At 47.7% G+C, this 254,234-nt stretch overlaps 18 protein-coding genes and 2 long non-coding RNA genes across 56 annotated transcripts in view; 9 read left to right on the forward strand and 11 right to left on the reverse strand.

Moving 5' to 3' along the window:
• Positions 1-1,217, forward strand: part of AARSD1 (alanyl-tRNA synthetase domain containing 1) — an 11,009-nt gene extending 9,792 nt beyond the window's left edge. For all 3 annotated transcript variants that reach the window (XM_025440869.3, XM_049114674.1, XM_025440871.3), the window contains one exon: positions 1-1,217. This exon is cut by the window's left edge and continues 19 nt beyond it. In XM_025440869.3, the coding sequence (XP_025296654.1) occupies positions 1-117 (117 nt within the window). In that variant the 3' untranslated portion in view covers positions 118-1,217.
• A 28,895-nt stretch (positions 1,218-30,112) lies between these two features.
• On the forward strand, positions 30,113-44,225 carry LOC125755820 (uncharacterized). The gene is made up of 2 exons (XR_007413183.1): positions 30,113-30,539; positions 42,224-44,225. It is a non-coding gene; the product is annotated as an uncharacterized LOC125755820 (long non-coding RNA).
• G6PC1 (glucose-6-phosphatase catalytic subunit 1) lies at positions 32,200-42,782 on the reverse strand. Its single transcript, XM_025440197.3, has 5 exons — positions 42,366-42,782; positions 39,980-40,089; positions 37,712-37,817; positions 36,976-37,091; positions 32,200-33,931 (listed from the first exon to the last, which is right to left on the reverse strand). The coding sequence occupies exons 1-5, from the start codon at positions 42,593-42,595 to the stop codon at positions 33,420-33,422; spliced, it is 1,074 nt and encodes a 357-aa protein (XP_025295982.1). The 5' UTR covers positions 42,596-42,782; the 3' UTR covers positions 32,200-33,419.
• Positions 44,226-48,113: 3,888 nt separating the features above from the next.
• On the forward strand, positions 48,114-56,998 carry LOC112655379 (uncharacterized). 3 transcript variants are annotated; one of them, XR_003133647.3, is made up of 4 exons: positions 48,117-48,465; positions 51,392-51,549; positions 54,666-54,785; positions 55,388-56,998. It is a non-coding gene; the product is annotated as an uncharacterized LOC112655379 (long non-coding RNA). The 3 variants fall into 3 exon arrangements; XR_003133645.3 differs by lacking the exon at positions 55,388-56,998 and having other exon boundaries at positions 48,114-48,465; positions 51,392-51,604; positions 54,666-55,287; XR_007413184.1 differs by lacking the exon at positions 55,388-56,998 and having other exon boundaries at positions 48,118-48,465; positions 54,666-55,287.
• LOC112655648 (amine oxidase copper containing 3) lies at positions 56,980-75,597 on the reverse strand. Of its 3 annotated transcripts, none has more exons than XM_035721320.2 (5): positions 66,051-66,184; positions 63,666-65,428; positions 59,392-59,677; positions 58,530-58,659; positions 56,980-58,284 (listed from the first exon to the last, which is right to left on the reverse strand). In XM_035721320.2, the coding sequence occupies exons 2-5, from the start codon at positions 65,416-65,418 to the stop codon at positions 58,009-58,011; spliced, it is 2,445 nt and encodes an 814-aa protein (XP_035577213.1). In that variant the 5' UTR covers positions 65,419-65,428; positions 66,051-66,184; the 3' UTR covers positions 56,980-58,008. The 3 variants fall into 3 exon arrangements, with proteins under 3 accessions (XP_035577213.1, XP_048970634.1, XP_048970633.1); XM_049114676.1 differs by having other exon boundaries at positions 58,151-58,284; positions 58,508-58,659; positions 66,051-66,193; XM_049114677.1 differs by lacking the exons at positions 63,666-65,428; positions 66,051-66,184 and adding an exon at positions 75,460-75,597.
• On the reverse strand, positions 71,703-78,847 carry LOC125752077 (membrane primary amine oxidase). 3 transcript variants are annotated; one of them, XM_025440837.3, is made up of 4 exons: positions 76,695-78,802; positions 74,934-75,219; positions 74,379-74,508; positions 71,703-73,539 (listed from the first exon to the last, which is right to left on the reverse strand). In XM_025440837.3, the coding sequence occupies exons 1-4, from the start codon at positions 78,292-78,294 to the stop codon at positions 73,264-73,266; spliced, it is 2,292 nt and encodes a 763-aa protein (XP_025296622.1). In that variant the 5' UTR covers positions 78,295-78,802; the 3' UTR covers positions 71,703-73,263. The 3 variants fall into 3 exon arrangements, 2 of the variants coding, with proteins under 2 accessions (XP_025296622.1, XP_035577214.1); XM_035721321.2 differs by lacking the exon at positions 76,695-78,802 and adding an exon at positions 75,460-75,597; XR_003133814.3 differs by having other exon boundaries at positions 73,401-73,539; positions 74,379-74,558; positions 76,695-78,847.
• Positions 78,848-78,996: 149 nt separating this feature from the next.
• Positions 78,997-84,987, reverse strand: AOC2 (amine oxidase copper containing 2). Of its 3 annotated transcripts, none has more exons than XM_035721324.2 (4): positions 82,508-84,987; positions 80,533-80,629; positions 79,993-80,122; positions 78,997-79,666 (listed from the first exon to the last, which is right to left on the reverse strand). In XM_035721324.2, the coding sequence occupies exons 1-4, from the start codon at positions 84,093-84,095 to the stop codon at positions 79,400-79,402; spliced, it is 2,082 nt and encodes a 693-aa protein (XP_035577217.1). In that variant the 5' UTR covers positions 84,096-84,987; the 3' UTR covers positions 78,997-79,399. The 3 variants fall into 3 exon arrangements, with proteins under 3 accessions (XP_035577217.1, XP_025296626.1, XP_025296627.1); XM_025440841.3 differs by having other exon boundaries at positions 80,344-80,629; XM_025440842.3 differs by having other exon boundaries at positions 79,459-79,666; positions 79,907-80,122; positions 80,344-80,629.
• A 505-nt stretch (positions 84,988-85,492) lies between these two features.
• On the reverse strand, positions 85,493-92,324 carry PSME3 (proteasome activator subunit 3). Of its 2 annotated transcripts, none has more exons than XM_025440844.3 (11): positions 92,048-92,324; positions 91,321-91,353; positions 91,121-91,183; positions 90,825-90,929; positions 89,876-89,924; positions 89,089-89,201; positions 88,710-88,778; positions 88,516-88,583; positions 88,366-88,420; positions 88,150-88,236; positions 85,493-87,280 (listed from the first exon to the last, which is right to left on the reverse strand). In XM_025440844.3, the coding sequence occupies exons 1-11, from the start codon at positions 92,087-92,089 to the stop codon at positions 87,200-87,202; spliced, it is 765 nt and encodes a 254-aa protein (XP_025296629.1). In that variant the 5' UTR covers positions 92,090-92,324; the 3' UTR covers positions 85,493-87,199. The 2 variants fall into 2 exon arrangements, with proteins under 2 accessions (XP_025296629.1, XP_025296628.1); XM_025440843.3 differs by lacking the exon at positions 92,048-92,324 and adding an exon at positions 91,457-91,579.
• A 10,868-nt stretch (positions 92,325-103,192) lies between these two features.
• On the forward strand, positions 103,193-113,822 carry BECN1 (beclin 1). 4 transcript variants are annotated; one of them, XM_025440507.2, is made up of 13 exons: positions 103,193-103,323; positions 103,636-103,764; positions 105,696-105,763; positions 107,051-107,109; positions 107,565-107,633; positions 107,785-107,875; positions 107,989-108,125; positions 108,292-108,486; positions 109,383-109,529; positions 110,943-111,092; positions 111,609-111,669; positions 112,123-112,265; positions 113,004-113,822. In XM_025440507.2, exons 2-13 carry the CDS (start codon positions 103,638-103,640, stop codon positions 113,170-113,172), a joined length of 1,416 nt encoding a protein of 471 aa, XP_025296292.1. In that variant the 5' UTR covers positions 103,193-103,323; positions 103,636-103,637; the 3' UTR covers positions 113,173-113,822. The 4 variants fall into 4 exon arrangements, with proteins under 4 accessions (XP_025296292.1, XP_035577221.1, XP_025296291.1 ...); XM_025440506.3 differs by having other exon boundaries at positions 103,202-103,360; XM_035721328.1 differs by lacking the exon at positions 107,565-107,633 and having other exon boundaries at positions 103,195-103,323.
• Positions 113,823-114,376: 554 nt separating this feature from the next.
• On the reverse strand, positions 114,377-121,933 carry CNTD1 (cyclin N-terminal domain containing 1). Of its 8 annotated transcripts, none has more exons than XR_003133651.3 (7): positions 121,558-121,932; positions 118,259-118,334; positions 117,839-118,007; positions 116,705-116,867; positions 115,863-116,007; positions 114,978-115,230; positions 114,377-114,586 (listed from the first exon to the last, which is right to left on the reverse strand). XR_003133651.3 is itself a non-coding variant. In XM_025440509.3 (7 exons), the coding sequence occupies exons 1-7, from the start codon at positions 121,736-121,738 to the stop codon at positions 114,416-114,418; spliced, it is 1,002 nt and encodes a 333-aa protein (XP_025296294.1). In that variant the 5' UTR covers positions 121,739-121,931; the 3' UTR covers positions 114,377-114,415. The 8 variants fall into 8 exon arrangements, 7 of the variants coding, with proteins under 7 accessions (XP_025296294.1, XP_025296298.1, XP_025296299.1 ...); XM_025440509.3 differs by having other exon boundaries at positions 115,134-115,230; positions 121,558-121,931; XM_025440513.3 differs by lacking the exon at positions 121,558-121,932 and adding an exon at positions 121,428-121,506 and having other exon boundaries at positions 115,134-115,230.
• Positions 121,934-122,039: 106 nt separating this feature from the next.
• LOC112655404 (cytochrome c oxidase assembly factor 3 homolog, mitochondrial) lies at positions 122,040-123,168 on the forward strand. Its single transcript, XM_025440521.3, has 2 exons — positions 122,040-122,317; positions 122,664-123,168. Exons 1-2 carry the CDS (start codon positions 122,104-122,106, stop codon positions 122,768-122,770), a joined length of 321 nt encoding a protein of 106 aa, XP_025296306.1. The 5' UTR covers positions 122,040-122,103; the 3' UTR covers positions 122,771-123,168.
• Positions 123,169-123,720: 552 nt separating this feature from the next.
• On the reverse strand, positions 123,721-141,052 carry WNK4 (WNK lysine deficient protein kinase 4). Of its 7 annotated transcripts, none has more exons than XM_049114680.1 (21): positions 140,724-141,052; positions 140,311-140,440; positions 139,467-140,150; positions 137,854-138,026; positions 136,461-136,681; positions 135,941-136,098; positions 135,630-135,680; positions 135,359-135,447; positions 135,053-135,269; positions 133,038-133,302; positions 132,679-132,800; positions 132,392-132,450; positions 132,177-132,294; positions 131,769-131,885; positions 126,871-127,008; positions 126,093-126,147; positions 125,410-125,990; positions 125,270-125,330; positions 124,751-125,159; positions 124,466-124,665; positions 123,721-124,096 (listed from the first exon to the last, which is right to left on the reverse strand). In XM_049114680.1, exons 3-21 carry the CDS (start codon positions 140,094-140,096, stop codon positions 123,987-123,989), a joined length of 3,774 nt encoding a protein of 1,257 aa, XP_048970637.1. In that variant the 5' UTR covers positions 140,097-140,150; positions 140,311-140,440; positions 140,724-141,052; the 3' UTR covers positions 123,721-123,986. The 7 variants fall into 7 exon arrangements, with proteins under 7 accessions (XP_048970637.1, XP_035577208.2, XP_035577207.2 ...); XM_035721315.2 differs by adding an exon at positions 124,242-124,297 and having other exon boundaries at positions 140,311-141,052; XM_035721314.2 differs by adding an exon at positions 124,200-124,297 and having other exon boundaries at positions 140,311-141,052.
• A 151-nt stretch (positions 141,053-141,203) lies between these two features.
• Positions 141,204-149,547, reverse strand: VPS25 (vacuolar protein sorting 25 homolog). Its single transcript, XM_025440520.3, has 6 exons — positions 146,209-149,547; positions 145,849-145,994; positions 145,071-145,124; positions 144,279-144,367; positions 143,443-143,518; positions 141,204-141,823 (listed from the first exon to the last, which is right to left on the reverse strand). Exons 1-6 carry the CDS (start codon positions 146,259-146,261, stop codon positions 141,711-141,713), a joined length of 531 nt encoding a protein of 176 aa, XP_025296305.1. The 5' UTR covers positions 146,262-149,547; the 3' UTR covers positions 141,204-141,710.
• Positions 149,548-149,693: 146 nt separating this feature from the next.
• On the reverse strand, positions 149,694-151,473 carry RAMP2 (receptor activity modifying protein 2). Of its 2 annotated transcripts, none has more exons than XM_025440518.3 (4): positions 151,318-151,473; positions 150,810-150,875; positions 150,270-150,462; positions 149,694-150,139 (listed from the first exon to the last, which is right to left on the reverse strand). In XM_025440518.3, exons 1-4 carry the CDS (start codon positions 151,415-151,417, stop codon positions 149,884-149,886), a joined length of 615 nt encoding a protein of 204 aa, XP_025296303.1. In that variant the 5' UTR covers positions 151,418-151,473; the 3' UTR covers positions 149,694-149,883. The 2 variants fall into 2 exon arrangements, with proteins under 2 accessions (XP_025296303.1, XP_025296304.1); XM_025440519.3 differs by having other exon boundaries at positions 150,270-150,378; positions 151,318-151,472.
• A 10,945-nt stretch (positions 151,474-162,418) lies between these two features.
• On the forward strand, positions 162,419-192,540 carry EZH1 (enhancer of zeste 1 polycomb repressive complex 2 subunit). 4 transcript variants are annotated; one of them, XM_035721325.2, is made up of 22 exons: positions 162,508-162,588; positions 163,465-163,578; positions 168,988-169,079; positions 170,232-170,359; positions 170,474-170,602; positions 171,712-171,831; positions 173,394-173,514; positions 175,279-175,455; positions 176,323-176,425; positions 176,909-177,072; positions 177,479-177,570; positions 182,293-182,473; positions 182,738-182,934; positions 184,596-184,687; positions 185,534-185,574; positions 186,054-186,179; positions 187,391-187,569; positions 188,086-188,181; positions 188,604-188,685; positions 189,343-189,423; positions 189,824-189,908; positions 190,198-192,540. In XM_035721325.2, the coding sequence occupies exons 4-22, from the start codon at positions 170,243-170,245 to the stop codon at positions 190,256-190,258; spliced, it is 2,244 nt and encodes a 747-aa protein (XP_035577218.1). In that variant the 5' UTR covers positions 162,508-162,588; positions 163,465-163,578; positions 168,988-169,079; positions 170,232-170,242; the 3' UTR covers positions 190,259-192,540. The 4 variants fall into 4 exon arrangements, with proteins under 4 accessions (XP_025296418.1, XP_035577218.1, XP_025296419.1 ...); XM_025440633.3 differs by lacking the exons at positions 162,508-162,588; positions 163,465-163,578 and adding an exon at positions 162,419-162,500; XM_025440634.3 differs by lacking the exon at positions 162,508-162,588 and having other exon boundaries at positions 162,861-163,578.
• Positions 192,541-192,805: 265 nt separating this feature from the next.
• On the reverse strand, positions 192,806-207,398 carry CNTNAP1 (contactin associated protein 1). Of its 2 annotated transcripts, none has more exons than XM_025440631.3 (24): positions 207,121-207,398; positions 206,131-206,232; positions 205,842-206,035; positions 205,234-205,381; positions 204,951-205,154; positions 204,159-204,343; positions 203,474-203,617; positions 202,539-202,800; positions 201,738-201,887; positions 201,308-201,479; positions 200,753-200,859; positions 200,489-200,608; positions 199,916-200,119; positions 199,561-199,717; positions 199,351-199,478; positions 198,907-199,092; positions 198,202-198,423; positions 197,704-197,943; positions 196,250-196,603; positions 195,985-196,112; positions 195,462-195,555; positions 195,027-195,272; positions 194,874-194,921; positions 192,806-194,170 (listed from the first exon to the last, which is right to left on the reverse strand). In XM_025440631.3, exons 1-24 carry the CDS (start codon positions 207,182-207,184, stop codon positions 193,896-193,898), a joined length of 4,134 nt encoding a protein of 1,377 aa, XP_025296416.3. In that variant the 5' UTR covers positions 207,185-207,398; the 3' UTR covers positions 192,806-193,895. The 2 variants fall into 2 exon arrangements, with proteins under 2 accessions (XP_025296416.3, XP_048970640.1); XM_049114683.1 differs by lacking the exon at positions 207,121-207,398 and adding an exon at positions 206,677-206,827.
• A 435-nt stretch (positions 207,399-207,833) lies between these two features.
• On the forward strand, positions 207,834-210,234 carry CCR10 (C-C motif chemokine receptor 10). Its single transcript, XM_025440636.3, has 2 exons — positions 207,834-208,089; positions 209,014-210,234. The coding sequence occupies exons 1-2, from the start codon at positions 208,066-208,068 to the stop codon at positions 210,079-210,081; spliced, it is 1,092 nt and encodes a 363-aa protein (XP_025296421.3). The 5' UTR covers positions 207,834-208,065; the 3' UTR covers positions 210,082-210,234.
• A 2,045-nt stretch (positions 210,235-212,279) lies between these two features.
• On the forward strand, positions 212,280-220,753 carry PLEKHH3 (pleckstrin homology, MyTH4 and FERM domain containing H3). 4 transcript variants are annotated; one of them, XM_035721322.2, is made up of 14 exons: positions 212,776-212,910; positions 213,242-213,492; positions 214,868-214,923; positions 215,282-215,361; positions 215,467-215,658; positions 215,744-215,901; positions 216,005-216,125; positions 216,846-217,152; positions 217,711-217,918; positions 218,123-218,259; positions 218,552-218,684; positions 218,873-219,334; positions 219,624-219,815; positions 220,368-220,753. In XM_035721322.2, exons 2-14 carry the CDS (start codon positions 213,331-213,333, stop codon positions 220,539-220,541), a joined length of 2,382 nt encoding a protein of 793 aa, XP_035577215.1. In that variant the 5' UTR covers positions 212,776-212,910; positions 213,242-213,330; the 3' UTR covers positions 220,542-220,753. The 4 variants fall into 4 exon arrangements, with proteins under 4 accessions (XP_048970649.1, XP_025296423.1, XP_025296425.1 ...); XM_025440638.3 differs by lacking the exon at positions 213,242-213,492 and having other exon boundaries at positions 212,283-212,910; XM_025440640.3 differs by lacking the exon at positions 213,242-213,492 and having other exon boundaries at positions 212,283-212,910; positions 218,123-218,250.
• Positions 220,754-221,666: 913 nt separating this feature from the next.
• LOC112655499 (tubulin gamma-2 chain) lies at positions 221,667-226,342 on the reverse strand. Of its 2 annotated transcripts, none has more exons than XM_025440642.3 (11): positions 226,034-226,342; positions 225,641-225,753; positions 225,289-225,456; positions 224,909-224,977; positions 224,489-224,568; positions 223,950-224,076; positions 223,259-223,345; positions 222,988-223,137; positions 222,441-222,593; positions 222,188-222,349; positions 221,667-222,063 (listed from the first exon to the last, which is right to left on the reverse strand). In XM_025440642.3, the coding sequence occupies exons 1-11, from the start codon at positions 226,080-226,082 to the stop codon at positions 221,866-221,868; spliced, it is 1,356 nt and encodes a 451-aa protein (XP_025296427.1). In that variant the 5' UTR covers positions 226,083-226,342; the 3' UTR covers positions 221,667-221,865. The 2 variants fall into 2 exon arrangements, with proteins under 2 accessions (XP_025296427.1, XP_025296426.1); XM_025440641.3 differs by having other exon boundaries at positions 221,667-222,080; positions 226,034-226,319.
• A 2,894-nt stretch (positions 226,343-229,236) lies between these two features.
• LOC112655617 (small nuclear ribonucleoprotein F-like) lies at positions 229,237-232,922 on the forward strand. The gene is given in 3 exon segments (XM_035720914.2): positions 229,237-229,252; positions 232,560-232,826; positions 232,829-232,922. Coding segments are annotated over 3 exon segments (321 nt in total). The 3' UTR covers positions 232,867-232,922.
• The last annotated feature ends 21,312 nt before the right edge of the window (positions 232,923-254,234 follow it).

The following is a 254,234-nucleotide window of genomic DNA, read 5'->3' on the forward strand; positions in this document are numbered from 1 at the left end:
GGCAAAGGAGCTGGGAAGAAAGGCCGCTTCCAGGGCAAGGCCACCAAGATGAGCGGGCGGGCAGAGGCGCAGGCACTCCTGCAGGACTACATCAGCACTCAGAGCGCTGAGGAGTGAGGACTCTGAGGACTCTGCCACCCCCCGGGGGCTCCTGCCATTGAGAATGGGCCTCTCAGGACCACAGAGAGAGTCTCTTGGACAGTAAAATAGTTTGACTTGAAATGGTCGCGGTACCACACGGATATGACTGATTTGTACAGTATTCTCTGGTGTGTTTATGCGAGGAGTATTTGTGAATAAACAGCTTTCTAATCTGGCCCCTGTTAGGCATCACCCTCGCCAGGGAGCATTATGTTGATAAAGTGTACTAATTTCTCTAAAGCAGCTGCAACTGTACTTCCTGTGGAAATTCAACTGCCTGAGGGAAGGGCAAGTCAGCCTGGAGGCTCTGCGTAGGGCTTTAATTCATTCATATTGCTTTGTTTTCTTTTTGTCCTGATTTTCCTCCTCCTCCTGTGTTTTATAACTAAAAAGTATCGGTGACTTTGCACATAGGTCAAGAGGCCACACAAATGCAGAAGGAGGAGGATACTCCCTGTCTGTTGCGGAGGCAGAGGAGGGATGGAGGAAGGGACCGTGGGAGACTAACCCAGGGAGAGCTAGTGTCGCATTATTCATGTCAGACCATGAGCCTTTCAGAATCCTTGGTAGAGATGAAGTGTAGTGATGAAAGGAAGACAGACCAGTTCTAAATTTGCATGCATCTAATAACGGCCTCAAAATACATAAAGCAGAAACTGACAGCTAAAAGAAGAAACAGACAAATTCATGCTCGATGGAAGATTTAAATGGATCTTTCAGTAACTGATGGCACAACAGGAAGCATTACCTCATTAAGAACGTGAACATCAGAGATTCATAGACCTGAGTGGATCCAGCATTGTACACCCATGGGTGGTAAAACTAGGAATAAAAAAAAGGAAGTGATTCATTTTTAAAAGATAGTGTTTACCTCTGGGGGAAAGAAGTGAAAAGGATGGAGAAGGGACCCGAGATGGGGATGCGAGGGTGGTTTCTGGGGTGCCGGCAGTGTTCTTGGACTGGGTGGAAGTTACATAGTTGTTTATTTAATAGTTATTCATTATAGTCTGTTTTATTCCATGATGTTGTATTTCACCGTATAAGAATACAACTAAAAAAAATTCTGGGTTCTGTCACTTGCCTTGGGAAAGTGTTTTTGCTTTTTCAACCTTCAGTTTGGTCACCAGTGAAGTGGCAGTAATGGCAGTACTTAACATTCAACTGTTAAGTAGGAGAACCACTTGTGTGTTCCCTGAGATGACCCAAGAACACTTAATTTTTGATTGCCTAAATGTTCTGTTCCTCTTTACTTGCAAATTGAGTATTAATTGTAAGTACACTGGGCCCCTGGGTCGATAACAGCTCTGGTGAGGAATCATTTTCCCTCATGTCAAGACCCCCTGAGGAGGGCATGACAGGGTCTAATTGGTCTCTCAAAGAGAATGAAGCTGAGATGGCTCTCTGGTAATATCAAAAGTCACAAGGCAGCCTACTTTGTCAGGAAAAGAGTCCAGTCTGAGGACTTCAGCCTCAGGAGGCAGATTAGAGCTGGGCTGCCTGGTGGGGGTGGGGCAGAAAGATAGGGGAATCTGAATTTTGGAGGCAAAATTTAGGCATTCATGCCGCATCAGTAGGCCACCTAGGGGTATGGAAGGCGTCAGAGACTTTTTTACAAAAAAGATTTTTTTTTTTTTTTTTTTAAAGATTCTATTTTTAAGTAATCTCTACACCCAGTGTGGGGCTCGAATTCAAAACCTGGAGATCAAGAGTCGCATGCTCTACTGACTGAGCCAGCCTGGTGCCCCAAGAAATTTTTTTGAATATATTTTTAGAGTGTTTCTCCAACCATGCCCCTAACTTACCCAATTTCCCTGGCTAGAGACAACCACTGTTATCAATCTCTTATGTATCCTCCAGTAGTATTTTTCACAGATGTGCATGAATCTTCCCTCTTTTGAAACAAATGGCAACATACTCCTCTGCATCTTGCTTTTCTCAGTTAAGTGAGTGCCATGTTTTAAGATAAAACTATAGTATAAAAGTCATGCAATACAAAAGAGTCATTAGTGGGAGATGGGGAAATGATACCTCACAGAAGGTTCTGTGTTTACGGAAGGCCTCAGGCAGGATTCCTTTCAACAAAGACCCATTTGAGCAAAGACCCATAGTATTCTTGTGAATGTGTGTGACATCTCGTCTAGTCCTCTGTTTCTGCTTCATCAGGGTGTATGAAGAGCAGTGGCCTAGAGACCACCCTTGCTTGCCATCACTCAGGTGGGCTCTGCTCACAAAACCCAGAGTAAGCGTATCATTTATTACCCAAAGTCAGACACCTCTAAGCATGAAAGGGGTGCTCCAGAACCACAGTCACAAACCAGGATGGTCTCCCTGCTGAGATTCTCTCTGGACTTCCGTTTCTTGACTTGAAAATAGGGATGTGAACACAGCATCCTAAGAAAGAAGGAACTTTCAGGATAACTCCATTAGGAAAATGCAGGGTTGGTTGTCTTTGGTGACAGAAAACAAGGCAGAATGAATTGAATCATTTGTTAGAGTAACATGAAATGATTACAAGCAGAATAAAAGGTATTTGCACAAAATGTGAGAGTTTTACATACACCTAGATTACGTATTCAGGAACATTGCTGTAACCCACTTTTATGGCATAGAAATAAAAGAGGCTCCTTTTCCTTGTTAAGTTTTATGACCTAAGTGCCAGTGAATTGCTGGAGATGTGGATGGTGCTGCTCGTCCCCAGGTGAGGGGCTCCTGTGTGATGTTAGTATGGAAAACAAAAGATGTCAGATGAGAGAGGGAGAGAGAGCAGGAGACAGACTGAATCCAGGGAGGCGATATGCCTGCATGTCCCGTCGCCCCACCCCGTCCTCCAGTCCTTAGCGGAAACCAGGGAGTCAGCCAAGCTCTGCTGGAATGCCAGGTCTTCTCCTTAATAGGAACTTAAACTCATGGGCCTCACTGGGAAAACAGATGGCCCAACATACCCCTAGTGAAAAACTCTTGCAGAAAGCTCCTGTGTCTCCCATTCCTTTCCTGAACTAGATCCAGACGGTGACTAAAGTGTCCTCGATGGAGGGCAACCAAGGCTATTCGGGAAAGGGTGATGGAGAAATTTCCTTCTCTTTTTCCAGAGAAGTCTGTACCTTCTGTGCAGACGACAGCCGGCAGAGGGCCAGCCTCTCAACCTGAAGGAAGGAGAGCGGGTCTTCTGTCCAGAGCAAAGGGGCTCCCATGGGGACAGCTTTCTCTCCCTCTCTTTTGTCCTTTCATAAACTCTGGAGAAGTACCCTGCTGTCAAGGCGTGCTGGGAAATACCCCATCCGTCCTCAGACACCAACCTCAAAGCCAAGTTTTTCAGACCTAAGGGAGGAATCCACATTGTCTTCCTTTCATCTCATCAAACTCGTTTTTTGTGGTTGTTGACTTGTGCATATAATAAGCCACCACAGAATTCATTTGTCCGTCTATTCCACGGCTACTTGGTGAGAAGGTAATGTGTGCTGGACACAGTCGTAAGGACTAGGCCGCACCGGGAAATAACACAGCTGCGGTCACCATGCTTACGGCATGTGCAGCCGCGGAGGAGAAAGACAGGAAAGAGACAAGCAAATAAACGTAAAATTATACACTCTGTTAAGTCACAGAGGAAAAGAACAGGGTGAAGTAAAAGAGGATAATGCCGGAGGGGAGCAGGGGGGAGTCGTGGCAGTAAGGGGGGGGTGCAGACAGAGTGTAGGCACCTCACCATCCCCAGCATCCAGGCCATCTCAGATAAAGCAGTGTGCTGAACAGGCAAACAAAACCAGTGTGTTTTGACAACTCTGTTTTCCTTCCAGCCAGATGGCCCTCACTGAGCCTTTTATTTTTATTTTTAAGATTTTATTTATTTTTTCATGAGAGACACACAGAGAGAGGCAGAGACACAGGCAGAGGGAGAAGCAGGCTCCATGCAGGGAGCCCAACAAGGGACTCGATCCTGGGACCCAAGGATCACGCTCTGGGCTGAAGGCAGGCACTAAACCTCTGAGCCACCCGGGATGCCCTCACTGAGCCCTTTATAGAAATTCTAAAGCTGCGAATTGTCCCCTCGCCCCAGACGGTGACCAGGGTCTTAAAGGGGCTGCTGGATTCATCCATGACCATATATATTTTGGGTGCATTTTATCTGGGTGTTACGAGGAGGAAAAAAAAAAAAAAAAGAAAAATCAGACGGACATGAAGCTCATTTTGCTCTTCACCCAAATGAACCTCTCACACTGCTGCTGGGCCATTTTTTCCAACCCTAAGAGGCCACTTTTCTCCTATTAGCAGAAGGGAAACCTTGTATTGCACCTAAGGAGAAAGAGGGTGACAAAGAGGAGGTGCCCTGGTGGCTCAGTCAGTTAGGTGTCTGACTCTTGATTTTAGCTGGGGTCATGATCTCAGGGTGGCAAGATCGAACCCCATGTTGAGATCCATGCTGAGTATGGCACCTGCTTAATATTCTCTCTGGATTCTCTTTCCCTCTGGTTTTCCCCTCTTGCACGAATTTTCTCTCTCTCCCCTAAAGAAAAAAAAAAAAAAAAGACAAAGACATCACAGTTGAAAACATCATGAACACAGGGCAGGAATGCTTGATAAAAACCTCTGCTGGTTATAATCCCAGGTATTGTGCCACCACACACTTCTTATTATTGTCAAGCACTGTTTCCTTTTAAAAAGATTTTATTTATTTATTCGACAGAGAGAGAGAGAGAGAGCAAAAGCAGGGGGAAGAGCAGGCAGAGGGAGAGGGAGAAGCAAACTCCCTGCTGAGCAAGGAGCTGATGTGGGGCTCGATCCCAGGACCCTGGGATCATGACCTGAGCCGAAGGCAGACGCCCAACAGACTGAGCCACTCAGGTGCCCTGTCAGGTAAACCAGGGAGGGTCTAATTGGTCTCTCTTTTTATAAAAGTCTTCACAGTAGGCTTTCATGGCAACATCAAACCAACACTTATCTGGCTGACATTGTTCATAGCACTTTACAGATGTCAGCTCACTCAATTCCCGTAACAACCATGAGATAGAGCCTATTGTCATCCCCATTTCATAGATGAGGAGAGTGAGGCACCAAGAGTTAAGGGGCTTGCCTGAGGTCACTCAGCTGGTAAATGGCAGGGCACGTTTTTGAACTAGCAGCCTGGCTCCCCAGTCCATCTGCCATAACCACCATCTGCTGTGTAGCTGCTCTCTGCTAATATAATTTAAAAGGTCACACAAATTTATGTATGTGATGAATATCTTTGTCTACAAGCTAGTATCTCATGGTTAAATAAGTGATTTTTTAAAAAAAGATTTTATTTATTTATTCATGAGAGACATAGAAAGGCAGAGACATAGGCAGAGGGAGAAGCAGGCTCCCTGCGGGAAGGCTGATGCGGGACTTGATTCCAGGACCCCGGGATCACGACCTGAGCTGAAGGCAGATGCTCAACCGCTGAGCCACCCAGGCGCCCCTAAATAAGTGATTTTAAGATGGGAACATTTAAGGATTTTAAGGCTGTCTGGTGCCTTTGGCAAGGAAAAAGGATCAATTAAGCAATCTACAAATAGAAGTGAAAACCTTCCATTATAACATTGCCACGTAGCCTCTAATTTTACCTCTGTTAGGACATGCACGTACATTATAATGCTGGAACCAAAAACCTAGGGGTTTATTCTTTGGGTGGGTCCAGAAGATAAGTTCCTAAATTCCTCTATTTAATTCTAAGCCCACTTCTCTCCCCCTCCCTGCTACTCTGAGTTCAATCTCTATGGTGACAGTTTTACATGTGCTTCACAAACGACACTAGAAAAAGCATCTTTTCCCTGTTCGGGAGCTTTGGTGTGGGTGAATTGGGGTTTTCCACTCAGCTTGGGAAAGGCTGAAAAGCTGCCTTGCTGGAAAAGTTCAGTTGTCCAGTTTTATTTTGCTTTGTCTTTGCTGTCTGTTCCCAACAAGATGAACTCATCCTGAGGTTTCGCATGGAAACTAATTTCAAATTTCAAATTTCTGCTCTTGTAATTTGCTGCTTGCTCAGAGACCGGAATCCGTTAGCTGTCTTGCCAGGCACCATCCTTTGCAATTCAACAGCAGAGGGTGCTGTGGGCCTGTGGTTGCCTAGGCCTCTGCCAGGAAGAAAAAAAAAGGGATAAAAGAGCCCCTGCTAGTTCAGCCAGTCTGAAAGAAGGCTTCCAATCAAGTTGTTCCCTCATTGCTCTGAAGACCTTGTCTGAGGGATGTGGGGTCATCTGCTGTTTCCCAAAATGCAAACAGGGAATCAAGAGATGCAGTGTGGCCTTCTGGAAATGATTTGTCCTTTGTGTTTTTGAGAGTTTTAACTCTTCTCTGATTAAATAAATGCTTGATATTTTATGCATTTAAGTCCACCAAGACCAGAGACTTTGAGTAGTACTGGATTCTACCTTAATTCAGAAAACGATATTCATTATTCCTGTTTTCCAAGGCTCCCACTGAATTTCTTTGTACTGATTCTATCAATGGCTACAAGACAACAGGCTACTTTTTTTTTCCTCTTTTTTTTTTCATTACTTTTTAAGCTGAGGCTTGAATGTTACGTCCAGGTTGTCTCTCAATTTTTCTCCATTTCCCTGACATTCTGTCTCATTTTCCCCCCTCTGCTTGACTTTCTACAGCTCTTTTACATCTTGATTGTTGATGGAAAGGATCAATGGTCCTCATTTCTGGCTATTTCTCTTATCCTTTGCTCTAGCCAAGTTTGCTTTATAAGAATCTAGACATTCTCCAGCGATGAATCAGTGGGTGATTTTTAAAAAAAGATTTTATGTATTTATTTGAGAGAGAGAGAGAGAGAGAACACAAGTGGGGGAAAGTGCAGAGGGAGAGGGAGAAGCACACTCCCTGCCCAGTGGGAAGTTTGACATGGGGCTCAATCTCAGGACCCCAAGATCATGACCTGAGCCAAAGTCAGGTGCTTTGCCAACTTTGCGCGCCTGTGGGTGATTTGTTTTTATAAAAGTCTTCACAGTAGGCTTTCATGGCAAGACATGCTGATGAGTTCATAATATAACTGGACGGACACATACTGAATGTCACTACTTCTTGCAAGCAGAGAGAACGTCATCTATCTCAGAAAGCTGGCTTCCACCCTTCTTGTGCAGTTTCACAGCCACTGGGAGGTTGAGGGAGATGGGGATCACAGGAGCTTGAGCAACCCACGAAGGAAGTTGTGGTGGCAAAGAGTGGCCTCTGTGGTATTGCAGTTACCTGGAATGTAAACTCGACAACATTCTAGACATGCACAAAAGAGACACACGGGCTGAGGGACTCAGCAAGCTTACTGCTTGCGCTCCCTTTCTGGAACAAATAACACTTGATTTGATACGACGTGTTGGAGAAACCCCAGCAAAACAAGAGAAGAATTCAATAAAGAGGAAAACATAGCCTGTAAGAAACTGCAACTGAGAATTTTAGGTAAAGACATTTCGAGTGAGAGCCGCATCCTAAGACAACGAGCATTGGAAATCCAAGAGCTGATTAGAAATTTCCAAAGGTTCGAGAAAGTCACAATCTGAAATAAAGCAAGCTTTAACTCTGAAATGAACGTGAAGGAGCAGCATTTTCTATACCAGCAAGGCCATGCCTCCTTTAGTCTGGTAATTCAGGGCATGGGTGGCAGGGCAGCGGGTGGTGGGTATTCTCATTCTGTGTATAACCACTTCAGACTGATCTTTTCTTTCTTTCTTTCTTTCTTTCTTTCTTTCTTTCTTTCTTTCTTTCTTTCTTTCTTTCTTTTCTTTCTTTCTTTCTCTCTCTCTCTTTTCTTTCTTTCTTTCTTTCTTTCTTTCTTTCTTTCTTTCTTTCTTTCCTTTCTTCTCTTTCTTTCTCTCTCTTTCTTTCTTTCTTTCTTTCTCTTTCTTTCTTTCTTTCTTTCTTTCTTTCTTTCTTTCTTTCTTTCTTTCTTTCTTTCTTTCTTTCTTTCTTTCTTTCTTTCTTTCTTTCTTTCTCTTTCTTTCCCCCTCCTCTCTTTCTCTCTCCTTCTTTCTTTCTTTTGTGTATGAGAGAGAGAGTAGGGAGGGGCAGAGGGAGAAAGAGAAAATCTCAAGCCAGCTTCCTGCTCAATAGGGAGCCCGAGGAGGGGCTCCATCTCACAACCCTGAGATCGTGTCCTGTGCTGAAACCAAGAGTCCGACTGGGCCACCCAGACACCACAGTCATTTTAGATTTATAATGGTTGCTAACCACAATAGTTTTTCCCATAATGTTCTTTGTTTCTTTTATCCTTAGGCTGCTTTTTATTTTTTTAATTTTTAAAAAAGATTAAAAAAATTTTTTTTAAAGATTGTATTTATTCATTCATTCATTCGAGATAGAGAGAGAGGGAGTCAGAGACACAGGCTCCCCGCAGGGAGCCCGATGTAGAACTAGATCTCAGGACTCCAAGATCATGCCCTGGGCCAAAGGCAGGCGTTCAACGGCTGAGCCACCCAGGTGTCCCTTAGGCTGCTTTTTAAAGGATAGTGTTTATAGGGTATTTTTAGCTGATGTGTTTAAATTATTTACCAATTGCTATGGCATGAGCACCGGCTGATTTCATCAAATCTTTACCGGGTGCCTACCATGTGCCAGGCACAATTCTAGGTACTTGGAATATATCAGTTAATGGGACAATTCCAGCCCTAGTTGAGCTTATATTTTAGTGATGCAGACACACAGCAAACCATGAATCTGATCAAAACGCGAAAGCAAAAGAAAAGGTAGAAGGAAAGGGAGAGAGATTGGGGACATAGGGTGGCAGGGGAGAGGAAGGTAGTAAGAAGGGTAGTAAGCATTTTTTTTCTTAAAGATTTTATTTATTTATTAGAGACACAGAGAGAGAGGGGCAAAGACACAGGCAGAGGGAGAAGCAGGCTCCATCCAGGGATCCTGATGCAGGACTTGATCCCAGGTCTCCAGCATCATACCCTGGGCAGAAGGCAGATGCTTAACTGCTGAGCCACCCAGGCATCCCAAGTAAGCATTTTAAATAGGGTGGTCATGCGGGCTCCTGGGTGGCTCAGTTGGTTAAGGCTTCAGCTATTGATTTGGATTCAGGTCATGATCTCCTGGTCCTGGCCTCGAGCCCCAGGATCAGCTCTGTGCTGAGTCTGCTTGGGTTTCTCTCCCTCTGGCCCTTCCCCCACTCTAAATAAAAATAAATATTTTAACAAAGATTTTATTTATTTATTTATGAGATATACACAGAGAGAGGCAGAGACACAGGCAGAGGAAGAAGCAGGCTCCCTGTGGGGAGTCTGCTGTGGAACTCGATCCCAGCACCCTGGGATCATGATCTGAGCTGAGGGCAGATGCTCGACTGCTGAGCCACCCAGGTATCCCAGGTTTTCTGATTTTTATGGGACAGTTAGCTAAGTTTACCTGGAAACAACTGTTTCTTGTTAAGTAACATGTGTTAATGGGATGCCTGGGTGGCTCAGCAGTTGAGCGTCTGTCTTCAGTTCAGGGTGTGATCCTGGGTCCTGGAATCATTTATATTAATAAAACCCCAAAGTATAGTATACAAACAAACAAACAAAAAGTAGGGAAGGCCTGAGAACCTCAGATCCTACAGTTTTTATCCTGCCATTTTGATTGTAAAGATTATGTTTTCTCATAAATACATATTATAGGGCAGCCCTGGTGGTGCAGCGGTTTAGCGCTGCCTTTGGCTCAGGGCATGATCCTGGAGACCTGGGATCGAGTCCCACGTCGGGCTCCCTGCATGGAGCCTGCTTCTCCCTCTGCCTGTGTCTCTGCCTCTCTTTCTCCCTCTGAATAAATAAATAAATCTTTTAAAAAGAATACATACTATATATTTTTAAAGATTTTATTTATTCATGAGAGACACAGAGAGAGAGAGAGAGAGAGAGAGAGAGAGAGAGAGGCAGAGACACAGGCAGAGGGAGAAGCAGGAGCCTGATGTGGCACTTGATCCCAGGTCTCCAGGATCAGGCCCTGGGCTGAAGGCGGCGCTAAACCGCTGATCCACCCGGGCTGCCCAATACATACTTTTTAAAAAAGATTTTATTTTTAAGTAATCTTTACATCTTATGTGGGCCTTGGACTCACCACCCAGAGATCAAGAGTTTCATGCTTCACTGAATGAGCCAACCAGGCGCCCCCAAATACATAGTTTTAAATCAGGATTATACATCACTGATAGCTTTTCATTAGAACTCTTAAGGCTGGGGATTAAAAAATCATAGTGGCCCATCTGGCTCTTATTATTTCTCACATTTTTTTTTAACCTTTTGGAGAAACTCTAAGAAATCTCAGATGAAATATTTGCCTAAGGCTGAGCAGCTCTTTCAGGTTCATGTTGATTCCTTTCTGTTACAGTCAACATGTCTTATTTCAGAATGTTAGCAGGGGTTATTTCTGGGTGATGAGACTGGAGTGATTTTCATTTTCATCTATGCTTTTCAGTGGTTTCCAGCACTTCTGAAAGGAAACTGTCTTCTTTATCATTCCTTTGTGTGAAGCTTTTCAAATCAGAAAAAGCAAGAACTATAGTTTTAAAAAATTAAATTAAAATAGACTGCAAGAATAAATGTCAGCTTCCCAAATGACAATTTAGCAAAACAGTAACAACAAAAACCGAATGTTCCCTGAAACTCCCTCAGTTATGATTTTACTCCAGAAGGAGTCATTGTCTTAAAGGATGTCTGGCTGTCAGAAGGCCTTTGGGAGCAGTGTGCATAAGGATGCTGGCTCTGGTCCATGTGTGTGGTGTGTGTGTGTGTGTGTTTGTGTGTGTTTGTGCGTATATGTGTGTGTTGGGGGTTTGTATTTCCTGCTGTTAATGGAGAGAGGACAGGTGGGTCCTCCCAACAGACATCATTGTCAACAAAGGGATGGCATGATGGTGGCTGGCAAGGTGTAGGAGGAATACAAAACAGAAGGAGATGTGATGGCATTATTGTTGAAGGAATAAAAAACTGGAAGCAGAAGTATTGTAAAGAAGGTAAGCTAAAAGATTTTATATTGGAAAAAAAAAAGTAAATTTGATTGGAAACATCCCTGTGAACTCATGACTCTTAACAAAAATGTGTTCTTCTGTTCGAATCCTGACTGTAGCCCAGCCACAGCAGCGCTTGTGCTGACCTCTGGCTCTCACTAAAAAGAATTGAGACTTATTGGAGAATGATTCTCCATCCTGGAGCAGGGCAACTTTAGAAGCGGCCTAGAAAACAAGGGTTTCAGACAGTAGTGGTGGAAGCGTAAGGAAGTCACTGACCAAACTGCAACAATTTTGACGTTAGAAAGAGAAAAGTAATTATGATGAACTAAAATAACTTAAGTGTGTGAAAGACCTCAAAACAAAAAAGGTAATATATATGATTTATGAAAATATATGTTAATTTTTTAAAAAGATTTTATTTATTTATTTGAGAGAGAGAGAGTATCCACAGCAGTGGGAGGGGCAGAGGGAGAAGAGAAGCAGATTCCCCACTGAGTGGGGAGCCAGACTTGGGGCTCCATGCCATGACCTGGAGATCACTACCTAAGGGAAAGGCAGATGCTTAACATACTGAGCCACCCGGGTGCCCCCTCAAGATATGCTGATTTTAGGCAATAAAAGATGGTCAATAAATACAAATTGAAAAAAATAAGTAGGTTTCGGGGTGCCTGAGTGGCTCAATTGTTTAAATGTTTGCCTTTGGCTCAGGTCATGATCCTGGGGTCCTGGGATTGAGCCCCGTGTTTGGTTCCCTGCTCAGTGGGAGTCTGTTTCTCCCTCTGCCGTTTCCCCTGCTTGTGCTTTGTGCTCTCTCACTCTCTCTCAAATAAATAAAATCTTTAAATAAAAAAATAATATGTAAGTAGGTTTGTGCTTTTTACTGTGCAAATATGAAAGGGTAATACAAGAAATTATTGTGAGATGAATAGTTCTAGAAAAAGGTAGAAATTATACAAGAACAGAATGACTGTGGGCAGCCTGGGTGGGTCAGCAGTTTTTTCAGTGGTTTAAGAAGGGCTTAGGTCTGAAGAGTCTGACCATTTGCTGCCAAAATCCTTCCCTATTTATTTACTTATTTATTTACTGACTTATTAAAGATTTTATTTATTTATTAATGAGCGACATAGAGAGAGAGAGAGAGAGATAGGCAGAGGGAGAAGCAGGCTCCATGCAGGGAGCCTGATGCAGAACCCAATCCCAGGACTTGGGATCATGACCTGAGCCAAAGGCTCAACCACTAAGTCACCCAGGTGCTCCTCAAATCTTTCCCTTTTTAAAGGGACTTAATCAGGTTTGGGTCTCTGCAGACCTCCTCTGGTTCTGTTCGCCATCAGTCCTGGGGTGTCAGCTGACGTTGGTCTGGGCATCACCTCCTAGCTGCAGTACCTTAACTGCTTGTGTTGTTTGACACAGGCTCCTGCTTGGCATGAGAGACTCCATTTTGCTCTCTACAGAGCTTTACTGAGATATAATTCAGGGGCGCCTGGGGGGCTTAGTCAGTTAAGCATCTGCCTTCAGCTTAGGTTCATGATCTCAGGGTCCTGGGATCCAGCTCCACATTGGGCTCCCTGCTCCACAGGGAACCTGCTTCTTCTGCCTCCCTCTCTCTAATGAATGAATAAATAAAATATTTTTAAAAAGATACAATTCACATGTTGTGAATTATAAAAAAAAAAAAAGAGTCCCATGCTCCGCTGACTGAGCCAGCCAGGTGCCCTAGAATTACCCAAATATTCTACAGAGAGATGATGTAGCTTCTGGAGCTCACTGTTCATCATAATGAGATATGATAAGGTCTATTTTTTTTAAGGATTTTATTTATTTATTCATGAGAGGCAGAGAGAGAAAGAGACACAGAGAGAGAGGCAGAGACACACAGGCAGAGGGAGAAGCAGGCTCCATGCAGGGAGCCTGATGTGGGACTCGATCCCCGGTCCCCAGGATCAGGCCCTGGGCTGAAGGTGGCGCTAAACCACTGAGCCACCAGGCTGCCCTGATAAGGATTATTTTTAATCATTGTAACAGACCTGGTCAATACTGCATATTCGAATGATGAGACGGTGGGATTTGTGGAAACACTCAAGATTAGAAGAAAGCACTATTTTAGTGAGAGACACCAACTTCCGAGGGATAGGTTTTTAAGATCTTATTGATGTATCTAGTCATATATTTTTTTTAAGATTTTATTTATTTATTCATGAGAGACACAGAGAGAGGCAGAAACACAGACAGAGGGAGAAGCAGGCTCCCTGAGGGGAACCTGATCCGGGACTTGATCCCGAGGCCCCCTGTGGGATCACAGCCTGAGCCAAAGGCAGATGCTCAACCGCTCAACCACTTAGGGGCTCCTCTAGTCAGGTTTAAACAGAAAATGGAAGCTCGGGTTGGAAAGAGTGACCAGGTCCATTCTCTGGTCCAGCATCAGGTAGTTTACAATGCAGAAACTGAAACTTGGCTTCTCAGAGACATTGCTATTTTTCCTTTTGGTTCTGAAGATCGCTGTAACCCTACAAAGATATAGGAATAAAAAAACTGCTCTGAACCTAGGACAGTGTCAAACAACCCTGGAAAGGGGATGCAGGAAGGTAAAAGCGTATTTAACGATGGCACAGATGAAGCTTGACATCATGGTATTAATACTTACTTGTATGATAATAACATGTTCTGTTGTCACTGTGGTATTTTGTGTGTGTCTTCCCTGCATTTGTCCAAAGTATCTTCAAGGTGACAGAGAACTGCAGTGTCCCAAGGCTGAGGCAATGAGACCAGTAGGTCTGTGACCACTGGCTGAAAGCAAACATCCTATGTTGAAAGCCCATAGGGTTGAGGCAAGATTCCGTTAACGCTATCTCTCTTACCCTAGGACCTTGGAGGATCAGTCTCTATCTTGCAAAACAGCACCAAGCCTTAGTCATGACTTCCTAGAATGGGTGGCTGAGAGAGTTGGTTCCTCGCCTACTGGGGAGTCAACTTCTTCTGGGAAGCGGCCAGTGTTTCTATTCCGCATAAGCTTGCCTTGTCCTTTGGGTTTTCTACCTCTTTCTAATTTTGAGTTGGGAGTGCCTAAGAATGTCTTTTTATTGAGTCATTTGTGGGGCTCTAAGCGACTCACATCTATAATTTGTTAGCTGGTTTTCCAGTTCTTCAGCAAATAGCTGTATATTTTCCATTATTATTCAACAAAGACTCACTGAGGCCTCCTGCCTAAGACCCTGAGCTCACACACAACGGTGATCAAAGCAGGCATGGTGCTGCCTTCCTGGGGCTTTAGGGTCTAGTGGGGAAGACAGACATGGCTCAGATAATCACAAAGTGACGTGCTGGAGAGCTGGGTAAAGGGGAGCTGCTCAATAGGCCCAGCAAGGGCTCTTGACCTGGGCTGGCATGGGGGTGGGGTGGGGTAGGTGGGCAGGGAGGTTTCCTTGAGAAAGTGATTTGGACCATAGAGGGATTTACTATGTGAAGTGGACACAGAGTTCTCAGAAGAGGTTTTTTTTTTTTTTTTTTTTTTTTAAGATTTTATTCATTTATTCATGAGATACACAGAGAGAGAGAGGCAGAGACACAGGCAGAGGGAGAAGCAGGCTCCATGCAGGGAGGCTGAAGTGGGACTTGATCCCGGGTCTCCAGGATCACACCCCAGGCTGAAGGTGGCAGTAAACCGCTGAGCCACCAGGGCTGCCCAGGAGAGGTCTAAGCAAAAGCCCAGAGGAGGCCAGGGTGCCCAGACATCTGCAGGAGCTAGGCGGTCGAACGTGGAGGGAGATGAGGGGGCAACGCCCAGATTAAGCCAGCTCCTGGAGGTCACATAAATAATTTTTTTCGGTCAGAGCTTGTCCCGAGCACGCTATGAAGGCTCAAACACAAGTTGTGGGGATCCCTGGGTGGCCCAGCGGTTCGGCACCTGCCTTTGGCCCCGGGGCGCGATCCTGGAGTCCTGGGATCAAGTCCCGCATTGGTCTCCCTGCATGGAGCCTGCTTCTCCCTCTGCCTGTGTCTCTGCCTCTTCTCTCTCTCTGTGTATCTCTATGAATAAATAAGTAAAAAAAATCTTTAAAAAATAAAAAGATTAAAAAAAATGAGTTGTGTCTTTCCACAATGTTAGCTTTATTCAATCACAAAGCAAAGTGAAATCACAATTATACAGCAGGTTCAAGATTCCAAACTCAATGACAAGTCCCCATGTAATTAAACTTGGCTTCTTACACAGCACACGGAGCAGGACAGAAGACAAGCCACACAACAAACAGGATAAGGGAGGGGGCTGGAAGTGAACGAACCAAACTTGAAGTCAGTCTGTGGGCGCGCAGTTGAGATAAGGCCTTGGTTGGGTATGGGGCAGCTCTCAGCACCTACTGCTTCTTCTGTTCAAGCCTTGAAGGATCTCGGTTCTGTTCTGAGATTAATTGGGTAGAGCCTTGGGTGGCAGTTGCCCTTTTTTCAGTGGTTTAAGAAGGGGTTAGTTCTGAAGAGTCTGACCATTTGCTGCCAAAATCCTTCCCTATTTATTTACTTATTTATTTACTGACTTATTAAAGATTTTATTTATTTATTAATGAGCGACATAGAGAGAGAGAGAGAGAGAGATAGGCAGAGGGAGAAGCAGGCTCCATGCAGGGAGCCTGATGCAGAACCCAATCCCAGGACTCTGGATCATGACCTGAGCCAAAGGCTCAACCACTAAGTCACCCAGGTGCTCCTCAAATCTTTCCCTTTTTATTTTTTTTTAAATTATTTTATTTTATTTATTTATGATAGGCACACAGTGAGAGAGAGAGGCAGAGACATAGGCAAAGGGAGAAGCAGGCTCCATGCACCGGGAGCCTGACGTGGGATTCGATCCCGGGTCTCCAGGATCACACCCTGGGCCAAAGGCAGGCGCTAAACCGCTGAGCCACCCAGGGATCCCAATCTTTCCCTTTTTTAAAGGGACTTAATCAGGTTTGGGTCTCTGCAGACCTCCTCTGGTTCTGTTCGCCATCAGTCCTGGGGTGTCAGCTGACGTTGGTCTGGGCATCACCTCCTAGCTGCAGTACCTTAACTGCTTGTGTTGTTTGACACAGGCTCCTGCTTGGCATGAGACACTCCATTTTGCTCTCTACAGAGCTTTACTGAGATATAATTCAGGGGCGCCTGGGGGGCTTAGTCAGTTAAGCATCTGCCTTCAGCTTAGGTTCATGATCTCAGGGTCCTGGGATCCAGCTCCACATTGGGCTCCCTGCTCCACAGGGAACCTGCTTCTTCTGCCTCCCTCTCTCTAATGAATGAATAAATAAAATATTTTTAAAAAGAGATATAATTCACATGTTGTAAAATTCATCCATTTGAAGTGTACAAATTTTTTTTTAAGATTTTATTTATTCATGAGAGATGCACAGAGAGGCAGAGACACAGGCAGAAAGAGAAGCAGGCTCCCTGCAAGGAGCCAGAATTGGGACTCAATCCCAATCCCAAGATCACACCCTGAGCTGAAGGTGGACACTCAACCACTGAGCCACAGGCGTCCCGAATTTGTTGTTTTTTAAGTATATCCACAGAGTGGAATAACCACTACGATCAATTTTATTTTATTTTTTATTTTTATTTTTTTAAAAATTTTTTTATTTATTTATGATAGTCACACACAGAGAGAGAGAGAGGCAGAGACACAGGCAGAGGGAGAAGCAGGCTCCATGCACCGGGAGCCCGACGTGGGATTCGATCCCAGGTCTCCAGGATCGCGCCCTGGGCCAAAGGCAGGCGCCAAACGGCTGTGCCACCCAGGGATCCCCGATCAATTTTATTTTATTTTGCTTTTTAAAAAATGTTTTTTAAATTATTGATTTATTATTTTAGAGAGAGAGAGAGAGAGAGAGAATCCTCAGCAGGATCCACACTCAGCCCAGAGCCAAATTTGGGATTTAATCTCATGACTGTGAGATCATGACTTGAGTCATGACTTGAGTCAGGTGCTTAACTGACTGAGCCATCCAGGTGCCCCACTAACATTAATTTTAGAACATTTTTATCACCTCCCCATAGAATGCCCATACCCGGGCAGCCCTGGTGGCGCCAGCGGTTTAGTGCCACCTGCAGCCAGGGGTGTGATCCTGGAGACCCCGGATCCAGTCCCGCATCGGGCTCCCTGCATGGAGCCTGCTTCTCCCTCTGCCTGTGTCTCTGCCTCTCTCTCTCTCTCTCTGAATGAATAAATAAATAAATCTTTAAAAATAGAATGCCCAGGGGATCCCTGGGTGGCGCAGCGGTTTGGCGCCTGCCTTTGGCCCGGGGCACGATCCTGGAGACCCGGGATCGAATCCCACGTCGGGCTCCCGGTGCATGGAGCCTGCTTCTCCCTCTGCCTGTGTCTCTGCCTCTCTCTCTCTCTCTGTGACTATCATAAATAAATAAAAATTAAAAAAAAAAAAAAAAATAGAATGCCCATACCCTTTGATAGTTATCCCCTTTCCCCTCGTTTGGGTTCTGGACTTGATTCCAGTGTGTGGAGAGGGTTTTTGCCCTCATGTCCCACAAGCAATTTTCGGAACACAAGCTGGGTGTCTGATAAGGCAATTCTGATACCATCTACCCGGAGATAGTGTCAGATCCTGCAGAGTGAGGGTTTAGTCGTATAAGACACCCTAACCCCACCTCCCCTTCCTTTTAGATGCCACTTGTAAGCACACCTGTGCTCTGACAGGCTGACAATAGATCCATGGATCAGGAGTTCCAACTACTCCCTCCTTGGGTTGGATTAATTTGCTAAAGCGGCTCACAGAACTCAGAGAACTATTTTACCTACAAAATTACTGGTTTATTATAAAAAGATAGAACTCAGGAGCCGCAAGATAGAAGAGACAGTATGGGGGGAAAGGTAAGAAGCTTCCATGCCCTCTTTGGGTGCACCACTCTCCCCACATCTCCACGTGTTCACCAGCCCAGGAGCTCCCTGAATACCAATCCTTTTGGGGTTTTATGGAGAATTCATTACAAAGGCACGATTTATGATATCATTGGCCATTGGTGACCAACCTCCAGTTGCTCTTCCCTTCCTGCAGGTCACAGTGGAGAGAAGGACAAGTTCCAACTCGCTAATCACAAGGTTGGTCCCCCTTGGCAACCTACCCTTAGGTGCTTTCCAGAAGTCACCTCATTAACATAAACTCAGATGTGGTTCAAAGGGGTTTGTTATGAATATCAAGACACCTTTATCACTCTTATCACTTAGAAATTCCAAGGGTTTTAGGAGCTCTGTGCCAGAAACGGGGGACAAAGACCATATAGATTTCTTATTATACCACACTGGGTTTGTATGTTTTGAGTTTGAGGCACCCGTGAGAAATCCTGGTAGAGAGGTTGGAGTAGCTGAACACACAGCTCTAGAAGATAGTGGACATTGGTCTGGATGGGGGATATTGATATGACAGTCCCTGGGGGTTGGGCAGAGGACCCTGCAGGAAGCAGAGGGCATGCTCCAGGCGGATAATGTAAGGAGGATGTTGTTAATTAAGGTGTAGGTAGAGTTGGCCGAAATCAGTTATAAAGGGTACAGCATCCTGGGACCAGCAAACAGGGAGCCATTCTCCTTACTCCTCCCCAGGCCAGAGGAGTTACAGGACTCCAGAGTGAGAGCTATGTGGTGGCCTACCAGTAGCCGTGGACTTCTGTAAGTGACACTGTCAAAGCTCAGTGACCCCTCATGAATAAATACCCTGGCCTCTCTCTCCACCTTGTCCCTTGTTTGTAGTTCTCTGCAAAACTCAAATGGAAGCCCAGGGAAAGGAGCCTGATACAGTCCATCCAAGACAACCTTCAGAGCCCAGAGCAGGAGGCAAAAGGCTATGCCAAACAGAAGATACATAGCACAGATGATAGGTTTTTTAAATTTTATTTTAAAGGTTTTATTTATTTATTTGAGAGAGAGCGAGTGAGCGACAGCACAAGTGGGTGGGGAGGCAGCAGAGGGAGAGGGAGAAACGGGCTCTGCTCTGCGTTGAGCAGAGAGCCCAATGGGGGCTCCAACCAGGACCTGAGTCACGACCTGAGCCCAAGGCAGACGCCTAACCGCTTAACCAACTGAGCCACCCAGGCGCCCTCCAGATGGTAGTTTTAACCTTGGATAGGACGAGAGGGAATCAAGGCTTGAGCCAGAGCCCAAGTCCTTGAGACATTGAAGCCAGGGTAAAAGAGGATGACCAAGCTGGCAGAGGAGATGGGAGGAGTGGCTAGAGGGAGTAGAAACACCAAGAATATTCTGGAAGCCAAGCTAAATAAGGCCAAGACTCTATTGTCAGTTTTTATAGAAAAAACTACCCACACAGAGGCATCCTTTTCTTGCTGTTATCTATTTTATCTACTAGAGCCCAGAAGCAGGGGAAATGGAACCGCCTTTGGGTTTCTCCCTCTACCACAGCCAATCCCATCTAAGGCAAGCATCCCTCCTGCTGTATCTCACAAGTGCTGGTGCTCTTGCTGGCCCCACAAATGAGCCTCCCCCAGCTGTATCACCTGTTGCCTGTGAGCATGGGTTCTGGATAGAAGCAGATTGCCTGCGTCAGAATCCTGGCTAGCTGTGCAATCTTGGGCAAGTTACTTAACTTCTCTGTTTACCCATCTGGAAAATGGGAATAGTGATGGTTGTGAGGATTAACTCAGGTGTCCCAGGTGAAGTACCTGGCAAATGTTAATTGTTCAAAAGTGCTAGTTACGGGCAGCCCTGGTGGCTCGGCGGTTTAGTGCTGCCTTCGGCCCAGGATGTGATCCTGGGGACCCAGAATTGGGTCCTGCATCAGGCTCCCTGTATGGGGCCTGCTTCTCCCTCTGCCTGTGTCTCTGCCTCTCTGTGTGTCTCTCACGAATAAATAAATAAAATCTTTAAAAAAAAAAAAAATAAAATAAAATAAATAAAATCTTTAAAAAACAAAACGAAAAACAAAAGTGCTAGTGCCTAAGATATAGTAGATAGATATAGTAGATGCCCAATAAATACTAGTTCAATGAATAAATTATTTTAGTTGAAAAATTGTTAAATTGAAAGAGGGGCCCTGTTTACTTAAGTTGTAATTATGAGAGATTTTATGAAAAAATAATTTAAAATCTTTAGGATTTAAAATTCTCCATTACAGTAATAAAATAAAAATACTAACTTCAATCTGAGTGTTATGGTAATTAAATAAGCAACTTGTTGGCTTTCAGACTGGTACTTTAGACACTCAAAATGCTAACAGGAAACTGAGGCTCAGCGATGTCAAGGAGTCAAGAGTGTTGTGAAAAGTTCCCTAGCAGAGATGAGGTAAACTGGGCAGGTAGACAAGGATTAAACAGGACAAGTGATCTTCAGTGAGCAAGGAAAGGCTGTTTAACCTGCAGTGCATGGTAATAGAACAGAAAATATTTAGTTTGCCTTAGTTTATTGCTAATTATTTGTTTTTCTTTTTCTTTTTTTTTTTTTTAGCTTTTATTTACTTATTTTTTTAGAGAGAGTAAGTGCACAAGCAGGAGGGACAGAGGCAGAGAGAGAGAGAATCCTGAGGCCCGCTCAGTGTGATGCCTGACTTGGGGCTCAATCCCAAGACCCTGAGATTACAACCTGAGCCAAAACCAAGAGTGGGACGCTTAACCAATTGCACCACCCAGGCACCCCTAGTTATTTGTTTTTCTTAAACTGAAGTTCTTTGGGATTAAAAAAAATACATATTTCTGTAATGTAAGAGAATATCTGTGTTCTTAGGAAATGCATGAAACATATAGTAGTGAAGGAGTCATGATGTTTGCAAATTAACCTTAAATGATCAAAAATAAGAATATGTACATATCTATAGTGAGAGACATACAACAAATATGGCAAAATGTGAATAGTAGGTGATTGAGATGAAGAGTGTATAGAAGTTCGTTGAACTTCCTTTTTTATTTGAATTTTTTTCAAAATACAGAGTAAGGAAAAAAGTAGCACATGCTTAGAACAATTAAGAAGGGGACCTGGGTGGCTCAGATGGTTAAGTGTCTCCCTTTGGCTCTGGTAATGATCTCCAGATCCAGGGATTGAGTCCCATGTCGGGCTTCCTGCTCAGTGAGGAGTCTGCTTATCCCTCTGCCTCTGCCTCTCCCCTCTGCTTGTGCTCTCTCTCCCTCTCAAATGAATAAATGAAATCTTGGGAGAGAAAAAAAAAGAACAATTTAGAAGAAACTTAAATATGGAAAGAAGAAAAAATATGCAGGATTCCACTTCCTAAAGATAGTCAATGTTGATATTTTTGGTATATTTCCATTCAGTCCTTCTTAGGCATTTAAAAGTCATATTTGATCTTTATTTATTTATTATTTATGAGAGACACAAGAGAGAGGCAGAGACATAGGCAGAGGGAGAAGCAGGCTCCCTGTGGGGAGCCTGATGCAGGACTGGATCTCAGACCCGGGACCATGGCCTGAGCCAAAGGCAGACTCTCAACTGCTAAGCCACCTAGGCATCCCTATATTTGATCTTTAAATCATGTATATATATGTATATGTTATGTGTATGTGTGTGTGTGTATATATATAGAGATATATATAATTTAAATTTGAAGAAAACATGTTTGAATAATATTTTTTCAATTTAGATGAGTAGGCAGGAAACAGTGTTAATTTGAAATATTTAGAAGTATTTAAGAGAGCCCACAACTGGATATTCTAGTACATCATCTAACCATCCCTAAGCCCTTTGTCTCTTGCCGTACCTGACATGGTACGGTGCAGTGGTCAGAGCACAAGGCACAGTGCTCAGTTGTCTGGGTTCGAATCTGGATTAGACATTTACTAGCTCTGTGACTTCGGGGAAGCTTCTTAGCTTTCTGATTCTGTTTTCTCATCTGCAAAGTGGGCATAATAATGGAAGTTGGGGGGATGACATGGATGATGCCGGTAAAGCCCTTAGAAAAGTGACAGGCACGTAGTTAGTACTTGGTGAATGTTCATGGTCACCACCACCATCACTATTATTAGCTTGAGAAACCAGATGGCAAGGATGACTCAGTGGGTTATTTTTGTTTTGTTTTGGTTTGGTTTTGATTCTTAAACTGAGGATACCAAGGTCCTCAAGCATCACAATTCTTAGAAGTCACTTTCAGGGGGTAAAGAATCTGAATCTCCAAAGCCCAGAACCAGCTTATTTTCTCTGTGCTGGTGCCATCACCACAGAGGCAGCAATTATAAGAGAGCATATCCCTTTCTTTTCTTTTCTTTTCTTTTCTTTTCTTTTCTTTTCTTTTCTTCTTTTCTTTTCTTTTCTTTTCTTTTTTCTTTTCTTTTCTTTTCTTTTTTCTTTCTTTTCTTTTCTTTCTTTTCTTTTCTTTCTTTTTTTCTTTTCTTTTCTTTCTTTTCTTCTCTTTTCTTTTCTTTTTCTTTCTTTTTTTCTTTTCTTTCTTTTTTTTTTTTTTAGAAAAAGAGAGCATGAGTGGGGGAACTGGGGGAGGAGCAGGGGCAGGAGGAGGAAGCAGAGAACTGCTGAGCACAGAGCCCAATGTGGGGCATATCTCAGGAGCCTGAGATGGTGACCTGAGCCAAAATCCAGAGTTAAATGCTCAACTGACTGAGCTGAGCCACCCAGGCACCCCTTCTTTTTATTTTTTATCTCTCTCCCCACCCTCCTCATCAAATGCTGCTTTAAATTCTCCCTGAAACCACTGAGCCTCAGATATGAGCTGACGGTACTTCACAGAAGTCGTTTGGGTCATTTTCTGTTCTGGCTGGAACACAGATATATTCCTGAGCACTTGTAGTGAAGTATTTTCTCTTTTCCTAAGAGAGCTCAGCTCTGGCTGCAGAAAAGAGTGCTACTACTGTCTTTGCTTTTGTTTTGTTTTGAAATTTTGTAACTCCCTCCCTCACTGAAGATTATGAGAAGTTAAAATGCATGTTACTCTTATTGTACACCGTGGGAAACCCGGTTAAAACTTTCAAGTGCTCAAATATACCACAGTCTGTCTCCAGAATATTCTGGCAGTGGGTAACAAGAGCTATGAAACTTCTCAAACCTTTGACCCAGCAATACCAGTTTTGGGAATATACCCCAAGGAAATAACCCAAAAGGGAAAAAATGTAATTTGTGCAAAGATATTCATCTGTTGCTATTTATAATCCAAATAATCCGAATGCCTAATAAGGAAATAGCTCAGCAAACTATGGTATAGCAACATAAGGAAACACCAGAGAACGATTTTAAATGACAGGAATGCAGCCTCTGTTGGCTCCAGGGAATGTGTAGATTTAATTAAGTGACAAGGAACACCAAATGGAAAGTTTACAACTCTGTAAAATGCTCGTTGCACAAAAAAGTCTGGAAGTGAGTAAAGTTGCATGTGAATTACTGTATCTATTGCAGGACATTCTGGGGTCTGACCATTTTGAGTCTGAGCCAGTTGTTTGAGCATATGACGTGGGCAGTTTTAATATAAATCAAGCAATAGGTTTTGTTTTGTAGCAAAGAGTCTTCATAGTTAAGTGCCAAGGCATGGGAAAATGTGAACTCTGGCACCAGAGCTCTTTGCTCTACAATCTTGAGATCTCTGGGAAGGATTAGAGAGCTGTGGGTATGAAAGAGACGTGCTGGGTATGAAAACCTGCTTGGAATCCCTTGGCAGATCAATCCTCAGGCCTTGCTGAGGGTTCACCAATAAGCAGCCGAGTGGCAGGGACCTATTTTTTTTTTTTTTTTTTAATGAGGAGAGAAGAGGAAATTAGATTTCAGAAGCCAGAGTAAATCAGAGATGCCAAAGGAATATTTACAAAAAAGTAACACCAATTTTTCAGTTACTATTATACAGAGTCAGGTCTACAGCAGACTGGCACTTAAAAAAAAATGGGAAGAGTTCAGAATAGTTCAAACAGGACAGCTCAGAGGAGAGGCACTGGGTGGCTAAGTCTATTAAGCCTCACACTTTGGCTCAGGTCATGGTCTCAGGGTCCTGGGATGGGACCCTCAGGCTCCAGGCTCAGTGCAGTCTGCTTGCCCCTCTGCCTTTGCCCTTCCCCCTGCTCGTGCACACATGCTCACTGTGTCTCTCTCAAATAAATAAATAAAATCTTAAGAAAAAAAGAAGCTAAGAGGATATTAAATCAAGGAACTGTACAAAACAGGAAGGAGATGGATAAGTATTTGTGGCAAGTTCAGGATTTTTTTTTAAATAATTTATCGTGGGTATGAATTAATATTTTACCACTAGAAAGCAAGGAAATGCTTTCATTGGGATAGACTATTATTAGTTAAAGTTTACATATCACTTAAAATCAATTTTTCTAGTGGAGTCTTTTTTTCTTTTCTTTTTTTTTTTTTTAAAGATTTTATTTATTTTAGAGAGGGAGACACACACACACACAAACACACACACACACACAGATGCCAGGGGAGGGACAGAAGGAGAGGGAGAAGGACAAGCAGACTCTGTACCAACTGTGGAGCCCAACACAAGCCCCATCCCAGGACCCTGAGATCATGACTTGAACCAGAACCAAGAGTCAGATGCTTAAACCAACTAAGCCACCCAGGCGCTCCTTCTGGTGGATTCTTAACATCATCAGCAGAAGGCTCTTTGGCCTGGGATTGATTTTTTTCCTTTCTCAACCTTAATTTGAGCAGTGAGACACAATCCAATGAGAATTTTTTTCATTAGCAATGAACAAAAATTAAAACAGGAGTTTGTACCAATAATAATGGACACTGAGTTTTGCAGCAATGAGACATCAAAGAATCTCTTCTGCTTTCTTTAAATAAATCAAGCCCAAGCTGGGAGGAATTAAGCCCAGTGTTATGCAGCGTGTCTTAACTACATTCTTTGTTTGTCCATCTAAGAATGTGTTTTGTTTTACTCATTCCTCTCCCTGGTGATTTAACAACAATGTGAAATACATCCAGAACATTTGTGGGGGAGAGCACTTTGTCTACCAAACTCTTAGACTAGGTGGCTCCTTGTCAGACCCCACTTGCTTCACCCTAACTCTTTAACTGAAACTCTCAATCCACAACACGTCCCTGAGTCAGGGTCTCTACAAAAAGCCTGGAAGCAAGAGTGACTTACTTACAGGCACCCAGGTGCAACGACTTCAGTTACCTTAACAAGTTGGAGGGAAAAATGTTAGAAGTTAGCATGATAAATGTCCCACTTGAGACAGGACTAGGGAGGGGCTGCTGGGCACACCAGAGGGGCCCATTTGCAAAGCAGTGCTCTGGGGCTGAGTTGAAAAACATTCACTGGAGAAAATTCTTTCATGCAAACTGTGATTGATTCTCCTTTCTTTTGAGTTTACTATGAAGATTCTCAGGGTTGGCACTCAGTACATTTGGGGGAGGATAATTCTTTGTTGGGGGGTGGGGGGATCTGTGCCTTGTAGGATGATTAGCTGCGTGCCTGGGCTCTACCTGCTGGATACCACTAGCAACATCTCCAGTTATGACAACCAAAAAATGTCTCCAGACATTGCCAAGCATCACCTGGGAGGCAAAATCACTCCCGGTTGAGAACTGTTGGTTTGTTAGATATTCTGTGTGGAAATAACAGTATTGGAGTAATAGCATCAGATTATCCCCTATTAATGAAGACAATGAAATATTCCAATTTTATCTTCTCTGTCCCTTGCTTCCCAGGAGGCTCAGCCCCAAATAAAATTTGAGGGCGGCCCTTCCCCTCATTGCACTCTTTTTCCAGCATTTTCTTAGCCTTCATTAAATTATTTCCCCAATTCATTTTCCTCAAGAACGGAGTCTTAAGGGCACCTCAAAAGAAAACCTGAAACTAACTGGAAATCAGATGGAAGAGTCCAAAGTGGACTCTTTGGATCCCCTCCAGGTCTTTTCTTTTTCTTAAAATGGATTGAGCTCAGCCATCCTGGCAACTTGAGGAATTAACTCACTAGTCTGACAGTCATTATATTTGGAGTCATCTGTCCTTTGGAAGTTCTTAGAAGCATACCGTGTACCCGTGAGAGCACTATTGGTAGAAAACAAGAGAGGGCATAATTTTGCAGATAATAGTTTGGTGGCTACCGTACCCAGCAAGCTGGTGGCAAAGCTTGGAGACTCAGATCAAAGATGGGCTGCTTTTCTGAATCAACTCAGCTTTTTCTGAATCAACTCTGATTCCTGTCAGGAGCGAGGGAGCCTCACTCAAACCTCCCAAAACAAAGGAACCCTTTGGAGGTTTGGTGCAGGGTGTCCAATGTGGTTTCACTGCAGTCTGTAGGGAGAGATGATGCCACTGTCTTTGTGTGGGGTGTGGGCTGGGGTGACTCATAAGGAGGGCCCTGGCAGTCTAAAGACTTAACCAGAATAAAGAAAATGGATTTACGCCACTGGGGCTATCAAATCAATTCAGCTAAATTACCTCTCTCAAAAGGCTCATTTGCGTTGGTCAGGAGGGAGGATCAAGCAGGAGTCAGTGGCAACATCTCCCACAGGCTGAGGTTGAAGGAGGAATTTAGTGGGGAAGACGGAGGGGAAACGATGGGATTCTGTTGGCATGGCCTGGTCAGGGAGTCCAAACAGTTCACCGTGGAGGAGAAAGAATTTGGTGTTCTTCCTTTTGTAACACAGCTGACACAGCACTGGAATTCCCAGTTCCGTGTTGGAGAGGAATGAGAGGAGTTCTAGCAGCTTTCGGACTTGGAGTTGAATTAGCTGATCTGAAGGAAATGGCTGTGAAATGTGAAAAGCAGAAGATGTGAGAAGAAAGAAAAGTATTGAAAATGTACTGCCTGGAAAAACCACCCTCCTGCTAAAACAAACAAACAAGCAAACAAAACACGCACACACACACACCCCCCCCAAAAAAACTAAAACTCCATAAAAACACCAAGTTGCTTCTTGTTTAAGTTACATTTCTGCCTTGGAAAGATTTTTGAGAGCAAAGGCAGAGAGGAGTGTGTGACATAATTAAGAACAGGCCACCTTGAGTGGCGCCTCGGTGGCTCAGTCATTAAGCGTCTGCCTTCAGCTCAGGTCATGATCTTGGGGTCCTGGGACCCAGTCCTTCATTGGGCTCCCTGCTCAGCAGAAGAGAGTCTGCTTCTCACTCTCCCTCTGCCTCTCCCCCCTGCTCATGCTCTCTCTCAAATAAATACATAAAACATCTTTTTTTTTTTTTTTTTTTTTTTTTCATAAAACATCTTTAAAAAAAAACCCTCTTGAGTATGGTTACTGGTTCTGGCTCAAATAAGCTGGCTCTCCCATTCATTTCTGTTTCAACAGCTGTGTGTTGACATAGTGGCCCAAGTAAATGCAGGAAACAGGCGGAGGGGAGACTGCTCTCTGCTAAAAATCAGGTGACCTGAGGACAGGTTACTTATATAACTTAGATGAGCTATTTTACATCTCTAGGTCTTAATCTCTGTATCTATGAAATAAAATTTTGAATAGGATTAATAGTTGAGCAATTTTTAAAAAATAAGGACCAATTCAGAAAAAATAAAAATATGTATAGACTTTTTTCTTTTTTATGAAGAAGCAGGAACCCAAAAGCAGCTTTTTATTTTTTACTTATTTTATTTTATTATTATTTTTAATTGAAATATAGCTGACACACAATGCTACATTAGTTTCAGGTATACAACATAGTGGTTCTACATCTCTATACATTGTGCTCTGCTCACGGCAAGTGTAGCTACCATCTGTCACCATACGATACTATTATAATAACATTGACTGTATTCTCCATGTTGTATCTTTTATCCCAGTGACTTATTGATTCCATAACTGGAAACCTGTATTTCTCCCTCTCCTTCACCCATTTTACCCATCCCTCCATCACCCTCCCTTCTGCCAACCACCAGTTTGTTCTCTGTATTTATGGGTTTCTGCTTTTTCTGTTTGTCCCAGAGACAGCTTTTTAATCTTTCACTCTGAAGTTAGATTTTGGGTTTTGGGTTCCCCATCACTGGACTAGACAATTGCTAGTTTCTCTTCCAGATTAATTAGGCTCTTGGTTCTCTAATGGAAGTGACTTTTGTCGGCTTCCATTTCATACCTTTTCTAGTCAATTCTTTCCTTAACAACATCATCTGAAGGTTATTTGGCCAGCATGTTTTCCATGAAAACATGAGGCTCTTGAAAAACTCTGGGATACAAATGACATCGTCCTATTTTATTTACACATGCCAGCCTTAAAGTCATCTGTCCTAGTTCGGCAATTACTATGGAATGAAATCAATAAATATTAATAATTCAGCAGCTAAAGTAATGGTGTTCAGAAAACAAGTAAGCATATTTTGGCAGGTTACAAACAACCGGTCAATTGATTAGGGCTGGAACTTCAAATATCCAGACATGTCTTCAAATGAAATGCTCTTGGAATGCACACTGGAACAATAAAGCCATTGCTTTATTAAAGTAGCAGGAGCCCACTGACACTTCATCATATGAAATCTGAGCCCCTCATCAATCCTGCTGCAAAGCTCTTCTAAAGGAAAAAATTGGACAAAGCTATCAGACAGGGTGTGCTTCTAGGAAATCAAAAGAGATGGCAAAACCAAAAACATTTAAAAATTTTTCCTTGCTAAACCTTTGGGAAAACAGTCTGGCACTTCCCTGAAAGGTTAAACACAGAGTTACCATATGATCCAGCAATTCCAGTCTAATGTACCTACCCAAGAGAAATGAAATCATGCATCCTCACAAAAATTTATACACAAATGTTCACAGCAGTATTATTTTTTAAAAATATTTTGTTTATTTATTTATGAGAGACACACAGAGAGAGGCAGAGACATAGGCAGAGGGAGAAGCAGGTTTCCCTTGGGGATCCTGATGCAGGACTTGGTCCCAGGACCCCAGGATCATGACCAGGAACTCAGGAGTTCAGTTTAGACAGAACAAGTCAAAGGCAGATGCTCAACCACTGAGCCACCCAGGTGCCCCCATAGCAGTATTATTCATAAGAGCCAAAATGTGGAAGTGACCCAAATATCATTAACAAAATTTAGTATATCCATATAGTGGAGTGTTATTTGGCCATCAAAAGAAATGTAGTACTACTATGTGTTACAACAGCGATCGACCTTGAAAAAATGCTAAGGGAAAGAAACCAGATGCAAGAGGTCACATGTTGTATGATTCCATTGGTATGAAATATCCACAGGCAAATCTATGAAACAAGAAGTAGGTCAGTGGTGGCCTAGGGCTGGGAGGTGGGGGTAAAGTGGAAGTGACTTCTAATGGGTACAGGGTTTCCCCCTATAGAGTGACCAAAGAGTCTTTTTTTTTTTTAAGATTTTATTTATTTATTTATTTGACGGAGAGTGTAAGAAGGGAGAGTGGCAGAGGGAGAGGGAAAGGAAGGCTTCTCGCTGAGCAGGGTTAGGGAGCCTGGGATTGTGACCTGAGCCAAAGGCAGACACTTAATTGACTGAGCCACCCAGGAACCCAACCAAAAATGTTCTAAAATTGGTTTGTGGTCATGGTAGTACAATTCTCTGAATATGCTAAAATCCATTGAATTGTGTACTTTATTTATTTTTAAGAGATTTTATTTATTCATGAGAGAGAGAGAGAACAGGAGAGAGAGCACAAGCAGGGGGAGAGGCTGGGAGAGTAAGAAGCAGGCTTCCCAGCAAACAGGGAGCCCTATTCAGGGCTCAATCCCAGTATCCTAGGATCATGACCTGAGCCCAAAGGCAGATGCTTAATCAACTGAACCACCCAGGTGCCCCAAATTGCACACTTTAAATGGGTGATTTGTATGATGTGTGAATTATATCTCAATAAAGTTGTTATAAATTTTTTAAAAAGCTATTATAAATATTGTTAAAAACAAAACCTCTCAGTGTATCTGTGGTGTAGCAGCTGACTCTGGCAGCAGAAGCTATATTTTCTTTTTTTTTTTTTTTTAAGATTTTATTTATTTATTTATTCATAAGAGACAGAGACAGAGAAAGAGAGAGAGAGAGAAGCTGAGACTCAGGCAGAGGAGGAAACAGGCTCCACGCAGGGAGCCCTATGTGGGACTCCATCCCAGGAATCCAGGATCACACCCTGGGCCGAAGGTGGCGCCAAACGGCTGAGCCACCCAGGGATCCCGAAGCTGTATTTTCTTAATGGGTTTATTTTCCTAGGGCAATAGCACAATTGTATAGTGTGTGTGTGTGATCCCCAAGTGTACCACCTCAAAACTGATAGACTGCTAGAACAATCAAATTGTGCTATAACATGACATGGCTTTGGGTTTAAAACTGTCATAGGTCACTTACATTTACTTCCATCCTGAGGACTCATAAGTCATTTCTAAAGCAAACAGACCTCTGTAATTTGGGCAACAGGTCAGCAATCAGAATGTGCTGACACACTGGCTACTGGCTACTACGAATTGATCATGAGCTGACACTCTTTCTGCTCAGCTTTTCCCATTACAGATTCTAAGCCTTTATTTAGCATCGTCTGTTTCTCGAGGAAACAGATAGCAATCCCAAGGAAAGGTAGCAGTCCTGTCTTTGTGGATTCTCTGACTTAAGCAATCTTCATGTAAGTCTCTTCATTTTCTATGCCTCTGTACATGGATCTATACTGAAAGTTCTTTGTGGTATTTCTGCCTTTTTGTTTTATCTCAATTGTAGAAACAGTAAGTTGCTTCCTGTATGACCAGATAGTCTGAGCATGACTTTTAGACTCTTTTTTTGAAAGAAAGAAAAAAGCTAAAGTTAAACTAATATGGTTATGCCTCTTCTAAGTTATTTTATAAAGTTGCCTTTGAAATATGGCATCTTCATACTTAGAAACTAACACTAGCTCACTGGGAGGATCATTCTAAGTTTTATAATTCCTTTGACCACAAGAAAACAAATTCTTTCTGGGCTGAATTCAAAGTTGTATCTGGCATCTGAAGAATGGTTTCAAACAGCTGCCAGTCTTTTTTCTTCTTTTCTTAATAATTTATTAATTTTAAGTAAGCTCTGCATCCAATGTGGGGCTTGAACTCAGGACGCTGAGATCAAGAGTCACAGGCTCCACTGATTGAGCCAACCAGAAATACCCACCAGTCTTATTGGTGCCCATTGGTGTGAGGGGGCTACAGGGTGGAGTGTGGACTCTGGAGTCAGACTGCTTGGTGTCAAACTGACTTCACCATCTTGGGCAGGATACCTACCCTCTCTGTTTTTATTTATATGTGATGTGTGGATAAGCTATAGCCCCCACCTCACAGAGATGTTGGGAGAATTAAGTGAATTAATTGTAGAAACAAATAAAATGCATAGAACAGAGCCTGGCACATAAGTACTCGGTAATTTTATCTATTATGTGTCCTTATCAACCTCACCAACTGCTGGGGGCAGGGGCAATATTCACTTTCTGCCAGAATCCTATTGCAAGGAACCTGGACTTGCTCCCTGATAAATCATCAAGGATGGGGGCCAGGCCTGAGCAACGAGTTCAGTTTAGACAGAACAAGATCATGTCCCTTCTCCACTGGTAAGACCATTAAGGTCTCCGAGGGGCCTTGTGCCCCCTGAAGAAAACAAATCCAGTAGGAAGACTCAATTTTCCTGGATATACACATTCCAAAGTTCCGAAGTGAGTGAGCAGATTTCATCCTCAGTAGATGCAGGGTTAGGCTGATGTGTCCAGGCCTTTGGGGGTGGTGCCCAGCACCCAGAATAAAAATAGATCATTTGGGGAGAAAACTTCAATAATTCCTATGAGCATTCCTTGCTGCTATGACTTGCTCTGTTGAGACTTTCTTTAACCATAACCTCAAACCTTGCTGATGCCGGGTTCCTGGATTCCAGAGTTTACCCAGTCTTTTTCTGCTGCTATGACTTACATTCCCTGATTGTTTACTTTGGTAATGACCCTGATTGTTTGCCTTTAAGTTGTAGCTTGATCCCTTAGAGCAACTCATGCCAACCTGTGGTCTGGTAACTAATGTTCAACCTTGGCCAATGATATTGTGCCTGTGTTGATGCACTCAACTCTACTTGTGCCCCTGTGGACACTTTGTGGGTCCCCCAGCTCCACTGGTACTCCTGGCCAGCCCAAGACTTCTTTCTCCAAAGGGAAAACATAAGTACACAGAGACTAAATTATTTGTTTAGGGAAATAGAAAAAGAGCTAGAAATTTAGCTGGGCCAGAATTAGAACCTTCAGATCGCATTGCATCTAAAATACAGTAATCAGCAAGACTTCATTCTTAAATAAAATGTTGTTTTAATAAAATACTGCACATATATATTTTTCTTTTCAAAGATGTTATGACCACGATGGTTGGTGTGAATGGTAATATATGATGAACTATATAATTAGTAGCAAAAACAAGGACTCTCAAATAAATAGGCTTAAACATTTTTAAAAGACATATTCTGCAAATCAGCTGAGACTTGACAACAGGCAAGGAAGAGCTGGCTTTTCCTCCAAGAGCACTCTTGGTTGGCTTGGGATAGAAAAAGGAGTCATATTTACCCTCTAGGAATCAAAAGTAACATTGGAGTGACCTTCTGGAGAGAGGAATCCTTTCCTCTCCTTGCCCTCTCCTCACCTTTTTGCCCAAGATTTCAGAGCTTGACTAAACCATACAAAAGCACTACCCTAGAGCTGCCTTTAGGCATCTCTGTGTCCAGCAGGATGTAGAGCCAGTGGAAAGTTCTAGGGAAAGCAGAGCTAGGCTGACAAGGAGGAAGATGTAGTGTGATAGAGAAGCTGACTATATCTGAATGCTCTGACCCAGCACAAATCTAGGTCACTGCAGCCATTCAGAAATCTTGGTAAATGCAAAGACCATGGATATATAGTAGAAACATAGAAGAAGCAGAATTACCCCATTAACTACCTATTAGTTATGCTTTAAGTTGGTCCCCCACTATTGAGAGTCCCTTACCTAAAAATTCAAATATAATCAAAGCGATTTAGATTTTGTGTAACATAATTTGCATGATATGCAGGATACGAAGAAGTCTTTCTTAATCCATTCTTCTTTCTCTATCAAATCCACTGCTCCTTTCCCTTTTCTTGTAAGGATGGGGACAGGTAGAAAATCCTGAGCTGAGATCCCCAGCCTGGGATTGTGAGCTGGCCCTACCTGGAAGCCTTGCTTTTGTGTATCTAAAAGAAGAGCAAGTAAGTTTTCAGGGGAAAAAAAAAATCCAGAACACCCCAACTAACAGATAAGACTTTCTCAACTAGCCTTATTAGCTTTAAAAAAAAAACCAAAAAAACCAAACCAAAACAAAACAAAAACAAAAAAACACAAAAAAACAAACACCCCACCCAATACAATTAGAATTGCAAAGGAGGAAGGGGTTACCTGAGCTGACTCTAGCACCTCTGGCCTCAAAATGGGCTGGCACAAGACCCCAGCCACCTCGATGATTGGCACAGTCATTGGCTTGAATACTGAAGACTCCACATGCCTTACAAAGACTTCTTGTCTGGCTGGTCGAAGACCCGGGCAAGGCAGTAGGGGATGAGGCTGACAGATGCCAGGGGCACTGCTGCACTCTTGCAGAAGGACAAGGTGTAGAAGATCAGCTCAGTTTGGGATGGGGGTTTCAAAGAGTCAAAGAGGTGCAGGAGGATGAGAGACACCACAATGCAGCTGAGGCGGAATGGGAACCACTTGCTAAGCTTGCCCTTGCAGCTTTCCCTGTACATGCTGGAGTTGAGAGCCACCCCCAGGCCAAAGAGGGTCCCCACGTTCTTGAGAAGGCTGGCAAAGGGTGTGGTGTCAATGTGAACCCATTCCGGCCGCTCACACCATCTCCTGGCTTTTTCCAGTGTCCACAGGAGGTCCACACCCAGCCCCTTGAGCAGCAGGTAAAATCCAATGGCAAAACTGAACAGGAAGAAAGTAATGAGAAAATATTTCTTGAGGCTGGCATTGTAGATGCTCTGGATGTGGCGGAAAGTTTCAGCAACAGCAATGCCTGCGTGGAAGAAAGAATGGCTGTGAGAAATAGGGAAGACTCTGGACCTTCAGCCGCAGAGGTGGGGAGTGTTTGGAGCAATAGGTAACATATGGTCCATCCTGCCATTGTGGCATTAAATCACAGATGCTAGATTAGAGAGTCACCTGGTTTATTCTCCTATGTGACTCCAATCTGTCCTTAGTCATACACTCTTTCAGATGGAAGAGTCATGTCCCATACATTCTCCCATTGCATGCATGTTTCCTGTTGGGGGTCCTTATGTTTCTACTTGAATACTTGCAGAGGTAGAGAGCTCACTCCCACTCGGGCAGCCCATTTCATGTTTGAATGGATTTGATTATAAAAAATTCTTCCTTGTGCTAAGCTGAAATGTGTCCCCCTCTAATGCCATCTGTTGGTCTTCGTTATTTCTGTAAGAGTTAAGTTGTAAAGCTACAGCCTTTTTATAAAACACATCTGAAGACAGTCTCATCTCTAACCTAAACATTCTCAGGTCTTTCATGTAACATGGCTTCTGGGTTCTTCCTCAAACATGGTACCCAGTGGTAAATGCTGTATTATTTTGTGGTTGTCATGAAACCATTACCTCCCTTGTATTCAACACACTTCTTGTAATGCTGCCATGCTCTGCTCTTACCCATCTCTAGGGGGAGAATTCTACAAGTTCCCTAAGATCTTATATTCCAGTACCTCCCACAAAGTAAAGTTTCTTATACTTAACCTAAGTCTTTTCCGCCCCTTCTAAATGGGATCTAAGAAAATACAAGTATAGTTGACCTTTGAACAACATGGATTTGAAGTAGGAGGGTCCACTTACATGCAGATTTTTTTGATAAATATACAGAGCATTGTAAATGTATTTCTCATCCTGCTGATCTTTTTTTAAAAAAGATTTTATTTGGGGGATCCCTGGGTGGCTCAGTGGTTTGGCGCCTGCCTTTGGCACAGGGCGCGATCCTGGGGTCCCAGAATCGTGTCCCCCGTCAGGCTCCCGGCATGGAGCCTGCTTCTCCCTTCTGCCTGTGTCTCTGCCTCTCTCTCTCTATCTATCATGAATAAATAAATAAAATCTTTTTTTAAAAATAAATTTATCTGGGCAGCCCGGGTGCCTCAGCGGTTTAGCGCCTGCCTTCATCCCAGGGGATGACCCTGGAGACCCCGGATCGAGTCCCATGTTGGGCTCCCTGCGTGGAGCCTGCTTCTCCCTCTGCCTGTGCCTCTGCCTCTCTCTCTGTCTCCTCTCTGTATATTCTCATGAATAAATAATAAAATCTTTAAAAATTTATTTATTTATTTATTTATTTGAGAGACAGAGAGTGCGAGCCAGCATGAGAAGGGGGGAGAGCGCAGGGAGAAGCAGACTCCCCACTGAGCAGGGAGCCCCACATGCAGCTTGACCCTGGGACCCCAAGATCATGATCTGAGCTGAAGGCAGCTGCCCAACAGACTGAACGACCGAGGTGCTCCTGTTCCTGCAGATTTTTTTTAAAGGATTTATTTATTTATTTGTTTGTTTGTTTGTTTATTTATTTATTTATTTATTTATTTGAGAGAGAAAGGGAGACAGAAGAGTGAGAGAGAGCACAAGCAGTGGGGCAGAGGGAAAGGGAAGGGCAGACGCTTTGCAGACCAGGGAGCCTGATGCAGGGCTTGATCCCAGGACCCTGAGATCATGCCCTGAACTGAAGCAGATGCTTAACCAACTGAGCCACCCAGGCGGTACACCCCTGCTGATTTTCTTAATAACATTTTCTTTTTTTTTTTTTAAAGATTTTATTTATTTATTCATGAGAGAGAGAGAGAGAGAGAGAGAGAGAAACAGAGGCATAGGCATAGGCAGAGGGAGAAGCAGGCTCCATGCAGGGAGCCCGATGTGGGACTCGATCCCCAGGACTCCAGCATCATGCCCTGAGCCGGAAGGCAGCCGGTTAACCGCTGAGCCACCCAGGCGTCCCTTAATAACATTTTCTTTTTTCTCACTTGCTTTATTGTAAGAACACAGGATATAATACATATACAAGACGTGTGTTAATTGACTATTATTATCATCAGTAAGGCTTCCAGTCAACAGTGGGCTATAAGTAGTTAAGTTTTGGGGAAATCAAAGTTATATGTGGATTTTCGAGTGCATGGAGTAGGGGTCAATGCTCCTAACCCCTGCATTGTTTAGGTATCAACTTATTCAAAATTCTGAACCTAGAGGCGCCTGGGTGGCTCAGTCTGTTGAGCGTCTGCCTTTGACTCAGGTCAGGATCTCAGGATCCTGGGATTGAATCCCATGTCAGCTCCCTGCCCAGAAGGGAGTCTGCTTCTCCTTTGCCCTCTACCTCTCTCCCCTGCTCGTACTGTCTCTCAAATAAACAAATAAAATATTAAACAAAACAAAACAAAATTCTGAACCTATAAGAAAGACGAACTGTAAGTCTGCAAATTAATTTTACCCTCTTTACCCAAGTAAAGAGTTTTTCTAGGACACTATTAATTTGTCAAATTTGGTAGATTCCCTTAAAGCTAAACTAAGGGCTGTGATGCCTAGGTGGCTCGGTCAGTTAAGCATTCAACTCCTGATTTCAGCTCAGGTCATGATGTCAGGGTCCTGAGATTGAGCCTGATATCTGGCTTCACACTCAGCGTGGAGTCAGATTCATTTTCCCTCTCCCTCTGCTCCTCCACCCACAATAAATAAATAAATAAGTAAATAAATAAATAAATAAATCTACCTAAAAAAAAAGAAAAAGAACCTAAGCTAGGGGTGATTTCCAACTGAAGAAATAAGGAATATGAAAGTAAGGAAATTTCAAGATAATTCAATTGGGTAAGTTAACTTGATGTATTGCAACTTTTCCGAAACATATTTAATTGTGTCCATGTGGGGGCTCCTGTAGAAATGAATAGTTTCACCCACCTTTAACTTTCAACCCTCTGAAGAGCTAACAGCATCAATTACACCCAGAACATGACTGGAATGCTGGGATTTTCGTCCCAGTTAGGGAGACATGGGATAGGAGAGGAAGAAGGGAGAGAGCCAAAGCAGCTGATACCTGACAGGACTCCAGCAACAACCTGATGGGGGAAATGAGCAGCAAGGTAGATTCGGGACAGACAGACGTTCAGCTGCACAGCCCAGAATCCCAACCACAGAAGGATATTCAAGCACCTGCAACAGAAGAGGCAGTCATAACAGAACCCAGACACACATCCTTTAGCAAGAACAGCCCTGGCGGGAATGCTTGAGTCTGACAAACTTAGGTGCAGTCAGTGGCATTTTTGTAAACTGAAGCCCATACACAAAAGCTCAGAGATGACCGTGTCACTTGGTGAATCCTTGCACATGTGAAGGTTAACCTCCTGATTTTATATGTGTATAATTTTAAGGATTGGCATAGTGGCTGCATGCACAGAAATTCTCTGTAGTAGGAACATCTTATGTTTCTTTTTTTGTGACCTGGACAAGGCGATTCTTTGGTTGGTCTAGAAATGGGATTTTATTGAAACCCTGCCAGTACTACATTGTCTGATCATGGAAAGTTCCTTTCCCGTGTTAGGCCTTGTTTCCTTATCTGTAAAGTGAGGGGTTGCTCTCATAGGTCCCTTCCAGCCCTGACATTCTGTGACTCTAACATTTGCCCTCAGCAGAAATGCCACAACTCTGCTCAGTACCAACCCAAGAGGGGGTGGGCTAGCTGTGGGGAATGTGAGGAAGAGCAAGTGGTGTGTCAGGTGCAGAGAAAGTTACCTCCTGCCCTCCACCGCCCACACCCCAGTGCTGATTCTTACCGAAATCTGTAGGTTGGCCTTTTTCTCCCCCGAAAGATAGAAAGGGTAGATGTGACCATCACGTAGTATACACCTGCTGTACCCATGGCATGACCAGAGGGACTCCCTAAAGGGTGAGGAAGAGATTAATGGATGAACTAAAGGTGAAAAGTCTCCATCTGGGACACTTCTAGTGGTTGTCCTGTATCCATCCATCCATCCGTCTGTCCATCCACCACCCATCTTTCCATCCTTTCATCCACCCATCCACCCATCCTGCCATCCATCTATTTATCCATTTAGTCATTTATTAAACAAATATCTATTGGGCTCCTACCACCTGACCAGAACTGTAATAGGCTCTGGAGTGTGTGTATGTGTACAGTGGCAAGTAAAACCAGAGAAGGCCCCAGCTCTTATAGTTAAATACAGTCTAGAAACTACACCAAGAATCAGGATACTGAGTGTGTAACTGCAAATCAATCTGGCCTCCATCACTTCCTCCACTCTTGCTACTCACTCTGTTCCAGTCTTACTGGCCTCATTCCTCTCCTTTAAACATACTTCCACCTCAGAGTCTTTGTGCTATTGATCTTTCTGGCCAGAAATATTTTCTACCAGAAATTTACTTGCTAACTTCCTTGGCTCCTTCAAGTTTTTGCTCAAACCTCTCTTCTCAGGGAGTCTTACCCTGACCATCTTACTTAATACTTCAACCAATACTTCCTGATCATTCTATCCTGAAAGATAGAAGGTCTTGAGATATGCCACCCAGATTCCCTTCTAGACTGAAGAACTTATTTTTCCAGCTGTTGAGAATGTGGTCATGGATGGCCCTCAGCTCTCATCCCTCTCTGAGGATTGCCCTGGACTAAACAAAGCCATTTTGATCAGGGTTACCATCTCCCCAGGGGCAGCCTACACCCAATCACCGCTCTATATTGGGGCATAAGGGCCTGATTCTCCTGACTCGATTCAGGGCAAACTCTGAAAGGCCGTCCCCAGTTTCAGAACTCCCCTGTAGGTTTGGCTGAGACCAAATCTGAGTTAGACTTCTCCTGCCCAGTTGGCTACTGTTCCTTCCTTCCACATGCGTTGCTCCTGCATGCTCCTGTTGCAGACAGGAGCAATGCATGTGGAGTATGAGTTCCTGTGTGCTAATCTAATCTGAATCTGCTTTCCAGGGAATTTCATAGATAAAGCCTTGCCTTTCCTTTTCTCCTCTTCTTCTTCTTCCTCCTCCCCCTCCCCCTCCTCCTCCTCCTCCTTCTCTGTTCCTTCCCCCTCCTCTCCTCTTTCTATTCTTCTTTCTCTTCTTCATCTACATTAATGTCTTCTAATATCCTATATATTTTACTTGTGTATTATGATTTTGTATATTGTGTGTGCATGTGCATACACACACCATTCAAATTTCAGCTGCACTAGGGCAGGAATCTTTGTCTGTTTTATTCACTAAGGTACTCCAAGTACCTAGAACAGTGTCTGGCACAGAGTAGGTGCTCAATAAATAACATCTGAATGAACAAATATCCTCTAAAGTGAACAAATTGTTTGTGAGAACAAATAGCTAAGGGCCATGCCCTAGTTTGGGAGTCAAGGTTAGGGTCCCTGAGGAAGGGATGCCAGCATGAGACTTAAGGGTGAGTGAAGGGGTTGGATATTCCAGTGTCTACTAAGAAGGGAAATCTATCATTTGCACAGCTACTTGTCTAAGCCTCAGGGAAGGATAGCCAAGGGCTTAGGCTTCTACTGCTTTCTCTCCCTGGACAAAGGGCCATCATACAGTTACTCTCTTAGGTCCTTTGCCCAGAACAGTACCCTTATCTCTCTGGATTAGCAATTTAGGTTCTGGAAATATTGGCAGATTTCTAAAGTAGCAGTAACGTGTTATTCAGGGAGACCTTCTTGAATTAAATTAAATGGAGTTGTACCCGGGACACCTGGGTGGCTTAGCAGTTGAGCATCTGCCTTTGGCTCAGGTTGTGATTCTGGGTCTGAGGGTGTGATCCTGGAGACCCAGGATCGAGTCCCACGTCGGGCTTCCTGCATGGAGCCTGCTTCTCCCTCTGCCTATGTCTCTGCCTCTCTCTGTGTGTCTCTCATGAGTAAATAAATAAAATCTTAAAAAAAAAAAGAGTTGTACCCAATTGAAGACCATGATTAAAGCTTGAAGGAGTGGCTCTCCTCATGTCCCCTCAAAGACAGCTTTGTCTACAATGAATGCTGATAGGTGGCTACAGTGAACCAGGTCCACCCAGCTTCTGTCTCAGGGGCTGGGACTCTCACCTGGTCCAGTTTCACAGGTAACTGGAAATTGCTTTATCAGTGGCACAGAGGTGTTGCTATAGTAGTCGGTGTCCATGACCCACCAGTATGGACGCTGTCCAAACAGAATCCTGTAAAAAAGCAGAACCAGTATCTGGAGTTACTGAAAGAACCCCTTTAAAAATTATTTAAATTCCATTTGCCAATATATAGTATAACACTCAGTGTTCATCACATCACATGCCCTCCTTAATGCCCATCACCCAGTTACCCTGTTCCCCCACCCACCTTCCCTGAAAGAACCGTTTTGTCTGAAGCCCACACTTCTGAGACGAGAGAGTCATTTGAGGAGAAGATTCATGTGATCCTAAACAGAAAACTGTTAGCTTTGGCTGCCTCCAAGAAGAGGAACTGGATGGCTGGAGAGCAGTAAGGGAGGGAGACTTTTTCTGGTACATCCTTTATATAACTTTTGAATTCTGAACCATTTTGATGTATTATTTATTGAAACAGAAATAAACCCAAGATCCTAAAAATCCATATTAATGGGGACACCTGAGTGGCTCAGCGGTTGAGCATCTGCCTTCAGCTCGGGACATGATCCCGGGGTCCTGGAATGGAGTCCCACATCGGGCTCCCTACGAGAAGCCTGCTTCTCCCTCTGCCTCTGTCTCTGCTTCTCTCTGTGTGTCTCTAATGAATAAATAAATAAAATCTTAAAAAAAATGCATATCAATGGAAGCTATGTGACTTTTTTAAAAACCTCAGTAAGAATTTGTCCTGGAAGGACACATACAGAACTACAGTTTGCAACTTGGACTTGTAAATCCTGCCAGGTCCCTATACTCTTTCTTCAGGTCTCAGAGAGTCTTGGGTTTCTTCTGACATCAGAGAATATGCACTAGCCCCAGGGACAAGCACCATCAGGAGATATGGCCTCTTTGCTGCAGGAATTGCTCTGTGTAGGGACATAGATAACTTCTGGCACTCACTTTGTATCCTCTCTGCCTTGGAGCAGGGTAACTCAGACTTCCCTTTAAAAGTACTAGATACGTTTTTGTTGTGGAAACAGGTGTCAAGGGTCAGCCCTTCCAGGGGTGGAATAGTGATTTTTCACCGAAATCAGACAGCCACTAACTCTGACCTGCGCCAACTCAGAGAAAGTCCATGGTTCTTCAACTGAGATCAGATGTTTAAAATAACACTTTATCTGTTTAATTTTTAGGGTCATGCTGTTGAATAGGGGACATTACAGACGAAACTTAGTAGATTTTTCAATAGAGGTTTCAGAACCACATCGATATGCCCTGAGCCTCTCAACCCAAGACAATTTTTTTTTTCTTTTGGACACTAAAGGATGTTATTGTTTATGGCCAAAGAATATTAGAGCTAGAAGGGTCTTCAGAATCACTTGACAGTAGACATAGATAGTTTAGGGATGGTAAAGGTTTTAGCTGGCCCAAGCTCTTTATTTTCTAGATGAGGAAATAGAGGCCAAGCCACTAATGAGCTAGAATCATATGGTATTGGCTGACAATTGTAAAATATTCAGGATTTTTGCAAGCTTGACCCATCAAAAGTGGCCCCAATAGGAATATATACACCAGAGAAATTGACAAACATTAAAATTTGGCTTCCTCCTGCTCCCTGAAAAAGTCAATTTGTCAGCAATGAATACAGCATAATCCTTAAGAGCTTTGCCTCTGAAACTAGCCTGTCTGGCCTTAAAATGCTGCCTCTGCCTTTGACCACCATGTGGATCTAGTTCTGGTCCCTTATCGTAATGGCTCTGTCTCTTCATCTATAATACAGTAGTAACTACCTCACAGAAAAGCACTTGGCACATGGCCTAGTACCTACTAAATGTTCAATAAATGTTAACTAGAATTATTATTAAGCTCCCAAGGATAATTTAAGTTTACAGATTGTAAGACAGAAACTCAGAGAGTTGCTCTGACTTTCCCAGGACATACAGCTGGTAGGTGGCCGAACAAGGGTTAGAGCCCAGTTCTCTGGGTTACTTCTCCTTTCTCCATGCAGTGGGTTTTTAAATTATATACTTGTTTCCTGTTTTCATACATCATCTTTCATACACCTATCTTTATGTTACCTATTCTGCTTCAAAGTAATACAACTGTGCTTCTTTGCTTATAGCCTATATACTTTAGACTTTTCACTAAGTCCGGCTGGCCTTCCATCCATATGAAATAGCCTTGCCTGTATCTTCAATTCATCAACAAGATTTTCGCTGTCTTCCCTCTTTAGGTAGATGATCCAGAGTCAGGAGGGGAGTAACCTGTGGCTTCCCGACTAGCACGGAGAAGGCAATTTCTGATGGTCAGACATTTCCAGAGAGAATACCAGCCTCTTCCCTTGCCGATCTCCTCTCTGTCTGGCTCTTACTCACCATTTAAAGACGAGGTTGAGCCAGTCTCCAATCACAGCTACCCAGAGAAGTTTGATGCCCACAGCTTCACGCAGATGGAACCAGATGGGAAAGAGGACATAGAAGGCATTCCTGAGGTCTGCAATCACGGACACCAAGATGAACCAATCCTGAGAGTCCTGGTAATTCACCTGGAGGTAGTGCGTTGACTGGATTCCAAAGTCATGGAGCACATCCATTCCTTTCTCCATCCTTACTCCCTGGCTCCTCAGGCAGCCTACAGCTGAGCCTTTGCAGCTATTACAGACTTGGCGATTGCTCTGCTATCAGCCTGCGCCTTGCCCCTGTTTTTATACACTCTGTATCCAGTCTGCAGGTCAACCCAGCCCTGATCTTTGGACTCAAAAACCACTTTTGTCTAAAATCTATTGATCAAAGGTACATCACCAGGAGGTTGATGCAAACATGTTCAGGGTGATTTACGTAAAATAGAAAAACAGGCACACAAAAACAGCCTGATCTGCCATGTACTTGGCAGGGCCAATGATTAACTTTGGCATGCTACTTGATAGTGCAAGGGCTGCCCTCCTGGCTCCGAAACTGGGCCGGAGACACAGGACAGAGTCTAAATCCGCCATGGTTCTTGCAAAGATCCTGATTTTCTGTCTGCAAGTGCACTTATTTGAGGACAAAGAAAAGTCTTGGTACCCTAGTGAGCATGTTTTAAACATATTACTTTTAAAATATGCTAAGTTCGGGGTACCTGCATGGCTCAGTGGATGAGCATCTACCTTTGGCTCAGGTTGTGATCTCAGGGTCCTGGGATTGAGTCCGGCATCGGGCTCCCTTCAGGGAGCCTGCTTCTCCTTCTACCTGTGTCTCTGCCTCTCTCTGTGTGTCTCTCATAAATAAAATCTCAAAAAAACATATTCGCTAAGTTCTATTGTACTGGGAACCATCACCTACCTTGCTGTGTATTCTTAACTGCATAGTGTCTGTGAAGTGCCTCTGGTTTGGGAGATCAAACCTTCTTCCTAGTGTTGATTCTATATATCTTAGGGCCAGGAAGTAATCATCTTTGAATGCACTGATTAATTCATGCAATGTCCTCCAAGTTAGGACCTTTGGGGTTTTAACACATAAGTTTAAGCAGTAGAATGAATGTGTGTTCATGCAAAAACAATGTAATGAATATGGGGTTCTAAATAAAAACACGAGCAAATTGGTGACTGGGGACTCTGGAAAGGACTACTGTATTATTTTAAAGTGTATTAGAATGTAGCTGAAACTGATGTTACATAATGAAACTAATCTAACATTAGTTTCAGGTGTACAACATAGTTATTCAACATCTCTGTGCATTATGCTTCGTTCACCACAGTATAGCTACCACCTGTCACTGTACAACACTGTTACAATACCATTGACTGTATTCCCTGTGCTGTGCCTTTCATTCCAGTGACTTACTCATTCCATGAGGTCTGGAAGCCTGTATCTCTCATTCCCCTTCACCCATTTTCCCCATCCTCTCACTGCTCCTCCTCTTGGGCAAGTATCAATTTGTTCTCCACATAGTAGGTTTGAGTCTGCTTTTTGTGTTTGTTTACTCATTTGTTTTGCTTTTTAGACCCTACATATAAGTGAAACCATATGATATTTGTCTTTTTCTGTCTTATTTCACTTAGCATAGTACCCTCTAGGTCCATCTGTGTTGTGACAAATGACAAGATCTCATCCTTCTTTGTGGCTGAGTAATATTCCTCTATGTGTCTGTGTGTGTGTGTATATCTTCTTATTCATTTATCTATTGTTAGATAGTTGGTTTGCTTCCATATCTTAGCTATTGTAAATAATGCTGCAATAAACATAAGAATGAATATATCTTTTTGAACTACTGTTTTTGTTTCATTTGGGCAAATGTCCAGTAGTGGAATTACTGGGTGGTATGGTGTTTCTATTTTTAAATTTTTGAGGAAGCTTCATAATGTTTTCCACGGTGGCTGCACTAATTTACATTCTCACCAACAGTGCTTGAGAGTTCCTTCTTCACCACATGCTTGCCAACATTTGTTATTTCTTGTCGTTTTGACTTTAGCCATTCTGACAGCTGTAAGGTGATATATATATATATATATATATATATATATATATATATTTAAAAAGATTTTATTTATTTATTCATGAGAGACACAGAGAGAGAGAGGCAGAGACATAAGCAGAGGGAGAAGCAGGCTCCATACAGGAAGCCTGATGTGGGACTCGATCCCAGAACTCCAGTATCACGCCCTGAGTCAAAGGCAGACGCTCAACTGCTGAGCCACCCAGGCATCCTGGGATGTATATTTTTAAAAATATTTATTTATTAAGTAATCTCTACACCCAGTGTTGGGCTCGAACTCACGACTCTGAGATCAAGGTTCACACACTCCTTTAACTGGGCCAGACAGATGCCACTGTAAGGTAGTATTTTATTATGGCTTTAATTTGCATCTCCCTGAGGAGCTTCTATATTTTGAGCTTTCTTTCATTTGTACTTGGAGATATATATATATATATGTATATATATATATATATATATATTCATCAGGAAGTCAATACAATTTAATTATAGGCACAGATATAGACAAGGAATAAATAAAAGTAACATACCAAGTTATGAGAAACAATGCTGCACAAGCAAAAATCGTCCTGTGTCAGTGCAGAGACAAACCTCACACAGTTGGGTCACCTAGAGCTCTGAAGGGAGCAGGGGGCTGACTCAGGTAATGGATTGACATTTTCAAAGATTAGAGCTAGTGGGAATAAAGTTTTTTTAAAACCTGCTTGGAGGGTTCCCTGGGTGGCGCAGCGGTTTAGCGCCTGCCTTTGGCCCAGGGCGCGATCCTGGAGACCCGGGATCGAATTCCACGTCGGGCTCCCGGTGCATGGAGCCTGTTTCTCCCTCTGCCTATGTCTCTGCCTCTCTCTCTCTGTGTGTGTGACTATCATAAATAAATAAAAATTAAAAAAAATAAAACCTGCTTGGATTTCCCATGGGTTAAGTCCATATTGCCCTGTAAGGGGTGGATCGGGGACAAAGAAAAGAAACTCAGAACTAACGAGCAGGTAGCAAAGGTTGACAACATTCCATGCTGGAAATGATTACAACGTCATCCAGGAGGTATGATCTGGAGTCTCACCCCACCTCCCCTGGGCTCCCACCCAGCTCAAACAGACTCCAACTGCCCTTGACCACATTGGCTCTGCTGGTCCAAGCAACCCTATACGGGTACCTCTAGCCTAGAGAGCAGGTAATGGAGGTGGCGGAGGCTGTGAGGGTGCTGCAGGTGAGGCACATACTTAGCAGGGTTGTGGATGGGGGTGTTCTGCATTGTCAGGACTGCGAGGCCTCAGGCAGTAAACCCCATCAGAAAAGATGATCCCTTCCTTCTACTCAGATAAGCTTTCCTCGAAAGTATTAACTATTGGGGTGATCTCTGGGGACTGGAGTTTTTATGGTCTGAGGTGAGTCAAGGGTGAATTGGGCATATCCCCTGACAAAGTATTCAAAGGCCACTGTCTGGGTCTCCATGGGGCTGCTAGGAGCCAGAGCCTCTGAGTCGGGTAGGGTTCTATCATGTGCTCAACAGATGGGGAGCCAGTCGAGAGCCCTATCTTCTGGAAGAACCACAGAGAGAATGCTTGTGCTGATAACGAGTCATGATGGAGTTGATAACCCATTCTGGGCATACTGGCAGCCTTCTGGCAGGTTGCCCTCCAGGAAGGGGGACCCTCTTGGTCAGAGCAATTGTGTACATCATGAGACCATTTGCTAGTTCTTACCTTCCACTTTCCAGCTCCTTCCTGCCACCTCCAGTAAATTTTTATCATGTGCAGAAAGAATGAGGCCCTAAAGATACCTGAGCCTGGTAGAAAGCTGACTGAAGAGAAATTGTAGAGTTATCAGATTTCTCAAAAGATTTGAGGATATTTGAGGTGAATACTGTGGACAGAGTATGTGAGTTGCTAGAGATTTGGGTGAGGATCCACTCACTTAGAGACCTGTCTTCTAGAGGCAGGGCTCCATCATTTCCCCTAACTCCTGTCATCTTTCTTTTCAAGAAGTTCTCTAGTTTAACTCAACAAACATTGCCTGAGCCAAGCGCCTCACCTGGCTCTCTGAGGATTCAAAGTTAAATCCGTGTTCTCAGGGACCTCGACAATATAAGTGGGGCAGAGAGGCCAGGCGTTTAACAGCTACGTCAACTGGAGGATCCTTAAATTAAAGCTGAATCCATGTGTACAAATATAAATGAGTTCTTATTTTGTCCTCAGTAGAGATGACTCAAGACTTACTAACGCCCTCTGGAAAATGACCAGCTGAATCTGGGAAGCAATGACGATGGAAAATTATAGAGGCCCCCCCTTTTTTGACAGGTACACTAGCTGGGCACTCCTCAGGCACTTTCTCCACAAACAGAAACTCAAAAGCTTAGGGATCTTGGTTTGGGAAGAACACGAAGGAAAGAGGCCAGAAAGTACAGTCTGGTCTGTTTTTAAATAAGCACGGCTGGTTCCAGTGTCCTGGCACCTTCTTCTCCAAGAACAAGATTGACTCACTCACTCGAACAAGTTTATTTGCCGACAGGAAAGTAAAGAGGAAAGGGAGCCAAAAATTTCTTACCAAAAAGAAATACGGACTTCATCTGCATCCAAGTCCTCTATTCTGGTGGGGGCTCTGGGTTCTGTTGAGGAAGGAACTGCCTTTGCCTAACTCAGCTGTCATCACTAGAGAGGGTCCTGTCCGCACACGGTAGCAGAGCTGTGAAACCCAGCTTCCATCCAGGGCTTTGAGCAGGGTAGACTTCTCTGAAGGATGACAGCTCAAACTGCATAAGATACAGTTGTATTTTAAAAAAATGTCTTTGTTTTGGGGGCACCTGGGTGGCTCAGTCAGTTAAGCATCTGCCTTTGGCTCAGGTCAGGATCCCAGGGTCCTGGGATCGAGCCCCCTCATTGGGGTCCCTGCTTGGCATGGAGTCTGCTTCTCCCTCTGCCTCTGCCTCCTGCTCCCCCTGCTTGTGCTCTCTCTCCGTCAAATAAATAAATAAATAAAATCTTTTAAAAAATTAATAAAATGTCTTTGTTTTCTTTTTTTTTTTTTCCTACCAAGTGACCAGTGGGGGTAAGGTGTTTAGGGGTAGACAGTAGACACTGGGCAGACTGACTCTTGTCACCTTTTTCAGTGAGTGACCCAGTTCAAACTTTACGAAAATATGTTGGGAAAAGCAGGTGGAGGGAGAGGTGGGTTAATCATTGTTAGTGGGTGAAAATGGCTGACTTATCTCTGGCATGGTGAGAAAGTTCAGCTTTGGGACCTTGGACTGTGCATCTATTGACCAGGTGGGGGGAGCATGGTCCATGTCTCAGGATGGGCTGGACATTTTGTCCACAGAAAAATACTGGAGGGCATTTGCTTCATCGTAAACAGTTAACTCCCCACTCACTGCCTTCCTCCTGCCACCCCAGGGTCTGCCTTCTACCAACATCAGATCAATCTTGAGAACCTTCTGGAGGCATAGACAGACCATCCTTTGCCTTCCCGCATCTTCCTTAACCATCCTCCCCAGAGAAGCTCTTGTTCCCTCCAGAGAACATCCTGTTTCCACAAATGGTCAAGCAGCCCCCTCACCGCCAGATGGTAGACAATTTTTCCACTCTTCATTGACCCTTTGGCAGTGCCAAATCATGCAGGCCCTTGGGACATATTCTTGCCCCTAATTAGATCCTTCCTGCCCGGAGTTAAACTTCGTTGATGGTGCACTGCAAAGGCAGAGGCAAGGGAACAAAGTCTCTAATAGTGGTCAGAACAATTTGCAGAAAGCTCATTTTCCCCTTTATTCTGGTTTATACCTCAGAGGCAAAGATGGGCTGTCTGAGGACAGACAGGAAATGTGACTCAAGCTAAGGATCCAGCCCCAACCTGCCATCCCTCCTTGCTTCTTCTCACGGATTCTTTGAAATTCTTTGAAAGAATTGGGACAGAGGAAAGAAGAAGGGGAGGGAAGAGGGAAACGAAGTCCTATGCAGCCAGAGCTCAGCCTGCTGGGAGGTGGAGTGAGCTGGGGACTGCTGGGTAGAGGTGAGTGTGGGGCAGAAGGAGACTTTTGGTTTTCCTTAGCAGATTCTCAGAAACACTGTTGGGCCTCCAGCAGGGTCGGGGTGGGGGCAGCCCAGGAGATGGTCTCTCTTCCACTACTATCACTAGAATTTAAAAGGAAAATAAAAGGTTGCAAAGGAAGATTAAAGAGCTATGTGACCTTGGCTGAGTCTCTACAGTCGTCTGGGTTTTACTTTTGTCAACAGTTAAATAAGACTTGGTGACTATCACCCTGCATTCTGGGTTAACATACCTGAGTCTCTGGGGCTCCCTTGAAAGTAGCTCTAGTGAAGTGGTGCCTGATTTTTAATGACTTAACAGAAGTCAATGACTCATTATTGCTAGAAGGAAAAGACAAATGGATTAATATCTTTTTAACTAAAACATATCTTTTAAGATTTTATTTATTTATGCATGAGAGACACAGAGAGAGGCAGAGACATAGGCAGAGGGAGAAGCAGGCTCCCCATGGGGAGCCTGATGCAGGACTCCATCCCAGGACCCCTGGGATCATAACCTGAGCCCAAGGCAGGTGCTCAACTGCTCAACCACCCTGGAGCCCCAACTAAAATATTTTCGAAAGTAATATAGTCATGGGGCACCTGTCTGGCTCCATTGGTGGAGGGGGAGACTCTTGATCTCCAGGAGGTGAGTTTGAGCTTTCCACTGGGTGTAGAGATTATTAAAAAAAAAAAAAAAAAAAGCAACACAGTCATATAGTTTTTAAAAATTCAGAGTTCAAAGGCATATTCAGTGAAGCCACTTCTTCCTCCCACCTCTGGGCACCTTCTAGACACCAGCACTGCCACAGGCAGCACTCCGAGGCCTGCGGGGCGCCAGGAGTCCAGACAGCTCTCGAGGGTGTTCAGTGGAGGGGAGGCACCCCCACACACACACATAGAGGCTGGCAGCCAGCCTGGATCTACACTGGAGGAGGGGGCCGTCCCCTCCCCCTCTTCGGCGCCCCGCATCATTCTCTCCCCCAGCTCTGCCCTGCAGTCTTTTAATCAACTCTTTCCTTAATGGCCGTAGTATTTTCTTCCCAACCCAAACACCGTGTTGCACAGCCGGTTATTACTCCTTCCCTCTTCCGGAGCCCGGCTGGGGGGAGATAATTAGGAAATCAGTAGTCTTGGACCCTCTTAGCCCGCACCTTACCCCCTCTGAGAATTCCCAAATGAGGACCACAATGCAGAGAAAGAGGAAGAGGTGAGGCCTGGAATTGTCCTGAAAACAAACAGTGAGGTCTCCCCGCCCCCCAGGCCTGCAGAGGGCCAAGGAACTATTCTGAGCTATGAAAACACAGCAGGGCTCTGCTAGGAAGTAAACAGCCGGCTGTCCCGCCAACGCCTGTCTCCCTGGACACGAGTCCTGACAGGTCCGGATCTCTGGCCAGCAGGCAGGAGACAGAGAAAGGCAGGGAGAGTCTTGCGTCCCTCCCTCCTCTAGGATGAAAGGGAAAGACGGTATTTGTTTTATTTTTAGGATTTTAAAGATTTCTTTCACTTTCGTAGATTTGAGGTGGAAGGAGGGTGGTCCTGAGGTCAAATACGTCCAGGGGATCTCTCCAGCCTTGAATTCCAGAAAGCCAGGAAGCCTGTTGCTCCCTCCTCAACCCCATGCAAGCTCAGTCTCCTCTGCTCTACTGGGAAGTCACTGTGACCTGCTCACTGTCAAATCTGCTGGTTGGCCTTTTCTCCTCCTTCTCCTTCCTTGATCTTTTGGCCACATCTGACACTTCTGACAGCTGCCTTGAAATGTTCACTCTCTTTGTGTCCAGTGTTGCTCCAGCAAGTTCTCCTTTCCTTTCTCTTCTTCTTCCTCCCCTGGCATGATGCTGGACTCTGCTTGGACAACACCTGGATGTCCCATACAGTCCCAAATTCATGAGTTCCTTCCAGACCTGTTCCTCCTCCAGATTTTCTTGTTCTGTATACACATGTCTTCTTCTGCCATCCTCTGGGCACTGAACCTGGCAACTTTTGAGTCATCCTTGATGCCACGACATTGGGCTCTGACCATATATATTCTACTCTGACTGCTCCCTGTCTGTCAGTCTCTCTGCCTAGACCTGCTAGTCACTCCCTTACCTAATGATCTCTTACTCTACTTCTTGTTCCCAGCCCAAGCCACCTGATCGACTACTCGCAAAAGAGCCTTCTTAAAATACAGTTCTTCTCGCTTGTCACCTGAAAAATATTCAGTGGCTCCTCATTGCCTTCAGAATGAAGTTCAAATTCAAGCTTGCTCACAATCAGACCCCAGGTTATTTTTCTAGCCTCATGTTTCCAATCTCTCCTTTATGGACCCAACTCTAGTTGTATAGCAGTTGGGTTTGGATTTCCCAGATGCACCTTGGTTTTCCTAGATTTGCTCTTCCCTCCACCGGAATGCAATTTTTCCCATCCCCATGTGTCCAGATTCTAACCACATTCAAGGGAAAGCTAATAAAGCCTTCCCAACCCACTAATGCTCACCCCTTCTCAGCTGGAAAGGATCACACTGACTTGAGTTTCCCTAGCACTTAACTGTTTCTATCTTGGGGCACTTATATGTTCAAACCTTGCATTGCAGTTGTTTTACATATGTCTCAACTCTTTTCCTGCTAACCTGAGCTCCAAGGGCCACGAAAGCATCCCTTCCAGCCTTCAGAACTGAGCTCTGCTTGTATATCTAATGTCAGCATAGTAGCATGTGTAGATGGCTGTGATGGTTCTTTCCATCACTGACACATGCCCTCTTGCATTTTGACTTTGCCAGTCTTCCTATCAAGATGTGAAGTTTACATCTCTATCCTTTGAATCTGAGCTTGATCTTGTGCTTTGGCCCATGGGACATTAGGAAATGTGATGCAAATAGAGGCTTGGAAAGCATTCACTCACTAGAGCTTGTCCTTTTTGGGCTGCAGTTGGAAACCTGGGCCACAAAGGAAAGAAGTCAAGGCTGATCTGCTGAGACTCTTTGCTGTAACATGTGACCTGACAGCCAGCCCCAGCCACCAGACATGTGAGTGACACCATCTGAGACCATCCAGGTCCAGTCCATCTGCCAGATATCTGCGGCTATGTGAGTAATCCTGGGTGACTCCAGCAGAAGAACTTCCCCTCTGAGCCCAGCCCAGGTAGTTGACCCAGGGAATAATGAGAAAATAAAATGGTTTGTTTTATGTCATTAAGTCATTAAGCTTCAATGACTTGAAGTCATTTTTATGTCATTTTTAAGTCATTAAGCTTCAAGGTGGTTTGTTACGCAGTAACAGAAATGCCCTGCAGATCCTGGTTAATAAACTATTAAATACTGTCTTGTATTCATTGAGCATTTACTATATGTCAAGAACTGGTTTTGGAGAATTACATGGATTAACTCATTTAATCATCGTAAAAATTCCAAGGTGGATTTTATTACTGTCCCTATCTTACAGGTGTGGAAAGTGAGGTGCAGAGAAATTAAATACATTGCCCAAAGTGTGACATTTGCCAGATCCAAAGGCCAGCAATATGGCTCTAGAAGTCAGACTATGAACACTACACCATGTTGCAGAATGAGGAAAACATGAACTCAATGAGTTGCTGCCTCACAAACACCCTTTCCCACATGCATGCCAAATTCCACAGCATTTGGGGGTCCAATGCTCAGCCTCTCCCTGTAACTCTCTCACCCCATGCTTCCTTGGATCTATCCCAGGCTCTGGGCTTCTCCCATCTATTTCAGGAAAAGCCCAGCATGGGGTACAGATTTAGAGATCTGCCAGTGTCCACCTTCTCAGAAATCCTTCCATCCCATCTCTCCCCTTCCTGTGACCTTTGCTGAATTGTTGGTTCCAGCGATGCCAGTCTCATCTGGAGAGGGAATGCTCAGGCTTGGCGTGTCAGTGTCACCCTTTGGCCCCATGTCCTGACTTAACCTGTATAGTCAGGCTGATTTTTCACTTGGAATCTTTGGGCTTTCTTATATCATCCCTTTTGAGGTAGTCAAAAAGGAAAAATTGGATATGAAATAGCTTTTTACAAGACAGAGAATTACTTGGATATAACAAGAGTTATTGTTCAGATTTCAACAAAGATATATTTAAGCACCCCTAATGGGCATGACACCATCCTAGGCACCAGGACAGTGAGGCCAACAGGACATGGGCTCAGTCTCTTGGGTGGGAAGTGAAGGGAGGATCTGCACAGATAATGAACTAGAATTCAGTAGGTGAACCTCTTTTGTAGGGTTCTGTCCAAAGTACCAAGGAAACAGGGAGAACAAAGCAACTAGATTTGCTCAGGAGGTGTTACTTGAGTTGGATTTTAGAGGCTGAATAAGTGAAGGAAGAAGGGAGGAAGGGGGAAGAGGGAGGAACCAGAGGAAGGAAGTGGGGGGTGTGCATGGGTAGAAGTGTGAGTGGATAGGAATGGACTGGGGAAGGATATGTGGTTGGGGCAGTGCTGGACATCAGGATGGCAGGAGTGCTAAAACCAGTTTGTGAATGACCTCATATGTCTGGCAGGGAGTAAGGAGCTCTGAAGATTTGTTTACACATTTATTTTTTTAGAGAGGGATGGAGAGAGAGAGAGCAGGTGCTTGCAAGTGAGGGTGGAGGGACAGAGGGAGAGGGAGAGGGAGAATCTTAAGCACACTCCACACCTAGTGCAGAGCCCGACGTGGGGCTCAGTCTCATGACCCTGAGATCACGACCTGAGCCAAAATCGAGTCAGACACTTAGTGACTGAGCCACCCAGGCGACCCCAAGGAGTTCTGAAGATTTATAAGGATCAGTTGGCCAAGGAAAAACTGTAGGGGAAGAAGGGAAGGAGGGTAGGGATTTGCTTACAGTGAGTTTCTGCTCTAGAAGTTAGATATGAAGTCCAGGCAAGGCTGGGTGGGTTGTGGCATGAGAGTCTGGCTAATGTCTCCAAGTCACTCCATGACGATTCCTTGGTGAATTTGCCATAGTGCAAGGGAAGGACCTAAATCAGAAAACAGATTCATCAGATCACCAAGGGGGATCATCTTTCAGGTAAGATCTAAATTTATGAAAGTAACACCTGCAGGCTAATCTTCATTTACAGTGGCTGTCAAAGCAAAAGCCAATTTTTATCAGACTACCAATTAGTTCATTTACACAAGAGATATAATTGATTTGCCCATTTTCTTCCCATGACCAAGGTGGGAAGCTGGCCCAAGGAGCTGTGAGTCAGAATCAGCAGTTGCTCATGAGATAGGTTTGACAGTTTCTTGTGCCTCCATCCTCCAAGTGGCTAATGTACTTCCAGGGCTGGATATACCCAGCCTTAGGCCAGGTCCTCTGTTCTAGACATGCTCAGATTGTCCTGCCAGGACAGACTCTGTAATGCTCCTTTTCTGTGCCTTCTGATGAATACATTATATATCTAAGACACATTCTCTGTATATATTTCTGTCTCAAGCCTCCTCTGGCAGTCTTGAAACTGAACTACAGTCCCAGGGTTTTCTCAACCTTGGATGCATGTTAGAATTACCAGGGGGGAGGGTGTGGGCGGGATTTAAAAGCTGCTAATATCTGAGCCTCACCCCCAGAGGTCCTGATTTTATTGGTCTGAGGTACAGCCTGGGTATGTAGAGTTTTACAAGTTCCACCAATGATTTAATACACAGTCAAGGTTGAGAGCTTTTGCTTTAAGGCAACTGTGCATATTTCTGCTTTGGTCCATTGAGTGTTGATTTTGCTCTTAGAGGGTCACTTACCATGGGTCAGGTGCCAAGTTCAATGATGCCTCTCAAGCATTGCCTTGTTGAATTCTTTCACCAGGCCTGCTAGGCAGTGAAGAAGAGCAGTGGCATAGGAGAAAACAGTCAGATATAACTGCACAAAGACCTAGGTTCAATCCCAGCCCCATGCTTACTAGCCAGATGACTTGGGGGCAAGATACCTAATCCTTCTGATTCTTAGTTTTCTCATCTGTAAAATGGGAATAATAATATCTGCTTCTCAAGGTTGATGTGAGGCAACAGATGGAAATTAGCTCATCTATGGTAGTCTCCACCATCCTGGCTCCATTTCAATGGAGGAAGCAGGAAAGGCTAAAGCCTCACTGTCTTTGAGGATCCTTAAGAAAGGGGGAGGCCCCCACCCATCATATTTTGGCCCATAGACATAGGTCAAGGAGTATGAGAAACATACCATGGATAAAAGCCTTATAATCAATTTCCCTTCACAGAATCCAGATATGGGGAGGAAGAAGAAGAATTCTACAGAAGCTGCAGATCCTGAGTGGAGCAAACATGGATGACCATCAGCCATGGGCCAAGTGCTAGAATGCTAGAATGCTAGAAAGCAGGTGCTACTAGGAGGCCTGCTCATGTGGATAGTGTGTGTGTATGTGTGTGTGTGGTGGGTGAGGTTCTTTCAGTGGGATCTGTAGGTCCAACAGTCCCTAGAAGGGCCCACATTCTTTCCCACTCACCAGGTTCCCCCTACAACTTTGCTGCTCTGACCCTTTAGATCTCTCTGGGCTACATTCCTCAGGGTCTGGATGCTCTTTTTCTTGTGGCTGGGAAGAGTGTGTCCCCAGTAAGGCCTACCAACAAGGCTGTATTGGGGCTTTTCCTGAGAGTTCCTGTGCACATACTTCTTTAGAGTGTCTCAAATTGTTCCCTCTGACCCCAGTGGGGAGCCCCATCACAGCACTCATTGGTTGGCAGGTGGCCACAGTAGCAGAGACCCTCACTCAGACCTCAGCCTGGTGGCACAGGTCCCCTCCCCCTATCCTTGCATGTGGAGAAGCAGAGCTGGAACAGCCGGGAGAAGCATCCTTGGCTCCTCCTTAGCATTTGCTTGGTGACGGGGGTGGGGGGTGGGGGTCTGGGGGTGGGGGGTGCAGGGGTGGGGAAGCAAGAGGATAGCGTCTATACCCATTGCGGTTTAAATTTTTTCACACAGGAAAACACAAGAAAGTCAAAAGAGGATATTTATCTGGGCTGAGAGGATAAAGAAACACTAAATCACTGAGCCTAGAAACAAAATGAAGCATCAGCAACTGTCTTAAGCAGCTCTGCCTTAACCCCTTCTCCAGCTGAACGCTTTTCACCATATCATTGCTATTCTTGAATCCAGAACATGGCTGCCATGGCTTTTAGCCTTTGTATGGAGGTCCATTTGTCAGAACTTAGTTCCTTCTGGCTCACCTGGTTGAGCCTGGGGGTGTAGGCGGTTCTTGAGGGAAGCACAAGATTTCCATGGTGTCTGAGCTCCTGGTTTGCTATTTCTCTCTGGTCATAAGCTGAGCTGGACCCAAATCTCTGTGCCCTTATTTACCCTTTTGCCACAGCCTGCCCTTGCCTAGGACTGGGTCGGTGTCCTGGACTTCCTCCTGGGGAGGGAATCCCCTCTCTTCCTGACCCCACAACCCCATTTCTTAGAAAAGAGACTGACAGAAGTAGGTAAGCTGTAGAAGCAGAGATGTGGACACCCTCTACCCCATGGGTTTCTCTGATCTGGAAGTCTGTGAGCCTTACCTCCTCCCTACCGTACTCCTGCCCCCACACTCTTTTCTGGAAAACATTCCAGTTCTTATTTATGCCCATCCATAAATAAGAAGTCCACACCCCAGGAAGACCAGTGGGGTTGGGAGCCCCTGGGGACTATTGCCTGATCAGACCAGGCTGGTCCCTACCGGGACACCCCTGGCTCATTGGCATGCCCACCCTGATCAGACAGCTCCTGGCCTGGGGACCACGCTCCGGATGCTTTCTGATTCCTCTCTTTGGTGGCATTCTTGTCACCTATACTGGCTGCTGCACAGCAATGGGGGCCACTGTCACTCAAGGCCCTGGGAACATTCCACCCACAAAACCCCCTGAACTGCTACTGTCACTTGACCATCCTACTCCTTCTCAAAAGCAATTGCCACATGGTCTACGTCCATGGCAGGAACTCAGAAGAAGATTATTTGGCAGTATAGACAGGTGACAAGATGACAGGAGGAATATTTTTATTCAGGTAGTAAAATAAAAGAAATGCCAGGGAGTAGAAGCTGAATTAGCAAGAGGAGGGGAAGGGAAAGGAAGAGGAACAAAGGGAGGATGATGAAAGTGCTAGAATAAGAGGGACACAGGCCTAGTGAGGACCCTGCCCTGGTACTCGAAAGAGCAGCTGGTCTACAGAAGCCTTGTCTTCAAATTCTAGACCCAAGGGCAGAGGAGGAACTGGGCAGGCCCCAGAAAGCTTCTGAATGTACTTAATGACACTGAATTGCACATCTAAAAATGATCAAATTGGGGGTGCCTGGGAGGCTCAGTTGGTTGGGCACCTGCCTTCGGCTCAGCTCATGATCTCAGGGTCCTGGGATGGAGTCCCACATGGGGGTCCCTGCTCAGCAAGGGCCTTCTTCTCTCTCTGCCTCTGCCTCCACCTCCCCCTGCCTCGTGCTCTTTCTTATTCTCCCTCAAATGAAGAAATAAAATCTTGAATGAATGGATAAATGAATAAATAAATGTATGTAAAAATAAATGTTAAATAAATAAATAAATAAATAAGATCAAATTGTACATTTTATGTAATGTATGTTTTAGCACAATAAAAGAAGAAAGGAAAAGTAATGATCCCATCATTTTGGAAAACAGTGTACAGTTCTTCAAAAGGTTAAGCATAGAATGACCCTATGACCCAGCAGTTCCATGCTCAGGTGTGTGGACCGAAGAGAAACGAAAACATATGTCCACGTAAGAGCTTGTACATGAATGTTCACAGCAGCATTGTCTACAAAAGGAAACAACCCGAATGGCCATCCGTGGAAGAATGGGTGAACAATATGTGGTCTCTCTGTGCAGTGGAACAGTGCTCAGCCGCAAAGGACGAAGTACCCACACCTGCTAAGACACAGATGCGCCTCAGAAACGTGGTGCTGGGGGTAAGATGCCAATCACAAAAGACCACACACCGTATGAACCTATACAAAATGTCCAGAATATACACAAATCTATAGTGACAGAAAGACAAGTAGTTGCCTAGAGCCAGGAAGGGGTTGGAGGGAAAAGAGAGTGAGTGCTGACAGGTCTGGGTTTCTTTTTCAGATGATGAAAACACTCTGGAATTGGATATGGGTGGTGGTTGCACAACTCTGTAAATACACTAAAAACCTCTAACTTGACATATTAACAGTATGGATTTAATGGCATGTGAATCATATCTTGTTTTAAAAAAAGTAAGATTAAAAAACTGTTAGAAGAAATAGGAGTCTTTTGGGAAAAGTTTGGCCTTTAGTCCCGGCTTCAGGGGGCCATTCTTTCTGGCACAGGAACCCAGCAGATCCAGTGACCACAAAGCTGACTGGTGTCTCTGCCCCTCCCCCAGTGCCAGGCATCACAGGCTCAGGAGGCTCCCAGCAGGGAGAGGGTGTCAGGGAGGGCGATAGAAAGGGGGCCTGGGGAGAAGGGGAAGTGAGGAGCTTTGTGGTGGAAGGTAGAAGAAGGCACCAGGCCGCCTGGCCCGGGGCCCACTGTTCCCCTCCCCACACACCCTGGCCCCGGGGCGCTGGCCATATTCCCCATTCTGGGGGGCCCCTAGTTGTGAGAGAAGCCCCCGTGGGAGAAGGCAGGGAGGTCTGGGGCACAGGCAGCAGACTGAGGAAGGCAAGCCAGGGGGTTGACCTCGCAGGCCCCGGCATCCTGGTTCCCCTGGAAATAGACAGAGTCTGCAGAATCGAAGGAGGGGTCCTGGTCAAAGAAGTTGTAGGGTCGGAGGAAGAAGCCCACAGCGTTGCCCACAGTCACCGTGTTGGGAACATCTTCTGCATGAGGGATGTGCAGGAAACCAGCTGTCACCCAGGCCACCAAGTCCTGGCAAGGGAGAAGAAAGAGGACCTGAGGCCTGGCTTTGTGAAAGATATACCTGCCTCCTACAGCCTTGGATGTGAGGATTCAGCTCACCAACCCAGGAGAAACGTGAAATCACAAGTTTTCTTTGTTTTTGATTTTTGGCTTTTTTTCTTAGTAGGTTCTAAAGACCCCCAAGGAATCTGGCTTGGGAGTGAACCAGGCAGCTCATCCTTGCTTGCCTCACCTCCTCCTCCCTCTCAGCTGACCTGCCCTGCAATGGTCTCATTATTGATGAAGTCAGTGAAATCCACAGTGGGAGTCCAAGGGTCATTCAAATTGTAGATGCTGGTGCTGCTGGGCTCTTCTTCCTTCCGCTGCGTTACGGCCAGCTGGTACCTACGGGAGATGTGGATTAGGTCCCGAGGTCATCAACCTGTCCTACTGCCCGAGGCCACCCTGAAGAGGGAGCACAGGGGGAAACTAGCACAAAGGTCTCACGGTGTCGAGCCTCTTTATCAGTCTCTGTACACTTGTTCTCTTTCTCTCTCTCTGTCCCATAGGGTTCTTGAGTTTATTCAATACCCCGTTTCTCCAACATCAACCGGCCCATTGTTCAGACCTCAGATAGGACAGTCATCCTCACACATCCATCCAGATCCGAGCCCGCACCCTGGATGCATGTGTCTAGACTGATTCCCATCTTGAGTCAATTCCATGATGTCAAATGCCCGGATTTTAGGGCATATTCCCTCAGATCTGTGTTCCTCTCTTATTCTTTGTTTTTTCCTCCAACTTTTATTGCAAACATTGGAAACATGCAGAAAAGCTGAAAGAATGGCACTGTGAACACCCACGTACCTCCAACCTAGATTCCACCTTCAACATTTTTTTATATTTGAGTTAGCTTGGAGCTCTCCATCTCTCCATCCATACAGTAGGCTTCGTTTTGAGTGACACTAAGATTGTGGCCACAGGAGTGTATGTGTGTGTGTGTGTGTGTGTGTGTGTGTGTGTGTGTGATTGTGTATGTGCCTGCACACCCACAGGAGGTGGGGCAAGGTAGCTTCTCAGCAACATGGGCCCTTCTTACAGTCCACCCCCTCCAGCCATTGACACCCCGTCACTCACCTCCCCCAGCTGAAGGCTCTCTCCAGGGAGCTGTTCTGGGGCAGCGGCTCCCCTGCAAAGCTGAGCAACTGGATGCGGTAGCCCCGTGGATGACCCCACTTGTTGCTGTGGTTGCTGGCCAGGTACACGTAACGGGGTGGGGTGCCCCCCAGGGGGAAGGTGGCCTGCTCCTCAGTCTCCAGAAGCTTCCTGGTCACCTGCAGCCTCTGCATCTGGTGTTCGGGGCTCCAGGGTACCGCCGTGGGGACATAGGTCATGTCCTCAGCCCAGACCCAGTTCTCTAGTCCTGCCAGGGTGGGGTGGAGGTGGGAGGGAGGGCTGGTCACGCTGCTGCCCTGTCCCCTCTGGACTGTGTCTCCTGCCCACCACTCACAGCTTCAGAGTGGGGGCCAAGGAGAAACCCAGAACTGACTGTGCCCCTTCTTCCCTTCCCTCTCCTCAAGCTATATCCTGGATCCAAAGATTTGGAGAAGGTCTTTCTGCCTGATGTCATCTCTGATAATAATCTCAGATACCTTGTGACTGGACCTCCACTGACTTCTCCCTTTGAGGGCCTACAAGGTTAGAGCAGCCTAGCAGGCAATGTGCAGAGTCAGATTCCTTCTGACCCAAGGAAAGGGTCTATGTCTCATGTCTGAAGCCCTATAGCATCACCAGAACACCCTTATCATGAAAATAATAGTAGCTGTATCTCACATTTATTACTCCTCAAGGAGCTCTCCACTGGCAGGGCATTGATGCTTTACTTGTACGACAGCCTTATGAAGGAGGAACTACATTTGTCCCCATTGTATAGATGGGACAACTGAGACTTTGAGAATTTAAGGAATGTGCTCTCGTTTGTCATCAAGGGAATGTGGTTAGTATGGTGGTAGTGCTGGGGACCCAGGTCTTACTCTGGGTCTGCATGGCCCACACAGCAGCACACAGAGGAAAGCAACATAGAGAGGCCCCACCACGCACAGACAGCAGACATGAGGGCCAGAGGGAAGGAAAATTAGAGCCTGTGCCCAATGTTGCTGGAGTTTGGGAGTGTTTCCTATCATTTGAGGCTTGGCAAGGAATTAAGAGCAGGGCCAAAGGCATAGTCTGCTCCCTGAACTCTGGGAGTTTTGAATGATTTTATTAGTATCTAACTAGGTATCATAGTAGCAGTCAACTTAAGTGATCTGAAACCAAAGAACAGTAAACACATGCCAAAGCTCTCTTCATACCTCCAAGGACCAGAAGAGAGCAGAGACGAAATAAGTAGACTCTCAGTTGCCTTTTGCAGATTCACTGTCCCCCGTCCACACCTCAGGGTTTCTACTCATAGGTGACAATTAAAGGCCAAGAGTTCTTTCTAGTGCATCCACACAGTGGGCTCATATAGACAATGACAGCAACAATGGCTAACACTCCCTACTACATGTCAGGCACCGTTCAAAGTGTTTGAAGAGACATCCTCTCTTAGGTGTGGAGATAAAGAGAGAAGTGTGTGCCAGGTAGAATGTATACATATATTTTCTAGCTAAGTCCAATGAGCAAGCCTCAAAGCAATGACATCCAGTGATAATGAGCACTCCTGGTACCCAGGTTTTGGTTTCTAAACGGTATCCTCCAATAAAAAGGAACCAGAGCTCCTTGGAGAAGTGATTGGATTCCAGGGCTGGAGCAGCGAAAATACAAGATCAAACTGGAACAGATATCGGTGTCAAAAAGTAAAGAAGCACTCAAAAAAGGTTGGAGTCATGTCAAAAGGACACAGGAACCAACCAGAAGCATTTTCCAATGGCCAACACTGGAACAGTTCAAGGAACAAAATAAATGATACTGCTGGGTTATAACCCTTAGAATAAAATAAATATCCATGAATCTATGCAGTTATGAATAACTACACACATAAATAAATGTAAAAGGAGGATAACTTTTCCTTATGGAGAATTCTAGTTAATAAATGGGTAAAGAATAAGGAAAAATTTTGAAATGGCCAGCAAATTAATACATTAATTAAATTATCTATTAAATTATTTGCATTAATAATTCTTGCAAAAAAAAAGTACAATCTTGATCTAAACATGAGAAAATAACAGAGAAATCCAATTTGAGAAACACTGTACAAAATAATGACCAAGGGCAGCCGGGGTGGCTCAGCGGTTTAGTGCTGCCTTCAGCCCAGGGTGAGATCCTGGAGACCCGGGATCAAGTCCCACATCAGGCTCCCTGCATGGAGCCTGCTTATCTCTCTGCCTTGTGTCTCTGCCTCTCTCTCTCTGTGTCTCTCATGAATAAATAAAACAAAATAATGACCAATCTCTTCCTTAGGTCAAGGTCATGAAAGACAAGAAAAGCCTAAGAAGCTGTCATAGATTGGAGGAAACTAAGGAGAAAAGTCACCTACATGCACAGTGGGATCTTGGATTAGATCCTGAAACAGAAAAAGAGAGATATTGAAAGAACTAATGAAACCCTAATAAGGTCTGTTGTTTAGTTAATAGTACTGTAATAATGCTAATCTCCTGGCTTTGATTGCCATGCTGGGTTAGGTAAGATGTTAACATTAGGGGGAGCTGGGTGAAGAGTACATGGGAACTGGACAATGTTTGCAAATTTTCTTAAGTCTAAAATTTTTTAAAAGATTTTATTTATTCATGAGAGACACAGAGAGAAGCAGAGACATAGGCAGAGGGAGAAACAGGCTCCCCATGGGGAGCTCTATGCAGGACTCGATCCCAGGACCACGGGATCATGCCCTGAGCCGAACAGCTGAGCCACCCAGGTGCCCTCCTAATTCTAAAATATTTCAAAAGAGAAAGAGAAAGCATATGTGGCAACTGGATGGCTCAGTTGAAAGAGCCTGTGACTCACAATCTCAGAGTTGTGAATTCGAGTCCCATACTGGGTGTAGAGATGTAGAGATTACTGAAATAAATTAGTTGGTTTTTTTTTTTTAAAGAGAAAGTGTTTTAAAATACTCATCATTAATCCTCAAATAGTCTTAATGAAGAATGCATGGTTACATCATTTTTACACTTGGGTAAACTGAAGTACAGAGCAGTTAATCATAAAAATGTTTCTATCATATACATTTTTCAGGGCACTCCACATGTTCTCCACTCCTACATTAGAATGTAAGCTTTTTGAGAGCAAAGATGTTGTTTCTTTTGTTAAATTGCATTAGTGCAGTGATTGACACAAATATGTGTTCATGGGGTGCCTGGGTAGCCAGTTAGTTAGGTGTCTGACTCTTGATTTCAGCTCAGATCATGATCACAAGGTCATGAGATTGAGCCCTGCATTAGGCTCCATGTTGGTTGTAGAACCTGCTGAAGATTCTTTTTCCCTCTCCCTCTTCCCTTCTCCTCACTCCATGTCTCTTAAAAAAAAACTCAACTATTTGTTGCTTGTATGAGTGATACGTTGTTACATGAAAAAACAGAAATAGCAAAATATATATACATTATGATCCAAATTGGTAATACAAATTCTAAATATTTATATCAGTATCTCATATTTATAGATAGTATACAATATAATAAATGTTAAAATTTATTAAATATTGCAGATGACATATTTAAAAATATGGAAGAATTTTTTTAAGTATAGAAGAATAATCGATCTGCTAAAGGTAAAAATCTCTGAGGAATCTTTCTTTTTCTTTTTCTTTTTTTTTGTTCCTGTTTTTGTTTTTATTTTATTTTATTTTTTTTTAAATTTTTAAAAAATTTTTTATTTATTTGTGATAGTCACAGAGAGAGAGAGAGAATGAGGCAGAGACACAGGCAGAGGGAGAAGCAGGCTCCATGCACCGGGAGCCCGACGTGGGATTCGATCCCGGGTCTCCAGGAACGCGCCCTGGGCCAAAGGCAGGCACCAAACCGCTGCGCCACCCAGGGATCCCCTTGTTTTTATTTTAGTTCGATTTGCCAACATATAGTATAAGGAATCTGACTTTCACATTTACTTCATATGCTTTTATATATATATATGTACATATATATATAAATATTTTATTTATTTATTTGAGAGAGAGAGAAAACACATGCAAGAGTACAAACAGGCAAGAGGCAGAGGGAGAGGGAGAGGCAGACTCCCACTGAGCAGGGAGCCCCATGTGGGGCTCAATCCCAAGACCCTGGGATCATGACCTGAGCCGAAGGCAGATGCTTAACCGACTGAGCCGCCTAGTTGCCCCATATGCTTCTATTTTAATGTTTGAGTGAGGATGCTTAAAGCTAGACATGGAGACCTCAGCCCCCTCTGCTGGAATCCTTGCTTCCCCAGGGATGTCTTACCTCCTACATCCAGATCCACCTTGAAGTGGGCACTGTGGGTGTGGACGGTACCCAGCGTGTGTTCCCCAACCTGGTTCCCATAACTTTGGGCAGCACCAAAGAGGAATGTTGAGCTGATGTAGCCGGTGGCATGGAGTCGGACTTCTATGGCCCCATTGGGGTGGAAGACCATATCCCACACATAATCATAATTGAGCATGGTTGACACAGATCTGACAACCAGCACTGTCTCTGCAAGGCCCCCAAAATAGTGGGAGTGGATATCTGAGTGGTGTCGCCTCAAGGGGAGGCCCTGGTTCTGTTCAAACACACAAATGGCATCCCGTATTGTCTTGGGGGTGTGGGACTCCAGAAGGAAGTGCCAGTCCACATAGGTGGCCAGGTAGGGGCAGTCCACCCCCCGGGTCAGAGTTGAAGAGAAGTGACCCAAGCCAAATCCACCATCTGTATACCGGCTTCGCAGAGCAGAAGGAGAATTTCCACCATAGATGGCCAAGGCCTCTTGGAGGCTGATCTCATAAGCTAGTCGTTCTCCCTGGAAGCGGATGTCAAAGATCCTGGGGCCACTGAAAGCTCCAAGGCCAAAGGAGAAAGTCCACAATGAGGAGCTCACTCGACTGCCCTGGACACTGAAACGGGGGCCCTGGGGTTGGAACTGCAGAGGAGGAGCTGGACCCGGAGGCACCTGGGACTTGAGGGACCAGGACCCACCTGTGCCATTGTCTGGGACCAGCACCACATTCACCAGGCCCGCCTCAAACTGGTCCTCCAGATGGGCCAAACTGTCATAGTAGCGGCCTTGAAAGAACACCTTCTGGATGGTCCAGCGGGCAGGGTCCAGAGCCTTGTGGTCTACCAGCAACTCCAACCCCACGGGATGCAGGAAAAACCCAGCCCCTGAGATGTTGTAGTAGAGGCCAAACCAGGTGGCCCTGTCCCCTGACTGCAGACCTCGGGGGGCCGTGTTCATCGTCACCAGATTCCGTCCTTGGCGTTTGTAGAAGCAGCAGTGGTGGAGGAGCCCAGCAGCCTGGGGCAGCTCCCTGTCGAAGATCAGCTGGTCTATGTCCAGGTACTCCCGGATCAGCACGGGGCGTCGGTGATAGGGCAGGGGGCCCCCATGACGCTCCACTGTCACATCCCGCAGGTGGGTGGGGTGAGGCAGCGGCCCCACCACCAGCTCACTCACATTGGGCTGGGGTTGTCCACCAAAGAAGACGATGGCCAGTGCCTCCCGGGCAGGCGGGGGGCTCCCCCTATCCAGGTGGGCCAGGGCTGCAGCCTTGGGGGGCAAGTGCAGCTCCACCGAGAAGACGCAGTTGTCCGTGGGGCGGGCCTGGGCTGCATCCACCAGGCCTGGCCCTAGCTGCTGGGTCAGGAAGCTCATCACAGCTGTCAGCTCCTCTCGGCTCAGGTCTGCAAACAGCTGGCTCTGGCCGGGGTGTGTCCAGGGCTGGGCGCTGGGGGACACAGCGGGGCAGTGGAGGGGCTGGCCGGGTTCACATTCCCTCTCCACTCCTTTCTCTCTTCCACCTTCACCCATGCCTGTCACCAGAACACTACATAGGCACAAAATAATGAAGACAGCCATAATTAAATCTCCTGTACTGTCCTTACGCTCCGGAATCCTTACGAAGAAATGGAAATAGAAAGATAAAAGACAATGGGACCTGGGTGCAGGATGTGTCTTTGAGTCTCTGGAGTTTCCTGGTCTCTGAGCAGTGCTGCTGGGCAAGAGGCCTGATGGGCACATTGAAGATAAGCTGCCAGAAAAAAAAAAAAAAAAAAGATAAGCTGCCAGGGGCAGATGGTGGTATGGGGGTGGAGGTGGAGCTGGAGGGGGCCAGGGGTCAGGCCAAGCTCGGGAGGTGGGGCTGAAGTTGGAACCTGGACTTTAAGTGGCCCACATATGCCTCTGTCCTCTTGTTCCAAATCAAACAGTCAGGGTCAGGGTTGGCGAACCAAGTTGGGGGAAGGGTGGGTTTTGGAAATAACAGAGCTGGAGGGAGGCAAGAGAAAGAAGTAACATGGACAGAAAAGGACAGTCCTTGGGTTCTTCTTCTATCCTCCAGTGGAATCTTTTTCTTTGCTACCAGGCTGCAAGTGAAACTTGCCTGCCCACACCTCTCCAGCTGGATTCCCTCCTTCCCCCCAGGTTCTGCTTCTCATCACACTCTCCTACTCCTCAACAGCTATCAGCCAGAACCCAGGCATCCCTGTTTTCTTGTTTTTAAAGATTGGATTTTTAAGTAACTTCTACACCCAATGTGGGGCTCAAACTCACAATCCGGAGATCCAGAGGCACACACTCCACCAACTGAGCCAGCCAGGAACCCGACAATTCAGCTATATTTTGATATGGAAACCCAAAGGGTTTTCCTTTACCTTGTTCTTTAAAGTGGTAGGGGCAGTGGCGCCCATTCCAAAGTGGTGCCAGAGGCAGGGTATGCCCTGTTCCAGCAAAGCAAGCCCTCAGTGTCCTCAAGGAAAATGGGAACTGTTTTTTTCTTTTGCTGAGTTGGTTTTCATAGTCTGCAGAAGCTTTTGTGGGAAAAAAAAAAAGCATTTTAAATATTTTTAATTTATTTTTTTATTATATTTTTAAAAGATTTTATTTATTTATTAGAGACAGAGAGAGAGAGAGAGAGAGGCAGAGACAGGCAGAGGGAGAAGCAGGCTCCATGCAAGGAGCCCGATGTGGGACTCGAGCCCGGGTCTCCAGGATCATGCCCTGGGCCGAAGGTGGCGCTAAACCGCTGAGCCACTGGGGCTGCCATGCCCAAATATTTTTAATTAAAAAAATTTTTTTTGAAACCATTTTGATGGGGGCAACTGTGTCGCTCAATGGTTGGCCATCTACCTTCAGCTCAGGTCATGATACTGGGGTCCTGGGATCGAGTCCCACGTCGGGCTCCCCACAGGGAGCCTGCTTCTCCCTCTGCCTGTGTCTCTGTCTCTCCTGAATAAATAAATAATTAATTATTAAAAAAGAAAACATTTTGATGAACAAACACGAAATGTTTGATAAACAATCTAGAAAACATAAAGGAATATACAGTGACAAATGCACTACCCTTTTGTCCCTCAGGTTCCCTCCGCAGAAACAACTGCTTTAACCAGTGTCTCATGGGTCATCTGGGCTATTTTGGGGTGACAGAAAAAGGAGGGTACAGGGCTTTGGCACAGGAGAAAGTGGATGTGGGTCAACCCTGATGGCAGGTCCCTCTTCCCATCACCCCACTAGCAAGGCTGGCCTCAGAGTCACAGAAAGTGAACATAATCATGGTGACTGCTGTCACCTGAAGACTAGCTGACTACCACCCCCCAATCCCAGACTACAGAGTCTTCCCTAACCCTGAAGACGATCACCCCCCACAAGCACGCCCATAATTGAATTTCCTACCAACCAGGTACAATGGCACGGAGCCTGATATAGAAACATAAAGAAACAGGACATTTAGCACCTACCCCTGAGTGTTTGGGAGCAGATTCCACACCCAGTGCTCCCATCAACTGAGCAGTAACAGGGACACAAAGGACTAGAGAATTTCTTGCAGTCAAGATGGGGATAATAGGATTACTACTACAAAGGCAGGAAGGGGTCATTGGAAATGGGCCATGTGACCTTTAGAATAAAGGGGAGCAGAATCAGGGGCGTCTGGGTGGCTCACTCAGTTAAGCGTCTGCCTTCGACTCAGGTCGTGATCTTGGGGTCCTGGAATCAAGCCCCACATCGGGCTCCCTGCTCAGCAGGGAGTCTACTTCTCCCTGTCCCCGCCCCCACTCATTCTCTCTCTCTCTCTCTCTCTCTCTCTCTCATAAACAAATACAATCTTAAAGAGAGAGAGAGAGAGAGAGGAACCAGAATCTAATGTCAAGGCCTAGCCCTGACCTCAAGGCAATGTGCCAACCAGGAGACTCAAATCTGGGCTCTTTGGTAAGTTATTGTCTGTCTCAGCTCCCAGCTAAGAACACAGCGTTATGGTGACTCTTGTTTCTTTGTCCTACTCAGTGTTGTCAAGCAGAAATTAAGAATGTTTGCTCCAGTCAGGTATCACTAGGCTCTCATATGGAGAGATGGGTCATGATGGGAGGAGAGCCCTTTGCCTTGGCTGGTAGGGGAGCTGGTATATAAAAGATGCCACCCCTAAATGTCTGCTGTCACATTGTGCCCTCCAATATCCTTTAATTCAAATCTTCACCACTGTCAGGTCAAATACCCTAAACACTTGCTGGAAGGGTGTCTCTTTTGGAAAATTACTCATGAGACAGGACCATTAGGCCCTGCTCCTCTCAGTGGGTCTTATTTCCCTTTGAATGAAGTGGCCCTGGCTTCTGTGAATAGGATGAGTTTATCCCTGGGAGGCCAAGTCCACTGGTGTCTCAGTGGAGCTGCTGCTGAAGAGGCTCTGAGTGGTCAGCTGGGGCCACTTCATCCTCATAGGTCACGTTCCACTTCGGGCTGCATCGTAGGAAGATGGCTCTGGCTATGGTGTGGAGTGGCGCTAGGGTGTGGGACAGCCTACAGGCAGAGGGCCAGGATGAGGCCAGTGACCTCAAGGACAGAGAGGAAGGCATGAGTCTGAGCTGTTTAAGGGCAGAGGTGATAGGACCTGGTGCCAGATTGGGTGTGGGCAGGTGAGAAAGAGCACAGTGTCTTAAGTGACATAAAGGTTTTCTGTAACCTGCTGAGCTTTTCACCAGAAAGGATGTACATGAAGAGCAGCAAGTTTAAGGAGAAATGAACAAGGTTGAGTTTGAGGTGCTGTGGAAAGTCCCAGTATAGATGCCTAGAAATCAGCTGATTGGCTCTATGGGTCTGGAGAGTAAGAGAGATGTTCTAGGGAAGAAATGCAGATTTGGGTCAACAGCAAATATTAGCAGTTAAAGTAAGAGAGGCCAAGATCACCAGGGGAAGACTTCTGGATGGAGAAGGGAGGAGACCCGAGACAGAGTCCTGGAAAATGCCAGGTTTGGGGCCATGTGGGTTGGTAGGGGAGAATAGGTAAAGGAGCCAGCATGGAAGAGGGAGAAGCAGCAAATATGGACAAGGAGGGGTCAGAATGCAGGGAAGTCAAGACAGGAGAGAGTTTCAAGAAGGTAGTGGGTGGTGTTGTCAAATGCCATTGAGAGGTCCAGAAAGTAGGCAGCTGAAACGGCCCATTGATTGTGCATTTAGAAGTCACTGGTGACCTTTGTCAGAGCAGTGTCTACAGCTGTGGCCAGGCAGAGTGAGGGGAGTGAGCTGAGGAGGGACTGGAGGAGGACCGGAAGCGGGCCCAAGAGGGGCAGACAACACTCCTCAGAGGGAAGAGGTTTGCAAAATTGGAGGCAAATGGAAGACCCCTTCCTGGCAGATGCAGGGTCCCTGGGAAGGCTCAGCAAGATGAGAGTCAGGAAGAGCCAGTCAAGAGGGAGTGAGAGAAAATATAGGCAGAGGAGTGGATAACTGAAGGAGAACCTTCTGGAAGGAGCCCAAAGGGTAGGGTCCCCTTTAAACAGGTAAAGAGGCTGTGGAATTAATGAGCCCATCCTCACAGCCAAACCCAGTCAAAGTAACTGTTGGTGGTGGTGGTGGTGGTGGGGTGCCAGGTACCTTTTCTTTCCTAAGGATTTAATTTTTTTCAAACCCACTTTGCACCACATAAATCAACAAGGATGATCTAACCAATTATCACATAACTGCGCCAACTTCAGAAGAGCCTGATTCTTGGGTGGAATTTTTTCTCCCGCAGCTGACTTTCCCAAGGCGTCTGTTAAGTGTTCATTAACTACAAGGCTCCTGCATTCATTCTGTGTGGAGAAAGACCAGGGGCCAGAGATCCCACCTCAGCAGAAGGTGGGAGGAGGGAGGCATCCAGACATGGGGTTCTGATCAGGGCGCTCTGAAACAGGGCCTCACCAGGCCAGACTCCCCGCTGGAGACCTCCCGGGCCCCGCCGGTGTTCAGACCACTGTCATTTCTTGCTTCCGACTCACTGCCCAAGGCCAGGTCTTCTGTCAACTCCATTCTTTGTCTCTGGGCCAGAGGGAATGTCCTGAAAGGCAAATCTGATTCATGTCACTCCCTTGTTCCAAATCCTTCCATGGCTCCGCATTTTTCTTAGGGTAACCATGGCTTAGAAGAACACACCTCATCTGTCTTTTGCTTGCCCCTCCAGGCTCCCCTTACGGCCCCCATGCCTGTCAATGAACTGGGCACTTTGATGATGGTGTCTTGTCACCTCCTGGCCTTCAATCATGCTGTTTTCCTGCCCTGGGAAATTCCTCTCTCCTCCTTGTCCCCAGGTGAGACGTCATGTCCCACTGGAAGCCCCTGCAAATTGTCTTTTACTAGTCTCGCTCCCCCCGAGGACAAAAATTGTGTCTTTTTAAAAAATTTTTTATTTGTTTATTCATGAGAGAGACAGAGAGAGAGAGAGGGAGGCAGAGACACAGGCAGAGGGAGAAGCAGGCTCCATGCAGGTTGCCCAATGTGGGACTGATCCCGGGACACCAGGATCATGCCCTGGGCTGAAGGCGGCGCCAAACTGCTGGGCCACCTGGGCTGCCCCCCAAATTGTGTCTTATTCTTTAATGTATCCTGATGCCTCGCATGCGCCTGGCCCTTAGAAGGCACATTGTACGTCTTTGTTGGATGCGTAGAGGAATAATCTTGCACTTGGAGCTGGAGCCCATCCCAGGGGCTGCAGGAAGACAGCAAGGCAGGTGAGTACATGTTGTACACTCCACTGTCTACATTTCTAGAGAAGTCCCAACTATGCCCTCTGAACTAAGCCTCAGGGCTCCCCTTGTCCAGGTCCTCTTAGGGCAAGGGGCCCATGTCCTAAAGATTTTAGCTTTGAGGGCACCAGTTCCTTCAGAACTTAACATGTTTGGTAAGTATTTACTCCTATCACCTGATCACAAATGTGAAGCCAACACTCTAGGCTGGCCTCAGTGGTCTAAGGAAGAGATTGAGTTGAGGTAGGGGGCTGGGGGTCCACCTTGTAGCCCTCCTGACCCCAACTGGACAGACATTCTAAGGATCCACATGTCCATCCTGCCTCCTTTCATCTGAGGCTGGGGCAGATGGTGAGAAGTAGAGACAAAACCACACATAGTCACGTTTTCAGACAAAAGCTGGGAAGCATTCACACCCACTCACACATATGGCCACATACAAGCACCCACAATCTCCCATGTGGACCTGGGTTTCGAGGTCATGAGGTTCACACGAGTGTGATTGGTGAGGGGAGGGGCGGACCTCAGCATTCCCTCATCCATTTCCCCCCAGCACTGACCCCCGTGAGGCTGAGGCTGGCCGTAGGAAGGAGCCAGAGGAGCTGCAAACAAATGGATCTGCATGTCACGGAGAAAGTACTCAGGTCAGGGAGACAGAAGTGCAAAGTCAGTGCCAGAGCCACAGCAGGCTATGGCATCTCCCTTCTCCTCTGTGCCAGTCTTCACTTGCTCCGTGTCCTGTGTCTCTGTGTTCTGTTACTCCTGCGTTCCCCTCGCTCTGTTCTTCCTCGCTGTTCTTTGGAACAGAGTTTCCCTCCAGCTCGCTGACTTCACCCCTATCCACTATTTCATTGGTCCAGAAGTGACCATGGGCTTGGGGCAGCACAGAGAGGAGCAGAAGCTTACATGATGCCCGAGCTCCCCCTACATAGGATCTCGCTCTGGTCTGAAGCTAAGTGGAATCTCAAATCGATTTCCTACACTTCACCTCCAGGCCTGGCCGGGCTCCCAGCAGGCAAAAATCATCTCTCTCCATTGCTTCCCATCGTCTTCTCTTTTAAGAGACGCAGAGAGGAAAAAAAGAGACAGGCAGAGACGGAGCAAGAGCACGCACCTGAGGCTTAACATTTTCTTCAGGGGTGGACAGGCAAGCGAGTGCAAGGAGGTACCAGAGGCTACATCCATTTCTCTGGGTCTCAGAAACATGACCAAATGCAGTCCCTGGGCCCATACCCTTATTCACTCTACCCTACCCCTACCTCACCTCTTCCTAAAAGACTTGTGGGTAAAAACCAACCAAACAAACAAATCAGATCCTGTTTGGGTCCATTTTTTATTTTGTTTTGAATAGATAATAGTCACATGGCTCAAATTTAAAATATACAGAAGGGTACATAGTGCTAAGTCTCCTCCCTCCCCTTCCTCACCTCCCAACTCCCCTTCCCCAAAGCGACCAGTATCCCTGGTTTCTTCTGAATAAGCATATATAAGTAAATATGTATTTATAGTTTCCTCCTTTCTATCACACAAAGGAGAAGTGCACCACACACACTTCTGTGCCTTGCCGTATTCATTGGAAGATCATTCCCTGCGAGTATACACTGAGAGCATTCTTTTTATAGCTGCATAGCGCTGTATTGTTAGGCTGTGTACAAATTTAGTTAACCAATCCTCTAGGAAAGGATGTTTCTCTGGTTTCTAATTTCTCACTATGGTCATACCCACCCCTCACCCAGATCCTCTGAGGGACAGCATGGTGGAAGCCACGCCCGCCCTGCCCAGCTCATTTGCATGGCCACCTCTAGGTCGCTGGAGTTCCAGAGTCTCTCTGCTTCCCACCCTTGGCGCCCACCAGCCTTCTGTGTCTGCTGCTGTGGAGCATGTGAGGTCACTGGTCACATACACCCCAGGCACAAATGACCGCTCCTCATTACCACTGTGCCCACAAATCCACCCCAAATGCTAACTTGAGCTGCTGCTGTCTATGTGACCATCCTTTGCCAGAGAAGCAAGACAGGTGAATACAAAGCGGTGGACAGAACTTTCAGGAATTACAGCCTACCCTAGGACTGGGGTGGGGACGACTCCTACTCTGGTTTGTGACAGATACAGAGGGATGGACAGGGTTGTCTCTCAAACTAGATGTTTGAGATTTCCACAGGCAGAGACCCAGGAGAGGAGCCATTAAGTCAAGAAATGAAGGCTAAGGTAGCATCAGGACAGGGAAACATTCTCTGAGGGCTGGGAGAGAAATTTCAGGCTGTAAGAACAGGTAGGAACAGGAAGAGGCAGCAGTTGGCCAAGGAAGGAAGAGGGAAAGAAGGAGGACTTGGGTAAGAGAAATATGGGCTAAGGAATCTCCTCTAGCTCATCCCTAGATGTGTAGGCCTGACAGGAACCCTGCCCTGGGGCTCCTAGGGGACTGTCCCCAGTGCAGCAACACCATCCTCACCTTCCAAGGGAGAGACTGAAGAGGCTCAGGGGAGACCAGGAGGTGGGTTAAAAAGATTTGGGAAAGCCATAAAGCCAAAAAACAAAATCACAAAAAAAAATAAGTCTTCTGGGAAAAGCTTGGCCATTAGTCCCAGGCTTCAGCTGGCCATTCTTCTCTCAGCAGGTCGGGTGACCACAAAGCTGACTGGTGTCTCTGCCCCTCCCCCAGTGCCAGGCATCATAGGCTCAGGAGGCTGCCAGCAGGGAGGGGGTGTCAGGGAGGGCGATAGAGAAGGGGTCTGGGGGGGAGGGGAGGGGAGGAGCTTTGTGGTAGAAGGTAGGAGAAGAAGGCACCAGGCCGCCTGGCCCGGGGCCCACTGTTCCCCTCCCCACACACCCTGGCCCCGGGGCCCCTGGCCACATTCCCCATCCTGGGGGTCCCCTAGTTGTGAGAGAAGCCCCCGTGGGAGAAGGCAGGGAGGTCTGGGGCACAGGCAGCAGACTGAGGAAGGCAAGCCAGGGGGTTGACCTCGCAGGCCCCGGCATCCTGGTTCCCCTGGAAATAGACAGAGTCTGCAGAATCGAAGGAGGGGTCCTGGTCAAAGAAGTTGTAGGGTCGGAGGAAGAAGCCCACAGCGTTGCCCACAGTCACCGTGTTGGGAACATCTTCTGCATGAGGGATGTGCAGGAAACCAGCTGTCACCCAGGCCACCAAGTCCTGGCAAGGGAGAAGAAAGAGGACCTGAGGCCTGGCTTTGTGAAAGATATACCTGCCTCCTACAGCAGCCTTGGATGTGAGGATTCACCTTGCCAGTCCACTTTCCCTCAAAAGGACCTTGTCTTTGTTGTTGTTGTTGTTGTTGTTGTTGTTGTTAAAGTAGTCTCTATACCCAGTGTGGAGCCCAATATGGGGATTGAACTCACAACCCCGAGATCAAGACCTGAACTGAGAAAGGATCTTAAGTGTTTAAACAGTTTTTCCTACTGGCCCAGGAGTCGGAGCATAGTCCATTTCATATTGGGAGCAAGCCCTGCCTCCCTGTCCCAGCCTGTGCCCTCCAACTCTGACATTTCCCATCATACCGCCATCAGCATACCCACCCCAGAGGGATGACTCCCTCATTCTCCAAGAATTCCCCACCTATGACTGAGAGGAGGATGGAGGGGGAAGATAAGGGTTTAGGAGCCAGAGAATGCCGACATTCAGAAATTAAGCCTTTGAGGTCAAGTCAGAAATGAGAGAAGCATGAGACACAAGAGATGTGGTCTTCCAGCCTTCCTCAAATCCTGGGGCCCAAAAAAGACAAAGTCCATGAAGCTAAGACTCAAGAGAGCTATGGGGTCTCCAGATGGGTTGGAACCTTAGCAAGAGTCTGCAAATGAACTTCCAGCTTGGGACGATTCCCTTAAGAGGTAATGATCAGATGCAGGAAAACACAGAAGGCAGGAATCAGCTCCATCCCTCCAGAGACCAGATGGTTTCAAGGAACTAAAGAGAAGGTGGGGTTCATCTCCGTGCCCCGTCTCCCTCCCTTGACCCTCCTACAGTCAGCTCACCTCTCCAGCAATGGTCTCATTGTTGATGAAGTCAGCGAAATCCACAGTGGGGGCCCGAGGGTCGTTCTGATTGTAGATGCTGGTGCTGCTGGGCTCCTCTTCCTTCCGCTGGGTCACAGCCAGCTGGTACCTAGGGAGGCACTGGTCAGGCCTCCATGGTCATTAACCCCGTCCTGCTGCCTGATTATGATGGAAGGAGGCTGAGTGCACAGACCTTGGGCTTCCCAACTCATCCACACAGTGACTCTGATGCCACCCTGGTGGGAAAACCAACCTCTTTCCACATCCTCCAGTTCCTCCCCCTGCCCTTTCACAGGATGGTCTCTCCCCCCATCCAAAATGGGGAAGGAAAAAAAAAATGGGGAAGGGCACTCCTGCCTGGACATTAGCCCTGCACAGGGAACATCTGCCCAGTGTATGGGTTTTGATAACCAGGGAATCCTAATGGAGCTTTCACCTCGAATACAGTTTGAACTGAGTTCCCAGTTGCCCCTCTCAACACAGGGCGTCCTTCCTTCTCTTCCCCTTGCTTCTCTCTGACACCCCGCCACTCACCTCCCCCAGCTGAAGGCTCTCTCCAGGGAGCTGTTCTGGGGCAGCGGCTCCCCTGCAAAGCTGAGCAACTGGATGCGGTAGCCCCGTGGATGACCCCACTTGTTGCTGTGGTTGCTGGCCAGGTACACGTAACGGGGTGGAGTGCCCCCCAGGGGGAAGGCGGCCTGCTCCTCAGTCTCCAGAAGCTTCCTGGTCACCTGCAGCCTCTGCATCTGGTGTTCGGGGCTCCAGGGTACCGCCGTGGGGACATAGGTCATGTCCTCAGCCCAGACCCAGTTCTCTAGTCCTGCCAGGGTGGGGTGGAGGTGGGAGGGAGGGCTGGTCATGCTGCTGCCCTGTTCCCTCTGGACTGTGTCCCCTGCCCACCACTCACAGCTTCAGAGTGGGGGCCAAGGAGAAACCCAGAACTGACTGTGGCCCTTCTTCCCTTCCCTCTCTCCAGGATATATCCCTGGTCTTTCAGCCAAAGCTGTTGACCTGTAAAGTATTTCTTCAGGGACTTCATCCAATAACCCTTCCCACTTACTAGGGGAGAGGACTGTGCTCAGCCCAGGATGCACAGAGCAATGAAGCCGGGTCCCTTTCCTCCCATGCTCACAGAGGCTGCAGAAGGCAAAGCCCTGAGGGGCCTACAGCGTGGAGGAGCACATTTGAGGTCCAAGGTCACAGGAATATAGATGCAGGAAGGAAAAGGGGACCTGCCTGGTTCCCTTTCAGCCTGGTCTCAGGAGATGACACAGCAGGGATAAAATAGGAGCAAAAGCACCTAAGCCTGACTAACCTGTGGCAGGTGTGGCCAGGGATGGGGGAGGGTGTGGGCGTTGGCTAAGGTGGCAATGGGGTGGGGAGGGGTGGGCTGAAGGGCAGGCTGGAACCACACTCTGAGGGAAAGGGCCTTTGAGGGAAGTCAGTTGGAACTAGATGGGGGGGGGGGGGGCGGCGGCAAGCTAGCACAGGCTGGTAGGTAGTCCCTGGATCTGAGAGGAAGAAAAAAGTGGAAGCAGCAGAGAGAAGGCTGGCCCAGCAAGGCTTTGATATTATTTCAGTGGCAGACCAGGAAAAAAATGGGTGATCGACTCAATATGGGGAAAGAAAGTGAGAAGATGGGGACTCCATGCCATCATGGATCTTTGGCTGTCTCTGTGACCACCAAGCCTGGGAACTATCTGAACACTCCACAGTACCCATTCTACCTCTCTTGTACTTAAACAGATTGTGCCCAGAGAGAGAACTCCAGGGAGGAAGGGGGTTCACCTCCCACAGAAATGTGTAATATATATATATTGTATATATACAATATATAAATGTATAACCTGGGGTGTTCCATGACTGGCGTGCGTGTGCCCGGGACTTGGCAGAGGTCCTCCCAAACCTCAGCACCACAGCCCACATGCAGAGAAATGAACGATGAAACAAAGGGCTGCCTCCCTAAAGTAAGGCCCCTATAAGAAGAGCGGGGGAGGGACAAGGGCAAAGGGGCCCAGATCCTGCCTCCTCCCTGAGCTCTGCCATTTCTCGAGATTTTCAGATGAAGTCATGTGGAGGGAGGGTGGCAGCTCTGCACCAGGCCAATGAGCTAGTACCCAAATAAAATTCAGTAGCCAACTTTCTCCCATCCAGCCAAAGAGGAAGTATGAAACTTCAAAACTGCAATTCATGTTCAAATCTTCCTTTCCTGGATGACTTCCATAAATCCCAAAGCAAATAGATAACTTTTCAGTCTCTTCTGCTGAAATCCTTGCTTCCCCAGGGATGTCTTACCTCCTACATCCAGATCCACCTTGAAGTGGGCGCTGTGGGTGTGGACGGTACCTAGGGTGTGCTCTCTGACCTGGTTCCCATACCTTCGGGCAGCGCCAAAGAGGAATGCTGAGCTGATGTAGCCGGTGGCATGGAGTCGGACTTCTATGGCCCCATTGGGGTGGAAGACCATATCCCACAGGTAGTCATAATTGAGCAAGGTGGATACAGATCTGAGGATTAGCACTGTCTCTGCAAGGCCCCCAAAATAGTGGGAGTAGAAATCTGAGTGGTGTCGCCTCAAGGGGAGGCCCTGGTTCTGTTCAAACACACAAATGGCATCCCGTATTGTCTTGGGGGTGTGGGACTCCAGAAGGAAGTGCCAGTCCACATAGGTGGCCAGGTAGGGGCAGTCCACCCCCCGGGTCAGGGGAGTGGAGTACTTGCCCATGCCAAAGCTGCCATCGATATAGCGGGTCAGCATTGCTGCAGGGGAATTTCCACCATAGATGGCCAAGGCCTCTTGGAGGCTGATCTCATAAGCTAGTCGTTCTCCCTGGAAGCGGATGTCAAAGATCCTGGGGCCACTGAAAGCTCCAAGGCCAAAGGAGAAAGTCCACAATGAGGAGCTCACTCGACTGCCCTGGACACTGAAACGGGGACCCTGGGGTAGGAACTGCAGAGGAGGAGCTGGACCCGGAGGCACCTGGGACTTGAGGGACCAGGACCCACCTGTGCCATTGTCTGGGACCAGCACCACATTCACCAGGCCCGCCTCAAACTGGTCCTCCAGATGGGCCAAACTGTCATAGTAGCGGCCTTGAAAGAACACCTTCTGGATGGTCCAGCGGGCAGGGTCCAGAGCCTTGTGGTCTACCAGCAACTCCAACCCCACGGGATGCAGGAAAAACCCAGCCCCTGAGATGTTGTAGTAGAGGCCAAACCAGGTGGCCCTGTCCCCTGACTGCAGACCTCGGGGGGCCGTGGTCATTGTCACCAGATTCCGTCCTTGGCGTTTGTAGAAGCAGCAGTGGTGGAGGAGCCCAGCAGCCTGGGGCAGCTCCCTGTCGAAGATCAGCTGGTCTATGTCCAGGTACTCCCGGATCAGCACGGGGCGTCGGTGATAGGGCAGGGGGCCCCCATGATGCTCCACTGTCACATCCCGCAGGTGGGTGGGGTGAGGCAGCGGCCCCACCACCAGCTCACTCACATTGGGCTGGGGTTGTCCACCAAAGAAGACGATGGCCAGTGCCTCCCGGGCAGGCGGGGGGCTCCCCCTATCCAGGTGGGCCAGGGCTGCAGCCTTGGGGGGCAAGTGCAGCTCCACCGAGAAGACGCAGTTGTCCGAGGGGCGGGCCTGGGCTGCATCCACCAGGCCTGGCCCTAGCTGCTGGGTCAGGAAGCTCATCACAGCTGTCAGCTCCTCTCGGCTCAGGTCTGCAAACAGCTGGCTCTGGCCGGGGTGTGTCCAGGGCTGGGCGCTGGGGGACACAGCGGGGCAGTGGAGGGGCTGGCCAGGTTCACCCCCATCTCCTCCCCTGCCAGCTAGTAGGACACACACCAAGGCAAAAATGGTGATGACAGCCAGAGCAAGGAGCACCAGAGTGGTCTTCTGGTTCATTGTCTGTGAACAGCAGGACAGAGGATAGAACCAGAGTGGAGACGTGTGTTCTCAGGTCAGCAGAGTTAGGTCTCTCTTGGCTTCTATAAGGGGGGGGGGCTCCTGGATTCTGGCTGAGGTTCCCAGTGTTCAGTCGTTCAGGATACTGAGGGTGGAGAGGGTGGGAAGGACACGGGAAAGCTGGGGAGGGGGCGGGGCACGCCGGACTTGGGAGGCGGGCCTGACGCGGGGCGGCAGTGATTTCCACAGACCTTACATGGCTTTGTCTTCCAGGCTCCAAATCAGACTCCGCTCTCTGGGTCAGGGTTGGAACTGGGGAGAGCTGGGGTAGGCAGAAGGAGAGTGAGGTTTAAAAATAATGCAACTGACCAACTGAGCCTGGAAAAGCATCACCGGTGAGGAGCTGGTTCTGCTCAGAGCAGACCCTCGTCCTTTGCTCGCTTCTTCCCCCAACCCCCACCTTCCAGGGCCAGATGTTCCTTTTCCTGTAACTTGGAACTATTGTTCTGCTTCCAAGGAAACCGCCCCCCCCAGCCCTGCAGCTTCCCAAGCGGCATCCTCTTGCCCTCTCTTCTTCCATTGCTAATTTCCTTGGCCAGTGTCCTTAATATATTTTTTTTTGGGGGGGAGACATGGGGACAGGAGGGAATGGGGTGGATTCTAGATACTTCAAAAGTCAAATAGAAATTCGAGCAATAAAAATATCGTAATACTTTTTATTATAAATCACACACACCATCTATTTTTACAAAATTCTATCCATTCTTCCATTTCAATGCACATGCATAAAGAAATGTCTGGTATAACGTTCACCAAATGTGAACACTAGCTATTTCTAAGTGGTAGAATTTGTGGTGTTTTGCTTGAATATTTTAATAATCCTATCATTTGCATAAATCCACCATTTAAACAAAATGAACTGGAATAAGAATTAATGGAAGGGAGATTATATATATATATATATATATATATGGGTTTAGTGTGGGAGGCTGTTTTTCCTAAGGAACAATAAGAGGGTAGAAGTCAAGGGAGCAGGAAGTGGGAACAGAGAGAAAAATACAAATGTCTCAGCAACCCCCCTCCATGTCCCACCACACCCTTGGGGCTACAAGTCCTGGTAAAAGAACAGGGGCATGTCCGGGACACAGGTTGCCAGGTGAGGAATGCAGGCCACGGGGTTGACACTGCAGAGCCCAGTATCCTGGCCCTTCTCAAAGTAGACACTGCCAGGGGAGAAGATGGAGGGATCTTCATCAAAGAAGTTATAGGGCCGGAGCAAGAAGCCAACTCTGTTGCCCAGAGTCACTGTGTTGGGGACATCCTCAGCATGGGGAATATGCAGGAAGCTGGCTGTGACCCAAGCCACCAGGTCCTGTGGGAAGAGGGAGAGGCTGAAAGACTTTGGAAGTGAGACCCACAGAACCACCCCTCCTCGGCCACGATCCCCAACCTCTAGCCTCAGCCTTGCTTCCACCTCCACCCAGCCCTGGGTCCACACAGCAGGCCGGGTGATTCTTGTGAGAAGCTGCAGGATGGTTAGTGTCCCAGGGCTAATCTTACCCCAAGAGAGATGACCCATGTTGGCTCCTGAATCTGAGAACTAGAAACCTACCATTCCCTCCAACCTACGGTCAGGGACTGGGCAGCCAAGTCATCAGGCTTAAGTTGTTCCTCTGCTCTGCCTCTAGGGCTACCAACCTCTCCTAAGAGAGTCTCATTGTTGATGAAGTCAGCAAAGGCCATAGTGGGGGTCCAGATGTCATTCTGGTAATAGATGCTGCTACTCTGTGACTCCTCCTCCTTCCTCCGGGTCACCACGAGCTGGTATCTGACCAGGAAGGTTGAAGGAAAGTGGTGTCAGAAAACATCATTGGCCATTCTTGGCCTCGAAGTCCTTCGGACCTGAGTCTACACAAGACCATTTCCCATCCCATATCTACTTGGATCCAAGAGGAGGTATAGGGGTGAGTGGTAAGCCAAGGGTAGTGGGTTGGGACGGGGAACAGGACCCGTCCTTCCCGACCACCCAGTGCCCAGAGCCATCCTCACCTCCCCCAGCTGAGGGCCCTCTCCATGTCGCTCTCCAGGGGCATGTGTATGCCGAGGGGGCTGTGGATCTGGATTCGGTACCCGCGCTGGTGACCCCAGGCATTAGTCTGGTTGCTAGCCAGAGAAAGGTAGCGGGGGAGGGGGTTTCCCAAGGAAAAAGCTGTCAGGTCCTCCCTTCCCAGGACCTGCCGAGTCAGCTGTGGCCGCTGCAGCTGGTGCTCTGGACTCCAAGGGGCTGCCACAGGTTTAAACACCACGTCTTCAGCTACCACCCAGTTTTTCAGCCCTGCCAGGGGGAGGGGGGAGAGGAGTTCCACACCAGGTGAGACGGTCCCTTGTCTTCCACAAGATGCCCACTGCACTGGCCTCACAAAGGGCAGCAGAGCTCGTCAGAGAGCAGTCTGTGCTGGGAGCCAGGTCGGATTCGAGTGCCAGCCCATCTTCTTTGAACCTGCCCTGTTCAATATGGCTATGACTGGTCACGAGTGGCTAGTTCCATTTACACTAAAAATGCAGTTCTTCAGTTATACTAGCCACATTTTAAGTGCTCAATTGCCATGTGACTAGTGGCTAATGACATATCAGCACAGATGGAGAATATCCATCACTGCCTAGAGTTCTGCTAGCACTGGCTTACCCAGTAGACCTTGGACCATTTCTTTGCTTCTCTGATTCTTTCTGAATTTCTATAGTGGGCATAATAAAAGCTGTTCTGTGGCTGAGCTCTGTAAGTGGAAAAGCACACCCAGGTGGCTAGTTACATTCTTGTAACTATGAAAGAGAGATTTGTCTGAGAGAAGCTGGCCGGAAAAACCCAATCCCCTTACAGGGTGCCCTGCATATTCCTCCCAGCTCTGAAACTTTTCTTTCTCCACAAGGTGGGGACCATTGTTTTCTTCCGAAGTGAGTCGATTTAGCTCTTAAACTGTCTGAAAGCCCCCCAGAACTCAATTGCACTTGTAATGTGCACTCATCTTTCCCACTTGGCACTTAAGATTAGACTCTTTTTGTAGGTTCAGGCTCACATCCTTTCAACAGAACCTATCGTGAAGGCACCTGGCACAGTACAGAGAGCGCTGTACTGAAGCTGGTACTCCTGCTGCTTGTCCTACACGCTCCACCCTATAGGGATCCAAATGTTACTCACTCTTACTTCCCAATACAAGGCTCTTTAATGCCAAAAATGCTGAAGAGAGACTTCAGATTAGGAAAGTCCAATTCCAAATATGTCAAAGAATAATCCAGATAATACTCATTTCAGTCATGCTATTTTCTTAGTTCTCCTCCCACCCCAAACCATGTCTTTATATTCAAGAGGATAAGAAAATGTTTCACAGAAAGTTGTGTGCCAAGCATTATACCAAAGCAGTCTACTTGTCCCATTTCCCCCCATCCTCCTTAGTTTGGCGAAGGTCTGGTAGACTTCTATTTTTCTTTCTGGGTCTACTAGTCTATGATTTGATAAGTTTATTTTGTTCATGACAAAAATCTCTCAGGAGTAGCAAGTCCTCTCTGTGCTTTGAGCCCCACTTGAGAAATCCCTTTCTACACTTGCAGCAAGCCTATTGCATGCCTGTCGGGTCACTGGAAAGCTGGTTGTGATGACATGTGCTGGCAGGGATGGGATGACCCTCCCCAAGAGGGTGGTAGGGCCACAATCCTATGTCCTGTTTATGAAATCCTGTGAAGCAACCTCCCATTCACACCCCCCTCCTGTGTCCCAGGACCACCTCTACTCTGAAAACCTCATTAGGCTGCTTCCTATCCTCTGCTCAGGCCTCTGCTTTCTCCAACCTCCACTGACCCTCAGAATCAGGACAAAAAACTCAAGAGCCCCAACTGCTGGGGTAAATTCACTAGCCACAGGCACTTGAGACAAAGGCAGCCAGGCACAGCCATTGCATTTAAGCCAGTTTCACAATCACAGCAAGGCAGGGGGACTGGGTGACCAGGGCCGGGTAGGGGCACTCCTACTTTTGGCCAGATACCCAGTACACCCAGTATTTCAGGCTGACTGCAGTCGAATATACTCCAATCAGCCCCTGCTCTGTTGCCACAATAGATCATGGTGCCAGGACTCTACCCTCTGCTGCCTCTAGCTTGCTTTGGGGGTCTCCCTTCCCTCTGCTCCACCCCAAGTCTCAGCCCTCACCAGAGCACTCACCTGCCACATCCAGGTCCAGCTTGAAGTGGAAGGCATGTGTGTGCACTGCCCCCAGCACTCGCTCCCCAACACGGTTCCCAAAGAGGAGGCTCTCCTCACCCCCACTCAGGAAAGCCGTGTTGATATAGCCCGTGGCATGGACCCGCCCTTCCAGCGCCCCATTTGGGTGCAGTACAAAGTCCCAAATGTAGTCATAGTTGCCTACAGAGGACACAGACCTGACTACAAGGGCCGAGCCAGCCAAACCACCATAGAAATGACTCTCAAGGTGATTGTGGTGCCTCCGAAGGGGCAGTCCTTGGGCCTCCTCGAATACACATACAGCCCCCGGGAGCAGCTGGACTGCCCCTGTGCCCACCAATATGTGGATGTCCACCATTGTAGATTGATAGGGGCAGTCCACTCCCCGAACCAAGCCCCGGCTGTGACGGCCAAGTCCATAGCTGCTATCCAAGTATCTGGTCATCATTGTCTTGGGTGAATCGGCACCATAGACAGATACACACTCCTGGACACTGACTTCATAGGCCACTCGCTCGCCCTTGAACCGAATATCAAAAATCCTCATGCCACTAAACACCCCGTGACCAAAGGTAAATGTCCAGAGAGAGGATGCCACCAGGTTCCCTTGCACGCTATATTGGGAGCCCTGAGGTGAGAAGTGAAGAGGGGGGAGAGGACCTGGGGAGGCCCGGGACTTCAAGGATGAAGCCCCATTTGGCAGGGGTAGAGGAACCCTAACCACTTCCAGCCGGCCAGCCTTAAACTCCCATTCCAACTGGCCCAAGTCTGCATAGTAGCGCCCAAGGTAAAAGACCCGTTGGACAGCCCAGTGGGCAGGGTCCAGGGCCCTGTGGTCCAGCAGTAGTTCCAGCCCCACTGGGTGAAGGAAAATGCCAACACCTGAGATGTTATGGTAGAGGGCTATCCAGGTAGCACGGTCCCCTGAGCGCAAGCCACTGGGTGTGGCATGCAGAGGTGCCAAAGTGGAGCCATTGTAGTTGAAGACAGAAGCCAGAAAGACTGGTGCCTTGGGTAGCTCCACCTCCTTCAAATGCTTCCACATCTGGGCATACTCCGCTCCCAGCATGGGGCGTCGGTGATAGGGCAGGGGGCCCCCGTGACGCTCCACTGTCACATCCCGCAGGTGGGTGGGGTGAGGCAGCGGCCCCACCACCAGCTCACTCACATTGGGCTGGGGTTGTCCACCAAAGAAGACGATGGCCAGTGCCTCCCGGGCAGGCGGGGGGCTCCCCCTATCCAGGTGGGCCAGGGCTGCAGCCTTGGGGGGCAAGTGCAGCTCCACTGAGAAGACGCAGTTGTCCGAGGGGCGGGCCTGGGCTGCATCCACCAGGCCTGGCCCTAGCTGCTGGGTCAGGAAGCTCATCACAGCTGTCAGCTCCTCTCGGCTCAGGTCTGCAAACAGCTGGCTCTGGCCGGGGTGTGTCCAGGGCTGGGCGCTGGGGGACACAGCGGGGCAACGGGGAGGCTGGCTGGTGCCACCGTGGCTGGTCAGCAAGACATAGGCCAGGGCAAAGATGGTAATGAGGGACAGTGCCAGGAACACGAGGACTACCTTGAGATTCATGATGAATGCTGAAAGCTGAAAGGGGAGTCCTACCAGCTGCTCCTTCCAGTTACTGACATCAAATCGGGGTTTATATTCAGTAGGATGGATAGGAATGGAGAAAACTCCACCCTGTGGGTTGGACAGGAAATTTCTGACCTTAATTTATATAATTCTGTTCCAATTTTCTGTTCCGTGGTTTGGCTCAAGGCACTACTTCCACGTGCATAGCCTCTCCCCTGCCCCTGAACTCCTGGTGGCAGGACGGTAGGAGTTCTGATTGCCATCACTTAGACCAGACTAGATGGCATTTGGATTAACTCTAAACTCTACCTTTCACTTAGAATGGATCTGAGGATGAATGCAAACCTCAGATGCCCAGTTAAGTGCTGTGTGCTACACATAGGCACCCAAACTATCCATTTGGATACACATAGGCACCCAACTATCCTACCTCCTAGCAGGCACTCCCCCCAGCATTCCCAGGACCCACGGCCCAGTTTAGTAACAAGTACTTGGCCAGCTGCCAAAGGCCAAGCCCCTGCTTTGTAGTTTCAGGTCTCTTCCATCTATCCATTGGGAAAGGATGAGTGCCTGGGCTCAGCAGTCTGATTTGTATACCAACCCCACGTCCCTATGCTATATGACCTCAGAGGAGTCACTTAATCATGAGTTTCAGTGTCCTCACCTATAAAGGAGGGGTAAACTATTCTAGATTCATGAAAATTGAACATGGTCATGCACATAAAGTACTTAACAGAACCCAACACAGGGAAGGCATTCAAAAATTGTTAGCTTCTGGAGCCAATCTCTGGAACAGAATACAGCGGATGTTCCTCACCGTTCAAGACCTTAAATCTCTTTCTGCAGAGACAATGAGGGGATCACTGGATATTAGAATGCTACTTTGCAAGGTGGAAGTTGAGGAAACTTTATTTCAGAGAGAGCTAGAATCCTAGACAGCCCTCCAAGTCATTGGAAAACCAAAAGCAGGAAACCCTGGTATCTCCTCAAGAAATTTAAGACACTAATCAGCAGGGAGAATTAGTATAAGGTCAAGAAAATGACCGGGTAGGCTGTTGCCTTGAACCAGGTGATCTCCCACACGCGGAACTAGAGCAGCCTCTACTGGCAGTTCATGGGTATCACCAGGGAGACAGCAAGGAACTGGGTATCTTGGGAGGTTAGACAGAAGCAGCTTAGGTTTGTAAGGGCTAACTTTCACATAATTCAGACTGAACACAAGTAAAGGAACCACCCCTGCCTCTTGGTAGGCAGAAGCCTCAGTCTTTCCATTATTTTAGAGAAAAGAGGCAGCCCAATAGGGTGGCTGGAAGTGTATGTGGAGGTGGGTGTCCCCGTGCACACGCACTTGAGTGTGGGCATGTCCCTAGCCACCAGAGCATCGCACCAGGGTCTGCAGCTTTAGAAAGAGGTCAAAGTACCTGCGTTTTTAATAATTTCTTGACATGGTAAAAGAATTTTACATTACGATCCAAGGGTGGTAGAGTAAGGAGGAGGGGCAGCAGAATAATCCAAAAAACAAAAAGGGAAACTGAGAAACACATAGTGGGAAAAGGGTAGGGTTTTAGCTGGAAGGGATCTGGAGGGTGGGTAGGGGCACTGCCCAACTAAAATGCAATTGGTTTGTTACTGAGTACTATTCATGGGAAGACAGCATTCTGACTCCTTTACAGCATACTGGGAGTAAAAATGATGCATCTGGGTGGAAATATGATTGGGGATGAAGGCAAGGGGAAGAATAAGAGTCAGAAACAGACATGGAGAGAGTCGCTGGCAGGCTGACTGCAATACTAACTCTCCAGTAGCGGCAGAATAAAAAAGTAGGGGTTTGATGAGGGTTAACAGAAAAGCTGTAACAAGTGATCTCTCTGGAAGATTCAAGAGATAGGAGGCAACTCTTCTACGGTTTTGACTTGCCTGGCAGATTTTCACATACACACAAAGCGTACACGCGTGTGTGCATACACACACACAGACACACAGGTGCTGCTTTCCTTGGAAGCACAATACTATAAATAAGAGAAATATTTTTCCCCTAGGAAAGCCCAGCAGAAGCAGCAGCATCTGGCCCTCAGAGCTGCAGGGAGCCCCATGCCAATTTACAACTGGCCTAGAAGAGGCAACCAGGAGCCAGAGGACCAGCCTTTGCAGTGATGCCCCAAAAGACCGGAGTCACAGAGGAAGGGGCCTTCCCCAGATCCTCTGCTTCTCATCTCTTGGCTCTCCTCCAACTCACCAGCCTCTGGGCATCAAGAGCCTGTATATAAGAGCAGAACGAGGGGCCCCAGTGTGTAAGGACTAAGACAACTATCAGCTTCTGAATGATGTGTGTGTGTGACAGAGTTCTTGGGGAGGGGGTTGGGGGGACAAAGGACAACAACACAGACTATGCGATGGGGAAATCAGGTTAAGAGTAGGAAGGCATGTGCGTGCATGTCTGTACGTATGTGTATACCACACACCTATGTGTATGTGAAAATCCTGGTTATAAAAACATCTCAAGGAGCTAGGGACTTGGCAGAAGGCCTAAGGTGTTTCTTGTCATGATCAGGTTCAAGGTGGGATGTATGTGGATGGGAAACCCTAAGTTATCACCAGGAAAACTGTGGGAGAGAGGATCCAATGTCCCACACAGTGGCAAGAGACACTAACCTTACATCAGAGGAGAGGAGCTGGACCCCTCCCACCCCAGTTCCTAAAAAACACCTAGCACTTTCCTTCCAGTTCCCTCAGCTTCTAATGAACTAATCAACAGAAGGAAGAAAACACAAAGCTCAAGACACAGGAGGGAGAGGGCAAGGAGAGAAAACACAAGTATTCCTGTGCCAATATCCTGCACACACAAACCTGGAATTCTCCAGAAATTAGGACAGGTCAGGTGTGGGGTATTAGGGAAAGAAATAGAAGAGTTCCTGAGGCCTGAAAAAAGAGGTAAACACGTCACAGAACTACATGAGAGTTTCATTAGACTCTAACTAAAAACAGAGAGAGGTGTGATTACTATTTCCAGCCAGTTTCCCCATCACGATAGTCATGTAACAAACCAAGGCAATGTCGGTCTTGAGCCAGACTCACAGAGTCCCCTGGCCCTGGCCCTGGCCTCAGTACAGTGTCTCTGCATTGCTGCTCCGGGGCCGTTTGATCTTCTCGATATTTTTCAGGATCATGTCATGTAGAGTGACCTGGGAGAAGAGGTCAAGGAATCACACATTTGTTCCATCTGACCTCCCAAAGAAACTAGATACCCCCACAAGTCCCCAACCAATCACATGCAAAATCCCAATCCCACTCACTGGAACCTGAATTCAGGGCGGCTGTCTCTCACATACCCACACATTGGGGATTCCTGGATACTTCCCAGGCCCCAAGTGTCGAATAACAATCAACGATGGTACTGGGTCTTTTAACATGTTATTTCACTCATTTTTGGAAAAAAAATTAATTTATTTGAGGGAAAAAGAGCAAGTGGTGAGTGAGGGCAGGGGGCAGAGAAAGAGAATCTCAAGCAGACTCCCTGCTGAGCGTGGAGCTCAACACAGGGCAGTCCTACTAATCTCAATCCCACTATGCAGGAGATCATGCCCTAAGCCAAAATCACGAGTTGGATGCTTAACCAACTGAGCCACCAGGTGCCCCTATTTCACTCATTTTTAAAAACCATCTTTGTAAAAAAACAAAACAAAAAACCCCCATATTTGTGCCATAGATACTCTAAGTTCTATCTTAGAGATGAAGAAACTGACATTTGAGGTTCAACATCTTGCCTAAGGCCACAGATTACAGGAAGAATTTGTTCTGAACCTAAACCTTGTGACTCTAATGCTCACATTTTCACACCTATACTGCACTACACTCCCTGCTATCTAAACAGAAAGGGAGATCCCCAGCTATGCACCCTCAATGATCTCAGCTCTCAACTCAGTTAATGAGAATTTATCCTACTCATTTTATCCTACTCCATCCCCCACCTCAAACCCCAGAAAATGACAAAGAACATGACCCCTAGGACTAACAGGCAGGGTGACTATGGGCAGGGACCAAGGTTACTCACATATTGATTCCTTAGCTCTGATATGATGAGCCGAAGGCTGATATATTCTTTCTCATCAATTTCTGTCACGGTACGGCGATAGTCCTCCTGAAAGGAGGGTGGAGGAAAGGCTAGTTGCTGAGGCCGGGCTGTCCACAGGTGGCAGCTCTTGCAGAGTAACAGCCACTCCTCCCTCTCCTTCCACTTCCACCCTCAGACCCCCACACCCTTACTTACCACATGGGGATATTTAGCTATTTTAGAAACCAATTTGGCTCTTGTAATATAATATCTGTAAGGAGAAAGAGGAAGAAGCTGCAGAAGACCCTGGATAGTGCTTGGTATGTCACCAGCCCCCAATTCCTGGGCCACGCCAAGAAGCCCTACCTAGAAATCTGGTCCAGATAAGATGCAGCTTCACTCTCAACAGTTCTTAGTTCTGCAACTGTCTCCTCCTAAAAAAAACCCAAGGGTCGAGGTCAAGTCACTTCCATGTCACTCAAAGAGCCAAAGAGAAAGCAGGGAAAAGGAGAGTAAACCTTTTGAACCTTCCTCTCCAGTTTGTAATACAAGCAAGTTACCTGAATGGACACCCCGAAGTTGTTCCCATCTTCTATCCTGGGAATCAGAAGCTGTACCCACATTTTGACCTGAAGGGTGAGAGGACCAATATATATACATATATATGGATATATATAGACATATATATATATATAGAAACACACACACACACACACACACACACACACACACATATATGAAGACCCTCGCTTTTTCTGCTGAAGCCATGAAATATACAATCCTTGCTGCTGGGATCAGATGCCAGGAACATGGTAGCCAAGATACTTAATGTGCCAACTCCTCTATCACCTCCATGCCTCCTGCCCCACAACCAATATTTTTCATAATTCAAGCCAGGCTTTTTGGGGTCAGCCCTTAAGTCACTAGCCCCTGCCTCACCGTGTTGCATTTCTCAATCAGCAGCCGGATCTCAGGTTTCACTTTCTCAATAATGTCCACTAGCTGCTGGTTGCTTTTTAGCATCCCATTGGGCATCACGAACACCTTGGTTCCTGGCAGGGACATGAAGAAGGTCAAATGATTGAGGGATTGGGGGACAGGACATAATACCCCCACCTTCCTTGTTTCCCAGACCCATGAGATGCTATGATCTCTGCTTTTTATCTAAAATGAGTGTCTAAAGTGCCGAAGTCAAGGGATCCTTGGGTGGCTCAGCGGTTTAGCGCCTGCCTTTGGCCCAGGGTATGATCCTAGGGTCCCGGGATTGAGTCCTGCATCGGGCTCCCTGCACGGAGCCTGCTTCTCCCTCTGTCTATGTCTCTGCCTCTCTGCCTCTCTCTCTCTCATGAATAAATAAAATCCTTAAAAAAAAAAAAAGTGCCAAAATCTGAATAAGGAAAGAATAGGAAATTAAAATATGCTCTAAAGATTTAATGCACCAACTATTACTGAAAAAGAGAAAATAACTAGAACTTCTGTGGAAAATCTAAGATGTGTAGCCACCTCAAACCTCTCCCCCTTGACAGTCCACACTAAGTCAACCGCTCCCTATTTATTGGGAAATTAGGTTTGGGGTGCTAAATAATAACCATGTTTGTAGAACTTTGGAATGTTAACGCTGGAAAATAAAATTCGGTCTTGTTTTCTGATCAGAGACTGCCAGATCAATCCTCCTGCTCAGGGTTGCAAGCCAGGGAGTAGGTGGGCGGGGGAGACTGGCTCTTACCTTGGAAGGCCTCTTCACATTCATCCAACCTTCGCTTCTTGTAAGTGGGCTAAGGATACAGAGATAGGAATTAGTCTGCTCTTGACACCCATATTCCCATCACAAGTTACCCTTCAAGCAAGTCTAATCTCTTTGGCCCCATAGGCTGTTTTCATTTATGCACAATTTACTAAGCACATATAAGACTTTAAAAAAGATTCTTGCCACAAAGCAAGTTACAATCTAGTTGGGAAGACCAGCCTTCAAATGACACATTAAGCAACTGGGGGAGAGGGGTGGATACTATAAGCAACAGGAAAAATGAACCATTCAAAGCACAGTGAGTATACTAAAGGGAATATGTACAAATCTTCAACTTCCACAAAGAAGTACAATATTCAATCAACAAACATGTACTTAGCACCTACTATGTACCAAGTACAGTGCTAGGTGCTAGGGATACAAAGATGATTAATAGTTTCTGTTTTCCAGAATTGCAAGCTCTATCAAGGACACAGTAATTCAGACAATACAGTGTTAACACTGTTATTATGAAATGTGGACATGTAACTGGCAAGCACGGGGTTCTAAATATATGTCACATAGACAGAGACTACAGTTATATAGCAAGCACTACTCATCCTCTAACAATACTCAAGACATTGAAAAAGGTAAGAAATATCTTGTTTAGAGCCACAGGGACAGACCAGATAACTTGAGGAAACCTGTAGCTACTAGTCCTATTAGGAACTCACTGTAGGACAAAGTAACATTACATTACACACTTCATGCTATAAATGAAAACCAGGGTCTCAAAGTGGTATACTGGAATCATCAGGTCTATAAGAGCCCTTGTTCCTAGATCCTAATCCACTGTCTCCTCCGTATGTGTTTAAATTGACTAGGAAGTAAAGAACAGAGACTAGAGAACTATTGCTTCAGAATACAAAGAAAAATACAGGACACTCACACCGTCCAGTCCATCGTGGCTATTGGTGAGAAGAATAGGATCAGGGACTGGGAGATTCATGTCTGAGTGGATCTGAGTTAGGTCATGGATGTTTAGGATTGGTTCCTGAAAGAGAGACGCCCACCCCCAAAACAACATCAGTCTTTTCAAAATGAACAAAGAAGTATTTTATTTGAAGGGCAAGAAATGAGAGCATTTTACTGTACAAAACAAAATAGAATCAACACATGATTTCTCCCATTTGACAGAAAGACCAGAGCCAAAAAAACGGGAATTTGAAGAAAAGAGTCTCTCACCTTCAAAAAGCTATCAAGTTCTAACAACTTCTTTGGGAAGAAATTTGCCACCAAGTCTTCTGCCTAAAAATGAAGGAAAATACAGCTCAATTAATAATTGTGGGAAGGTCTCTCTCTACAGATCTCTTCTTTGGGAAATTCCCAACTATCAACCAACGCTTATTTATTTTATTTTATTTTATTTTTTTTATTGCACTCACCTCACTTGTGATCCGCTCCCTGAAAGAATCAACCTAAAATTAACAAAGAGAGCAATTCAGTAACAGCAAGTCAGTACCTGGCAACAGAGGTTAAGGGCAGGACGGGAAAACCCAAATCCAGCCGTACTCCCCTCACCTTGTAATTGTAATGAGAAGCTGAGAGACCCCCAGACTGTAAATACTTTATTTTTTTGAGGATCCATTTCTCCATCTCAGGAGAGGGAAGTGGGGTTTGAGGGTAGCACCCGCCTGCTTTCCCTCCCACCCTCCCTCCTTGTGTCTGAAGCTGTCTGGATTTGAGAGCAAACGAAAGTCAGGTAGACAGGGGGCATGTGAGCTCACAAACGTGCCAAGCCCCCATCCAGACCTAGCCTTTGATACCAGGGAGGCCTGACGCCAAGGGTAGGGGTAGAACAGCGGTAGCATCCGGAGGCGGGGACGTTGCTGGACTGGGGACTTCCAGCTGTCACTGGCCTAAAGTGTTGAGTCCACCACGTGTCCGCGGAGGTCTCCTCGGGGATCTCCACCACCAGATGCGGTTCACAAGGCCACCCCATATTATCCTCTCCCCTGATGCCGTCTCCGGGAGTGGGGGGCTGGGCTGAGCTGAGCGGAAGCTCAGAGCTGGTGTCCCCAGGGAGACAAAGACGCCATGGGGAGTGGGGAGCCGGTCAGACTGCTCGGGAATCGAAGCGGGGGGTAAGGAGGCCCAGACCGGTGCCGCTACCTTGAGCTTCACTTCCTGATCCACCTTCAGCAACGAGGCCATGGCCGGGCCGGGCCGTGTCCGCTCCACTGGAGACCAGAGGCGCTGTGGGCTCCGGGGAGGGGGTCAGAGGGACGGGAAGAATCTCGGCTGTTCTAGGGACGCGACCGCCCTCGCTGGCTCACTCACTGCTCGCTCGCTCCCTCCCTCCGAGCCGTCCGCCCGCCCGCCTGCTGCCTGCTGCCTGCTCACTCTCTCGCTCGCCCTCCCGGCTTTCGCCGCTCACGCCGGAAGTTACATCACAGCCAATCGCCGGGACTCCGGAGAGGCGCACGTGCCCTGCGCAGCCGCGCTGGGGTCCAGCCCTGGACGTCCGAGACCGGACTCCTAGCAGCCGGCATCCAATGCCGGGTAAGGGCGAAGTAGGAGGGAGAGCAGCCGAGGGTGGTTTGCTTAAAACTGAGCATTAGAGAGACTCCAGGACTGTTGGACATTCTGTTAGCTCGGCGCTCGCCCTCATCACAGGGACCTTCTGAACCGCTGCCGCCTCGAGGACAGGACGGACAGCGCCGTCGCGCCCCAGTGACGTCGGCCCGAGGAAGCCGGCGGCCCCGGCGCTGGGCTCGGGGGTTCTACTCTGTGATTCTTGCTGCCTCCTCCCGTCGGCCGAAGCTCTAGTGTTAGGCTAGAGTCAAACAGAAGTCAAGCTCTGTTGTCCCAGGCTTCTCCACCTTCCTCCGTCACTTAGCCTCATACAGTTCGAGACCTCAGAGATCAGCTGCCTGATGGGCAGATTGACAACCGGAGCGCGGCATTGCTTGTCCAAGCCCACACAGTTTCCAGACCCAGATCTCCCGACTTTCAGGACAATGCCGTTATCTATTTTCCTAATAGGAGGCAGAGACCGTACCTCTTCACTCGCTCATTCATCCGGTCTCTCTTAACATTGGTTCTTTCGCTCAGTGAAATGGAGGCAGGACGCTGTACTAGGCCCTGGGATGGCGTTGTCCCAGAGCCGAGAAATACACGAGTTCCTTATAGAAGTAAAAATCATCTAGTAGCCACATTAAAAAGTAAAACAGGTGAAAATAATTTTAATCCTAGATTTAACCCAGTTTATCCAGACATCATTTCAACATGTAACCAATATAAACCTACGAATGAGATCTTATACATTCTCTTCTCGTGCCAAGTCTTCGAAATCCAGTATGAATTTTACACTTAACTGTACATCTCAATTCAGAGGTGCCACATTTGGCTGTGACTCCTGTATTTAAAAAACCACATTTCAGGGAAATCAAAGGTAAACAAGACTCAAGTTCTCTGGCCTCCTGGGTCATACTACTGGGGGAAGACATCAGAAAATAACCTGACAACATAATTGCAAAATGTAATTAATGTTAGGAAACAAATGTCTAGTATAGAGAAACCAGAGGTCTATTTTAGATAGAATGGCCAAGGACAGCCTCTCAGATGAAGTACCAAGCTAGGATCTAAAGGATATAAAGGGGTTAACTTGGGAAGAGTGAGGGGAAGAGCCTCCAAAGGTAACTAGTGCTGTACAGGCAAATGCCCTGGTGAAGGAAAGAGTTTCCCCATTGAAGAAATTGAAAGACTCGTTAATGATCTGGGGATGGGAGTGGGGTGGGGAGGGTTGTTAAGAAATAATTTGGATTATGTACAAAGGCAGGTCATCTGATTTACATTTTGGGGTCATTCTTGATGCGTGGGTAGACCTCTGTGCTAAGCACAGGGATGATAGTGGGAATACAGAGTTAAATAAAGTGCCACTGCCTGTGGCCTTTGGAATCAGAAAGACCTAGGTTCAAATCCCACCTCAGCTCCTTACTGTAGTCTTTTGGGGAAATGACTGAAATGTTGGATCTCAATTCCCTCATCTGTGAAATGGAATTCTGATAATAAATACATCATATTACACACATAATTCTGTGAAGTGTTTGTGAATATTGGAAATCATAAATATGTAAAAGAACTAACACAGTGTAGACACAAGGTAGGGACCAGATGAATAGCAGCCATTGTCAGATAAGCTACCTGTTAGTGCTTAGCATGAAGAGATTACTCCTTAAGCTATATAATTATATATAATGACAACATCATATTATTATATTATGAATAATCATAAATGCTTCCAAACTCCGGGTCCTTTTCCATTTCTTCAAGACTATATGCAACATAGCACATACTTTCCTTTGCTTACTAATGTATACTGGCTTTCTCTCCTTTACTTGCTTTTTTTTTTTAAGATTTTATTTATTTATTCATGAGAGACAAAGAGAGGCAGAGACATAGGTGGAGGGAGAAGCAGGCTCCTCATAGGGAGCCTAATGTGGGGCTCAATCCTGGACCCTGGGATCACGCCCTGAGCCAAAGACAGCCATTCAACTACTGAGCCACCCAGGCGTCCCTCTTTTACTTGCTTTCTGTTAACACTTGAACCTAGTGACTTTTGAACTCTGATCTGGAACTTAACTTCGGGAATGCTTTCCCAAATTCATCCTATTTTAAGTATGCAATTACGCTGCATTTCTTTCAGAATAACTTTAAGCTGAAAACATGTTGGTGTTTTTGAAATATGACTTTGTTATCAAATAATTGTGTTGTGTCTTCAGGTAGGGTATAAGAAGACGGATACACATTCGTTCTTTATCTCTCTTCCCCCTCCCCTATCCAAACGTTTTATATAATACTCCATTCATGTATTTATTCAGTGAACATTTGCTGAGGGCTACTATATTTAACAAATTCTATTCATTTTTGGTGCTTGTGAATCAAACATAATCATTGATGACTGGACTTTATTTTTAAAAAAATTTTTTTAAGATTTATTTATTTGTCGGAGAGCAAGCGAGAGAGAACACAAGCAGGCAGAGTGGCAGACAAAGGGAGAGGGAGAAGAAGGCTTCCCGCTAAGCAAAGAGCCTGATGTGGGACTCCATCCCAGGACCTGCGCAGAAGGCAGATGCTTAACTGAGCCACTCAGGCATCCTGACTGCTCTCACTTTAAACTCATGTCCACAAATCTCAAATGGGTGCACAATACTAAGAGCCTACTACGTGTTCCTGACAAGTTTACTCTTAGACTCCAAATGACTGTCATACTTTCTCATTTCCCTAATCCTCTACTATCCTTCCCCCACCATAACCAATTTATGATTTTGGCTCATTATTCATTGAGAAAACAGAAACAAATGAGAACTTCTTCTCACCACCAAATTTGCTAACCTGCAAGTATTTTCTGCTTTTCCTCTTTCATTCAAGGAAACATATATGACAACCTGTTCTTCCAACATTCCTCCAGCCTTACTGGTGACCTGTTTGTTTCCTTTGCTGGCTTTTCCTCCACTGCTCACTTCCTAATGGTGGCATGCTCCAGGGCTTAGTCCTACATCCTTTATTATTCTCTACTTACACTTTCTCCCTAAGAGGTATTGCCCATGTTCATGCTATAAATACTATCTGTATGCTGATGGCTCTAAATTTATATCTCCAGTCCTGACATCTTTACTGAGCTCCTATTGTCTGTTTGACACTCTTGCTTGGATAGTAAATAGGCATCTCAAACTTGATGCCAAACGAGGATTCTTGATTCTTCCATACACCTGTTATTTTCCTGCTCTACTCCATCTCAGTAACAGACAATAACTATTCATTTAGTTGTTCAAACCAAACATTAAACTGTCAACCTTGATTCCTCTCTTTCCTTCACTCCCCACATCCAATCCATCAGCAGGCCCTGTCAGCTTTACCTGTAGAATGCATCCTATATGAGTATGCTTTTCTCCCTCTCCTCACTTGTTATCCTAGTTGAAGCCACTGTCACCCTTTACTAAGACTATTGCAATAGACTCCTATCTGGTCTCTCCATTTTCTTGCTGCTACCCTCCATTTCCATATTTTATTCTCTACTCAGCACTCAAATTATCATTTAATATGTCATTCACGGGCAGCCCGGGAGGTTCAGTGGTTTAGCGCCACCTTCAGCCCAGGGCGTGATCCTGGAGACCTGGGATAGAGTCCCACATTGGGCTCCCTGCATGGAGCCTGCTTCTCCCTCTGCCTGTATCTCTGCGTGTCTCTCTCTCTCTCTCTCTGTCTCTCATGAATAAATAAAATATTTTAAAAAATAATATGTCATTCACGGTACGGTAATATCTACTAAAGCTGAGTAAGTTTATACATTTTAAAATATTTAAATATATTCTATAACCATATATACATACATAGATTTACATATGTGCATGTATGTTTACGTATATGCACATGAATATATATATATATGTGATCCTGAAATCCCAACTCTAGGAATATACCTAACAGAAATGCATAAATATATTCACCAAAAGACATGAACGAGAATGTTCATAGCAAAGCAATTCACAGTAGCACCAACCGGAATCTGCCTAAATGTCTCTCAATAGTTGGACAGGGTGCCTAGGTGGCTCAGTCCGTTAAGCATCTACTTTAGGCTCAGGTCATGATCCCAGGGTTCTGAGACCAAGTCCTGCATCAGGCTCCCTGCTCAGTGGGGAGCCTGCTGCTACCCCTGCTTGTGCTCTCTATCAAATAAACAAAATCTTTTTTAAAAAGCAGTAGGACAGGGGATCCCTGGGTGGCGCAGCGGTTTAGCGTCTGCCTTTGGCCCAAGGCGCGATCCTGGAGACCCGGGATCGAATCCCACGTTGGGCTCCTGGTGCATGGAGCCTGCTTCTCCCTCTGCCTATGTCTCTGTCTCTCTGTGTGACTATCATAAATAAATAAAAATTAAAAAAAATAAAAAGCAGTAGGACAGATAACTAAATTTTAATATAGTCACACAATAGAATACTGCACAGTATTTAGATTGGATGAACTAAAATTACACGCAAGACAGACACATCTACAAACATAATATTGAGTAAAAGAAACCAGAGTACATACTGTATGATTCCATTTACATGAAGTTTGAAAAAGTCAAAACTAATCAATGGTGTTAGAGTTGAGAGGATATTGTTTCCTCCTGGGGTGAGTAGCAGTTGGAAAGGAACATGGGGAAGGGGAGTTGAGTGCTGGTTACATAGGTGTGTTCATTTGTGAAAATTCATTGAGTTGTACATGTAAGATTTTTGTCCTTTTCCTTTAATATTTTATTTATTTATTTGAGAGAGACAGCATAAGCAGGGGAGCAGCAGGCAGAGGGAGAAGCAGGCTCCCCACTGAGTAGGACCCTGGGATCATGATATGAGCTGAAAGCAGATGCCTAATCAACTGAGCCACCCAGGAGCCCCATAGGATTTTTGTCCTTTTCTATATGTATTTTATACTTCAGTAAATAGTTTTTTTTTTTTTTTTAAGTAAGACAAATTGACAAGACAGGAGGAAGACAGCAGGGGAGTAGGACCCTAGACTTGTCTCATCCCATGAACATGACTAGATAACTATTATTTCACTCTTAGGTGGAATTTAAGAAACAAAACAAACAAGCAAAGAAAAAAAAGAGGGAGGTGAACCAAGAAACAGACTCTTAACTGTAGAGAACAAACTAATGGTTACCAGAGGGAAGGGGCGGGCATAAGGAGATTAAGGAGTGCATTTGTTGTGATGAACATCAGGTGATGTGTGGAAGTGGTGAATTACTATATTGTACACCTAAACTAATACTACACTGTGTGAATCAACTGGAATTTAAATTAGAACTTTTAGGGCAGCCTGGGTGGCTCAGCGGTTTAGTGCCGCCTTCAGCTCAGGTCGCGATCCTGGAGTCCCAAGATCGAGTCCCACATCAGGCTCCCTGCATTGGAGCCTGCTTCTCCCTCTGCCTGTGTCTCTGCCTCTTTCTCTGTCTCTCATGAATAAATAAATAAAATATTTTAAAAATAAATAAATAAATTAGAACTTTTATAAATAAATAAATAGTAAGCCCAATCATATCTATTCTGTGCTTATCACCCTCAATGGTTTGCCAGCTGACAGAGGGCCTCCTGAATCTCCCAGTTGAAGTAACTCCACCCACCCTTGCTCCTACTTATTCTTATGTATGTATTTTCCTCATCACACCTATTATATTGGTTTGCTGCTTTAACAAAGTGCCACAAACTGGGTGGCTTAGAACAAGGGAAAAGAATTATCTTGCAGTTCTAGGGACTAGAAGTCTGACATCAAAGCGTCAGCAGGCCTATGCTCCCTCTAAAGGTGCTAAAGAAGGGCACCTGGGTGGCTCAGACAGTTAAGTGTCTGCTTGGGGCTCAGGCATGATCTCAGGATTCTGGGATCAAGCCTCGTAACAGTCTCTCTGCTCCGCGGGGAAACTGCTTCTCCCTTTGCCCTTCTGCTCGCTCGTGCTTTCTCTCACTGTCTCTCTCTCAAATAAATAAAATCCTTAAAATAAATAAAAGCAAAGAAAGGTGCTAGGGAAGAATCTATTCTAGGCCTGTCTCCCCACTCCTGGTAGCCTCAGGTGTTCCTTGGCTTGTAACCAGTCATCTCCCTGTGTCTCTTCACTCATCTTCCCTCTGTTCACATGCATCTTTGTATCCATCCCCTCTTTAAAAGAATATCAGCCAGGGATCCCTGGGTGGCTCAGTGGTTTGGCGCCTGCCTTCAGCCCAGGGTGTGATTCGGGGGTCCCAGGATTGAGTCCCACATCGGGCTCCCTGCATGGAGCTTGCTTCTGCCTGTCTCTCATGAATAAATAAATAAAACCTTTTAAAAATAAATAAATAAAAGGATATCAGTCAAATTGGATTAGGGCCCATCCTAACAATCTCATTGACTTGATCATCAGCAAAGGCCCTATTTCCAAATAAGCCACATTTGCAGATACTGAGGTTCAAACTTCAACATATTTTGAGGGGACACGATTCAATCCTTCATGCCTACCATTATCTGATCATCTAATCTGTTTACAAATTTATTGTCAAATTCTCTCCTCTAGAATATAAACTATATGAAGAGTTGGCCAGTGTATCCTCAACATAGAAAAGTGACTAGCACATAGTAGGTCCTCAATAAATCTTTCCTGAATCAATGAGTTAGGTACTTTGTCCATCCTCATAGTTCCTCAAGCACTATGCATGCTACCTGTCATTTACCCTCCAAGTAGCAGGGCATACAGTTTTCCATGTGCCAGGCATTGTTCTTTGTGTTTCATATTATTAGCTCATTTAATCATCACACTACTCTGTGTGACATATACTATTATTCTCATTTTATAAATAAGGAAACAAGGCACACGGTCGCTAAATAACTTGTACGAGGTCAGAACTGGCAAACGACAAAGACAGGTTTCTGAACCCAGGCAGTCTACACCTCTAAACCCTCAGCTGTAATCTCTATATGCTCTACTCTTTAGAAGTTCATTACATCTTTATGCCTTTCTGAGATGGTGTTAGTGGCAGCCAAGCAGGAAGAAATGTAGGACTATGAACCAGCCACACCAGGCCAAGGTGAGAATTCTTTGGGGATGATTCTGCTTACCTCCTCCAGAGTGTGTGGCGGGGGAGGTTCATGCTGAAAGATCCAAGAGGAAGAAGTGTCTAATCTCTAATTAGTTAGCAATACCAGGAGAAGACCAATCTGGTTCCACATACTACATCTAATACCAACTGTAGGAAAATCGTACTATTTAAAATAATAGGAAAGTTGTTTCTGGAAGTGAGAACAACCGTTTTTTAAATTTAATTTACGGGCGCCTGGGCGGTTCAGTCAGTAAGTGTCCAACTCTTGATTTCAGCTCAAGTCATGATCTTAGGGTTGTGTGATCAAGCCCCATGTCAGGCTCCATGCTCAACAGGAAGTCTGCTTGCCCCTCTCCTTCTGCTCCTCTTCTCACTTGTGCTTTCTCTTTCTCTCCCTCTCAAATAAAATCATTTTAAAATTTTAATTTAGGGGATGCCTGGCTGGCTCAGCAGTTTAGCACCTGCCTTCCACTCAGGGTGTGATCCTGGAGTTCCAGGATTGGGTCCCACATCAGGCTCCTTGCATGGAGCCTCCTTTTCCCTCTCCCTGTGTCTCTGCCTGTCTCTCTCTCATTCTGGGTCTCTCATGAATAAATAAATAAAATCTTTAAAAAAATAAAATTTTAATATTAATTTATTTATTCTGTAGAAACAACTTTCTAAGGAATATAAGTCACCAAGAAAAAAGCAGATTTGAGTTTATAAAAATGTAAAGCTCATGCAAATCTGGAAAACACCTTAATTAAATAGAATTCACATAAATTGATGAAAAATGTTAAGAAAAATATTAAGAATCTAGCAGAAAAATGAGCAAAGGATGCAAAGAGAGAAGTCACAAAAGAAAAACTACAGCAAACTAATATATACAAGTAACCAACAATGCCAATGAAAATAACAGGGAAGTGCCATTTTTTTTTTAATTTGGCCGTTATTTCTCAGGTATATGATACCAATACTGGCCAAGGCATCTCGAACAGGCTCTCTCATACACTACTGAAGGAAGACAGAATACAATTACATACAACCACTTTCTAAAGTAATTGCTAATGTTAGTTAGTAGACATGAAATAGCCATGCTCTTTTAATTCAGTAATCCCAACTGTGAGACTAACACAAGAAAGCAGTCAGCCCTTCATTGCAGCATTACTGTAATCACCAAAACTGGAAACAATGGAAATTTTCAGCAAAAAAGAAATACATTAAGGTCATTCATTTGATGTAATGTAATGCAGTCATGAGAATGACAATTACAAAACTTGTGTAGCCAATTTAAAAATATGTAATATTAAATTTGAAAATGAGGATACAAAAATTTCATACAGATTATAAATACAAATACAACTGTGTTAAAGTACACAGGAAAAACACATCTTAATGGGAAACATAAAAATTATAGTGTGGTGAGATTATGGGTAACTTTATAACACTATTCCCCTAACTTCCTGTGTTTGTTATATTATCTTCCTGTAAAGGTTTAATTTTGTTGTAAATGAATCGTAGGCTTATTGTAAAAAAAAAATCCAGCAGTACAAACTTGCCTTAAGTAGAAGAAAAAGTCTCTGTCCAATTGTCCACATAACACGTCATGTTATATGTCATGTTACTTTTTTGAACAAATAAAATCATACCATGTATACTGCCTATAATTTTTATTTCAGTTGACACCTTTTGTCTCAATTCACAGAAAAACCTCTTCCCTGGTCTCCCTGCTTCCAACTTTGCCCTTCTTCAGACTATTCACAAAGCAGCCAAGCGAACCAAAAAATAAAGCAAGTTTACTTTACTCTTTTTAATGGCTGCATAGTACTCTGCTGAATGAACAACACCATCATTTATTTAAACAATCCTCTATGAGTGAAGGACATTTAGCAGTGAATATTCTTGTATGTATGTATTTATGCACTTGTATATCTATTAGGAAATTCCTAGAAAGAGATTTTATAAATCAAAGAATATGAACACTTAAAAATTTGATAGATGTTTCCAAATTGACCACTGAAAACATTATACTAATTTACACTCCTGAGGATGCCTGGGTAGCTCAATGGTTGAGTGCCTGCCTTTGGCCCAGGGCATGATCCTGGAGTCTCAGGATCAAGTCCCACATCGGGCTCCCTGCATGGAGCCTGCTTCTCTCTCTGCCTCTCTCACTCTCTGTCTCTCATGAGTAAATAAATAAAATCTTAAAAAAAAAAAATCTTACACTCTCAGCCAATGGCATTCTAGAGTTTCACAAATGCTCATCAGCATTGGATGTTATCAACTGGTTCAGCCTTTACCAATCTCATAAAGCAGCAATGCTGCCCCACTTAAATTTAACTTCCATTGATGTAATTACAAATGAAATGAAGCATCTATTGCTTTATCAATCATTTGTTGTTCTGCAAGCTCACTTTTTCATATTTTTTGCCCATTTCATTATTGGTCTTTTGGTGTTTCTATTGATTGAATAGACCTCTGTATTTTGAGGAAATTTACCTTCTATCTTATGAGCTGCAACTATTTTCTACATTTTTTGTAAAGTTTTTTACAGCGTCATTGATGGTTCAGAAAGTTTTAATTTCTTTTTTTCTTTTAAAGATTTTACTTATTCATGACACACACACACACACACACACACACACACACACACAGAGGCAGAGACACAGGCAGAGGGGACTCCAGGATCACTCCCTGAGCCAAAGGCAGATGCTCAACAGCTGAGCCACCCAGTTGTCCCAGAAAGTTTTAATTTCTAAGGAGTAAAATCCTGTGTTTTCCTTTCTGGTTTTTGATTTTCATGTCAGGCTTAGAGAAACTTTCTCCACTCCAAAATTATAAAAAATAATCCATTAATGCTTTCAACTAGTACATTTAATCGTTGTGTTTTTTTATGTTTAAATTTGTGACTTGGAGCTTCTTTTGGCATAAACAAAGAGGTAGAGATTTAGCTCTCTGCTATCTACATGGCTCTTTGGCTCCACTCATCACTAAGTCTCATTTCCCCACTGATTTGAAATACTAACTTTTACCACATACTAAATCCCCTGTAAACTTGGTCTATTTTTGAACTATATTATGTTCCATTGATTGTGGTCTATCCCAGCACCAAGACAAAAATGTTTTAGTTTTATAATTTTAATAACCAAATATCTGATATCTGAAGTGCTTGATTTTCCCTAATTAATGACTGAAATTTTAAAATCTAAAATTTACCTCCTCATCTTCCCCTTCAAGTGTGTCTATCACTCTTTCAGGGGCATTTGAAAGAAAGCCCAGCTCTCCCAAGGAGAAGCTTTTATTTTATTTTTTAAGATTTTATTTATTTATTTGACAGAGAGCACAAGCAGACGGAGCAGCAGAGGGAGAGGGAGAAGCAGGCTCCCAGCTGAGGTGGGTTCAATCCCAGGACTTGGGATCTTGACCTGAGCCAGAGGCTGACACTTAGCCTCCCAGGTACCCACCAAGGAGAAACTTTTAAAACTGATACTGTAGGAAGAATTTAAAAAATTCAGGGGTTCCATTCAGAAGTGAGAATCTAAAGAAAAGTCACAGAATTACCTACTGGGTGAGGCTCCTCATTCTTTCCCAACTCCGTCCCAGGCATCTCCCCTGGCTACTATTTATTGCCCACCCACCGACGCCTGCCGCGCTTCCCAGCTCAGCCTCTAGGGGGCGCGGCGGGGTCCCTAAGCAAGTAGCCTAGGACCGACCTTAGGAGCTTCAGCAAGGCGGTCCTGACGTCACGTCCGGTCCGTGCGGAAGTCCTCCGCTGGCCGACCGGGAAGTAGCGGAAGCCTGGGCGATGGCAGCCCTGGAGGCCTCGCTCCTCCGCAGACCCGACGCCACGGCGCCCCCACGGTAGACTGGAGCAGGGTGGCGGGCTCCGGGCCCCAAGGTGACGAGCTTCGGGGGCTGAGCTGGGGCTTCGGAAGGGAGCCTGGGAACCCTGACGGCCCCTGTCGAAGCCGCTCCCCTGACTCTGGGCTGATAAACTGCCTTTGCCAGGGCTGCCCCGGAAGCGGGTGCGCCTGATATCCGACCGCTCCTACAGGGAACGGCGCGGGCGAGGATTTCCCCCCGTCACTACACCAGCAAGGCTGCTGGTAGCCCCGGACCTAAGGTTCAAGGGCGCTGATTCTCCCTAACATGGCCTCCTCTCTACCACCGCAGGGATGGAGGGGTCTAAAGCTTCCAGCAGCACCATGCAGGTGAGCTTCGTGTGCCAGCGTTGCAGCCAGCCCCTGAAACTGGACACGAGCTTCAAGATCCTGGATCGTGTCACCATCCAGGAGCTCACAGGTCAGGGAGACCTTTGGAAAGAGGGTGGTCAAAATTGTGGAAAGTGGGCAGCTTTGGAGATGTAGTTCTTAAGGTGCCTGTCATTGTCATCTGCCATAGACGTGCTGTGAACCCAGGAAAGTCATTTCATCTTTCGGGCTCCCTGTTTTTTCATTTCCAACATGAAGCAGTTCTGACACTGTGCTTCTGAGAGCTTCCTGGTTTAAGGAAATAACCTTAGTTTTTCTGCTCCTGCTGTTTCAAAGTAAAGGAATATGTATGTATAATTATAAACAGCATTTTTTGAGAGCTTACCATATAGCAAGTGCACTACATGCGTTACATCATTTATCCCTACAACAACCCCAGTGGAGGTCATCATTTTACAGATGAGGAATTGAAGCTCAGAGAAGTTCAAGCTTATCCGGGGGCCAACAGCAGGTAAATGGAGGAATAGAGTCTTAAAGTCCCAAGAGGTGAGATGAAGTTAGAAAAGAAAGAAAAGGCTGAATAGATAGTTTAAATAAGCTCATTAGTCCAGAGTCAGCTTGCCTTGATTTAAATCATAAATATCATTTACTAGCTGAATGACTTTTTACCTTCGAAGCCCTGGTTCCTTGGTTTCTTTATCTGTAAAATGTAAAATGACCTCAGGGTACTTGTAAGAATCAAATATTTTAAAGAACATAAGTACTTAGGAATATGCTGGGCAAATAGTACTCAAGTGTTAACTAGCTATTATTGTTGCTACCAATTTCTCTTTTTTGAGTGGGACTAAACTTTTAATACATTTTTAATCTTTTATTACAGAAAATTTCAATCATATGGTCAAGGGAATAGCATAATGAACTCCCTTGTATCCATCACCCAGCTTCAACATTAGCTACGTTGTGCTATTTTTGTTTTCTATATCTTCACATACCTCCCCTCCCCACTCAATTATTTTGTGTTTTTTTTTTTAAGATTTTATCTATTTATTCATGAGGGATACAGAGAGAGAGAGGCAGAGACACAGGCAGAGGGAGAAGCAGGCCCCATGCAGGGAGCTGGACGTGGGACTCGATCCCGGGTCTCCAGGATCACGCCCTGGGCTGAAGGCAGGCGCTAAACTGCTGAGCCACCCAGGGATCCCCAATTATTTTGTTTTTTATTCTTTTTTTTTTTTTAAGTAAATTGTCATGCCTTTAAATGTACAAATCTTAGCTGTGCATTTTTGACAAAATGGATACACTCATGTAACTCAGATCATTGGGATATAGAAAAGGTGTCATCTTCCCAGAAAGTTCCCTCATGTTCCTTCCTAATTATTTTGGAGGAAAAAGGGTGTTACCTTTTATTACAGAAAACTTCAGAGTATAATGAACCTTCATGTACCCATGAGCTAGCCTCAACAATTATCAATGCATATTTAAATCATGTTTCATCTACAGCCCCATCTATTGCCTTCCTACCCCAAATTATTTGGGAGCAAATCTCAAACATAAAAATACTGTAAATGCTTCAGTAAGCATTTTTGAAAGATAAGGTATCTTTTTAAAAACACAATCATGGGCAGCCCCCGTGGCGCAGTGGTTTAGTGCCGCCTGCGGCCCAGGGCGTGATCCTGGAGACCCTGGATCAAGTCCCACGTCAGGCTCTCTGTATGATGCCTGCTTCTCCCTCTGCCTCTCTGTCTCTATGAATAAATAAATAAAATCTTTAAAAAAAAAAGATTAAAAAAAATAAAAACACAATCATGATATTATAATGGGAAAAAATTAGCAATTCTTTAATCTGATTTAATGGGGGTAAGAGGAAGAAGACACAAGATTTATCTGTGTGCAAATGGTACTTTAAAAAAGATGAAGTGGGAGTGGTGATGAGTTTTGTTTTGTTTTATTTTCCCATACTTTCATACACACTCCAGCTTTTTAAAGACTTTTTTCTAACTCTAATATTTTCCTTGTCCTTAGCTCCATTACTTGCCACAGCCCAGGTGAAACCAGGAGAGACCCAAGAGGAAGAGGCTAACTCAGGAGAGGTATGAAATACTGGAATGCAAACTGGGTTTCTACAGGGTACTTGGTGCTTAAGGATCCCCCAGATTTGGGGGATCTCCGGACCCAGAGATATTCTTCATGATCAGGCCACTGTGGGTCATTGGGGAGATACTGAAGTGCACCTGAGGTCACAGGATTACTGAATGAAGCATAATTTTAAAATGTGGGGAGAAGCTTTTTATTTGAAGCAGAATTACAAGCTGTTATAGGTGGGAGATGAGATGATCTACGTGTCTAGGTCATCTCAAGGCATGCCTGGTTTACATCTGTTGTCCCTAGCTAATTATTAATATCCACTCCTCTCTGTTTTCAAAAGCATCTTGATTTGGATTACAGTGTGATTAACCTAGCCAGAAAGGATTGTAAGTGTTAGAGGACGTGTCATTTTTATTTATTTTTACTTATTTATTTTAAGGATTTGATATATTAGAGAGAGGGAGTATGTGCACACAAGCAGGGGGCAAAGGGGAGGCAGAGGGAGAAGCAGACACCCTGCCTGAGCAGGGAGCCCACCTCGGGGCCCAATCCCAGGATCCTGAGATCATGACCTGAGCTGAAGGCAGATGCTTAACCGACTGAGCCACCAAGGCACTCTCTTTGTCATTTTTAAACTGTGATAATGTCAGTGATAATTTTCTTTGCCAAAGGTAGAGGTCATAAGAATTTGATCTCATGAAATTATATCAAAATATCAAAAACATACAAATTATCTACTTTGTTGTATGCCATGGCAAACTTCATTGCAGTTTGATCTGGCTTTTTCCTTGTGCTGTGATTCAGGGCATTTTCTCTTCTACCGGTAACTGGTAAGTGTTGAGAAAATACAAATTTAACTCCAGTAGAGTAAAACATAGGAGATACTGTTTCCCACAAAAAGTCACATAGGACTTGGTGTTTGTCTGTACTTGAGGTCCTTTCTTAGTGTACATATCTAGGGATTGGCTAGGTAATACCTATTAAGCCTCTGTGGTTTATCAAGTCCTGCAGTTTTCAATAAACGGTAAAGCCAGATAGCTCTGAGGCTGTTTGGGACTCCACCTCTAAGCTGCCAGAATTCTTTTTTTTTTTTTTTTTTAAGATTTTATTTATTTATTCATGAGAGACACAGAGAGAGAGGGAGAAGCAGGCTCCATGCAGGGAGCCTGACGTGGGACTCGATCCCAGGCCTCCAGGATCACGCCCTGGGCCGAAGGCAGGCACCAAACTGCTGAGCCACCCAGGGATCCCTAAGCTGCCAGAATTCTAATGTCCTCTTATTTCCTTCCCAGGAGCCATTTCTTGAAACTCGCCAGGATGGTGTCTCCCGCAGATTCATCCCCCCGGCCAGGTGCCTGCTACTCCCCAGCCCCCTAATCCTTGCCAAAGGCCAGTAGAATTTTAACGGAACCCAGAATTGAGACCTGGAGAAAGGTGATGGAGATGAATCATCACCTAGCTTTTTGCCTCCTCCAGAAAAGATGTATCCTCTTATACATACCTGGCCCATCACTTTCCATTATTGGTTTTCCCTGTATCCATTCACACAGTGGGAAGGGACAGTGGCTCTTGTGATGAAGAATCGAGAAAAGTCTGAAGGAGTGAATGCCTAATAAAAGAGATGGGCTCTTGAAAAGCTTTAAAATAGCAGATGTTCTTAGATGTTTGGGCTCTTAGTTGCTGATGTATGTGAAGGTGGCTGGCAAGGGATATAATATTTAAAAATGGTCTTTCCTGATTCTCCTCCTTTTCTACTGTAGACACACACACACATGTCAGTTTTTGATGCCCCCTCTCCCTCCTTAGTCCATCTAGGCCATCCTTCGTGCTGAGTGGCCCTGTGGAAGACCAGCATGGCCTTCCCTTGGGAGAGAGGTACCCTTGGGAGGCCAGTCGGGCTAGGAGTGGGTATGCGCCTTGAGGCCCCCTCAGCCGGTGCTTGAGAGTCTCTGCCACTGCCACTGCAGTAGGTAGAGGAGGCCTCTCTGCTCCCTCACGTGGCCCATGGGCGGGGGGCTGTCTGCAGGATGATGTCTACAGAAAGCGCCAACAGCTTCACTCTGATCGGGGAGGCATCTGACGGTGGTACCATGGAGAACCTCAGCCGAAGACTGAAGGCAAGTCTGCAGCATTGCTGTGTCTAGCAGTGGGCCCCAGCTGCTAGAGTGGGTGGCCAGACAGGCCACATGGAGCAAGCCCTACCTGACTCTCCTACACCCCACCCTTCTAGGTCACTGGGGACCTTTTTGACATCATGTCAGGCCAGACCGATGTGGATCACCCACTGTGTGAGGAATGCACAGATACTCTCTTAGACCAACTGGACACTCAGCTCAACGTCACTGAAAATGAGTGTCAGAACTACAAGTGAGCGCCCCTATAACCGGTGCCCGGAAATCCGGATCTGAGAGCTTAGAGTCTTAGAGCTGTCACTGCTCTGAGACTATTTGGCTCTTACCTGGGAGCTGTGCTCTGCTCGCGTAAACAGCGTAACAAGGTTCCCTGCAGTGAGTATATCCCGTGTCCTTGGCAGACGCTGTTTAGAGATCTTGGAGCAGATGAATGAGGATGACAGTGAACAGCTACAGATGGAGCTCAGGGAGCTGGCACTAGAGGAGGAGAGGCTGATCCAGGAGCTGGAAGAGGTGGAGAAGAACCGCAAGATAGTGGCAGAAAATCTCGAGAAGGTCCAGGCTGAGGCTGAGAGACTGGATCAGGAGGAAGCTCAGTGAGTGATCACCCTATTCCTCTGTCTTCTTGGCCTTGAGGCTCAGGAGAAGTGGCTTCTAACTGAATTTGTCTGAGTGGTTTGTAAGTTGCAGTCACCTGTCATTTGGCAGCATGTCTGCTCCAGATTCCACATACTGATTGCAGGCCCTGTCCCCTGTTTCTTGAGGTCTGTTGGGAGGGATATGTATGGGGGTCAGCCTAATTAAGAGAAAAAAGTGGGTTGGTTAAATAGAGAAACCAGGGTTCTGGTTGCATTTTTGCCCTTTAGGGAACTGGGCTCATTTGGGTAAGTCACCCACCCAATCTGGCATCCTCCTCTGGAAAGATGAGAATATTGACCTACGTTCATTCTTTCCCAGCCCAAAAATTTCACTGGTAATCTTGACCTGAGAGAACCCTCTGCTAGTGGAGGAGACCCAGTGTCCACACATTCTTGGGGAAGTGGCAGAAAAGTTATTTTTTTCGAAGTAGTGAGCAAATTCCCTTGGAAATGGTGTCTACTAACTAAAAAGACAGTTAAGTATCTAGAAGTGAAGTTATAGAAGTTCAGTTATGGTCAGTTCATGGAAAAGGCCACTTATAACCCCCTCATCTCACTTCTGTAAAAGATCAGAAATACAAGAGCCTCTTGGCCTTGGTTTGGGAGAGTCCTGTTTTCCCCTACCTTTTGCATATGGGCGGCCGGAATTTGAGACATTTCTGTCCCTTGCAGGCAAAACAACTAGGGCTTGTATGTTCCTTTGAATGGGATCTGTGCCAAATAAAAAGGATGCTGTAACTGGGTCTAACCATAACTACCAGAATAGATTGTCATGAGGGGTGGTGAGAGAAATTTCAGCCCCAAACCTTCAAACAGCCCCAAACATCCTTCAGTGGCCACCTTGCTGCTCACAGGTATCAGAGGGAATATAGTGAATTCAAGCGACAGCAGCTGGAGCTGGATGATGAGCTGAAGAGTGTGGAAAACCAGATGCGTTATGCCCAGATGCAGCTGGACAAGCTGAAGAAAACCAATGTCTTTAACGCGACCTTTCACATCTGGTAACATGGGCTAGAGGGTGAGGAGGGTCTGGGAAGCACTCTACACCTGCACTTCAGCTACAGACCACTGAGCCAGGAAGCCTACCTCCCACTAAATAGGACTGTATATCGTCTCCCCATCCAGGTTGCTTGCATTCCCCATGATGGGATAGGCACTTCCAGGGGTTGGAATTCTAGAGCTTGGTGACATCCACTCCCCCAAGGAAAAGAAAAGATCTGAGCCTTCCAGTTCCATATAAACTTTGTCATCTGCCCAAGTGCTGCTTTCTTCCCTCCTAGGATCATTGATGTATTTATTCAACGTTTTGTCCATTTAACTAGTATTTGTTGAGCATCTCTACATAGTAGACACTGTGCTAAGTGCCAGAAGGGCAACAGCATACAGCATGCACTCTACCTTCTAGTTGCTTATAATCTCGCAAAAGGGGTGAAGATGTGATGGTTAATTGTGATGCACCGTGATAATTGTGAACCTCAGGGCTGGGGGACCTCTGGGGCCACACAAAGGCATTTGGCTCAATTTGGGAAGGCCACATGGAAAGTTTATCCTGGGGTGGGGGGTTGATGTTTAAACTGAGATGTGTGAAGTAGAAGTCTGCAGAGGAGGGGGTTGTTCCTAGCAGAGGAACATCATGTGCAAAGAAACAGAGGAACGTGGGAGTGGTGAGTCCAGAGAACTGAAAGGAGCTTATTGTGATGGGAGATTGAATGTAAAGGGGAGAGTGACAGGATATGAAACTGGAGAGTCACCAGTTCCCCAGGGAGCTCGTAGGCCTTATTAAGGGATTTGGGCTTCATCCAAGGGGCAGTGGAAACCACTGAAGCGTTTTAGGCAGGGAAGTGACCTAATTACATTTGTATTTGTGAATGATAGTTTCACCTGTGGTGTGAGAAGTGATGGGACAGGGAAGGCAGTGCCAGTGGTAAGGAGACTTGTCCATAGGACTCCAAGTGGGAAAAGATAGAGCAGTGGCATTGAGTGTGGAAAACAGTGGACAGATTGAAGAGATTTAGGAAGTCCAATCAAGAGAGCTTGGTGGTGTTTGAGGGGAGAGAGCAGAGAGAAAGCATTCAAGGATGATGCCCCCATTTCTGCTTTTGGCATCTGAGCACAGGAAGAAAGATGACAACTCACACTGGGACATGTACTTAAAAGGGCCCAGTAGAGGGGTGCCTGGCTGGCTTGGTCGGTAGAGCAGGTAACTCTTGATCCTGGAGTCGTGAGTTCAAGCCCCACATTGGACATAGGATTTGCTTAAGTAAGTAAATAAAGTGCCAAGTAGAGCTTAGGTATATGAATCTGGAGATGAGGAGAACCATGTATGTGAGGATTTAGGTGCGAGCAGAAGTCTGAGAAGTTGCTGAACATTCAATTCTCCCTATACTTCCCCCTATCCTCCTGCCTTCCTCCAGGCACAGTGGACAGTTCGGCACAATCAATAACTTCCGACTGGGTCGCCTGCCCAGTGTTCCTGTGGAATGGAATGAGATTAATGCTGCTTGGGGTCAGACAGTGTTGCTGCTCCATGCCCTGGCCAATAAGATGGGTCTGAAATTTCAGAGGTAAGAAATGCACTCTTTTCTTGGGGTGTGGCATGTCCCTGATATATTCTGTATCTCCAGCCTAGTATTCTTTTCTGCTATGACAGGAGTCCTTGCTCCCAACACGCTGAGAGTTTTCTGTGTGTGGAGCCTTTGCTTCTGATTTTCCCCTTAGGACAGGGCTCTTTCCACTCATTGGGCAGTCCTTGAACTGCCTGGCCAGAGTTGTGATCCCCAACCCATCGTCTCCAGAACCTTGATGGTTCCTCAAGCTGTTTGCAGCTTTTTTTTTTTTTTCAGCCTAAATAAGATCTACATTTACCAATGAAAGGTCACCAGACAGTTATATAATAAATGTACTTTGTTCAGTAAACAATATCTTTTAAACATGGAGCCTACGGGAAAATGAAAAGGTGGGTAGGAATAATAAAAGTAGTCCTTGTGTAGGATGAAGCCTGAAAATCACTGGGTTATAACATTCCAATAATCACTTTAGGAGGAGTCCTGTATCCATCTCCATATGCATCTCCATTTTAGGTATCGACTTGTTCCCTACGGAAACCATTCGTATCTGGAATCTCTGACAGACAAATCTAAGGTATCTGGGAAGTCCCATTTTCAGTGGAGTGCAGAATCCTTGTACTTTCTGACAGATAGTTTACCTTGGATATTAGCATTTCTTAGATTCTTTCTTAGCCAGAAGTGTCTCATTATCCCATGTCTTGTTCGGTGTCTTATCTAGTTCAGGATTAGCTCTTTGTGGCCTAGAGACACAAAGTAGGTTTTTAACAGTCTGTTGTAAAGGGCCAAGAGCAGATCAGAGGAGGAGGCATATGCTAGGGTACGAAAGGAATCACCATGAGATAGGTGTGTAATATATTTCCAGTGGTGGTGAACAGTTCTTAGGTACATTGTATTGGCCCAAGGTTGCTGTTTCCAGTGGAATAAATACAGACGAAACATGACTTAAGAGGTTGATAGGCTTGGGAGAAATGTCTGGTAGCCTGTCTTGGTGCCACGCCCTGAGCCAGTTTTTTCTCTTCTTGAGCAGGAGCTGCCGTTATATTGTTCTGGGGGGTTGCGGTTTTTCTGGGACAACAAGTTTGACCATGCCATGGTGGCTTTCCTGGACTGCGTGCAGCAGTTCAAAGAAGAGGTTGAGAAAGGCGAAACCCGTTTTTGTCTGCCCTACAGGTCAGTATTCCCTGATGCCAAATGAACCTGGGGTGGGACCAAATGGACAGGACTGAAAGGACAATAAGAATGGAAGCAAGACATAGTATAAATGGTGGGAAAGCAGAAAACGGTGCAAAATCACATAACACCGATGGGCAAAGACTGAGTCAACGCTCCAAGCAGGACAAAACCTGACCACCTGGTCCTTGAAGAGAAAGAATTATTATCTCTGGTGCTTTGGGAGATTTGCTTACCACAGAGCTCAAACTGGCCTTCTAATTTCAGAAAGCTTTTCTGCTTAAGCCCTTGGAAATATACAGGAATGCTTCCTTTGGTCAAATCTCATAGGAGCTCAGTGATAGAGACCATAGTTCAAGAGAGTAAGGCTGAGCTACTTCTATCACCCCAAAACAAAGCATTTCTTTTCTTCTGCCTCCCTCCTCTCCCCATGAGTTCAGGGATGCCTAGGAAAACAGTCAGGAGTACTCTAACCCTCATTTACCCTCTGCTCCAGGCTTTTCATTTGTTTGGGGGTGTGTCCCGTCCCTGTACTCTGCAATGACAATGAGGCTCTTGTGACAACCTTCTTGATGTTTGGCTTTCAAGCAAATCCAAAATACACTACCATCCCTCGCCAAGAGTTCTTTAATAGATAAAATGACGTGAATGGTCCCATGATCAAGTCCCTGCCCATTTGCCTGAACTGACTTAACTCTGATCTCAGTTACTAATGAGCTCTGCTCTGTCCATCTGCAGGATGGATGTGGAGAAAGGCAAGATTGAAGACACAGGAGGCAGTGGCGGCTCCTATTCCATCAAAACCCAGTTTAACTCTGAGGAACAGTGGACAAAAGCTCTCAAGTTCATGCTAACGAATCTTAAGTGGGGTCTTGCTTGGGTGTCTTCACAGTTTTATAACAAATGACTTTTTTTTCTTAGGGAGACATTTGCCTTAAAGGCTTTAAATTGTTTTGTTTGCAAAGAGAAAAAAATGTTTTAAATTAAATTCGGGTACTATTAAACAGCACATGTTTACAATACCAAAAAAGAAAAAAATCTACAAAAGCCACTTTATTTTAGGATATCATGTGACCGTTTCCAGAGCTACAACATGCCATGTACAGCTACCAGCTTTTGTCATAGTTTTGACTCTTAATCCCATACCTTCATTTCCCTCTCTCCCCTCAAAACAACTAATTTAAATTTGCTTTGTTGTTGTTGTTGTTGTTGTTAACTGAATTGAGTTGAGATTGATATGTTTTCGCTGGGTTTTATCTCTCTCAACTTCCTGCACTTACAATATGAAATAGAAACTTTTGTCTCCACTGAGATGACGAGATGTGTGAGACACAGTCGGCCAACGTGAGAAAATGACACATAAGCTTTGGTCACCAGGTGGTGTGATCAGAAGCTTGAAATTTAACACTCTTGTCCTCACTCAGTTCTAGTACTGAATGCCTACTCTGCTCTCTGTTAGAAATATGAAATGGTGTTTGATATTGTCTGAGACATTATGGAAAGATTTAATTATTTGTAATAAAAGATTTACTGCAGTCTGATAACTGCCCAGAGGTACACTGTTGGGTTTTTTGTTGACTAAGATAGAGTGCTTTATATTCTGGGAGTATTGAGTTCAAGTGCAGGTATGTGGAAATTCTGTCGAAACATGTTTAGAGATGGATTAATGTTAGTTTTACAAAAGACTAGTGGAAATCGTCAGCTGTACAGGAAGCCCTATTTGTGTACATCTCAATGACAGAACAGAGATGTTAAACTAACTTTAAGGGGAAATAAAGGCTGCCTCCTTGATGGTCAGTCAAGGTCACCCGAACAGTCCCAGTTTTCAAGCCTCTGGTTAATACTAATTTCCATGTCTGGTGTTCTCTCTCAATGAAATGAACAGTTAAGGAAAAGCTATAAATGTCTTGTTAAACAAAAATGAACCAACTTCACTAAAATGCCTCCTCCCAGCTCCTTGACATTTTTAGTCTGATTCGGCAAAAAAGACATGCTTGTCAACTTTCTCAGATGCAGAAAAAGGAGCGTGAAGTTGGAATACAAAACAGTTCAAAAGATACTTGGAACATTTGTACCCTGAGTCTGAGAGTAAACAAAAGGGATGAGCGCCATGACAGAAGGCTGTTTATACTTCGTGGGTTGAGTGTGCCTCATGTGTTGGAGGAGGCAGCAGCCCTCAGAGCTCTGGCCTCCAGGTGGGGAAGAACAGGCTGCTGTCGCCTCGGAGTGTTAGCTCCCACGCTGTGAGTCAGGATTGCGTAAGAGAACTCAGCAATGCTTTCCAGTGCAATGCCAGTGATGCTCTGCAAATGCCCCACAACCTTCAGAAATAGATAGATTTCTTATTACTATATAATCTCAACATGTTTCAGTGCACAAGCAGACACATTGCTTGGGCTGTTCTCTCAAACCAGATGTAAATTTTTCTGTTTCACAGTGTTTGCCAATGGCCAAATTACACTAGGACACCTTTACCCTCCTAGCGTTACCCTTAAGAGTTTCTTTCTGCTAGACATTGCATTCTGCTAGAGATAAGGTCTGTGAAATATGAAGAGGACATCTGGGCCCTGACATTGTCTTCTGTTGGGGAGGATATACGTATTGGACCTGAACATAACGGATTATCATCAGAAAGGGAAGCGAACAAGCTGAACATGGTTCTGCATTTCCAGTTCCATAAGGGGAACATCAGAGAGTGCTTTTCAGACCTACCCTAGTGTTTCCTTCTCCAAATCCTGCTTATTCATCCTAATCCCCTGGGTCTTGACTTATCTTTTATAAACTGCCTTCTCTTTTCCTTTAACCGATGGGAGAATGCTTCCTACTAAGTGAATTCTGACCATGCTGGTCCTGCTCAGTGGTGCACACCTGGCTCCAGCACTCATGGTTTTGGATGAAAGCACTCGCTGCGATGATTCCTACTGCCAACAGCATGAAGTCTTCCTTCACTGAAACAAACTTTTCCCTGAGTGATTAAAACCATATTAATTTTAGAGCTTGAATGGAACTTAATCTTTCAAATCCCAGAGCCATGGGACTTCAGCTATGGGTTATGTTGATCATCTTGGACTTTTTTAGATACAAAAGGAAATGGCCAAGTAATGGCTAATTGGCCCCTCTCCCCCAGCCCACCTGGTATTAAAACATGAGCCTCCTGACTGGTTTATGGGCCTTTGTTGTCCCATCTGCCTCCCTAACAAATATAACTGTGAGTCTTCTTACCAATCTGACTTTACAGTAATCAAACACTTTTGTCCAAGTTATAACCCTGTGACTGGCTTCTTTTCCTAAGCGACTAAAAGGCAGTCCAGTAATCTCAAATCTAAGCAGCAGTAAAGGAAGAACTATGAAAGAAAGTATATTAATTACCTGCAGTCATTTAAAATTAAAAGCAAAATCCTTTAGGGTTTTGCTGATTGGGCTCAGTCATCTGCATCCAAGCAACATACTGGGAGTTCATTAAAACCGGGTAACCTGCACAGGTTATCTGTGGACTGGATGCTTTATTGGGTAAATTCCATTCCCATGGTATGTTCTTGAGGTCTGCTCCTGACTTGCTGTTTCTGGAAGAGGCTTACTGGAAAGAGGTTGCCTTACCCTTGCAGCTGACTGGGGATGGGGTTTTCAATTGAAGCCCTCAGAAGGCTCTCATATATGGGTTCACGCAGGAGATAGACAAGGTCAAGCAGAGTCAGGCAGGTTGCGTGCAGCCGTGTGGCTGGGACCAAGCAGCCATTGTATCCTAGATGGAGCATGGGCACAGCAAAGAGCGCTAAATGAGTCCTCAAATCATGATCACTGTTGTCGTCTGACATAAAGCTCCTGAGCTAATGTGTTCTGTAGGAAACCTCTAGCTGGAGGTCAACTTTATTTTTTTTTATTTTTTTTAAAGCTTTTTTTTTTTAATTTTTATTTATTTATGATAGTCACAGAGAGAGAGAGAGAGAGAGAGGGAGAGGCAGAGACACAGGCAGAGGGAGAAGCAGGCTCCATGCACCGGGAGCCCGACGTGGGACTCGATCCTGGGTCTCCAGGATCGTGCCCTGGGCCAAAGGCAGGCGCCAAACCGCTGAGCCACCCAGGGATCCCATGGAGGTCAACTTTAAAGGATAAAGGGAGAGGTAGAGAAATCTCCATCTGCAGTGTATATATACTTAGAGTATATTTGTTTGTTCCCCTCTTATCTCATGCCTCTCTAGAAAATCAGCTCTTTGATTCTGCAATAAGAGAATGCCCAGTGAGTCGAAATAGAAGCCAGGTGCTGAGACCTGAGTTCCCTTCCCAGCCAAGTACCAGAGGGAACACATAACTCAGTTGTCCCTGGCTCCCTGCTGTTTCTCATTGGTGGGTTCTGTCTCCTGCTTCCAAACCTGCTTCTGTTCCTATTGCCTTCTATGGAAGATTCCAACCCACACCCCCTGACACACTTAATAAGGTACCTAAAACCTCCAGAAGCATTTCCACATATGCCAGGGGAGTAGACAGATTGATTTGGAAGTTCAGGGACTTCAAAACATCAAGTTCTGACTCCAGCAGTTCTTCTTTAGTGTGTACATACCCCAGAGACTGGAGGAAATTCAGGACTGTAATGTTGCTGATAATCTGAGCAAAGAAAAAACAGTGAGAGGGGGAAAAGGGTGTCAGACTAAAAGGTCACACATCTTGGCAGAGCATACAAGGCTTTTCACAATCCAGCCCATGCCTTCACCGCATCTTCTCTCTTGGTAATTGCCCCCCATGCCCCACACTTGTCAGAGTGGATTACTTGCAGCTCCCAAGCCCATCCAGCTCTCCAAGTCTGTACACGTGCTGCTTCCTGTGTCTGGATCTCCCTTTCCTCCCCCTCCTCTCTCCCTGCTTTCCTTCACTCCTCTCCCTCTTTTAGCATCCATCCATCTCCTTCCTACCCACCCCTACTCCCATCAAGAAGCCATTTTCTCTAAACACATTTCCTTGACTTTCCAAGGCCATGGAGGTACACTCACAGCTGTATTTACACTAATCTGAGTACCCTCCCACATTATTTGCCTGTGTGTCTTCTCCCATTGGATAATAAATTCCTTGAGAGCGCAGGCAGTATTTTTCCTTGTTGTACCCATGCTGTACCTATGGTGCAGCTTCTGGCCATAAAAGACAGTGAATATTTGTTGCAGGAATGGTATTTTGCTATACAGGCATTGGGTAGGGGTATGGAAACATGTTATCCTCTATAAATGTAACAGTTTGTCCTTAATACTGATAGGCCTGTTGGCAATTCAGGCACCTTACATAAACTGTCCTTGAGTCCAAGGGGAGGAAAGGTGACCTGTGTGAATGATGGCATCTGTCCAGCAATTACACTTTGGGAACAGAACTTGAGGCTATTTAAAAATTGCATTTCTATGACTGTGTGTGTGTGTGTGTGTGTGTGTGTGTGTGTGTGTGTAGGAGGTGTGCTTAGGAAGCATAATTGCACTCTGGAATTTCCACAGGAGTAGTAACACCTAGTTTAGGAGGAGGTTTCCCACAATCCCCTTTGGACGGGCTGGTTTCTGCTAACTCTCAAGTGCCCGGGAGGGACCCCAGCTCCTTACTTTGTAGTGGAAGGAAAGTTTGCTTGCCAGTTGAACACATGACACAAGACGCAAGATAAACTTGTTGAAAAGCTGCTCTTTCAGAGCTTTCCAATTCTGAGGCTCTTTTTTCTCTCTCAGCTGGATCGTGGCTTGCCTGTACATATTCTCTGCCTGCTTAATCATAAACCTGTAAGGAAGGGAAGGGGAGGGTAAGCAATCCACACTCACTCAAACTCAAGGGAGTTTGTGCTGCAAACTGCTGTATATTCTCTCCAATCTCAGTCCCTGGCTGAGCAATGTACATTTGCAATTAATAGAGGGTGCAAAACCAGGTCTTGCGGTGAAGGCGACTGTACTTTTTTTCTTCTTTGTTAAGACTTGGGTACATTAGCTGTTCTAAGAGGTACCACTCACAAAGGCCTATGCTCAGGGCTTTACCTTTCCAGGATTTCTACAGCCTGGTAGCTCACAGATTTCTCCAGACACCATTGTTCAGACAGGAGAAAAACAAACTCTGCCAAAACAAGAAAAAAGAGCCTAATTCACAAGGTGCAACCAAAACCACTCTGTGAACTCCTGGCATCGTGTAAAAGCCATTATGGGGCCAAGGGAAGAGGGTCAAGGGGTGAGAAAAGAGACTGGAACAACCCAAGCTGAGCCAAGTTCCCTTTCCTGCCAACAGGCAGATCAGAGTCACAAAAAGGAGGCTGACCAAGCACCAAAATCAAGGGTTACCAAGCCCACTCAGTGACCCTTGAGTCTTCCTGTGCGTCTTAGCTGATAAAAGGCTTGGCCAGCTACACACAAACATACCAGCTGGCCTAATTGGCCTCTGCATCATGCTGGGAACCTCCAGCTTCAAGGGAGATTTTTGGATGGATAAAAACCCTAGCCCCTATATTCTGTTATCAGTGGAATGTTGGCAGGAACAGAAAAGTCCCTCCTGGAGCTTCGATATTCTTTATAACACTGTTTGTTTAGTAACCACCCTCTGGAGAACCCCCATTGCTTTACAAACACGATTCACCTTACAGCTGGACACCATCTCCCTACCACCAGTTTGTTGGGTAAATCTGTGGTGACTGAGCCTCTCCCTAAGAGCAAGTTTGTTACTGTGGAGTGGCTTGTTTGGAAGAAATATCAGCTAAATCAGGGAACATGGCCCACTTTGTGATGGGGGTTGGGGGGCAAAGTCACTGGGGAGGTTAGGAAGGGCAAGTTACCCTGGCAAGATCTTAGGTCGCCTGTTTCTCTTTGAAAGAACAGCACCAGATAGAGTTCTATTTAGTTTGCAATATCATTAGAGGATGGAAACAAGGGTAAATGTCAGTTCTCAGCAAAGGAAGCTCCTGTAGAACTTGGGACTTTTAGCACTGATCGGCAAAGAATTACACATAGTCAAATGACCATGTGTCTTCAGAGGAAATTTGATGTTCTCAGACACATAAAAGTCATGCTAACACAAGACAGTTGAACAATTTGACACATGTTCCACATATGTACAAAACCTTACTGTACAGAAACTAAAGCCCTGTTAGCAGTATCCAATGCAGAAGATAGCATAAGCAATTAAGCAAAATACCCTAGAATACATGATTGTGTCATCAGTCATTTTTTTTTGCTGGAGTTTAGGCTTTATTTATTTGCTTTGTGTGTGAGCATATAGTTGTTTTGCTTTGCTTTGTTTTGGGTCTGAATTATCTGGGCAACTGTTTCTATTTTCTAGTTTAATTTGCCAAGAAAACTGAGCTAGGGTTAGGTGCAATGGATGATGGTTATGCTTTCCCTCCCTACTGGCTCTCCCTCCTGCACTTTACAAACATAACATCTATTATCTGAAAAGACCCTCTTCCTTCTGTTGTCTTAAGCTAGGGCTCTTTATCTCCCTAGTTTCCATCACTGTTAACTTTTTTGAAAGCCTGGCTTAAACCTGCTGCTTCCTCTTCCTCATGAATTCCCTAATGTTCTGCACTTTGGCTTCTACTTTTCCCAGCTTGTTAAAGCAATGATCTCAAAGGCTAGCAAATATGTCCAAATTGTTAAATAGCATCACCCTTTGCAACCTTTATTCCATTGTTCATATCACTGAGGCATGTGAAACTGGTGACCATCATCCTTCTTGAAACTCTCTTGGTTCTGTTCCTTGGTTCAGAGGTATCTTGGTTCTGTTCCTTCCTCCCCAACCATATTTTTAGTTCCCTTCATGACTCTTCTTCCTGCTTTAATCACCTGAACACAAAATGTCTCCCAAGGAATGTCCTTCACCTGTTTCTCTTTTTCTACCTCTCAGACTCATCATTCTCTGCCAGTTTTCTTTTCTTTCTTTCTTTTCTTTCAATTTTATCAATTTATTAGAGAGAGAGAGAGAGAAAGCACAAGGGGGACAGGGGCAGAGGGAGAGGGAAAAAGTGACTCCCCTATGAGCAGGGAGCCAGATACAGGGCTCCATCCCAGGACCCTGGGATCATGACCTGACCCCAAGCAGATCTTTAACCAAATGAGCCAACCAGGCACCTCTCCGCGTTTTCAACAGTATCATTATGAAGATAACTCCTAAACCTTTATCTCTAGTTCTGACCTCTCTTCTGACTTATTTTCTTAAACAGCTCACTAGAAACCCTCCTTTAGATGTTCTACAGGCACTTTAAACTCAGTAGATCCCAAACCAAACATGTTATCTTTCCCAAACAAAGGTCACATTTCCTCCTAAAGTTTCATTTTCTTAATGAATTTTTGTATATCTCCTAATGGTACCACTATACTGTCAATCTCCTAGGTTCAACCCTTTGGCTGTGATCATCCATGCCTTCACCTCTTAACTTCATCCATTATAGAGCCCCAGATTTTATCTCTGAATTATCTTTAATCCATCCTCCCTTGTCATTCCCTCTGCCCTATTGCCTAAACTATAGAGTCTGCACTCCAGAGTCTTCTGCCACACAGACTCCACCGGTCTACCTCCCTCCTCTCTCTCTCTCTCTCTTCCAATCCATTCTTTACATCAGAGCCAACATAATTTTTCTAGGGAAAAGGCTAAAAGTCCTATCACTACCATATTTGAAAAGTTTCAATGCCTTCTTGCTTCCCTACTAAGCTATGGATAAAACTCCTCTCCTTGGCGTTCCACATGGAATGTCTCCAAACTACATTTCTGGCCTTAATTTCAACTATTCTTCCACATGCTCTGGACAACCTGGACTTAAACACTGTACCCACACTCACCCCAAGCTTCTCTACTTCCACGGCTTGACTCAGGTTATCCCCCTTTGGTAAAAACACACTCCCTCTCCCCCTCCCTCCCCCTCCGCCAACCAAAAGGTCATCCTTCCTGGAGGTCTACCGTACCCCGACGACCCCCTTCATTCTTCCTACCCTCATCTCACCCTACCACTCCTTTCAGTCCCCATAAAAGTTATTTATCTGGTATGTCGCTTCTCTAACCGGTACTTGCTCCTAGTCGTCTACAGATTTGTTCCAATAGCCTCTCGAGCAGGGACTGAAACTTGTTCCATCCCGGTCTCCCAAGTGGTGTGGATGAAAACTCTATACGGGTTGAAATCAAGGATAGGGTGCTGGCGGATCTTGTCTATCACGAAATCCCTTGTACCTGGCAACTAGTAGTTACACTAACAACACTTATTTGAATGAATAAGGGGAGCTGAGTCTCCAGGTTGGTGCCTCAAAGACCGGTGCCCTCAGTCTCCCTCGAAACCGGTTCCCCAGCCCCGCGTCCACACCCACGATCCGGGTCTCCCTGAAGCTGCCCATCCGGCCTGCAGCCTCCTGCATGGCTTGCTCATTCTGCTGCACCAGGTGGAGCAGAGCGTCTTCGATGGTCTCTGTGGCGACAGCTCCGAACTGAAAGTCACTGAGGGAGGCCGGTCTTGACCTCACAGGTCCGTCCATTTTCAGAAACATTTGGGGGCACCTGGACGGCTCACTGGATCCATAAACCGACCCCCTTAGCTTCACTCCAGAGTCTTCTGCCACACTCTGGATTCTTCGTCCCCTTCTGTGTGCTCGTCTTCAACTGAAGTCGGAGGAAAACCTAGTTCCCTCCACGGCCTCGAGCCCTCCACTGCCTTTGCCAGCCCCAACGGCCGCGGACCCCTCAGCCAATCAGAAAGCTTGGCCGCTTGCCGCCTCCCGCCGCCCAACGCGTGAGAGGAGGAGGGGGAGAGGAGGAAACACGGACTACAGTTCCCAGCGTCCCCTGCTACGGCCCAGGACAGCTATTCCCAGCAAGCCCTGCGCCCTGGGACTGCGAAGGGTGGAGCGGCAATATGGCAGCGTCTGGTGCAGGTGACCCTCTCAATACTAAGAGTGGACAGGCCCCTGTGGCTCAGCGCATCGACCCGACCCGGGAGAAGCTGACTCCCGCGCAGCTGCAGTTCATGCGGCAGGTGGAGCTCGCCCAGTGGCAGAAGAGGCTGCCGCAAAGGCGGACCCGGAACATCCTGACCGGCCTGGGCATCGGGGCCGTGGTGTTGGCTATTTGTATCCATCCGGACTGTAGGCTCAGGAGACGGCATAGGGAGGCAGGGGAAGGGGAGCAGAGGCGCGTAGTAGGGCAGTGTCGGGGTGGTAAACGGAGCCCGAGCTGTGAAAGTCTTGGCCGTTTCTGAGGCAGAGCCAAGTGTTTGATGTACCTTATTTTGTCATTTTAACATGCTCTTTTAATATGAGTTATTAATAATAACGGAATCGGGGTCAGGGCTCAGAAAAAGCAGAGGGCAGAAGATCGAATCACTGATTTGGGAGGGTGTGTAACATGGGTGGTGGAGAAAGTCTAGGAAAAGGCACTGTGCATACTCCGAAAGGTTTCCTGAACCCACTTCCCCAGATGGCTACACCTTCTACTCCGTGTCCCAGGAGCGTTTCCTAGATGAACTGGAGGATGAGGCCAAAGCTGCCCGAGCCCGAGCCCTCGCGAGGGCATCAGGACCCTGAACCAGGTGGACACTGCACGTCTCCAACCCGCTGGAGCCCCTTTCACGTGGTGGATGATACCGGTGACCCTGTGGAAATCCAAGCCTGCACACAGCATTGATGGCCTCAACCTTGAACGATGATTGAGCCCAAGAATTTATTGCATTTGGCCAGGTCAAGGAAGTATTGCCCACCTTACACAAATTGTGTCCAGTCACTGAGCCCATCTTGCAGTTTGTTTCCTTTTTTGAGAGCTGTATAACCTTGGCTTTTCTCAGGCTTTCAGACTTTGTGGTTTACCCTCTTTACCTCCCTGGGGCTTAGCTGTTATGGAGGTGGCAGCTATGTGTAATGTTGGAGCCTAAAGTGGGAAAGATGGAGTTAGGTTGAGAATAATAAACTGAGTCACCTCTCTTGGAGCCAAATGGGTGTGTTGAGGCTGAGGGGTGGCATGGCTATGCTGGAAAGCTCCACGGGCAGTAGCTGCAGCAGTGGCATTGCCCCAGGGAGCTGTAAATCTTTAACTAGAATTACTTTTTCCGTGAGATCTTTCCGTCTGATTTAAGGGAGAGATCATGGTGGGTCACTGGGCTGTGTGAGACTGAACCATGTCTTCAGGGAGGGAAGGACACTCTTCTGTTCTCTACGTTTAAAAACATCCTTACTCTAACTGTCCTGCCTTTTCCCGTTCTGAGAGGGGTGGATGAGGGGCAAACAGGCTTCCTTCTTTTAATTTCCACTTGGGCCTGCTTTTGTAGGCCGAAGGTGGAGTCTGGATGAGATCTTAGGTTGGTCAAGTGGATCACTGACTTTGTAGTTTCCTCATGAACTGCTGGCAGAAAGTCAGAAGGCTGGGCAGCTTCTAGCCTTCCTTTCTGTTGTGAGGAGAGTCCCTTCTAAATTTTCCCCTGCCATGCCCCATAAGGCTTTACCCACAGTTCTTAAGGCAAAACAAATTCAGAGTCACAGAATCCTAGTTTCCAGCATTTTTATTGGCTGTTGCTAAGTCTAGTGTGAGTACACCCCATACACTTGGTCAGCTGGGAGTATGCCCTCTAGAAGCATCAGGGCTTGAGTGGGATTGCTTAGTGGTTGACCCTTGCCTGGGGAGGTGGAGGCATGAGGATGGTTGGCTGCAGAACTGATACCTTCTATATATAGTAAATAGTTCCCACATGTTTGGCTCTTTCCTATGGAAGCAGGACTCTCCATGCCCCTTTGAAAGCTTTTTACTCCCTCAGTACTGGGGTCTTCTTGCACAGTTGTGTTGGTCAGCAGATTCTGAGTGTACAAGCTCCATGGTGGGCCCTGGTGTGGGGGAGACGCATGGCTTCTGTTCTGAATTCACTGGAGGGAAAAGAAAAAGCACTGAAGAAACCTTCAGGATGGGAGGAGGGTGAAGCTGCAGTCAGCATTCCATGGGCTTGCCCTCCCTTGGGCCCGCCCTCACCATCCTGCCAACATCCCCGGCGAATGTCACCCCCTTGCTTGCCCGCTGCTCCTGGGAGCCGGTGCTGCTGCCACTCAGGGAGTTCCTTCGCATGATGCCTGGGTGCAGGATGGGGAGGGATAGCACTGAATGAGGGATGGGGCCATGGGGAGAGGGGGGCTAGTCCCCCCCCAAACCAAGGGGCAGACCCCCAGGGCCTGGAAGAAAGCCAGATCAGTAGGGAAGGGGGCCCAGGAAAGATGGGAGCTGGGCCACTGCAGTCTTACCCGGGCCCAGGGGCTCGGAGCGCTGCAGGCTGTTGCGGCGGGAGGTGGGGAAGCTGCCCTTAGAGAGGCGGCGCTGGCGGCTGGACAGCATCGCAGCTGGGGCCACTATCCCCGGTGGGGGCTGCTTCCCAAGCCGGCTGTACAAGTCCTCAATTTCCTTCTTCTGTAGTGTCTGTAGTGCCTCCACCTCTGACAAGTGCCTGAGGATGCACCAGGAGCATGAGTGCTAGCCACACACTTTACTCTCCCAAGTCCACCTCTTTTGTCTTTCCTCCCCAGACTCACTTCTGCCGAAGGCTCTGCAGCTGAGCCCAGAATTCCTCATCCTCCCCACTGCTCTCGGATTCCTCACTGCTCAGACACAGGCTGCTGTAGGAGTAGTTCATCCATACCGGGCTGGGATGACTGTGGGGTGGGGGGCTGCCCCCCACTCGGGGTTCCTTCCCATCGTCCCCTTCCTCCTCAACTCCAGCCCCTAGGCCTTCAGCTGCACGGTCACTCTCAGCCAGAGCCTCCCTGGCCTCTGGCCCACTTCCAGCACTATCCTCTGTGTCTGAGCTCTCTGAGGTCAGCTGAGGGGTTGGAGGCTTCAGGGAACTGGAGAGAGTTGGGAGTGCTGGTTGCAGGGGAAGAGGCTCAGCCGGTTCCTTGGATGAAGTCACTTGGAAACGCCCCACAAGCTGTGGCTTTCCCTCTGTAGAGCAACAGGGAAGGAGTCATGGAAGGAGGGAGAGAAATTAGAGGCAAGATATGAAGTGGACTGAGAATAATGGGAAGGGGAAGGTCAGTGATCAGAGGCCTCACCTTCAGAGATGGGTGCTAGTCTGGCTTCACCCAGGAGCGGCCGAGCAGGATTTGGTGGGGCCTACAAAGTGTGGGTCCATGAGGAGGGGAATGATCCAGAATGGAGCACCCCTCACCATCCCTCTTGGTTTCCTACTCACCTCACTCTCCATCTCAGCTGTTGGAGGTGAAGCCGCAGGGGGAGCGGGCAGGGGCAGGCTAGGTAGGGGACCAGGAGGGGCCACAGGGGACTGGGACAGGAGCCCAGGTGAGGGAGACAGCAGGGACTGGGCCACAGTCATTACAGCCAGCGAGAAGGCACTAGCCAGAGAGAGGAGAGGGGCTGCAGTGGTGGAGGGGAGGGGAGAAGTGGAAGGGCAGGAGAGGAAGGAAGGGGGAGAAAGAGCCGACTGGGAACAACTGGGAGAGGAGGCAGGTGAAGGGAGGATGGAGCTCTGCAGACAATGAGAGGTTGGGACAGGGAACTGGGCAGCACTGGGAGAGAATCCAAGCAGAGAGTTGGGGGAGTGTTGGGGGAGATTTGAAGAGACTTGGGAGAAAGGGGAAGGGCTGGGGTATGGGGAAGAAGTGATGGGGAAGATGGGACTTGGGGAAACAGGGGTTTCAGGGGTTCCAGGGGAAAACAGGTTTCCAGGAGACAAGGGGGTTCCAGGAGAAGATGAGGAGGTAGAGAAGGCTGCCCAGCTCCGCTGCTCCAGGGAAGTGCTGCTCTGGAGCTCTGCTGTTGAGGAAGGAGTGTTGAGCTCCCAGTAGTCATTCCCTACTCCCTTCCCAGGAGCAACCCCAAGGGTTGCAGTGAATAGGGACAGAACTCAGTACATACCACAGGATTGGTCTGGAAGGGGGCTTGAAAGGGCAGGCAATGGTACTGGCTCCTCCTGAGGGACAAAATGGGGCCCACAGTTACAGTGGGGGAGAGCTGAGTCTTTTTTTTTTTTTTTTTCATTTATTTATGATAGTCACAGGGAGAGAGAGAGAGAGGCAGAGACATAGGCAGAGGGAGAAGCAGGCTCCATGCACCGGGAGCCCGACGTGGGATTCGATCCCGGGTCTCCAGGATCGCGCCCTGGGCCAAAGGCAGGCGCTAAACCGCTGCGCCACCCAGGGATCCCTGAGAGCTGAGTCTTAGGTGGGATCCATGAACCTCTAGGAATCCATAGAGGACTTTCAGGGGACACAAAAGTGTATGTGCTAAAATAATAACAGGTAAAGGGGTATGATGTCTACAATTTAGTCTCAAGTGGTTCAGAAAAAAATGATACAGATAGAGAGGGGAGGGAGGAAGACAGCAACAAAACTAACATGACCAAACACTAACAACTGGCAAATGTGGGCAAAGGGTATCTAGGAGTTCTTAGTACAACTTGCAACTTCCTTCTGTAAGTCTGAAATTCTATCAAAATAATGAGTTAAAAAGAAAAGTATGTGTTGAACACAATTTTCTAGAACAAGGGCCCATGGCTTTCATCAGATTCTTAAATGGGGTAAAGCCATTGTCTTAGGGGTCCCAGAGATGAAGGAGTTAGAGCCAAGGGGAGTGGTGAAGGCAGTGAATCATGACATCTGGAGCAGAGAGGTGGAAGTGACCTGAGGGGTCTGACCTGGGGGCCCAGGGGGTCCTCAGCAGCCTCCACAGGGCCAGTATCTCTCTTCAATAGGGTCTCCACTCGCTGGATAATCTCCCGAATACGGCTCAGGAAGCCAGCTCGCTCCGAGGGCAGAATGAACTCGTTATATACCTGGCAAGGGGTCAGCAGGAAGGGCAGAGAAGGCTCAGTTATCCCCACTCATCCCTCCCTGCTGCACTGATCTTTCAAAGCCAACCCTTTACACCACTGCTCTGCCAACCACCAACCTAAAACAAGTATTCAATAAGTATCTACTGTGTGCCAGAAACCATATGGTGTAAGGAGAAATAAATTTAGAAGACAGGAGCTAACATTCCTAGTATGCATTATAGCTCAGGTGTTTTACATGTCTTATCTCATTTAATGCCAACAATGACTCTCCAGCATCTGTACTAACATTCCCATTTTATTTTTTTAAATATTTATTTATTTATTTATTTTTTCATGATAGACACACACACATGGTGGGGGGGGGGGGCGGGGGGAGACACAGGAGGAGGGAGAAGCAGGCTCCATGCCAGGAGCCCGACGTGGGACTCGATCCCAGGACTCCAGGATCACGCCCTGGGCCAAAGGCAGGTGCCAAACCGTTGAGCCACCCAGGGATCCCTAACATTCCCATTTTAGAGTTAAGATAACCAATTGCAGGGCTCCCTTGGTGGCTCAGCGTTTTTTTTTTTGTGTGTGTGTTTTGTTTTGTTTTTAAGATTTTATGTATTTATTAATGAGAGACAGAAAGAGAGAAGTGGAGACACAGGCAGAGAAAGAAGCGGGCTCCCTGCCTGTGTCTCTGCCTCTCTCTCCCTCTGTGTGTCTCATGAATAAATAAATAAAATTAAAAAAAAAAAAAAAGATAACCAATTGCTCAAAAAAGAGTGAGTTCAGTCTGCCAAAAATGACAGGGTTTGCACCCAGATTTGTCTAAAGCCAGAGCCTGAGCTCTTTCCACTATTGCATCATATGCTTTTGGACACAACTCCTGCTCTTGCAGGGAGTTGCACTTCTTATGAAGTGTACTATCCAAGTGCTCTCTCTCTCTCTCTCTCTCTCACACACACACACACACACACACACACAGTACAAATAAGACAAAAGACAGTAAATGTATCATTCAATTTCACAAACACTTGAGCACATACTATGTGCCAGGCATTGTTTTAGGTCCAGGTACACTGTTCCAGGTGAGGAATACATAGAAGCATAAAACAAATCCTGGTCCTGAAGAAGCCCAAAATCTAGCCGAAGAGACACATATATACATAATATATTGCAAAGGCATGGTAAGAAAGGCATTCTGATCAAGGTATAGATAAAATACTAAACCAGCTAGAAGAAAGGGAGAGTCGCTTAATGGTACAGTTTCACCAGATTTGCAAAATGAAGAGGTTCTGGAGACCCGTTTCACAACAATGTGAATACACATAACCCTGCTGAACTGCATTTAAAAATGGTTACGGTAAATTTTGTGTTCTGTATTTTTTGCCACAATTTTTTAAAATGCCATTCCAGAGAGAGAGCAGATCATGTCACCCAGGAGGATAAGGGAAGCTGGGATGGCTTCACAGAGCTGAACCTTGAAGGATGAGTAAGAAAGCAACCCTTCTAGGGACACCTAGGTGGCTCAGTGGTTGAGCACCTCCCTTCAGCTCAGGGCGTGATCCTGGGGTCCTGGGATTGAGTCCCACACTGGGCTCCCTGCATGGAGCCTGCATCTCTCTCTGCCTGTGTCTCTGCCTCTCTCTCTGTGTCTCTCATGAATAAATAAATAAAATCTTTAAAAAAAGAAAGAAAGAAAGCAACCCTTCACTGAAGACCTATCATGGGAGAGCAAAAGACCTCAGCAGGTCAAAGAAACAATAAGAATAGGGAAATGCAGGCACCCTGCATGGAGCCTGCTTCTCCCTCTGCCTGTGTCTCTGCCTCTCTCTCTCTCTCTCTCTCTCCTCTCAGTGTATTCTCATGAGTAAATAAAATCTTAAAAAAAAAAAAAAGAATAGGGACATGCATAAATGGCAACAGCTCTATGCATGTGGCAAGAGCCAATTATTCCTGCCATGTGTCTGTACTGAAAACAGTACATGCTGAAAACAGCAATGATGGTGGATAAGATAGCCAGGCCTCTTGAGGTCGGTTCTTCTGTCCCCTTAAGCCCCCTGGTTAATGCTTCCTTAGACCTGTACAGATGGTCACAGATACAGTTCCCTGACGCCCCTCACAGGATTGCTTTCTTGTTTTTCCTCCCTTGTTTCCACATACTTTACATTCTACTAAATAAAACTGACAGCCAACCTGGACTCAGGGCTTCACCTCGGCACCTGCCCTTCTCGGCGGTGCTTGACAGTGGATCCTCTTCGGGCCTCTCTTTGTTCTAAGATAGGGGACTCTGAGCAATCATTTTGTCTCTCATCGGATCATGCCGCGTGGCAACCTATCACGTGTGGGTACTCCTCATATAATTTCATCTCTCCTATATCTACAACTTCTCATAAATTATGTACCTGTGGCCCAGGGTGTGATCCTGGAGACCCGGGATGGAGTCCCGAGGTGGGCTCCCTGCATGGAGTCTGCTTCTCCCTCTGCCTGTGTCTCTGCCTCTCTCTCTCTCTCAATAAATAAATCTTTTTTTTTTTTTTTAAAGAACATCTTTGCAAAATGGGTATGATGATCTGCATTTTGCTGATAAGCAACGGAGGTTCACAGGGGTTAAAAAAGTTGCTCCAGTTCACCAAATTAGTGAGTAACAGTGGAACTCTGAACTCAGATCTTATGTGAAAGCCTACCCTTTCCTCCATTCCATGTTGTCCTTTTGGAGAGAAGAGCTGAGAGAACAGCATGAGTGATAGCTCTGAGGCATGAAAGGACATGGCATATTCACAAAGCGGTGAAGACCAGAGCAGAGCTGGAAGTGCGGGGAATTTCAAAGGCCATGCTCCAGAACTGGGACCTACTCTGTAACCACAGGTAGCCATTAATTGTGTAGGGGCAGAAAGCAAGGGCTGATTCAAGTCTCAGGATAATTCTGCTGCAGAGGAGTGGATGGTGGAATGGTGGGGAGAGAAAACAGGGCAATGGTCAGGGGGAGGGGTCGCTTTGGCTGTGTGGGATCTGAGTGGGCTTGAAACCTAGTAGAGAAGCAAGAGACCCCTGAGCAGATGGAGGCAGAAGTGGAGAGGCACCTGGCCTCTTCAGAGGACCATTCAGAAACTGGTGTGGCTAGAGGAAAGATGATAAGCCCAAGAGCCAAGTGATATTTTGTCTTTGTCCTGGACACAAGGTGAATGACATGATGGAGAAGAAGAAGCTTTAAAGAGGGTTCCTGAAGCCTGATGCTTCTCTCATTCCCCTTTCTCCTTCACCACAGAGGCTGGCATCCCTGCCCACGCCACTGAAACTAGTCTCCCACAAAGACCTTCTTCTGACAAAAGACAGTGTGGTCTTGCCTCAGGCTTCACCCTATGTCACCTCCTTGAAGCTCTCTGCTCATTCAGTTTTCCGTAATATCTTCTGGGGCTGCTCCCACCTCTCAGGCTCCACCTCTGTGTCCTTTGAGGATCTATTCCTCCCCATCCCCAAAATGGGGGTATCCACTCTCAGATCCTCTCTACCTCTGGCTTTGCAAGCTCATCTCTCTTCACCCTCCTTGCTGTGCTGACAACTCCTAGATCTACTTCTGGATCCTAAATCCAGCCCTGCTTGACTGTATCCTGCTCCTAAGGAGGATCTTGCCTGCCCCTCTGTCATTCAGACTCCTCATGACCCCCAAGAAAACGTGCTTTCATTTTCCAACTTCCTCTCTCCTTTAATGATTTTCTCCCACTAGCTTCTCCACACTACCAGTCACCCATGATATCCCCTCTCCTTAACTCCCTATCATTTCAACTCAGCAAGTGTTTACTGACCATCTACTAGATGTATCATATTACATCAATAAATGACTGGGGCAGCCCCGGTGGTGCAGCGGTTTGGTGCCACTTGCAGCCTGGGGTGTGATCCTGGAGACCCAGGATCGAGTCCCATATCGGGCTCCCTGCATGGAGCCTGCTTCTCCCTCTGTCTGTGTCTCTGCCTCTCTCTCTGTGTCTATGAATAAATAAATAAAATCTTTAAATAAAATAAATTCACCTTTAAAAAAAATAAAAAAAATAAATGACTGGATTACAGAGTAACTTATTTTCCTGAAACAACCCTCAGATTAACCCCCTTTCTTCTTTCTTTCTCCAAGACCCATTTTCTCCTTGGACCCCTTGTAGCTTCTTGTACCAATCTACCAACTGGATTCCCTACCCCCAACCCTCTCCCACTTCCCATGGCAGAATGGTCTTCTTAAAATATTCTCACCATGTTACACTCTGTCGAACTCTTAAGACTCTCTATAACCTTGCTTCCTTAATTCTCTTGGAACCCCTAGTTCTAGTGACAATGGTTTCCTCATGAAGCCCCCACCCTAGGCCCCATATTCCAAGTCACTCTCTAGTTCCATGCCTTTGCTTGTGCTGTACTTCCTCTAGATCTACCCTTTCCAGGCTTCACTGCTGTTCTGTCAAGACCTCAAATAAATTCTACCTCTTCTCCCTGCCGTCCCCAGACCACCCCTTACTCACAGGCACAGTATCATGTGTGTAGTGTGCACCTGACCACAGCACTTGTGTATACCCTAGATGAGTCTCAGATTGCTCCAGCTGAGGATCCAAAGCTCACTGAATAAATAAAAATATCTCCTCAAACAAGGACAGAGCTATCTTCAGTGTCATTGTGCTTTAAAAACCCCTGCTGTTGGGTGGGAGGAAGGGGGAGTTCCGCACCAGGGGACATCAGAAGAGAGATTCCTGGCCTGGACCAAAGGACTGTGTCCTCATCTCTGTCCCTCTCACCATGGCAGCTGCAATCTCCTCTGGGCTGTCCCCATCCAGATCAAATCGGAAGGTCACCATCTTGCTATTGTGGGTCTGTAGCTGGCACTCAACCACTCTGTCATTCTGGTCTGAGACCTTCAGAGTCAAAGTCAACAGAGGGGAGGATGTCAAGCCCTCTATCATCGTCATATGTCCCCTCCCCCTGCTCACTCCAACCAATGACAGTGGCCAAATTGGAACTGAAGAGAAGCAAATTCTGTCCCCCCAGGCCTGGTATTAGAAACTAGACTGGCTGCCTCCAGGGGACCAGTCACATACTGCTCTCTTCTCTTTTGGCTGACCTCCCTCACATTCCCCCACCCCCACCCTGACAGTTTCCCTTCTGGTCTTGCAGGTTATTTCCCATCTCCTGTGCCTCTTTCTTACACTAGTGACCCGCAGCCGGGATCTCGGTCTGCGCCGGAGATTTCTCCCTGGGGGTCTCCTCATGCATGCCATCCCTTCTCCCACATCACTAAGGCCTGATGCTGCATCTGAGGCATAGCTGGAAGAGAAAAGGAGATAGGAATGTCAGAGTGGACACGGGGACCCCAGAGTACCATATGTCTCACATGAGCACCCCAACTCCTACCAGAACCTACCTGTCTCCCGGGGAAAAGTCGCTGCCAGGGCCAGAACGTGGGATGGAGAGGGCAAAAGCCTGAAATAGGAAATGGGTTCATGAGGTCAGAGGACTATAATCCTCAGAATCCAGGGAGATTCAATGTCAAGGATGCTGGGGTACTAGGCAGAGGGAATTAAGGAAGATGAGGACAGAGTGGTGGATTTCCAGGGATGTGGGTCCAGGTCATGGGGTTGGGTTTCACAAGGAGAAAGAAAGGTCATAGGCTTGGAATGGCTGGGAGCCCCCCCATATGACCCCTCTCACCGAGGGCAGGCAGAGATGGGACTCAGCGGGGCTGGATGGCACCCCCCCAGGGGGCTGAAAGGCAGGGTCTGAGGCATCCAGGAAGCCGGAGGAGCTGAGGTAGCCATCAGTCTCGCAATCCGCTGGTGGGGGAGGGAGGGGATCAAAAAAGGGGAAGTAAAGGGGAATGTTGGCAAAGAAGGGGGGCTGCCTGAGCAAGGAGGGGCCTGGACCTGGGGAAGTTTTCCCAGAAGGAGCTTCATGGCTAGATGTGGAAGGCAGGGTAAATGATGGTGCTGCTGGATTGAACTTCTGCATGGGGGGCCAAGGGTTCTAGGACCTAGGTCACATCCCAAATTCCACAGTCAGGGGTGACTTACAGGTGGTAGATGAGTAGCTGGCATGGCGGAAGAGGAAAGGCTGGTGCTGGTCTGCCTCTGGCTCCTCAGGCTCATGGGGGAAGACACTGGGGGGACCAGGAGTCATGGGGACAGTTGCTGCTTGAGGTCCTGGTGCAGGGGGTAGGGCCTCCAACTCCCTAGCTTTGCGCAGCTTCTCACGCTTTCGCTGGATAGCAGCAACTCGTTCACGTACTGCACGGGCCACTGGCTGGTAATCAGCTTCACAGACTAAACCCAGGGCCACCTGGAGTTGAGAGGGTGAGAAACACAGTTTGAAGTCGAGGATCCCACTCGAAGACACATCAGGAGACCTTCTTGGAGCCTCCAGGATATTTCTCCAGGAGAAAGGGCAGTGACATTTATTGATTAGGCACTGTGCCCATTAATTGGCAACTCATTACCATCATTAAATCCTCTCAATAACTTTCTGAGGTAGGTCTTAGCTCCATTTTAGACATAAGTAAAAGCTGTGACTAGTTCATGGTTATCTAGTAGGTCAACTGCTCTCACAGGGAAAGGGGGAACATTTGGCAGTATCTGGGGACATTTGCAGTTGTCACAACTCAGTGCTACTAGCATCTAGTGAGTAGAAGCCAGGGGTTCTTCTCAACACCCCCAAAATACACAGGATCATCCCTCAAATAAAGATGTCAATAGTATCATCATCAAGGATCCCTGTACGTAATGGGTCAAGATCTGACCTCAGGTCAGGTTTGAGCTGTGCTATGGAGACCTGCTCTTATGCCACATTTCTTTTTTTTTTTTTTTTTAATTTTTATTTATTTATGATAGTCAGAGAGAGAGAGAGAGAGAGGCAGAGACATAGGCAGAGGGAGAAGCAGGCTCCATGCACCGGGAGCCTGACGTGGGATTTGATCCTGGGTCTCCAGGATCGCGCCCCGGGCCAAAGGCAGGCGCCAAACCGCTGCGCCACCCAGGGATCCCTCTTATGCCACATTTCAAACATATTCTCATGTTCTTGACCCAGACCTACCATAAATGATCCCCACCCTCTCAACTGCCATTTTTCTATCAGGAATCTCATACTCTCTTCCCCTCTTCACCACTTCCTGCACCAAGTCTGCATCTTCTACCTCCCATGTATGCCTCTGCTGGTCCAGCAGCTATTGTTCATTATCTTCTTATTCATCTCAAGGACAAGCTTCCCTGTGCATGTAAGGGAGGTGGGGTGGGGTGATCTGACTTAAAATCTGAATAGCCTGAGTTTAAATCTAGCTCTGCCACTTACTTGCTCAGGACCTCAGACAAAATATTCAACCTCTTTGAGCCTTCCATCTCCTCATCAATACAACAGGGTAAAATCACTCCATGCAGGATTGGTAATAACAGCCAAATGCATATGTGAAAGTGCTCTAAGCCATGTACAAATATGGGGTTATTAATGAGCTCCCACCATGTGCCAAGCTCTTTTCTATCAGAGATAGAAAAATCAATAGAACACAGTCTCTGCCCTCAAGGAATTTATAGTCTAGTAGAGGAGAAAGACAGAAATGTCTCCTGGTATATAAAACAAGCCCAAAGGTGGTGGGTCCTATAATGGAGAACCCGTTGAAATTGAAAAGTATTTAATTTTGACTTTAGAGGGGACAGGTTTCCTGAAATTCATGGTTCTGAGCATGGAGGCAGACGGAGTGGGGGTGGGCGGAAACAAGGTAGGTGGAGGGTGAAAACGAGAAAAATAAACAGATAAATTGGAGAGAAGAGCATGCCAGGAAAATCAGATCATTAGGAAGTAGAGCATGGGAGGCTGGAAAACCCAGGGCTTGCTCTGGAAAAGGAAATCGTCAGAGTTCGCACACAAGGTGTGCGTGTGGGTATGTTAAGGCGGGAGGGGCACTCAAAGATACTCAGAGAGGGGTGAGTTGGGTGCCTCTCCCACCACCGCGGGGCCCCATCGGGTCCCCTCCAGTCGGCGCCCACGGCCCCCGCCCCCGCACAACCCCAGCCGCAGAGCAAGTCTGTCCTCTGCTCACCATCTCCTGCGCCACCTCCTCTGCCGCGTCCCGGCCCAGTTGGAACAGGAACTCTATGGCCTGGTTGTCCCGCGGGCGCCCCCCGCGCCGCGCGTCCTCCATGCGCAGCCAGAGCTTCAGGCCTGGCTTCTCACCGTCGTCCTCCTCCGCCAGCTCCACGTGCACGCCGCGCTCCTCGCGGAAGAAGGCGTGAGCCAGCAGGTCCTGGATGGTGAATCTGAGCGCGGTGCCGGTGAGCCGAGCCTTGCCGCCGCCGTCCCCTCCATTCCCCTCTCCCCGACACACACACCCTGCTCTTAATCCTACCTCTCGTTCTTATCCGTGCGGATGCAGCCTTCAATGATCTCCTTCACCTCCGGCATCTTCACCTTGTAGAAGCTGTTTGGCTTTGTGCCCTGGAGGAAAGGAGTTGCATCAAGCCTGGGGGGCTGTGCACCCCAGCTCTCTGCTCGCCCCCTACCCCGCCCGAGGCAGCAGGGCGTGCAATAGCAAATGCACTGCGACAGCTACTAGACGGTTTAATTTCAAATCGCCGTCCCCCCACCCCCCACCCCCCGCCGCGTATCGACAGTATGACCTTGAACATGTCTTCCTGCATGCCAGTTTTTGTAAAGTGCGGGGCATTACCCTGCGAGTCAAAGACCAGATGTGAAATCATTTGTAAACTCCGGGGAGCGCTACATACATCATTATTCTAAACCGCTAGTACTGGGGCAGGGGCTCGGAGGGGGCGGGTAGGGGGGGGCGTGTGTGCACCCAATATCCTTCAGGGTTTACTAGAGCATCTTTGTGGCTTGCTTTAAGGGAAACTGCATGGTCCGCGAGCTGGTTGGGGCAGGAGAGTGAGAGGTGACCTGGAATACTCTTTCCTCCCCACCCCCCTCTCACCGAAGTGACCTTGCGGTAGATTTGCGCGGCATTCTGGCACTCTGAGTAAGGGTACTCCGAGGTCGCCATCTCCAGCATGCACATGCCGAACGCGTACACGTCCACGGCCTCATCGTACTTTTCCTCGTACATCTCAGGAGCCATGAACTCAGGGGTCCCTGTAGGAGCCACAGCAGGCAGGCATCAAGCTACAGAAGCCTCCTCGGGCTTCGTCCCTCTTCCTGGGCACCGCTGCCTAGTCAGGGGGTGGGGGGCAGGGGCAACCCTGAGCATTCTGGAGTGCTAGCGACAGACCCTTCCCCACTGCGTGTGTTGGGGGAGGGGGGAGCGGGCAGTAAGGGGGAGAGAAGATGCTATAGGCCTCCCCAAGTCCCCTGCTCTTCTAACTCCGTGCAACTCAAAGGACACCTGCTGGGAAGGGGAGTTGCCAGGCTCTCTTCTGACGCGGGGGAGGTGTGAATAGCAAGGACCTCCTGGAGGGGGGAGGTGTGAATAGCAAGGACCTCCTGGAGAGACGCACCGATCACGCTCTTGGCAAAGGAGGCCCGCTTGAGCGTGGCCAGGCCCAGGTCCCCAATCTTGACCGAACCGGAAGGGCCCGTAATAAAGACGTTGTCGCACTTGAGATCCCTGTGCAGAATGGGGGGTACCCGGGAGTGTAGGAAATGAAGACCCCGGAGGATCTGGCGGCTCCAGCGCTGAAGGACTCGTGGCTTCATCTCGCGGAACCGCCTCAGGTATCTGGAGGAAAGGCACATAGCCAGGGTTGCGGCGGGGACACGGAGGCGGGGGAGGGGACCCTCGCTGGGAAGTTCCCCTAGTCCCCCTGGCACCGCCTCCTACGCATCTTCTGCCAGCATTCTTCTAGCTGGCTTGCCTGTCGGGCTCCAGGGAGAAACTGAGTCGGGGGTGTGCTAGGTAGAAGTGAGATTAGGAAACGGGTTGGGCGGGAAACTTGCAGATAGGGCCGTTCCTGGGGGCTGTGGGAGCAAGGAAAGGGATGACTAATTGCTCTGGGCGTGGGGGGAGGGCTTCAGAGAGGAAATAACTTTTATGTTGCATCTTGAAGGATGAGTAGGGGTTCAAGGGTGAAAAGGGGAAGGGATGGAGACTTTCCAGGCGGCAGGGACACTGTGCTCAAAGGCACGGAGACAGCAGCAGGGCAGGGTGGGAGGAGGTACAGGGAATTCCGCCTGTGTGGAGTCCAAGTTCAAGATGAGGCTAAATCCTAAGAAGAGTGGACTTTAACCTGAGGGAGGTGGGAAACCTTGAAGGGGTTTTAAGGAACAGAGAGGGCAGCCCCGGTAGCGCAGTGGTTTAGCGCCGCATGCAGCCCAGGGTGTGATCCTGGAGACCCGGGATCAAGTTCCACGTCAGGCTCCCTGCATGGAGCCTGCTTCTCCCTCTCCCTGTGTCTCTGCCTCTCTCTATCTCTCTCTGTGTGTGTCTCAAATAAATAAATAAAATCTTAAAAAAAAAAAAAAAAAAAAAAAAAGGAACAGAGAGATTCCCCCGACTGCAGGAAGATAGGATAGGTTGGAAAGGTGAGGGCAGAGTGGGAAAAGGCCCATTAGGGGGCTGCTGCAGGGTTTTAGACCAATGAGATGGCAGTGGATGGAACAGGGAAAGCAGAGTGGGGAATTATAAGGAAACCTTGGAGAGAAATTGATAGGGATAGGTGGATGCACAGAGTGGAGATAAAAAAGGCATCTGGGGAGATGCCTGAGTTTTGGCTGGGTGGACACTGTCACTCAAGAAGGCAGAGACGCAGTAGGGGTGGATGAGAAGTAGCAAGCCTGGTTTGGGACCTAAATCTAGAGTTTGAGGAGCCTGGGAGAAGTTCCAGAAACAGTGGGGACCTCCCACTACCAGCTCTCCCACCAACCAACACTACCACCAGGCACAGAGCTCACGTCTTGAGGGTGCCGGAGGTCATGAGTTCGGTGACCAGCACAATGCAAACCTGGCCCCTCAGCACTGACTTCCACGAGTCGTAGAAGCGGACGATGTTGGGGTGCTGCAGCCCCTTGAGCATCTCCACTTCCTCAGAGAATCGCTGCCGCTCGGTTCGAGACAGTTTCCGAGTCTGTGGGGTAGGGGATGGGGGTCAAGGTCATGTCGGGTCCAGGACCCCATAGAGAGGAGGAAGGGGCACATGGAGGGAGCAGCTGGGTGAGAGGTAAGGGTTGGAGCCCACAGACCAGGTTAGGTCATCACTTGCCCAAGGGGCTGTATGCCCCTAATTCCTGATCCGCCCCCTCAGGCTGCTGCAGGGACACGCCCATCCTGGGCCTGGGGCCACCCCTGGACCCCCTGCTGGACACAAGGGCCTTTATGCAGCCCCGTCCAGGAGCCCTGAGCTCAATAGCGCCTTTGTAGCCTCCTGGGCCAGCCGTGGGGCGGGAGGGGACGCCCCGGGGCTGGCAATGGGCAGGCAGCAGGCAGGCAGCAGGCTGACAGCAGGCAGAGAATTGGGGCCTTCAAGGGGGTTGGCCCCAGAAACCGAGAACTGCTAGATCCAGACAGGAGGCAGGAGGGCTGCAAAGGGAGTTACAGAGAAAGAGAACGATCCAGGACCAGGCACCAGGAGACTGCCCCCTGCCCCTTGGCTGTCCTGCCCCCCCCACCTCCCCCCAACCCCCCTCATTTGGCTGCCTCTCCTTGCCTGGCCTAGAGCCTGGGGCGCGGCACTGGCAGGCGCAAGGGGAGAGCCCAGTGCCAGAGCTGGAGGGGAGGACCCTTACCCAGGCTCTGCTCCCCGGTTTGAATCCAAAGCTGCTGGCCCAGACTTAACTGGGTTCTTCCCTCCGTGAGAGGAAGGTCCTTCCCACCAACATCCTCCTAAAACCCACTGGGTTCAGTGCTTTTGGGTCTGGGAAGGGAGAGCCCAAGTACACAGTGAGATGAGGAGCAGGACTGGACTCAGACCAGGGCTGGAGCTCTCTATCTCGCCCGCCTCCAGTTGTGTGGAAGTCTGTCTATAAGTCTGATGCTCCAGAAGGGGCCTGGGTGGGCCCCATCCTGCCACCACCACTCTAAATCTGCTGGAAATGGAGAGGATCCTGCCGCAACTCCTGGCCTCCATCATCCCAGCCTCTTACTCTTCAGAGATCTGGGGTGAAGGAGGAGGATGACCAGGGACACACCGAGGGTCTCAGGACTAAGAGGAAAGGGAAAGGAAGAGACAATAGGAGGAGATTGGTGAGGCCAGTCACACCTTAGATCTGAACTGGCTCCCTATCTGATTTTGCATTCTATCTTCCACCTCTCAGGGTTGAGTATAGAGACTTTAAAGTTAGAATGTCCAAAACCCATAGGGGAGCCACCCTCTGTCTCAGTTTATCCTTCTGCAGCCCAGAATCAGCCAGATCCATAGATCATCAGACCAAGGGGGTGCAGGCAGGAGTGTTCGGACATTTGACTGAAAAGACAGATCTCTCCCTTGCTGCTGTCCCCTAGGTTTCTCATCCCAAAACCTCTAAAGGGTCCCATCCCAAGATGCCACAGAGGGGGCGCCCAGCCACACCTGCAGCTCACACCAGGCCACCTCCACCGTGGTGTCAGTGTCCAGCCCTCGATACACCGTCTTGAACGAGCCACGTCCAATCTCGATGTCAAACTTGAGGTATCGGCCATCCGGGGATGTTGCCACTGCCTGGGTCTCCGTGTCCTCCTTTTCCTCCTGCTCCCGCTGCCGCTCCCGAGCCGCAGCTTCGGGGGCAGTCTGCGGATCCCGGCCCCCGGGGCCCCCTGTGGAGCCCGGGAGCTCTGGACGCGTGGAGTCTGCAGCCTTCACCGGGGCTCCCCCAGTCCACGTGCCCTCGGGGGGCTCTGGACGGCTAGGCGGTGGGCTCCTCGCGGGGCCGGCACCAGCGGAGTCCGGAGGATCAGGGGGCTCCGGAACGGGTGAAGCTGGCTGGGACCACAAGCTCAGCAGTCCCAAGTCGACGGAGCTTCGGCGGCTGAGACGGGAAGAGCGCGGCCGGGGCTCAGCCTTCCCGGAGAAGCGGCGCGCCCGGCGAGGAGGGGGCCCGAGGCGGGGCGGACCGGCGGCGGCGGCGGCGGCGGCGGCGAGAGGCGGCGGGGGCCGCAGGCCCAGGTCGGCCTCCGCCTGGGACATGGGGACTGCAGTCTCGGAGGTCGGGGGTGCCAGCATGAGGAAGGGCCGGCGCCGCAAGGCAGCAAGCCGGGCTGCTGGAGAGGAGGCGGCCTGACAGGCAAGGATTGGCTGGGTGCGCAGCGCTCCGGCTGAGCTCCTGGGGCCCCAGTCCCCGGCTCGCCTAACCCCCGGCCCCGCCCCCGGCCCCGCCCCCGGCCTCACCCCCCAGGGCCGCCCCCTCGGAGCGGCCAGCGGCGGAGCAGCCCCTCACCTCAGCAGCCCCGCCCCCGGCCGCAGGCCCTCCTCTCCCTCGCCTCCGGGCGCACCCGCCTGCGGGATCATTCCGAGGTGGACCGGGTGCTAGACGGCAGCGTGCCCTCCCGCAACAAGAGTGCGCAAACCTGTTTGGGGGCGGGTGGTGGAGGCTTAATGCTGGGGCTGGGAGAGGAAACATGACCAATGCTCTCGGGCTCTAGAAAGGGGGGTGGTTAAGGGAAGGTTACCACCCGCCTGCACTCCCCAGATAAGGTAGCCCCAGGCCGACAATACAGAGGTCAGTGGAAAGGTCTGGTTTTCTCCCAAGCCGCTGTCCCTCTGAACTGCACAGGGATGGGTGTGTGCACCCCAGGGAAAGCCCCTCCCCCAAGCCAAGGACCCGGTCACCCATCCCCTCCACCTCCCTACCTTGGCCGCAGCCTGGCCCTGGCCACAGTAGCTGTTTTTGCTATGTGGGCTCTCCTTCCTCCTCCTTCTGTTTGCCAAAGTTCCCAATAAACCAAAGTCCATATCCGGTTTACACCCCTTCAGCTCCCCTTGGCCTCAACTACCCCACCCAGACCAGAGGGATGGAGGGAGGGGCTTCAGAGTGGTTCAGGACTTTCATGGGGGAGACCGTGAGGAAATGAGAAGCCATTAAGTCACTCTAATTCAGAGAAAGAAAGCAGTTTGTCCCCAAGCTGTGTTCCATCAGCACTCCCCCACACAGCCCACCCAGCAGATGTAAAACCACAGGCTCACTGGAGCCTGCCAGCACTGGAGGACCTTTTCATCTACAAAGGCCGTAGGCCTCTCCTCTTTCCTAGGCTGGGATTCATTCAAGGGGCAATGCTTCACAGCCCTCCTCATGACCATTCCAGTAGTAACTTCCAACGTCAGGCAGACAAGTGGGGTTGAGCTTTTTAATATCATAAATCAGTGTCCAGCCCAGCCTCAACGCCAGGCCCCTTCCTGGGCCTCCTATTTTCATATTGCCTGGAAGGCTGCCTGCAGCCAGGGCTTCTCTCACCCCTTAGGAAGGATCCAGCACCAGCCTGAGAGGTGAGGCAATAGCAGCTAAAGGGGTGGGAAAGGGGAGAGACAAAAGCTTGTGCAGGCGCGTGTATGTACTTACGTATGTGAACACATGTGAAGTTAAAGGTTTACAGACCCTGGCTCAGGGACAGTCTAGGATGGTAGAGGAGGCAGGGCAAGGAGAAGCACATCTTTTCTCCCTGGTACCTCAGCCTCACCTTTCCCCAAGGACAGACATACAGGGTAGTGGGAAACCCATCCCTGGACTGGAGCCCTTTTGAGTCTGGTGGAGTCACAGATCCAGTCTGTAGGGTCACTGGGTCTGTCTCCTTTTGAAAGCCCTGGAAAGGTGGGAGGTAAGAAGTAAGAGACAGGTCTCTGCTAGAAGAACTTGACGCCTCGGCCATCGCTGACAGTGATGATCTCAGCCTTGTGCTCCTGCTGTAGGGCCTGCAGAGCCCGAAGTAGGGTTGCTTCATCCAGCCCATGGAACTCTGGATAGGGAGAGACAGGTAGTCAGGGACACTCAGCTCCTGGGGACTCAAGGCCCTTGAGAACAGTCCAGATGGAAGCTGAGACCTTGAGGCCAGGGTAGACACATGCCATCTATGCTGGCGCAGCTGCCACCAACCCCTCCTGGGTAATCCTTAGGAGTAAGGGGTGAAAGAAAGCCTGAGTCAGCATGAAATGAGAGTTCATGCTTATTTTCCCCTTCCGGGTTCTTTGGTCAGACTCAACCCTCATGTGTACCCCCCAACCCCACACCATTAGTGTCTGATGTACAAGAGTGACACCACCCACGTGTGGGCCACAAAGTAGGGGGACTTCCTGGTGAGGCCTAGGAAGGTCAAGGTCCTTGTCACTGGATGACCCTCATTGCATACCTATACCCATCAAGAGCACCTATTGTAACATAAAGTATAGCCACCTCTGACCAAAGACTGTTAGGGTCCAGCACAGATATCTGCCCTTTCCTAGTGAAAAGGAACAAGGCTGGGAGCCAAGGGCCAGCTGAGTATCTGGAGATATGGCAAGATACTGCAGGGAGAGGTGAGAAGCAGGTGGCAAGCCCTAACAGGCTTGTACACCTCACCCCCTACGGGGGCCTGCCTCTTTAGTCAGGGAGCTTGCTTTCTGAGGAAGCCTCCAGCTTTGCCCAGCGTGAGTGGTGGGCTGGGCAAGGCTGCAGTGCTGAAGTCATGGGGTGATGGTGGGAGTAGCAAGCAGCGGCCTGCAGGGCGGGGGGTGGGGGGGTGGGGGAACAGCCAAGAGCTGTAAACTCTGTTAGGGCAGCCAGGGCCTGGCAGAAAGGGGAGGTGCCTTTTGTTCCCCAGCTGAGATTGGAACTTTTGGTGATCCTGCGGATCAGAATATGAAGTCAGAGATAAAAAAGCTAAGATTATATTTACACTATGTAAAAATCAAACAGTATAAAAATCCTGGCCTGGCCAGAAACCAAAGTATTTAAAAGGCCTGGGGGTGGGGATGGGGGTGTTGGCCCAATCCTTTCAGCTGACGCCCACAAATCTTGAGCCCTCTATAAGTATACAGGGTGAAAGAAAGCCTGTGTCAGCAAGGAATGAGATTTTAGGCTTAATCTCCTTCTCTGGTTCCTCATTCAGCATCTACACCATAATTCTTGATTTTTCATGGGTCACAGATGCTCTTAAAAATCTTTTAATATTGGGATCCCTGGGTGGCGCAGCGGTTTAGCGCCTGCCTTTGGCCCAGGGCGCGATCCTGGAGACCCAGGATCGAATCCCACATCGGGCTCCCGGTGCATGGAGCCTGCTCCTCCCTCTGCCTGTGTCTCTGCCTCTCTCTCTCTCTCTCTCTCTGTGTGACTATCATAAATAAATAAAAATTAAAAAAAAAAAATCTTTTAATATGGACTCTATCCCTAGGAAAATGTACATATCCCCACACACAAAATATGGGGGTATTCTTGCATGTAAATACAGGTGGTTTACAGAAACCTTGCATATGGGTTAAGAGCCCTTGTGTCATGTAGTATTTGGAATTCAGAGGCAGAGATGGGAAGTCTGAATGCCAATTAAACAAGGACTGGAGAGGATTCAGATGACAAAACTGGGGGGAAAGGGAAAAGCATTACCCTCATCCTCTGTGTCTTCGCCATTGGTCAGTTCATACAGGGTGAACACGGAGTTGTTCTGGCCACTCCTAGAAACCTATGGACACAGAAATCAGGGATTGAATAAGGACCAGGTATCTCCTGGGAGAAGTTGAGCTCACCAGCTCCACCTACCTGACCCAGGAATGGTACCTATTCCCAAACCAGGGCTCACTGTCACCTCAGCAGGAGTGGCCTAAAAACCACAAGCCATACAGGTACTATATTTATATGTGTACACACACATACGGAACCACTAAACCACAGGCCTTCACATGTCTGAGGAGTGACCTCTCATTCTGTTTTCCTGTTCAGGAATAGGTGGCATGTATTTGTTATATTTGGGTTGTTGATGCTTCTTCCCCTCTTCTCTCCCTTGGGAGTTTAGGGCTGGTGGTAGCTAGGAATGTGGGGGAAAGAGTTTGTCCCCACACCCACTCTGGTTCAGAATGTCACATTCATATTGTGGACAGCCCCAAAGGGTGCAGATGGGGAGGGCCCCAGCCTTTTTTTTTTTTTTTTTCTTCCTTTCCTCATTTATCTTCTGTGGCCAGAGACTCCAGCCAACAATAGTACTCCTGGTTCCCAGCACTGCAATCTCCAAACATGGCCTCATATAGCCTCTGGCCTCCCACAGTCAAAGGTAGGGAAATTCTATACAGCCAGGGAACTGAGTCACTGAGGCTTGCCTGGAAGGCCTATACTTCTTCCTTCTGCCCCTTCCCACTTTGCTCTGTCTGGACCTAGGAATGCTGGGTGTCTGCTGAACACAGATATGATTCCCCTTTGCCATGGTCACTGCGGCAGAATAGTCTCACCCACTGATAGATGAGTTTCCCCCATTCTTCTGGCCTTCGCCACATGATCAGGAAGCTAGACTTGTTCTTATCCAACCACTCCAGGTTCCCTGCAAAACAGATACTTATGAAAACATCTTATGCTAAGAAGGGACAGAAGGCAAAACCAAGGTAGAACAGAGTGGAAGAGACTCAGCTTTCAGGAAGTGCAATTCAAGATCTGTTTTATTACTATCTGCAAGGCACCGTTTCTCCTTCTACCTCTCTCCAGGTCTCAGAACACAGATGGAGAGATTTCAGTGTTGAATACCAATAAGGGGCAACCCCAGGTGGCTCAGCAGTTTAGCGCCTGCCTTCGGTGCAGGGTGTGATCCTGGAGACCTGGGATCGAGTCCCATGTCAGGCTCCCTGCATGGAGCCTGCTTCTCCCTCTGCCTGTGTCTGTGCCTTTCTCTCTCTCATGAAAAAATAAATAAAACCTTAAAAAAAAAAAAAAAAAAAAACCGATAGGGAGAAAGGACCCAGGGAATTGGACTATTTACTGTACAGAACAGTATAGGCTCCAAGTCAGGGGAGAGAAAAAAGGTGTTAAAAGCAAAGACTTATAGAGCACCTGGCTGGCATAGGTGGTGGAGTGGGTAATTACTGATCTCAAGGTTGTGGGTTCCAGCCCCACAGTGGGTATGCAGATTACTTAAAAATGAAATCTTAAACAAAACAAAACAAACAAAAAACCCAAACATTTATGCCAATCTGCCCTCCAGAAAGCCCAAGTAGGAGGAAAAATAAGGAAATCTGAGGACCTGAACCCACCTTTCTTCCTCAGTTCCTCTAATACAACCTGGATTGATTCCACAGGGAGCTTCCCTGGTTTAAAGTTAAGGGAAGGGCATTGATGGAATGATTTGGGTGGGATAAAAATTCTCAGGGCCACTGTCATGTTGAGAGCTACCTGTCCCCTTCTTCTCCCTCCCACACATATATGTGCAATTCCCCAACAGTCTATACATTGGCATTTCATGGATTTTGGCGGGGAGAGGAAGGTAAAGAGAAACTAGTCCAATTAAAGGGAAGAGCTTAAGAAATGAATGGTACTACCATCTGTCACCCTCTGCCCTCTCTCCTTCCTTCAGATTTTCTCCACAGATATTTTAGGTATGAATCAGGCAGCAAAAACAAATGACCTTTACTTCCTGGGAGAAAGAGAGTAGGTGGAGAAAATTACTAAAGGGAGTTCCAGAGTTTGAGCTTCACTCAGAAAAGGACCGGAGATACAGAGTCAAAAGGATTTGGGTTGAAAAGCCTGGGATTTGGCGGTTTCCGGGCAGAGATTCTAAGACCCGAATGACACCTGGGTCCTCCTCACTGCCTAAGGCAAGAGGGTTTGAGGCTGCATTTGCGTTGGGGGTTGGGTATAAAATGGAAGTCAGCTAACACATACTGGCTCTTTCCCAAGGCCAGTTTGGGTGAGAACCTGCCTACGGTGGGTGACGGGGCTGGGGGGTAGGGGTGGGGGTGTGTGAAGTCTGGGCATGTGGGAAAGCGTGGAAGTGCATGTGTGTGGGCTGTGGAAGAGCCTGAGGGAGGATACGCTGTAGCTTCACGTTGTTGAAGAGCGGGCTCTCCTGAGCTTCCATCACCGTCATGCTGGACTGTTTGTGCAGGCGGCAGAAGGACAGGACCAGCGAGCACCAGGCGGCCAGCTGCTTCTGCCGGGTGTCCACGTTCGGCTGCAACCTGCCGGGTGAAGGGGGTGGGGCGCAGAATTAGAGGGCGTGAGAGAGCGAGAGGCAGCGCTTGCCGGAGGCGCGTCTGGGGAACAAAGTGGGGGACTGAGGGTGGTGGCCACCGGGTCCTTTCTCCCCCTCCCCATTTGAGGCATCAGGGCTGAGCCCGGGGTCCGGGGCAGGGGAGGGAGACACAGCGGGGCTTCTCGGGGTCTGAGCCTCACGTAAAGAAGGGCGGGAAGCGATACTGCCACGGCCACTCGAAACTCATCGCCATTGTAGTAGCCCAGGAAACTCGGAACCTCCGGGCAAAGGACTTCCGGCCTCCGCTTCTGCACGTCCGGGCAAAAAGCACAGCAGAAAGGTTCCGGATGCCTCCTCGGAGAGGGGAGGCCCAACGACGTGAGGGATCTTGCTGGTCTGCCAGTCGTTTGCCATTATCCTAAAAATCCTTACCGTGTAGAACCCCGAAAAGTCTTCTCGTGCAGCTCTAGAGAAGGGCAGTGACTTCCCCAAAGCGGCACACTTTGGCAGAACTGCTGAGGCTTGTTTCCACTCTGCTCAGCTTTTTAATACTAACGTTCGTTGTCAGTTGCATTTAACAAACACCTCATCATTCCCCAGTCTTCTCAATTGCTAAGTCTTTCGACCTCACCATTCCCTGTTCTCCTGCAGTACCCATGGGAGCACGCTTGTAGCTTTCAGCGCTGGAAAAACTTCAGCTTCTATGATTCAGAGTTGCTTCCTCTGACTACAGCCATCCATCTCTCATGTCCTCACTTCCCACATCACAAGTCTCCAGACCCATTTTGGTCTTATTTGACTCCTTACCCAGCCTAGACTACCCAGTTCTGTCCCCTTGCTTGTCTACCTGCTGGTCACTTCCCAAACCAGGGTAGTTGCTCCCTGCCCCTGCCTCTGTTCTCTCCCCCACAACTCCTGGGCCCAGTTGTATTACTGGAAAAAAAAAATGCATGGATCAAAAAATAAAAAATAAAAAATAAAAATAAATAATAAAATGCATGGATCATGCTGGCTGAGCCCCAGATTCCCTAACCTCACGGCTGGACTCTCAGTGCAGCCCAGCACTGTCTTTTATGGACTCCCTGTCATATCCCTCTAGCTAACTCTTCAAATGTTTCCGTTCATCAAGTCATTCCACCTGTCTTCATCTTTTCTCTGCAGAATGCCCTTTCTATTTTGTGAACTTGAGGCCAAGCATTCGAATGTCTTAATAGTTCCATCTCTGTCACCACACTTGATTCATCCCACAAGAATTCCTCTCCACTTTTACTCCTTTTGTTTGTTTGTTTGGACTCAAAGGAAGAAGTGTCACTCCTCCTTTATAAGACCAATCCTTTGGCATATCTTCTTGCCTCTCCTTTCCAACTGCCTCTAGGCCTCCTTTTATATCATCTTCCCTCTTTTCCTTGACTCTGTCACCCTCTGAATTTCCTATCTGACCTTTAACCTTTCCCCCACCCAAGTCTATTCTTCATTGTGCACAGTTCCTGATCTACCGAAGTGCCCAGCAAATATTTATTGCATGAATGAATGAATCATTCAATTGATAATGTTCTTTCAAAGGGCACTATCTCCTTTGCTTCCATGGCACTGCTTTATCCTTGGTCTGCTACTGTCTCTCTGATCTTTCCCTTTGTTTCACTTCTCCCTCATTCTTTAAATGTGTATGTTTCCTAAGGACCTAACCTCAGCTTTATTTTCAATACACCTTCTGCCTTGAGAACTTTCATCCTTCTCATGGCTTCACTTGACATTTCTGTGCAAAAGACTCCTAAATCTGTATTTCCAGCTCCAACCTTTCCACCACCACCACTCCCATTTCTAACTCTCTGTAAGACATAAAAGCTTGTTCTACTGGCAGCTCATATTGTACATGCTTTTCTTCATGTCAGCTCCTCTTTCTAATAGCCATTTTCTATCATTACTTCCATCATTGTCCTAGTAACTCAGATTCAAAGTCTGAGTCAACCCTAATCTCTCCTCTCCTTCATCTCCTTCATTTCTAAAGTCCTCCTGGTTCCCTCCCCTGTCTTTAAACATCTCTCCTACTTTTTATTTTCTACTTCCTCATTCATCACTCCTTTGGCCCATGTCCTCTTTTTCTCAAGCCTAGAATATTACAATAATTTCCCAATTCACTCCTTTTTCTCCTCTCTTCCCTAGGGGTAATGTATTTCATCTTAAGGCCTAGTCATGTACCAACTCCACAATCACCCTCCTGTGATCGCATCTCAGCTAGCCATGACCTCCCCCTCTTTTTTTTTTTGCACTTATACAACATTTGGTTTGTATCTCTTGCATGACTCTCATCATATACTCCATTGCTTTTGTTTGTGTACATGTCAGTTTTCCTACTAGATAGAAGCCATTGAGAGCAGAAACCAAGCCCTTATCTAACTTAACTTTCCAACAAAAGATACCCTACACAGTATCTTATACCAGCATACCGTTGGTGTATGTTAGTAAAACACATGAAGGCAAATATGGGCCAAGAAGAGACTATATATCCCTGGGGAAGACCGATGCATTCATGGAAACAGAGCAAAGACTTAGCTCAGGTGAAAACTCAAAATGCCCCAGGGAACAGGAATGCTTCTAGAGAGACAGACATGTCCTGAAAGGGGACGTCTGTCTCAGAGGATGAATAGATAGATATATTCTAAGAAGCATATAGGTGTATATCTATGGAATGGACAGGCGTGTCCCAGGAAATGGATGTGCATGTCTTCAGAGAGGTAAATATTTCAGCAAAGAGGAAAGTCCCTGAAGAGGCTTCAGGCACCATAAAGAATGAACATATGCCTTTATGGAGAACAAAGTTGTTCTCTCATATTCTTGATGTTCTGAAAGAACTGGAGGTGAAGGTCCTCTGGTGAAAAACTGGGCCTTACTGTCTGGGGAACATGTAAGAGTGTCTGTATAAGAAATGGTGAGTTCAGAGGCTAGGTACATCCCTAGAAAATGGGAATGTGTCTTAAGGGAGTATCAGTATGACTTAGGAAGCTGATAGAATGTTCCAGTTAAGAACTAGTGATTGCTATGGAGGTGGCAGATGTCTGATCCAAGGGTCCGGCTCCTCAGCTTTGAGCTTCTTCCATGTCACGTCCATCTTCTGGCTCTTACCTCTAGTGGACACCAGGGGGCAGTGTGCTGTCAGGCTGTAGGCCACACCCCCAGGGTACAGGACAACATAGGATGAGGCAGGGACCTGGAAGGGGAGTCCTGTGGTGGACTTAGTAGAGTAAGTCCCTACTGCCCTTGCCCTCAATCCTGAGGTCCTTAGAGATGGACTCTTTTTGATCATATCAAAGTTCCTATTCCCAGACCCTGGGAGTAAACTGAGGCATGAAGAGGAAAATTCAGGGCTCCTGGGTGGTCCCCCTTCCTTCTTGCAGGAGTCACAGCAAAAATTCCACCCTTGCCCCTCCCCCCACACCTCCCCAGCTGCTGTCCAGACCGGAAGGGAGTCTCTTTCCTGTATACTTCCTGGTGCTGGGTTTGGACAAGGACAGGAAAGGCCCAGCCTTAGGAGGAAACAGTGGAGGGGTGGCCTTCAGGTGGGGGGAGGGAGATACTGGGGAGCAGGCAAGTGAACAAAACAGTGCTGCTATCCAGATTCTTCTAACTCTGCTTCCCAGAGCTGAGGGCCTGTGAGAATGGCAGAGACTCTAGGATGGGGAGGGGATAGTACAAAAAAAAACTTTTATTTAGAAGAGTACAGAACTTGTGCTGTGACACCGCTGGGTTTCCATTTCCACCAGTCCAAGGATCTGTGGTGGGGGTGGGAGTAAGAAAAGGAGGCAGGGAGGGGAAGAGAGACCTGGTGGTAGCAGGGAAAAGGAGTAAAATGGCTTCCAAGAAAAGCTCATACCACCCTAGGCCTGGGCTTCATTGTCTTTACTCCTCCATACCACAAGGGTGACGAGGAAGGGGATGAGGCAGATGGGGGCTATGATCATGGCCAGGAGTACATCCTCTGGGGGGTCTGATAAGGTGGGCTGCACCAGGGAGCAGTTGGCAAAGTGGATCTGGTGAGTCTCAAAGATGACCTCTTCTGCCCAGGGATTGGGGAAGCCCAGGCCAAATGCTTCTGCAAAATGCTCCAAGCAATACTGTAGGTCGCTATAAGGCCTGGGGGCAAGGGAAGACTAGAGTGAGTACAGGTTGGGCCAAGAGAGAAGAATGCCCCACACTTATGCAAGGCCCACCCACAAGGAGCAGGCCCCACCCCTGGCCCAAGCTGCCCTGGTACTGCCCCTACCTGCTAATCATGGCCCAGTCGCACCAATCCTTGGGGATAGAGTCCATCTGCTCCTTATAAGATTGCCAGCAAAATTGGACACTGGTTTCATAGTCAGCCATCTTGTTCCCTGTGGGCACAGATTGCTGCACACTGACCACACCCCTGCCCCTTCCTCCAATCCCTCTGGTCCAGGTATTTCCACTGTTCCTGTCTTCAAACATGGCAAACACCAGGAGAGTCTCAGAAAGTTTTCCAAGGAGTCTCAGCTCAGAAAAATGTTAATGCCTTCCAGGTGCCAGCCCCACTGGAACATCCACATACTTTTTCTGGGGTCTTCTAACCTACCTGTGAGGTAAGCCAGCTCAGAGCTGGGTGGGAGCCACAGGGGATGAGAGGGAGAAAGACCACAAGGAACCCCAAGAGAGAACAGAAGGAAGTTTAATGGCCCACCAATTGGGCTCGTGAGAAAAGAGACCCTCCCCACTGACCTGGCTCTCCTCGCACGCAGCCCTAGCCCGCCCACCCTCCCAGAGTTGGGGTGGGGGGGGGGATACACACCTTCTAACTTCAAGCTGCCTTCAGTGGGAAGAAGCTGAGCCAGGGACTCCTGGGGCTTTAGGACAGCTGTGAACAGAAATGGGAGGGGGAGGAGGGATAGTGGGGATCCAAGCGGTGGAGCCTGGAGGAGGGGTCTGAGACCCTAAGAAGTCAAAACTACTTTCAGAGGAGAAAAAGGAACAATCCAGGCCCCCAAGGGACGCCTCAGCGACTGGAAGAGTGGGCTGATACCAGCTCCCTCCCACTCAATCCAGACCCAAAATCCTCTTCCTCCTCGCCAGCCCCAGACCTCCCAAGACCGCTCCGCGGGGTCCCGGCAGCCCAGGTTCCTCCAAGTGGGAAGCAGCTCGCGCCGAGCCCTCACCGAAGTGGGGCCGAGGACCGTCCGAGGACAGCGCTGTCCCGCCCGCACCCCGGGGCCCCGTCTCGGCCTCGGCAGTCCAGCCCCCTCCCCTCCGGGCCTCTCTCGCGCTTCCCCCTCCCCCGGGCCCCCGGGCGCAGCGCTCACCGCCCAGCAGGAGGAGGAGGCGGAGCGCAGCCGGTCGCCCCGCGCGGGTAGCGGGGAGCCGCGGGCCGCTGGCTGCGCGCTCAGCCCGGAGCGAGGCCATCGCGCGGCGCGCAGGCGAGGAGGGGCGGTGGCGCTGAGCCGGGCCCGGGCGGGGGCGCCTATATCCCCGGCCCAAGCCCCAGGAAGCCGCGCCGCTTCCTCGCAGGGGCTGGGACGGCTGCGGCCACGTGGGGGGCGGGGGCGACGCCCGGGGCCGCCGGGCTGGAGGGGGAGTCGCTGCCCCACCCGGCCCTGGCGCCCGCCGCTCGCTCGGCCGGGTCGGCGTTGGCCCACTTTCTCCTAGCTCACCCTGCGGGGCTGGACAGCTCCCCTCGTAACCCCAGAACCCGGACGCATTTCCTGGGCTCAGCCGCGTGGCGCCCAGGACTCGCCGGGGTCTCTGAGCATCCGCACCGGGGGCCCTGGTCGCCCCGGCTCCTTCGCGGCGGGGGTGAGGAAGGAGGTTAGCGAGCTGCTCTCGCGGACCTGGAGGAGAAAGAAGGGTTGGGGGTTCAGAGGGCCTCTCCACGCCCGCAGTATCTAAGGCAGGGGGTTGGGGCTGTCCTGGGCCGTGGGGGAAGGGGTGTCTGGAGCTGGGCTCAGAATTCCCCTTCCCTGGGAACACCCACTAAAGTCAGCCCGCTGGCCAAAACTGGGGAGGAAATGAGGGAGCCAGCCCTCCAGAGTCTCCAGGACAAGGCCTGGGGTTAGGGACAGAGAGGAAACCAGAGTCAAAATACCCTCCCTTCCAGGCACCTCCTAGGGCCTATATCCACAACCTGATTGGGGGGGAGGGCAAAAGTAAGGTTACTTCATTCCTAGGAAGAAGGTGGCCACTACTCTTCAAGACCAAAGTTAGGAGAAAGGAAGGGTTTAGAACCTACTATGGGTGACTTCATTATTGTGCCAGTTTTACAGGGTAAGAAGCCAAAGCTCAGGAGAAAGAGCCCAGAACTTGAACTCAGCAGCTCTGATTCCCACTTCTGTCTTCCTACTCCACAACCAGGTAGCCTGGAATGACTTTGGTTATCCTGACAATGTTTCCCCCATGTAAGATGGGGACATTATTCTTGATAAACGGTCAATGGTAGTGAGGATGACATATGTGAAAGGGCATTGCACTCACTCAGTGGAGGTTTCCTTCCTTTCTTTCCTAAGGACTTGCCTAAGGTCACACTTCTGGGAAGTAGCAAGGCTGAGCCTGGAGTCCCAGGGCTCCTGACTTCTGCTACACCACAGCTGTCTCTGTGTCCTGAGCCAGAGCGTCACTAGCTTGAAGCAGCCGAGCAGCCCAGGAGCTGGTTTGGCCCTGACGCTCAGCTCCAGACACAGCTGTCAGCACTGAACTTTCCTAAATTACTCCCAGACACTGACCCCCTGGACTCAACTGCTGCTCTTGTCCCAATTCACTGATTTCTGCCCACCACAAATTATGCTTCACATTCTCTCTTCAAATCTTCATCTCAGGGTCTTAGGCTCTCAAATTATGGCCACTGAAAGCCTGTTGTGCTCCTCCATAGCCAGGGTCATGAGGTTGCCTTCATAAGGCATCTGGAAGAAGAAAGGAGGTGGCCCACTTGGCCTGAACCACAAAGCCCTCCTGGTGATAGTCATCTTCTGCAGTGTGCAGAGAAGAGCCTGACAGCCTCAGAGTCACTTCAGGCTGGCGACCAAATCCATTAATTTCCTCCCACCTAAGAGTGCCCTTTTGAGGAAGGAAACATGGTCAGGAGGGAGATTTCTGATTGATGTGATAGGAGGAGCAGGGATGGGGGGACAGAAAACAAACCAGCCATTTCCACTGAGGTGGGGCCAGAAACACTTGAGCCCACTGTGAATTAGGACTGGGGTTGGGGTAAAGATTAAAGTTAACAAAAAAGTTGGGTTTTAAATAGGGAAGTATGGTATCATTGATTAAAAAGACAAACAAGCATTGGTTAGGATTTTGAAGGCAGATTGTGCCTCCGTGTTGTTGTGTCACCTTGGGTAGGTCATTTCATATCTCTGGAGCTCAACGTTTTATATATAAAATGACCTTAGGGGGCACCTGGGTGGCTCAGTGGTTGAGCGTCTGCCTTCAGCTCAGGGTGTGATCCTGGGGTTCTGGGATCGAGTCCCACATTGGGCTCCCTGCGGGGTGCCGGCTTCTCCCTCTGCCTCTCTCTCTCTCTCTCTCTCTCTCTCCCTCTGTGTGTGTGTGTGTGTCTCATGAATAAATAAATAAAATCTTTTAAAAATAGTAAATAAATAAAATCTTTTTAAAAAAGCATAAATGGGACTTAATATCTCTGTTGTTCAATGACTTTTTTTTTTAATGACTTCTTTTTTTACTTAAGAATAGGTCTTGGGCTTCTTTTCACAATAGCATATATAAATGTTCTTCTTTCCTTTTTTTTTTAAATACTTTTTTTATTTTTTTATTCATAGAGATGCAGAGAGAGAGAGAGAGAGAGAGGCAGAGACACAGGCAGAGGGAGAAGCAGGCTCCATGTAGAGAGCCTGATGTGGGACTCGATCCAGGATCTCCAGATCACACCCGGGGCTTTAGGCGGCGCTAAACCGCTGCACCACCGGGGCTGCCCTCTTCTTTCCTTTTAACTGTAATTAGCTGTAGTCTTTTTGTCTTATATCCAGTGGAGTCAGTCTTTGTTTTCTACCCACCTCCTTAGTTCTCTGTCCCTATCCCACACCCACTCCTAGTGGTTGGGAAGACAGGGATCTGGTTCTGATCCAGATGGACATTGACCTGAGATTTCTGGCCCCAACCTAGATTGACTACCTAGATTGACTTCTGGGTAGGGATCCTACTGCCATGTGAATTTCTCTTCTAATACAGGCAGTGGAACATCTGGCTGAAGCAAGAGGAGAGGTGACCCTATCCTTAGGAGTGCTGTCTCTAATCTTCAGCCTTCCCCCTATACACTCATGCACAAATCCAGAACAACATACCAGGCAGTAAAAAGCACTAGGGGCCTCCTACACAATGAAATTGCATGCATAACATCCTGGGATTATAGTCTCTATGATGTAGAGACATGCTGGCCTCTTCCCCAGCTGTCTGCAAAATACAGAGCAGAGCACAGGAGAGGATGTGGGGGAGAATCAGGGTCAAGGGAGCCAGAAGTCCTAGCTGGGAAGGGCTGATCCCTCCAAGCTGGAGAGAGGAGACAGATTTCTTTAGAGGGCAGGAAGGCAGCAGGGACAAGCAGAAGAGCTGCAGTCAGGGAGCCAGCTAGCTAAGGGAGGGAAGACAAAGGTGTAGGGACACAGCTACTCCATCTCTCGCCATCTCCTCATCTCTAGAATGACACACTTGGTGTGAAGAGCATGGCCATCTCTCAGAAAGAAGAATGGTTACTGGGGAAAACTTTGGCTCGCAACTTGGTAAAAAGCAGAGAAAATAGTTGAGCCATGTTCCTCATCAACTACCAGGGACTTACTAGTAGCTGCCATTTATTGAACAATCACATGTGATGCACAGTGCATTCTCTGATACAAGTGCTGAGTGCTTTGCAAGTATTTTTTAAAATCCGACTACCATAATGTATCAGAATTATCTTGTCCCTGGGAAAAATGGGGAAACAGGAGTAATGTGCCGAAGGCCCAGAGGCAGTAATTGGCAGTCAGAATTTGAACTCAGGACTGCTTGACGCTAAGCTTCAGGTCTTAACCATTATGATTTATCACTTCCCTCCCACTCTATATCCAAATATTAATTTCTTACTGGGTCTTGAAAATGAGGTCGAAAGAGGAGAGAAGGATAGAGAATTTCTTCCAAGACCAGATAGACCCCTCACCCAACTATGTATATACAATCTCCTCCTCCTTTCCTTCTTTGACCCAGGCTAGACTATGACATCACATGGTAGAGGCTGTTTTTCTGAAAAAAAAAAAAAAAAAAAAAAAGGAAATAAAAAAACCAGACTAGATCCAGATTTATAAGAACGACATTCAGACAGCATGACTGAAGAGGATCATGGCCAAGTGACCATAGCACACGCCCAACAGTGCTAAGAACACTGCCGGTCCCTCGGCACCTGGGGCTGACTCATGGTTGCTGTCAGGACCCAATGCCAAATGCCAGTGTTGCTTTCACTCTCCCTTCATTGCTCAGGACCATCCTGTGAAACCATCCCAGGAACCCTTCTACCCACTCCCAACACCTAAAGAGTTTTGATGTTATATAACATGGGAATCCCCTGAGGACACATACTGCTTGGCAGTATGCTCACCTTGTTTCATTTAAAACTCACAACCCTATTAAATTAGGCACCATAGCAACCATTTTACAGATGAGGAAACTGAGGCTCAGAAAGGGTAAGTAATTTGTACAAGCTCATGCAACTCATATTGTCAGATATCCAGATCTTGATCCTGAAGCCTGAGTACTTAACCTCTGCTCCACAATGGAAGTCAGCTTGCTAGCCAACCTGCTAGAGAGAACCAAATAGAAAGGGATGCAGAAGACCAGCTGGAAGAGCAACCAAACAAGATTTGGCACGGAGGTCCTCCTGATATGGAGGGCCTTCTCCTCTCAATATGATCCCTCTCCTGACTATGCCTGCTTTGTTTATAGACGGTATCTTTTCACATCTTTTTCCCCCAAGACCTTAATGTATAGGATAGACAATGAAAACCCTCATGATGGGGTGCCTGGTTAGCTCAGTCAGTTAAGTGTCTGCCTTTGCCTCAGGTCATGATCCCAGGTCCCAGCATTGATCTGGTGCAGTTGCACCAGGCTCCCTGCTCAGTGGGAAGTCTGCTTCTCCCTCTTTCTACCCCTCCCCACTGCTCATGCATTCTCTCTCTCTCTCTTTCTTTCTCACAAATAAATAAATAAGATCTTTTTAAAAAACACTTATGATGTTATGAAATAAAACATTTTCTAGATTAAAGCATCCAATATGTGTTAAGCAAATAAGACAGTAGGAGTATATGTTTAACATGTGTGGTATCTATAATGTGAGCTTAATACTACAAAAGGCAATATTTTCCTCTCCTGCAAAACAGGGATAATAAAAATACTTATTAGTTGTAAGATTTAAAGCACTTAGAGTAGGATATTATTATTATTGCTATTATTATTATTGATGATGATGATGATGATGATTTTCATTACCTTAGTGGTTAAGAGCACACACACTTTGGAGTCAGGCAGACTTGAGTTTGGATCCCAGCTCCATCACTTATTTAGCTGTATGTGACTCTATGTAATTACTTAACTCCTCTGAGAATGGTTTCTTATCTGCAATATGGGGTTACTGGTGTATATCTCATTCAGAAGTAAAGATAATGTATGTAAAGCATTTGACCCAATGTCTAGTGCTAGTAAGCATGTCATAAATGGTATTTACTATCATGGTGTGTAACATATACACTTATGACAACTGTATTTCCAAGATATTCTGGGATCCTTCCAGTTCTATAATTTTGTTCTTTTCATGACACAGCACTCCTTTTATTTAAAAGAATATAGACTTTGGAGCCAAATAGAATCCCAGCTTTCCTACTTAGCCATGTGGCCATGGCCAATGTTACTAATCTCCCTGAATCTCTTTTTTTTTTTTTTTTTTTTTAATCTCCCTGAATCTCAATGTTCTTCTCTGTTAAATGGAACTGGGGCACCTGGATGGCTCAGTTGGTTAAGCGTCCTCCCTTGGCTCAGGTCATGATCTCAGGACCCTGGGATTGAGCCCCACATCAGGATCCCTACTCAGTGGGGAGTCTGCTTACTTCTCCTTCTCTCCTCCCTGCCCTCACTTGTTCTTCTCGTTCTCTCCATCTCAAATAAATAAATAAAACCTTAAAAAAAAAAAAAGAGTAGGGATGCCTGGGTGGCTCAGCGGTTGAGCATCTGCCTTCGGCTCAGAGTGTGATCCTGGAGTTCCGCAATCAAGTCCCACATCAGGCTGCCTGCATGGAGCCTGTTTCTCCCTCTGCCTGTGTCTCTGCCTCTCTGTGTGTCTCTCATGAACAAATAAATAAAATCTAAAAATCTGAAAAAAAAAAAAAAAAGGTAAAATGGTGCTAACAATGCCCACTTCTCAGGCATCTTACAAGGATTACATGAAATAATGTAGGTTCACACTGTGTCCAATGTCTTAACATGAATGTTAAAGGTGATTTGTTACATACATGAATAAATGTGATTTACATTTGTTCCTTTATGTACAGTGTCATGGATATAATTGTAGATGTATGTATGTACTTTTCTTGCTCCAAAAGCATCTCTGTAGCCTGGTATCCCATCCTAGCTGGAGTGTGGTTCAAAAGGCCATAGCAGGGATCCCTGCGTGGCGCAGTGGTTTGGCGCCTGCCTTTGGCCCAGGGCGCGATCCTGGAGAACCGGGATCGAATCCCACATCGGGCTCCCGGTACATGGAGCCTGCTTCTCCCTCTGCCTGTGTCTCTGCCTCTCTCTCTCTCTCTGTGTGACTATCATAAATAAAAATTAAAAAAAAAAAAAAAGGCCATAGCATTAACAGTGTGTAACCCTGCTGATAAGCCAGAGAAGAGAGAAAGGGAAGTTACAGAAACAAGAGGAACTCCCCTTTCCTGTCTGGCTAGGATTTGTTTGTCTTTCACACAGGCTGTTCCCTACTGATATGAGGGTCTGTCGAGTGTCCAGCTTTGATTGGCATCTCCAGTACATAGGGAGTAAGAAGCCCCTCACCTTTCTGGAACTGTTTTCCTCTGAATTTGCAGAGCTCCAAACACATTTCTCTTTCTGGCACCATTGGTAAGAAGAGAAAGCTATGGAGAGAATCCAGAATCATGATATCAGAGCTAGAAGATCTCAGAGAAAGGAGGAGATAGAATGACGCGGTTCAGAGCATGGGTTTGGGGGTCAGAATGGGTTTTGGGTCAGACCCAAATCCTGGCCACACCACCTGCAGCTGGGTAACCTTGGGCAAGTTCCAGAATCTCTTTAAGGTTTAGTTTTCTCAGCTGTAAAATAATAATAAGAATATTACTGACTTCATATGAAATGAGATGACCCTTTGTAAAGCACTCAGCACAATGCTGGGCACATACTGAATGGACAGTGTTTGAGGACTATTATCACTTTTCTAGTTCTGCAGTTTTACACTGGAGGACCCTGCTGGCCAGAAGGGAAGCACAGCTCATCAGCTGTCCACCCGATTGGGGCTACTTCCCAGGCAAAGTTGTGCCAAAGGCGTGTCCCATGAGATCAAGGCCCCGAATTAACTGTGCCAAGGGAGCAAGAATGGGCAGCAAGCACCACCCTAGCTGTGGGGTTGGAGCTTTCAATTTGTGCAAGGCATGAATCCCACCCAAGTAATCCCCAAAAGAGAAAGTCCCTTCCTGCTGGAATTATTTATTTTGTAATTAACAAAGGCTAAGGAGGCCCTTTCTAAATTTTGGCTTGGAGGCTCAGAGTTTAAACTTATAACAGCCACAAACAAGGGTTTATTGTGGGCTTGTTCTTACTTGCTGAATTGAATGCATTATTATGATCCCTATGCAACTAGGGGTCAGGAGCTAAGTACCTGGGGCGGAAAGCTGTGTTTTTGAGATCATAGGACAAAGTGTCCAGGAGTGGAGAGGCTTCAAAAATTGAGCCATGTTTCCAGGCTCAGTAACGTCCAGACCTCAACTTGCTTTGGAACTGCCTTTGCCTCTAAGTGTTCAGGGAGGGGTCTGGCACTTCAGCTGGCCGCACCAAGGCCTGGGCAGCAGCCCCAGTTTCTGGTGACCTTCACTCAGGCTTTTAGGTTGTGCTTTGCTTTGTTTTGTTGTTTGTTTCTCCACAGCAGGGTGGCCTTTTCCTACTTCTGGGTGGGAACTGGGGGAGGGGAGAGCGAGGAGGGAGGATAGTTTGCGCCCATCTCCACAGCTGTGTTTACACTTCCCTGTCAGGGACTGTCTGGGGCCCAACCTTTCCTCAGTCCCTTGTGTCCCCTCGGAGAAATGATATTTGATATCCCTGTGGGCTTTACAAGGGAGGGGCAAATGAGCCCAGGGGTCACTATCCAAAGGGACCTGAAAGGAGGAAGGGAGGAAGATTGGAAGGGAGGAAGGAATAGGGCAGAAAGCATTGTTTGAATTCTGGGAAGCATCATCTTCTTCTCTTTCTGCCAGTGGCCTGAAGACCAGAAGGGCACAAAAGTACACTTAGAACTTGACAGCCCCCAAAGGAACAGAACATATGATAGATATGTCATTTCTAATTACTGGATTGAACAAAATCTTGTTTTGTGATGGGGATACGAGTGCACAGAGCAGAACAGTCTTCCTCAAGGCTTCACTGGGGCCAGTGGTCAGTTACAGCATGTTAAAGCCAATAAGATCATGTTAAAATACATGCAAATTAAAAATGATTTAAGAAAATGGTCAAGTAAATAATGCTCTTCTTCTCTGGGGAGCAAGCTGAGCTGGTATTAATCAGTAGTATTGCTGGACTCTCGGCCAAGCCTGGGAGAATGGCTGCCAAGGCAAATCAGGCATCAGGTTTCAGAAATTAAACACATAATTTTATTTTTCCGCAATAAGGCACTTTCAGAAAAAGAACCAGCTCTATTAGGCTTCTCAGCACACTTTGTCCAGTTTCGTTCGGCCCCAGAGGCTTCCAAGTTAAGAGCAAGATGAGCAACTGGAAGCCAGGAGTGACACAGTTATTCCTTTCTCCTATAACTGTCTGGGAGTGGGGCTGGGAGGAGTGGGGCAGGGGTGATGGTACTGTTTTTCAAAGGTCCAGCTGCCAACCACTTGCCAACAGTTTTTCTATGAATTCATAGGACAAAGACCTGGAGGGTTGGGGAAAAAAAGTTATAAAGGAAGAGCTGGCCAAACAAACATTGGCCAATAGCATGTCATGGACATAATCTTCTTTTATGGAAGAGCTTGGTCTCAGGAAAAAAAGGAAAAAAAATCTCTCCCATCACAATGAGGAGGAACGAATCAGCAAAATTTCCCTAAGAACTCCATGCTTAATGGTGATGTGGGAAATTGCTTTTAAAATCCTCCAGTGGGATCCCTGGGTGGCGCAGCGGTTTAGCGCCTGCCTTTGGCCCAGGGCGTGATCCTGGAGACCCGGGATCGAATCCCACATCAGGCTCCCGGTGCATGGAGCCTGCTTCTCCCTCTGCCTGTGTCTCTGCCTCTCTCTCTGTGTGTGTGTGACTATCATAAAAAAAAAAAAATTAAAAAAATAAAAATTAAAAAAAATTAAAAAAAATAAAAAAATAAAATCCAGAGACCTGATTTTAAGACCTGACAGAGAGATTTTTCATTAGTGTAAGGCTAGTCTTTTATGTTCCTTAGGCCTGAATAGTTTTGTGTGTAGAACTGAAACTCTCCCTCCCTATTTCATAGAGTTATGAAGATTATCTGAAAAAAATAAACATTAACAGGCATTTGTAATTATGCACTTTGAGACAGATTCAAGGTAATGTTATTTTGTATTTTAAGTTTTATTATTTTAACTTTATTTTTTGAAGTAACTTCAGATTTACAAGAGTTGCCAATGATAGACAGTTCCCATGTGCCCATCAGCCAAGTTCCTCAAATGTTGAAGAAGTACAATTGCCAAAACCAGGAACTGAGATGATAAACTGCATTTGCCTAGTCTAGGATTCTAATGTCATCAGTTATCCCACCAGTGTCCTTCTTCCCCACCAGGATTCAAGTCAGGATCACACATTACATTTAATGTCCTGTCTCCTTAGTCTCCTCCAATCTGGGACCATTCCTCACTCTCTCTTTGTCTTTCATGATCATCACATTTTAATAGATGCTGGATAGTTAACTTTTTATTTTTATTTTTATTTATTTATGATAGTCACACAGAGAGGGAGAGAGAGGCAGAGACACAGGCAGAGGGAGAAACAGGCTCCATGCACCGGGAGCCCGATGTGGGACTCGATCCCGGGTCTCCAGGATCGCGCCCTGGGCCAAAGGCAGGCGCTAAACCACTGCGCCACCCAGGGATCCCCGCTGGCTAGTTATCTTATAGATCACCCCTTATTTTGGATTTGTCTGATGCTTCCTTATGACTAAATTCAGCTTTTGCATTCCTTTTTTTCAGGAGTGCTACAGAAAGGATTTTGTGACCTTCTCATTGCATCATATTGAAGGGCACCTAATAAAACTCTCTCACATCACTAGTGATGTAAACTTTGATCACTTGCTTCAGGTGATATCTGCCAGCTTTCTGTCCTGTAAAGTTACTTTTTTTCTTTGTAAAATTTTAAAAAAGACTTTATTTATTTATCCATAGAGACACACACAGACACACACACACACAGAGGCAGAGACACAGGCAGAGGGAGAGGGAGAAGCAGGCTCCATGCAGAGAGCCTGACGCGGGACTCGATTCTGGGTCTCCAGGTTCACGCCCTGGGCTGCAGGCGTCGCTAAACCGCTGCGCCACCGGGGCTGCCCTCCTCTGCAAAAATTCTTTTAAGTTTATTTATTCATGAGACACACACACACACAGAGAAAGAGAGAGAGAGAGAGGCAGAGACACAGGCAGAGGGAGAAGCAGGCTCCAAGCAGGGAGCCCGATGCGGCCGGCGGAAGGCAGGCGCTCACCCGCTGAGCCACCCAGGCGTCCCTCCTGTGTAACTTATAAGTATGTTGTTTGTTTCGTATAAGTAACTTGTGAAGAAATATTTTGATACAAGGGAATTCATTTGAATGTAAGTGACTGGGAAAACTTGACAGACATAGGGAAGTCGGGTGTAAATAAAGCAAGAAGGATGATGGAGAGCTCAGACTGGTGTTTGGAGGTACTGGTAGGTGTGAGGGATCCATACGAAGGATTTCGGGTTGGTTTCAAACGCCGAAGTGAAACGTGGCTTGCCGTCCGCGCGTGAAGATGATGCAACCGCTGGATAGGGTCTCCCTGAAGACATTAGTGACTCTGGGAGGTCCCCTGAGAGCCCTTCCTGTCCCCTAACAGAGCCGCCTTGGAAACCGTCGGGCTCGGGCGGCATCACCTTCGACTCCCGAGTTGGGGTATTGGCGCCAAACGACCGACGTGCGAAGAAGGGAGCCCAGGTGGCCCCACGGGCGGGGCGCGGGAGGCGCAGCGCGCAGGCGCGGGGCGGGGCCGCGGCGCGGGGGCGGGGCCGCGGCGCGCAGGCGTCCTAGCGGCGGGTCCCTGCGGCTCGGGATGGAGGGTGAGTGAGTAAACAAGCCCGGGCCGGGCGGTGGGGCCGGGCCTCGGCACCTCGCCACGCGGGGCCTGAGGGAGGGCGAGGCGAAGAGGTCAGAGAATTGGGAGGAGGCGGAGGGGCACACTGCTTCCCCGGCCGGGAGCAGCGGGGCTCCCCCTCCCCGTCCGAGGGCTGGAGCCAAGGGGGCGACGGGACGAGCGAGCCCCCGGCGAGGACCGCGTCTGAGGAGGGGAGGGCGGTGTGTCGGGGAGGAGGAGCGGCGGAGGCGGGCCCGGGGATGGGGACTCCCGTTGGAGGGCGGGGTGGCCGGTGGGCGGGAGCCCCGGAGCGGAGAGGGCGCGGGTGGGCGGTGGCACCTGCGGGGGCCCTTAGCTAGGTGGACTCCCAGGGGCTTGGGGCTGTGCCCCGGGGGGCTAGACGCGGGGGCTGTTTGTGATGACTTTGGGGTGTGTCGAGGAAGGGGTGGCAGAAAAGACAGGGCTGGGACCGAGGTGAGGCGAGGCAGGTTTCTAGGCGCAAAATGAAAGGAGGCGCTCACTTTCGGGGTCTAGCGTGCGCGCTCGGCGCCTCGCGCGCCTCTCCCCGGTCCCGGCCCCGAGTGGGAGGCTGCTTCTTTCTAAATTTGGTCTCTTGCCAATCCCTGCCCACCGCCAGCTCTCCTGAGGATCAAGGGATAGAAGGGGAAGCGCCTTGAAGCAAAGGCGAGGTGTTGTATTTGGGACATGGCTGTTAGGAAATGCGGGACAAGACAAACTTACTTCTTACTGAGAAATTGTTTCTCAGGGGGTGGGGAGGGGAAGGGATGTGGAAGGATGTTAGTGCCCCCGGCGGAATATGGAGAGTGGGCTTTTGGTGGATGACATGTAGGATTGTAAGTGGGGTAGCTCGGGTAGCGAGCCTAGCCCTAAAGGGGCGTGGATGAGGGAAAAGAGCCGAGGTAGACCGGAACAGCTGGATGTGTGTGCAGAGACGGCGTGGAAAGTGTGGTCTCTGCAGTGACGTCTTTGAAGAGAACTCCCACCCCCACCGGTGCTTTAAAGTTGAGGAAACCGGCACTGAAGGAAGTTTCCAGCCTGAGAAGGTGCTAACTAACTCTTATCAGAGGTTTCTGTGAGAGCTTGTCTATTTTAAGCCTTGGAATCCCCAAGGCTGGGATGGTGTGGCAGTGATCGAAGAGATTATTTGCTTACATAGAAGAAGGTGTATTTAGGAGATACGTACCCCCCCCCCCTTTTAAACACACTTAAAACAGAGGAAAGGATCATCTATGAAAATGTAATAATAATGTTGTGTTGAATGTGTGTCTCACAGCCACTGTGAATTAACTCTTCGTCGCAGGAGTGTTTGCCTGTTTTATTCATTGATGTACCCTCAGCACTTGAAGCAGTGCCAGGGGGCAGCTCGCGTGGCTCAGCGGTTTAGCAACACCTTCAGCCCAGGGCGTGATCCTGGAGACCCAGGATCGAGTCCCGCGTCCAGCTCCAGGCATGGAGCCTGCTTCTCCCTTTGCCTGTGTCTCTGCCTCTCTCTCTCTCTCTCTCTCTCACTCTCTGTCTCTCGAGTAAATAAAATCTTAAAAAAAAAAAAAAGAAAGAGAGAAAAGAAACAGTGCCAGGCACATGTAGGTGCTCAGTACATATATGTGGAATAAATAAATAGCGGGCAGATCTCTGGAACCTGGAGTCTGGAAGTCTAGATCCTAGTTCTGCTAGTAGCTGGCAGAGTACTTGTAGATCAGTCATGGAACTTGATGCTAAGGCACGACCTTAAAACTCCCTGAAGTGGAAATAACCTGTTCACTGTGGTGTTACTTTAATTCTCTTTGAAACAATAGAACAAGGAGCCTAGGATTAAAAAATGAAATTTTACTCCCAAGAAGACTTTCATAAGGAGGGAAAAAGTGAGAAGATGTGGTCAGAGTTGTTTCCCTTATACTTACTTGCCTTTGAAGTAGCATGCCTTTTTTTTTTTTTTTTAGGATTTTTTATTTATTCATGAGAGACACACACAGAGAGAGAGAGGCAGGCTTCCTGGGAGCCCGATGTGGGACTTGTCCAGGGCCCCAGGATCATCCCCTGAGTAGAAGGCAGACACTCAAACCATTGAGCCACCCAGGCATCCCTAAATTAGCATGCCTTTTAAAAACAATTTAAAATAATCAATTTTGTCTATTTAATTCTTGAGATCAAAAATTTGGTTTCCTTGGGATGCCAAGGAAAGCGGCTCCCTGCAGGGATCCCAATGTGCGACTAAATCCCATGATCCCAGGACCATGACCTGAGCCAAAGGTAGATGCTCAACCACTGAGCCCCCAGGTACCCTAGTGCTCCAGACCTTAAAGTCATGAATTACTAAATGGGTAGTTAACTTTTAGTGCCTCTTGTGTGTTGTGTTCTCTGACACGCTTGGCCTGATACTTTGATTCAAAATGGAATAACAAAAACAGTCTTTTTATTGAAAAATAATGAGCAATCACTAAAGATTAGGCTTTGTGCTCACGTAGTACAGAACCAGCCAAGGTAGGGCTCTAGCCTGTTAGGAGACTGCTTTAACTCTTCTAAGTCAGCATTTTCCTATGGGTCTCCTAAAGACCAATCCTGCTTTGATTTTTATCACCATTATCTCCAATGCAAACGACTGGATTCTCTTAAGCAATGCTAGAAAATACTAATGCTATAATTTTCTTTTAAATAAGAGTTCAGGATCACAGCTTCCTGTTAGTAAGGTTCTTTCTGCGTGCAGGGTGCCGAGAAGCTCAAACTAATAACAAATGTAAATACCTTGGAGAAGTGGGAGAAGTGTAAATTAAAGATGTGCTTAAAAATCCTAATTGCAGGATCTAGCAGGCTGTGTACTTAGCCACAGAATAGATTTTAATGGAATGTTGATAAAATTGGTGATCACCAAAATGACTCAATTCTGTGTTTCTAGAGCTCTTTGTAGAGGTAGGTTCACCCCTGTTTGTGTTTCAATTCCACCATGAGCTAATAAGGAAAGAATGAGATGGAAAATTTAAAAATCTACAATGCCATCTACTTCTGAAGCCTTACTTAGCCTGCTGCTTGATAAAATTATATGATGTAGAAGAAAGTAGTAAAGATGTTGAACTTGCTCCAAAGAGAAGCTCTTTTTGCAAAGGGAGGGCCCCTTTGTGTGTGTAACAGAACTTCATAGCTTGGAACTTTTATATTCTGATTTCAACCTCTCTTAAATTTAAGAATATTGTTTTTTAAATGTTTTATCTCCAAACATTTCAATAAAGTCTTCCCATTTCCAGCTAGTGACAGACTACATTCTAGTTTTAGCCTTTGAAACAAATTGAGATCCAATTTTCTGGGGAAAGATCTCCAAATTTTTATAAACTTTTTTTTTTTTTAACATTTATTTATTTATTTTGGAGGGGTGGGAGAGAGGGGAATCTCAAGCCGACTCCCCACTGATCTCGGAGCTGACACAGGGCTTGATCCCATAACCCTGAGATCATGACCTGAGCTGAAATCAGGAGCCAGTTGCTTAACCACCTGAGCCACTCAGGCACCCCAATAAGGTAGTTCTTATTTCCAATTATCAATTTTTAAAAAGTTTTTAAAACAGTTTAAATTTACAAAAAGATAATAAGGATAGTAGAAGGAGTTTCCATAAATTCTGTATCCAGTTTCTCTTATTATTAACATCTCAACATTAGCATATAGGTAACTTTTTTTTGCAGTTAATAAACCAGTATTGATCATTTTACTGTTATCACTCATTATGAAGTCACTCAGTTTTTTTAAACGGTGGAATTGCCTACTGATTTTTTTTTTTTTTTTTTTTTTTTTTGCCTACTGATTTTTAAGCAAGATTTATTCTAGAAAGAGAAAGTAGAGGGGAGAGGCAGAGGGAGTCTTAAGCAGACTGTACTAAGCACAGAGCTCAACATGATGCTTGATCTCATGACCCTGAGATCAGGACCTGAGCTGAAACCAAGAGTCCAACAGGTAACCAACAGCACCATCCAGGTGCCCTTCCCTACCTACTGATTTTTAACAATAAAAGTCTCTAGAAAATTACTGGTTTGATGTATCATCAAGAAAGACTTATTTTTTGGGGCAGCCCTGGTGGCTCAGCGGTTTGGCGCCGCCTTCAGCCCAGGGTGTGATCCTGGAGATCCAGGATCGAGTCCCACGTCGGGCTCCCTGCATGGACCCTGCTTCTCCCTCTGCCTGTGTCTCTGCCTCTATCTCTCTCTCTGTGTCTCTCGTGAATAAATAAAATCTTAAAAAAAATTTTTTTTAAAGACTTATTTTTTCTATAATTTTTATTTTTTAGATTTTATTTATTATTCATGAAAGACATAGAGAGAGAGGCAGAGAGTCATAGGGAGAGGGAGAAGCAGGCTCTACACAGGGAGCCCAATGCAGGACTCAATATCTGGACCCGGGATTACACCCTGAGCTGAAGGCAGGTGCCTAACTGCTGAGCAACCCAGGTATCCCTATTTTTTTCTTTAATCAACTTTACTGAAGTAAACATTTATTTACATATGATAAATTCACATTTCATGTGCACAGTTCAGTGAAAGTTCTTAAAAGTGCATAGTCATATAACCATCATCACAGCCATGGTATAGAACATTTCCTAAGACCCCAAAAAGTTCCTTTATCCTTCTTTCAATGTAATCCCTTCCCCCAGCGTCAGCCCCTGGTGACCACTGATCTGCTGTCACTAGATTTTTCCTTTGTAGAATCATTCCAGTAGAATGCACTGTAAGTGGAATCATATAGTACGTAGCTTCTGTGTGTGTCTGATTTCTTTCACTTAGCATAATGCTTTTCAGATGTATTGTACGTGTATAGGAACAGGGAACGCTTCATTCCCTTTTATTGCTGAGTAGTATTCCATCCTGTGTATGTACTGTAATTTGTATCCATTCAGCAATCCATAGATATTTGTTTCTACTTATTGGCTATTATGAATAAAGATGCTATGAACATTTGTGTAGAGGTCTCTGTGGGGAACATATATTTTCGTTTCTTTTGGATCCCTGGACTCCGGGATCATGCCCTGAACCAAAGGCAGATGCTCAACCACTGAGCCACCCAGGCGTCCTATGATCCCCAGTTTTAAATGGACAGAGCAACCTACCATAAGCTTACTATTTCAAAAAGGGAAATGTGCTTCCCCAGAAAATGAGAGAAGGATTGCAGTTTAAAACCATTTTTTAGGAGGTTATGAAGTCTCACTAAATTATGATCTATAACATTTGAGTCTCAGTAAGGGTAACTTAAGGTTTCTGAGGGAGACAATTTTGTCCTAGATTTGAACCATTTTTTATTTTCTGGAGGAGGCTGTTATACTTATTCAGGGTAGAAATTACATGAGCAATGTACATAGTATTACATGTGAGTATGTTGCACATAATTAAATAGTTTTATCATTTAAGAAAGTCCCTCTTTTGGCTCCATTCCATAAGGAATGAGAAGTATTTAAAAGATATAGGAGGAAGAGAGATGGTGCAACTTGTGGGAAAGAAATTCAAATCTGTTTAATTTTTTTTTTTTTGTAACCCAGCACATTGGCAGTCGTGGGATTCAGATTCTTACATTCTTACATTTTGCTGTTGTTTCATTCCCTTCCCCCAGAGAGATAATATTTAACTCACAGGGAATTCTGCTTTTAAGAGCTTGAATCACTTGATTGAGTTAACAGTAAAGGCAGGGAGTCTGCTTCTTTGTTATTCTGTCCTTCCCTTATCCTCTAAATTTAACATCACATTACCCTGATCCATTTGGTTCTTCAAATGAAACAATCAAGTATACAGTCTCTTAAAGTCCATGTGCATGATATATTAAAATCGTGTCTGATTGTGACAGATGTGAAACAGTGGGTTAAATTTTGCTGTTTTCTTATCAGTGCTGTCATGTCTTAAGGGGAATTTTTTTTTTTTAATTTTAAAAATACTTCTTTAGAAGAAATATGTTCTTAAACTCCAAAAGAAAAAAAAATTTCTTAAAATTTAAAAAACAAGGCCTGAAATTTTAGTTTCTGTTTCAGATTTTGGCTCTTCATAATTCCTTGTAATGTTTTCATTAACTTAAAAATGCTAAGTAAAATGAATAGAATTAGTTCTCTAGGAAATCTCAGTAGCTAATATGGAGTAGAAACATAACCTTGTAGATTTTATTGAATTTCTAAATGTACTTAATATTTGTTCTTTCTCTAAAACAATTGTTGAGTCTGCTGGCTGAGCCTAGAAATTGGTTCGGAAAGGCAGAAATGTGAACTTGGTAATTGTGAGAATATATTTGCACACATGACTGGAAGGATATAATTTAATAAAAGACAGGACAAATGGCACCAAGTGTGATTGGGGCCTGACATACACGTAGAAATAGTGGTAAGCAGAGACCTCAAAGTCTTTATAGTTCTGGGTAAGCATCTTACTGAGAGTATCAGGGTCTAAAATTATGCTCCATTGACTTAAAACCACTGTCTGTTCTCTTTTGAAAAGCTGAGCATTTGTTTTGCCTTTGTGTCTTGCCATTCCTCTGAAGAACAGAAGGCACATTATAAAACCAGACACTTCTCCTTGCGTTGTATGAGGTAAGTAGAATGTGTTACAGTAAGTACTTTTTTTTTTTTTTAAGAACTTTGGACCTTAATTCAAACACTTCCCCCCAAAAAGGTGATTTGCAGTGTTACATTTCTGTGTGTCTTACTGTTGACTTGGGGTAAAGATTATGCTGTTGTCATATCCTACCTTTATTTCTAGGCCTGTGGTAGGTTCAGACAATTTGGCAGGTATAGTTCTGTAGTGTGGGTGAATCTTTCCATAAAGCTCTTTTTTGTTGTGTTTTTATAATTGTTGTGTTTTATTGTTGATTTTGTTGTTAATATCTTCCCGTGCCTAATTTCTAAATTAAACTCTATTGTAGATATGTATAGAGGAAAAAACGTAGTATATGTAGGGCTCAGTACTGACTATGGTTTTAGGCATCCACTGGGGTCTTAAAATATACCTCCTTTGGACAAGGGGGCATACTGTACACTGTTTCTTCTTCCAGGGCAGGAATCTTCATTCCATATGCAAGTTGTGCAGGAAACTCTTAAATTTTTTTAAATTAATTTTTAAAAAGATTTTACTTATATATTTTAGAGAGAGAGCAAGTAGGAGGAAGGGCAGAGGGAGAGGGAGAGAGAAAATCTCAAGCAGACTCTGGGCTGAGCATAGAGCCCAGTGTAGGGCTTGATCTTATAACCCTGAGATCCTGACCTGAGCCAAAACCAAGAGTCAGATGCTTAACCAACTAAGCCACCCAGGCACCCCTGAACTCTTTGATATTAACTTGATCCCTGCTGAACATTTCTTTTAGTCAGGGTATTGAGCAGGCTTCCAATTTTCCAAGTAATCCAAATTCCGAAATATCTGTGAGAGAACTTCCTAAATGCTGAATTAAAAACGAGGTACCTACCCGCCCCCCCCAAAAAAAAACAACAAAGAAAAAACACGAGGTATCACAGAAGACAGAGGCTGAGCTTTTTGGTGATCAGATCAGGAATGGCTGATGTGAAATCTTTTTTTTTTTTTTTTTTTTTAATTAAAACTTTTTGTTGAGCTTACAGATTTGGGTTCTTGAAACTGTGTTTTTATGAATAAATGCAGTGGGAATGGAAGCATGACTGACCATGCTTGAGTTTGAGGTACTCTTCATTTCCAGACAGTAAAATGCCTTTTCTCATGTCTGACTCTCTTAGATTACAGCAAAATGGATATGCCAAATCCCCCAACTTCCAAATGTATTACTTACTGGAAAAGAAAAGTCAAATCTGAATACATGCGACTCCGGCAACTGAAACGGCTTCAGGCAAATATGGGCGCCAAGGTCAAAAATAAACCCCGCCAACCGGGTTATCTATTTTATTGATCCAATGTAGAGGCTGGGCTTTTTAAAACTCTTCTCTTTAAATCCTAATCATTCCTCCCTTGGCTTTTCTAGGCTCTCTATGTGGCAAATTTTGCAAAGGTTCAAGAAAAAACCCAGATCCTCAATGAAGAGTGGAAGAAGCTTCGTGTTCAACCTGTACAGTTGATGAGGCCTGCAAGTGGGCATCCTTTTCTCAAAAAGGTATATACAGGTGTTTAAGCTCGGCCTTCCTTGTTTCTTGGACCAGAGTTGGTTGGTTGGTTGTTTTCTGTATTTGTGACTTATTAAAAAATAAGTAAAGATAATGGATACAGCTATCATAGTCACCTTTGAATAAGTAGGATGGTAAATCTGTAGCTTAAACAATAGCCTATTCACTTATTATTCTCAGTTAATGAGTATAATCATGAGTGGTTGGTTTTGTTTCTGTTTTTTTTAATAGAAAAACAAAAAACATTTAGTGTCTACTTTTCTGGGCTCTGTGTACAAGTTCAAAACAACCTTGTTTGTGCCTTGTTTGGCACCTCCAGTGCTTTGATATTGGAAAAGGAATGCCCCATATAATAGACAGGAATGGACTGATCAAAGGGATGTTTCTTATTATAAATCTAAAAATGATTTTAGTTTCTTAAAGAGATAATATTTTTAAACTGTAAAAATTGGATAGTGTATTGAGAGCAATTTTTTTTTAAATATGTTATTCATTCATGAGAGACACAGAGGCAGAGACATAGGCAGAGAGAGAAGCAGGCTCCTTGTGGGGAGCGAGGTGTGGGACTCCATCCTAAGACTCAAGGATCACAACCTGAGCCAAAGGCAGATGCTCTACCACTGAGCCACCCAGGAGTCCTGAGAGCAATTTTCTTTTCCAAAGCAGAATATGACTATAATTTCTGTACTACTTCACTTCCCCCTGTATTGTCTCTATCACCTCTGCCCCTAATTTGATGTTAGCTGTCTTAAAGTTTAGGTCTTCAGAAAAACTTCCTCATCTCCTAGGGCTTTCAGAGGCCCTTTGCTGTTGTGTACAGCCCAAGGAGACCAGAGATTTTAAGTTGAAATAAACACCAGTTGAGTGTGAGAGGCACCATGCTGGAGTATATAAAGATACAAAAATGAATAAGAGGCAGATCCTGCTTTGCAGAGGTTTATAGTCCAGTGGTTCCTTTTAGAGCTGATTGTTACAAAGCCATCATTCTGTTAACTTGTAAAAATTAGAAGACTCCTGGGATCAGTTTGGAAGGACACTGTAGTTCTCTCTTGGGTAGTGTGCTTACCTTCCCCTCTCCATGTCTTTGCTTATATTTCAGTGTACCATAGAGAGCATTTTCCCAGGATTTGCAAGCCAACATATGTTAATGAGATCTCTGAACACAGTTGCATTGGTTCCCATCATGTATTCCTGGTCCCCTCTCCAGCAGAACTTTATGGTATGTATTGAAAGCACTGTGGTAATTGTATAAACTGTATTATTTTTTTTTCTTTTTTAAGATTTTATTTATTTATTCATGAGAGACAGAGAGAGAGAGAGAGAGACAGAGACATAGGCAGAGGGAGAAGCAGACTCCATGCAGGGAGCCCGATATGGGACTTAATCCTGGGATCCTGGGATCACTCCCTAAGCCGAAGGCAGACGCTCAACCACTGAGCCACCTGGACGTCCCAAGTGTATGATATTCTTATGTTGGCGTGCTGGTACTTCTCATAGGTGAAAAGTTGTAAGATTATACTTAAAGCTTGGACATGCTGTTGTAATTTATTTACTCTAAGTTTGTGTTTATTTATATTGCAAGTTGTTCTAACTTGTTAGGTTTTGTGTTCTATGAAGTGTACTTCTGAGTTGATGCTGGTTCTTTTTTGAATGAATGAGACTGGGCAAGACTCCAATTCTCCCTTACTACTTTGGCCCAATTTTTAACATATGCAGTTAAATGCAGTCTAAGTCAGACACTTGAGGCTTAAACAGGTTGACATCTTCCTGCTGATGGAGCAATCCTTTCTGAATCCCCTAAAGGCAAGATGCCATGAAAGCAACCGAGATAACAGAGGTGCACACAGATCCTTGAGCCTTTCATCTGGGCGTTTATGCTGACTCCTTCTAGAATTAGTTGTGATTCTGATGATCAGTCATCTCTAAATACTGTCATTGCTTATCATCTGCCTGATGACAGCAGTTGCACTGACTGGAATAGGATATCGGTTTACAGAAGGGATCTTAGAATAAAACTTAGAATTTATCTTAGAATAAAACTTCACTGTAATTTTACTTAATACTTGAGGACTTAAGAATGATCATGTTTTCTACTGAACAACAGTAACAAAAATCTGTTAATACTGTTTCTTTAGCCAGTAAATATTCATAGCTCATGCTGCAGTTAACTTTAGGTCCCCACTAAAGTTGAGTGATGGACATGAGTTATAATCATAGTTTTTTATTATGATTATTGGAAGTTAGTCTTAGTCTGTATAAGAGAATATCCAGAAACTTTACAGTTGCCTAGATTTTGTTCTAACTGTTCTAGTTATATTGCAGGTTACACTCTGGAAAGCTTTCCTTTTCATTTATGTCTCCACTTACTAAAAGAATTAGAATTGAAGATTTTTTAGGCTGTTGTTTAAGTGCTATTTGTACCTATTTTACAATGACATTTAGTAGATAAAATTAGATAATAGATGTGAATAATAAGTGTGCTGTCAGAGTCTAGATGTTGGTGGAAATATCAAATGTTAGTATCAGGCTAAACATTTAATAGTTGATATCCTCAAGTAGTTAAGCTGACATTTTTCCCTAAGAGTAGCATTGCCCCTTCCAGTTTGAGGTTTTGGTGGCAAAACAGAATGGCCAGTCTATAAAAATGCAGGAAACTCTGTCAAAAATGTTTTCAGGAAATTCAAGCAGCAAAAAAGGCCTAATAACAAAAGATTCCATTAAAAAGGAAAGAGGAGCTGCATAGTGGACTCATGGAATGAATTACATCTGGTTTGATTTTAGGTAGAAGATGAGACAGTTTTGTGCAATATTCCCTACATGGGAGATGAGGTGAAAGAAGAAGATGAGACTTTCATTGAGGAGCTGATCAATAACTATGATGGGAAAGTCCACGGCGAAGAAGGTAGTGGTGCTGGGTTCTTTGGGAAAAACTTTATTAGAGTGGTGCCCTTTCTTTGGTAAATAATCATCTTGCTCTTACCTGCTGCCTCATGTGTACTCGCTGAAGAATATTTCAATGTCATCACATGGCTAAGAGTAAAAACTTTATATTAAAAATGCCCTTGGTCAAATTTTATTTATTTATTTAAGATTTATTTACTTTATTACTTTTTAAAAAAGATTTTATTTATTCATGAGGGACACAGAGAGAGAGGCAGAGACACAGGCAGAGGGAGAAGCAGACTCCATGCAGGGAGCCCAATGTGGGACTCAATCCTGGGATTCCAGGATCAGGCCCTGGGCTGAAGGCAGGCGCTAAACCTCTGAGCCACCCAGGGATCCCCAAAATTTATTTACTTTAGAGAGAGAGAATAGAGGGAGGGGCAGAAGGAGAGGGAGAGAGAGTCTTAAGCAGACTCCATGCTGAGCTGAGAGCTCAGTGCAGGGCTTGATCCCACAACCCTGAGATCATGACCTGAGCCAAAACCAAGAGTTGGATACTTAACTGACTGCACTACCCAGGTACCCCCTCAGTTAAATTTTAAAAGGAGTTGGAAGGGCAATCCAGGTGGCTCAGCGGTTTAGCACCTGCCTTCATCCCAGGGTGTGATCCTGGAGACCTGGGATCAAGTCCCAGTTGGGCTCCCTGCATGGATCCTGCTTCTCCCTCTGCCTGTGTCTCTGCCTCTCTCTCTCTTTCTGTGTCTCTCATGAATAAATCAATAAAATCTTTAAAAAAAATAAAATAAAAGGAGTTGGAAGCACTGGGTGTTATATGCAACTGATGAATCACTAAATTCTACTCTTGAAACTAGTAATACACTATATGTTGACTAAATTGAATTTAAATATAATTTTTTAAAGTAATGTATATTAAGAAGAAAAGGGAGTTGGGACATAAAAGGATTTTATATATATAGTAATCAGTAGCAGGAGAGAAAGTTTAGTGCACAGAGAAGTATGATCTTAGGAGTTTTCCCTAAGTCCATCCAAAGCCTTTTTGTTCTTCACTTCCCTTTCTCTTAGAATGGCAATGAGCATAATCTCTCTGTTCTACTCTGATCTGGATACCCCCTGGATCTCCCAAAAATTGTGTATAATATTCTGACTTTGTTGCAAGCAGGTCATTTGGATTAGTTGTAATTCTAGAAAAGGCTGCTAGTGTGTAAGAAGTGGGAAGATGGGGAGAGACTCCCCATGGCTTTGCAAACCAATGGCCTTACCAGCTCTTTTGACCCTTTTGGGTACTGTTGAAAATACAGTTTTATCCACAGTGCCTCCTAGTGTTCAAAGACTGTCCTAAGCTGTAGTGTAACCCCATACAGTATGATTTTAGGAAGGTAATGCTGTGTTTTGAGTCAGAGAAGTCATTACCAAGCCATCAGCAGCAAAACCAAGTACATTTTGATGTTATAATTCTTTCTCTGTTCCATCTGTATTGTTTTTACACTTTTTTGAGATTCTGGACCATAAATACAGGTTGATTTGTAACTGAGGAATGAGCTATCCTAGTACAAATAAAGTCTATATAACTGGATTTCCCACTCTAGCCAGCTGAACTGGTGCAGTTCTAAAAACAAATCAAATTATTGTAATTTCCTGGTTGTTCATATAAAAATGTACATATGTCATCTCTCTGGGCCTCAGGAGTGAATACTGGAATTCCTGGAAGGATTAATGGAGCATGAAATGATCATTGCTAATCCATCTAATCTTTATGTTCCAGAGATGATCCCTGGATCTGTCCTGATTAGTGATGCAGTATTCCTGGAGTTGGTAGATGCTCTGAATCAATACTCAGATGATGAGGAGGAAGGGCACAATGACACCTCAGATGGAAAGCAAGATGACAACAAAGAAGATCTGCCAGTAACAAGAAAGAGAAAAAGACATGCTCTTGAAGGTAAATATTCCATTTTGAAAGTGACAGGGAGAAGAAAGAATGGAGAAACAGAAAGAATTGTTATTAAAGGCTGTTGGTGCTTCTCATTTGGCCCACTTAAAAGGAAAACAAAGTAGTGTGTTTGGGAAATATGGAAAGTTATAAAAAAGAAATATAATTATCCTGTAATCTTACTACCAAGGAATAACCGGCATTAATATCTCCTTCTAGGTCTAAAAAATGTATATGTATATATACATATATATACACCAAGAGTATGCGTATACACATATCTAAAATAAATATAATAGTATATGTCAACTACATCTCAAAGTTTTTAAAGCATATATATAAATCAAGATGTTTATATACATTATGTGAAATGGGATCATGCCACATATACACACAATTTTATATCCCTTTTTATTTGATCTTCTATCATAAGCATTTTTCCATGTTGTTAATATTTAATAACTTAATGTTTAATTTTGCTCTGTGTTATTTAATTATATGTCCAGGGACATAGTGTCACTCTCTTGTTCTTCAGCACCATCATTATGAATTCAATATTCACATCTCTCCACGAAAACTCCTGTTTTCCCCTCTAGTTTCTATCTTAGACTGTGGGTTTTGTCATTAATGTATACATAACTGATTTCCTTATTACTGGTAGCCTATTAGATAAGTCCAGGTGGCACTGACCTTCCTTATATGTTCCTAAACATCCAGTGGTTAGGTTAACAAAATAGCTATAATCAAAATGCTGTGACAAAAGGAGAAATGACCAAACAGCTTTGTTTGCATACTCTGATTATAGCACTCAGGAGGTGTTTTTTTGTTTTTGTTTTTGTTTTTTTTTTTTTTTTTGTTTTGTCATTTCCAATTCAGGCAACAAAAAGAGTTCCAAAAAACAGTTCCCAAATGACATGATCTTCAGTGCAATTGCCTCAATGTTCCCTGAGAATGGAGTCCCAGACGACATGAAGGAGAGGTAGGGAAGAGAGCTGTCCTACTCAGGCCATGTAGAGTGCTCAGGCAAAACTTTTATTCAAGCTTATTTTTGGTTAATAAAAAGCCTTGTTTCTGGTAAGTACGCTGTGATCTGCTTATGCTTCTGATTATTCCTTGCCTACCTGCTTGCCTCTAACTGGCCATTCCCATATTAAGGGTCACCATTTGCTGGATTTTGAGTAGGTTTGGGCAGAAAACTTTGTAAATTCTGCCATTTTTCTGGAGAGTTATTCCAGCACCACACTTCCCAAATCTTTCCCTCTTTTTACTTTCAGACATATGCCCAGCCCAGCACAATTGCAATGGCATACACAGTTATACACCCTTCTGTTATCAACAAGACCCATAAAAAGCCCTTCCTCCCTTGGTAGGCTGTATCTGGATGACTGTCAGTGTTCAGTCTGTACTTTCTCTGTGAAGACATTTCCTTGGAAGTAATTCTTATCTGTCTTTTTGAAAATAGGTACCGAGAGCTCACAGAGATGTCAGACCCCAATGCACTCCCCCCTCAGTGCACACCCAACATTGATGGCCCCAATGCCAAGTCTGTGCAGCGGGAGCAGTCTCTGCACTCCTTCCATACACTGTTTTGTCGACGCTGCTTCAAATATGACTGCTTCCTTCACCGTGAGTGGGGCTATTCCAAAATACTCTCCTGTTCTCCATTCCCAAACACCACTTCCTTCTGTGTGTGGGTTTTTTGTTGTTGTTGTTTTGCTTTTTTCGGTTAATCATACAGAGTTCCTGGCTTCTGATGATGGTTTTACAAAGGGCCTATTCTGTGTTCACTGGTTCAGTTGTAGCATGATGTGCTTTGCATGGTCAGGACAGAATAACCAGCAACAAAAGTGTCCCTGAGTACCTATTAGCTTTGAAAAGATTGTTGATGTCAGAAATGATTAAATTTTGTGCATCCTGATGGTAGCTGTTTATATCTAAATTTTCTGACAATGGCTCCCTAATTCAGTTTTGTTCTTTCCCATCCTATCAAGTGGATGAACCATTGGAAACAGGACAGTTTTGTGTTTTCCAGCTTTTCACGCCACCCCTAATGTATATAAACGCAAGAACAAAGAGATCAAGATTGAACCAGAACCATGTGGCACAGACTGCTTCCTTTTGCTGGTATGTTCTTTTTTAAGTTTTATTTATTTGAGTAATCTCTACACCCAACGTGGGGCTCCAACTCATGACCCTAAGATCAAGAGTCACATGCTCCTGCAACTGAGCCAACCAGGCACCCCATGACTTCTGCTCTTAAGGAGCACCTAGATACTAAGGACTATGAAGTTAGTCTTATGGAGCAGGAGTGTGTGTGTGACAGCATTTTCTTTGCTTTCTTCCTTTAAATGCATATATATATATAAGAGAAATAATACATGAAAGCGTTGATATCTTATTGTAGGGCAAACAGCCAGATGGACCCGTCCCTGATGGACAGACTATATGCAGCAGCATAAATTCTCCTGCATTCATGTGGGAAGGCAATACGCTTAGAACTAGAAGGGAATAAGTTCGCTTGGAATAGCTAAAGACACAGTTTTGCTTTCTGCACAATACAGTGAGTTTAGGTAAAGAATAAAGTACCTTGATAAAATTTTCTACTATCAATTAAAATTAGGATATACAGGCAAGTGCCTTTGGGACCATCTTTAGTGGGATACTAGAATAAAAGATGGTAGAAAGTGCCACTGGATATACATCTGGAAATCATATTATCATATGATAATAGCAAAAGAATAAACAAACTTCATCTGATTTATTTTCTCCTTGATAAGCATGGACTCCTTCCTATGTGCCAAGTACCATGCTGGCCCTTAACATATATTAATTACCTTACTTTCGGGACACCTGGGTGGCTCAGCAGTTGAGTGTCTGCCTTCAGCTCAGTGTGTGGTCCCGGGATTCTGGGATCAAGTCTCATGTTGGGCTCTCTGCATGGAGCCTGCTTCTCCCTTTGCCTGTGTCTCTGCCTCTCTCTCGCTCTGTGTGTCTCTCATGATTAAATAAATGAATAAAAATTTTAAAATTACCTTACTTTCATGCTTCCAATATCCTGAGGTAGAGAAACGATAGATATTTCCAAAGTTTGTTAATATGTCAGTGGTGTGACAGTAATGAAATTCAAGCTCTGATCTAACTCCATAGTCTGTGCTTTTAAAATTACTCTACACTTTATTTATTTTTTTAAATAATTATTTATTTATTTATGATAGACAGAGAGAGAGAGAGAGGCAGAGTGTGTCACAGGCAGAGGGAGAAGCAGGCTCCATGCCGGGAGCCCGACGTGGGCCTCGATCCTGGGACTCGATCCCGGGACTTGATCCCGGGACTCCAGGATCGCGCCCTGGGCCAAAGGCAGGTGCTAAACCGCCGAGCCACCCAGGGATCCCTTACTCTACACTTTAAAAAAATACACCGTGTTATATCAACATACCAGCATTTACTTGCTGTCCCTTTCACAGCAGTTACCCTGGGACCGTGTACATGCTTCACAAAGATGCCATTAGTGCCCAAAATGTATGTCTGTATATACGTTTATTTTTATTTATTCATTCATGAGACAGAGAGAGAGAGAGAGAGAGGCAGAGACACAGGCAGAGGGAGAAGCAGGCTCCATGAAGGCCCAATGCAAGACTCGATCCCAGGTCTCCAGGGTCAGGTTCTGGGCCGAAGGCGGCGCTTAATCACTGAGCCACCTGGGCTGCCCTGAGTATATGTTTAATGTACAGTAATGTCTATGTAGCTTTTCTTTTATTGCTTTTTAGAAATCAGTCCATATTCAACTCTAATGCTGGACTGTTTTCCCTCACACATTTTATGAAGGCTTTTTTTTTCTTCTAAGATTTTATTTATTTATTTTTGAGAGAGAAAGAGAGAACAGTGGGGAAAGAGGGGTAGGGGAAGAAACTGAGCAGGGAGCACGATATGGGCTCCATCCCGGGACTCTGGGATCATGACCTGAGCCAAAGACACACGCTTCACCAGCTGAGCCACCCAGGAGCCCGTCCCCCCCCCACATTTTATTAAGAACTTTCTTAATCTGGGCAGCCCCGGTGGCCTATAGTTTAGCGTGGCCTTTGGCCCAGGGCCTGATCCTGGAGACCTGGGATCAAGTCTCGCATTGGGCTCCCTACATGGAGCCTGCTTCTCCCTCTGCCTGTTTCTCTGCTTCTCTCTCTCTGTGTCTCTCATGAGTAAATGAATAAAATCTTAAAAAAAAAAAAAAAAAAAAGAATATTCTTAATCATGCAAAGAAGGCCAAAGATACCTTCATCTTAGACTTAATGACTTTTTTCCATATTTGCTTTGTCTATATGTGTATGCAAGTGTTTTGCTGAGCCATCTGAAAATGAGTTGTAGACATTGAGACACTTGTTTGTGAAGTTTTTCAGCATGCACTTCCTAAAAATAAAGACATTCTCTTATATAACCACATTATTACACCTAAGAAAATTCACAAGAATTTCGTAATATCATCTGTCCATTTCCATATTTAAATTTTTTCAGCTGTACCAAGAATAGCTGGGTTTGGGGTTTTCTCTAAACCAAGGTCATCCGGTCATGCATTATATTTGGTTATTACGTCTTTTCAGTGTCCTTTAATCTCAAATCATCACACTGTTTTTTTGTTTGTTTGTTTTTTTGTTTTTAATCCCAAGCTCATTGTCTTGTAGGATACTGTTCCATATTCTGTATTTGTCTGTGGTTTTCTCCTGGTGGTGTTTAACTTGTTTCTCTTCCCTTTATTTCTCATGAGGTAGAATTAGTTCCTGAAGCTGAATTATGTTTATGTTACACCTTTTATTTATTTTTTTTTTAATTTTTTTATTTATTTACGATAGTCACAGAGAGAGAGAGAGAGAGAGGCAGAGACACAGGCAGAGGGAGAAGCAGGCTCCATGCACCAGGGAGCCCGACGTGGGATTCGATCCCGGGTCTTCAGGATCGTGCCCTGGGCCAAAGGCAGGCGCCAAACCGCTGCGCCACCCAGGGATCCCATGTTACACCTTTTAAATAAGAATATGTTGGGGGACGCCTGGGTGGCTCAGTGGTTTAGCGCCTGCCTTTGGCTCGGGGCATGATCCTGGAGTCCCGGGATCGAGTCCCATGTCGGGCTCCCTACATGAGCCTGCTTCTCCCTCTGCCTGTGTCTCTGCTTCTCTCTCTGTGTCTCTTATGAATAAATAAATAAAAATTAAAAAAAAAAAAAAAAAGAATATGTTGGGACGCCTGGGTGGCTAAGTGGTTGAGTGTCTGCCTTTGGCCCAGGGTGTGATCCTGGAGTCCCGGGATCAAGTCCCACATCGGGCTTCCTGCATGGAGCCTGGTTCTCCCTCTGCCTATGTCTCTCCCTCTGTGTGTGTGTGTGTGTCTTTCGTGAATAAATAAATAAAACCTTTAAAAAAAAAAGAATATGTTGTAAGCAATGCTGTGTATGTCATACGGTAGTATAGGCACATGTCAGATTCTATTTTATTTTTATTTTTTTTTAAGATTTTATTTATTCATGAGAGACACACACACACCCGGAGGGCGGGGGTGGGCAGAGGGAGAAGCAGGCTGCACACAGGAAGCGTTATGTGGGACTTGATCCCAGGACTCCAGGATCACGCCATGGGCCAAAGGCAGGCGTTAAATCTCTGAGTCACCCAAGGATCCCCATAATTTTAAAACTTTTCTTTTGAGAAGAATTTCCTTTAAGGCCTACAGGATATTCATCTGAATATCCTTAGCGATGGTAAACATTTATCCTTTACATGTAGATTTGGTTTTCAGAAACAGCTAGAAGTATTTGGGAATCAAGTCTGATGAGAAGATAGATGATCAAGCTGAATGACCGTTATTTGGTCTTTTTTTTTTTTTTTAAATAAAGTATGGCTATCAAGTAATGAAACAGTATCCTAAGTTTAATATAGTGGTTTGGAGGAAAGTTCTAGAAGTAAGTGACGATATTGTACAAATTTAGGGACTACATATTTTGTTATTGAAACAGAAGCAATGCAGTAGAATAAAAAGAACAGTGTGGCCTGGACAGGAAGCCCTGATTCTTGTCTCCACTCTGGAACAATTAGCTATATGCTAATATACCATATATACATATAGTGTATTATATTAGCATTTACAGGAGAATGTAGTATATATGTATAAGAGAAGCAGGTTCCTTGCTCTCTCTGAACATCATTGTCTCACATACAGGAAAATGTGTTCTCAAATTCCATATAGCTGACATGCAAATGAGTTTTAGATACAACTCACTGGAAAGTTGAAGATGCAGAGATTATATCTTTTTTAAGATTACTTATAGGACAGCTCCTCCTTGAAGAGGTATAAAGTTATAAGTTTTAGAATTTTTTTTTTAAAGATTTTACTTATTTATTGAGACAGAGAGAGGGAGAGAGAGAGGCAGAGACACAGGCAGAGGGAGAAGCAGGCTCCATGCAGGAACCCGATATGGGACTCGATCCTGGGTCTTCAGGATCACACCCCAGGCTGCAGGCGGCGCTAAACTGCTGCGCCATCGGGGCTGCCCTAGAATTTTTTTTTCTAAAGTAGGCTCCACGCCCAGCATGGAACCCAACACAGGGCTTGAACTTACAACCATGAGATTAAGACCTAAGACGAAATCAAGAGTTGGGACAGTCAACTAAGCCACCCAGGCACCCCTAGGATCTTTGTTAAGCACCTTTTATGTGGTCACATTTACATGATACAGAGCAAAAAAAAAAAAAAGTGTCATTGCATGTAAGCACAGGTGTTAAAGAAGGTGGTTTGTGATGATGGATGGGATCAGGATGGTAACTCTGGGCCTGCTCCCGTTTCCCATCTGTAATGTGTCCATTGCAGGAAGGAGCAAAGGAGTATGCCATGCTCCACAACCCTCGCTCCAAGTGCTCTGGTCGTCGCCGGCGAAGGCACCACATGGTCAGTGCTTCCTGCTCCAACACTTCAGCCTCTACTGTGGCTGAGACTAAAGAAGGGGACAGTGACAGGGATACAGGCAATGACTGGGCCTCCAGTTCTTCAGGTACATGGAACAGAAAGCAATCTTTTCTTTCTCTGCAAGGCCTCTGGTAAATGCAGGATCACCACCTAACATTAATGTTACTTCCTTTTAAAAATGGTTAATTTATTCTACAGCTTCGCCTGTAGGCAGTAGAGACGGGGGGATATTTTGGTTCCTAACTAATCTGCCTTTTAAAGTAGTGTGAAGTACTTCAGAGTTTGTGACAAACTACTGATGACAACTGCATTCTCTCTTCCTGTGCCCTCTTCTCTCCTCCTCTCTTAGAGGCCAACTCTCGCTGTCAGACTCCCACAAAGCAGAAAGCTAGTCCGGCTCCACCTCAGCTCTGTGTAGTGGAAGCACCCTCGGAGCCTGTGGAGTGGACTGGGGCTGAGGAGTCCCTTTTTCGAGTCTTTCATGGCACCTACTTCAACAACTTCTGTTCCATAGCCAGACTTCTGGGCACTAAGACGTGCAAGCAGGTACTGTCATAGACGTCCAGGGACAGGCAGGGCCTTCCTTTTTTTTTTTTTTTTTTAGGGCCTTCCTTTCATCCACTGCTCTGTCAGCCATTTTGCCATCTTGTGTGGCTGCCCATTTCAAGCAAAGCTGTCTTAGACTCAATCCCTCATGAGTGGGTGCTTTGGGGCCATGAAGTGGCTTCCCCAAACATGGGACCTTCTCCAGATGCCAGGCCTAGAAGTGCTGGGTGAATTCTCCTCCTTGCTGAATTCTTACTTCTGCCTCTAGCCACTAGCTAACTTTTCTGGATGTTTCTCCATTCTCTTAGCTTTTTCTTTTTTTTGGTTTTTGTTCTTTGTTTTTGGTTCCTGTCTTTCTTACTAAATGTGTACCCCTTTCCTAGAAGGTGCTCCCAAGTCTTTCTGGACCTCCTTATCTGGCGCAATCCTGCTCCTGATCCTGCAGCTGCCACTCCCCTTCCCTCTGTTAGTCTCCTCAGTTGCTTTTTCCTCCAGATGTCCTATCACTCACTTTTCTAATTGCCGTCCTGGGTAGCTGAGCCTGGACCATGCCCTTCTCACTCACGCCATCACTAGAATCACAGTCTGGTAGCATAGGTGTTAAGGTGGTTTGTGATGATGGGATCAGGATGGTGACTCTGGGCCTGCCCCCATTTCCTATCTGTAACGTGTCCATTGCAGGAAGGAGCAAAGGAGTATGCCATGCTCCACAACCTTTGCTCCAAGTGCTCTGGTCGTCACTGGCAAAGGCAGACGCTGATGCTCTGGAGGCAGTGGGACCTGGTGTCCCAGTGCCCCTCTGTCTCTGCCTGACTGCAGTGGGAAGACAGACCAAAGAGCAGGGACAGGTTGTCGCCAGGTGTTAGGACCGGTCTGTCCAACAAGAAAGGAACACCAGAACTACGCCCTGCTGCTTAGCTCCCTAACTTTTGGAGAAGTCTCTGTGCCCTCTTCTTCATGATGCCTCTACTTAGAACAAGCAATAGAACCATAAATAGAAGTGCCCTTTGCTTTCATTTTGGAGTTGATGTCTGTTTCCTTGAGTCACAGGTTCTTAACCTGAAAAATCTACAGATTATTGTGTAATACAGTTTTGCATGTATTTTCCCAAGAAGAAGATTTGTACTTTTCCCAGAATCTCAAGAGGGCCTATAGCCAAAGAGGAAAAGAAAAAAACGAATGCTATAAGGGATGAAGCATACTGAAAGGGAACCAGCCTTCCAGAAACGAAATAGATAGTCTCTGCCCTCTTCAAACCAACAGAGGGAGCTAGTGGTTAGCCAAATGGTGCTGCTTGTGTCCTCTCTTCCACTGGATTCTAAAAAGTACTTGGAGTAGTCCTTCTTAAGATGGAACAGATAAGGTTGGTAAGAATCCTCCCACGCAGGACTTGGTAGGCAGAGGTGTAGATGAAAGCTACTGACCAGGAAAGGTGTAACTGTGCTCAGTATTTCTCTTTTCTCGAGTCAGGATAGTTAAGAATTAACTCTGGGGCCAGTGATGAGATATCCCAGTGCCACTCTGTCTCTCCCTGAGTGAAGGGATTCTCAGTCAGCTGCACTTGAACACTCCAACACTCCAAGCCCAGTACCTGGTTGGCTCACTTATCTGACCACCTGGCTCAAGAAGGAGTGACAGGTCCCGTTGGATTTCTCTTCCAGGTCTTTCAGTTTGCTGTCAAAGAATCACTTATCCTGAAGCTGCCAACAGATGAGCTCATGAACCCATCACAGAAGAAGAAAAGAAAGCACAGGCAAGGGTTGGACAAAGGATTTTCTGTTCCCTGTGCTCCGACCTCCCCTTGGACTTCCCAACTGCCTCCCTCTTGAATTTAGCATTGCCAGCCTTCTCAGTGTTCCCTGTGGTTTGGTGCCTTGGACCAGCCCTTCTCCTGTCTCTAGATGTTGGGAATCAGGAGATAACTGTCTTCTTTGCCTTTAAGCTCCTGTCCAGTGGGGTGAGAGCTGGCCTCATGGCTCCACCCTCAGTGGTTAGTGACCACAGTTCCCACTTCTCAACTCTAACCAGAGTTTTTTCTTTTGGCATTTGTATTGTTTTTCTAAGTTGCATAATAACATCGTCTTTTAGCTAGCCTTTGCTCAGGGTTGGAAGGTTGTTTTTTTTTTTTTTTTTTTTTTTTAAATTCAACATTCTGCCTGCCTCGGTTCCCTAATGACTATCCCCTCCTGAGGGAAGGAACTGACACCAATTCTAGATATAGAAGGAAGTCACTGTGGCTTCTCCTGCTCAGTTCTTTCACTTAGCAGATTCTGAAAAAGTCATCCTACCTCCCCAAAGAGAAGGAGGGAGGGAAGGAAGGAGAGAAGGGAGATGGAGAAACAATAGCATTATAATAGACTCAGAGGGTTGGGTTTTGTGTTTTTTAGGATCTTTGATGTTTAAATCTCCAAGCATAGAGCATTCCGTATGGACCCCAGCTTCTACCTACTAGGACAGTGGCCTCTTGTAAAGGAGTTTGGGGAGGATACTCCCCAGGTCATTAAACCACAGTCCCTCAGAGCAGGTCACGTTGTTATTTACCCAACTCTGCAGAGTTCCCCAGAGCCATAATCCAGGCCCCTCTGTCTCTCTCTTTCAGGCTGTGGGCTGCACACTGTAGGAAAATTCAGCTGAAGAAGGGTAAGTTGCAGCAGGGTGCTCTTGGGCAGTTCAGCCCGAGGTCGCACCTCCGTGGTCTCCCGCCTGCCCCACCTGCAGCCGCACTTGGTGACCCTGCACCGCTTCCGCAGACTGCAGCAGCTGATAACAGCTCAGCTTCTCACTGCAACTGAGAGCACCTCTCAGGAGGCCGAGTCGTGAGCCTTGTGGTCTCTGACTTTCATAGTGTGCCATTTGCCAGGTTTCAGACTTAATTTAATGTTTGGAATGGCTGCCCTGTAGTTCCGGACCATTTCCACACTCTCCCCACAGAGCAAATCACCCCCATGGTAGCTGACGGACAACCATTGTCTCTGATTGCTTCTCACTTTGGGTGCAAAATGTGTCCAAGTTTATGGCTGGGACAGCCTTCCCCAGTCTGGGCCATTGGACAGTTGGGAGGGAGGGCAACTAGGGGGTGCGGGCACAGCAGTGTTCTGGTCTGTTCTTTTCTCTCCTAGATAATTCTTCCACGCAAGTATACAATTACCAGCCCTGCGACCATCCAGACCGCCCCTGTGACAGCACCTGCCCCTGCATCATGACGCAGAATTTCTGTGAGAAGTTCTGCCAGTGCAACCCTGACTGTAAGAGCTCTTTGCTTTTCCCTGTAGTTTTCCCAGACAGTCAGCCATGGTGCACCCCACCTTTCCCTCCCAGCCGGTGCTCTTTGCTGCCTATGGGCCTTCTGATGTTCTCTTTGCTGTGTTTTAAGCATTCTACAGAGGAAACAAGTTACGTAAGATCTGGAAAAGTCCTCTTTTAAAAACCTGTTAGGTGTTTGATTCTAAAAGCAACAATTACACAGAAATCAGAAACGTCTTTACCTTCCAGGGAAGCAACAAGAAACGTGGGACTCTTTTTCCTTTTTTTTTATTTTAATATTTATTTATTCATGAGAAACAGAGAGGCAGAGACATAGGCAGAGGGAGAGCCCAATGTGGGACTCGATCCGGGGACTCCAGGATCCCACCCTGAGCCAAAGGCAGGTGCTCAACTGTTGAGCCACCCAGGTGTCCCAAGGGAATCTTTTTCCTTAAGGAACAATCACAGCCTCCCTTTCTAGGATGTTGTGTTACAACACATATGGGTTATGATTCTATGCACAGCTGTTTTAGTTTAATACTTGGAGTTTTCCTATCAAGTCCATCTGGATGTCAGCAGAAGTAAGATAGAGGCTAAATGTGCTTCCCTTTTGCTTCTTATCACACCGTGCCCTTCCCTGCTCAAGGGTGAGCAGTTTGATAGCAGCCTCCAGACCTTGCAGAACTTGGTGCCCAGGCAGTTGTACTGGAAATACCTTCTAGCCCATAGCAGATATCGATCTTAGCCACAGCATAGGGGCACTTGTGCTGGGGAAGGCAATGGGTGGAGGGTGGCTTAGAACGGATGCATTCTGTTCTCAAAATGATTCTTATTTTGATGGTGATGATTTAACAGTGAAAAGCACTGATTTCATTTTCTCTGGTTCACTAACCACCTCCCTTCCAAATTCCACCAACAAGGGGGAGGGAGAGCATTGTTGAGGAATTTCTAAGAAACACATCTCCATGGTCAAGCCTGCTTTTTTTACTCCCAGGCATGACTGTCGGGAGGCAGTCATTTTCTCTGGAAAGAAACTTGACTGTATGATTATTGGCAAGGGAGTTTCTTTCCTATTTTGCCAAAATCTCCCTGAGCACATCACATTTACTTCCTTGCTGACCCTCAAGTCAGACCTGAGCCCCAGTATTAGCTGCCTCTGCTCCTAACCCTACCTGCCCCTCCCTTTTGTCCCCCACCCCCATCTCCACCCCAGGTCAGAATCGTTTTCCTGGCTGTCGCTGTAAGACCCAGTGCAACACCAAGCAATGTCCCTGCTACTTGGCAGTGCGAGAGTGTGACCCCGACCTGTGCCTCACATGTGGGGCCTCAGAGCACTGGGACTGCAAGGTGGTTTCCTGCAAAAACTGCAGCATCCAGCGAGGCCTCAAGAAGGTGAGGGCTTTTCTCAGGGCTGCGAGTCAAGTAATGGAGGGGGATAGATGGAGTTGCCCCAAGCAGATTCTTTCCACTGGTCCCTCAGAGGGCTTCATGTGACAGTGCTTGGCAAATCCTAAAGGATACATGTATACTGATTTAATGTGGTTTTCTGTCCTGGGGAGGAGTTCGGAAAGTGACTCCTGAGCTGAATAGCCCGAGAGAGCAGAGAGGAACACCCATCAGTGACATTGTCTGTTTCTACTTGATCCGCAGCAGTGAGTTCCTAACCCTTCAGGTCCAGGAGGCCCCCAGGCCTAGAGGAGGAGGAGTCACATTTCCTTTCGCCACCTCCCTTCTTTGTTTTTCCTCTCCCCAGAACAGAATGGCTTAGACCTTTTTCTGTTTTCAGATCCTCTTAACAGTTGCTAGTTCTTTCCACCCTGCCCACCCCTGGCACACGTGCACATCCAAGACATACCCCGCCCACTCACACATGCCCTGTAGTCTGAGGTTTGACTCCCTCTTCCCCAGCACCTGCTGCTGGCCCCCTCAGATGTGGCCGGATGGGGCACCTTCATTAAGGAGTCTGTGCAAAAAAACGAATTCATTTCTGAATACTGTGGTGAGGTGAGTGCTATCGGTTTGGACCACATTCCTATCTGGGGAGATACTGATGAGAAACTCTGATTTTCTGTGGGCCAGACTTCTATGACTTACTCTCTAAATAACTCAGCTGAGTTCCTGTGTGGCCTCTTGGGGGATCCCACAGAAGTGTTTGCAATCCTGAGATAAATCACTCTTCTGAAGTTCTTTGCCAACTCAGGCCACACAAGGGGGGTGGGCAGGGAGCTCTCTTCAGTCTCCAGCTGGTCACCCTGGGTGGGGATTGGAATGGACCACCTCAAGCTCTGTCTCCTGTGATTCTCATCGTGATGCTCAGTAAGCACCTATGTGTGACACTACCCCCTCTTAGTCCTTTCTGTGAGCAAGGTACCATGCCCCAAACAGACAGTCCAATCCCCCTGTTTGTTCCTTGTCTGTCTCTGCAGCTTATTTCTCAGGATGAGGCTGATCGACGGGGGAAGGTCTATGACAAATACATGTCCAGCTTCCTCTTCAACCTCAACAATGGTATGGAGTGTCTTTCTCTTGCCCCAAGGTAGTCTCAGGCAGGTCTTTCTACTAGCTTGCCATTGCTACAGCCCATGTTCAGATCAACTGTGATTTCTCCAGCTGGTACACAGAGCAAGGTGGGGAGCTTGAACTTTAAGACCCCATGAGCCACAGTTCACTCATTTTGGGAGAGCCCCCATTTGTGGGTAGTGCTTATAATTGGAGCAGTGAGCACTTGCAGTGAGCACTTGCATCTCAGAAATTTCCCTACCCAGTAGATGGGAAGATAATTCCAGCCAAATGGGGCAACCCAAAGAGAACATGCCCCACATGAGGCCATATTCTTATACTGCCTTCTGCTGGACTTCAAAATTCCCACTGGATTATTTCTGTTACTGTTTAATTGATTTTATTTTATTTTTTAAAGATTTTATTTATTTATTTATGAGAGAGAGAGAGAGAGCATGAGAGGCAGAGACAGAGGTAAAGGGAGAAGCAGGCTCCATGCAGGGAGCCTGACATGGGACTTGATCCCGGATCTCCAGGATCAGGGCCTGGGCTGAAGGCAGCGCTAAACCGCTGAGCCACCCGGGCTGCCCATGTTTAATTGATTTTAAAATCATGTTCAAGAAGCTGTGGATTTGCCTGGTGAGCTCATGATCTTTTTTTATATAGATTTTGTAGTAGATGCTACCAGAAAAGGAAACAAGATTCGATTTGCAAACCATTCAGTGAACCCCAACTGTTATGCCAAAGGTGAGTTCCCAGTCACCTGGGAGGTAGGGTGAGTGATGGATGCTTTATTTACTATGATTTTTATGAACTATGTACCTTTTTTCATTGCTGAGTTATTTTTTGTCCAAAGACAATCACGATTAACGTCTGGTATCATTTTGAGTCTCTTTTGTAATTGGCTTTCTTCACTGAATACATTATAAAGATTTACCCACAAACAAGAATCTTTTGAAGGTGATCTTCCTATATCACCAGTCAGAATAATAGATCTAAAGCAAGGAAGCAACTGTCTTCACTGACTGGTTTTTACTCACACTTCACTTATGTTTTTCCTGGGAATTGGGAGAAAATCAGCCCAGCACCACCGTTTGTTGGCTTGGAGCTGACCAGGAACCTAGCTTTGGCTTTGTCCTGTTTGCAGTGGTCATGGTAAATGGGGATCATCGCATCGGGATCTTTGCTAAAAGGGCAATTCAAGCTGGTGAAGAGCTCTTCTTTGATTACAGGTAAGGTGGCCAGAAATGGTCCTTGGGGGTGGCTCCAGGGGCAGAAGAAGTGGCTGTTAGAGTTGATTTGTGGGCTTAAGGTGGACGATATGGATGAAGGAGACGGCCTCATGGTGGTCAAGTCTTTGTCTTAATTCTGCTCTCCAGAGCCTTGCCTCAGAAGTGGGAGCAGATGTAAACCACTCTGAGGGAGAGGGAGAGAGAGAGGGAGAGGGAGCAAATCAGAGGGGATTCTGTCTTCATTTACAAAAGCCTTCATAGTAACCTGGTTCCTCCTGCTCTGGGACAGGTACAGCCAAGCCGATGCCCTCAAGTACGTGGGAATCGAGAGGGAGACCGATGTCCTTTAGCCTTCCTGGGCCCCATGCCAGCGCTTATGGTAGCGGCACTGTCTCTGCTTTCATGCACACACCACTGCTGCTCGAGTTTCCTGCACTACGTGTCTCCCAGACCGAGAAACCCCCCACCCACTCCCTCTGCAGTGAGGCCTTGGCTGTGTCCAGTAGGAACAAACTGTCTCAGTGAGAGGGGGAGGCAGAGGCAACTAGGGCTTGGTCCCCCCAGAGAGAGAGTTGCAGAAGTGGGAGACTATGTCAGGCCTCAGAGGAAGAGAGCACAGGTGGGGGGTGGGTGACTCAGCGTGGTTTCTTGTCCGCTACATAGGTTGTGGGCCTCAGCAATCAACCTGGGCAGTTCCTAACAAGGATTGGCCTGTAATTCTAACTTTGCAAGTCAAGAGTCCTTGTGTCATTGGGTCACCAGCATCTCTCTCTGTGACAATAGGACCTGGAGAGGACAGGTCAGTGAAGTTTGGTGACTGGAGCTGATGAGTGCCCTGGGTCACAGGTGAGCCTGGCAGGTGACACAGACTGAATTCAGAGGGGAGACAAGTCACCTTACTACCTCTTCCCTCTGGCAGGGTTCAGATTCAAAGAGTGTGGGTTCTGAGTATAGATATTCAACACTGGGAGAGGAAAGCTAAGAGCTGTTCGTCCACAGACAGAGCACAAGGGTCATCCTGATGACAGTAGTTCAACTGCTAAGGCTGTGGCCCAAGAGGCTTTGAGAAACTTCTGTACTCTGGAAATGAGTGAATAAGTTTTCAGATTCCTGAAAGCAGGTACCAGTGTGCCAGTGGCTCCTTCCAAAGCGCTGGCTTGGCGACTACAGGCAGCCATTGTGCTGCTACTGAAGAAGCATGGGGGGGTGCCTGGCTGCGCATGAGCTCTCTGGTTCCTGGGTATGGAGTTGTTTACAGGCCCTTCATTCCCTTTAGAGTCCAGGCCCATGGGGCCTCCGTTGCTTATCCCTGGGCACAGGCCTGGACTAGAGAGGGGGAGGGTCGTAGAGGTGATTTACTTTCCTGTCTGTTACACCTGCTGTTGGAAAGCGTGAGTTGACAGTGTTTGGAGGTGGGTGAGGGGCTCCCAAGTTGCACGTATTTAGGATGGCATCATGCTTGCCACGCACACTGGCAGAGGGTATTTGAAGTGTTAAGAAGCAGGCCAACCTCCCGTGCCAGTCCATGGTGCCATTCTCTCTGGGATTCATGAAGAGCAAAGCACTTTATTTGAGGTCTGCAGATTGAGGTGGCATTTGAACCAAGGTCTTTGGGGTCCCTGCCCAAATCCTATTCCTAAGAGAAGGAGAAGGACAGGGGTTGGAAGATTTCTCCTCAGTTCTGTCTCAGCAACTCGTGGAGTAAGGAGAAGCTTCCTTGACACACAAGGAGCAAATGAGGATGGGGCCAGCTCTAGGAGCTACCCCGGTGTCTGTGGCTGGCATGCTGAACTGGCAGGGAATAAGGAGCATTGTGCTGGGTAAAAAGGATGTGGGCAGGAGCAGGCTGGCCTAGGGAATATTAGAAGAGAGAGCCGGCTTCTATTTTCTCCAGGGAATCCATGCCTGTCTTCCCTGGTCTATACTGACCACTCCCTTCCTCCAACCCCTCTGGCTCTCCCATGAAGCAAGGAGTGGGGTTCCCTTTGGCCAGACTGTCACCTAGGGATTTTGGTGGGATATGCACACACACACACTCACATATCTTCACGTACCACACTTGTGGGCACACATGCACAGAGCACCGAGCACATGCCCAGCCAGCTCCTGACGGAAGCCTCTTCCTCGCTGACTGGCCAGCCCCACCATGATTCTGAAATCTCCGTCTGCTGTGGCTTGTATTCATTGTGTACTGGGGACACCCTCTAGCTGGACTGTGGGCTTGAAAGTACTCGTAAATTACAGGGAAAAACCAGAGACAAATGAAGGAGGAGGAGTTAGGTCAGTCTGACGTAGGGCTGGCTGTGAGGAAAAGATGGGAAACAAGTAACTTACAGCCGTGGAGAGGCCAGACCGACCCCACTCTAACCTCTGTGCAGAATCCGCTCCTTCCTAGTTTCAGACCACTAATGCTCCTGTTCCACCAGCATTTCCATCCTTTCCCCTCGCTGCCTCCCCCCCCCCCTTAATGACGGGTCTCAACCTCTCCCCCCAGCCGGGGAATTTTGGATGAAGCAAGGTGGTGGGGACTGAGGGGAGACTGGTATATGTGCGGCTTTACTGCCAGTGAATTTCACGCACTTTAAAGTCCTGTGGCTTGTGACCTCTTATCTGAATAAAGTGATAGAATCCATTTTGGCAAGTTGCGTGTTGTGTACCTTGGGGCTGGAAGGATCCAGGGACGCCATAGGGGGGCAGCCCGGGCTAAAGCGTTAGCATTCTGATCCCCGCTTGTCCACGGAGACACGAGGTGAGGGGAGGTGAGGGGTTTGGCAAGAGCCAGGCAGACTCCTGGTAAATGACGTAAGGATTCTGAGGGCTCCCTGCAGAAGTTCCTGAGCCCTCCGACTAGGTCCCGCTCATCCCCTCGCCACGACGCCAGCTACCACGCACAGACGGGCTCTGCCATTCTGCTTTATTAGAACGGCTCTGGCTCTTGGCACAGCTTCAGAGTGGCGGCTGGGTCAGGCTGGGTGGTGGCCGGCAGACCTCACGAGACTTCCAACACGGGAGAAGCAAGAATCACAGACCGTGGGCACAGCACAGGACAGTTGATAGATTTTTTTCTTTTATATATAAACTGATAATTAAAAAATTAGAGTAATATATAGAGTTTCTCTAGAGAGAGACTTTGCAACAAAAAATATACGTAAAGAATATAACCTCCTGGGCAAACAAAGCAGCATCTCTGAGCGGAGGAAAGAGAACTCCTCATGCACTGGAGAGGGGGCCAAGCCTTTGGACAGGCACCAAGGCTATTGCATATCTTGGAAGAGGAAGGAAGAATAAAGGGCTGGCTAGTCAGTGTGTCTGCATTATTCTTTCTACATTGCAAGGCTTTTTTTTTCTTTTTTCTTTTTTTTTTTTTTTTTATGGCTTTGGCTAAAGCATGTGAAGCATCGGAGGTACTAAGGTGCTAAAAGCGAGACCTCTCAGTCTCTGTCACAAAAAAAAGAGAGAGAGATAGAGGGTGGGGGACAGCAATGAAGTCCTCCCTAACCCCCAGCTGAGTGGAAGCAGATGGAAGACGTTCTGCAGGGCAGGGGGGAGGCTAGGGGATATGATTTAGCAGCCTCCTCCCCCCATGCCCTGTGCATCCCTGCAATCCCACACATCTGTCCCTGCTGAGATTGAATATTTGAGGGGAAGCAGTTAATCTCCCTTGCACTCTGTTGTTAATCCCTGGCAGCAGCTGGGACAGGGATGGCAGGGAGGGCCTGTCTCAACCCCATGGAGCTTCTCCTTTGGGGCAGGCAAACAACCAGGAGCCTGGGGAAATGGGGACGGGGAGGGCATTGGTTTAGGCAGTGAGGTTGGCCACTCCCTTTGGTCCCATCTGTAGCTTGGCCTACCAAACTTGGCAGGAGGGGCATCCTCTGGATGAACAGAACCAGCTAAGAGGAGCCAAATGTCCCTGACAGGGTGGGGAGAAGTGGAATTGGGGGATTTGGAGGAGAGGGACTTGGTCCCTAAAGCCCTGCTCCTAATTCATTCAGACCTGGACTCTTCCAGGATCTGGGGGAGATTTTGGTCCCGGGGGCCAGAGGATGGGGCTGGGGCTGGGGCTGGGGCTGGGGCGGAACCTGGTGTAGGGGCCGGGACCTGGGCAGAGCCTGAAGTAGGTAGGGGAGGTTTGCTGCCAGGATGGTAATCGTGGGTGGCCTTGGGCTCATTGGTGTGGTAGGAGCCCTTGTAGCGATGATTTTGCAGATAGAAGAGCACCAACATCCCCACCAGCCCCAGCAGCAGGAAGGCCACCAAAACTGAAAGGGGAAAAAAAAAAAGAACAATTCAGGGCAGATCTTGGGGTTTCTCCATGCACAGACACACATGTATGCTTTTAGCCAAAAGGACAGTGTATGACTGCCCATTGTTCGAGTGTGTCAAGCCATTCCCAAGTGTCTGGCAGGTCTGAATTCCTTGTTCACCCCCTGCTGTCTTGAGTTCTAGTATTCCCTTTGCATGTCCCTGGAGTTACCCCAGTTTCTCACCTCTCTAGATGTTACTGCACCCTCCCCTTTGCCTCATTCCTGGGCTATAGCCTCATTTTAATATTTCACTTCAGTTAAAAGTCCACAGCATCCTCAAACGCTTAAAAATCTCCTGCTCAATTCTATACTACCATCAGCACAGCCTAGCTCATCCATGTTTGCACCCCCATGCACCTAGTGCTCACCGCCATTTAGCCCTGGGGATATGGGGCAGGGAGGGAATGTCAACAGAGAGTAGAATTAGGATTAGGAAGTCAGGGTAGGGACGCCTGGGTGGCTCAGCTGTTGAGAGTCTGCTTTCGGCTCAGGGTGTGATCCCGGGGTCTGGGGATTGAGCCCCACATCGGGCTCCCTGTGGGGAGCCTGCTTCTCCTTCTACCTAAGTCTCTGCCTCTCTGTGTCTCTCATGAATGAATAAATAAAAATCTTAAAAAAAGAATAAAAAGGAAGTCAGGATTGTGATCACGCTACTCACAGCCTAAAAGTATGGCGACCCATCCCTCGTCATGGTAGTATGGGAAGTCTGAAGGGGAGAAAGCACCAGTTAGGACAAGGCTCCTCCGTGTTTCAGGAGCTGTTGTTCCTCCCTCTTCTGTTGTCCTCCCTCTTCTGTGTCCCCTGGACATACCTGGGGGCAGATACCAGGGATCCAGCTCGGGTGGCACCTCTGAGACAAGACGTGGCATGGCTCCACAGTTAGATTCAGACAGTTCTCCCTGAACTCGCAGGGCCTCAGCTAGCTCAGCGGTCATGGGTCGAGGGGTTCGGAAGTGGGTCTTGAGGGGAGCCACGTTGTTGAATCGCACACCAGACAGGCAGCCGGAGAAGCCTGGTGTGTTGTAGCGCTGGATCTCTGGGTCAATTACTCCTGTCTCTGAGGGAGAGGCAGGCCCAGAAGGAGAGGGGCTGGGACCACCCCAGCCTCGCTCCTCTCACCATCCACAGGTTTCCTGTTGCTCATTAGTAACACCTTCACAGCTGTTCCCAGTTCCCTTGCTCCTCTAGGCTCCGGGGACTTCACCCACAGCTCCTTACCCCAAACACATTGGCACCCACAGCTCACCCATGACACGCCCCAGATACAAGGCCTTGGGTGAGTCCAGCTGGCTGTCCACCAACAGTGAAAACTTCTGTTCTGTCAGTGGGAAGTAGTCCACCTGAGAGGGAGGGGAGAGGAGCTGAGGGAGGGAGAACCAGAGGCTGACACAGCCAAGACCAAGCAGGAATTCCTGAGCTGTCCACACTGCAAGTGAGTCCTAGCTTTGTCCTGGGTGGACAACCCTAAGGCCCAGATGAAGGATTCAGTATTAAAAACCCAATGGCCTCATTCTGAGCCCTATATTTGCAGCTACCAGTGGTTTGACTTTGTGGAAAACCACTTTATTTTCTGAGCCCAACACCTGCCCACTCAAATGACCTCACAGAACAGTTGTGAGGGTCATGTGAGCTAAGACACACAAAAGTCCTCCATAAGTTGTGCTTACGGAATGTGCTCTACTAACGCTAAATATTTGACATTTGCCAGGGTGCCACAACTTGGCTCCTGGGGTCCTGACCTGAGCTGGACCACGTCTCTCCACACGCACCTGGATGAAGAGGTTGCGGTAGACGCGAGTGATGTTGACGCTGTGGGGCTGGCCGTCAGTGACGGGCCGCGTGGTCAGCTGGTACACGTAGGGGCTGGTGCCCAACTGGTACCGCAGCTGCAGGGTCCCTGTGGGGTGGGGAGGAAAGAGGGTGTCTCCTCTGGGCTCCCACAGACCCCATCTTCTGAGAGCACTCGGGTCCTCAAGTCAGTGACTCAGGAGTTATGAAAGTGCAGGGCACCCTGGGGGGCCTGCGTGACCTCACCGTCTTCCTTGATGAGCACGGCCATGTAGTCCCGCACGAAGGAGCTGACGTACAGCAAGACTGCGGGGGCTGAGTCGGTGCTGAAGCTGAAGGACACCTCCTCTCCTGTGACATTGTAGACAGGCCCACGGTAACCGGGCACAGGTCGGCCAGGCCGTGGGTATTCGGGCAGACGGTACCCGGGGCCATGGTAGCCGGGCACGTAGCCAGGAGTGTCGTAGCCAGGGATGTAGCCTGGCTCATAGCCGGGCACCGGCCGGCTCAGCATGTGCGAGAACTCCCGGGCCGCGGAGCGCAGCGCCGACTGGAGGTTGTAGCGCATCCAGGTGCCAGGCTCAAAGAAACCACCGATATCTGAAGGCAGAGGGAGTGAGGTCAGGGCCGCCATTCCCGGATTCGGGCACTGTACGTCATCCACACACCCGCCCTGGAACTTGCCCTCGGGTCCTGCCACCATCACAGCATACTTCCATTCACTGCTAGGTCCCCTTGAGCCTCTATGTCCCAGAAGGGAATCTTAAAACCATGAGAAATGGAAAAGATCAGCTAATACAACCCATATGTTTTACAGATAGGGAAACTGAGCCACAGAAATGGCTAGTGACTGCTGTAAGGATAACACGCAGTATGTAGAGAGCCAAGATTAGAATCAGAGTATCATGGGGGCGCCTGGGTGGCTCAGTCGGTTAAGTGTCTGCTTTCAGCTCAGGTCACGATCCTGGGGTCCTGGGATCCAGCCCTGCATCAGGCTCCCTGCTCAGCAGAGACTCTGCTTCTCCCTCTGCCCCTCACCCCACTCATGTTGTCTCTCTCAAATAAATAAATAAATAAATTCTTAAGAAAAAGAATTGAGGTATCATGACCCTCCTCCGGCACACTCGTCACTACTCACACTTCCAAAGCAAGACCAAAGGTCCTCTGCTGGTCCCTGAGTCCCTGCCTCTCCCTGCTCCACCAGACTTCTCACACCATTAACCTACCTGCGCGTGCATCCTCCTACACCAGCCTTAGGAAGGATGCAGTCTGGGTGCATGTGCAGGATGTCAAGGCTTGCCTTAACCAAGAACCAGGCTGGAGACATGTTTTAGGAGCTCAGCAATTGTCAACTAGGAAATGGGATAGGAGGGCATTGCGTGGCCTGAGGTGGGTGTGCTTGCAAGGGGAGTACCCTGTGATATCTTGGTGACAGTGGGAAGATGGGGAAGTTATTGGCTGGTTGCTTTTGAGTTATTTTGGTACCAGCCAGCTGCACCATCCCCTCCTTGCCCCGTTTTATGACTTGGGAGTCACCTAGCATTTTCAGTTGCCAGACAGCCCCAGCTCAGAGCTCAGGAACCCAGGGACAACTCTAGTTTTCCCTGGTGCTGACTCTGCACCTTCCGTCCTTCCCTTGCCCTCCCTATATCCCACTGTGCCCTATGGCTCCCGGGTCTCCCGTGAGCAGCTGCACTGACCATGGTTGCAGTAGGGCCCATCAAAAGCTGTGAGGTCACAGTCACACGTGTAGTAGCTGTAGCGCTCCACACAGCGGCCTCCATGGAAACAGGGGAACCGGGGGTGGGCACAATGGCCTGTGCAGTTGGGTGAGGTACCCTCCGAGGCGTTGGCACGGCCTTCCAGGTTCAGAGTCATTCCATTCAGACGCATCGCCCTCAAGCAACCCACGAAGGGGCGCCTCTTAAGCTCTGCAGATCCTGGGAAGGGTGGGCAGATGAAGAAATGGGTGTAGAGCCAGAGACAGGGATAAGTATTGAGGTTGGGAAGGGAGCCCAGGGGAATTAAGTGATGAAATAAAATCCATGGCCTAGAGAGGAAAGGTGAGCTTTTTGGCTCACTCTGCAGCAGAGGGCATTAGGACTTCAGACACAGGGCTCTTGGAAACAAGGAGAATAGAGGTAAGAGGAGTGGGAAGGTGAAGGCAGCTTCAGACCTGGCTCAGGGTCACTGCTCACCCACGTAGAGGGGCTGGTCGTACTCCAGCCAGATGTAGGTTTGCAGGGGCATAGGCCGCAGCACCCAGGGCCGGTGGTCCACACGGAGCCGGGCCTGCTTCACATTGATTTCTGCCCGGACCAGGTGCCACTCGTCATCATTGAATTCAAAGTCATCCGAGTGTACCGTCAGGTTCTCATCTCCGTTCCCCACATCGAAGGCGAAGACCACATCCCGAGATGCTGGACAATGCAGTGGGTGGGGAGAAAGGACTCAGCCCTCACACATTCCTCTCCCCATACAACCTCCCTTCTTCACTCTTTGGGGCTCCCTGAATGTCCCTCCCAATTTGTCTACAGCTTGGGATAAAACCCATAAGGTCCTTAAAACCTTATGTCCCTGGTCTCCCCCAAATGTGCAGATGCCTGGAGCCAGCTTCCCAGGCACACTTCAGAGGTTAGAAGCACAGGGAAAAACCCCTCAGGGGTCCAGGTGCCTTCTTCACACGTAAGGGACCTGAGGCCCAGAGAGGTGAGGTGAGCGCCCAAGTTCGCAAAGCCAGATACCAAGACAGAGCTGGGTCTAGAACCTGGGGTTATCTGAAGCCCTTTCCATGCTGCCTCTTGAGGGGCATCTTCCTTGCCCCTTCCCCCAGGCTCTGCCGGCCCCCCAGGCCCTGGAGGTCTCCGTCCAGCCCACGTCCCTCCCTGCATCTGCTTGCTCACTGTTGAGTTCCACCCGCACATAAGGTCGGCGCCACTGGCAGTAAGGGCCCCCCATATTCTCCAGGAAGACCCCTGAGGGGGCCGAGGTCCTGAAGTAGAAGGAGACATCAAGGCTGTGGTTGGCACGGATGGGGGGGAAGCGGAGTGCAGCCCCAGTGTGGAAGGAGATGGTGTTCCAGGAATTTCCTACAAAACCAGAAGGGGGAGGGTCCTGTCAGGGAGGTGGGAATGCGGAGAAACAAGGGAGCCCCTCGTGTAGTGGGGGAGGATAGGGCAGAGGGGTCACCTAGGGGTGGCTGAGGGGAGAAGAAGGGGTCATCTCACAGCAGGAGCTGGGTGCTTGGCAGCATGCCTTAGAGACCTGCACTGGGTGGGGTGACCTAAATTTTGGGAACTGGAAAGCCCACCCTGGTGGGAGGCACACAAAAAGGGTCTGTCACTCACGATCACCATAGCAGCGCAGGGGCCTCAGGAAAAACTGGGCCTCAGAATTGGAGCGGTTCGTATCTCCCACCACCACCTGAGTGACAGGCAGGTGATCCACAAAGGTCAGCAGTCCCTTGTCAGTTCTCCTGTGGGACAGATGCAGTGGTTCAGCCGCCTGCTGCTTCACTGACCCTGGAAGCCCCGATGCCCCGTCCATTCGCCCCTTACCACTGGGGCTGGTCAGCGTCACAGTTGCAGTGCAGGGCCGGATCCACGCAGCTCCGGTCCAGACCACAGGCACACCGCTGGATCCCAGGCTGCGAGCCTCCCCAGTAGAAGTGCTGCTCCTCATTCCGGCCCATCCAAAAGCTATAGGGGTAGCCTCCTGAGGAAGACACGTAGGCAGTCTTCAGGCCCCACCCCTCCACTAGCCTGTGGGCTCCACTCCTGCCTTTCTGACCAGCCCACCTCCTTGCTTGAATGTTCATGAGCCCCAGCAGAAACCTCTGGTTCCCTCTTCCCCGAGCCCCGATAGGTGTCCTGTCCAGCTCTGTGGCCCGTCCCCCACGGCCCAGGCCCTCACCAGCAGTGTTGAGCAGCCGAGAGTTGTAACAGGAGAATTCTATCCACTGTTCACAGTGCTGGGAAGCATTGGCCAGGGCACTGACTTCCTCCCAGGAGGCATTCCAGTACTGGATGGCCCCCAGGAATGGCCGCTCCATACTAGAACCTGTCACTCGAGTTGTCCACAGCCTGTCATGCCGCACCACTGTCCACGCCCGGTTCTCTGTGGGAATGGAAGTGACAGAGCTTTGGCTCAGGATGAGCAGTCTCGACCCATCTCCCTGCCCACCTCCACCACCACTGCTGCTACTCAGAGCCAATGAATGTGGCCAGCAGCTCCGTTCCAGCCCCGCTCTGGGCCCTCGACACTGTAGGTGGAGATGTGACAGCTGGAATGGCTCAGGAAGCTGGAATTTATCTGCAAGGCTAGATTACAAATTCCTGAGAGTCCCCTTTCTCCTCTGCCATCCTTTTCCCCCACCACAGTTTAATCTTGCTGGCCCCTGTGCCCCCTTCAATCCTCTGATCCCCACCCCCCATCCCAACATCCCCTTATTGGCGGCCCCTTCACCACCCACCCAGAGCCACTTGCCTCGGATATCACAGTACACTACAAATGGCTTCAGGGGGCCACTGCCATCAGGATCAATGGTGAAGTTTCCAGAAGTTTTCCCACTGAGCCGATAAGCCTCACAAGATTCCTTATATAGAGCTGGTAGGTCGTTGGGTACGGAAAGAGGAGTTATGGGGTCAGAGGGCTAGGAGTGCCAGTCCTATAATCTCTAGCAGCCTCATGATCCCCAGCAACCTCCTGGCCAACCCTGCCCCAAGTTGCCCCATCCCCCAGCTGGCTTACGCTGGTGGCAGGTTTCCCCCTTGTAGCCTGTCAGTTCGCAGTAGCAGATGAAGTCATCCCAGGACTGGTAGCAGCGTCCGTCATGCTCACACATGTTAGGGCTACACCTAAGAAAGAGAGTCAGCACCAAGGGAAGGCGCCTTACTGTGAGCATGAGAGTGGAGTCTGATCCCTACAAGATTCACTTCCAGCTCCTGAGAGCACCACAACCCCGCATAACTAGCCAGGTATAACCCTAAGTGCTGGCATACTAGGCAGGCCTCAGGGCTCAAGGACTACTGCTTACCAGCCCCCCTCCCCCCTCAGGAAGAGAACCCTCTAGGACCAAGAACAAATGCTTCATTTCCATTCTGAGCATGTGTCACTTTAATGGAAGAATTAGGTAAAGGAGGACAAGAGGATAAGACAAGAGGTTAAGGAGGAATCATCTCCAGGTGGGAGACTCAGGAGCTGGGACCAGAAGGGAGAGCATTGAGAAAGGCCACTCCCATTGGGAGACCACCAAAGAGGGCTTTGGAGGGGTCACCTCTTGCAGGGAGAGGGGCTTCTGGATACCTATCAGTGATGCCACATGTGTCAAAGAGGACCTCAGCATAGTATCCAAGCCGCCGGCCCTCCACCAGAGTCAGGTTGACCAGTTGACCATCCACCTTGAGCAGCTCCATGCAGCCATGGAACGCCGTCTGGTTGGAGTGGCAGCCCGATCGACTGGCTGGTTTGGGACAACCTGGAGCAACCACCCCTGTGAGGCCCTCCCCAGGGGACACCCCAAAGACCCTCCCCCAGGGAGATGCCAAAGGAAAACCAGACATGAAGGAAGGAAGGGAGCCAATAGATAATGGCAGTGACCTTCCAATCCCCAAGGCTCCAGAGGGGAGAGAGGGATTTATCCCTACAAAACTCTCCAGGTAGCCCCAGCTGAGGGGACTTTGGTAGAGCCTTCCCACCCAGAGACAGGGTTCTGGCCAGGGCAGCTCCCACTTACCCCCAAAGAAGTATGAAGTGCCAGTACGGATCAGCAGTGGGTATGAGACCCTGACCTCTGCCCCTTCTACGTCATCAATGCTGATGACTGCATGGTTCTCCTGTGCTGCAAAATTCACCTCATGCCAAAAGCCATCATTCAGGCGGTACCCTGGACAGGAGAAGAGGACAGTGTGGGTAGGGGAAGCATGGCATTCTGAGAGAAGGGTGTCTTGAGCCAGGAAGCAGCAACCTCACTCTAGGCCTATGTGCCCTCCATTATAGTATAACCTGTGTGTGTGTGTGTGTGTGTGTGTGTGTGTATGTTTTTTTTTTTTTTTTTTTGAGAGAGAATAAGGAGTATCCATGGGGGATGGGCAGAGGGAAAGAAAGAATCTCAAGCAGACTCCCCAATGAGAGTGGAGCTCAGCAAGGGGTTCGATCTCATGACACTGAGATCACAACCTGAGCTGAAATCAAGTCAGACACTTAACCGACTGAGCCACCGCCCCCCCCCATTACACTTATCATACTTAGTGACATCTTTGAATGTCTGTCTTCAGTAACTCTAGCAGCTGAGGCAGAGTCTGCAAAGCCGCAGATTAATAATAAATGTTTCTGGAGCCCCTCTCCCCCCAACTAGAAGATACTAGGACTCAGCCTTCCTGCTTCTCCCAGCACCCTTAGCCCCTCAGACCTGACTTCCCCACCCCATGCACTCACCTCCTCCTCTTTTCCCAGGGCCCTCCTGCCCTGCTCCCTTCCTTCCTCCCCGCCCCCCTCTTCTGACCTCCTGGCACCTCCCCCTGCTTCCCCCACTCACCAGCAGCGAACTGAAGCTTCTTCCGGCCAGTCTGCGCAATGGACACGTTGACCTGCCCCTCACTGAGCATCAGCTCCACGTGGCCCAGCCCGTCCCCCAGGCGGGAGAAGAGTAGCAGCCCCGTGAGATCCCAGGTGCGGAAGCGAAAAGAGACGGCGAAGCGGCCTCGGCGCGGAAAGCCAGGCACTTGCACAAAGTTGTGAGGCCCTCCGAAGTTGATGGGGTGAGGAACGGGGTCCAGGCAACGGAAAGCCACCTTACCCTGAGGACGAAAGTAGGGATCCATCAGCATCCAAGACCATGAATGTGCCGCCTGCCTCTGCTGGGAATTCAATTTCCATACTGGTCCAAAATCTTCAGGCACTCCCTTGCTGTGTGTGTTGGGGGTAGGGGGAGTAATAAGACCTCCCACTTTGACCGTTCCCACCCCGCCCCACAAACATAACCAGCTGTGCAGGGGCTCTCCAACCAAGTGGGCTCTGGGGACTTTCTACGGACTCTCGCTGCTTTTACACTGTCTCCAGGGCAACCGCCACCTTCCCTTCCTTCCAGCGTGGAGAGGCACTTTCCTGCTGGCTCCCTGGCAGCGGCACTAGAATACCTGCTGCAGAGTTGGGGTGAGGGGGAACCACACCCAAACATAACGCGGGTTCCAGTCCTGACTCAACTACTGTACCACTCCGCGATCCCTGGCCATGCTGCTCCGGGGCTCAGCATCTTATTTTCCTCAAGCATCAATTGAGGAAGTGGCTAGATCAAACCACAACTGCTTAAATGGGGGTTAGGGAGGGGCTTTTGCACCTCCTGGGGGTACGTGATGCTTCCCCACTTGAGCATTTGGCTGGGGAGAGAGGGATCCTCGGCTTTTATCTGATTCTCTTTGCTTTCCAAATAGCTTTGACGTCCCCTCCTCCCTGATCCCCCAGCCCACTGGCCTCGAAAGTGATCCTCGAATGGCGCCTCACGGCCAGGTCGGCGATGTTGACTCGGTTGAAGATTATGTTTTCTATGCAGCCTCGGAAATTATGCCGATAGGCAAGGTTCTTCTGCGCGGCTCCCACTAGACCCCCGATGAACATCTGAGGGCGGGGTGGGGGGGTAGGGTGAGGATCCCTGGGTGCCAGAACGCGCGCATGCGCACCATTCTCGCTCCTCCGTCCCACACTCGCCCAGGCTCCCTGCCTGGCTTCATAAAAGACTTGAAATATACATTTCCTCAGTATCGGTATTAAAGCTGGAAGCTCGCTGGGCCTCCCCAGATTTGGGTTCTAGCCCTGATTCCACCACAAATTGGCTGCATCCCCGTAGGTAAGTCAATTAACCTGTCTGTGATTCTTTATCTGCAGATCAGGGCCACAGAGTTGGGCAATGGAAGGGGGCAATTTTCTCATTTCATCTGATCCCCAAAACCCAGATTTCCAGATCCCATGTCAGTTGTTGTGGGGTGGTGCTGGGGAAATCTGCCTGCTAACAGCCAAGAATAGCCAAAACCTCTCAGGCCTGGGAGCTGCAGCTTTGCTAAGAGCTGCTAGGATATTCAGGAACTATGGTAGAGAAAAGTAGTGTCTCCCACTGACCCACCCAGCACCCCAACTCAACTAAATGAACCCCTCTGCTCACCTCATTATCCAGGTTCAGCCTCTCAAAGTCCCCATTGAGCACAAAGCGCTGCACATAGCCGTCCAGGGTGAGGTTTGCTTCCCGGCCAAATCGGTCCACACGCACATAATGCCAGTGCTGGTCGTTAAGGACACCACCAGCGCTCACTGTGGTGTGGCCGGGCCTTGGCTGGATGGGGCTGCTGCCTGCGGGGAGGAAGGAGTAGGGTCAGACCTACAATCTGTAGAGCCCCTGAGAGGCCTACCCCCTGAGGTGGACCAGCAGCCAGGAGCTTGGCACAGGGAAGAGATGGCTTGGCACAGGGCCCAGGCAGGCCAGGAGGGTTGGGCATATAGAGGTTGGATGTCTTCAGCTTGGGATCCAGTGGTGGCTGTTGGCCAGTATGTGACTTAGGGTAAGTCATTTAACCTCTCTCAGTCCCTGTTTTCCAATAGCTGCTTCTGCTTCATCATATGGATGTTATGAAAAGCTAATGAGATACAAAATAACAACTCCTTGGGTTTCTATGTATATGTACATGTAGTATATATACGGTTTCTACCATGAGGAAACAGACTGAGGAAGTGCCTTGCCCAAGGTCACACCATTGGTCGGGTATAGCTGAGACTGGAATCCAGATCTCCTGACTCAAGAGTCCAGGGTTTTGCTAGGACCAAATTCTGCACGAAGAAGGCGGGTTTGTCCAAACACTAAGGAAGGGCCTATCAGGAGTGGGCGCGGCTTCGCGGAGGCGGTGCAGCGAGGGGCGTAACCCCAGAGCCGCTGGGGTCGCAACCCAGTGGCTGAGCTCACCCAGGCTCATGTGCAGAAGCAGGTGCGCCCCCTGCAGCTCCAGTGTGATGTAGTCGCCCTGGACGCCCTCCGCGTGCAGAAGAAGCCCGTCCTTCTCTTCGGTCTTGAAGCTGAAGGCGAACACGTCCCACAGGCTCCGGCTGACCCCTCGCGGGAAGCGGTACGAGATGGCATCATCGCCGTCGAAATAGAGCACGTCGGACTCTGCGCGAAGGACAGTAGGTGGGCCGAAGACCGGGAAGACTATGTCCCAAGGCCCCCGCCACGACCTCCGCACGCTTACTGTAAGGACAGCCGTAGAGGCCGAGCCTTAGGCCGATCTTGCCGCGCGGGTTCCAAGCCAATGGCACGATGCGGATGTAGCGCGCGGTGAAGTGGTAGTGCAGGTCGTGGCGGACTATCGCCGACTCGTTCACGTTACCGAAGAAGGTCTGAGGGGGGAGGGGAGAGGAGAGACCGGGTCCCCACCTTCCGCTGCGTTTCTCTACAGCCTCCCAGCCCACAGTTGTCACACCCAGCCAATATCGACTTCCAGAAAGCAAACTCTCCCAGATCTCCTTGGCCCTCGTGGCTTCAGAAAAAACAGGTGCCCTAGAGTAGATCTTCCTCTCCTGCCTTCCTGTTATTTCTTCAAAGCTCAACTCAGATGTCCCCTCCTTCAAGAAGCTTTCCCAGATTTTACCCTAAAGAATGTTAAACCCTGTCATCTGAGAATGTCTTGCACACATGATGAGCCGACAGTCCCTCTGGACTGAATCCCCAGATTGGAAGTCACTGCTCCTCATGTGTGTCCTCACCACCTTCTCCTCCATTTCCCCCAAGCTAGTGCCCAGCCCAGGTTGCAGAGCTGGGGAGGTTCTCCAAGTGTGTGCACTGGGGGGCCTGGAATACCGCATTGTGCCCTCTCTGGTAGAACGGCGTCCAGCTGTCCACTCGGTCCCCGTAGAGCAGCATGTAGCGTGTAACCCAGTCCCACGAGTTAAACGAGCCCTGAGTGGCCACAGCTCGGATCCGGTGCTTCTTCATTAAGTCGATCTGGAGCCAAGGATTTGGGTCCCCAATTCGGGGAGACCATCCACTTATGCCTATAGAAGAGGGCTTTTACCACCGGCTCTCCCTTTACCCCTAGCCCTCCAGAGCCCTCCTCCCCCGGCACGCCTTGGGGCGGCAACTTGCTCACCGTGCAGCCGGGCAAAGCGGGGTGCAGTGAAGAGCCCGTAGTAGGAGGAGGCACCCAGGGAGCGTGCGTACAGAGGCCCGACCAGCTCCTCGTCACAGCCGTCTGGGTTGGGGAAACAGACATTTTGGTCTGGCGGCCCCTCCCAGGTCCTTCCAAAGACCCCGCACACTGAGCATCCGGAGCTCCTCCTTCTCTGCTTCCCAGCGGCCAACCCAGCCCTAACTTAAGCCATCTACTCAACCTGGGCTGAAGCAACAACTGCACAATCAGAGGTGGCTGCCTTCTCCTTCTGGGTGGACCTCTAAGCCAGACCTTCCCTAGCTCTGTGACTGCCTTGATACCAGCCCAGCCTTAGTCCTCCCCAAAACACAACCCCAAACCTCAGCATCTTTCAGAACCTGAGTCAGCCCAAGGCACCAATCCAGCCCCAGCCTTATCATCGGTCCCACTCATCAGCACCCCCAGTCCTCACCAACCCCAAATCCAGGCCTTGCTCCCAAACCCTGCCAGTCATACCAGCATCACTAGCTCCAAGTCCAACCTTACCTCAATCACGGTCACCAACTCCTTCTTGGATCCCAGCCTCAAAATCCGGCCCCAGCCCCAAACCCTAGCTCCTGGACCTGCTCCAAGCCCAGCCCCAGACCCTGGTAAAAACCTTAACCCTTGCTGGGGTCACCAGTACCACCCTTATCCCCAACCCTCAAACCCAAGCACCAGCTCCCGCTTGGATTCCAGTCCCAAATCCCCGGCCAGGGCCGACTCGATCCTCGGCTCTGGCCCTTCGGAGCCCAGCACCAGCCCGGGAGCGCGCGCCAGCCTCCGAGCTGCATTGCGGAGCGCGGGGGAGAGGCAGGAAAGGATGGGAACCGGCGAGCGCGCGCCGGCCGAGAAGGGACCCGCGACCACCTAGCCGCAATGCGGCTGGACCCGCCCTGCAGGCTTTGGACTCCCCGCCCAACCCTGCGTGCACCTGAGCCCGGCACTCACAGTAGCCCCAGCCCCGGGTTCCTGAGACCGCGGCGAGCAGGATGCAGAGGAGCCGGAGACACATGGTGCAGGGCTGACGGGTCTCGGCGGCCGCCTCCCAGTGCGCGGCTCTGGCTAGGGCTCCAGTTCCAGGTCGGGCTCCCCGCTCTCCTCCTGGGGTTCGCAGCGGACAGCTCTCTCCTCCTAACCCACCCCTCCCTCTAGCCTCTCCCCCAACCCCCTTCTCTCTCTCTCTCTCTCTCTCTCTCTCTCTCTCTGTCGTTCCAGGTTCTCCGCTGCTCGCTCGCTCTCTCCTTCCCACCCTCTCTCCTCTCACCTCCCCCTTTCCCCAGCCTCGCTCTCCCGGCACGCGCAGCTTTCCCGGACCCCGCGCAAGCGCGCGCCTCAGCCCCGCTGCGAAAGGGCGGGGGTGGAGAGCCTCCAGCAGCCGGGAAATACCCTGAATAACCCGAGGCTGGCAGGGACTGTGGCCGCAGGAGTGGGGGAAGGAAGGCTAGAGCCAGTCGATAGGTCCCCCCAAATCCAAGAAAAGCGGGGAGGGGTGGGGCGGATACCGGGAGATGGAAAGAAGAGCAAGTAAAAGAATATAACATTTTCTGAAAGCAAATTATGCTCCAGGCACCTGTGCTAGGCACCCTCATAACCCTGTGAATTCGGCATTTTTACCTTTCTCCACTCTGCAGATGAAAAACTCGAGGCTCAAAGAGGTAAACTACTCAAGATCACACAGGTAGCTAGCAAATGATATTTCAAAACCCATTCTTTTTTCTACTGGCAAGGTAAAGAGAAAAAAATAAGGGGGTGGAATGGGAAGTTAGGTAAAGAGAGCCCACAGACCCTAATCCCCACCGCCCTCTGCGTCCATCTCCCCGCCCCTTCCTTCCTGTCCTGCTAGTTTAACTTCTCTCCACAGTGGCTACACCTCAGAAACCTGTGTAGCCAGAGATGGAGACCGAGCCCGCAGAGCAGGTGGGAGTTGGGGCTGGGGGGAAGGGTTATAGAGAGGGAGGGTAAGGCAAAGGGATGGGATTCCCTACCTGGTAACAAGCTTCTGTCATGCTTTGACCTATCAAGAATATCTTGAGCCATCTAGACCTGGGACCTTCCAGATAGATGGGCCTGGTGATGTGAGTCTGGGGTTGGGTAATGGGACTAGCCTGAGGGGAATGGAGAGCTAACCCTAGAGGTGGGAGGTCCCAACAAACACCAGAAAACCTGAGCCCCTTGTCATGAGTTCTCTACATTATGCCGGCAGTCCAGGGACACCCTCGGATGCAAAGCCTGCATGTGGGTGTTCTTCCAGGAGAGGGCGCTGCAAACAGAACTGAAGCTCCAAGATTTTTTTTTTTTTTTAAGATTTTATTTATTTATTTATTCATGAGAGACAGAGGGGGGCGGGCAGAGACACAGGCAGAGGGAGAAGCAGGCTCCACGCAGGGAACCGAGGTGGGACTCGATCCCAGCTCTCCAGGATCACACCCTGGGCTGAAGGTGGTGCTAAACCGCTGAGCCACCCGGGCTGCCCCAAGATTTATTAATAATAGAAACCTTGACCTACGAAGAGCACAGAGGCTTCACATCCATTACTTTCCTTATTTCAAACAACTCTGCCACTTGGACTGGTCAGGATTTCTAATCTCGCCCATACATATTAGGCAACTGAGATCCAGAAAGGTCAAGGTCTGCCAGGAAGCTGGATGCAGAGGCAGAAAGGGTGCAGTGGAAGCCAAGGCTTGTCGAGGGTGTGCTAGGAAGACTTTGGGGAAGGGTTTGTATCTTCTTCCTCTACACTGTTGTCATACCGCAGCTCCCAGCTTGGAAGGTGTGTGTGGGAGGGAAAGGTGTGTGGGAAGCTGTCTCATAAGGTCTCTCTCATTTTGACCCCCCCCCCAGGTCTCCTGGGGCCCCTACTCTGGGGAGGATGAGGAGGCATACTCAGCAGAGCCGATGCCAGAGCTCTGCCACAAGGCAGATGTCCAGGCCTTCAGTAGGACCTTCCAACCTAGTGTCTCCCTGGTGGTGGCTGCACTGGGCCTGGCTGGCAATGGCCTGGTCCTGGCCACCCACCTGGCAGCCCGACGTGCCGTCCGTTCGCCTACTTCTGCCCACCTGCTCCAGCTGGCCCTGGCCGACCTTCTGCTGGCCCTAACCCTACCCTTTGTCGCAGCCGGGGCTCTGCAGGGCTGGAGTCTCGGAAGTGCCACCTGCCGCGCCATCTCGGGCCTCTACTCGGCCTCCTTCCACGCCGGCTTCCTCTTCCTGGCCTGTATTAGCGCCGATCGCTACGTGGCCATCACGCAGGCCCTCCCCGCTGGACCGAGGCCCTCTGCGCCGGGCCGCGCACACGTGGTCTCAGCCATCGTGTGGCTACTGTCGCTGCTTCTGGCGCTGCCTGCTCTCCTTTTCAGCCAGGACGGGCAGCGGGAAGGCCAGCGACGCTGCCGTCTCATCTTCCCCGAGGGCCTCACGCAGACGGTGAAGGGGGCCAGCGCGGTGGCGCAGGTGGTCCTGGGCTTCGCGCTGCCGCTGGGCGTCATGGCCGCCTGCTACGCGCTCCTGGGCCGCACGCTGCTGGCCGCCAGGGGGCCTGAGCGCCGGCGCGCGCTGCGAGTCGTGGTGGCCCTGGTGGCGGCCTTCGTGGTGCTGCAGCTGCCCTACAGTCTCGCCCTACTCCTGGATACTGCGGACCTCCTGGCTGCCCGCGAGCGGAGCTGCCCGGCCAGCAAGCGCAAGGATCTGGCACTGCTGGTCACCGGAGGGCTGGCCCTGGCCCGCTGCGGCCTCAACCCCGTGCTCTACGCCTTTTTGGGCCTGCGCTTCCGCCAGGACCTGCGGAGGCTGCTGCGCGGTGGGAGCTGCAGCCCAGGGCCTCACCCCCGCGGCCGCTGCCCCCGCAGGCCCCGCCTCTCTTCCTGTTCAGCCCCCACGGAGACCCACAGCGTCTCCTCCTGGGACTACTAGGGCTGCGAACCCGAGGGCAGAGGGCGCGGGCTGAGGAAGTGATGCCAGGGAGGGTAGTGGGAAAGGGGAGTAGGTGGGGGAACACCGAGGAGGTAGGGACCTAAAGGAATTGCTTCTGTACTTTGCCACACTAAATTGATAACATGGAAATGAGATGCAACCCAACAACTGTTACTATTTTTGAGTCACGCACTTGGAAGTGATTTGCAGCAGGGCAGTACCAGTGGGTTCCCCCTCCCCCTCCGGTGGAAAGTGCTGAGAGTCCGGGTGGGGGTGCAGAGCTGCTGAGCCTGCTGAAGCTCTAGGCACTGTCACCCCCTCCACCTTCACCCGGTCTCTGCGAACAAGAGGTGAGGTGGGAAAGCTGCCAAGCAAGGAGCGCTGGAGTTCCTCTTGAAGTAGCAGAAGCAAGAGCTTTCTAACAACTACAGTGCTATCCAGTAATGGCTGCCTTAGCAGGCACTGAGTTCCTGGCCTCCGGAATGTTCAGGCCAAGGCTGTTGGGGACTGTGTGTGCCCTTGCATGGTGGAGTGGTAGAGAGGGACAGTGGACAGGCGATTCCCTTTTTGGGTGGGCTCTTGGATTAGATTACCACTTTATGGGCCCTTCTAAGGTGGCAGAAAGAAAAGAAAAAGAAAAGGGTAATTTAAAAAGTTGAGTCTGAGTTTTTCACCACGGAGAAAAACCAAGGAGAAAATTCCAATTTGAAAATTTCCAGAGTCGTTATCAGGGGTGTGGTGGGGCTGGGGGTGACTGCCGTTCTCCATCTTCCCTGGGGACAGAGTCAGAGGAAATGCACGGAGCCTGCCGCAAAGAAAGAGGTTAGACATCGGAAAGAACTTTCTTGCAGGCAAGGGCCTGGGATCCAGTCAGGGAAGAGAGTATGTGGTTTGAATGTCACCATCTCTAGGAGCTCTCAGTGCTGGCCACTGTCATCTGGGGCGGGGGCAAGGCCGGAATGGCCTCTAGAGATGGTCGCATGGACTCCTGGTCTTTGTTTTACACAAGCACGGGAGGCAGGATGGTGTTCACGTGCGACAACTCCCGCAGTTTAATATCCGGTCAGCAAAGCTGCCCCGACCACTCCAGCCTGGAGTCTGGGGACATGGGGCAAGAAGGGCGGGGCGGGGCGGGGCGCGGAGGTCTCAAGGGAGGCGCTGGCCAGACGTCTCCGCCCTGTCCCGCCCCGCCCAGCTCGGGTTAGCCTTCCTTCCTAGAGCCTCCGGCGGCTGAGACCTAAAGCCACCGCCAGCTGGGGACAGGATCCAGGGAAGGCCCGGAGATGGCGCCGATCCTCCAAAGGTCCTACAAGGCAGCCACTGGGGGCCAACCTGGAACCCTCCACCGGAGACCGCGGGAATCGCCGCTGAGTCAGCAACGCACGCGCGCGCCCGCGGGAGCCCCGACCCCGCCCCGTCCGCGGCCCCGCCCCGCCGGGTCCGTGCTGCGCCTCGCTTAACCCCTTCCCAAACAGGACCTCAGCCTATTCGCCCCGCCAGGCCTCCACTCTCTTCGAGGGCCGCAGAGTTCTCTTGAATCTTACGTCACTCTCCCCACTGGAGTTCAGTGAACTGTGCCGTCGAAATTAGGTTTTATTTCCCACCTAGGTCTGCACTTCCCCGAGTCTCTGCCCCAGCTTCTTCACCTTAAAGAGAAGGTGACTCAGACCTAGGAATTGGATTACTCCATCCAGGGGCGGAGGGCCGCCTCTAGAGCTGTCCTGGCGCAGGTAGCCAAAGCTCTTTCCTTTCTCAGGGACCCTGAGACGAGACGGGGGTTCAGAGAGCAGCAGTCGGGGCCATCCTCTATGCCCTATGGCCTTCGTTCTCCAAAGCTCCTTCTCCAGAGGGTTTTTAATCTGTTGGGTGGTGAGCCAAGAGTTAAAACAAGGGCATGAAGGCGGGCTTCCGTGACATCACTAGCACTCCGCGTCCGACCTCAGGGACGGGGGCGTGGTTCACATCGCACCGCCCCCTCCCTCCTTATTCCTCTGCTCCTCCCCGCTGTCACCGAGCCAGGGGCACATGATGCAACCCACCGCGGTTTCAGTGGCCTGATTGGTGGCCGCGCCCGGCGCCAGGCACAGGGATTGGGCAGGGGAGGCTGTGACGAAAACTACACCCTGCCCTGTAAAGAAGGGAGGAGAGAAAGAAGAGGGAAGGGGGGGGGGGCCTGAGAGGGGAGGGGGTTGGGGAGGCGGGGTCCCGGCGCTGTGCTCGCGCCCCTAGCGCGCCAGTCCCGGGGCTGCAGGGAGCGCAGCGCGCGCGGCCCGGGCCCCGGCCACCGGACACCCTACCGGACACGACCCTCCCTGGAGCTTGGACAACTGCCCACCTCGGAGATTGCACCGGACACTGCCCCCCACAGGGCTGGACACTACAACGGACACTACTTCCCAGCTCCGGACATTGCTACTCCCCCCCCCCCCCCAGCCCTGGACGCTTTCCCCCTCCCCCTCCGGGGACCCAGACACCGAGCCCCCTGCAGGCTCTAGCAAGCGACCCCTTGCACCCCAGAGCCAGACACTGCCTGCTCCTGGTCCCCCTCTCCCTTGCCTTCATCCCGCCGCATCATTCCCCCGCTGGGGTCGGAGCCCCGCCAGTTTCTCCGACCCCCTGCAGCTCGGCCCGGCTGCCCGCGCCCCCATCCCCCGGCTGCTCGCCCGGATGCCTCTCCCCGGGGGATTGTGGTGGCTTCTCTGCTGCCGTCGAGGCTTTACTCTTCTACACCGGGACTACGGGGACGGCGAGCTTAGCGGGGACGGGGACGAGGACGAGGACGAGGAGACCTTTGAGCTGCGGACCCCGAGTCCAGCGGGCGGCGGGAGGGTAAGTCCCTGGGGGGTTGCAGCCTTGTCTGAATCCCCCTCACTACAGCAGGCCGTCACGTCCGATCCTGCTCCAGACTCCAGCCAAATGCAGTGCTCTGGGCGGACGGGGAAGTGGGAGAGGTTTTTGCCTGGGGGCCAGGAGCCCCCCCGGGAGCTTAAGGAGCAGCCCTGCTCGGGATGTGCCTGTGGGCCTCGCGCCGCATGCTGGGCGCTGTCCACCTGCTAGGGGCCCGGAGGCAGGGGAGGCGTCACGCGTGGCCCGACCTGGCCCTGCCTCTCCCTTCCCCGCCGGGCCCGCGTCCCATCCCGTCTCCTTCCGCCTCCGCCAGCGCCGAGGAATGTGGCGAGGCCGGCTGGGCGGCTCGGACGCCTGGGTCCGCTCCGCTCCCAGTTCGTGAGCGCTGAGTGCTGGGGCCAGATGCCGGAGCTCCCGCCGCGGGGACCTGGGAGAGGGGGAGAAGGCATCCTCAGATTGGGGTCCGTGGCAGGGACCCCACGGAGAGGGAGCTGGGGGCCACAACTCTTCGAGGACCCCTCGTCATTACCCTGCCACTCAAGACAGAACTCTCGGCCCTCCCTGGTGAGGCTCCTGGGGAATCCTGAGGGGATGGTGAGGGACACTTGGCTCCCCAGTTTTGTGGAACCTCTCGGTGGGGAAACTGAGGCTCGATTAATCTGGAAGACCTCCCCACTGACGTCCCCTCCTAAATTCCCCTGCACACCAGCAATCAAACCCCCCTGTGCTATGGTCTGGGTCAGGCTCCCATCCCCCGCTCAGGGGTCCCCAGCAGGCCCGGTGGCTTGGTGCCCGGGTGGGGCGGGCTGCGCCGCTGGGGCCGGCGCCAGCACCTGGCGGAGGCGGAGGGCGGATAAATATAGAGGGGGGTGGAGGGAGGGAAGCAGGGGACTGCGATTAGGGGAGTTGGTCTAAGAAAGTGGTCAGCACCTGCCCCCGCGGTGGTGTGGCTAAGAACTCCTCCTGGACCCTCCAGAAAAAAGGTGGATCTGTTCCAGGAAGGCACAGGACCCAGGCATCCCCAAGCTTCCAGCCTGGGCAGGGTCAGCTCTGTGAACCAGCCATTGCCTCCCTCATGCTCCACCTCTACCCCCCTCCCGGAGCTTGGGGACAGGTGTCCCTGCCCCCCCCCACCTCCCCCTCCTGGCTTTAGCAGTCTGGGCGTGATGGGACGATGGCACAGTTCCTGCCTGACCTGGCTCCTGGATGGGTTTCTGGCCTCTCTCAGACCCTAGTCTACTGTTGAAGTTCCAGGGCAGGGGAGAGAAAGCAAAATCCTGAATTGTACCTCCCCTGGAGAGTGTGTGCCATTTCAGCCTGTCTTTCCTGAGCCCCAGCAAAGGGGCAGGGTCTCTGCCTACCACAGGGTCTCAGGGTTGTCTGTGGGAGGGTATAAGTTCTTGGAGAAAGCCCTGTACTGAAACAGTCCCTCTTCCTTTCATCCACCTCTATGCCCACCACCTACCTACCTGCCTGCCAGCCAGTAAAGGGGAAATGGGAAAAAGGGAGTGACTTCCAACAAGAAGAGCTTCATCCACCTCTGTCTTTGAAGAGATGGGGAAGCTAGGGCCCAAAGACTGAGAGGATCTGTGAAGGTTCCACAGCCAGTTAGTGATTCAAGTTAGTGGTCAGACTGTTGCTAGAACCGGGGTTCCCAACTGGACTCCTTGCACAGTGCTCTTTCCACCCTGTCCCGCCCTGACTTAAATCTTCAAAGGGAAACAGAGACAAGGGGGGAGTCTTGCCTTCTTAGCTGGGACTGTTCTGTAGAGACTGGTAAAAGGGATGATCTGGGGGGGCTTCCCCTCGCTCCCTCACAGTGCTGACCCCACTCGTTGATTCCTCAATCCCCCAAGCAGCTTGTCCTGGGGGCAGAAGCCCGTGGGCATCCTGTGATGACTGCTCTGATGCTGAGGGCTGCCCCCGCCTGTTTCCCCAGGGTCCCCTGGATGTGACACTGACTCAGCCAGTGAGGAGCGGACCAGTCTCAGACAGGTGAGCTGGGCCCCTGCGTCTCATGATCTGGAGCCCCCAGCTTGTTCCCGGGACCCCAATTCTCACCGCCTGCCCTCCCGCGGTTGTGCAATAAGGGAGAGGCCTTACGCCGGACGCTGTGGTTTGGCCGGGGTCCCGGGGGGGCGGTCCGACTGGGGGCGCGGGGAGAAAGGGGGGGGGGTCTGGGCTATTTCTGGTGCGAGGTCAGAACGGCCCAGCGATTCCCACAGCCTGGGGGAGGGGTGTCCAGGCCGGGAGCAGACTCCCCTTGCGGTCTGGGGAGCCCCGACTGAGGAGCCCCCTGGAGGCGGGGTGCAGGAGGACAGCCTCGCCCAACCCTCCCTCCCCTCTGGCCCAGGCTGCAGAGCTGGGAGGAGACACGGAGCCTCATCCCGGAGAAGGGGCCGACCGAGGAGGACCCCGACATCGTCGTGAAAGGTGGGGACCCACCTCATTCATGCACTCTGGAAGTTCCAGTCTCAACCCTCAAGGGGCTAATGTCATTTCCTGCTCATCTCCTTTTTCTCCCTGTCCTCCCCTCAGGTTGGCTGTACCGAGAGCCCCGCGGAGGAGGGGCTCGTCCCTGGCTGCCCCCACGCCGAGCCTGGTTCGTGCTCACCCGGGACTCCCTGGACCAGTTCAGCAGCAGCGGGAAGGGGGCCCGACGCCTCGGGAGCCTCGTGCTCACCAGCCTGTGCTCTGTGACCGGTCCCGAGCGCCGGCCCAAGGAGACAGGTAAGAGACTTGGTGGGGACTCTTGTGCCTCCCTGCACATTGGCCCCAGCCGGTTCTGATTGCCCTCCACGGCCTCTTTCCCTAGGTCTGTGGTCAGTGACGGTGTCTGGCCGGAAGCACAGCGTCCGGCTCTGCTCCCCTCGCCAGGCAGAGGCGGAGCGCTGGGGGGTGGCCTTGCGAGAGGTGATCGCCTCCAAGGCGCCGCTGGAAACCCCTACCCAGCTGCTGCTTAGGGACATTCAGGTGTGAAAGAGGGGATTTTGTGGAGATAGAGGAGGGTGGTGGACTCAGAAGCTTTCTGGGGAGACCTTTTATCCATCCCTGTGACTCCTTCCCTGGCTTCTAGGAGAGTTGTGGGGACCCAGAAGCTGTGGCCCTCATTTACCGGAGGAACCCAATTCTGAGGCACACCAGTGGGGCCTTGTATGCTCCCCTCCTACCCCTGCCCTACAGCGTCAGCGCCCCAGGTGAGTGGTGGCATGGCCCCAGGCCCTTGGATGAGGAATCTGAATGCCTCTCTTGACAGAGACTTAATAGTCCAAAGGAGGCCCAGCCCCTCACTTTTCAAAAGGCTGAGAATGGGAGCTGACTAAACTGGTACGCAGGATGGAAGAGAGAGAAGCCAGCAAAGGAAAACAGTCCCCCTTCGACTACCTTCTCTACGGGTCTCACTCTGACTGCTGATATTCCTTCATGAGTTTTTACACTCTATTCTCCACTATATTCTGAAGACCCTGTTATACTACCTTTACAACTGCTGGAAGAACCAGCACTTTGGGAGAAAGCGTTGGCCCCATGCAGCTATATCTCTTCCCAAAAAGGGATAGTGACTAGTCCAGATCCTAAAACTAGAAGATTAAGGGGAGCTGGGAGAAGAACCCTCCTTTCCTGACTCCTGATAGTGCCCAATTACAGAATCTGGGGTTTAAACCTGTGTTCTTGAGTAAAGCCCTGAAGCTCACCAACTCTGAGTGTAGCCCTAGTGGCTCTGGAGGGGGAGGTGCCTGGGAGGCTCTGTGGGGAGCACTTCTTTCCCTTCACTCTTCCTGTCGTTGGTACTCTCCTCTCCTTGCCATACCCTCTGTCCCCTTATACCCCTCTGACCTTTCCCTGGTTCATGCCTTCCTTCCAGGGCCCAGCTCTGTGTCCCCTCTCCAAACCGTCCCTCCGCCCCCACCCTCCCGCAGGTCCGGGCTACGCACCCTTGCGCGAGGAGGCGGTGCGGCTGTTCCTGGCGCTGCAGGCGCTGGAGGGGGCGCGGCGCCCCGGGCCCCTGATGCAGGGTGTGCTCCAGACCTGCCGGGACCTGCCCGCGCTCCGCGACGAGCTCTTCCTGCAGCTGGCTAAGCAGACCTCGGGTCCCGCAGGCCCCCCTGGGCCCCCAGCTACCCAAGACCCCGCAGCCCTTCGGTACTGGCAGCTCCTCACGTGCATGAGCTGCACCTTCCGGCCTGGGGGAGCTGTACGGGGGCACCTCCTGGGGCATCTGGAGAGGTGAGAGGGGAGGGGTGGTGTAAGGCCAAGGCAGGGGAGCTACAGGCCTGGGAGAGAATAACAGGCCTTGCCAAATTGGCGGGTGGAGAACTTAGAGCCAGAGAAGGGAAGAGACTTGACCGCTGCTAATATGTACAGCGTCTTTGTGGGAATTACAAGGTCATATGCCATTTTTGGTCGGAGGAATCACAAAAGGTGCCTCCTTTGGGCAGAGGAATTCCGAAGGGCAGCTTTTCCTCCAGGCTGAGGCAGTCCAGCCAGAGCTTTGAGTCTGCAGAGCAGAATGGGGCTGGATTTTGGATGCCAACCGGGAGGAGGATCATGAGGGAAATGGGAGGGGTAAGTTAGGAGCGAGCCGTCAGGACCTTAGAAAGCAATTCAGCTCCATTCAGTGCTCCAAGTGTTAATTTGGAAGAGAACTGGTCGCTACCTTCAAGCAACTTAAGAGTTGGCAGGAAGGAAATCCATGAGAAGAAAGAAACGGTCAAATAAGGCGCCGACAGGGAGGGGGAGAAGGTAAGCCCTCAGAGCTCTGGTCCTCGGTTTTCCCTAACCCAGGACGGAGCAGGCGCTACCGGACTCGGAACTCGCGGAATATGCGCGCTTCATCCGGAAGGCGCTGGGCCGGACGCGTGGCCGCGAGCTGGTGCCTTCGCTGGCAGAGATTTCAGCGCTGAGCCGACGGCAGGAGCTGCTATGCACCGTGCACTGTCCCGGGGCTGGTGCCTGCCCTGTGACCATAGACTCCCACACCACGGCGGGCGAGGTAAGGCCAGAGAAGATCCCTGAAACCTCAACCCCTCCTCCCAGCTTCCCGTGCCCGGCTGATCTGGTGCCTGGGACCCTAGGTTTGCCCAAGTCTGAGATTCATCATTTGGGTAAGGGGTGTGTGTGGCGGGACTAGGAGACCACTCCAGCTGGCGACACCCCGGCGCGGTCTGACTTTCCCCTCGTGCCTTCTCCCCTCCAGGTTGCTCGAGAGCTGGTGGGGAGGCTGGGCTTGGCCCGGAGCCGCAACGCCTTCGCGCTGTACGAGCAGCGAGGGGCCCAGGAGCGAGCCCTGGCTGGGGGTACTCTCGTGGCCGACGTGCTCACCAGGTTTGAGAAGTAAATGTCCAGCCCCAGCCCCGCTCTCCCTTAACCCATCAGCCTTTCGGCTCCGGTCAGTCCCCGTGCAAACGTTTATCGAGCGCCAGCTACTTGCCCTGCACAGTCACGTTTGCTGGTTCACAGGGGGGCCCTGCCTGCGGGCGGTTTGCCGTCCGGTTTCCCGGCGTCCCAAACATCTGGCCCCGCCCCCAGTATGGTCCCGCCCCTCCTCCCACCCCCGCCAGCGGCGGCCAGCGCCTGGGAGCGGGTCCCGCTTCTGCCCGGCATCGAGTCCTTCTCTCTTCTGCAGTTTGGCGGCGGAGGAAGCCGGGGTGGACGACTCGGCCGACTCCGGTTGGAGACTATGTCTGCGTCTTCACGGGCCCCTGCACCCTGAGGGGCTGTCCCCAGATGGTCACGAACTGCCTTTCCTCTTTGAGCAGGTGAACATCTCCGGCGTTCACGCCCCCCAAAAGACGCCCCTGAGCCTGAATCCCTCCCTCTCCGGGCCGTCTCATTTAACAGTTACCGCGACCTCGCAGGAGGCTTGACTCGAACCCAGACCTCAGACTTTGCACCCCGAGGTATTTTCGCCGCCTCTCCGGCGCTGACACCCAGTGCCTCCTCCTAGGCTCACGCTCTGCTGCTGCGCGGCCGGCCGCCCCCGCCCGACGACACGCTGCGCGCCCTGGCGGCGCTGCGTCTGCAGAGCCTGCACCGAGACTTCTCCCCGAGGGCGCCCCTGCCGCGCCTGGACCGCCTGCTGCCGCCCCCGGCCCCGCCGCGGGAAGACCCTCCCCGCCCAGTCCCCAGGCCTCCCCCCTCCGCTGCCCTGCTGGCCGGGGCAATCTGGAGCCCGGGCCTGGCCAAGAGGCGGGCGGAGCGGACCCGGCGCGGCGGCGGGGCCGGCGGCACGGCGGGCAGCGTGGCCCGCGAGGGAGGAGGTGGCGCCGGCACGGCGGCTGCTGTGCTGGGCAGCTGGAAGCGGCTACGGGGCATGGGCCGAGCTGAGGCCATGGCTGCCTACCTGGCTCTGGCGGCGCAGTGTCCAGGGTTCGGCGCTGCTCGGTATGACGTTCTGGAGCTGAGCACGGTGAGGGGGAGAAGGGAGAGGGGACTCTGGTGGCCCAAGCCCTACACTTCTGCCCCAGAGCCACAGGCCCCACTGTGGGTCATTTCACTCTCCTGCACCCAGCACAGCTGCCCATCTCAAACCCCAGGAGTCACTGGCCCTTGGGCTCTCACCTCTCCGGAGCCTTAAACCCCTTGCAGTGTGGATCATAGAGAGGACCGGGGAGCCCCCTGCTCACAGCCACTTCCCCACTAAAAATAATGCCACAAGGCCCCCTCCTTCCACCCTGACTCTACTCATCTGTCTGTAGGAGCCTGGTGGGGGCACTCCACAGAAGCTATGCCTGGGCTTGGGAGCCAAGGCCATGTCCCTCTCCCGGCCCGGTGAGACAGAGCCCATCCACAGTGTCAGCTATGGCCACGTGGCCGCCTGCCAGCTAATGGGCCCCCACACCCTGGCACTGAGGGTGGGAGAGAGCCAGCTCCTCCTGCAGAGTCCCCAGGTGAGTGGGAAGAGGGTGTGGAAGGAGGAAGGGAAGGAAAGGATGTCAAGAAACATTTTATTAAACACAGCATGGGCCAGGTACAGCTCTAGGCACCAAAGATCCAGTAGTGATCAAAGACAAGCTCAAGGACTTTACATGAGAACAGGAGTGTCAGACACTAAATAAGGAATCAAAAACTATATAAGATTATAAATGCTACCAAGGAAAGGGGAATGTGACACAAAGTGCGGGAGTGGGGGGTGTCATAGCATTAGGTAGGACAGTAAGGAAAGGATACTCAGGTGACATTTAGGCTAGCCACAGAAAGATCTGGGGGAACAGCATTCCAGGTAGAGGATATTGCAGGTGTAAAGGCCCTGAGATGACAATCGCATCTTAGAGCAGAAAGACACAGGTGTGACTGGTGCAGAGTGAGTGAGGGAGAGCACGGTGTCGGTGTCGAGGAGGGAAAGGTGGCAGGGGGTGCAGCTCTTGTAAGGTGAGGAGCCTGGGTGAAGGATGAGACAAAGGAAAACCCCACGGTCCCTCCTGCCCTCTGCCCTCTCTTAGGTGGAAGAGATCATGCAGCTGGTGAATGCCTACTTGCCCAATCCCTCCCCCGAGAGGCCCTGCAGCAGCCCTTCTCCATGCCAAGACCTGCCAGACACCTCCCCTCCCAGCCAGCGCCCAGGCCTGGACGAGCCCCAGGGACAGTCTGGCTGTTTGGGGCAGCTGCAGCACTGAGCCGGCCAAGAGGTCATGACCTCCCTTCTGCCTCCAGCCTGGCCCTGGACTGCTCTGAGATTTGAGGGAACCATGGACCCTTTGGCCCTGCAGGGACAGGGCATACCCCACACCCAAGGGCTACAATGGGTGCAGACAATTTTCTAGTTTGTTTTTTAATTTATTTGTAGAAGAGAAGCAAAAAAAAAAAAAAAAATCCTTATTTACACAAACTCTTCCTGTGGGAGTGTTGTCCGTGGGACAAGTTAGAGCCCCATAGCTCAGAGCTCCACCCCTGGGGACGCCCACACTCTGGGCTTTTACCAGCACTAAGGGGAGTCTGGACACCACAGGGCTCCACCCTCCTTGACCTTCTGGATTTAACCTCCTCCTAGCCAGCAGGCTGCCACAGGGTGCTGGGTGGGGCAGGCAACAGGGCAGTTTTGGAAGCTGGCAATTACTCACACTCACTTCTTCATTGAGTGGCATAGGGGTGGCCTCCTGGCGTCCCTGAGGCCGGAAGGCAATGAGTCATCAGAATCAGCACTACCCAGTTCCTACCCTGGTATCCAGCTTCTGGGCCCTGGTTGGGTCCATTACTACTCTGGGTCTGGAATGGAGAGAAGCTTGGGGCAGGATCAGACCCAAGAACTTCTCTGGCACAGATAAACACCTTATCGGGATGGGCTAAGCCCTACTCCTGAGTTCTGCTCCTGCTTTATCAAGTTAGTTTGAGTCGGGTTGCGTTCCTAAGGACCTGATGGCCTTGGGCTCTGGGAATCCAGAGTCCCAGGTTTCCTGACATGTTCAGAATGCTGCAGGCCCTCCTGCACTAGCCCCCACAGGCTGTTCCCTGAGTGGAAGAGTCTGGGGCAATACTGATCCACCCTGGGGCAGGAGCTTAGGCACTGAGAACAGAGCAGACCTCAGCAACCCTCTGTAATCTTGCAAGGTAGGGCTTACTCCAGCAAAGCAGCCTAGTTCTAGGCAAGTACGCTGATGAGACCAGTGACCACACTAAGACATGGACTAGTGGGAAGAACCTAGAGTATGTAAAGGCCACGTGTCTGGGAACTGGGAGGGAAGATGGATCACCCTCCATATTCACAGACCAAGCCCTAACTATATCTATAACTGAGCCCTGACTGTATTCACCACAAATCTTTATTACTTTATTAGAGCTAAACAAGCATATCAAGGGTCAGCGCAGAGAAGGGAGGAAGTAGGGCCAGCTCCTGGGCCAGAGATGAACCTAGAAAGGTTTCTGGTGAGGGGAATCTGGGTCACAGGGACCAGGCATTATGGGAACTATGCTTATTGTCTAGGGGAAGTGGTGGGGAGGAAGTCACTGCTCCTGGGTGCCCCAGGAGATGTAGTCTGGCCGTGTGGCTGCATGGTATTCGTCGATGAGTTCCTGCACAACCTCTCTTGAGGTGTCCAGCTCGTCAAAGTTCTCCTTGAAGATGTCCTCCTTGCGGAACTGCTCCAGGAAGGCCTCCCGCTTCCGCAGCTTGTCATATTGCTGGCAGGAACTTTCAAAGAGCTGAAAGAGATAGAAATCTCCAGGATGGAAACCAGTGAGAGATAAGGAGCTGGAATGGAATGGGGCAGAATGATAAGAGTGGCTAGTGGAACAGAGTCGTCAAAGACCAGGAGATTAGGCTCACCGAGGAGATGCTGGTATGGTTGGCCATCATGAGCCCACTGACCCGGTGGGCCGAAGGCAGGTAGGGAGACTTCCTTGACAGGGCCACCTGGATGCTGGCAGGGCCCCAGGGGATGAAGTTGGCCAGCTTGCGTTCCCGGATCCTCTGCAGACTCTTGTGCACCTGGCGGGGAGGGGGTGGACACAGCAGTGGTGGTGGTAGCCTCTCCTCTACCCTGTGGGTTCTGGGGGTGGCACGAAGGGGTCTCACCTACCTGGGTGGGGTCCACCTCCCCCTGGATGATGTTGAGGATGGCGATGTAGCAGTGGTTGGTTTGGCGATCCCGGCCTGTGGACACCATCACGTTCTTGGGCTGCAGCAACCGCCTCATGACATCCAGGACCGTGGTCTTCCTCACGCTGGCCACCTGAGGGGAGAGGAGGCCACAGGGACCAGGCCAGCACTCAGGGCACAGTCAGTGCCTGACCCCACCAGACTCGGGCTAATTGTTCTCCTTGGGAAGTGTCCCGAGATTCAGGTCTACACTGAGCCTCTGCTGTGGGACCAGGAACCTTAGCCATCCCCAGCTCAGCAAGGTCAGCCTCCCCTGACCCCTACCCCTTCCCCGCTGACCCTGGGTGCAGGATCATCAGCAGACCCCACAGAGCCTGAGCCCTGCAGGGAGCCAGAGGCAGAGGGAAGAGGAGAGCAAGTCAGCTTGAAGCTGGACAGTCTGTGCCAGTCCCAGAGCACAGAGCCTCCCTCTGGGGGCAGCAGGGGGAGGGAAAGGATAGGGTGGGGGCTGCTAGGGTTGCTCCTACCGACTGGTCCGTGGTGAGCGGGGTGTAGCCAGTCATGAGGAAGTGGAGTCGAGGAGTGGGAATGAGCGAGGCAATGAGGCCGATGAGGTCGTTGTTCATGTAGCCGGGGTAGCGCAGGGTGGTGGTGCTGGCCGACATGATGGTGGACACCTGGGGACAGCAGTGCCACAGCATGGGCCTTGGCCTGGGGGGTGGGGTGGGGCTCCCTTCCTGAGGTGGCACTCCAACAAGGAGGGGTTCCAGCCCAGCGAGTCCAGGAGTGGGGGCTCACCAGCTGGTTGATCTGGGAGAAGGACGGGTTCTGGATGTGCAGACGGTCTGTGGCGATCCGGTTCAGGGCTGTGTTGTCCAGCACCACCTGGGGGGGGGGGACAGAAGAGGGTCACGGCACCTTTTTGAGGAGAAAGGGGGCAGAGAGATAAGTTATTAGCTTAACCCTCTCTCAACTCCAAAATCAGGAAGTAGATTGTTAACTTAAAAAGGAAAATACTGTCCCTGGGGCATCACAAGACACTTTTCTACCATCCAGTAAACAAATTTCATTATCCTCATGTGCCATGCACTGTGCCTGGCTCTGGAGATACCATGGAGAATTAAACAGTATGGTCTGTCCCTCTCACCAGGTCTATAGAAAAGTATAGTCTGAAATATGCACAAAGGAATTTGACCTTTGAATGGGTGGTCAGGGAAGGTTTGACTAAGAAAGTGACCCTTGGGCTGAGAATTTAAGCATGAGTAGGCATTAAATAGGCTAACTGGGGACATATGTCAAGGAGTGTACACTTTCTTGAGAGCTTTACTGTCTAAAGGGGTCAAGTCCTAAGTTCATAATTTGGGCCCCTGGGTATGGCTTTGATGGTCCTCTGTTCTCTGGGTAGGGGCTTGGGAAAGGCAGGGTGTCCATTTCTCACTGGTTTGAGGAGGTGGACCAAAGCCCTTCCACTCCCTTCTCTGGTGCTCACCACACAGTCTGCGTTCTGAGTCAGCCTCTTGAGTGTGAGCAGGGAGTTGTAGGGCTGGACCACCACATCGCTCATCTCATCCTGGTTGGGAAACACTGAGTATGTCTGCACCAGCTTCTTGGGGTACCTGGGCGTGAAGAAGAGGGAAAGGGGAACGCGACACAGTGAATTGGAAGGACTCCCATCACCACCCATTTTGATCTTCTCTAGAGATAACAGGGCATTCCTTTCCAAGTGCCATGAAACTCTTGGTACAAAAGGGGGGTTAAGGCAGAATTGAGTGTTCAGAGCCCAGGCGCCAGAAAGAATAAAATTAAAGCATCAAAACCACCAAACCCTGTAGTCCCTCCTCTCCCTAAGTAAACCCCCTCGTGGGAGTTACTGTTCCTAAGATGTTCCCTGGATGGCCAGGCTCTGTTCCTACCAATAACTCAAAGCAACAGTGCCAGGCCTTCCAGTCCAAGAGAAAAAAGTGACAAAAAGGAAAGACCTTACCCAGGCAACCAGGGCTAATGCCCTCTCCCCAAACACAGGCTTACCTGTCATTTAGTCGTTCGAGAAGATAGGAGCCTAGGCCAGAACCCGTCCCCCCAGCAATGGAATGACACAGCACAAAGCCCTGCATGGGGAGGGATGGAGAGGCAGTCTCCAGGGATGTGTGGGAGAGGCTTCAGGCTGGTCTCATTCCCCACTCCCAACACACTCAGGTCTCTAGGCTTCTTCTGCGTCCATCCAGGCTGACGCTCCTTAGGAAAGAAGACTCATGCCTAAGGAGCTGATGCTATCCAGATTAGGATCTCTTTGAGGACAAGTACTGTACCTCACTATCTCACATATGATACTCATAAAAATTAGTTTTGAATAGAATTGCCCCCAACACACCACCTGTTTAGGCTACCTCCTGACCTTTCCCTGGCACTTTTCAGCCCTGTTTTTCCTTCAGCAGGACAGTGTCTCACCTCTAAGCTGTCACTTCCATCGGCTTCTCGGTCGATGATGTCAAAAATATCTTCATGGATTTTCTCACCCTGTATAGAGAGACATGGGAGGGAGAGTCAAAATGAAGGTTCTGGGGAGTATCTTTTCAGTACCAAGAACTCTACCCTGGGACACCACTGCCACCCTCAAGCAAAACCTCAGCTGTGACCTTCAACCCTAAAAAGCGACTTTGCAAATGATTTGCAGTTTATATAAACCTCTCCCTGGCTGTCCCTCCTGTCAGGTTATCCCTTTGTCTCTTATTATTGTCAATCTGGTCTGGTCAAATCCCCAGGCTGCCTGAGCCTGCCTTGCCCTGGGGAGGGAACATCAGGGGTTTCTGGGATGGCCACCCAGATACCTGTGAGAATCCACTGGCCCAATTGTTGCCAGCTCCTCCTCCATGCTCTGACAGGTAGATGTTCTCTGGGTTGTAGAGCTTGGCATAGGGGGAGTTGAGGATGGAGTGGATTACCCGTGGCTCGAGGTCCAGCAGCACTGCCCTGGGGATGTAGTGCTCATCGTCTGCCTGTCAAGGGGAGCCCAGGAGGGGAGCCGAGTCAGCAAAGGCCCAGTCCTCCATCCTCCCAACTCTGGCTCCTGTCTGCCCTCCCTCCTCAAGCCAGTCACCCTGGCTCCTCTGCCCAGCGGGCTTCCCAGTACCAGGCCGCTGCCCTTCCCTACAGGCCCCCTGGCCAAGTCGCTAGGGGCACCTGGTAGAAAAAGACGTCCTTGCGGTCAGTGCCCTCGGTGGCGAACTCCTCCACGATGCCCTCGGGGCTGATACCATGCTCGGCGCACAGCTGTTTCCAGAACTCGAACCCAACTGGGGGATGGGGAGAGATGCCTGGGTCTCCTAGTCAGAAGGCCTCAGGAGCCCAGGGTCAGGCTCAGAGGCCGGCACATTCAGAGGCTGGACCCAAGACACCTGGTCTGGGAGCTGTCACAGCCCAGGCGCGGCTCTCCATCTGGGGGCGTGTTCATGCGCAATAGGGCAAGGGGTTCATGGAAGGGAAAGGGGACCTGGAGGATGCCAAGCACTGGGTGGGGCCCGAAGGGGCAGAACTGGAGACTGGAAGGGGCCCGGCGCTCGCTCGCTCGCTCACTCTGGTTGCCGCACTGGCCCAGCTGCAGGGTGATGATCTCCCGGGGCATCGCTCTTCAGACGTGGGCTCGCCAGCCCGCCCCGGCGGGAGTCACGGCGGAGACGAATGCCTGGCAGCCGGGCTCGCAGGACGTGGGGAGCGCGCGCTCTCTCAGTCTTTTGACTCGGGGAGTCGGTCTGCGCGTGTGCAGTGCGGGCCTCCCTGCTGCTGCCGGACTGGGGAGCCCAACCTGGACATCATTTCCCCCACAACACTTACAGCTGGGAATTCGGCACAGGCGCAGTGCGAGGCCACGCCCCCTTCTGCCCCCCCCAGCTCCGCGCCTGCGCAGTGAGACTAGTTGGGGCTGCGGGGGTAGGGACCCGGGTGTGGGGGCGGGGAGGGGCGGTCCAGGTGTACCTGGCAGCTGGGCGTTGCAAGTAGGTGAGCGGGTTGGTGGCTTTTTTGGACAAAGGGGCTGACTTTAAGCCAGTCTTTTTTTCAATTTTCAATTTCTATTTTTAAATTAAGTATACTTAAAATAAAATTTATCATTTTAATAGTTTTTCTTTGTACAGTGGTGTGGCGTAGTGTACATTCACACTGTTCCGTCACCATCACTGTCATTCATCCTCAGAACTTTCTCACCTTTGCAAACTGAAACCCTGTACCATTAAAATAGTAACTCTCCATTCTCATCCCCATCAACATCCTACTTTCTATCTCTATGATTTGGACCAGGCATCTTATATAAGTGGGAATTATATAGTATTTGTCCTTTTGTGTTTAACTTATTTAGCATAATGTCCTCAAGTAACTTCATGTTGTAGTATGTGTCAGAATTTCATTCCTTTTTAAGGATGTATAATATTCCATTATATGTATATGCCACATTTTGTGTTTATCCATTCATCTGTAGATGGACCCTGGGGTTGCCTCCACCTATTGACTTTTGTGAATAATTCTGCCCTGAACATGATTGTACAAAGAAGTTTGAGTCTCTGCTTTTAGTTATTCGTTATTCTCTGTATTCACCCAGAAGCAGAATTGCTGGATCATATGGTAACTCTATGTTTAATTTTTTGAGGAATTGCTGCACCATTTTCTATAGTGGCAGCACTATTTTACATTCCCACCAGCAATGCACAAGGGTTCCAATTTCTCCACATTCTCACCAACATTTGTTTCTATTTATTTATTTATTTATTTATTTATTTATTTATTTATTTATTTTATAATAGCCATCTTAATGAGTGTGAAGTGGTATTCTCTTTTTTTTTTTGAAGTGGTATTCTCATTGTGGTTTCTATTTTATTTTGTTAAATTCATTTAAAGATTATTTGAGAGATAGAGCAGGGCAGGGAGGTGCAGAGGGAGAGGGGGAGAGAATCTCAAGCAGACTCCTTTTTGTTTATTTTAAGATTTTATTTATTTATTCATGAGAGACAGAGAGAGAGAGGCAGAGACATAGGCAGAGGGAGAAGCAGGCTCCCTGCAAGAAACCCAATGTGGGACTCCATCTGGACCCCGAGATCACGCCCTGAGCTGAAGGTAGACACTCAACTGCTGAGCCACCCTGGTGTCCCTCTAGCAGACTCCTTGATGAGCGTGGAGCCCAAAACAGGACTCAATCCCAGGGCTTGATCCCATGATCCTGAGATCATGAGCTGAGCCAAAATCAAGAGTCTGATGCTTAACTGACTGAACCACCCAGACGCCCCTCTGTTTTATTTTAAATTACTGAAAAATTTAAATATACAAGAATGATTTTTTATTATATGGTTTTTGTTTTGAAATTTTATGTAAATGGTATCAGTATACTATTGTAACCTGCTTTTTTTTATCCGACATTAGATTTTTGTGATTTAGCAATGTTGACACATATAGATTTATTTCATTGTTTTTAACTGCTTTATAGTATTTCATTGGATGAATAAAATTGTATACTCTATTCCCACATAGAGGTGATTAGATCATTTGTAGTTATCCCCTGTTACATAGAAGGAATACAGGATTGGTCACTTCTGAACATGAAGGAAAAGATCTCTACCACTGGCATGTGCATCTTCTTTAGAAGGCTTACAAACTTTAGAAGTTTTCACGTATTTTTTCCTAGATGGTTGTACCATTTACACTTATCAGCAAAGGAGTTTCCATTTCCTTATGCCCACATCCACACTTGGTTTATCAGATCTTAATTTTTGTCCATCCCATAGATGCCCAATGAGATCTCATGATTGTAATTTCCATAACAATCTCATCACATTACAAGGGAGGTTGATTTGATTTGTTGTGGTTGTTAGAGTCTTCAGAATTGCCTGTTCATATCTTTTGTCCATTTTCCTATTAGGCTATTTCTTTTAAACATAAGATATCTACGAATTTTTTTCTTGGTTGTATGGGTTACCAATATCGCCACTTGCTCTATGGCTTGTCTTTATATTTTGCATACAGGGTCTTTTGAGATAGAGAAGATTTTTATGCAGATAGTTATTCTTTCCCTTTCTGTTTTTTTGTTTGTTTGCTTTGTTTTTTAAACCTTTTTTTTTAAGATTTTATTTATTTATTTATGATAGACACACAGAGAGAGAGAGAGACAGAGACAGAGACAGACAGAGACACAGGCAGAGGGAGAAGCAGGCTCCATGCACGGGGAGCCCGACGTGAGACTCGATCCCGGGTCTCCAGGATCGCGCCCTGGGCCAAAGGCAGGTGCTAAACCGCTGCACCACCCAGGGATCCCTCCCTTTCTGTTTTGTATATTTTATACCTTGTTAAAGAAATCGGGATCCCTGGGTGGCGCAGCGGTTTAGCACCTGCCTTTGGCCCAGGGCGCGATCCTGGAGACCCGGGATCGAATCCCACGTCGGGCTCCCGGTGCATGGAGCCTGCTTCTCCCTCTGCCTGTGTCTCTGCCTCTCTCTCTCTCTCTGTGACTATCATAAAAAAAAAAAAAAGAAAGAAATCATCCCCTTTCCCAGTATCATAAATCTGTCCTTTTATGGTTTTTTTTTTTTTTTCAAATGCCCCATAGTTGTTTTGCTTGTTCCTTGTGTTGTGTACTGACTTGTTATGATTTCAAATCCACGATTTGAAAACTAGTTTGGACAAAGTTGTTTGTGGTTCGAACTTGTTTTCATGAAATTGTTTTGAAGTTGGATATTAGAACTTTCTTATCGAACTCTAGCACCTGGAGTGGAGAGGACCAGTACGTCATCGACACCATGGTAACAGCTTGCTGTGGGGCCCATCACATGGTGGACTATTAAACTTTAAAAACCTCATGGGGCACCTGAGTGGCTCAGTGGTTGAGCGTCTGCCTTTGGCTCTGGTCGGATCCTGGGGTCCTGGGATCAAGTCCCTCATCAGGCTCCTCACAGGGAGCTTGCTTCTCCCTCTGCCTATGTCTCTGCTTCTCTCTCTGTGTCTCTCATGAATAAATAAATAGAATCTTTTTTAAAAATTAATTAATTAATTAATTAAAAAAGAAATAAAAACCATGAGGTATGACCAGCCACTCAAAAGTATTTGGCCTGGATAGGGCTACTCTTTGCTGATATAAATAGTTCTCTGGAGATCTTGAGACACTTATTCTTGCTGTTGCCAGGCTCCCTTGGTCAGCAGTGGTGTTAAAACACATAGCAGACTCAGAAAGAGAAGGGACACTGCTTCTGCCTTAGTGAGGCTACTTCTCCTAGGTAGTGATGGTGCAAGCTGCATAGCAGCCGCTGCAGTAATAATCTTCAGAGCAGCTAGTTGCCTGCCAACACTGGCACTGTCTTCCACTAGCTACGTGCCCCAGCAGTGAGTGACCTACCGAAGCAGGCAGCTGATACCCAGATTTTATTTATTTTTTATTTTTTTAAAAAGATTTTATTTATTTATTCATGAGAGACAGACAGAGGGAGAGAGAGAGAGAGGCAGAGACATAGGCAGAGGGAGAAGCAGGCTCCATGCAGGGAGCCCGACATGGGACTCATCCTGGGACTCCAGGATCACGCCCCTGGCCGAAGGTGGCGCTAAACTGCTGAGCCACCCGGGCTGCCCTGATACCCAGATTTTATTTTATTTTATTTTTTATTTATTTATTTTTTTTAGGATACCCAGATTTTAGTTGGAAGGACTGACAGTATCAAGAACCAACTCAGAAAGATATATCCCAACTACTATTGGACTTTATTTCTTTCATCTTCCCTTTGCCTGAGCAATAATGTAATTAATCACTCATTGGTTTGGAATATGTTATTTCTTTTTTGGTGTATTAAGAGACATTATCTTGTATGCTATTGGCTTGTGAAATATTATCATTATAAATTATAATTCTTACAGTGAACCTGTGTTAAAGAAATGATTGGCAAAGACAAACTCAGTCTCTGAGCATAGTTTGTCCTGAGCAAAACACCCTGTAGTTCTTTAGTTCTTCTGGAACTTATTTGGAGGCCTACTGTAGCATAGAGATCCACTTTATCTTTTCCATATGGATGGCCAATGGTCCCCAAGCCAACTGCTGAAGAGTGGGTGCAGTCTCCCCACCCCTAGAACATTCTAGTCTCCACTCTGATGTGGGCTGGCTTCTAGCTGCTCTTCTGCCCCATTGGGCTGTCTGTCTGTCCCTGTCTGGTGAGCTTTCTCTGGGAGCTAGTGCAGAGGCACTGGCAAAGACACCACTGCCAGGAATCATGCTCAGACGAAGTTTTTTGTTTTCTTTTCTCTCTCACTTTCTCTTTTTTTATGAGAACTCGGCCACTCTCCAGCCCTGGCCGCCAAGAATCCTCTGGGCTTCTTTAGAAAACTCTGGCTTGCCCCAGGCCTGTCCCCTCTGAGGCCTCTGCTCTGTTTCCCTCCCCTCACCCCACTCCAGCCTCCCAGCCCACTTCCTCTACTTGGGCCAGGCTGCTGGGGGTGTCCCCCAGAAGGACGGGCAGCCTCACCCTTTCAGGAAGGGTCTGAGTGCTCCCTTGGAAGTCTGAGCTCCTCCTTGGGGCTCCCTTCCCCTGACAGAACTGCTCCTAAGGGCTGACTGTCTTCAGAGGCTCTGCTAGGCTCCACTCTAAGTGCCCAGGTGAAGAGGAAGGCTCTCATCTCTAAGATGAGAGTAAACTTGCCAAGCCTGCCCTCCTTCTGAGTCTGGAACAGCTGTCTGTTCCTTTAAAATAATACGCTGTAAGCAGTTTATGAACACTTGTGAGATGAGGGAGTTTAATTTCAACATTTTCTTATGATTAGTAACAATGCCTTGCTCCTCCTTCTAGCTTCTCTAAAGTGGGAAAACTTCCTTCAAATCCTAGTTTATAGGCAAACAGGTTAGAATGTGTGACTTGATCTGAGTTGGAGAAATTGTGAGGTGGGTTTTCTCGAAGAAGTCATCTCTGACCAGCCAGAGGCTCCTCCTCACCCTTGGAAATGGGTTGGAGACACACCTACATAGAGAACTGAATGTAAATCCTCCCAGTTATCAGTGGATTATACTTTCCATTTCTGCTGAGAACTGACCCATCCATGTTGATTCAATGAGATAACACATGAGCATCTAGCATAGTGCCAGACTCATAGAAAACATTCAACATACACCAGCCACTGTTGTGATTATCCCTACACAGTCAAATCTGAGGTAAAACTAGGCTGTTGCTACAGATGAAAGATCTTATTCAGGGTAAAAGCAAAATGAGTGGTGGCTTTGAATAAATTTCAAAAAATTTAAAACCTAATTATTTATCACAGCCCTACAGATACCTTTTCAGATCTCACTTCTATTGAGATTGAGCAAAAGGGCCAGCTTCATGGTCTTTCTCATGGGTTTCAGATCCAGAGTCTCAATGTCATCACCCATGGCTTGATTATGGAGTGCTGAGTTCAATTTGCTTGGCTCCATGTTCTCTGATCCAGGCTACGATAATATAGCGGGATGTGGCATTCCTTTGTCTGAGGCTTTGGCTTGCCTCTGATAATAAATGCAGCATTTGTAAACTAACAAGTTTGTTATATGTCCTAAGCCTCTATTTGAGATTCGAGGTTGGGTAAAACATTATTTTGGCTGTATCTTCATTTCTGGCCTTTCTTGGACACTTGGCCTACAGGAGCACAGGTGTGTTGGGGGAGGGAGGTAAAGAGGCAGAGGTATGAGGTGTGGAAAGGTGCGATATGAGGTGTTAGGGGTTGGGGGGAAGAAAGCTAGTTAGAGCAGCTTCAGTTTATGAGACTGGGATCCTTTTTTTTTTTTTTTTTTTTTTTTTGAGACTGGGATCCTATGACCCCAGGGGGGTTAGCCTTTTTTTTTAAATTAAATTAAATTAAATTTTATTTATTTATTTGACACAGAGAGAGTACACAAGCAGGGGTAGCAGTAGGAAGAGGGAGAAGCAGGCTCCCCACTGAGCAGGGAGCCTGATGCATGGGACCCAGGACTCTGGGATCATGACCTGAGCCCAAGGCAGATGCTTAATCAACTGAGCCACCCAGGCACCCCTGGGGTAGAGTTTCTTAATAAAAAAGAAAAAAGGGGGAAGCTTTGCAGTTCACACTGGGCCGGAGTTACTCCCGTCATGAGGGACGGACTATAGCTGGGTCAGCGGCGAGCGGCCTGCAGCATTGGCTTGTGGTCGCAATGACAATCCGAAACCTTTTCTGAATGGATTAACAGGAAAGCCAGTAACGGTGAAACTGAAGTGGGGAATGGAGTACAAAGGCTACCTTGTGTCTGTAGATGGCTATATGAACATGCAGCTTGCAAACACAGAAGAATACATAGATGGAGCGTTGTCTGGACATTTGGGTGAAGTTTTAATAAGGTGTCATAATGTCCTTTATATCAGGGGTGTGAAGAAGAGTAAGAAGATGGGGAAGTGAGAGAATAGCATCTTTTGTGGGGAATGTTTTTTATATATATTTCTAGACAATAAACATTTCTTTTCAACTTGAAAAAAAAAAGGAAGAAGGAGGAGGAGGAGAAGAAGGAGAAGAAGAAGAAAACAAATAGTAAAAAAATAGGTAAAAGGAATAAATGGTTCTTGATAAATAAAAAACGTAAAATGATAGTCTCACTAGTAATCAGAAAAATACAAATTTAAGGCAAACTATTAGATAAAATTTAAGGATATCTAGTGTTGATGAGGGTTCTGAGAAATGAGTGCTTTTATACAGTATTTTTATACACCACGGAAGGAAGTTTAAATGAATACATTCTGGAGGATAAACTAGCAGTTCTCTGGATATGTAAAATCACATAACCTTTGACCAAGCAATTATGCTTCCAGGAATCACCTGGGTCCCTGATAACTAGCGACATGTGTTATGCACCAAGATGTATATATAGGGATGTGTGCTTCAGCAGTGTTTATAATGCTGAAAAGCAACCTTGCTGTCCATGTGTCCATCCATAGAGGTGTGTTCAAATAAACTTACATTATCCCTGTTAAGGAACACGAAAGAGCCATTTTTAATAATATAAGGTAGAGACGTCTATCATCAGGATGAAAGGTGGCCAACACATTGTAGGTGACAAAAATAAGTTTTGTCAAAAAACAAAAGTTTTTTTTTAAGTGCACATGGAGGAAAAAAAGGTGAGTGTGTGTGCACATGTGTTGAGGGGGGCTGATGGTGTGGAAGAAGCAGTACATGTGCAGGCTGGATGTGAGAGATAGTATGTTGAATTTAGGGTGAAGGAGGAAAGTATCAGATAGTGACTGGAGAAGTCAGCCAAGACCCAACCTGGATGTGCCTTGCAAAACAGGAAGTTGCTGAAGGTTGCTGAACTGGGCTGGAGAAAGATCCCTCCAGCATCAATAACACAGGTATGGAGGAGTAAAGCAAGGGACAAGGTTACCAGCCAGGCCTGAAATGAGCAGGGCCCTGCCCAAGTTTGGAGAGGAGGAGACCAGGGATGCCTGGGTGGCTCAGTGGTTGAGCGCCTCCCTTCTGCCCGGGGCATGTTCCTGGAGACCCAGTATTGAGTCCCACATCAGGCTCCCTGCATGGAGCCTGCTTCTCCCTCTGCCTGTGTCTCTGCCTCTCTCTCTCTCTCTCTCTCTCTCTCTCTCATGAACAAATAAATAAAATCTTAAAAAGAGAGAGAGAAGGGGACCGATTCAAGAGACACTGAGGGGGGAGGATCTCTAGGAGTTTCAAGATGACTGATTATGTAATGGGGGTAAGGGAGAGGAAGGAGTGTGAGCGGACAGGTCTCAATCATTGGGTGATTACTGAGACCCAGAGAAGTCAAGAGGAGTGTGGATGCAGGTTGAGTTTGAGAGGCCTGGGAAATATCCAAATGGAGCTAGGGGACCATAGGTGACAGAATTCTCAGGCCTAGAACTAAATGGCAAGCTCTAAGATGGAGAGTGAGCTGTACCTAAGTGGCAGTTAAGGCCATAGGTGTGAATAGGGTCACTCAGAGAAAATTCGTGGAATGGGATGGTCCTAGGCTGGAAGAGGACTGGAATAGAACCTAATAGAATAGAAAGCATGCATTGCAAAGACAAAATGAAGGAGCAATCAAAAGCAGAAGAAAAACCAGTGTGTATCAGTGAGGTTGGGTTGCCTACTCACTTCTGGCAGAGCCCTGATTTTGTTCTGCATTCCACTCTTCTTCCAAGTGGTTTGGCAATAAATCCTGATTAATCCAAGCCAATTATGGTCATCACAGTTTCCTTGCCAAGGACTGATTTAGGAAGGGACATATGATGCAATTCAGGTCAATGGGGATGTGAGGAAAGGCTCTTGGGGGCTCCTGGGAAAGGTCTCTTCCCTGATTAGAAAAAGACATACAGGAAGAGACACACTCTGTTCTTCAGCTGCGTGTTGTCATGTCTGAATATGGCACCTGGAACTGCTACAGTCGGTTTTTAATGTGTAGAGGAGGGCATCTTGAGGATAAGCCATCGTATTGAGGGTGCTAGAGCAGAAAGATGAAAGGCACCTGGGTCCCAGATGACATTGCTAAGCCATGAAATTAATCAATCCTGGAGCAGCACCATAGCTGGACTTCTTAAAATGTAGGATTTATTTTAGGGCACCTGGGTGGCTCAGCCAGTTAAACATCAGACTCTTGATTTCAGCTCAGGTCATAATCTCAGCGTCGTGAGGTCAAGCCCCACATGGAACCCTCATGGAGCCCTCATGGAGCCCCACATTGGGCTCTATGCTCAGCACAAAATCTGCTTGGGATTCTTTTCCTCTTCCTCTCCCTCCCTTCTCCTTACCTTCTCCCTCTCCCTCCACTCCTCCTCCTGCTCACAGGAACATGATCTCTCTCTCTCTTTCTAAAATAAATAAATAGGGGATCCTTGGGTGGCGCAGCGGTTTGGCGCCTGCCTTTGGCCCAGGGCGCCATCCTGGAGACCCGGGATCGAATCCCACGTCAGGCTCCCAGTGCATGGAGCCTGTGTCTCTGCCTCTCTCTCTCTCTATCTCTCTCTGTGTGTGTGACTATCATAAATAAATAAAAATTTAAAAAATAAAATAAATAAATAGATTAATTAATTTTAACGTAGGATATGTTTTTCCTTATGGTTTAAACTATTTATAAAATCTTAAAAAAAAAAAAAAGGATACCAAGAATAAAAGAAAGGGGTAGGCAGCCTGGGTGGCTCAGCAGTTTAGCACTGCCGTCAGTCCAGGGCCTGATCCTAGAGACCTGGGATCGAGTCCCACGTCAGGCTCCCTGCATGGAGCCTCCTTCTCCCTCTGCCTGTCTCTCTCTCTCTCTCTCTCTGTCACTCATGAATAAATAAAAAAATATTTTAAAACAATAAAATAAAAATAAAAAATAAAAGAAAGGGGCATATGTATCACTATGTCACAAATTTTAAAAATATATTGTAACAACTGTATTTCACTGTAATTGGTGTTCATGGTAGTTTTGTGTATATTGCATGCATTCAAATACATCATCCACAAGGCAGCCAAAGGCACCCACAGTGTGAAAAAGGCTAGGAGCTCTGGCTGCAAAGGCAAAGAGAGAAGGGGAAGTTTGTACAGTGGAGATGGAAATGGGGGGTCCTGAGTACCCTGCTTTTTTGAACATGGGAGAGGTTTCCATGTGGCAATACTGCAGGCGCAGAGAAGGGACTCTGAGAGCCAAGGTCCCTGAGGAGGCTGGAGCTATTGGGATGCAGGGCTCAGGTGGAGGGATTAACCACAGGAAACTTTTCCCACAATAAAAGGGAGGAAAGGATGAGTGTAGATAAAAATAAGTGTTTTGGTGGGGTGGCAGTGGGGGGCAGGAAGTTGAGGGGGCTTCTATTTTCACTGTCAAGTAGGAGTAAAGTTATCTGCTGAGAGTGAGAATGACGGGAGACGATAAGGTAGGGAGCAGAAGAGGGCTGACAAGGACAGGGAGAGGGACCACTGGCCCCCCACCAGGTTGTCATGGCAACTGTGGGCGTGGGTGTTCAGCTGCTCAAGTGTAGGAGTCAGAGGGCAGAAAGTCAGCTAGAGCCGGGGCTGGGGTTTTACCAGGAGGATGAGGTGAAGATCAGGGGAAGACAGGAGGGACCTCCTTGTCCAGCAGCTGCTCGGACAAGCAGGTTAAGCAAGAAGGGGCGGCTAGCTTGGAATAAAATCAACATTAGGAGGAAGAATGGGACAAAGGAAAGGCAAAAGTGGAGGTGCAGGAAATGGTAGTATAAGAGGGAGCCCATCAAGTTGAACCTGGGTGGTTCAGTGGTTGGTTGTCTGTCTTCAGCTCAGGTGTGATCCTGGGTCCTGGGACCAAGTCCTGCATTGGGTTCCCCACAGGGAGCCTGCTTCTCCCTCTGCCTGTGTCTCTGCCTCTCTCTCTCTATGTCTCTCATGAATAAATAAATAAAATCTTAAAAAATAAAAGTTTAAGGTTAAGTAGTTCACAGGATGGCAAGTGCTGAAGTCTGTCCATTGCATGAGTGACAAGGAGAGCAGTAAAGGGCATTAGAGCTGAGGACGTCAACTCCAGTCGGGGCCATCCAGATGGATGTAGAAGTCACCTAGGAGGAAAGTGAAATTTAGAGTGGAAGGTCTAGTGGAAGAGTGATTTGGAAATAGGTACATCATTGGAACAAGTGGTAGAAGAGTCTAATGGTGGTGAATAGTGTGTGCCTCGAGGGAGGAGGAGGGCTTTTACAGGAAAGTAAAATAGTAATCGTCTAAAAGCAGCAATAAGGAGGGATGCCTGGATGGCTCAGTGGTTGAGTGTCTGCCTTTGGCTCAGCATGATCCTGGATCCCAGGATTGAGTCCCATATCAAGCTCTCTGCGGGAAGCCTGCTTCTCCCTCTGCCTCTGTCTCTGTGTCTTGCATAAATAAATAAATCTTTAAAAAAATAAAAATAGCAATAAGGAGATAAGAGAATACCTATCCACCATGAGGTGGAGAATGGGGAGACATGCTCCTGCTGTGTAGCCAGGGCTTTAAAAAATAATGAGCTTTTATTAAAGAGGCTGGGGGTGTGTGGGGGGGAATCCCTGGGTGGCTCAGAGGTTTAGCACCTGCCTTTGGCCCAGGGCATGATCCTAAAGTCCCAGGATCGAGTCCCATATCGGGCTCCCTGCGTGGAGCCTGCTTCCCCCTCTGTCTATCTCTCTCTCTCTCATGAAAAAATAAATAAAATCTTAAAATAAATAAATAAAGAGGCTGGAGAGAATCAGACAGTTGTGCCCAAACCTGATCTAAGACAGTGGCTTCCAATCCCGCAAGATAGTCCCCTCCCATGCCCAACCCCAAATGAGAGGCATTGGCGAACCAGCAAAGGCCTATTTGGTTTCATGATAGTGGGGGTGGGGGATCCTGGCATTTGGTACCCAGAGATCAGAGATGCTCAATGTCCTGCAGTGTGCAGGAGAGGAAATGTTTGCCCAGGATGCCCATAGCGCAGTGAGGAACTGTTCTGCCCAGGATGCCCATAGCGAATCCCATCACACACTTTACGGAGGAGGAGGATAGGATTCAGAGAGCTGAGATAAGTATTTAGGTCTTGGAGCTTCTGTAGTCTTGATATTATATTAAGTTCTATGTGTATGTCTGAGGTCACTGTGGTAATTAACGTTGGTTGGCAAATCCAACCCCCTCTCCCTTGTCACATCTCAATGATGGACCTACGGTTGCCTCAGTTCCAGCCACTGGAAGTTAAGCAGAAGTCATGGAGTAAGACTCCTGGGACAACTTTTTCAAAAAGGCTAGTGCAGCTGGAGACCCCTGCCTCCTTTGCTCTGCTCCTAGTCTTCTGCTTGGAACTTGGTCCAGCAGCCAGCTTGTACCCATGAGCATAAAGGCCACACATGAGTGATGGTGGAACACAAAGATCGACAGGCCAGGTGTCCTTGGTGGCTTCCTGATAGATGCCCCAATCCTGGACTGCCCAACTCTGGACTTACCAAGTGAGAAACACAAACTATACTATTTCTTTAGCCTACTGTTAATTGAATGGTCTGTTCATTGCAGCTGAATGTCATAGGGCCAGTTAGCAACAGTTGAGGCCAAAGCCATTTTTTCTCTCTTACAACCTAATAGCCTTTCCTTGATAGCAGCGGTTCTCTAAGTGTGGTTTCCAGACAAGCAGCGTTGCCTGGGAACTTGTCAAAATGCAGAATTTCTAAACTTTTGAAACAGAAACCCTTTATTTTCTAGAGCTTCCACTGTTTTCATATTTATGTTGACATTTTTGGTCCATTTTGTCTCTACTAATGTTTTTTACACTATTAATACATCCCTCCAGCTATGCCAGGCTAGGGTTTTTGGCTAATTAAAACTATGTAGGCAGGGTGCCTGGGTGGCTCAGTTGGTTAAGCACCTGCCCTTGGTTCAGGTCATGATCTTAGGACTCTGGGCTCCCTGCTCAGCAGGGAGTCTGCTTCTCCTCCTTTTGCTCTCCCCTGGCTTGTGCTCTCACTCTCTTGCTCTCAAATAAATAAGTAAAATCTTTTAAAAAACCAACTATTTGGGACGCCTGGGTGGCTCAGGGGTTGGGGGTCTGCCTTCAACTCAGACTGTGATCCTGAGTCCTGGGATTAAGTCCTGCACAGGGCTCCCCACAGGGAGCCTGCTTCTCCCTCTGCCTGTGTCTCTGCCTCTCTCCCTGTGTCTCTCATAAATAAATGAATAAAATCTTTTTTTTAATTAATTAATTTATTTATTAATGAGAGACACAGAGAGAGAGAGAGAGGCAGAGACACAGGCAGAGGGAGAAGAAGGCTCCATTCAGGGAGCCCGACATGGGACTTGATCCCGGGTCCCCAGGATCACACTCCGGGCTGCAGGCAGTGCTATACCGCTGCGCCACCGGGGCTGCCCCTAAATGAATAAAATCTTAAAAAAAACAACAACAACAACAACAACAAAAAACACAGCTATTTAAGCACAACATAATATATAGAGATGTTGAACTATTCACTATGTCATAGACCTGAAACTAATGTAATACTGTGTGTCAGCAATATTCAAATAAAAGCAATATTCAAATAAAAAATTTTGGGGATCCCTGGGTGGCTCAATGGTTTAGCGCCTGCCTCGGCCCATGGAGTGATCCTGGAGTCCCGGGATCCAGCCCCGCATCAGGCTCCCTGCATGGAGCCTGCTTCTCCCTCTGCCTGTGTCTTTGCCTCTCTCTCTCTCGAATAAATAAATAAAATCTTAAAAAAAATTTTTTTAAACAAGACTACTTAGGAGGTTTATTACAATTAAATGTAAGGGACCCTGGATGGCTCAGCGGTTAAGCTCTGCTTTCAGCTCAGGGTGTGATCCTGGATGTGATCCTGGAGCTCAGGGATCGAGTCCCACATCGGGCTCCCTGAGGGGAGCCTGCTTCTCCCTCTGCCTATATCTCTGCCTCTCTCTCCCTCATGAATAAATAAATAAAATCTTTTTAAAAATTAAATTTAAAAGGTTTAAAGAATTAATTAAAAATTGGGATGTTTGGGTGGCTCAGCGGTTGAGCATCTGCCTTTGGCTCAGGTCGTGATCCTGGGATCTGGGGATTGAGTCCTGCATCGGGCTTCCTGCGAGTAGCCTGCTTCTCTCTCTGTCTATGTCTTTGTCTCTGTCTCTCTCTGTGTCTCTCATGAATAAATAAATTAAAAATCTTTAAAAAAAAAAAAAAAGGACTTGTACACCCAATGTATATAATCTCTACACCCAATGGGCGCTCAAACTCATAACCCTGAGATCAAGAGGCAAATGCTCTACCGACTGAGCCAGCCAGGCACCCCTCATCTTTTAGCACTTGTTATGAATAGTTCTTGTTTGTGTGTTTTAGAGCTCCTGTTTTCTTAGTCCTGGCCTGCCTGCCCCCCTGGGTCCTTACCTCTCAAGTTTAAGACTGGCTGTTGACTGGAGAGCCTGCAGATCTCAGGAGATCCCTTTGTGCAGGTTCTCAATGGCGATTCTGTGACTGTTCTGAGCATTCCCAAGTTAAAACTGTCAGAGTCCCATCCCTGACTCACTTCGTCACCACCTATAAACTATTAGTGATAGAAGGAAGTCAGCTAGTGTGTTTTCTGGATTGATCAAGACCAAACAGGCTGAAGCAGTGCTCCCTGGTTGAATCACCCTGTAATCAAATAAGGAGCTGACAAACAAAAGAGCCCTGGAAAGAATCTGTGTCCACTTCCCTCTGCCGCAGCTCCTCCGTGACCCAGAAACGATACATAGCTTAAGGTGGTTTTTCTGTTAATCACAGGTTGAGGCAAAGTCATTCTCAAACTGTTCTCACGTGTTGGAATCAAAGCAATTTATTTTTTTTTAATTTTTATTTATTTATGATAGTCACAGAGAGAGAGAGAGAGAGAGAGAGAGGCAGAGACATAGGCAGAGGGAGAAGCAGGGTCCATGCACCGGGAGCCCGACGTGGGATTCGATCCCGGATCTCCAGGATCGCGCCCTGGGCCAAAGGCAGGCGCCAAACCGCTGCGCTACCCAGGGATCCCATCAAAGCAATTTAAATCTTATCTTCCCGGGGCAGCCCGGTGTGGCTCAGCGGTTTAGCACTGCCTTTGGCCCAGGGCAGAATCCTGAAGACCCGGGATCGAGTCCCACATCGGGGTCCCTGCATGGAGCCTGCTTCTCCCTCTGCCTGTGTCTCTGCCTCTCTCTCTCTCTGTCTCTAATAAATAAATAAAATCTTAAAAAAAAAAAAATCTTATCTTCCCTCATCTGAATTGACATCTGTGTGACATGTTTCCTCCTCCTTGGTGTATTTTAGAAATGTTTGAGGGTATAGAGAAAAAGATGTTAGACTCTGGTAGCCTTTGCTTTGTTAATGTAGAGATGCCTTTTATCTTTTTTTTAAAATATTTTATTTTTAAGTCATCTCTACATACAACATGCAGCTCAAACTCACAACCCCGAGATCAAGAGTCACATGATTCACCGAATCCCCTACACACCCCAAGGTGCCTTTTTTTAAAGGAAGAAATAAAACTGTCTTTATTTACAGAAGATATAAGGCATGATTATATGTAGAAAATGCTAAGGAATCTACAAAAAGCTATGAGAACTAATAAGTAAGTTTAGAAAGATTACAAGATACACATAAGTCAATCACAATTTTTAATTAGAAAAAACTTTTAAATTATTTTTAATGTGGTAAAATATACATAGAATTTACCACTTTAATCATTTTTTTAAATTTTTTATTTATTTATGATAGTCACAGAGAGAGAGAGACAGGCAGAGACATAGGCAGAGGGAGAAGCAGGCTCCATGCACCGGGAACCCGATGTGGGATTCAATCCCGGGTCTCCAGGATCATGCCCTGGGCCAAAGGCAGGCACTAAACCGCTGCGCCACCCAGGGATCCCTCACTTTAGTCATTTTTAAGTGTATGGTTTGGTGCCATTAAATACATTCACGCTGATGTACAACCATCAAGATGACTTCTTAACACATAAAATTTTTCATCAATAAATATGTTATATGTATATGATGTATATATGAATTGAAAATGGAATGGGGAAGCCTTGTGTTTTATTTGCATTTCTACTTCAAGATGGAATAAACTGTAAGAACTGAATTATATGTATAACTAACTTAACAGGCAGCTTGCATGTGGTAGTATCAGATTCACACTATCTTGGCAAGACAGGGAAAAAACTAATATTTTAATGGGAGAGGACACACTTTATTCTCTGTAATATAATAATCTCTACCAAGTTCAAACATTATAACATCAAAACATACTTATTGCAGTAAATATAGAAAATATAGGCAAATGGGAAAAATAACCCAGAAGGATGGGATATTATTGATATTGACCTTTTAGGAATTCATAACCCTGTACCTTTCAGTATTTGAGGACTTAAATAATATTAGTTGGTGCGTGGGTTCATTATAAGCCACAATTAGCTGTCTTTTGTTCAGTAGCATCTCAGGGTGACTATTGAGTTTCTGGCAATAACAGATCCATAGGTTTTACTTCTTGTTTTATTTGAAAGAAAATCTTATGAGGGATTCATTTTATGTGTGTCTGGGTTTGGCTTTTTCCCCTCCTAAATGATGTGTTTGTTACATCAGCTGGTTACGCGTACGTATGGCATAAGTATATCTGAGGTCTTTTCTGACCTTTGAATTGGAAGAGACTTGATTAGACCAGGTGTAATTTACACTCCTAGGTGATCGTTAGAACTAGATAGTGCAAAAAGTCTGATAAAGAGAATCTGGCTTCTATTCACTCTGAAAGAGAGGTATTAGTGCCAAGTGGTAAAGTGCCAATGGTAAACTCCTTATCTGCACTAGTGGAGGGCTGGTATCGCACACATGGCCCTGGAGCGGAATATCCCAATGGCTTCTGTGTCCTTTAGGAATGCAGCACGATCTTAGAATAACAGACTCTTTGATTAAGAAGTTCAACTCCCTTATTTTTACAAACCCTCAAGCCCCTAATCAGACACAGGTGCTCTCCTCCTGGTTTTTCTCTTTTACCTTGTCCAACCTCCATTATTGCTCTGATCATGAAGCAACATGAAGAGTCATTTACATTAACTCATGAACAATAGATTGAGACATTCTTCAGCCTGTCTCTATCTTGTTCATCTTGTTGTCTTCAGCATTTAGCACAGTGCCTGGACCTTACTAGCTTCTCAATAAGTATTTGTTGAGTGAATGAATGATGAGGCCAAGGCCCAGGGACAGGGAGTGACCTGCCCAAGATCACAAATCTAGTTAGGAATGTTCTGAGAAGTAGGTTATGATAGCATTTTAATTATATTGCATTACTCAAAAGCACATAGTGGGAGGCCAGAATTGGGCTGGATCTTGGAACAAAACTCTAGGGACTAGTTATTCACAGAATTGGAAATTCATATGGCAGTCCACACAGCATCAAGAGTTGACTCTGAGGTCCATCTCAAGAAGTGTTTTTGGGGCAGCCCAGGTGGCTCAGCAGTTTAGCGCCGACTTCAGCCCAGGGCCTGATCCTGGAGACCCGGGATCGAGTCCCACGTCAGGCTCCCTGCATGGAGCCTGCTTCTCCCTCTGCCTGTGTCTCTGCCTCTCTCTCTGTATGTGTCTCTCATGAATAAATAAACAAAATCTTAAAAAAAAGAGGTGTTTTTGGTACCTTAGAGTTTTGCTTTTCTTATTAATACTCTACCAGTTAGGGATCCCTGGGTGGCACAGTGGTTTGGCGCCTGCCTTTGGCCCAGGGTGTGATCCTGGGGTCCCGGGTTCGAGTTCCGCTTCGGGCTGCCTGCGTGGAGCCTGCTTCTCCCTCTGCCCGTGTCTCTGCCTCTCTCTCTCTCTCTCTCTCTGTCTCTCATGAATAAATAAATAAAATCGTAAAAAAAAAAAGATTAAATGGTTTTCAAATCCATATGTTAATTTTTTTCTGGGGAGGTTCATAGCAGATTCCCAGAGATCCATGAATCAGCAAAGGTTAAGAACCATTGCCGTAGGGCACAGCAGAAAGAGTGCATGAATTTTTAGGATCCTTGTTGTTCACATGGCAGGGATATAAATGGAGTATGACAGTGCTGTAATGATCAGTTTGGTGGCTTGGGGCCTATGGATTAACAGGTGTTGTATCACCTGACAATAGTTGTTATCCGAAGGCATATCCACACACATGGATTAGAGGTAGTGGCCAGAAACCTGCTGAACGAGCAGGGGACAACTACAATGCCTACAGAGAAATGAATACTGTGTGTCCAAAAGAACATGGCTGGTTGGAATAGACCAGTCACCGTGAGGAGATTCCTGAACACAAGCAGAGTATTATAGTGCTTTTAGAGCTGATTCCGTTTACAGTTCATAAGAGAGCCAGGCCATAAGGATTTCCAAGGGCCACAGGAGGCTTCAGTTAAAGTTGTTCCCTGGCTCTGGGTGGGGGACCCCCTTAATTGTATTGCCTATGGTTATGTCCTAGAAGCAGAGGTAGGAGTCAGTCTCCCTGAGCCCCTAAACACTATGATGTTCTACTCTACTCATCCTTTGCATGAACCTCAGGGAACCTGGTATTTTTTCATACCAGTGGTCTCTGGGACTCATTTCCATCCTTAGGGTCCAGGCTGATGGGTATGCTCAGAATAGTGACTTTTCCAGAACTGGAATCTAAGTGGGCAAGAGAAGGTTTTGGGAGTCAGTGCCCTGTAGGTTCATGAATCCTAAGCAAGAATGGGCCATAGGGATCCCTGGGTGGCGCAGTGGTTTGGCGCCTGCCTTTGGCCTGGGGCATGATCTTGGAGACCCGGGATCGAATCCCACGTTGGGCTCCTGGTGCATGGAGCCTGCTTCTCCCTCTGCCTGTGTCTCTGCCCCCCTCTCTCTCTCTCTGTGTGACTATCATAATTTTAAAAAATTAAAAAAAAAAAAAAGAATGGGCCATAAAGGGAGTGGGAGTCCTCAGACAGAATTTCAGGTAAAGGAAAGGAAGATGGATTGTTTTCAAGTCTTTGGGCAAGATTTGGGGGCGTCTGGCCCAGTGTTTTCCTAGAGTTTGTGGTCCCTTGAGGCTCTTTCTCACTCCTCACCACCTCCTCCCGGCCATCTCTTGATGGTGGCTGTGATCCTGGAGCAAGGCAAGCTACCACAAAGTTGTTTTAGAGGAACACATCCAGGCAACTTTGTTTTACCCTGTAGATGACCTCCAGCTGTGCTGGGTCTGACTGCTCCCTCTTCCCAGCTCACTTTCCAGATCAGGCCTTGAAACTGCCCTACCTTCTGCTGAGTCTATGTTCTGGGGCAGGTGTCTACAGATCCAATTCATGATTCATGACTATTATTTGATATTGTAGGAAGTAAAATACTCGTTGTCACTCGTTTGTTTCCATTCAGGTGCTAATGGACTATCGTATAATGTATCTGTTGGGAATATTTCCAAAGGATCAAATATCAGAAATTCAGCAACATCATGCCATTTGGTTCCTTGATACCATAGCTACTCCGTGTAAGAATCTTGGGATATCTTTTCTTATGTCATGCATAAAAGAAATTGAAAAAATTCATTTCTAAAGGTGCAGAAAGGACATCTCACTCCCCCTCCCTTTGCCCCTCTTTTTGAAAACTGACTAGGATTAAAGTCACAATATTCCTGATCTATAGGCCAATGTGGTTAACACATGAATTTATCCTGGGGTAGACTATTTTTTTTTTATTTTTATTTTTTTTTTTTTTAAATTTTTTTTTTTAATTTTTATTTATTTATGATAGTCACACACAGAGAGAGAGAGAGAGGCAGAGACACAGGCAGAGGGAGAAGCAGGCTCCATGCACCGAGAGCCCGATGTGGGATTCGATCCCGGGTCTCCAGGATCGCGCCCTGGGCCAAAGGCAGGCGCCAAACCGCTGCGCCACCCTGGGGTAGACTATTAACTGATTGTGTGGCAAGTCTTTTATTTATTTTACTATTTATTTTTTAAGATTTTATTATTAAGTAATCTCTGTACTCAACTTGGGGCTCGAATTTACAGTCCCAAGATCAAGAGTCACATGCTCTATGGACTGAGCCAGCCAGTTTGTCTTTTAACGTCTTCTTGTTAAAGGAAAGGCAGGGAAGAGAAGCTATGACCTTGACATCATTCTCTCATTTGTTCAACAAATGTTTGTTGAACAGCTACAATGTACCAGGACCTGTGGTGGTTAGTGGGATGCAGAGATAAAAGATGCCATCCCAGCCCACAAGAAATGCATAGAAAGACCAAGTATAGAAGACAGAGAAGTGAACCATTAGTTGGAATATAGGGGGCAATTGCTAGAAGAGCAGGAACAGAGTGCAGTATTCCCTGAGGAAGGTCATTGCTTCTTCCAGTGGGAAAGCAGTAACCCCTCATTGTTTCACTATCGTTTTTAATCATTGTTACATTTCTACCAGAAGAAAAAAAAATCTGGCTTATCTCTCTAGCTCCCATAACTTAAAACATTTAAAAATTATCTGGGTGGCACCTGGCTGGCTTGGTTGGTAGGGCACGTGATTTGATGTCATGGTTGTGAGTTCGAGCCCTATGTTGGGTGGAGAGATTACTTAAAAAAAATTTTTTTTTACTTAAAAAATCTTAAAAAAAAACCTTTTAAAATTATTATTATTATTATTATTATTAAAAACTTTAAAATTACTGTAGGTAGGAGTATTTGTAAAATGTATTCTTTTTTTAAAGATTTTATTTATTTATTCATGAGAGACACAAAGATAGAGGCAGAGACATAGGCAGAGGGAGAAGCAGGCTTCCCGCAAGGAGTTCCAAGCAGGACTTGATTCCAGGACCCCAGGATCACGACCTGAGACAAAGACAGATGCTCAACCACTGAGTCACCCAGGTGCCCCTGTAAAATGTATTCTTTACTCCTCTCTTTTCTTTTTCTTTCTTTTTTAAAGGTTTGTTTGTTTATTTATCTATTTATTTATTTATGAGACACAGAGAGAGGCAGAAACGTAGGCACAGGGAGAAGCAGACTCCCCATGGGGAACCTGATGCGGGACTCTATCCCAGGACTCCAGGACCATGCCCCCAGCCAAAGGCAAACACTCAACCACCAAGCCACCCAGGTGTCCCTACTCCTCTCTTTTCTTAAGTGGAATATACTGAATGAAATTCAATCTTTTTGGGATGCCTAGGTGGCGCAGGGCAGGATCCCAGGATATGGGATTGAGTCCCACATCGGGCTCCCTACTGGGAGCCTGCTTCTCCCTCTGTCTATGTCTCTGCCTCTCTCTGTGTGTCTCTCATGAATACATAAATAAAATCTTAAAAAAAAAAAAAGTAAATTCAATCTTTTCTTGTTGACTCAAGGCATGGGTATGAACACCAGCCTTTACACAGACTCCTTTGAGGTGTGTTCATCCTTAAGCCAGGTGGCCCCTTCCTTATAGCTTTTTTGTAGTTTTTCTGTCTCTTTTCTCTTTATTGGGGTAATAGCCATGGTCCTAACTGCTTTTACTTTAAAGCCTTTTAGTACCTCTAGGAGTGCCTGGGTAGCTCAGTCTGTTAAGCATCTGCTTCTTGCCTGGATCATGATCCTGGGGTCCTGGGATCAAGCTCTCTGCTCGCCAGGGAGTCTGCTACTCCCTCTCCCTCTACTCCTCCCCCCCACTTGTGCTCTCTCTCTCAAATAAAATCTTTTTTTTTTTTTTAAAGAACTCTTTAAAAAGTCCCTAGTACCCCTCTCCTTTCTCCTTGCAAATTTATATTGGTCTAGGAATTCATACATCTAAATAGGTTAGACTTGTTGTTTTTAAACTTTTGTTTAAAATAAGAGTGATTAGGGGCACCTCGATGGCTCAGTTGGTTGAGTGTCTGCCTTTGGCTCAGGTCATGACCCAGGGTCCTGGAATGGAGCCCCAAATGAATCTGTGAATGGAGCCCCAAGCCAAACACCCAGTCTAGCCCCTCACCCATTCCTCTCCTTCTGCCCCTACCCCTGTTCCTGCTCTCACTCACTGTCTCGAGTAAATAAATAAAACTCTTAAAAAAAAAAAAAAAAGAGTGAGTAGACTATGAGTCAAGACTTGATGGCCTCACCTATGGGTGAAGTATCTAATTTTAAGTATGTGAACTTGGCTATCCAGAGTGCCCTCTTTGTCCTTTTCCTTCTGCTTGGTACTTACATTCTTTTGAGGGATGTCTCTGAATCCCCACCTTGTATCAGACAGTAGCAATACGGCAATAAACAGGTCAGTCCTTGTCCATAAGGAGTAAAAAACAAAACCAAAAACGTAAAATAATAAAGTGTGATGACATTTATGGCAAAGAAAATACAGGATACTTTCTAGAACCTGTGGAACATCCATGGAGAAGCCAGAAATCTTCCCTGGAAGTGACATGTAAGTGACCTGGAGGATCAGTTAGGAGTCAGACAGATGAAGGAAGTGGAGTGAGGAGGAGAGATCCCAGAGAAGACAGGTGGTGAGGGCTGGGAAGCCAGAGTGGATGGTTGAAGGACCTGGGGGAAGCTCACATGGCTGGAGTGAAGAGAGCCAATGAGAGGTGTGGCACAGAACTGGACAGGGACTGGTTCTTCTGGAGGGACCATCTTCCAGGTGAGAGAACACACGTCATGGCAGATGTCTGAGGAACTACTCTAGTCTCACCTTCAGTTGAAACACTGGAGGCCCCAAATTCCCAGAGGATCTTAGGTTTTATTTGCCTAAGTGCTTTGAGGAAATAAAGAAATGTATTCATGAAATTTAAAAAATGTTAAACCTATCTATTTTTGTATTTCCTGTATTTGCAGAAATTAGTTCTGAAGTGAAAGTTGGTTTCATATATAACTTTTGGGAATGAGACTTTTCACAAATGCTTGTTTTTAAACAATAACTCTTTTTTAAAAATAAACAACAAGATTATGTTTGGAGGATGTTAAGAAAACAGAAGTTCTTTATTATTATTATTTTTTAAAGCTTTATTTGTTCATGAGAGATACAGAGAGAGAGGCAGAGACATAGGCAAAGGGAGAAACAAGCTCCCCATGTGGAGCCCGATTCAAGACTCGATCCCAGGACCCTGGAATCATGCCCTGAGCCGAAAGCAGATACTCAACCTCTCAGCCACCCAGGCATCCCTCTTTATTATTTCCTACATATAGAAATAGGTTTATGAAGTTTAGGCTACGATGTGTAACTGAATATGACATCTAATTGCTTGTGTAAGAGATTATGCAACTCCCTTATGAGGCGTTAGTTCTTAAGTTAGCTACAGGGAAATTGGCCTTTTCTATTATCTTCAGTGAATCAGAGTTAGATGCAGATGTGAAATCACTTATGATTGACTTACTTAACCTTACCATTGAACCCAAAGCAATTTTGTTTCAACCATGTTTAAATTTAAATTACAGTGCAAGCTTTTACATCTGTGGTAGATTATTGCACCAGTAGCCCCTAGTGAACCCTGCCTCCCAGTATTCATGCCCTTGTTGTAGCTCCCTCCAGACTTGACTCTGGGCTTGGCCATAAAACTTGCCTTGGCCAATATGCATGACACAAGCACAGGAGGGTCGGGCTTGTGCCCTGGCTTGTCCTCTGGAACACCATCCTGGAGTGCTATGCAAGGAAGTGGGTCTTGTCCACTGGAGGTTGGAAGGTCATGAGGAAGAGAGCTGAGGCTCCTCACCCAGCACCAATTGCCAGACATGTGAATGAGGCCAACTTGGATTTTCCACCTGTTCCAGCCATCTGTAATAGCCCAAGTGAGCCAGAGGAGACCCGCAGAAGAATTGCCCAATCGACTCACACAATCAAGAGAAATAGTAAATCAGTATTTTATGCCTCTACGGTTTTGCAGTGAATTTTATGTAGCAATATGTAACAGAAACAATGTCCTTTTACATTATTCAAGTTTCACTTTAAAGGCAGGCTGAGATAGAATTATGAACAATGGGTGGATGGTTTACTTAAATTGCTCTGTGGGAGGTGGAAAAAATCATACACATGGAATGGGATGGCTTATTTCGATCTGCTGGTAAAGTACATTTTAAGTTAATAAGTAAGATAAGTTAAGATCCACCAGATCTTTTTCTAATTTGAAACTTGTTGGATCACACTACTATAAATATTCTGGTATATATTATAAATTCTTTTTAAGAGCATTTTCTCACATAAGTAATGCATTCTCAGGGCATCTGCCTGGCTCGGGGAGTGGAGCATGGGACTACTGATCTCAGGGTGATGAGTTTGAGCCCTATGACAGGTATAGAAATTACTTAAAAACAAAATCTTTTTAAAAAACATTTTATTTATTTGACAGAGAGAGAGCGAGCAAGCATGAGTGGGGAGAGGGGCAGAGAGAGAAGCAGACTTCCCACTGAGCAGGGAGCCCAACATGGGGTTTGCTGGGATCATGACCTGAGCCACAGGCAGATGCTTAACCGACTGGCCACGCAGGCACCCCAAAAATAAAATCTTAAAAAAAGAGTAATGCATTCTCACTAAAGAAAAATAGAAACAGTTGAAAAATTGTAAAATAAATATATTTTATTTATTTATATTTTATAAATATTTATTTATATTTTATAAAATAAAAAAATAAATTAAGCAGTATCTCATAATCCAGACATCTATTGGTAATCATTTCAGTGTATTTTGTGTAACATTTTTTTCCTGTGCTCCATTTAATGCTTTTTCATGCTTAATTTAGGCTGCAGGGGGAAAGGTGAATGTGGATATTAAAATGGGGCATGAGGTGGTGGAGAGACTCCTGCATTGTTGGTACAATAAAGTAGCTCGATTATTTTGGTCACAGAAAGGTAAACATTTAGTAAAATTGCACATACACAAGTGAGTGAGCTGCACATAGCTGGTGAAGGCCACATAAGCCCTGTGGATTGTGCCAGCATCAATTTCCTGATTTTGCTATCATACTATCGTTATGCAAATTAACATAGGGGAGGCCTGGGTGAAGGGTACAGGAGACCTCCTGTACATTTCCTTTCACTTTCCTATAAATCTATCATTATTTCGAAAAAGAAAATCAACCTGTAGCTAGAGTCTTATGCTGTACATTTTCACTTTATATGTATATTATATATGTGACATATTTTTTCATATTTAACAGAAAGAGAAGATCCAAGTTTCATATCCATGTCTTGTTTAAAAAATGAACCAAAAAAGTTTCTCTTGAAATATTTCAAAGTTAACTGTGAAGAAGAGGGTACATATTTTTTTTTATTTAAAAAATGTGGGGGGTGCCTGGTGGCTCAGTCGTTTAAGCATCTGCCTTCAGCTCAGGTCATGATCCTGGCATCCTGGGATCAAGTCCTGCATGGGGCTCTTTGCTCTGTGGGGAAGCTTCTCCCTCTCCCTCTCCCTCTGCTGCTCCCCTGCTTGTGCTCTTTCACTATTTCTCTGTCAAATAAATAAATAAAATCTTTTTTAAAAATTAAAAAAAATAAATTTTTGAGGGTATATATTTTAAAATCTGTTATTTCTTGGAACTTAATTCTTGCCAGAATGCCTGAACATTCTATAGAACACCTGGGGTTGTACTTGAGAGTATTAGAAAAGGAAATTACATGACAAAAATACAAGGATAACACTAACAAAATAATGTGAAATTATGCATGTGGTGGACTGGAGACAGGAGATTGTTGTGGTTGAGCGTGGTGAGGATACCCCGGGTATCCCTGGTCAGGAATGATCTTGAAGGTTTTGGGGGAGGGAGGGAAGTGGGATAGTCTGCTGGTCCGGGGCAGCTCAGGTCAGGGCAGGGCAGGCCATGGTGCTGGAGAGCAAGACGGTAAAGAGAAGACTGCCTGCGTGGGCAGCAGCATCTAAGAATCCACTTTTGGGAAGGAGTGGCAGGACATAGGCTAGAGTTCTGATAGCAGACGCTGCCAAATACTGGTTTGCAGAGAGCTAGGGAACAGGAGGGAAGAGAAAGAAGCGGGTGGGGGCAGGGGTGCAGTGCCATTCTAGGTGAAAAGTCCAGAAAGGGCAGGCTGGTGGCTATAGTTTCCCAGCTGGCCTTCAGGGGTTCCCCTTTGCTCAGAGGATAAAGTCCAAACTCTACATGGCAAAAAAGGCCCTGCATGACCTGGCGGGTCTTGGAATATCAACCTGACCTTGTCTCCTGCAGCTCTGGTCCTTTATCCCATTGCCTAGCATTCCCTCTGGATGTCAACACATTAACTCCTCCCCTGCGCACAAGGCCCAGCTAGCTTCTCTCCGGGAAGCCTTCTCTAGGTTGGGCCATAACCCTTTTTTCCTGCCTTTGGCTTTCCCTCAGCTCCAGGTGGGCTCTAGTGGCGTCATTTGCCTGGTGTGAGCTTCCTCTCCCCAGAGGACAGGAAGGAGGTGGTTGAGCCGCAGAAGAGAAGTAAACTCCATCTCACACTTCCCTGCCAGCAAGGGCCTTACTGCATGCTCGCCCCCTACCTTCTCTTATGTCTCCACTTGGAAACCTTCCCTCAGAATTCAAGACCCTGTCAATGATCGTTCCTCTGTGTGACTCCCACACGGGCCTCCCATAGTCTTTCATTCTTGCTAACACTCAATAAATATTTACTGAGCACACACTGTTGAGATCCTGCTGATGTGTTCTTACCACCTTAACTGTCACTTTGCTGCGTAGATGTCTCAGGCTGTGAATTTCTTGAAATTTCGGGACCTTAGCTTAAGCACCCAGGTATCAGGCAGCCCAGGTGGCTCAGTGGTTTAGCACTGCCTTCAGCCCAGGGTGTGATCCTGGAGACCCGGGACCAAGTCCCACATCAGGCTCCCTGCATGGAGCCTGCTTCTCCCTCTGCCTGTGTCTCTGCCTTTCTCTCTGTGTCTCTTGTGAATAAATAAATAAATCTTAAAAAAAAAAAAAAAACACCCAGGTATCCCCAGTTCCTGGAAAGGGTTCAGGCACACAGTAGGCCTTGATATATTTGTTTTAAAAATGAACTCATGAGGACGCCTGGTTGGCTCAGTGGTTGAGCATCTGCCTTCGGCTCAGGGCATGATCCCAGGATCCGGGATCGAGTCCCACATCCGGCTCCTTGCAGGGAGCCAGCTTCTCCCTCTGCCTGTGTTTCTGCCTCTCTCTGTGTGTGTGTATTTTCATGAATAAATAAATAAAATCTTAAAAAATAATAAAATAAAATAAAAATCAACTCATGGGGTGACTGGGTGCTGGGTGGCTCAGTTGGTCAAGTGTTCAAATCTTGATCTCAGCTCAGGTCTTGATCTCAGGGTCGTGAGTTCAAGCCTCGAGCTGGGCTCCACGCTGGGTGTGGCACCTAGTTAAAAAATAAAAATTAAAAATGAGGGGCACCGGGGATCCCTGGGTGGCTCAGCGGTTTGGTGCCTGCCTTTGGCCCAGGGCGCGATCCTGGGGTCCCAGGATCGAGTCCTGCGTCGGGCTCCTGGCATGGAGCCTGCTTCTCCCTCCTCCTGTGTCTCTGCCTCTCTCTCTCTCTCTCTCTCTCTATGTCTATCATAAATAATAAATAAATATATATTTTTTAAAAATAAAAATAAATAAAAATGAGGGGCACCTGGGTAGCTCAGTGGTTGAGCGTCTGCCTTCAGCTCAGGTCATGATCTCAGGGTCCTGGGATCGAGTCCTACATCAGGCTCCATGCAGGTAGCCTGCTTCTACCTCTGCCTATGTCTGTGTCTCTCATGAATAAATAAAAATCTTTAAAAAATAATAAAATGAATAAGCTTTATTACAAAGGAAATTTGTTTCCAAGGAGTTCCTAAATCCTTAAGGTTGGAAAACACAATAAAGGTCACGTCATCTATCTCCTAGGCCCCAAACATTCCAGGCTGAGTCATCATGCAGAATGTGCCTGAGTTCAGTAAAGTCCATGGCTGCTCATTCCACCTGAGGACAGCAGCAATTGTGTGGATGTTCTTCCAGATGCAGAGCTGCAACCTGCCGCTTCGTATGTCCCGCTACTGGCCCCTATTCTGCTCCCTGGAGTGTCACAGAAGAGCCCTTCCCTCAGGCAGTTGACAGCCACCATATATTTGGCAGTTAATGCATCTCTTCCTAAGTTTTCTCTTTCCAGGGGAGAAAGGACCACTGCCTGGCTGTGTGACGCTAAGCCTCACTTCCCTTATTTGTAAAAATGCAGATAAGACAGTGCCTATTTATATAGTGGTTGTCAAAATTAAATGAGCTCAGATATGTAAAGTGCTTAGAACAGTACTTGGTGTATATTAAATGCTCAATATTGATTTCAATATTATTTCATATTATATTTTACATATACTACTTAAAATTGAACAGAATTACAGGGGCACCTGGATGGCTCAGTGGGTAGAGCATGAGACTCTTGATCTCAGGGTCATGAGTTCAAGCACCATGTTGGGTGAGGAGCTTATATAGTTAAAAAAAAAAGCAGA

The sequence above is a fragment of the Canis lupus genome, chromosome 9, assembly GCF_003254725.2.
Source record: "Canis lupus dingo isolate Sandy chromosome 9, ASM325472v2, whole genome shotgun sequence".
Lineage (NCBI taxonomy): Eukaryota > Metazoa > Chordata > Mammalia > Carnivora > Canidae > Canis > Canis lupus.

Coding starts and splice junctions, on each gene's coding strand:
- G6PC1 (XM_025440197.3), bottom strand. CDS start 42,595: ATGGAGAAAGGAATGGATGTGCTCCATGACTTTGGAATCCAGTCAACG. Junction 37,818..39,979: donor TACCTGTGAAACTGGACCAG/GTGAGAGTCCCA, acceptor CTCACCCTTTAG/GGAGTCCCTCTGGTCATGCC. Junction 37,092..37,711: donor AGGCCAACCTACAGATTTCG/GTAAGAATCAGC, acceptor CTTCTGTTGCAG/GTGCTTGAATATCCTTCTGT.
- LOC112655648 (XM_035721320.2), bottom strand. CDS start 65,418: ATGTGCCCATCAGGCCTCTTGCCCAGCAGCACTGCTCAGAGACCAGGA. Junction 58,660..59,391: donor AGAGCCTTCAGCTGGGGGAG/GTGAGTGACGGG, acceptor CATCTCCCGTAG/GTACCAGCTGGCCGTAACGC. Junction 58,285..58,529: donor ATGAGACCATTGCAGGGCAG/GTCAGCTGAGAG, acceptor CTCCCTTGCCAG/GACTTGGTGGCCTGGGTGAC.
- LOC125752077 (XM_025440837.3), bottom strand. CDS start 78,294: ATGAACCAGAAGACCACTCTGGTGCTCCTTGCTCTGGCTGTCATCACC. Junction 74,509..74,933: donor AGAGCCTTCAGCTGGGGGAG/GTGAGTGGCGGG, acceptor GTGCCTCCCTAG/GTACCAGCTGGCTGTGACCC. Junction 73,540..74,378: donor ATGAGACCATTGCTGGAGAG/GTGAGCTGACTG, acceptor CTCCCTTGCCAG/GACTTGGTGGCCTGGGTGAC.
- AOC2 (XM_025440841.3), bottom strand. CDS start 84,095: ATGAATCTCAAGGTAGTCCTCGTGTTCCTGGCACTGTCCCTCATTACC. Junction 80,630..82,507: donor GCTGGACCTGGATGTGGCAG/GTGAGTGCTCTG, acceptor TCCCCCTGGCAG/GGCTGAAAAACTGGGTGGTA. Junction 79,667..79,992: donor ATGAGACTCTCTTAGGAGAG/GTTGGTAGCCCT, acceptor CTCTTCCCACAG/GACCTGGTGGCTTGGGTCAC.
- PSME3 (XM_025440843.3), bottom strand. CDS start 91,531: ATGGAGAAATGGATCCTCAAAAAAATAAAGTATTTACAGTCTGGGGGT. Junction 90,930..91,120: donor AACTTGATAGCTTTTTGAAG/GTGAGAGACTCT, acceptor TCTCTCTTTCAG/GAACCAATCCTAAACATCCA. Junction 89,202..89,875: donor ATGTGAAGAGGCCTTCCAAG/GTAAGAGCCAGT, acceptor TGTCCCTGCCAG/GAACCAAGGTGTTCGTGATG.
- BECN1 (XM_025440507.2), top strand. CDS start 103,638: ATGGAGGGGTCTAAAGCTTCCAGCAGCACCATGCAGGTGAGCTTCGTG. Junction 103,765..105,695: donor CACCATCCAGGAGCTCACAG/GTCAGGGAGACC, acceptor CCTTGTCCTTAG/CTCCATTACTTGCCACAGCC. Junction 108,126..108,291: donor AATGAGTGTCAGAACTACAA/GTGAGCGCCCCT, acceptor TGTCCTTGGCAG/ACGCTGTTTAGAGATCTTGG.
- CNTD1 (XM_025440509.3), bottom strand. CDS start 121,738: ATGTTTCTGAAAATGGACGGACCTGTGAGGTCAAGACCGGCCTCCCTC. Junction 116,008..116,704: donor AATGCTTCTGGAGGTTTTAG/GTACCTTATTAA, acceptor TGCTCCATCTAG/GATACAATGGCTGCTTGGTC. Junction 114,587..115,133: donor ACCATGAGTGCTGGAGCCAG/GTGTGCACCACT, acceptor CTATTTCTGAAG/GTTGTGGGGCATTTGCAGAG.
- LOC112655404 (XM_025440521.3), top strand. CDS start 122,104: ATGGCAGCGTCTGGTGCAGGTGACCCTCTCAATACTAAGAGTGGACAG. Junction 122,318..122,663: donor GGCCGTGGTGTTGGCTATTT/GTATCCATCCGG, acceptor CCACTTCCCCAG/ATGGCTACACCTTCTACTCC.
- WNK4 (XM_035721316.2), bottom strand. CDS start 140,493: ATGTTTCCTCTCCCAGCCCCAGCATTAAGCCTCCACCACCCGCCCCCA. Junction 135,270..135,358: donor CGCACGGATAAGAACGAGAG/GTAGGATTAAGA, acceptor CACCGCGCTCAG/ATTCACCATCCAGGACCTGC. Junction 126,148..126,870: donor AGGACCCCCTGGGCCCCCAG/GTCAGACCCCTC, acceptor TTTGTCCCTCAG/GAGGAGCCAGTACCATTGCC.
- VPS25 (XM_025440520.3), bottom strand. CDS start 146,261: ATGGCGATGAGTTTCGAGTGGCCGTGGCAGTATCGCTTCCCGCCCTTC. Junction 144,368..145,070: donor AGAGGAACTGAGGAAGAAAG/GTGGGTTCAGGT, acceptor TCTGTTTTGCAG/GGAACCTGGAGTGGTTGGAT. Junction 143,519..144,278: donor GGAAACTCATCTATCAGTGG/GTGAGACTATTC, acceptor CTGTGTCCATAG/GTTTCTAGGAGTGGCCAGAA.
- RAMP2 (XM_025440518.3), bottom strand. CDS start 151,417: ATGGCCTCGCTCCGGGCTGAGCGCGCAGCCAGCGGCCCGCGGCTCCCC. Junction 150,876..151,317: donor CCTCCTCCTCCTGCTGGGCG/GTGAGCGCTGCG, acceptor TTCTGTTCACAG/CTGTCCTAAAGCCCCAGGAG. Junction 150,463..150,809: donor AGGCAGCTTGAAGTTAGAAG/GTGTGTATCCCC, acceptor CCATGTTTGAAG/ACAGGAACAGTGGAAATACC.
- EZH1 (XM_025440633.3), top strand. CDS start 170,243: ATGGATATGCCAAATCCCCCAACTTCCAAATGTATTACTTACTGGAAA. Junction 171,832..173,393: donor CTCTCCAGCAGAACTTTATG/GTATGTATTGAA, acceptor GTTTGATTTTAG/GTAGAAGATGAGACAGTTTT. Junction 185,575..186,053: donor GAAAATTCAGCTGAAGAAGG/GTAAGTTGCAGC, acceptor TTTCTCTCCTAG/ATAATTCTTCCACGCAAGTA.
- CNTNAP1 (XM_025440631.3), bottom strand. CDS start 207,184: ATGTGTCTCCGGCTCCTCTGCATCCTGCTCGCCGCGGTCTCAGGAACC. Junction 200,609..200,752: donor GGGGGAAACCTGCCACCAGC/GTAAGCCAGCTG, acceptor ACGACCTACCAG/CTCTATATAAGGAATCTTGT. Junction 199,093..199,350: donor CCTGCGCTGCTATGGTGATC/GTGAGTGACAGA, acceptor CTGGTTTTGTAG/GAAATTCCTGGAACACCATC.
- CCR10 (XM_025440636.3), top strand. CDS start 208,066: ATGGAGACCGAGCCCGCAGAGCAG. Junction 208,090..209,013: donor AGACCGAGCCCGCAGAGCAG/GTGGGAGTTGGG, acceptor CCCCCCCCCCAG/GTCTCCTGGGGCCCCTACTC.
- PLEKHH3 (XM_025440638.3), top strand. CDS start 212,749: ATGCCTCTCCCCGGGGGATTGTGGTGGCTTCTCTGCTGCCGTCGAGGC. Junction 215,362..215,466: donor CCCCGACATCGTCGTGAAAG/GTGGGGACCCAC, acceptor TCCTCCCCTCAG/GTTGGCTGTACCGAGAGCCC. Junction 215,902..216,004: donor TGCTGCTTAGGGACATTCAG/GTGTGAAAGAGG, acceptor CCTGGCTTCTAG/GAGAGTTGTGGGGACCCAGA.
- LOC112655499 (XM_025440641.3), bottom strand. CDS start 226,082: ATGCCCCGGGAGATCATCACCCTGCAGCTGGGCCAGTGCGGCAACCAG. Junction 224,569..224,908: donor ATGGAAGTGACAGCTTAGAG/GTGAGACACTGT, acceptor CTCCCCATGCAG/GGCTTTGTGCTGTGTCATTC. Junction 222,594..222,987: donor CGCTCACCACGGACCAGTCG/GTAGGAGCAACC, acceptor CTCTCCCCTCAG/GTGGCCAGCGTGAGGAAGAC.